The 233,046-nt window shown below is 69.7% G+C and overlaps 11 protein-coding genes and 1 long non-coding RNA gene across 33 annotated transcripts; 8 read left to right on the top strand and 4 right to left on the bottom strand.

The window, feature by feature from the left end:
- The first annotated feature begins 3,757 nt into the window (after window positions 1-3,757).
- Window positions 3,758-10,515, top strand: LOC114506954 (protein-tyrosine kinase 6-like). The gene is made up of 8 exons (XM_028524907.2): window positions 3,758-4,081; window positions 5,611-5,732; window positions 6,071-6,231; window positions 6,719-6,872; window positions 7,465-7,626; window positions 8,370-8,551; window positions 8,956-9,109; window positions 9,257-10,515. Exons 1-8 carry the CDS (start codon window positions 3,852-3,854, stop codon window positions 9,442-9,444), a joined length of 1,353 nt encoding a protein of 450 aa, XP_028380708.1. The 5' UTR covers window positions 3,758-3,851; the 3' UTR covers window positions 9,445-10,515.
- Window positions 10,381-11,927, bottom strand: PPDPF (pancreatic progenitor cell differentiation and proliferation factor). 2 transcript variants are annotated; one of them, XM_028524662.2, is made up of 5 exons: window positions 11,796-11,927; window positions 11,256-11,336; window positions 11,047-11,124; window positions 10,855-10,951; window positions 10,381-10,748 (listed from the first exon to the last, which is right to left on the bottom strand). In XM_028524662.2, the coding sequence occupies exons 2-5, from the start codon at window positions 11,308-11,310 to the stop codon at window positions 10,640-10,642; spliced, it is 339 nt and encodes a 112-aa protein (XP_028380463.1). In that variant the 5' UTR covers window positions 11,311-11,336; window positions 11,796-11,927; the 3' UTR covers window positions 10,381-10,639. The 2 variants fall into 2 exon arrangements, with proteins under 2 accessions (XP_028380463.1, XP_035865922.1); XM_036010029.1 differs by having other exon boundaries at window positions 10,496-10,751.
- A 6,901-nt stretch (window positions 11,928-18,828) lies between these two features.
- Window positions 18,829-26,669, top strand: EEF1A2 (eukaryotic translation elongation factor 1 alpha 2). Its single transcript, XM_028524993.2, is given in 9 exon segments — window positions 18,829-18,984; window positions 20,235-20,454; window positions 22,140-22,319; window positions 22,737-23,033; window positions 24,130-24,280; window positions 24,776-24,999; window positions 25,001-25,033; window positions 25,730-25,964; window positions 26,407-26,669. Coding segments are annotated over 8 exon segments (1,392 nt in total). The 5' UTR covers window positions 18,829-18,984; window positions 20,235-20,310; the 3' UTR covers window positions 26,535-26,669.
- Window positions 26,670-36,596: 9,927 nt separating this feature from the next.
- KCNQ2 (potassium voltage-gated channel subfamily Q member 2) lies at window positions 36,597-74,410 on the top strand. Of its 8 annotated transcripts, none has more exons than XM_036010027.1 (17): window positions 36,597-37,035; window positions 49,930-50,020; window positions 50,442-50,568; window positions 50,813-50,988; window positions 51,696-51,821; window positions 52,730-52,840; window positions 53,507-53,602; window positions 56,164-56,258; window positions 57,296-57,325; window positions 59,341-59,409; window positions 60,656-60,685; window positions 67,155-67,378; window positions 67,768-67,876; window positions 68,260-68,391; window positions 70,317-70,424; window positions 72,956-73,079; window positions 73,619-74,410. In XM_036010027.1, exons 1-17 carry the CDS (start codon window positions 36,740-36,742, stop codon window positions 74,348-74,350), a joined length of 2,676 nt encoding a protein of 891 aa, XP_035865920.1. In that variant the 5' UTR covers window positions 36,597-36,739; the 3' UTR covers window positions 74,351-74,410. The 8 variants fall into 8 exon arrangements, with proteins under 8 accessions (XP_035865920.1, XP_035865917.1, XP_028379883.1 ...); XM_036010024.1 differs by lacking the exon at window positions 70,317-70,424 and adding an exon at window positions 64,143-64,196 and having other exon boundaries at window positions 67,771-67,876; XM_028524082.2 differs by lacking the exon at window positions 70,317-70,424 and adding an exon at window positions 64,143-64,196.
- Window positions 74,411-89,614: 15,204 nt separating this feature from the next.
- Window positions 89,615-97,248, top strand: CHRNA4 (cholinergic receptor nicotinic alpha 4 subunit). 2 transcript variants are annotated; one of them, XM_028524620.2, is made up of 6 exons: window positions 89,615-90,165; window positions 91,469-91,620; window positions 92,305-92,349; window positions 92,460-92,569; window positions 94,418-95,810; window positions 97,051-97,248. In XM_028524620.2, the coding sequence occupies exons 1-6, from the start codon at window positions 90,084-90,086 to the stop codon at window positions 97,174-97,176; spliced, it is 1,908 nt and encodes a 635-aa protein (XP_028380421.1). In that variant the 5' UTR covers window positions 89,615-90,083; the 3' UTR covers window positions 97,177-97,248. The 2 variants fall into 2 exon arrangements, with proteins under 2 accessions (XP_028380421.1, XP_035865916.1); XM_036010023.1 differs by lacking the exons at window positions 89,615-90,165; window positions 91,469-91,620; window positions 92,305-92,349 and having other exon boundaries at window positions 92,466-92,569; window positions 94,554-95,810.
- Window positions 97,249-98,879: 1,631 nt separating this feature from the next.
- COL20A1 (collagen type XX alpha 1 chain) lies at window positions 98,880-120,295 on the bottom strand. The gene is made up of 38 exons (XM_036009470.1): window positions 120,271-120,295; window positions 119,587-119,874; window positions 117,831-117,941; window positions 117,187-117,330; window positions 116,760-116,924; window positions 116,430-116,437; window positions 115,593-115,848; window positions 115,213-115,332; window positions 114,509-114,673; window positions 113,912-114,076; window positions 113,485-113,645; window positions 113,061-113,190; window positions 112,344-112,489; window positions 112,137-112,260; window positions 111,909-112,048; window positions 111,461-111,590; window positions 110,891-111,033; window positions 110,592-110,728; window positions 110,115-110,271; window positions 109,858-109,987; window positions 109,495-109,533; window positions 108,588-108,726; window positions 108,191-108,333; window positions 107,935-108,044; window positions 107,551-107,709; window positions 107,375-107,452; window positions 106,858-106,944; window positions 106,244-106,297; window positions 106,064-106,159; window positions 105,929-105,982; window positions 105,790-105,843; window positions 105,571-105,624; window positions 104,945-105,016; window positions 104,355-104,390; window positions 104,181-104,247; window positions 103,852-103,998; window positions 103,124-103,201; window positions 98,880-99,214 (listed from the first exon to the last, which is right to left on the bottom strand). The coding sequence occupies exons 1-38, from the start codon at window positions 120,293-120,295 to the stop codon at window positions 98,880-98,882; spliced, it is 4,647 nt and encodes a 1,548-aa protein (XP_035865363.1).
- A 2,426-nt stretch (window positions 120,296-122,721) lies between these two features.
- Window positions 122,722-132,639, bottom strand: ARFGAP1 (ADP ribosylation factor GTPase activating protein 1). Of its 7 annotated transcripts, XM_036010020.1 has the most exons (15): window positions 132,502-132,638; window positions 129,969-130,032; window positions 129,640-129,749; window positions 129,332-129,503; window positions 129,004-129,104; window positions 128,440-128,526; window positions 128,219-128,315; window positions 126,926-126,982; window positions 126,465-126,497; window positions 125,646-125,675; window positions 124,948-125,004; window positions 124,644-124,703; window positions 124,071-124,147; window positions 122,968-123,275; window positions 122,886-122,936 (listed from the first exon to the last, which is right to left on the bottom strand). In XM_036010020.1, the coding sequence occupies exons 2-14, from the start codon at window positions 130,026-130,028 to the stop codon at window positions 122,978-122,980; spliced, it is 1,239 nt and encodes a 412-aa protein (XP_035865913.1). In that variant the 5' UTR covers window positions 130,029-130,032; window positions 132,502-132,638; the 3' UTR covers window positions 122,886-122,936; window positions 122,968-122,977. The 7 variants fall into 7 exon arrangements, with proteins under 7 accessions (XP_028380043.1, XP_028380044.1, XP_035865913.1 ...); XM_036010021.1 differs by having other exon boundaries at window positions 122,891-123,275; window positions 124,071-124,141; window positions 132,502-132,639; XM_028524240.2 differs by having other exon boundaries at window positions 122,891-123,275.
- Window positions 132,640-132,694: 55 nt separating this feature from the next.
- LOC118496864 lies at window positions 132,695-134,187 on the top strand. The gene is made up of 2 exons (XR_004899422.1): window positions 132,695-133,361; window positions 133,956-134,187. It is a non-coding gene; the product is annotated as an uncharacterized LOC118496864 (long non-coding RNA).
- A 2,565-nt stretch (window positions 134,188-136,752) lies between these two features.
- NKAIN4 (sodium/potassium transporting ATPase interacting 4) lies at window positions 136,753-144,466 on the top strand. Its single transcript, XM_028523650.2, is given in 5 exon segments — window positions 136,753-136,847; window positions 137,864-138,020; window positions 142,438-142,575; window positions 143,401-143,490; window positions 144,221-144,466. Coding segments are annotated over 5 exon segments (696 nt in total). The 3' UTR covers window positions 144,437-144,466.
- Window positions 144,467-145,318: 852 nt separating this feature from the next.
- Window positions 145,319-152,793, bottom strand: BIRC7 (baculoviral IAP repeat containing 7). 7 transcript variants are annotated; one of them, XM_036010016.1, is made up of 7 exons: window positions 152,143-152,784; window positions 151,414-151,513; window positions 151,087-151,168; window positions 150,927-150,969; window positions 149,733-149,789; window positions 149,273-149,471; window positions 145,319-145,332 (listed from the first exon to the last, which is right to left on the bottom strand). In XM_036010016.1, the coding sequence occupies exons 1-6, from the start codon at window positions 152,498-152,500 to the stop codon at window positions 149,278-149,280; spliced, it is 834 nt and encodes a 277-aa protein (XP_035865909.1). In that variant the 5' UTR covers window positions 152,501-152,784; the 3' UTR covers window positions 145,319-145,332; window positions 149,273-149,277. The 7 variants fall into 7 exon arrangements, with proteins under 7 accessions (XP_035865909.1, XP_035865906.1, XP_035865907.1 ...); XM_036010013.1 differs by lacking the exon at window positions 145,319-145,332 and adding an exon at window positions 148,503-148,709 and having other exon boundaries at window positions 149,273-149,478; window positions 152,143-152,793; XM_036010014.1 differs by lacking the exon at window positions 145,319-145,332 and adding an exon at window positions 148,503-148,709 and having other exon boundaries at window positions 149,273-149,463; window positions 152,143-152,793.
- Window positions 152,794-156,586: 3,793 nt separating this feature from the next.
- Window positions 156,587-164,563, top strand: YTHDF1 (YTH N6-methyladenosine RNA binding protein 1). The gene is made up of 5 exons (XM_028524078.2): window positions 156,587-156,835; window positions 157,052-157,076; window positions 158,024-158,103; window positions 160,495-162,015; window positions 164,326-164,563. Exons 1-5 carry the CDS (start codon window positions 156,809-156,811, stop codon window positions 164,350-164,352), a joined length of 1,680 nt encoding a protein of 559 aa, XP_028379879.1. The 5' UTR covers window positions 156,587-156,808; the 3' UTR covers window positions 164,353-164,563.
- A 48,148-nt stretch (window positions 164,564-212,711) lies between these two features.
- BHLHE23 (basic helix-loop-helix family member e23) lies at window positions 212,712-214,400 on the top strand. The gene has a single exon (XM_028523648.2). The coding sequence runs from the start codon at window positions 212,925-212,927 to the stop codon at window positions 213,549-213,551; it is 627 nt and encodes a 208-aa protein (XP_028379449.1). The 5' UTR covers window positions 212,712-212,924; the 3' UTR covers window positions 213,552-214,400.
- The last annotated feature ends 18,646 nt before the right edge of the window (window positions 214,401-233,046 follow it).

The raw sequence follows: 233,046 nt of genomic DNA, 5'->3' as shown, positions 1-233,046 counted from the left end.
CTGCTCCCCAGGGGTGTGATGGGCCCCGAAGGTGCAGCACGGAGAAGAGAGCCTGCCGCCTCTCTGGGGCCCGTGGGGGGCAGGCTCACGCCTGCACGTGGGGCCTGCTCAGCACAGGACGCGAACATCGGGGTGTCGACTGGGTTCCGGGCAGAAGGAAGGAGCGATTTGGCCTCAGTAACGACCCCGGGTGCCCAAGCGGCTGGGCTGGGGCAGAAAGAGCAGGCCACCTGCCTGCCTAGAGCCTCACCGCCCACAGACCCCGCCCCAGGGCCCCCTCCTGGGGCCTGGCTGCCTGGGGTGTGCCCCCGCGCCCCGCCCAGAAGCACAGGGAGGCCTGGGCAGGCGGCAGTTTGCTTCGGGGCGTGGAGGGTCTAGCCTTCACCGGGCCCACCGCCCAGCCCTTCCATGCCGCCGGCCCTGGGTTCATACTCCGGGCTGGGCAGCAATGCTTCTCCCACCTGGACCTGGGGGAGGGGGGCCCCCCGCCAGGCCCTGAGGCCCCGCTCCTAGGCTGGCTCTGGGAGCCACCGCCCCGGCCCGAGCCCCAGGTGGCCGGTGCACTGAGGACCAAGTCCTTCCTGCCCACAGACGCCCCAGAGGCCGAGGCGGCGAGTGGCCGTCCATCGTGTGTCCCGAGGGCTAGAGGGCCACCCTGCCCCCGAGCCCGGTCTGAACAGCAGCCCACAGCCAGGCGGGGGCCTGTGCGGCGAGCGACCTGCCGGGACCCTCCGGGCGAGGCTCCCCCGCTGGCTGTCCACCAGCCCTTCCAGCTTCTCCCTCCCCTGCAGGGCCCTGGGCCACGTGGGCCCCCCGGAGTGCGGAACCCTTTCTCGGGAGGCAGCTGGCCTTCCTGAGCTGCTTGTGGGACCACATCTGGCCGGCGGGGGGCCGGCACCCGGGACCACACACTGCCCCTGCTTCCGGGACCCTGAGCCCTATGCTGAACTGAGCTGGAGCCCCCTCCCCCCCGCCACACCGAGCCCCCCCCCCCCCCGCCCCCGGCACCAGGCCCGCTGTTCTGGGTGCTGTGCAACCTCACGGCTAGGTGTGCCGACGAGCTGAGTGTCAGCCCCCGGGACGGGCTCTGCGCCCTCGAGGAAGAGGGCTCTCCGGCCAGCCCAGTGAGGGGCTTGTGCCCCTCGCCTACGTGGCCAGGGCCCCCCCCCCGAGACCAACTGTGAGTATTGCCTGCTCTGGGGGTCAGGGATAAGCGGACCGAAACCCAGGATCCCTGTGCGTCCAGCTCGTTCTTGCCCTCCGTGGCCGGGCTGCCGCCGTGGAGCTGGGGGCCCGCAGCCCGGAGCCCGGGCGGGCTCGGCGGAGGGTCAGTTGGCTGGTGTGGCGCCTGCCCCTGGCAGGTCCCGCCGGGACTCTGTCCGGCTCTGTGGAACATTCCAGGGGGCGCTCGTTGCACAGCTGGCTGAGCGGTCACCACGTGGAGGGCAGGGGGCGAGGGCCTGGGCTGTGGTTCGAGGGAGAGGGACAGAGCCCCGGTTCTGCTGGAGCTCCTGGCAGGCACCCTGAGATGTCCCCTGGGCTGTGAGAGGGGCGGCGGGGAGGGGCGGGGGGGGGCGCGTGAGAGGCCCCCCCACTAGCTGGTTTATCACGGCTCCAGCCCCCCCCAGGGCGTCTTGGTGCCCAGAACAGGGGACCCAGAGGCAGAGAACCGCCCCCCCCCCAGGGAGCTGCGTGCACGGCCCTGGGCTGAGGTGGAAGGGGGAGCTGGGTCCGACCACGGGAGGGTCAGGCGGGGGCTGGGGGCCCGTTGGGGGCGAGTGGCTCTAGTGGTCGGGGAGTCCGCGGCAGCTGCGCGTCGGTGGTCCAGGGCCTGGGTGCCGGCCTGGCTGTGCAGTCAGGCTGGGTGGCGGCCGGGTGGTGTGGGGGGCGGGCCCCTGGGTGACAAGCTCTCTGGGGAGACAGAAGCACCGTGTCCCGAGTGTGTGCGCCCGGAGCGTCGATTTCAAGCCCCAGTGGGCGTCGCCGAGTGAGGAGGTGGGCGCTGGGCCCCGTGGGGTCACCACAGATGAACAGTGGAGGCACAGGGGGACCGGGTGGCTGGGGTCTGACTCCTGGGCCCCGACCCCCACCCTCCTGGGAGCCACGCTGGCAGCTGCGGCCCAGAGGCTTGTGGAGTCAGAAGGGACAGAGGCAGGCAAGGCCGCCTCTGGTGCACCACTGGTCACAGGGCCTTCGAGGGCCGATGAGTGACCGCTCCTGCAGAGGCTGCTCGGGGTGGCGTGGGGCGGGCAGGACAGCCGGCAGGGTCGAGGTAGGAAGGTCTGGCTGAGGGAGGGCAGGGGCCTCGGGCAGCCCCAGCCTGGGTAGAGGCTGGGGGCAGGGAGGTGTGGTCTGAGTTTCTCGGGGCCCCAGGCTGCAGCTGCTGGCCCCTCCACGCTGCACTGGGCCCAGGGGCTGGCTGGGGCATGCAGGCCCCACACGGTGAGGGCTGGAGCTGAGCTCCTCCGCTCTGGGGGGCTGTGGGGCCCCTCTGGGCAGGGGCTCCGGCCGCCGGGAGCAGCTCGGCCTCCTCCCTTGGAGCGGCTGTGAACGTGGGTGGGCCAGGCAGCAGCCTCAGAGGGAAGGCCTGTGCCGGGCGTGGCGGCCGCCCGAGAGGCAGGTGTGCGTGGGGGTCCTTTCGGGCGTCTCACCAGCCACACGCTGGACAGGTTTGTGCTCCGGAGCCTCTGGGCGGAGCCGGGACACGCAGCCCGAAACCCCTGCTTCCTGGAGTGACTCAGGAGGAATCCTGGCACATCTGGGCCCGGTGCCTCTCGGGCCCTGGGTGTGGGCGCCCGGCCGGGCCCAGGGCTGAGGGGACGGCGTGGAGTCAGTGGGCAGATAGAGGGCGGGGGCCGGGGCCAGCAGACACTGGGCAGCCCAGCAGCCCCGCCCCCTTGGAGCCCTGGCCCCCCACAGACCCTGCTGCCCCCTCCCCCCGTGGCTGGGTCAGGCCTGAGTGGGCCCCCCCGCCGGCACAGCGGCACGTCTGGGACCTTGTCAAAGAGCACACGCCCGGGGCGGGGGGCGGAGGGCGGGGAGGTGAGTGGGGCCGTCACTGTCTTCCCGACCGACGCTTCCCTCAGGGAGGGTCCCAGTCCTCCGTCCTTGCTGCCCCGCTGCCCGGCACGGGGTCTCTGGCTGCCCCTCTGACGGGACGCAGCTCAGGCCGGGCCCGCAGGCTGACCCCACACCCATGGCCCCGCCCGGGCTCTGTCCCGGGCTGCCCACCGCGGCCACTGCGGCTCTGGCCACGGTCAGGGAGTGTGCGGCTCGGGTGCCGTGGCGTGGAGGTGGCGTGAGGCTGCAGGAGGCGCTTTGGGGGCGGGGGAGGCGGCTCCAGCAGCCACCTGCTCCGGGCCCGCCGTCCATCTGCCCCGAGTGGTCCAGGGGCCCTGGAGGAGTGGGCAGGGGGCGGCTTGTCCTTGACTCCGCCTAACAATCCAGGGGTCACCCCTGAGGTTCCTGTCCCGCCACAGCAGACCCCAGCAGGGCACCCCCTCCCCGGCCCTGGTCCATCCCTCAGGGCTCAGGCCACACCCCGGGGTCGCTTGCCGGGCACAGCTTCCACAGCGGGTGGGCGAGAGAGAGCAGCGCCCAGACTGACCGGCCCAGGGAGGGGGTGGGTGGAGCAGGTGAGAGCTGGGGCTGACTGCCCACGGTGCTCGGAGAGCCGCCTGTCACCCTGTCACGCCCGTCCCGGGAAGTCACTGGATGCGGGCGGGGTGGGGGGAGGGGAGGATGACCTGTCGGAGTCGGCCCCGCCCACCCACCACTCCCAGCCCCGGTGTTTGTGGCAGCCCAGTGACAGGCAGGAGGCCAGGGCGCCCAGTCCTGCCGCTTCAGCGGCCATGGTGTCCAGGGACCAGGCTCCCCGGGGCCCCAGGTACGTGGGCCTCTGGGACTTTGAGGCCCGGACAGATGAGGAGCTAAGCTTCCGGGCAGGGGACCTGTTCCAGGTGGCCAGGAAGGAGGAGGAGTGGTGGTGGGCCACCCGGCTGGACGCGGAGGGCGGGGCCCTGGCCGAAGGCTATGTGCCCTACAACTACCTGGCCGAGGAGGAGACGGTGGAGTCAGAGCCGTGAGTGTCTGTGGGCCACCAAGGTGCCCCCTGCCCTGGCCCTGCAGCCCTCCCCCCAACCCCTGCCCCCGAGAGCTAAGGGCAGGCGGTTGTGGGAAGGCGCTCCACAGCCCGTGGCTGGGCTCAGGGGTGGGGCAGGGTGTGGAGCTGGGCTCAAGGAGGGTGGGGGCTCGGAGCTGGACCCCGCCGTCTTGGTCCCAGGAGTGTGACTGTGCTTTTGCCGGGTGACTTCTGGGGGTGGGGGCGGCAGAGGCGTGCAGCCCCTCCCCCGGGGCCCCCCACGGGCACCTCGTGGAGCCAGGACCCAGGGAGGACGGAAGAGGCTGAAGTGGGTGCGGGTGGCCGGCCGGCGGCGACAGGGTGGGCGCGGGACCCAGGGCAGGGCCGGGGCTTTCAGGACCTGCCTTCAAACAGCTGGAACCAGACGTGCGACCTAGTTGGGGAGGGAGGAAGGTCGTTGCGACACGCCCTCCTCGGGCGTGGGCTGCGGGCATCTGCTCCCCGGCCTCCCCGCCGCCCTGCACCTGGCTGTGGGGCTTCGGGAGGCAGTGGCCGCCCGGGATACGGGGCCCCCGGAGCAGCCTGGGGAGGGTGAATCGTGACCTTGAGCACGTTCCTGGGAGGGTGCTCAGCAGGAGGAGCCCCGAGGCCTGTCTGTGCTCCCTGGTCCCAGGTTCCCTCGCCATCGGCCCGCCTTGCCCGAGCTCACGCTGCGTGCTGGGCAGCGCTGTGGGCAGGGGGGGACGCAGGGTGGGCCCAGCTGGAGGAGACCCTCGGGCCCTGAGGGCAGCAGTGCGGAGGGAGGCAGCCTGGGCGGAGGGTGAGCAGGGAGCCCTCTGAGTGTGCAGGACGGGCCGCACTTCTGTGCTGGGCCCACCGAGTTCCCACAGCGCGGGGAGGGAGGGCTGGGGTGCAAAGGGCAGGGCCACGGGCAGCAGGGGTCACCCGGGGAATTGTGGGTCCCACCCTGCCACCCGGAGTCCAGGCTCGCCCATTGCTGGCCGCTGGTGTGCTGGGATGGGCGAGTGTGTGCGTGCATGCGGATGCGTGTGAATGCATGTGTGTGCAGACGTGTATGGGGATCGTGTGCACGTGTTTGCATGCGTGTGCACAAGTGCATGTGTGGGCGTGAGCATGTGAACGCTGTCACGGGCGCACAGCTGCTGCTCAGGCCCCTGGTGCGAGGGCACGTCTGTGGCCTGGGCCGCACAGGTGGTTCCAGCGTCCCAGATCAGCGTGGGCCTGTGGGCGGGCGGCATGGTCCCTGGGACAGGGGCTCTGACTGCAGACGGGGCCGCCCCACCGGGCGGGGTGGTGGGAGGTGCCTGCTCCCCTCTCTCCGGGGCACCCCTGGGGCCTTTCCTGCCATCCAGGGCCAGCCCCTTGGGCCATCTGGGGTCTGTGATGGGCAAAGGAGGCGCCTGAGGCCCAGGAGCAGCTGGGGCTCAGGCGGGCAGGGCAGGGTCCGAGTGGAGTCCGTGTGGGCTCAGGACCTCCTCTGCCCCCCCTGAACCCCCCCGGCCCTGCAGGTGGTTCTTCGGCCGCATCTCCCGCTCCGAGGCCCTGCACCGGCTGCAGGCCGAGGGCAACGAGCTGGGGGCCTTCCTGGTCCGGGTCAGCGAGAAGCCGGGTGCCGACTACGTCCTCTCGGGTACGGCAGCCCGTCCTGGCACCGCGGGGCCTCCGGGCTTGGCGTCCTTCCGCCCCTGGACCTCTCCCTGGGGCTGCGGAGGGCCGGCTCCTCCGGCCCGGCCCCCGCGTCCGGCAGTGGTGCTGTCCGGGACACCGCAGCCCTTCTATGGGGGTCTCAGAGACCCCGTGGTGGGCGGCTGTCCGCGTGGTTCTCCCCTGTCACTGCTGGGAGGCCCACCAGGCGGGACACGGGCACCCCCTGGGCCTGAGCGCTGCCCTCGGAGACCGGGTGGGGCGGTGCCGGGGTCACGTGTGCCCGCCTGCCCACTCACACGCCCCCCCCCGCCCGCGCCGCAGTGCGGGACCGGGAGACGGTGCGGCACTACAAGGTGTGGAGGCGCGCCGGCCGGCTGCACCTCAACGAGGCCGTGTCCTTCCCCAGCCTGGCGGAGCTCGTGCACCACCACCGGGCGCACAGCCTGTCGCACGGCCTGCGGCTGGCCCTGCCCTGCTGGAAGGTAGGCCTCCCCACCCCCCTCCCTCCTGTGCCCAGACCCGCAGGGTCACGCAGGGCCACGCAAGTTCACGCAGGGTGGGAGTGGGACTCGGGGGCCCCGGCTGCCTGGAGGCTGAGGCCCTGCAGACCTGGGAGTGGCGGGTCAGGCAGAGGGGGTCCGCCCTTGGCTGGTCACCCTCACTTGGGGCCAGCAAGCGGCCACGGCGCCCCTGCTGCGCCCACTGCGGCTCTCTCGCACGACGGCCGTGCGCCCCCGCCAGCAGCCGGACGGCAGCAGTTTGTCCGGGCGGCAGCTGGGCCCGTGTCCCGGGCCCAGAGCGGGCAGTGAGGGCGGTGTGTTCGCAGACACGGCAGGGGCGGCCCCTGGGACCCCCCAAGCTGGTGGAGGTCCTGCCTTGGAGGACTGGCTACGGGCTCCCCCTGCTGGGCTCCGCGGGAACCCCCCAAGGACGGGCTGGGCCACGGGCTGTCCCTGCCTGTCCCCCCAGCACGAGCCCGAGCCCCTGCCCCACTGTGCGGACTGGGAGCGGCCCCGGGAGGAGTTCACGCTCTGCAGGAAGCTGGGGTCCGGCTACTTCGGGGAGGTGTTTGAAGGGCTCTGGAAGGACCAGGTCCGAGTGGCCATTAAGGTGATAGCCCGAGGTGAGTGGCCCCAGGCCCAGCCACCACCCCCCCTTGGCAGGGACCCCCGACCTCGCTCACGTCGGTGGGGGGGGGGGGGGCATGGGCTGCATGTGGCTCCCGAGCAGTGCAGTACAGGGGTGACGTTCTCCTGTCAGCTGAACACTTGTTTGTAAAAAAGTTTTTATTGTTAGAGAGGGGAAAGGGAGAAAGGGAGAGAAACATCAGTGTATGGTTGCCTCTCATGCGCCCCCTACTGGGGACCTGGCCTGCAACCTAGGCATGTGCCCTGACTGGGGATTGAACCTGTGACGGAGAGCCGTCAAGATCACTGGCCTGAGGGAAACAGAGGCTCACCTGCAGCCTCCTTGGGAGGCACCAGGGTTGGGGTCCCCCATTCGGGCAGGAGGCAGGGGGGCACACCTGGCTTAGGTGGGCGTCGGCCCGGTGTGGCGTGGTCAGGGCTCTCGGAGTCACGGGGCGGGGGGGGGAGTTGTGGAGGTGCTGGGGCACGGAGGGACCGGGCTGGGCTGGCTTCGGCAGCGGCCAGTCCCGGGAGGGTGGGTGGGCCGGACGGCACCCGCTGAGGCCGCCCCCGCCCCCGCCCCCGCAGACGACCTGCTGCACCAGCATGCGTTCCAGTCGGAGGTCCAGGCCATGAAGAAGCTGCGGCACAAGCACATCCTGGCGCTGTACGCCGTGGCGTCTGTGGGCGACCCCGTGTACATCATCACGGAGCTCATGGCCAAGGGCAGCCTGCTGGAGCTCCTGCGGGGTGAGCAGGCGGCGGCGGGAAGGTTGCTGGGAGGGCGGGAAAAGCCCACCCCCTGCACAGGACGGCCAGGGACCCCTCCAGGGACCCCTCCACACCTTGGTCAGGCTCGTGTGGCGGGGAATGTGGCGGCGTGCCGGTCGTGGGAACCTGGGAAAGTGCAGACCAGGACACACGGAGGGGACAAACCCCCCCCGACCCCCATCCCCCAGGCCCCCCGAACCCTCTTGTCCCCGTAAGGAGCCCCGCCGTCTCCCTGACTGCCCGGCAGACAGGGCTGCCGACGGGCTGAGGGGCCCAGGGGCCCGCATGGCCCCGTGTCCGGGACGCTCTGACGGCCGAGGTGGGCTTCGTTGGACGAGCACCCTCTGGCCTGCACTGCTGTCCCCAGGGGTCGACTCGGACCCACCCACCTTTGGGCGACGCTAAAGCAGCCCGGCTCTCGGAGGCAGGGTGGCCACAGGCAGTGACCCCGGTCATTGACCGTCCTTCAGACACGGGGCCTGTGGCGGTGGGCACACCCCGTGCTGCAGAGCTGGTGGCCCGGTGGACGTGAGGCTCGTGTCGTCACTGTGACGGGCGTCTCTGCACCCGTACCCAGTGTCCCGTCCCCTTCCTGCAGGGTCCCCGACGGGGACGTGTGCAGACCCATATGTACAGCCACGCGTGCGCGGGCTGACCCGGAACCGCCCCCCGGCCGAGCCGGGCGCCCCGACGGCCCGCTGACCCGCCCCGTTGCCCCGCAGAGTCCGACGAGGCGGAGCTGCCCGTGCTGGAGCTGCTGGACATCGCGGAGCAGGTGGCCCAGGGCATGTGCTACCTGGAGTCGCAGAACTTCATCCACCGGGACCTGGCCGCCAGGAACATCCTGGTGGGGGAGAACAACGTGTGCAAAGTGGGCGACTTCGGGCTGGCCAGGCTCGTCAAGGTGGGGCCCCGGGGGTCCCAGGGGGAGCATGGGAGGCAGGGAAGCCACATGGCCTGGCGGTGGGCAGGCCGGGCTGACCGTGGCTCTGCCCACTGCCCCCTGCCCTGAGCTCGTCTGACAGACAGTGGCCCCTTGGCTGCTGTTGGGGCGTCTGTGAACTCGTGTGTGTGTGTCTGCAGGCCACCGTCGCACTGGGGCTCCCTCTGGGAGGAGCCGTGCTCTTCCTGACCCCCAGTTCCCAGTGCCACCGGCTGCCTGTCCTCCTGCCCACCCCCACCCCCAGCCTGTGTCCCTCATGTCCTGACTGGCCGTGCTCCGTGCTGGGCCTGCCCACCACGCAGACCTGCCTGTGCTGTCTGTGCCGTGGACCAGGCGTGCCCCCCGCAGCATGTGTCTCGTTGCAGGAGGACATCTACCTTTCACGTGACCGCAACGTCCCCTACAAGTGGACAGCCCCTGAGGCACTCTCCCAGGGCCTCTACTCTGTCAAGTCTGACATCTGGTCCTTCGGGGTGCTCCTCCACGAGATTTTCAGCAGGGGGCAGGTGCCCTACCCAGGTACCAGGACCCCCAACCAGGCAGGGTAGGAGGGGGTGTCACCTGGGCACTGCCCAGAGGGAGGGCCTGAGGTGTGAGCGAGCGTGGGGGGTGCAGAGGACCAACATGCCCCCCCCCCCCCCAGCGCCCACATCCCTCTCCCCACAGGCATGTCCAACCACGAGGCCTTCCTGAGGGTGGATGCGGGCTACCGCATGCCCTGCCCCCCGGAGTGCCCCCCCACCACGTACAAGCTGATGCTCTCCTGCTGGCACAGGGACCCTGGGCAGAGGCCCTGCTTCAGAGCCCTGCAGGAGAAGCTCTCCAGCTTCACCAGGTACGAGAACCCCGTCTGAGGGACTGCCCTGCCCCGCACAGAAGACCCCCTCAAGGTCTGGAGCCTAGGCCGCCCCTTCTGAGACCCCAGGACCAGGAGTGTGCTGGGGCCCCGATTGACTGGGAGTCTGGTGCAGGCCAACCTCTCCCCAACGGCAGTGGAACTGTTCCCAGCTGCAACCCTCAGCCCCCTGCTCCACCAGGACCAGGGCTGGGCCCTCTGGGATAGTCCGTGGTGCAGACCGGGACCCAGTCTCCCCAGCACCTAGCAGACAGGGCAGCCTGGACACACGCGGGGTAGGCAGAATCGCTGCTACTCGATGAACACACAGGGTCTGCAGCACAGAGTGGGGGCAGGAGCTCCTTCGGGGGCCCACTGAGCTGCCCTCCCCTGGCCACTGGAGGCCCCAAGGCAGGCAGACAGCCGCACCGCCCTTCTCAGCTCCCCAAGTTGGACTGTGCCCAATGCCAAGCTGCCCATGAGGGGAAGGCCCCCTCTGAAGCACCCCTTCCCCTACCCTCTCTCTGCCTTGGCTCTGGGTGCCTGGGGCCCCCACAAGGGGCTGTGAGTGACACCTGTGAGTAAGACTGCCCAGGACTTGCCCCACACAGGCTGGGGCAGCCTTTGTGCTCCCCACCCTTCATGGTGCTGAGGGACCTCATCAAGGTCCTTGAAGGGGCGCAGCTCTCAAGCCCACAGCCAGAGGTCCAGCCTGCCTCCCAGAGACCAAGGGGCCGGAGGCTGTGTCCTACAAACAGGACCTCCAGGGGCAGCTCTCGGACCGCCGGCTCCCAGGCACCCCACCCCCTTCACCAGAACTGCTCCCCAGGGTAGAGAACCTGGCCAGCCTCAGAGCAGACCCCCAGCAAGGCCCAGGGCAAGGGGCCAGTCCCACCCCCGGCCGGATGACGTCTCCCACAGCCTGGGACACACAAGTCGGGGTGCCACCGGGCGTGCTGCCTGCTCATTGTTTATTTCCCACTTGGTGCAAGGCATGTGGTTACGGGGCGGTGGTGAGGCTCGCGTGTGGCTTGGGTAGTAAAGAGGACGACTCTCTCAACTTCCGTTTTGTGTTTTGCTGTTTTGATCTGAAAGAACCCAGCTGGGACTGCTGCTGCCTGCCACAGCCTGCCTGGTGTTCCGGTGGGGTGAGGGAGGGGAGGGGCTCCAAAGAGCCCAGCGCCTCTGGAAGCCTGGTGGCTGCTGGTGGCCTTTCAGGATGGAGGCCCGATGTTGACTTGGCCGGGCTGGCCACCAGCTGGCTTCCTCGTGGCTTCCAGGTCACAGGTGATCACGCTGCTGGAGACCTGGGGAGATTTCGAGCTGAGGGGGTGGCGTGGGGGAAGAGAAGAGCATGGTCAGAGGTGGCTCCCTAGGGGGCCCGGCCTCCCACGCAGCCCCCCCCCCCCCCCCAGGAAGGGGGACTCACTGCTCGGGGGATTCCAACACGGTGGCCATGAATGGGAGAGTGGACTTCCCGAAGAAGAAGCTTGCCCACCAGTGACCCGGGTCAGCCTTGGGGAGACCTGGGAGAAACACAGCGGGGTCACCCGCGGCTGCCCACTCCTGGGGACCCCCCCGGATGGCCGCGGGGGCCGGAGAAAAGCGGACCCGCACTCACCAGGGTGGTGGGGGATGGCTTCCGCAGCGCACTCGGCACTTCCGCAGGAGCTGTTACTGGAAGTGGAGCCCAGGCGGCCTGCAGGGAAGAGGCGGTCAGCTCCAGCCAGCGGCCCGCTCCCCGCGCAGCCGGGGTTTCTAGAACCGGGGCTGGGGCTGGCAGGGCCCGAGGCGGCTCTGCGGGGGCACGGCCTAGAGGGGCTTACTCACGCCGGTAGTAGTCGTGGGTAGCCACGAGCGAGCCGCTGGAGGGGATGGCCGCCATGCTGCTGGTTGCGGGCTGGTGGAAACCTGCGCACAGGGGGCCGGGGGCCCACTCAGTAACCGATCGCCCCTCGGAAGGGTGCTCCGCACCCGGGCTCCTGGTCTGCCCCCTGAGACCCTCCGAGGGGCGGTGGCACGGGGTTTGTTTGCCCAGCCCCGCCGACCGCCTACGACTAGCAGGGCGGCTCCAACCAGCGCAAACTGGCTGTGCGAGTGGAACAATGGCGCTTTGTGTGCCAGGCCGCCGTCCGGAGCTCCGGGAATCGGCCAGGCTCCGGGGGGGGGGACACGGAGCCCACACCGCGTCCCCGGCCGCGGGACCCGTCCCGCACCGCACCGCAGCCCTCTCCCCGCCCTTCGCGCTTTCCCTCCCGCGCCCGCCGCGCCGCCCCGCCCGACTTGGAGTCAATGGGTCCGCCCGGGGTCGGTCTGCCAAGCGTTGTGCACCGGCCGCCTCTGCCGCTCACGGCCGTCCGGGGCCCTCACCTCGGCGGCGACCCCTCGCGGACCTCGGCGCGCGATCACGAGTGGCGGGAAGCGGGGCGCTAGGCCACGGAGCCCATTTGCAAAGGAGAGCGCAGTAGCCGGACCTCCGAGTGAACCGGACAGGGGTGCGCAGGCGCGACCCTGCCCGCTTTTATCCCCGCGCTGCGCTCGCATCACGGGGGGCGGGGCGCTCAGGCCACGCCCCCTGGCCGGGCCGGCCCTCGACCGCGGCGGAAGTTCAGCCCCGGAGCATCCACCGACCTGGGGCGGCCGGGGCAGCGCGGCCGGCCTGCCCTGGAGCTGCGGCCGTTACGTGGCCCTCCGCCCCGCCCCAGAGCAGGGCCTGTCCCCTCTTCCCCGGCCCGGCCGTCCTCTCGGAGCCCCGCTGGTCCCGCCTGTGTCCGCCTGCGTGCCCCGTGGATGCGGCGGGGCGCTGGACAGTGGCCCCTGCACTTCCGGTCCGGTCCGGTCGCGGCCCACAGCCCTGGGCCGAGCCCCGCAGCGCAGCCTCCGCCCGGCTCCCGTCCTCGGCCTCGACTCGCACTCTCGCCCCGCCCGGACGGGGCTTCTGCTCGTCTGCCCGCCCTCGCACCAGCCGTGGGCGCTGGCTGCTACCCAGGGGCTGCTCTGCGCCCCGAGCGCCCCAGCGGGGGGCCCGCTCTTCCCGGCCCTTCAAAGACCTGACGGCCGGTGAAGCCCACCGCGGCCCCTTCACGTCTCCGGTGGCTCTGGACGCCACATCCCCGTCCGTCAGCTGCAGCCTGCCTCCAGCGGCTTGCAAGGCCAGGGTGGGGCGTGGAGGGCAGGGCACAGGCAGAGGGGTTTCCTTGACCGGGAGTGTGGCGAGTTGCTGTTTGGGGGTTTCTCCAGTAGCTGGACACAGAGGCCCCCTGTTGGGGGCGACCCTAGAATACTTCCCCTTGGTGCCAGGGGCCCTGACACACCCTGGCATGTCAATCAGGAGATGGACTTCCTTTCGGGGGTGGAGACCAGCCCCTCCACCCCCAGCCTCTTCACGGGGCAGAAGCCCCAACTTCCCCTGCAGGGCGGGAGAGTCAGCAGCTCTGGCAGCTCTGGAGGTTCCGCTCTTGGCTCGCAGGCCCCTGGCTGGCTGGGCAGGTGTCTTCCCCCGAGGTTGGGAGGGTCTCAGGAGGCCTGCGGGGACTTCGGGGTGGGGGGATGCTGCCAGAAGGCTCCACCCCCCCACCCCCCCTTGCCCCGGGGCTCTCCACATCTCCAACACCCCCAGGAAGCCTTCCCGAGTTCCCGGGCCTCTGTCCATGTTCTCACGGGTCAAGCACAGCTCTGAGCGGGGGCTGTGGCACCTTCCCGAGGGGGCTTCTGGGGGGGCCAGAGGGGACAGGGGCGTGGCTGGCACCCGGGCCGGAGGCGCTCAGGGCGGCTCGCACCTGGGAGCTGGAGCTGTTGTGGTTCCCCGCACCGTTAGCTACCTGTGTGGTTGCTCCGGCCACCGGTACCTGGCCCCCAGGGCCCCTTGACCTGCTCCCCGAGAAGGGAGAGCGGGGTCAGGAGCGCAGCCGCCTCACCCGGTACCGTCACTGTCGGAAGACCCCGTCCCCGGGGGCAGCCACCGCCGGCTCTCCAGCACAGGCTGGAGCCGCTGTAGGTAGTGTCACCATCTGCAGAAGAAAACGCCTCCCCTGGGTCATAGCTAACAAGTGCCTACTATGTGAGAGGCGCTTTGTGTGGCCACATGGGATGTCCTGGGGGAGCAGCAGCCGCAGCTGCTCTGTGAGGTGGGGCTGCAGTGCTTAGACTAGTACCCAGCACGCAGTAGGTGCACAGTGAGAGTGAGGTACAGTGGTTGTTTACGGCACTCCGCACTACTGGAAACGATGCCGTCTGTTCACTCGTTGGCGACGCAGCACCTCCAGGAGCAGGGCTGGTGTCTGCTCCGACCTCCGGGCTGAGGCAGAGCTGGCCACGCCGCGGGCACCGCGTGGCTGTGTGTGGTGAGGGGCGAATTATGTAATGAAAGGCAGTGCCAGCTTTCAGCACGCAGGGCCGAGGAGGCTGGCAAAATCTCTCCCCAGACGCAAGAGCTGGCCCTGGAAAACCGTCTGAAGCAACCACTGGCACTCTGGCATTTGGCCCCAGGCACGCAACGAAGCGAAAAGTGTTTGTTGATCGAAAATACGCGACTTCAGGGTAAAGTGCAACATTCCTCGGCATGAGACAGCAGGCACCTCTCAGCCAGCAGGGGAATGCACTCCCTGACACCAGCGTGGAGGTGACTCGGTACGGGGGCACTCCCAGGGGGCTGGGGAGCTGCGCGGCAGGAACCCCCAGTGAGCAGCAGCGAGGGATGGCGAAAGCTGTGACCGGCCTCAGCCAAGGAGGGAGTGGAAGGAGCTCTCCGGCCTGCTGGAGGGCACTGGGGAGCACCTCGAGCAGGTGTGGCCAGCCCCGCTGGGACGGAGAAGGCCGAGTCCTGTCCCAGGACCAGGCCAGGCGAGGCTGCCCTGGTCACAGGCTGCATGGCGGTCTGTTGTCTCGGAACCCACAGAACCGCTAACTGAAGAATGACAGCAAGATGCGAGGTCAGCACACAGGAGCCAGTCAGGTTTCTGCAGACTCGCAACCTACATGGAGAGGCAGACGTTTTTAGAAGCACCACTTGTGACAGCTACTCTCTGCCCACAAAACACTTAAAACACTTAGGTGTACAGCCAGGCGAGCGTGTACGGAGCTCATGTGCCAGAAAAGGAGAAGCTAGTGAAAGAAATCAAAGACCTTTGCAAAGGGAGACCCAGGGCAGAAAGGACGCCCATTCCGTCCAAACGGATGCCCGGCTTTGATGCAATTCCAGTAAACACGCCAGCGAACGTTGTGAAGATGCAGACAAGCAGATGCTGAGATTAACGTGTGGAAGGAAGCACACATGAACCATACTAAGTAGCGCTTTTCTGAAATATAAGAATGCACTTGGTTAAAAAACACACACCAACCAAATGTTGCTATTCAGAGACTGAGGACAAGGCTCCCCCCAGCAAGGTCCAGCCTCCTGGGTCTTGTGGCTCCCTGCGTCTGCTCTTGTCCCCGATGCTGGCCGCTGGCCGGGGTGAGGCAGGAGGCTCCCATCGGCCCTGCTGTGCTGGGAGGGGAGGACGTGGCTCTCAGTTGCTGAAGAGCTTCTGGTTCCCAGGGCAATTCTGCCCAGAGATGCCCCCTGGAACTTGAGGTCGGGGAGTCTGGCTGAGCACAGTTGCCTCCCCTGTCAGCCTCTCAGGGCAGGGGCTCAGGGGGGCCGCTCTGCTTTTGGTCAGCCCCCCAGGGGACCTGGATCCCTCGGGCGGGGGGGCGGGGGTGTGGAGCAGCCTGGCGGATGCTGCTGCTTCCAGCTGCCTCTCTGACTCGGAGCCCGCCTCCCAGCCCGCAGTGGGCAGAACGGTGTGCCCCCTCCCCCGGAGGCAGGTGGGCGCTGGGCCTGTACAGGGCAGAGGCCAAGCTCCAGTGTGGGTGCCCGCTGCACGCAGGTTGCCACCCCGGCTCCTGGGAAGTGAGGACCTGGGGGGTGGAGCCTGCAGAGAAGCCTGTGCCTTCACCATGGCAACGGCTCCCTCCTGCCGCCTCCCTCCCGCCTGCGGCAGGTATCAGGGGGCCCCAGACAGCTCCAGTGGCCAAGCGCCCCAGGGAGGGGGGGTAGCGCTGGCAGGCTGCCCTCCCCCACACTGAGCGGCTGCGTCTCCCTCTCTGGGCTTCCCTGGCAGACTCCAGGGGGCCTCGTGCCCTCCTAGACACAGGGTTTGGTGGGGTGGCGTGCTGGGGGCCCTGGACCGGTCTGTGAGTCACGCCGACTCCCCTTCACTTGGCCGGCTGGTGGGCCCTGGGAGTCTAGCCTGTCCCCCTACCCTCACCCCTGCCCCCCACATCTTGCCTCTCTCTGATTTAGGGGTCATGACCTTGCTTTTCTGGGGGAAGCTCTGTGGCCAAGAGTCCCTGTGCACCCAGGAGACCACTTAATTTGCACCTTGTGGGTGCTGGGCCCAGAGAGCTGGGGGGGGTGCTTGTCTCCAAAGGTCCTGCCGCCCAAGTGGACCGGGAGACAGACTGACTCTGCAGGCGCGGGACAGTGCGCACCGGTGCCCTGGGGTCAGAGGGCGGCCCGTGGCCCAAGGCCCAAGGCCAGGGCTCGGGGTCCATCTGAGACAACCTGAGGCCGCAGGCCGGTTGAGCCAAGCCCCGGCCCCGCCCAGTCTCCTCCCCCGTGGCCGTCGTCCGGGTGGCCAGCGCCCCCTGCCGGCCTGGCCCCCGCAGGACGGCGCAGGCACAGGTGGTTTTTTATGCCGCCGCAGGTTATTCTTAACCAGCAGTGACGTCACCGGCAGCCAATGGGAGGCGGCTTTATTTCCAGGGCCGACAGCTTGAGAGCCGTTCCTTTTAGCAGGATCTTCTTCCCCAGGCTCCGGCCCCAGCCACCCAGGAGGGGGCCGCCTGTGTCTCCCCAAGCTGTTCACTGGCTGGGCCTGGGGCCCAAGAAAGGGGGCGGGGCCTGTACCCCTTCCTCCTGCCCCCCTGAAAGCCTTGGCGTGAGGCAGCACCAGCTAAAGCCCCCGCCCTCAGCTGCTGTGGGGCCCACCGCGACCAGGGTCTCAGACGTGGGAGGAGGGACACATGGGGGCGGGGCAGCTCCGGGGGGACATGGCCGGGCTTCCGGCTCGGGCCTCCCAAGCCGGCTGCACACTCTGCCCTCCCGGCTCTGTGACCTTGGGCGCTGCCTGTGCCCAGCCGGCCCTCGGTCTGGGGGTCCCGGGCAGCCCCGCCCGGCACCCGGTGCACTGGCGAGGCTCGGTGACTGGCCGATTAGCAGGTCATGGAGTGTGCAGTGTCGCCGAGTATTCCGCGCTACCCAGGAGTGAGCGGTCAGTTAGCACGGTTCACCCGGTCGTCCTCTGGGGCTGGGTGGCCGCGGCCGCGGTCACTGAGCACCGCTCGAAGGCTCGCAGCTGTGCGGCACTGTCGCCGCGTTAGCACCGAGCCCCCAGCCACTGACGTCACAGTCCTCGTGGCCCGAGTATCTCGGGGCGGGACGGCCGAGTCGCCTGGGCTCCCGGGCCCCGCAGGGCCACCCGCCGGTGGGTGGAGGGTGGGAGTCCAGGCCCTCTGAAGAAGCCACCTGGCACACCTCCCCGGGGTCGGCACAGGCCAGTGCTCTAGGCAGCGTGGCCGAGAGCACGGGCCAGCCCCAGCACGGGCGCCCCGGGGCCATTTGGCTCCCACCCGCTGACAGCTGTGGGGGAGCCCGGGCAGGAGTGCGTCAGGAGGGTGGGGCCCAGCCCGTTGTGCCAGGGTGCCTGGAAAATGCCCTCCGAGGCTGCAGGCAGCACGGGTCCTGGATGCTGGGGGGTCTCTCAGGGGAAGCTGGGGTGGCTGTCCCAGGGACCCTGGCCACCTGCCCTCTTTCTGGCCCGTCCCACCTTTGGCCCACCCCAGCGTCCCCCAAATCCCGAGTAACCTTCAGGCGGGAGGGGGACACATTAAATATAGCGACCAGCTGGGCGGGGCGGGGCGGGTCTCACTTTCTCGCCAGGCGTTTATTTTTACTCCCTGGCTCCGGCTCCAGGGTATCAGCAGCTCCCGGTTGGGCGACTTACACTGGGAAGCGGGGGGTCATCTGCCCGGCCCGTGGGTCTGAGGGCGGGGCGGACCCTGGGGCAGCCTGCGCCTGGGCCCCACCTTCCCTGAGAGACCTTCCCACAGGTCTGGGAGACCCACTCGGCCCCCTTCACTTCCTGGCCTGCTGGGGGCTCCCCACGGCTCCCCCACCCGCGGAGGGGGCCTCTGCCCTTGCCCGCTCCACACACGTTTCTGGAAACCCTGCCCCACCTTCTCCCGGACCCTGCATCACAAAGACGAGAATGACGTGAATGGCGTGTGACGGCGGGTCTCTCCCCCTGGCCCAGAGGGGTGGGGGCCGGCCTCGGGGTCACGGGGTGACGTGGAGCTGGCCTGACGGGACGCAGGTCCCAGGAGGCCCCGGGGCTCCACACAGCACGGGGCTGCCCCGCTCCCCTCTTTGAAACCTGTTCTGGTCGTCACCCTGGTCTGCCCAGTACCCTGGGGGACCCCCCACATCCCTCAGAAGGGGGCCGCCTGGGGCTTGGCACTCGGACCCCCTGGATGAGGGAGGTCAAGGGCCACAGCCCAGGACTCCAGGCGCTGACCGCTGTGTGGGCAGACTCCACATCCTCGGTGAGCCCCGTCCGAGTGCAAACAGCGGGGTGGCCCTGTCAGATGCTGGGGGTCAGCGTTCTGGGCACATGCTTCAGCACCCCTGCACTGAGGGGGCCCGGAGTGGAGAATGCCTCTCTCTAGGTGTCCTGGGGGGGGGGGGTCGAGCGGGTCTGCTGGTGGAGCCTCGGCCCACCTGGCTGAGCTGAGGGACCCTGGAGGCCACGGTTCCGGGGCCACACCTCGGGGCCTGCTGGGCTGAACCCGTGTGGCAGGCCGGTGGGTCGGGGGGCCTGCCAACAGGAACCCCACCAGGAGGGCCAGCGCCCCTGGGCACGCCCTGGAGGTGCCTCAAAACGGACCAGACACGCAGGCCTAGGCCTGACCCCAGGAGGCGCGGGCCTGGCCAGCAGCCTGACTGCCCCTCTCAGGCTGTCGCCCCAGACAGGGATGGGGGGGGGCTGACCTGCTCCTCCACCCAGCATCCCTGCCCCCGTCCCTGCGGGCTGCATCCCTGGGAACCTCCTTTTACACTCGAGTGTCTTTCTGCCTCGTCCTCTCTCCACCTCTCCCTCTGGGTGTGCTCGAACCTGGGGTCTTTATGTGTCCCCGGTCTCCAGCTGCGGGTCTCTCCCCGCGCCTGTCTCCCCTCGGCCCCGCCCGTGCTCCCTCTCCCTGCCCCCAGCTATGCACCCTCCGCCGCCTCCGCCTGTTTTCCCCTGCGCTCCCCACGGGTGCGTCTCGTCCCTGCGCCTTTGTAGCCCGCTCCCTCTCCGCATCCCGCTCCCGCGTCCCCGCCGCACCCGCGCGCGCCCGCGGTCCCCGTCCCTCTGCGTCCCTCTCCTCCCCGCCTCCGGCCCCGCCCGCCGGTACCGCATTGCCGTACTGCAGGGGCGCAGCGCACTGCGCCCGCTCCGTCAATAGGTGGACCCCTCCTGCAGAGATAAAACCGTCGCGCCGGCGCCGCCAGCCCCTCTGGCTGAGACCTCGGCTCCGGGTAAGGACGCTCGGTCCCGAGTGCCCGCCCCCGCCCCCAGCGTTCCGCAGAGGGTCCCTCGCCCGGGTATCGGTCCTGGGGGCGGAGAGGCGCTGGGCCCCGCGCCTGGGGAAGAAGCTGCGCTGCTCGCTGCGGGGACCGGCCTCGCACCCCACGCGCCTGGCCCCGACACCGCGGCTCGGTCCCCACGGGCGGCCGGGGGTGGGGTGGGGGCTCCTCGGCGGCGCTTGTTTTCGCAGCGGCGGCAGCCGGGCTCCTGGGCGGCGGCGATCATCGCCCCGCTACCGTGACCTTGGGGGGCCCGCGGGTTTGGGGCAGGGTCGTCGGCCAGTGCTGTGGGCTCGTGGGGGTCGGCCTCTGGGGCAGGATGGGGGAGGGGGACGCGGGGAGACCTGGGGGCCCCGGTGAGCAGCGCCCCCTCGCCCCCGCGGAGTCCACCTGGCGTCCACATCCCAGCGTTCCGTGGTGCCGCTTTCCCTCCCCCAGACGCCTGCCCCCTCCGGCTGCCTAGGATTCTCTGCTGACCTCCAGGATGGGGCTGGGGCTGACTCTGGGCCCTCACCAGAGGGGAAGGGGAGGGGGCGCTCCCCGCCCTGCCAGGCTGAGGGCAGCTCCGTGGGCAGCTGCCTGGGGCCGTGTTCTCCCTCAGGTGGGCAGAGCGGGGACCCCCACTCCCCCGCCCCAGATTGGGGGAGGGGGGCAGGCTATTCCGGGCCCCTGATCTGGGCACCGCGGCGTCCTGCCGGAGCTCTGGGCCAGCCCGTGTCCCCTGGCGCCTGCCAGGCAGGGAGGAGAGGAAGATGGCGCCGTCCCTGCGTGAGGAGGGGCGTGGGGCGCTCTGGCCATCCTCCCCGGGCAGCTCTGCGCTGGGGGTGGACGGGGCGGGGGGCAGCAGGCGGCCCAGGGCTCCAGGTGAGGGAGCGGCCTTGGGAACAGGGCGCCGGGGAGCTGGGCAGGGTGACTCATCACCAGGCTCCTGACGGGTCACGGGGCTCGCCCGGTCTGTGTCGCTCCGTGTCCCCACATGGGGGTTAAACTCTCCCATGGAGGAGGGGCCCTGTGGACCCAGATGTCAGGCACAGATGGGGCTGCTCGGGTCCGCCGGGCCAGGCACAGGCTGGGGGGCTCCTCCCTGCCCACCCAACGGGGGCGCTCGGCTCGGCCCTGGGGGCTCGGGCTGCGTCTTGGCTGGGCTCCCCCACCCCGAGGGGGCTCTCTGTCACCTGTCCCCCCACACCGTGACCCCACAGACTCACCGCTCAGCCTCCCCCACCCCGAGCCAGAGCACCCCAGGCCGTGCGGCCCCCTCGCCACAGCCCGGGCACCATGGGCAAGGAGAAGACCCACATCAACATCGTGGTCATCGGCCACGTGGACTCGGGCAAGTCCACCACGACGGGCCACCTCATCTACAAGTGCGGGGGCATCGACAAGAGGACCATCGAGAAGTTCGAGAAGGAGGCTGCCGAGGTGAGCCCAGGGTGGGGGCCAGGGGCTCTGCCGCTCCCCTGTGGGGGGGGGGGTTCGAGGATGGACGTGAGGACAGGCTCCCACTCGGGCTGGGCTTGCCTCCCCGGCCGGCCCCGGGTGGCTTGCTTGGCTTATCTCCTCCAGGGCCCTCGGGGCCCGAGCCCTGGGGGACCCCGTGTGGGAGTGGCGTGGGGGCAGCAGGGGCGGCCGCTCCCTGAGGATGTGTTTCAGGGGGAGGTGGACAGCCTGTGGATTCAGCCCAGAGTGAGGGGCAGCGTGTCCACCGGCCCACCGAGCTCTGGGTCCTTTTGCCACCCTGGACACAGGAGCCCAGGGTCTGTCTTTCCTGCCCCCCCCCCCCCCGGGGCTGGGCTCCCGTGTGCCCGGCGCTGAGGTCCGGGGCCGGAGGTGGCACTGCCCTCCCTTGTTCCAGGGCTGGGCCAGGGCTCGGGTGGCTATTAATAGCTGATTGACGGGCATGCAGCCCATCAGCTCCATTTCCCGGGCCGAGTCGGGCCGGGTAGAGAGAGCTGCTTCCCCAGAGTGGCCCCCTTTGGCGGGGGGAGGGGGGGGCCTTGGTTGCTGGTAATGAGAGGGACCCTGTGGGATGACTTCCTGCCTCTCGCAGCTGCTCTTTGGCCCCTGTGGGTGGGCAGTGGCCATGCAGTGGGGGTCTGTTCTCTGCACCCCTTACCCCCACCCTGAGCTCTGTGAGAAGTCCCCCGTGTGCCTGGGTGACGGGGTGCCTGGGGCCGGGGCCAGGGCCTGGGAGGAGGGGACAGTGTCTGGCCTCGGGGTGGGGTGGGGGTGCTCTGAGCTGTGCCACTCCTCCCTGGGGGTCTGGAGCGGGAGGCAGGGTGCTGAGGTGCGTCCGGGGCTTTGGGTCGGGTCTCCTGGGCCCCGCTGGGTGGCCCCCGCTGGCTGTGCAGCCTCCAGGGCGGGCAGAGCCCCGTGCCCGCTCGGCCCTGGCAGGGAGCCGTGTCCAGCCGGGCGGGGACGGGTGCTGCTGTCCTAACCGCAGCCTGGCCCCGGCGTGCGGTCTCGCTGGGCGCCGGGCACAGGTGTTTGCAGAGAGCCTCCGCCCACTCCCCCCGCTCAGGTGGGGCCGGGGAGGGAGGAGGGGCTCCGAGCCTGGCTGGCGGCGGAAAGAGCTGGAAAGCCAGGCCTTTCCTCACAACCTCATCTGATTTCTTTCTTTTTTTCCCCTTAAAAAGGAATCACAGACGGGTTTTTGGTTTGACAGCCTGAAACCCGGGGTTGTTGTCGGCCTCTGGCTGAGGCAGGGATCTGGGGAGGGGGGGGCCCTGCTTTAGATAAAGGGGAGCCCCCAGCCCGGGGAGGGGTTTGGCAGCTGCTTCTCTCCGGGAGCCGGTCCCAGGCCCTTGCGCCACCTACTGGTGGATTCCTGCGTTGCACCCATTGAGGCGCTGGGAGAGAGGTGCATTGGCCAGTGCATTGAGGTGTATTGGCCAGGGCAGCTGGGACGGCCTGGCTGGGCAGGGCAGGGTGGAGGGTTCCCCGGTTCCAGAGCTGGGTCCAGAGTCCCAGGGTCCCAGAGGGGAGGGCGGGGGCTGGGGCCCGCTCCCTGTGTCTCGGCTGTGACACGCTGCCCCACGGCCTGGGGGACCTGTTGGCCAGGCTGGCCATCCTGGTCCCGTCCTGAGTCCCGCCCCCCCCTCCCCAAGATGGGCAAGGGCTCCTTCAAGTACGCCTGGGTGCTGGACAAGCTGAAGGCCGAGCGGGAGCGCGGCATCACCATCGACATCTCCCTCTGGAAGTTCGAGACCACCAAGTACTACATCACCATCATCGACGCCCCCGGCCACCGCGACTTCATCAAGAACATGATCACCGGCACGTCCCAGGTGGGCGGGCCCCGGGGCCCTGGGGGCCGGGGAGGCGGGGCTCCTGGAGGCATCAGGGGGCGCGGTCGGGTCTCCCCGGCTTCCTCGTCGGGGCACGAGACCCTCGCCTCTGCCGCCCCACGCCCCGCCGGGTGCAGCACTGCCCAAAGAGTCACCGGTAACATGTCCCAGCACCTCAGCCAGGAGAGGGTGTGGGGAAGGCCAGCCAGCCACTGTCGGGGCCACCCTTGCAGTCAGACAGGTCAGGAGCCCGGATGAGGGCAGACAGACTGAGGGACACAGTGGAGGAGCCCCCGCCGCCGCCCCTGAGGTCGGGATTCCTGGGCCCCAGCCCCCGGTGGCCGCCGGGCCCCCATCTGCAGCTGGGAGGCCGGGGCCCCGGGCGGGTTGGGGCTCACCGCGTGGGGCCTGTGGCAGGCGGACTGCGCCGTGCTGATCGTGGCGGCGGGCGTGGGCGAGTTCGAGGCGGGCATCTCCAAGAACGGGCAGACACGGGAGCACGCGCTGCTGGCCTACACGCTGGGCGTGAAGCAGCTCATCGTGGGCGTGAACAAGATGGACTCCACGGAGCCCGCCTACAGTGAGAAGCGCTACGACGAGATCGTCAAGGAGGTCAGCGCCTACATCAAGAAGATCGGCTACAACCCGGCCACCGTGCCCTTCGTGCCCATCTCGGGCTGGCACGGCGACAACATGCTGGAGCCCTCGCCCAACGTGAGTGCCTGCCTGCCTGCCGGGGGGGGCGGGGGGCGGGGCTGTGCAGGCGGGCGGGCCCTCCCTGGGGCCCGGGGCGCCCATCTCAGGCCAGGCCAGGTCAGGGTGGGGCTCGGGTCCCAGGGCCTGTGCCCAGGCTCCCCTCAGCCCTGCTGGTCTCCCTTAACCTGTGCTGGCACGGGAGCCAGCCCCCGGGGGTGTCCTTGGGGTCCACACGGGGCTGGCAGAGGCTTCTGGGGCCCCTTGCCTGGCCAGCAGCACCCCCAGGTCAACGCAGCAGCGACAGCAGCCACCGGGCCCTGTGCTGCACCGTGGCAGGGTCAGCCTTCGTGTCCTGCAGGCGCCTCTGGGGGCCTGGAGCCGGCCGGGCTCTGGGAGGGCCAAGGGCTGGCTCTCCACTGGTCACTGGGGCAGCTTGGGCCCAGGCAGCCCGTGTCTGGGAACTCAGACTCGGCAGGAGGTGACAGGCGGGCCCTGGTTGTCTTGAGTTTACAGAACCCAAGACTTAGTGCCTACACCTTGTCAGGCCAGAGCGGGCCCAGGCCCAGAGGGGTGGTCACTCACTCTGGCCAGCGCTGCAGCTGCCCCCGCTGCGGGCAGCGGGCACAGAGGGGCTCTCGGGAGAGCCCTGTGGCCGGGCTGCCGCGGGAGGCCGCCCCACCTGGCTGGGCTCGCTGCGGGCTGCTCGTTTCCTCGCAGGGTCTCACGTGGTGCTGGGGGGCTGACTGCAGCCCCCGCCCTCCTGGGGGGGCTGTCAGGAGAGGCCCTGGGTGGGGGAGGGGTGCTGGCGTACCTGGGGACAGCGGGCACAGCGGTCTCTGGGGAGGAGGCCAGACCCCGTGCCCCTGTCCTGGCCAGGTCAGCCTTTGTTCAGTCTGGGCTGAGGTGGTGGCCTTGTGACCTTGTCTCCCTGCCCAGAGTCTCTGCGATGTTGGGGTTTGAGCTGGGAGGGGGCCGGCTGTTTAGGGCCTCAGCGGGCCTTCAGGCAGGGGGACCCCTCAGGTCCGGCGCCCGCACCGGGATCCCCGGATGGGGCTGTGGGGTGAGGGGCCGGGGCCGGCTGTTCCTCTACGGGCACCTGCTTCCTCCTGCCCAGATGCCGTGGTTCAAGGGCTGGAAGGTGGAGCGTAAGGAAGGGAACGCCAGCGGCGTGTCCCTGCTGGAGGCCCTGGACACCATCCTGCCCCCCACGCGCCCCACGGACAAGCCCCTGCGCCTGCCCCTGCAGGACGTGTACAAGATCGGCGGTAAGCGGGGGCCCCGAGCCCGCCTCGGCCAGCTCTGTGCCTCAGATCCCCCCCCCCGAGGCCCTGCTGTGGGGGAGGCCCGACCCCCACCCCCCCGGGGCAGCCACGCAGTGTGAGCGGACCCCTGAGAAGTGTGGTGGCACCCACGTCCCTTTGGAGGTGGCCCAAGGGGCCAGCAGCATCAGGCAATCCCAGTGGGAAATCCCAAGAGGGGCCTTCCAGAGGGAGGGGCCCACAGCGCCTCCTCTGGCGACAGCTGCCACCGGCAGGCAGGCCAGGGCTCCCCGGTCAGGTTGGCCCCCTTCTTGCCCCTGCCCCTGCTCCCCGAGAGGTTCTGGGAACTTTCTTGTGAAGTCTCCTCCTTTCGTGGGGGGGTTGGGGAGGCCCCACCTCTGTGTCCACCTGTCATGTATCTGCCTGGCCTGGGGTTTCCCCACCCCCCCGCCCCCCCACTCAGCCCTGCCCCGCCCCTCACCGCCCCTCCCTCTGGGCCAGGCATCGGCACTGTGCCCGTGGGCCGCGTGGAGACGGGCATCCTGCGGCCCGGCATGGTGGTGACCTTCGCGCCGGTGAACATCACCACGGAGGTGAAGTCGGTGGAGATGCACCACGAGGCGCTGAGCGAGGCCCTGCCCGGCGACAACGTCGGCTTCAACGTGAAGAATGTGTCGGTCAAGGACATCCGCCGCGGCAACGTGTGCGGGGACAGCAAGTCCGACCCCCCCCCAGGAGGCCGCCCAGTTCACCTCCCAGGTGGGTGGGTGGGTGGCCGTGTGCTGGCCGCCAGGGCCCGCTCCCCGAGGGGTGGTGGCCGGCTGCCTGGAGCCAGCCGAGTGCCAGACACCCCGTGGCCTGGCGCCGTGGGGAACTCAGACCCTCAGGTGTGCAGGCGGCCTGGGGGCCAGGGGAGGGGCACTCGGGGCGGAGCGCCCCCAGGAAGGTGGATGTGGGGTGGCCCCGGGCCTTCTGCTCCGTGTCCCACCGAGTCCCACCTGGGTCCTGGAAATGCGTTTACCAGTTTATTGCTGGAGACGTGGCTGTAACTCCTCCATTCGCTACATTGTCTCCGCACCCTCTTTGACCCCCTCTTCCCACGGGGACGGCTTTAGAAGCTGGCTTTGTAGGGAGGCAACTGAAATACAAAAGTCCAAGTCCAACTGTGTCACCTGCCCGCCTTGGTCCTGGCCAGGGCTGACGGTGCCCGTGGCCCACGGGCCCTCCCACACCGTGCACCTGTCCGTTCGTCGTCTCTTGTGGTTTGTTTGCTGCCGTTTGTTTCAAATGCTTAGGGAGGCCCCCGGGGTCCAGTCTGGGGGGAGAGTGTCTCGGAGCCGGACCTGCCCCCGTGGTGAGCACGCTGGGCCCCAGGGACCTGGCAGGCGGCTCTCGCCCTCCCCGCCTCGGGGCCCGCCCGCCACTGACGGCCTCCTGTCCTCACGCCGCCCGCAGGTCATCATCCTGAACCACCCCGGGCAGATCAGCGCCGGCTACTCGCCCGTCATCGACTGCCACACGGCCCACATCGCCTGCAAGTTCGCGGAGCTGAAGGAGAAGATAGACCGGCGCTCCGGCAAGAAGCTGGAGGACAACCCCAAGGCCCTGAAGTCGGGCGACGCGGCCATCGTGGAGATGGTCCCGGGGAAGCCCATGTGCGTGGAGAGCTTCTCCCAGTACCCGCCTCTCGGTGAGTGGGGCGAGAGAGGCCCAGCCCGCAGGCAGCTGATCCGGGCGGAGGGCGCCACCGTGTGTGTGTGGGGGGCGCCTTTGGCTTTCCGCTTGCTTAGCACTTAGCCGGAGACCCACGGCCTCGTCTCGGGTGGCCCCACCAGGCAGGCCTGGGACAGGGTCCCCCTCGGCAGATGGAGGTCCTTAGGTGGCTCACGCAAGGCCCACAGCTACTCCAGTGGCGGAAATCGGACTGACTGCCTGCCTCCAGTGGGCCGCCCCACGGATACCACAGGATAACCCAATGACTTAGGGGAGCTGAACGCCCAGCACGAGGTTCCTCCGCCCACAGGCCCTAGGAGCAGGGAGGATGCTGCAAGCGCGAGTGCGCACGCGCGCTGCATCCCGGCAGGCGGGGCGGGGCCTGAGAGCTCCGCCCACCCTCACGCCCCTCCCCGCAGGCCGCTTCGCAGTGCGGGACATGCGGCAGACGGTGGCCGTGGGTGTCATCAAGAACGTGGAGAAGAAGAGCGGCGGCGCGGGCAAAGTCACCAAGTCGGCGCAGAAGGCGCAGAAGGCGGGCAAGTGAAGCTCGGGCGCCCGCGGCGCGACCCTCCCCGTTGGCGCCGCGCCCCGCCCCCCGCCCCGGCCCTGGCCCCGCCCCTGCCCCGGCGCCCAGCTCCCCCGCCCGGCGCATGTCTGCACCTCCGCTTGTCAGAGGCTCTCCGTCAGCGACTGGATGCTCGCCATCAAGGTCCAGTGGAAGTTCTTCAAAAGGAAAAGCGCCCCCGCCGCCCCGGCTTCCGCCTCCAGCCTCCGCCACGCTCAGTGCCCGTTTTACCAATAAACTGAGCGACCCCAGAGCGTGTGCGCCTGCTGCTGCCTTGGGTGGGGACCCTGCGCCTGACCTGAGGGCCCCTGCGCCCTCCCGAAGCCCCTTCCCTACCGGTGCCCTTCCGCGCCTGTCACCCCCGCTGGTGACCTGCCCACATGTCCTCCTGCGCTTCCCACAGTGCGCGGTGGGGCCCGGCTGCAGCCAGTGTCCCAGCCCAGGAGGCCGGATCCCGAGTCCAGCCCATCGGGCTTACCATGGGGGCGGGGCATCCAGAGCAGAGACTGGGTCCCTTGAGATCTGCAGGCAGTGGGTGGTGGTGGGGGGGGGGTGTTTGGGGGCCTCTGAGAGCTGGATGAGCGCTGCGGGCCCTCCCTCATGAGTGATTCTCTCTCTTCCCACACGCACGTGTCTGCACCCAGCTTCCGGGCTCCCCTCCCCAGCCAGTCACCTGTGGCAGCACACCTTCTGCGCTGCTCCTCACCCACCCTCGGCAGGCACACCCAGAGAGCCCGAGTCCGGGCTTGACCTCGGTCAGCAAGGCCCAGGGTGGCAGGGTCGTCCCTGCTCAGCCAGTGCTGCTGCAGGAAGCAGCCCCCCGCTGTGGCTACACTAGGAGCCGAGGGTGAGGGTGAGCAGACCCCCGACCCGACCGCGCCCAGGGTGCAGACCCCGGCCCAGTGGAGGCCCCACAGTTTGTAGACAACCTGGGCTGGACATGCAGGAAGGACACCCCACAGCCCGGACTCAGAGTCCCTGGGGCCGGGTCACGGCACGGGCAGGGCTGCACACCCTTGGGGGCTTGAGGGCAGGGTCGTTGCCTCTGGCCCCTTGGCTGTGGCTGTGCCACCAGTCTCTGCCACTGTGGCCATGTGGTCTCCTCTGTGTCCACTCGGGTGACCCAGGATGACCTCCTCCCGAGGTCCCTCTTTTAGTCATTTCTGTGAGACCCTTTCTGGCTGCAGAGGTCCCCCGGGTGGGGCCTGGAATCTGGGGGCATACCCCACCCACAGATGTGGGAGGGGTGGGCACACGGGGTTCAGAGGTGCCTGCAGAGGGGCTGCTCTCGTCTCCTTGAAGCTGCGTGGGCCCCTGGAGCAGCACGGAGGGGAGCAGGGCAGGGGCCAGACCCGAGCAGCCGGAGTGTGGTTGGGGACCCACGTCCGGGGCTGCTGGGGGCCGCCGACCCGAGGGGAAGACTCTGAGCTGACCCACAGGGGCCTCCGGGGAGGCCGGCCTGAGTCGGCAAAGACAGACTCAAGCCACGCGGGCACATCGGGGTTCCAGAGAAACGGGACGGTTGTTAACACCAACCTGTCCCTGACAACAGTTACGCTGACTGAGCGCTTGCTGTTTATCCGACATTCCAACTGCTCTGTGTGTTGGGTGTGGCACCCCTGCCCAAGGGACCTGGGTGCTTCCTGCGACTGCACCCAGCCCCTGGCCCACCCTGGGCCCCACCTGGCCACCGTCACGGGTGGGGGGGACCTGATCTTGTCCTTCCACACTTGGCCCAGTTAGAACTGGGGTCAAGTTGAAGAAACTTGCCAGCCTGAGACAGGGTTAGAGTGAGCCCCAGCCCTGCCGCAGCGTGGGATGAAGCCCCCCTGCATGGTCCCTGAGGACCCCCTCCCCTCCCATCCCGGGCACTGACGCCCCCTGGAGACCCTGGCCACCCAGACGCCAGGGTGAGGCAGTGTCTGCCCATCCACACACCCGAGGCCTCGGCTGGGAGCTGCCCTGTCCGCCCGCCAGGTGGGTGCGTTCGGGACGGGAGCCAGGCTCTTCCGGGCTCGTGGGCTCCCAGGGGCGTGGGAGGACAGAGGTGGGAGCATGTCCCCATTCCCGTGGGAGTCCCAGTGGCGGAGCTGGGCCTTGGGGGGAGGGTCTCTGCCCTGTTGGGGTCACGTGACACAGGCAGGACTGGGAAGGTCCAAGCCCACAAGCCTGAAGCCTGGCAGGGCTCTGGGCCGCGCTGCACCCTTGGTGCCTGGCTCAGGGTGGGGGGCCCCCCCGCGGTGGGGACAGAGAGGGACAGTGACGAGAGGAGGCTGAAGAATGGGCCTGGAGCCTGGTGGCACAGGCAGCAGTAACTCCCGGTGTCCACGAGGGGGCAGCTCACACTGGCGCCTCCCCCAGGACTTTACGCCGCACCTGGGGTGGTGGGTCCCCTGCCTCCGGCACCCTACAAGTTGGGGGGTGGGCGGGGGGTCGCGGCTCCGGATGTTCCTGCGCAGCACACTCAGGGGGAGGATGTCCCCTGGGACAGCTCCCCCCGGCTTCTGGGGACCGGGGGTCTCGGCTGCAGCTGGGGCCTGGGACACAAAGCCGGGGTGAGACATGCCTGCCTGCCAGGAGGGGGCGCTGTGAGGTGCGGGCGGAGCACCCCGGGGCACACCGTGGGCGGTGGATGTCCGGCCCTCGCGAGGCTGCAGGCGCGGACACATGGGAACGGAGATGTTTGAAACGAGAGTGCACAGCACGCACCACCAGGCCCCCGCCCGCGGTGGGGAGACCCTGCCGCGCAGGACGGCACAGGAGGGGAGGTGCAGCTCCTGGCGTCAGCGCAAGACCAGTTCTGACCTCCGGAGCTTTCTGGAAGGTTCTGGGGCCCACGCCGAGGATGGGGTGGACGGTACCTGGTAGGCTGGGGGGAGGGTGGGTGACCGCTGAGGTCAGGTGCTCCTGGGTGCGGGGCCTCTGGGAGTGGCCGCTGGAGTCACGGCCGAGGCCGCCGGGCAGTGGTGGGACGCAGGCGCAAAGGAGGGTGTGGGGGGAGCGGGGGGCCCTTTCCCCCACAGGCGGGGGCGGGGAGAACGGGGTAGGTAGGGGCGGCCTCAGCTTGGGGTGCCCAGTGGACAGTTGGACGGGCCGTGGGCTGGGAACGGCGTGCCCTCAGGGTGGGGGCCGGTGTTGGGGGCGTGGGCTGGGTGCACACCGCTGGGACACCTGGGCCGCTGAGGAGGAGGCGGGGGCCCACAGGGGTGCCAGCAGGGCAGGTGCCCCCGCCCTCTAATCCCCCGGGAAGAACAGAGTGGGAACCGCCAGGACCCCTCCGGCAGCTTCGGTCTGCACTCCGGGCGCCTCCGAAAGGCCCCTGAGCTGTGCAGGCCGCGGGTCCTGCCAAGCCCACCGAGCCCACCCTGTCTCCTGCCCGTGTCTCCCAGGGGCTCCCGACGCCCTCCCTCTGGGCAGGAAGCCCCTCCCTGCCCTCCCCCGGGCGGCAGGGTGGCCCTGGCGGTGACCGTCCAGTGTCCCAACAGTGGTCTCAGACCTCGGAGGTCGGGTCCCCGGTCAGGTCCTCGGGCAGCGACTGCCCCTGGCGTGTCCCTTGCTGGGCGCCCTAGCGTGTCTCTGACGGGGGCCGTGGGTGCCGGCTGGCGTGTGTCTGGCGTGTGTCTGGCGTGTGTCTGGCGTGTGAGCCCAGCGTAGGGGGTCAGTGTTCCTGGGTCAGTGTGGCCGGGGCCTGGGGTGTGGGGCGGAGTGTGCAGAGCCCTCGGGAGCTGGGGCGGCAAGCGTGTGCACGTGTCTGTTCAGGGTGTGCACGCGTGTGCACCTGTGTTTGGATTCCCGTGTGCGTACGTTAGAGAGCACGCACGCATGCATGCGTGTGGGTGTGAGCGCCTGTTCTGACTCTACCTGCGCGGGAACCGCCGGCCGAGGTCGAGGCCAGCGTGGGGTCCGACCAGCTCAGCGCTGAGGGTCTGGGCCCGGACTGGGCGCTGGGTGGGGGGTGGGGCAGAGGCTGGGTGGGGAGGCCTGAGCCGGGGCGGGCAGAGTGGGCAGGCCTGCGGGGCGGGGGCAGGGCCTGGGTCAGACTTTGGGCGCCGGCCCAGGAAGCTGGCGAGGGGGCCCAGGCCGCTGAAGATGTCTTTCAGGGACGCCGCCGGCTCTGGGTGGGAAGCTGGCTGTGTGCCCGAGGGCCTTCTGGAGGACTCGAGGGGCCGGGGGCTGGGTTTGCACGTCCCCGAGTGCCCGATGGCCCCGCTCCCTGGTGGACCCTGGGGACCAGGACCAACACCAGCCCCACTTTGACGTGGTCTGTGGAGCTGGCTGTGGCTCCTGGGTGCCGGGGCCCAGTGGCCTGGGAAATTGGGGGGCAGGTGGCGACGTAGGACTGAATGGGGGTCGGAGGGCACCCGAGGGAGGGAGGGGCCAGGAGGAAGGGCTGTGCCCAGTCCCGTGTGTGCCGGGGGTGTCGGCCCCACTTGCTCCCCGCAATCGCAGGGTAGAAGAGCTCTTGCCCCAAGAGGGGCCCCCACACCCTGTCAGGCCCCGGCTCCCTGGGAAAGCTGTGGGCCCTCGACCGGGGTGGGGGCTCCCGGGACATCAGGTGCCTCGGGGTCTTGTGTCCCTCATTCTGCCCCCAGACGCCAGGGCCGTCCCCCTATGTGCCGGGGACAGCAGTGCCCTCTGGGCCAGCCCCAAGACCGATTCACTGGTCTTCCCTGCGTGTGACCGTACACAGCGCTTACTCACGCCAGGCCCTTCCTCCTCGCTTCACGCACCTCGCCCCCGCCCCCGTCGCAGTCCCCTCACTGTCCTCGTCCCCATCTAAGGGCCAGGGGTCCCTGCCCAGAGCCTCACACGTGCCAGTGGAGCTGACGACCTGCGATGGCGGGGAAGTGGCACGTTATTGTCAAAGTGGCAAACAGTGTCATGGGGCTGAGCGTGACGTGCTGGGCTCCGATGACAGGCCCACCCTGCGTCCACTGGCAGGTGTGTCCCTCCCACGGGGGCCTGCCGGTGTCCCTGCCTCCCTCTGTCTTCCCGTGAAAATCCTCATCCGGCGGCTCAGCTATTCTCCTGAGCTTTGGGTAGAAAATCCTTTTGCACTATTTCACGCTATGGTGTAAATGGCTGACTTGCCAGAAATAGCTGCATTTGAAGAGAAAACCTCTGTCCTGGCCTCGGCACCGTGAACACACAGGGACAGCAGTCCCCTGGGGGGGCTCTCCTGTCCGCAGAGGGGGCCTCCACCTGCCCCCACCATGACAGCCAAAAATGCCCCCAGACATCGCCTGGTGTCTCCAGGTGAGAGAGATTGGGACACGGGGGGGAGGGTGTGGTCAGCATGTGTGGGGAGGGGAGAAGCGCTTCCCTTTCGGGACAACCTGGGGGAGGGCCTGTAAAAACCGAGGGAGAAGGTGTTTCTAAGCCAGGACCTGGGGTTTCCGGGCCCCTGCCCACCGCTTCCTGGACTCCCCTCCGCTCTGCTCGCTCGTTCCGGCCGCCCTGCAGGGTCCTCTCCGCTCGGCCCCAGGCAGCCCCGTCAGGTGGGAGTTCTCTGTGAGGTTACCTGGGCTGCTCGAGGCCTGGGGGGAGGGGCTCGGAGACCCCACAGGGCGCCCGCGTCCACACCCTGCTGCCCTCCGCGGCCGTGGGTGGGCCCACGTTTGCTGGCCACAGGCTCCGGCTCTGTCCACGGACCGCCCGGGGCCTGGTCTGCCGGCTAGACAGTCCCGCCTTCCTGTCCCCGCCCCTGGCTTTGTGCGGTGACCTTGTCCCGGGAGAGGGGTGGGTGGCAGCGGGGACTCTGAGCGCCCACGGGCCCTGCCCCAGACTGGACAGCTCTGTGCCAAGCCCGCTGGACATCTGGCCGAGCAGGCAAGGCACTCGAGCAAGCCCAGGCGGGTGGGCGGGCAGCCAGGGCCCAGATGCCGGCAGCCTGTGCGCGGGCAGGGCGGCTGGCCGGGCGCTGGCCGAGAGCCCGTCTCTCCGGGGCGGAGCTGCAGCTGCCCGAGTCCTCCCAGAGTCTCCCGGCGCCCGAGCCGCACGGCCCCGGGGCCACCGAGTGCACATTCTGCTCCAGGCAGCGCCGGTCTGGGCATCCAGGAGCAAAGTGACCGCCCACTCATTCACGGAGGGTCAGCGGGCGGGCCGGGGGTATGGGCAGGCTGCGGGGTGGGCGTGGGTGCAGGGCTGGGGGGTCTGCAGGGCCCTCCCCCGCGAGCTCCGGGTCTGGGGCGGAGGGAGGGGAGCAGGCAGCCAGCACACAGATCAGACGGTGCCCAACGGTGTCGAGGACCCCAAGCTGAGGGGAGCAGCAGGGCGGCACCCCAGGGGGGACCCACAAGCAGGGCCTCCCTGGGAAGGAGCTGTTCCCTTCTGGCACCAACGCAGGGAACAGCATCCGGGTGGAGGGAACAGTCTGTCCCCCTTTGCTGGCGTGAGGCTCCGGGAGGCCTTCACGTAGGTGCCGGGTGGGGCTGCGGGGGGCTGGTCTGGGAGCCTCGGGGCGGACCCCACGGAGAGGTCGGCGGGGAGGAAGGCACGTGGGGAGAGAGCGAACCAGTGCCGTGTGAGCGCCGGCGGGCGGGGAGCCTGGGCCGACCTCTGCACCCCGACACCTGGGGGAGCCCTGGGGCCTGTCCGCTCCTCCCGCCGTGTGAGTCTGCCACGGACCGGGCCGTCCTCATGGAGTCCACCTTCACCCCCAGGTGTGGGGGTGGGGAGCGAGGGGCCAGGAGTGACAAGACGCACGGCCTCCCAAACACCGCCCTTGCCCCTTGCCCTCAGAGTGAGGGGCACAGGGCCTCAGGGTGCCCCCCGCACTGGCACCAGGAGGCCAAGAGGCTGCAGAGGGACTCCTGTCCCCCAGTGGGCGGGGCAGGCCTGGCTCTGTCCCCCGCGGCCGTGCACCCCGGAAGGCGGGACCGCTGACACCGGGGGCGCCAGGCTGCCCCAGGCGCCGTCAGCGGGCCTGCCAGGGGCTGGATGCTTGTGCAGAGCTCCGAGCCTTTGGAAAAAGATATAAATTAGATTTTATTGAGTTTGGTGTGAGACGTTTTTGAAAAAAATCAATGCTTTCCCGTGTGAAGTCTCGTCCTCACTTCCTGCCCCCCCCCGGGGGCTGGGTAATGCGGCCCTGGCTCCTCCGGAAGGATGGCAGAAAACCCCTGCGGGGGCCGGGGTGGGGGGCGCTGGGGGCTGGGACCTGCCCGCACGGTCTGCACGGGCACTTCCTGTCGTCCCGGGCGGAGCAGGAGGACAGCAGGGCTCTGGCCCAGGCCGGTGATGGAGAACCTGTCCTTCCTCATTTCCCCAAATGGAGTCAGTTTTCCGGGCTGCCGGCGTGTCCCCGCCAGGCCTCTGCCGGGACCATCTGTTTTCTGCTGTGGCCGTGACGGGGTGGCGAGGGCACGGGGAAGGAGCCCGCTCCCCTTCCCACTGGGCACTCCCGCGTGGGCGGACGCCTGGACAGAGGCACCTCCTATGGGCCTGGGGGGGCAGGGGGGGCCGACCGGGCCCTCCCAAAGGGCCCCGCGCTCACGGCCTCGGAGCCCGTCCGCCTCCACTCCCGCCCGGGGACTGGCCTCACCCCTGGTCGCATGTGGGACTCCCCTCCCCTGCACAGCCCCATGTCAGGGCCCAGAGAGCAGCGTCCGGAGCCCCAGGGCCGGCAGGACGCCAGGAGACACGGGTTTCCAGGGTGGGGGGACCCTGTGTCCTGACCTGAGCTGGCTTGGGAAGGCCGGCCCCCCCTGCAGGTCCCCCCGGGCGGGGGTCTGGCTCCCGCCACCAGCGGCTGTGACACCTGCCGGCCCCCAGCGTGGGCCCGGTGTGTGCGGGGCTCTGCGGACGCGGCGGCGAGAAGACAGGGCACCCACGGGGGCGGGGGCAGGCCGGCGAGGTGAGCCCCCTGCACGCAGGGAGGGGCCGGCTCCTGAGACCCCCGTGCTGGCGCTGGAGGGGACGGCGGCCCCCACCGGCCCCTCAGGTCACCCACCCGTCCCGCTGGCCGCTCGCTGTGGCCGGTGACGTGGGGGACGGAGGGGGAGGCTCCGGGGGCCTGGGGACGGCGTGGGGTGCTGACAGGACAGCGCCCGGCCTGGCGGTGGCCGTGCCAGCCGCCTGAGTGTCCTGTGCGGCTGAATTTTTCCTTCCACTGCCCCGGCTCCTGGCCACCGTCTTGGCGAAGACGGCTCGGGACCGAAAGCTCTTCCGTCTATTTTTAAATGCGCGGCATTCCCGTCGCCGGCGCTGGAGTCACCCCAGGCGAGGGTGCCCGAGACTGGCTTCGCCCGGCGGGGGGTGGGGGCAGGGGGGCGTGTGTGGTGGCTGACGGCAAACCCAGAGCATCAGTGACCGGAGAGCCAGCTCGCCGGAGGGACCTGGTCGCGGAGGGAGTGGACGTCGGAGCCTCTGTCTTCCGGAACCTGCAAAGTGCCTCCGCAGACCAGAGGGCAAAGGGTCCCCGGGTTCCCCGCCAGCCCGGCTGTGGGTGTTCTTGCCCGGGGGGGCCTCCCTCTCCACACCCCCGCCCCTCCCCCAAGCAGGGGCCTCAGGACCTTCCTGGGCCCCTCCCTCTCACGTCAAAGGCCCAGGGAGGTGGGGCGGGTGCTCTCCTGGAAGGGGCCGGGGCTCCTCCGTGACCAAGGGCGGAATGTCCCCTTCTGGGGTCGCTTTGTCCAGTTTTCCTGAGGGCGAGGGTCACCAGAGGCCACCCCTGCGGGTCCAGCCGGGTGGGGGGAGTGCAGGGTGCCCCTTCTCCCCTTCTTCCCCCCAGGCCCCGCGCCTGTCCCTGGTGGGCCCGGCTGGAGCCTCCTTCCTGGGCCTGGGCTCAGCTGGGGAGCCGGCCGGGAGTGCTGACGAGGGGTGGGAGATGGGGGCTGGGCGTGCGGCCCCGGGACGTGCCCATGTGCTCAGGGGCCGGCACGGCACCGGTGCCACGCCGGCCCCGGTGTTCCGGAGGAGTCGCAGGTCGGTGTGGAGCCTGCCTCTGCCGGTCTGTGTCCTGCTGAGTGACAGGGAAGAGTGGTCCACAGGGCTGCTGCTCTCTGTGGAGACCCGTGTGGGGAGCCGAGCGACCCGAAACCGAACGGGCCCTTCCCTGGGTGGACCCCAGGGTGCTGGGCGGGCGTGGGAGGGGTTGTTTGTGGTCAGGGGAGAAACCTCCTTCCCAGGGGGGAGGGGGAGGGGGCTCCGTAGGGGCCTGCCTGGGCACTGCTTGTGTCCATGCTCGGGGGCTGGGGAGTGAGTGAGTGCCCCTGGCCTCCCAGCAGCAGGTTCCGGAGGGACCGGCCAGGACACCCCGAGCCCCTGCTGGGCACGGCCGCCTCTGCCCACTGCCCTGCAGGGACAGCCTGCTGGCCGTGCCTGGAACCTGCCTTCCCTCGTCCTGGCCTGTGGCGCCAGCATCCCCGCCGGCCTCAGGCCCCAGGTCGCACCCTGGGGTGCAGCCTCCATCCCTGGCCCTGGCTGCAGGCCCCCCGGGAGGGCTGCAGACAAAGCGCAGGCTTCCAGGGGTCGGTCTCCCGGGCCCCACCGCTGACCACTGGCCCCCACTGCCTGCAAGCGTGGAGGGGGCTGGGGGCTCTCTCTGCCTGTTCTTCCAGGACCCCTCCTCTGGGCCCAGCTCCGGCCACCTCCTGTGGACCCCTCTCAGGCCCTTCCCTGCACACCCAGGGGGCAGGGTAGGGGTACCACTCGGCCGGGTCCACCTAGAGGCCCCATGAAGAAGATCCGCGTGGGCTGGGCCCTATAAACCAGAGCCTGGCAAGGTCCGTCCCCCTCCCAGCTCAGAGGTGACCAGTCCAGGGCTGCTTGGGCCACTCTGGCCCCTCAGGCGTGCTGGCCTGGTCATGACCACCTTGGAGGTGACCAAGGGGCTGGTCTGCTCCTCAGAGCGCACAGGGCCTGGCAACCGGAAGGGGTCCACCAGTCCAGAGGCAGCGAAGCCTGGCTCCGCCGGTCCCTCCTCCTCTTGCTCCTCGCCCCTCCCTGCTCGTTCGCGGCTGGCGCGGCGTCGCAGGGGTTAACGGGGGGCGGGGCGAGGCGGCGGGCGGGGCGAGGTGGCCGCCGCGTCCCTGCGCGAGACTCGGGACGGCAGGAGCGCGGAGCCGCTGCTGCCGCCTCGGCCATGCGGCTTTCGGGCCGAGGGCCTGGGCTGGGGCCCGCGCCGCCCCCCGCGCGTCGCCCCCGCTGATCCCGCGCCCCCGTCGCCGGGCGCCGCCGGCACCATGGTGCAGAAGTCGCGCAACGGCGGCGTGTACCCCGGCCCGAGCGGGGAGAAGAAGCTCAAGGTGGGCTTCGTGGGGCTGGACCCCGGCGCGCCCGACTCCACCCGGGACGGCGCGCTGCTCATCGCGGGCTCCGAGGCCCCCAAGCGCGGCAGCATCCTTAGCAAGCCGCGCGCGGGCGGCGCGGGCGCCGGGAAGCCCCCGAAGCGCAACGCCTTCTACCGCAAGCTGCAGAATTTCCTCTACAACGTGCTGGAGCGGCCGCGCGGGTGGGCCTTCATCTACCACGCCTACGTGTGAGTGTCCGCGCCTTGCGCCCCGCGCCCCGCACCCGACCCGGCGCGCCGCGGCCAGCGGGGACCGCGTCCCCGGGGCAGAGCGAAGGGCGAAGATTGGAGAGATCAGGCAGGAAGGAGTTCCGGGGTGCGGGCTTCAGGTCGGGCGGGGGCGCCCGTCCCCCGCCCTCTCCCAGGCTCCCCCCCACCCACCGCGGCCTGGCGGGGTTGCATCAGCCCCTCCCCCCCAGGACGGGGTGAGCAGAACCCCGGGCGCCCCTTCTCAGCCCGCGGGGCTCCTCCCCGGGCCACGGCGCCGAACAAAGGGCCAGTGGGGAGGGAGGGCGGCGCTGCCCGTCCCACCTCTGTTTCTGGACTCCTGGGGGTCCCCCTGGGCTGGAATTCCCCACGAAGACGCGAGTGACGGGGGAAGGGCTGGCATCTCCTGCCCAGTCCCCAAAGCCGCTCACTCCGTCTGGGCAGGCTCCTGCCCGCCCGAAATGGGGAGGGGTCCTCCCTCCGAGGCCGAGGCCAGCTGACTCCTGCGCTCTGGTGCCTGCCGGGGGCAGCCGCACCTGCACCCCTGACTCTCCCTCCGCCCCCCACCACGCAGCCCTGGCCCCCCTGCAGCTGCTGGCTGCAGAGCAGGCCGGCACCTGCCGCCCCCTCCTCGCTCGGGCGCCGGACCCTCCTGGGCAGAGTGGACGCCGGCGGGAGGGGCACAGCTGCAGCTGCCTGGGGCCTACCCGCCCGGCTCCACAGGAGGCTGCGAGTCTCCCCAGGCCCCATGTTCCGGGAACCCCTGGCTCCCTGCGCAGGGCCCGGGGCCTCGGCTGGCGTGGTGTGCACCAGGCCTTCCGTGTGCTGTCCGTGCAGGTCTGCGTGTATGGCTGTGGGGTCCGCCCGGCCTCTGAACCGGCAGGCACCCTCTCCCATCCCACTGGACCGGGGCCGGCTCGGCCATTTTGTGTGAAGGCATTTTGGGATGGGAGCGAGGGGGGGATTCTGGGAAACCGCCTCCACCCGACCCCGTGCCCACCCGGGACGGGAGGGGCGTGTCCCTGGGAGTGTGACCCGGGCCGTGTGTTCGACAGACCCTCCGTGGGCCGGGCGCGGCGGCCCTGGGAGGGAAATGCCGGGCTGTGTGGAGAGGGTGTCCTGGGGGGACTGTGTCCCCGGGAGGTGCCCTGCACGCCATCCCCTGGCCCAGCAGGCGGCCGGCCGACCTGGGAGCCCCAGGGGCAGGGGCTCCCCTGGCACAGGGAGCGTTGGGCCCTGTCAGTCCCCGTTGGCCCCCCATGGCAGCTCTGGCTCAGGCGCTCCCAGGCAGGCAGTGCTCAGATGTGCTGCTCCTCCTGGGGGAGCCCTGTGTCCCCCAACCAGTGACCCTCCCACCCCACCTGCCTCCCCACCTGGCTGGGGCTGAGGGGCCTCCCCGTGGGGCCGGCTCTGGTCACACAGGTCCTGCCCTGAGGTGACCTCCGGTACATACCAGCCGGCCCACAGCCCAGCAGCGGGGCATGGATGGCCCCTCTGTGAGGCCCCGGCCCCGGCCCTGAGTGGCCGCTCCCTGCTGGGGCCTGAAGGGCCGGTCCTCGGTGCCAGCTGCCTCCCAGACGCTGCAGCGTTCACACCAGACGCAGGGTGTGTGGGGGTCTTAGGTCTGGCTCTGCGCTCGCCTGGGGGGGGGTCTGTGTCCTATCGTTTCTTTTCCCAGCTACCCTGAGTCAGGACAAGCAGGCCGGCCGTGTGCGGGCAAGGACTTTGGGGGCACTGCCACCCCCGTTCTGAGGCAGCCCTGCCCCGCCGCCAGCTCGGGCCCCTCCTCAACCCCTTTCCCAGGCACCAGCTTCCCGGAACTGCCCTTGCTCCAGCCCACGGGTGGGGGGGCAGGGGCAGACTCAGGGAGGGCAGCCCAGGGGCCGGCATTGCTCCTGGGGAGGGGCTGCCGCCACCGTTGGCCGAGGCGCCGAAGTGCAGGGACAGACCTGCTTCGGGCCTCAGTGTGCCGGTCAGTGAAGTGGGCCCAGCAGGGCCTGGGGAAGAGGCACCCTCGGGGCCGGCTCCGCGTGGGCTCTCCCCACGGGGACACGCCTGTCCCGCCGGGGTTCTCGTGGCCCACCCCTCACCCAGCCCTGGGCAGGGAGCTCCCCACTGTCCCTGTGCCCAGGCTAGCTCCAGAGGCCTCTGCCCCCGGGGTGTGGCCGCCCGGGTGCCCTGCTCCCTCGCCCAGCCCTGGCTGATGGAGCGACTCCTGCTTTGGTTTGTGGATTTGTTAATTAAATGAAGTTCAAGCTCCTCCTTCTGGCCTGGCGCTGCGTGGGGCCTGGGGAAGCCAGGGGCCGGAGGGAGGGACAAGCCACCAGGCCTGGGGTCCGGGGCAGCGCAGAGCCCTCCTGGGCCACCTTTCCTCCGCCCCTTGTCGCCAAAGCCCAGTTTCCGGAAGGCGGGGGGGGGGGGGTCCCAGTGGGCCCCGGGGGCAGCTGCTGTCAGGCGTGGGAGGGAGGCGGCTGCCCTGGGGCCTCCGGGCTGGGCAGGCCTCAGGCCAAGTCCCCCGCCTGCCCTGCGGGCTGCGGAAGGGGTTTTCTCCGCAGCCGAGCACCGGGCAAGGAGCCACGCCCCTCCCTGCCTCCCTCCCTGCCTCCCTCTGCCTGCCCTCGAGCCTTTCCAGCTCCTCTGGAGGCAGCAGCCCTCTGGACTCCCGAGACCCCGAGGTGCGGGCCGGCCCCACAGAAACCGCTGGGACCCCCTCTCCCAGCCCCGAGGCCCCCGGAGGGTCCTTCCCTTGCTCACACTGGGTGGGGAGTGGGCTCTGGGTGCAGCGATGGCCCCCACAGGCCTGGGCACCACCCTCAGTCACGATGGACCCTTCACCTGGTGGGGGGGCGGGCAGGGGGGGATGCGGCCGAACTGGTGGCAGCCCTGTGCCCGCTCCTCGCCAGCCCCCCCCCCCCTGCTGCAGGTCTCGGGGCCTGAGGGTCTGTGCCTGGGGAGGGGGTGTCTCCCTGGACGAGGATTTTCCAGTGCGGGGCCTGGAGTTTGCAGGGATTCCTCAGGGGGAGAAGGAGCCACAGAAAAGGCCCCGGACCACCCTGTGGGGGCTTCAGGGCTGTGTGTCTGCTCAGGAAAGGCCCCGGGGGTCCTTCGAGAGTGCCCCCCCGTCACAGGCGCCTTGGGGGCCAGGTCTCCAGGCTCCGGGAGGCGGGGAGAGGCAGCCATACTTACCGTGGTCCCTGAAACTCCTCACTGGGAGGCCCCACTTCGCTGGTGGGGAGACTGAGGCCAGGAAGGGTTGAGTAAGTTCCAAGTCGCCCCACCCAGGCTGACAGGGCCTCTGTGCCCCAGGGAGGAGCACTCGGGGTGCTGGCTGCCTGACCCCCAACGTCCGGGAGCCGCTGGGAGCAGCTGGGACTCGAGCGTGTGAGGAGGGCCGGCCCGCGGGACTGCCTGTGCCTGCGGCCGGGGGCCTCTCTCTGGCCTGGGCCCCCAGGCCCTCCCCTCGACGGCGGCCAGGGGTGCCTTTGGAAGCCTCTGAGGCCGAGGCTGCTGGGCAGGCGCCCCCCTGCGTCCTGGACCCCCATCCCCTTGTGTGTCCAGCCCAGCCAGGGTGCCTTCCCTTTCGTGGCCTTGGATAACCCAAGTGGGGTCACGTCTTTGCTCCTCCCACTTGTCTGCCCTGGGTGGGCGGGACCGGGCGGGAGGTGGGCCTCCACCCTCAGCCTGGGGCCCCACAGGTTGCTCCCCTGTCCTCGGTCTGGCTGCGTTCAGGGGCCCGTGCGGGCCGGCCGACCTGGGGGAAGGCCACAGGGGCTGTGTTCTCACCCCACTTCTTCTTCTTTGTTTTTTAAAGATTTTATTTATTTATTTCTAGAGAGGGAAGGGAGGGAGAAAGAGAGAGAGAGAGAAACATCAGTGTGCGGTTGCTGGGGGCCGTGGCCTGCAACCCAGGCATGTGCCCTGACTGGGAATCGAACCTGCGACGCTTCGGTTTGCAGCCCGTGCTCCATCCACTGAGCTACGCCAGCCGGGGCTAGAACTGGCTTTTTTTGCATAGAGAAAGAGGCTCTAATTTCGAGGTCACCAGGCCAGGGGACCGGAGGCCGGACTTCGCTTTGTCTTGTGGGTCCGAGGTTCTGGCCGGATCGGAGGGGTTTCAGCACCGGGTCCTCCTGGACAGCGCCCTGCACGTGGGCGAGGAGGGTGTGGCTTCAGGTTGCCGCCCGGCCCTGTGGTTCTGGGGTTCTGGGTGGGGAGGGGCTCGGGGTCCACAGGGCCACTCAGGCGCTTCGGTTCTGGGCCTGGGTCTCGTCAGACGCGGGACAGGACCGCTCTGAGCTGGCTCTGCCGTGTGGCAATGCGTTCGGGGCTGTGGCTTAGGCGTGAGGCCGTCTGCAGGGCTCGCCACCCCGCAAGGCTGAGTCGTGCGCCGACCCGGTCACCACGAGGGTCACCAGGGTCACGAGGGTCTCGAGGCCGAGCCCGCCCTCGGGCGGCACTGCCCAAGCCCGGGAGACGCCCGCCAGGCGGGGCTGCGGCTCAGCTGACTCTCTGACACCCCCCACCGCTGGCGGAGGTGGGGGGCGTCTTCCTGTCTTGGCTGCTGGCGCCCGGCCAGCCCGCCCCATGGAGCGCGAGCCGAGCAGCCGGATCCACGGTAGAAAGGAGGAAGCAGACCCGGGTTGTCCCCAACGGGCGTTGTCCTGCACGGAGGGTGTTGTCCTGCACGCGGTGGCGGCTCCCGACCGGACGACGAGGTTCTGGGCCTGACTGCCGGGCCCTTCGTTTGCTCCTGGGGAGGTGGGGGCGTGCCAGGGAGGGTCGGAGAGGAGAGACGCCTGTCTCTCGAGTCAGTGAAGGGGGCGGTGGCCACAGGCTCAGAGGGGGGGGAGCGGGGGGCCAGGAGCACACGGGCTGGCGTGGGCTGGAGGGGCCGTGGTTCCTGCCGCTGGAGGCTGGGACGGATCGTGCTTCCAACTCTCGTGGAAGGGGACAGGGCTGACGGCCTCGAGGGTCTCAGAGACCCCGCCCTGGGGCCTGTGCTCCGGGGGCCCCGCCGGACCCGAGTGGGCGCTGCGGGGATGACGTTCCGGAAGCTGTAACAGGGGCCTCGGTGGGTTTGTGCGGCTGCCTCTGTGGCCCTTTCAGAGTGGTCCTGCCAGATGCCGGGCTGGTCAGCGCTGGCGCCCGTGGGCCCTGCCACGGAGACTGGGGCGGCGGTGACCCTAAGGGCAGGGACTCGGGCCCCAGTGAGGGGGTCCCGAGACCCCACAGAAGCAGGCCCGGGCTCTGGTTCGGTGCGGCGGTCGGTCCCGAGGGCCCTGGAAGGCGCAGCCCTTGCCCCGAGCGGTTCCGTGGGAACCGTGGAGAAGGGCCCGTTTCTGGACGGTGGGTGTTGGCGTTCAAGGTGCTTTGCACACCTGCTGTCATTTAGCCCCAGACACTGGGTTGCGGGGCTCTGGGTGCAGCAAGGGGACGGCCAGGCGGGGGCGCAGCAGGTGCGGGGCCCTGGCATCCCCCCCCCCACAGGCTCTGGAGTGCAGGAGGGGACTCCTGCTCAGGGTGGGGACCTGCCTCCCTCAGGGAGGCCCTGGCTTCTCCCCAGCCACTGGATGCCGGGAGCACCTGTCCCACTGCCCAGCAGCAGGCGCCGGCCACAGGGAGGGGATGGAGGGGGCGGGCAGGGGCAAGGCCTTGCCTTGTCCGGCAGCTCTGGAGCTGCCCCACTTGGGGGAAATGGGAGGGTGGGTGTGTCCCAGGCCGCCATCCCCAAGTCTGACTTTTGTCTCCAGGACATGTGTGTGCGCACGCTGTTCCTTCTAGATTGTTCCGGCTGTCTGCAGGCCCTGCCTGGTCTGCCCCGTCCCTAGTTGGAGCCTGCTTTCCTGTGCAGGTCTGGAAAGAGTGCTCCGGCATTTGTAGGAGGGAAGGGCCAGTTTTCCCCCGGGCCCCAGGTTTTGGGGGGTGGTGGTGAGACGCTTCCGGAAGCCAGGCCCTCAGAAGAGGGGGTGGTGGCCCGAGGGCCCGGCGGTCACTGTGCAGGCTGGCGTCTGCCCCCTGCGGGCAGGGCGTTCGCCGGGCCCGCGGGGGCCAGGTAGACGCGGGAGCCTGGCTGGGGCCCTGGGAGGTGAGAGGCTGGTTCCCTGGGACAGAAGCTTTGAGGGGGAGGGGAGGGGAAGGGGAGGGGGGAAGGGGAGGAGGAGGAGCAGGAGGAGGAGGAGGGGGAGGGACAGGGTGGCTTCCCCAGACTGCCCTTCCAGCAGGAGGGCGGGGCCTGGCCAGGGGGCGGGGCGGGGGAGCTGGCCGTGGTCCTGAGCCGAGAGTGGGCGAGACCTCCGGCGGGAGGAAGTAGGTGGGGGGCCCAGGCCGCGGCAGACGGTGCTGCGCCACGTGAGTGAGGGGCGCCGCGGCCTCTTAGACCCTGCGTCATGGTTTTCCGCCTCTCCTGGTGACGGGAACGGGGACAGCCACCGCAGGACATCGGGGAGCGGCTGAGAAGCGCCGGGAAGACCCTGGGTCTTGCCTCAGCAGTTCCCAAGGGCCCCGCCGGTCCGAGAGTTTCCGAAAGCACAGACCTCTGACCCTAACGCTCTTCTGGGTAGACTCGACTGTCGGTGGTGACAGAGTCATCACACACTTCCAAAGGGAGGCGCGTCCTGGTGCCCCCCAGGGCAGGTGACAGGGTGGCTCTGTCCCCAGGGTCCCTCAAGCTGGGGAGCAGAGGGCAGTGCTGCCCCTCGGGGACCCCTCCCCACCCCCAATCCCACATGGCGCTCCCATGTGCCAAGGGCGCGGCTGGGGGACCCCCAGGGACAGGAGTCAGTCCAGGGGGCCCTCTGCTCAGGCCAGCTCCTCGGATGGGGCGGGGCTCGTGCAGGACCCCAGAGGGGCCTCGTGGGGGCGGGAGGGGTGTGGCAGGGAAGCTCAGGACAGGCAGGCCCGGACGCAGGCCAGGCCTGGGCCCCCAGAGTGAGCGGGGATGGCTGGGGGGGCCCCCGAGGCTGACAGAGGCAGAGCTCAGTGCCCGAGGGGGAAGGAGACCCTTCTGGGAGGGAGCCCGCCGGTCAGAGCCCCCTCCCCGTGGCCCACACACAGGCTCCCCAGGCTGGCGTCCTCCGCCTGGGGCAGGGGCGGGGCCCTGTGTGGGGGGGTCTGGAGGGAACCCTGTGTCGGGCCTGTGCCGGGGAAACTGAGGCACGGGGGGGAGGGCACTGCCCGGGGCACATCGGGGGTTTCCCCGCCGTCTCAGGCCTGACGGTGCGGCTTCGTCTCCCTGCTTTTCTCTCCCCTTCCCCCCTTTTCTGTGATTGCAGTGAGGGTCACGGAACAGACGGCTGATGGCTTTTCAGTGAATGGTTCAGGGAGGGTTCACCCGTTCTCTGGACTCAAAACGCGCCCGCCGCCCGTGACACCCGAGCCTGTCAGTGCCCCTGTCCCCCCCCCCCCCCCCCCCCCCCCCTGGGGTCGGACCGCTGCCCGGGTGGTGTGTGCAGCTGGAGTCCCACCCGCCCCTGTGTGGTGTGGCTCCCAGATCGAGGACACCCTGCCACACGGGTGGCCTGTCACCTGCCCGTTTCCACCTTTGCTGTGACATCTGTGTCCCAGCGTCCCTGTGGACACTCATCACCGCTTCTCAGGAGTGGGGCCTTTCTAGTGAGAGGTGTTCGCCCCCGTGTGGGCCCCCTGGGCCAGGCAGGGCCCCTCCCAGACCCCACACTCTGCCCTCAGAAGCCCTCTGGTCCCCCGCAGCACCCAGGGTGCCTGCTGGGGCCGCCTGGCGGTGCTTGGAGGCGGTGCACCCTCCGGCCTCTGCTCTCAGGCTGGAGCTGACCTCCAGGGTTTGGCCGCCACGGGGGCCACCCCTGTGGGTAGGTGCCACTTGGGGAGCCCAGTGAGCAGGACGAGCGAGGAGGGCGGGGGGGCCCCAGCAAGCAGGGGTCAGGACTCATCCCCCAGAGAGGACAGGGGAAGGAGTTGGAGGCCGGGCGGCCTCTCAGAGAAGGTGATGATTTGAGGACAGAACCAGGGGGACAGGAGGCTGCGGCCCTGTGATGGCTGCTGGTGCAGAAGGGAATTCCAGGCAGAAGGAGCGGCGTGTCCAAAGTCCCTGGGACAGAGACACTGCCCGGGGAGGCTGAGGGGCAGGCGGGAGGGGCCGCAGGGGCTGCGGTGGGGGTATGGGGGGGCCGGGATGCAGTCAGAGCATCCTGGGTGCAAGAGCTGAGACGCAGTCTTGGGAGGGACAGGGGTGTCCAGGAGGACCCCTGGGTGGGGCCGGTGTCTATGAGAAGGGTGGGGGCCCAGGGTGGGGACGGGGTGGCTGCTGCCTGGTGTGGCGGGGGCTGACACTGGGTGAGCCCTTGTCCAGCCCTGTGGTCCGTGTGTGGACAGGTGGCTGCTGGGGTGCACACCACTCCGTGCACACCTGTGCTCTCTGGGGGCCACCAGGGAGGCACCTGGGAAGCTGCGTGCTGAGGCCGCCGGCCTCCTGCCAGAGCCCCGGCGTGTCCCGGTCCTGGCATTCCCACACAGCCTGCAGGTCCCGGAGCGCCTGGGGCTCCCTGGGGTGCCTGCTCTTTCTGGGGCAACTAGGACCCCGACCTCGACAGCCCCGTGTCCTGTGGCCGAGGCTTGGGAGGGACACTGGCCACCCTGAGGCCGCTGGCCCCTGGGAGCCCCTTGCTGCCCCGGTGTTGGGAAGGGGAGGGCCGGATGGGGGCCCCAGGTGGGCAGTGGAAGGCCTGGAATGCCGAGCCAGGACGGGACCCTGAGGGTCTGACGCCGCCTGAGTTGTGGCCTCTCGGGTCTGAGGCACCTCCCGAGCACTTGTGTGTAGAGGCAGGGTGCCGGTGCTGGCCCGCACCCCTCCCTACACCCTTAGGCCCAGGTGGGAGTGGCCAGAGCCTTCCGTCCTCAGATCAGCAGGCTCAGCTGGGTGCTGGTGGCCTCAGGTGGGCCGGAGGGCTGTGCCTCGGTGAGCCTCAGCCCTGAGATGGGGGTCTGCGTGCGCTGCAACCTCTGGAACTCGGCCTCCGGCCCCCTCCGACCCTGGCGGGCGGGCGGGCGAAGTCATTTTTCACGGCTGGTTGACACCTGGAGCGGCTGTCGGCAGCTGGGCTGCCCGTCACTCCGCCGATCGGAAGTGCCATCGGGACCTGGAGGCAGAGCAGTTCATTAGGGGACGAAATTAGATTCCAGGCGGAGAGCCGCCCGCAGCCCTCGCACTGGCCGGCCGCGGTGGGCGGGGCTCCCCAGGGAGCCCAGCTGCCTCCCACCCGTCTGCCCAGCACCAGGCGTGGCCTCTGTGCCTGGGCCCTGGGAGGGGGCGTGTCAGCGGACCCCTGGGGGAGGGGGCTGCAGGGCCACGGGGCTGCTTCCTAGCCTCTGTTGTTTTCCCTCAGCTGTGGGGGGGCTTGATCGGGACCCCTCCCCAGCCACCTCCCCGGTCTGCCGGAGAGCAGCCCACAGGGGCAGCAGGGGAGGGCCCTATGACAGGACTCCCTGTCTTCCCACCCTGGACTCACTTGTCTCCTGTGCCCTTACGAGGAGATGGACACCCCCTGTCACCCCCCGAGTCAGTCTTCGGTGGGGCAGGGAGTCTGGGCTGGGGGGCCGCGCCGTGGGGGCTGCCCCCGGCCGAGGCACCCGCCCTGTTGCCCCCACCCCTGGGGGAGGGGCCAGGAAGGTGGTGACATGGGGTCTGTCACGTTTTCCCAAAAAGAGGTATTTCCTGCATTCCGGTGGGGGGGTAGGGGGGTGGGGAGACAGAAGTGGGGGTCTCAGCCTGGAGACAGGGCCCCCCCAAGCACACGCACGCACCTGCAGCAGCCGTGCCCCCTGCGACCTGCAGGCGCGGCTGGGGCTGACCACCCCGGGGCTGCCACAAGCTCCCGCCGCCCGGGGCCCCTCCCACACCTGCCGCCCGGCTCCCAGGACCCTGCCCTGAGCCCTCGGCTGTCTACAGAGGGTCCTGCCGCCGCCGCCCTGCACCCAGGAGCCCCGACGCCTGGCTGAGAGGCGTGTCCTGTGTGGTGGGCCCCGTAGTGCGGGGCGGCCTCCCTCCTGGCGGCCAGTGGCTGGGACGGTCAGGCACACAGTGGGCCTGGGTGGGCGTCAGACGCTCCCTTGAGTGGGGGCGGGTGGGGGCCCTTTCCCCGCCGCCCAGGTGAGCACTGGCCGTCCAAGGTGGCTTCCCACGCTGGCTGCCCTTCCCGCTGCCCGTCTTGGCCCCTGGAATGGGGACCAGCTGCTCGAGATGCTGTTTCCTTGGCAACCGCTGCCAGCATCGGCTCTCCACTTTGAATTCATTTTCATAATTAGCCTCAGGCTGTGGGGAACCACCTCCCCATCTCCTCTCCCCTGGCAGCCTGGACGGTTCCTGGCTGGGGGCCGTTGGCGACCCCCGGGCTCCCACCTGCCCATCTCTCTCTCCCTCCCCCTCTCGGAGGAAGGGACCCAGGTCCTCTGGGGCCTCCTCTGTCCTCCGGGGCTTGAGGGGGTCAGCGCTCTGGGCACACAGGGCCGTCTCCGTGGAGCCACCAGGGCAGGGCCGGGACAGGAGCCGGAGCGGGGGAGGGGGTGCCAGCTCCCCACAGGCAGGACGCTCGGGCGGGAAAGCTCTTCGGGAAGATGGGTGGGATCACCTGCCACGGTCCCATCTCGGGGTGTCTGTGGAGGTCTAGATCTGCCCGGGGTGACCCCTTGGTGGATGGCACCCCCATCATCCTGCTGGAGGGTGGGGCCTCGTGTCTGAGATGCGTCCCCCCAGGGCTGGACCTCTGTGAAGTGTCCCCTGTCCCTGAGGGTGCTGTGCCCGGAGACCAGGAGGCCGGAGGCCTCAGTTCCCCCAATTCTACTTCCCCATCGGGGGCCCGAGACACTGCTGTGTGCTGGGCGGGGTGGTGGCTGGTCACCGAGGTGCCGACCGCCGGAAAGGCCTGGAAACCTGTGGCTCTGCTGTGCGGCTGCTTGGAGGAGCGGGGGAGGCCTCCACTCTGGGGGCTCCCGTCCCGAGCTGCCTCTGGGGCCCCATCCTGGGCCAGAGAGTTGGGCCTGTGGGGACCTGCCGTCTCTGCTCTGGAGACGTGACGGGGGACCCGCGCAGGCCCCCCATCTGCCCTCCCCTCCTCCCCCTTGGGTGCAGGCGTTTGGAGCCTCCCTCCTGAGTCGGGGAGACGCCGCCCCCACCGGGCGCCATCTGTGGTGTCTGTTCCGAAACTTGGAAAACAGGCCCGGAGCTGCTGCTGGCACGCACAGGGTGGGCCGCCGGGGCGGGGGCAGGCTCGTCCATCCCCTGGGTCCGGGCCCCTGCCCATGGGGACAGGCTGCACAGCGTGGCTGGGCCAGCCCAGAATGTTCCGGAAGGCCCTCAGGAAGCGGGGCCGAGAGGGTCCGGCCACCTTGGGACTCTGAGCGCCCCGCATGGGCCTCACCGAGTCGGGCAGCCGCTGCCCCGTTCTCCAATCCAGTCGTGTCCTGGGGGTGCCGCCCCCACTCGCTCTCCCCTCGGCCAGGGGCTCCCCGGCCTTCTGCACTCTGGGCCCCAGCAGCTCCACCCTGCCTGCAGGAGCGCCCCCCGTGGACACCTCCTCCAGGAAGCCCTCCAGGGTTCATGTCTCCCCTGGCTCCCCGTTTCCCAGCGCTGAGCTGGGCCAGGCCCCGGTGCCCCTTCTGTGGGGGGTGTTGACTTCCGTGTCCCCCACGCCCCACCTCTGGGTGCCAACCCAGAGTCTCCCACCTTGCGCCCCTGGTGGATCCACTCTGGGCGTGGGCACTCCCTCCCCCACGGCGGGGTCAGGAGACGACACCCCCAGGCAGACAGGCAATTATGAATATAAGGCACACAAGATATTTGGACATTTTTCCAGGGCTCAGTTAATTGAATAAATTGGCTAACGAGCAAAGGAAATTAATTGCGGTTTTGAAACGCGGCTGTCTCTCTGTGGCGCTTCGTCTGTGTCAGCAGGCGCTGCCTGTGCCCGGCCCCTCTGTCGTCGCCTCTGCCGCGTCTAGGGTCCCCTGAGGGCGGTCAGCCCCGCGGCGGGGGAGGGGGAGGGGGAGGCCTGCGTCTCTGGGCACACTCCCCGCGCTGTGCAGGGCAGGAGGCGGGGCCGCCCAAGGCTCATGGGCGCTGAGCGTGCGTGATGCGTGGGCTGGGGCGCAGGCAGGGGGGCCGAGTGGGAGTCGCGGAGGGTCAGGGCGGACCCTGCAGCGTTGGCCCCAAAGGGCCTCGACCCTCCCCCACTAGGGGGCAGAGCTGGAGCTGGGGGAGGGGCGTCACCTGGGAGGGGCGTGGCGTGTGCCCTTGTCCCTCCGCCCCTCATCCTGTGCATTGCACCCCTCGCCCCTCGGGAGCCTGGGACCAGGTCCTCGGGCGTCAGGGGCTCTGCGCCCTGAGACCCCACGCCCCATGTTGGCTCTGGTGGGTGCTTTGCACGGGGCCTCGGCCTCCGCGCTGCCTCCACAGTGGATCCTGGTGCCTGACGGTCAGGGACCCACAGGGCGGCCAGGGACGCAGGTCCGTGGATGGGACGCCCGACCACGGACCCCAGGTCACACGGGACCGAAGCCAGAAACACACGGACCCGGACAAGGGCTCCGGGGCAGCTGCGTGTGAAGGTCAGCGTTAACCGGGAGACAGGCCGTCCCTGCCTCGGAGCCCCGAGAGGGGACGTGGTGCCCGGGGAACGGCGAGCGTGGGGTTTGCGGGCCCCACCTTCGCCGCTGCAGGGCACGTCGGGGTCTTGCCTCCAGCCCAGGAGGCCAGGCCTGTGCCCTTTAACACTGAGTCCGGGTTGTCCCCAGGGCCCGCAGCTGTCAGGGCCGACCGGGACAGATGGGGGGGTGGGCAGAGTGTGGGGTGTCCGCTGTGCCGCCCCACCCCCGCCTCCGCCGCTGACCGCACCTCCCCCGCCCCAGGTTCCTGCTGGTCTTCTCCTGCCTCGTGCTGTCCGTGTTCTCCACCATCAAAGAGTACGAGAAGAGCTCGGAGGGCGCGCTCTACATCCTGGTGAGCCCCGGGGCGGGCGGAGCAGCCTCTGGCCGCGGGCTCCCCGCCCTTCCCCCAACCCCCGGCTGTGCCGCAGCCCGAGCCACACTCGGCCCCTGAGGCCCCGCCTCCTCTGCCCCTCCTCCGGCCCTCCCTGAGCCTCGGGGCCCGAGTGGCCCTCCACCACGGACACGCGGGGTGTCCCCGGGCAGACACGGGTGGGGCGGGGCTTGAGACGCTCACAGCAACCCCCCAGGGGCAGGGGCGGGCGCCATGGTGACCACAGTGTAATCTCTGCGTTGCTGTTGGGGACTGAGGGGCCTCCCGGGTCCAGAAAGCGCGTCTGGGGAGCCCTGGTCCCGGGCTTGGGGGAGGGCCCAGCGGAGCCAGGCCACGCCCCCGCGGCCCTGGCCCGGCGGTGGCTCAGCTGCGCCCCCTGCAGGAGATCGTGACCATCGTGGTGTTCGGAGTGGAGTACTTCGTGCGCATCTGGGCCGCGGGCTGCTGCTGCCGGTACCGCGGCTGGAGGGGGCGTCTCAAGTTCGCCCGAAAGCCGTTCTGTGTGATCGGTGAGCCCGCGTGGGGGAGCAGGGCGGACAGGGGCCCACCGTGGGATGCTCCGCCCACGTGGCCTCCCAGAGGGAGAGGCAGAGGGATGCAGGGCGGCTGTGCCCAGGGCAGGGCTGAGCGGACACCAGCCACCGTCCCCACGCCGGGCACTCTGCCTGTGCCTCCGTCCGTCTGCCCACCCTCCTGGGACCCCGGCGGGGCAGCCCCCCAGCCCGCAGCCTCCTCGAGCTCCCGTCTCCGCAGACATCATGGTGCTCATCGCGTCCATTGCCGTGCTGGCCGCCGGCTCCCAGGGCAACGTCTTCGCCACGTCCGCGCTTCGCAGCCTGCGCTTCCTGCAGATCCTCAGGATGATCCGCATGGACCGGCGCGGCGGCACCTGGAAGCTGCTGGGCTCCGTGGTCTATGCCCACAGCAAGGTGAGCCGGATCCTGCGGAAGGGCCCAGGGGGTCCCTTTGCCCCTCTGTCCCCCGCTGGCTCCGCCGCAGCAGGTGGGCGCGCCCCATTGACGCCCCAGCCACACCCACTTAGGCTGAGGCTGGCGGTGGCCCCTGACAGTGGAACCCGGAAGTGGCTGCAGCCACGCCCCCTCTCTAGCCCCTCCCCACATCTAGGGAGCCACCAGGGGGCCCAGACTCTGCCCCGGCCGGCTGTGCGGCCCTGCTCGTGGGTGGGCCCACACTGCCCTTGCGCACTGTCCGGCCTGTCTGAGCTCTGGGCGGGGCCCCGGTCAGCAGGACCAAGGGTGTTGGCCCCCCAGGGTGCTGAGGTGCTGGACACCCCCCCCCCCCGGGGACAGCAGGCGGTCTGGGGGTCTCCACCAAGCTGGGGGGAGTGGAGGTCGGGTCTCAGGTTCCAACGTTCTCTGGCCTGATGGCCTGTCAGCTCTTTGGGACACTTTCAAACCTGGGTGGACGTTCATGCCGGGCTGTCCTCAGTGGCTGTCCTCTGCGGCTGTCCTCCCAGGAGGGAGGGGCACGGGTGTGGGGACACCCAGGGGAACCAGCCACCCGCCGCCCGCCGAGAGCGTGGGGCCATGTGGCCGGGCAGCCGCCAGCTCTGGAGACACGGAGTCCCCCTGGGGCGGGTGGCCGGCCCGGCGCTCTGACGCGGCCCGCTCCCCAGGAGCTGGTCACCGCCTGGTACATCGGCTTCCTGTGCCTCATCCTGGCGTCGTTCCTGGTGTACTTGGCGGAGAAGGGCGAGAATGACCACTTCGACACCTACGCCGACGCGCTCTGGTGGGGCCTGGTGAGTCCCGGCCGGGCTCGGGGTCCTCGATGCAGACACGATCGCCGGGCGTGTCCTTCCTCGGGGAGCCTCGTCCACACCCCCGTGTGCCCCTGACCCCGGGGGCCTGGACTGGACACGGCTGGGCTCTCTCCGGCCAGGGACTTTTCCCTGGGACCACCTGCTGGCCGCTCGGGGCCACGGTGCCCAGGCCGGCTGGGGGCGGGGGCTTCGGCTGGTGTGTGCGGGTGGGGAGGGGCCCAGCCGGGGGGGGGGGGGCCCCTGCGTGGTCAGTGTCATCGTCTTCCTCCCTCCCCCCTCCCTCCCTCCCTCCCTTGTGGCCCACCTGTGTGCAACCCCCGCTGGAGGGGTGGACAGGCCGTCCTGCCTGTCCCGTTCAGGGACAGAAAAGTTTGTAAAAAGGAAACTCAGCCCTCTGGGCCGCCGGGCCCCTGCTCACGGCCCCTCCGTCTCTCCGGGCCTGAGCTCACAAGTCGCCCCATGCCCCTCCTCCACTTGCTTTTCCTCTCAGCACTGTCCCCTCTCGGGCTCTTCCCGTGCCTCCCGGTCCTGCACCCAGTGGGACAGCTGCCTCTTGGGCTCTCCCGGCTGTGACGCAGGGACAGACCCTTCAGATGCCTCCCCACCCCCAACTTCTGTGTCGGGGAAAGAGGGGAGACCTGGGGAGTTTCGGTGTGTTTGTTGCAGGGCTGAAGGTCGGCTGAGGCTGTCCCTGGCCCCACCGGGGCCCTCGGGGGTGGTGTGGTGTTGGCATCCCTGCCACTGCCCAGGGTCCGGCCTGCCCTGTGGGGGGTGCTGAGCCCTGGCCTTCAGCCCCCTGGGGCTGAGGAGGAGAGTCCGGTGCAGGGCCACCGGCCCCTGTGTGCCCACTGCCCGGCCTGGGTGTGACCACGCTCGCTGTCTTGCAGATCACACTGACAACCATTGGCTACGGCGACAAGTACCCCCAGACCTGGAACGGGCGGCTTCTGGCGGCCACGTTCACCCTCATCGGCGTCTCCTTCTTCGCTCTTCCTGCTGTGAGACCCGCTCCCTTTCTGCCTTGGGTGGGGTGGGGTCTCGGGCTCCCGGGTGACCCCTGGGGCACGTGGGTGCGCAGCCCGCTGGGCGTTGGAGGTGGCAGCCCAGGGGCGAGGGACACCCTTCCTGGGATCCCCGGTGGGGCTGCCCGGGCTGGGAGCTGGTGGCTTCCACACCACACCGTCAGAGGGCTCTGGGAGTCCCCAGGCTGTGGCTTCTGACCCCGAGTGTCTTGGTCAGCATCAGCTCCTCCCAGTTGGGTGTGGCTGGCCAGCAGGGCCCTCGGGCGCGGGGTCAGTGCTGCACGCTGACCCGCCCCCTCCGTCGGGTCTCCAGGGGCCGAGGGCCCGTCTGCTGCAGAGGGACGAGGGCTCCTCCTCTGTCCAGGGCCGGCTGGCCAGCCAGGCCGAGGGAAGCAGGCGAGCGGCAGGCAGCCTCGGGGAGGCCACTATCCTGGGTGGCCCTTGGGCGAGAGCCTGGCCGGTGCTTGCCGCCGAGTGGACAGACCAGGGATGGGACACACTCAGCGTGGGCCCCGCCATGCTCGACACCGGCATGTCCTTTACCCTAAGGCCAGCTGTGTTCCCCTCCCCCAGGCCTGGTGTCCAGGCGACTGGGGCCGAGGAGGCGGGGGCGGGGCGCTGTCTGACCCTGGTGACTTGTAGGGCATTCTGGGGTCGGGCTTCGCCCTGAAAGTCCAGGAGCAGCACCGGCAGAAGCACTTCGAGAAGAGGCGGAACCCGGCCGCGGGCCTGATCCAGGTGAGTGCAGGCAGCCCCCCGTCGGGGCCCTCGGAGCCCCCGGCCCGGCCCTGCGGTGCACAGGGGCGAAGTCCCACCTGTGTGTCTGCTGTCTGTGGGTGGGCCCTGGCCACGCTGCAGGGATGTGTCGGGTGTGGGGAGTCTGGTCCGTGCGCTGAGGACCGGGCGGGCGGCCCGCGGCCGTGCAGCAGCGTGGTGCCGACTGCTGTGCCACGAGGGCCCCAGGCCAGGCCGTCACCGCTGCCACCCGGCCGCCTTTCACGGTGCCCTGGTCAGCAGAGGCGTTCTGCATGGGGGGGTGGGGGCCGAGACCCCCGCTCTGGGGGTCTGGAGGCGCGTGAGCCCTGTCGAGGTTCCCAGGTCACACAGCGGGCCCTGCCGCTGGGATGCGGCAGCCGCTGCGTGTCCTGCATGTCCTGCCTTTGCGCCCCTCAGCTGCACGCTCCCAGGGCTGGGGCAGCCTCCCAGGCGGCGTCTGCCGGACGCACAGGCAGGCGCAGGCGGGCTGGCCGCAGCCTCTAGGGCCACAGACAGCAGTCGGGACCAGCAAGGACAGGCTGAGACACCTGGAAGGAAGGGACAGGTCTGGGAGGGGACACGGGGAAGTCAGGGCTCTGCAAAGACCCCCACACACGGGGGGACCTCGGAGGCCATGGCCGGATGCAGGGTCGGAGGTGACTGGGGAAGACCCCAAGCCTCGGGCTGACCTTCGGGCTTCGTGCGAGCAGGGAGTGCGGGCGTGCACAGGGGTGCACGCGGCCTTGCTCGGCGCTGGCAGTGCCCGCCGCAGGGCCGTGCGGAGACGGCTGAGTCTCTGGTGTCTCGGGTTTGAGGACGCCTGTCGCATCGCCGGCCGAGCTGATGGAGCAGAGGCCCGAGCCACCGCACACGACAAGGAATGCTGCGCGTGCGGGTCGGTTCCGAAGAACCGCCGAACTCACCCCGGGGAGCGGGCAGCGCCTGGCCCCCAGGGACTGCGCGTCACGTCACACCGTCCAAAACATCCAGTTTTCAGCAAAGACTCGAGGCAGGAGGAGGAGGGAGCAGAGCGAGGGGCGCAGAGTATTTGGAGAAATAAGGCTGGACGCTTTCCAAGTTTGGTGAGCGTCACGGATCTCCAAACCCGGGAACGAAGTCCAGGGAACTCCGGGGAGTGGAAACGGACCCGCAGCAGGACACCTGGGGTCAGGCGGCTGGAGCCCGAGGACAGAGAGAGAGAGCCCAGGAGGCCGAGGGACAGGCAACACTTCAGGGACTCGGATCCTCCGTGAGACGATGGACTGGGGGAGCCGAGGGGCCGGAGGTGGGGCAGTGACACATGGGACGTCCTGAGAACTCCCGTGGGAGAAGAATCACCGTTCTGGAGAAACCGCCCTTCGGTGGTGGAGGAGAACTGAGGACGTCCCCACGGGGGAGGCATTTGCAAACCAGGTTCCCGATGAGCGTCTGGGGCTCAGAGTGTCCGGAGGACTCTCACCTGCCACTGGGGAATGGGCACGGGCTCCCACAGACACCGTCTCCCCAGAGGTGTTCGGGGGCCGGCCAGCCGGGGAACGCCTCCGGCACCCGAGGGGGATGCAGACCCGAACCGCAGTGAGCCGCCAGCTCTCCGCCGGGGGAGGGGGTGGGGGCGGGGCCCCACGCACTGCAGGGGGTGGGGGGTCAGGGTGAGAGGGGGTACCGCCCTGGGGGAGTCTGGGGTCCCTGAGAAAACCAACCGTCCTGTGACCCAGCGACCTGCTTGTAAGCGTGCGCCCCAAAGCACTGAGAACAGGCGTCCCCACCGGCGTCTGCAGCAGCCGTGCTCACCACAGCCGGAGGGGGGTTCCCCCGAGTGTCCGTCATTGGAGGGAGGGGGACGGAGTGGTGTTGCCGTCACGGGGAAGAGCGTTCAGCCTCAAACAGAACCGCTGCGTGAACACGCCCCGAGTCCCTCGGAAGGAAACCTGGGGGGGCTGTGCAGACCAGAGGGGGGCGAGGCCTGGGGGGGCCCTGAGGGTGGCTGCTGCTGGGGGTGGGGTGGTTCACGCCCAGGTGACGGGAAGGCGGGGCCGGTCCTGCTGAGAGTCAGGCAGCAGCGGGGAGGTGCCAGCCGTCACTGGGCCGTGTGGGTGCTTCCAGGGGCGAAGGGAACGCTGGCCAGTTCCCCACACGTCCTCCAGAAGCTGGGGGCGGAGGCGCAGGCCAGGTGCAGGGAGGCCTCACCAGCAGTCCCGGACCGCCTGGTGCTGTTTGCCTGCCCCCCCCCCCCCCCCACACTGTGGGCCGCAGCGCCTGGAGGGTGGGGCCTTTGTGCCCGTCCCCCAGCTGCCGGGGCGCTCGGGCAGGCTCATCCCCTCAGGACTGGGGAGGCGGGACGTGAGCGTGGGGCAGGTTGTCGCTGCCCGGTGCCGCAGAAGACCTGCCCCACGGCCAGCCCCCACCGGCCAGGGCGGCGGCTGTGCGGCCCCATCTACAGAGCGCACGCTGGGAGCGTGGGGGCGGGACCCGGCAGGAGGGCCCCGCGGGGTCGCGGTGGCCCCAGCCCCGGCCGGTGGCCGACCGCCGTGTCTCCCCCGCAGTCGGCCTGGAGGTTCTACGCCACCAACCTGTCGCGCACGGACCTGCACTCCACCTGGCAGTACTACGAGCGCACGGTGACCGTGCCCATGTACAGGTACCGCCGCGCCGCACCGCGCCGCCGCGCCCCGCCGCCTCCCGTCTCCACCCGCGCATCCGCCCGGAAACCCCGTTTTTGGTTGTCCATCCTTTTCATCGATTTCTGTTTCTTTAAAGTGTATTTCTTTTCAAAACGGAGTTCTGCGTGTGTTTTATTTCACTGTTGATTTCGCTTCGTCTCATGACCCGCGGCTTTTATTTTCGCCCCTCCCCCTCGCCCCTCCCCCCACCGGAGCTCCTCCTCCTCCTCCTCCTCCTCCGCGGAGCTCCGGGCACCGGGACCGCTGGGGCGGCCGCGCGCTGTAGAGGACCAGGGTCTCCGCGAGGAAAGGGGGTGACCCAGACCGCAGCGGGGCTTTAGGGCCCGGAGGCCCGCATACCTCGGGGTTCCAGGTGGCCTCGGGTGGGCAAGGGGTGGGAGGCCCAGTCTGGGTGTGGTTGGCGGAGGGGCCCCGAGCCGTGAGGCCGAGCGGTCAGCAGGCGGGGTGCTGCCCAGGCAAGCGCAGCTGGCAGCCCCAACGGGAGTGGCCACCCTGGGGTTGTCTGTGCCCAGCCCTGGCTTAGACAGGGGTCTGAGGTGACCGGTCCGGTGGCCACTCGGTGTCCACTTGGGCCTGGTGCCCCAGGCGGGTGGGTGCCGCCCTGCCCTCTGCCCGGGTCTGTCCCAGGCACCTGCACCCTGGGGGCCCTCACCCGAGGAGGGCCCTGAAGTCAGGGCTGGCCTGGCACCCAGAGGCGGCCCCTGCCTGCCATTGGCCTCAGGGGGCGTGTGTCACCTGGGGAGAGGGTGCGGCCCCCACCCACCCACCAGCGTCCGTGTGGGACGCTCTGCCGCCCATGGGACGCCGCGGCCTCGCGCCCCGGGCCCCCCAGCCGAGGCGGGCCCCCCCGCTAACCTTCTCTGTTCTGTTGTTTCCCCCGCTGTCCTCGACCCTTTTTTCGTTTTCTTTTCTTATCCCGGTTTTTTTTTTTTTTTTTTTTTTTTTTTAATTTACGTTCTCTCTCCTTGTGTGTGTGTGTGAAAACTCTTGAAAGCTCGCAAGCTCAGACCTACGGGGCTTCCAGGTAGGATCTGCATGGGACAGGCGTGTGGTGTGGTCTGTGCTCCGTGTGGGCTGTCACGGGGCCGCCCGGCGACCCCCGAACCCTGCCCCAGCCTGTGGCCCCGCCTGGGGTGTGCCTCCCTCCCCCCTGCCACCCTCCCCCCGTCCTCTCCCGACTGTGCCCCGCCTCCCCTCAGCCGCTTTCCTGTGCTGGACCCGTCTGTCCCAGGTCCTCCCCCATCCTTGTCCTGCTCCCGGCCTTGTCTCGGTGGCGGGGGGTCGTGCCAGCGCCTGCCCCCTCGCCCCACAGGCCCCCGTCGCGTGGTGTAGAGGCCATGCAGCTGGGGGTTTCTGCCTCCCCGCCTGGGACACCCCAGCGGCCCCTGCTCCTGGCAGGCAGCCCACCCTGCGCCGGGGTCCTCTGTCCAGGCAGCGGGGCCCTGGGGCTCACTCCAGCGAGCGGGGACACAGGCCCCGGGAGGAGAGGGACCTGACCCCAGGCCTCCACGGAGGAGGTGGTGGTGGGAGGTGGGTCCCCCCACTGCGGACCCAGGACTCCTGGGGGTCCCGGCTGCCAGGCGGCTGGGGAGACCCCGCTCAGGCCCCGACAGGCCCCCCGACCCGGGAGGTTTCCTGGTTCGTCTCTGCAGCCAGTCCGCTTCTCCCGGGGTCCGCAGAGGGGCCCCGCCCCCGGCCCTGGGCCTGGGCGGCTGGAGTCGTCCCCAAGCCAGCTGGTCCCCTGACCAGCTGCTGCTGTGCCCCGGGGGTGCCCCTGACATGCTCCCCACTCCTGTCAGCACACCACACCCTCGCCCTCCCCAACCGAGACCGCCCTCAGATGTGACGTGCTGTGTGTGGTGCGTGGCCCTGCGTGTGGTGCGTGATCCTGCGTGTCCCTGCGTGTGGTGCCTGCTCGCCCCTGCCCCAGCCTGCCCGCCTGTGTCCCGCCCCTGGTCCCGCTGCTGTGTCCAGGGCAGGGCGTCTCATCCACCTGTCTCTCCCTCAGACCTGCCGGGGGGGCCATCCTGTGTCTCTGTGCCAGGCCGGTGGGCGAGAGGAGTGGGGAGGCCCCTGTGCCCCCTGGGTCCAGTCCCGGAGGCTCAGCTGTGCCCACAGCACCAACACTGACCACCCAGCCTCCTGCTCAGTGCTGGCCCGCGCGGACAGCGGGCAGCCCTGGCTGGGGGAGGAGGGTGGGCTCCTGGGACCACCCTTCCCCACGTGTCGGGGCAGCACTGCCTGGCCTGGCCATGCTGGGCCTGCAGAGGGGCCGATGACAGGCCAGGGGAAAGCCAGAGACAGTGGCCAAGGTCAGGGTCACGTGTCCGGCGGAACCGCCGAGTGTTTGAGTGTGGAAATGGCAGGGGCCCGTCCCACGGAGAGGGGCGGGTGTCTGGGGGCCGGCTCCGGCCTGCCCTGGAGGCGGAAGGACGGAGGGACCCAGAGGGCTGAGCCGAGGATTGGGGGTGTGCCCAGGAGCGGACGGGACCGGGGTGGGGCTCCGACACAACCCCCCGGCTGGCCAGGGGGGCCCCCAGAGCCAGGATGCTGGAGGCCGGAGGACTGGGACTCAGCAGGCTGATGGCTGGGTGGGGCGTCGCTGTGGGGGCGGCTGGGTCAGGGGGGAGAGACCAGAAGGTGGGGAGCCTGGGGCCTCCCCAGGAGCCCCCCGGCCTGCGGAACCCCTGCCCTGGTGTGAAGGCCGGGCCTTGGTTCTTCACAGGGTTTCCGTCTGGGCCTGCCTGGTGGCCGGTGGGGGGCGCGGGCTGGGAGAGGGGCGGGCAGGTGTGCGCCCCCTGCCTGGGCGCTGGCACCCCGATCCACAGGGACAGGGGCCGGGGTCCCGGGGACGAGGCCCGGGCTCCGCTCCCACCTCCACTGTGCCAGTGGCCACTGTGCACGCCCAGGGGTGCAGCGAGAGGATGTGGCGGTGCCCTGGGGCCCTAGGGCCCGGGGTCCCCCGCCCCCAATGCCTTCCTGCCGGGCACGGGCCGCACCCCCTGCCCCCGGGAGCTCACCGGCCTCTCCTGCCCGCAGACTCATCCCCCCGCTGAACCAGCTGGAGCTGCTGAGGAACCTCAAGAGCAAGTCCGGGCTCACCTTCAGGTCAGCAGAGGGGCCGGCAGCAGCGTGGCCGGCGGCAGGGGGGCCCGTCCATCCTCCTGGGGGCCCTGCCGCCCACAGGCAGTCAGCACAGGCAGGCCACCCCCGCACGGGGCGGGCACGGGGCCTGGCGGAGCCCGAGTGCTGGGCACGGAGGTGGGGTGGCAGCGCAGAGGAGGGCGGCCCCTGCCGAGAGCCCCGAGCCGGGCACCCTCACTCGAGACAGTGGGGACGGGTGGAAGTGGCCGCCAGCCCGGGGTCGCCCGGGCGCGCCAGGAGCGGAAGGACTGTCCCCTGCAGCCTCGGAGGATGCTCCGGCCCCTGCGTGTGGGCCCCTGGGCTCCGGGACGGGAGAGGGTCCGTTTCTGTGGTTTGAACCCCCGGCCCCGTGGCCTTGGACCGAGGCAGAGACGGGAGCACACAGGGTCCCCGTGTGGAGAGTGGGGTGCTGTGGGGCCAGGGGCCGGGTGACAGGCGGCGGGCAGTTTGGGGGGGCTGTGAAGAGCTCGAGGGAAGAGGCCCGGCCGCGAGGGGGAACAGCCGCTGGGCACAGGGACAGGCGAGGCAGCTTTTCCCAGCGCGAGCTGGGACGGCGGGGGCCTGGAGGGAGCCCCGGGCAGGGTCCCAGCTGGACACGGCCGGTCGTCGGGGGTGAGCCGTGTTGCCGGGCGGGTGCGAAGTGGGTTGGACAAGCCGGGCCGTTCAGCCTGGCCCCCAGCTGGGGGCGGGCGGTGTGGCCGGGTTTCCCCGCCCCCGAGGGAAAGGTGCAGGAGGGAGGGAGGGAGGGGTGAGTCCGAACGGGGTGGGGGGGGGGGTTGGGGAGGGGCTGGCGAGCGAAGAGAAGCCAGCCTGGACGACTCAGGGGACCAGCAGCCCCGACTGGGAAGGGCAGTGCCCTGGGACGCCCACTCCAGGGGGAAGTGCGCTGTGGGGGCCGGGCCAGGTGGGTGCAGGGCGGGCGGGACAACGTCCGAGGGGGAGATTCTCCGCCTGGTGGGCCTGCCGGCCCTGGGGCAGAGGCGGGGAGCGGGGGGGGGGGGCCCGGGAGATAAGCTGGAGTGGCTGGAGATCCCCCTTTTCTCCAGGACCCGCCGCCGCCTCCTGGGGGCCCGGGGGCCCTGGGCTGCGGGTGTGGGCCGGGTGGGGTGGGGCGGGCTGCGCTGGGTGCCGAGGGAAGCCCACCGGACCGGGCTGTGGGGGGGTGTGCAGGCGGGGTCGACCCTGACAGTCTTGTTGCTTCTGTTTCAAGGAAGGAGCCGCAGCCGGAGCCGACCCCCAGGTCAGTGTCCCCGCCCCCCGCATCTGCACGCCTTGCCCCCCCCCCCCCCCCGCACCGGGGACCTCCGTGCGGGGCTGTGCCTGGGCCCAGCTCGGTGGTGAATGCTGGGCGCTGGCGGGGGCCGCTGGGTCCGTGTCCGTGTGTCCGTGTGTCGGGGGGGGCAGGCCCTGGGCCCCTTCAGGGGCTTCTGCGAGGCCCCACCTGGGCCAGCGCCGGGGTCCAGGCCGGCGGTGGAGGAGGGCCGTACTGAGGACGGGCGGAGGGGCAGGTCTTGGTTTGTCGGAGGTTTCTGGGGGGAGTGGGAAGGCTCCTTTTGTAGCCCAGAGTCTCCTGTGTTTTGGGGGGCCCTGCAGGCCCCACCTGTTCTGTTTGCAGCGGGCAGGTGACCCCGAGGGGGGCGCTGTGGGCCGGCCCTGCTGCAGGCAGATGGGGTGGCACCCCCAGTCTTCCTGGGGTCACAGAGAAAGTCCAGGGCACCCCACAACGTCACGGCCGATGAACTCCCCCTGCCCGGCTGGGTGTGCCCTGCTGAGTTCCCTGAGCTCCAGGCTGCCAGCGCCCCAGGAGAGGGGGTTGCGGCCACTGGCCAGAGACTTTGCCCTCCGGCCCCCCTGCCCGGCCCCTTGGTGCCCTGCTGGTCCTCGGGCGGGGAGGCGGAGGTGGGCTGAGCCCACCCACTCCAACAGCCAGGAGGGGGCACACTCCCCGCCAGGCCCCTGAGAAGGGGGGACGGCCGGTGCCCCGGGGGGACGAGTGGGCAGTGCTTCTGCCCAGAAGTGGGCAAGAGACCAGCAGCGACCGGAGCCGGTCTGGCCTGGGGGTGCAGACGGTGGCCTCTGTGCCCTGCCCATCTGTCCATCTGTCCGTCCATCCGTCCGTCCGAGGCCCCGGCGGCCCGAGGTGGCTCCGTGTGCCCCTGGCCTGGCTCCCCTCGCCTCCCGACAACTCTGGTCTCAGCCTCTCTCTCTCTCTCTCTCCTCTCCCACCCTCCCCACCCCCCAATCTGCCCTCTGGCCCCGCCCAAGTGCCTTTAACCATGTCACTGCCCTTCTGGGCCCTTCCCCGTGCGCTCGGTCTTGGGGGACGAGGTGCTGGCCCTGAGAGCAGGACTGCAGGTGAGGACACGCGGGAGTCCCCGGGCTCCGCCCCCGCTTCCTGCTCGCCGATCCTCCGTCTCCCTCCCCCCCCCCCCCACCGTGTGTCCTGTGTCCCCGCCTGCCCGGGACCCCGCGGCCTCCCGGGGCCCACCCGGCCCCGCCTCCTCCCGGGGACCCAGGGCCTGCCCTCCCCCGGGGGACGCACCTGTCAGCCAGGTCACAGCAGGGGCACCGCTGTGCCCTCCACCAGGGGCAGCGCAGCCTCTCTCCTGGGGTGCAGGCGGCCACTCTGCCCCTCGAGCCCGAGAGGGGGTGCGTGTCCCTGGGCGGCCTGGAAGGCGGCCCTACCCCGTGGAGTGCGGGGACGGGGTGGATGCAGGGGACGGTGGCTCTGCTCCTGTGACACTCCCGCCCCTCCAGGGCCTGGCTCTCAGTGGGCACTCAGGGGTCAGAGCAGGGGCCGGGTGGCCAGGGGCCCGGCTGTGCCGCTCCGGGTGTGTCTCTGATCTGCCCTCTGGTCTTCCCGTTTCTGACCGCCACCCCCCTCGCCTGCCCTGGCGGAGACCCCTGCCCCCTGGCCGCTCCGAGCCCTGTCCGTGTGGGTCCCCCTTGTCCCAGGTGTGTCTGTCCAGTCTGGTCTCGGTGAGTGTGTATGCCTTCGGCCTCATGGTCCGGGCTCCCGGGGCTGGATGCCCAGCTCTCAGACCAGTGATGCTCTGACCAGGGAGAGGGAACCCCCCGAGGTGGCCCTGTGCTTCTGGGGGGGTGCCGTCAGGGTCAGGGGCTGTGCCGCCCCATGTAGGAGCCACGGGCCGCGTGTGGCTGTTTAAGTTTTCCTCGAAGTGAACGTGGTGAGTGAGCTGGTCCTGTCTGAAGTGGGAGGGGCCAGGGGCAGGGCGGGCGTGCGCCTGGTCAGACAGCGGTGGGGACGGCCCCCTGCGGGGATGCGGGGACCTGGGGCCAAGGGCCTGGGACGGGTGTGCAGGACGGGCGGCTGAGCGGGGAGGGTTCCGGCGGCCACTCCCGTCCGGGGCTGGTCGCAGCCGGGAGCCTGCCCAGTGGCCGGAGGCAGAGCCGCCGAGCTGTCCTCTTCCCCAGGGGACAGCCTCCCGGGAGGGGCTGGCCGAGGGGCCCCACCTGTCACTGTCTGGCACACTCCGATGAGTCTGTGGCCGGCGTGGGGTGGGGTGCCCTGGGAGGGACCGCTGGCCCCGGATTTGAGGGGCTTCGGCGAGCGGGCAGAGCTGCCAGGTGGGGGTCTGGTCCTGGGGACCCTCCCGCTGGATCCAGCCTCCAGCACGTCCCATCCTTCCTCCAGGTGACCGGGCGGGTCCCGCAGGGTTGGGGGGAGCTCACAGGGCACTCGGGGTCCTCCCCAGACGACCAGCCCGGGAGGGCCAGTAGCGGGCTCCAAGGACCCTGGGCGCGGTGACTGGCCGGACGTGGCTGGGCGTGTCCTTTATGTGAGAGTGGAGAGAGGTGGCTGGACGCTGGCAGGGGCCACCGATGTCTGAGCAAACATGCACACCCCAAGCCCCCCTCCTCCCTGAGCAGGGACCCCTCGGCGTGCCCGGGTTCCTCGGGCGCATGGTTTGAGAACCACTGTCTCGGGGACAGCAGCTTCGGAGGTGGGGGGAGCGGGAGAGGCTGCAGAAGAACGAAGGATTTCTTGGTGCTTTTGTTTTGCTTAAAAAGTGTGCGTGCTCTGGGAAGGAGATGAGCCCCAGGCTGTCGGGAGGCCCTGGGGGGCTGACTGTTGGGGGGTGTTTCCTGCAGAGCCCCCCCCCGACTGAGGGTCCCAAGATGAGCGGACTCTGGCCCCCCTCCCACCGGGGAGAGGCAGCCATGGCCCCGGGTCAGTGGCGCCCACCGCCACGCGGGCAGCCGGCTGGGCCCGGCGAGGCCTCGCCGATGGGTCTGCAGAGCCAGCCTGCACGTTGGCCCCCACAGAACGCGCGCTTTCCGGAACCTGTGAGTCGTCCGGAAAGAACCCTGGGGCACAGTCTCGGCCCGTGTATTATTTTTTCCGTGTGCATGAAAACAACAAAAAATAATACATCTCCTCCCAGACGTGATCCCCAAGCTCTGACTCTGGAAGGAAAAGGTATTTTTGGAGGAAAAAAACGAGAACTTTTTTTTCTCTCCAAAAATAGGGGACAGTTTTCTTTTCCAGGCCGGCAGAAGACCTGACCTGGCTGCGCCTCACGGCCCTTGTTCAGACGCAAGCTCGGTGGCCGGTGGGCCCCGAGCCCAGAGCACCCCCCCCACCCCCGCCCCCCGCCAGGGGGTCCTGGTGCCTCGGCCCGCCTGCCCGGCCCGGCCCCCCGCCCGGGGACTAACTGTGCTCTCCTCGTTTCCAGTAAAGGCGGACCGTGCAGCCAGGGCCTGTGTGGATGCTGCCCGGGACACTCTAGGTACCGCGGACGCGGGGCTCGGACCATGCTGCACGGCTCTTGCGCTCTGGACTCTGCCCACTAGGGGCTCTGGACGCGCCAGGGAGGGGCCGCCCCGGCCCCTGGCCCCCGGCCCCCCAATTCCGATTGGCAGCTTGGCTCGGGGCACTGCAAGGTGCCCCCCCATTCACAGGCTCCTCCTCCCCAAGCAGGAGGGCCCGGCCGGGGGCTCGGAAACCCAGCGGGGACGCCGGTGCCCGGGTCCCCACCGCTCGGGGCGACTCCTTCCTGGCAACTGTCCAGCGCCTCTACTGGGCACCCGAGGGCGGCCCCCCAAACCGCCGCCCCGCTGCCCCGGGGCAGCCCTGTCCTGTGTGTGCCGGCTGCCCCGGCACACCAGACCCACCGGGGAGAAAGGCAGAGTCCGCAGCTCCCCTTCCACACGCAGGCCCGGTTCCGGGCAGACCCTGGGCACCGTGGGTGCCGCTCCTCCCCTCTGTCCTCTGTCCACTGTCGGCTGGCGGGCGTGGAAGTGTCTGTCTCTGCTTGCTCCAGGTGCATCCCCTCCTGCCCGCCTCCCCCTCCCCAGCCGGTGCAGCCCTGCAAGGTGTGGGCGGCCCTCACCTTTGGTCACTTGCATGTGGTCGCTGCTGAGCGGTCAGCTCCCGGAGGGCCACGCAGCAGGACGGGGGCCCCGGCAGCCGCATGCTTGCACCTGTGCATGCTCCGAGTCCTTCTCCGCCCTGCGAGGGGCTCCGGGGGCCGCCCCCCACCTGTCCTTGCTACCTGTGTGTTCACGGATGGACGTAGGCACTCATGGGGAAGGCTCGCAGCCCCAGGGCGGGCGGCCGGACAGGGCGGAGCTCTGCAGCTTGGCCACAGGCTGCTCCCTCCCTCAGTCAGGGGCTGCGGTCGGGGTTCTGGCCGCCTTCAGGGCTGCTGTGCATGGCCTCACAGGGCCACCTCACCCACCCCCACTCCCCTGGGCAGCTGTGGCCAGCCGTGGCCAGCAGGTCCCTGTGGATGCCGGCTCCTGCCCGCCGAGCTGGCCCGTGTGTGGGGCCAGGATGCGTCTGAGCTCAGCCGGGCCTCCCACTTGCCCCCTCCCAGTTCTTGGCCACCCACCCCGTCCTGCATCTAGAATTTCTCCCTGGGTGGGGGCTGGCAGGTGGGGAAGGGAGTGGCCCTCGGCTTTCCCCTCACATCCCAGCCCCACGTCAACGCCGGAGCACCGATGCCTCAAAGCCACCCTGTCCCAGCGAAGGCCCCCTGGCCAGAGCACCCCCCACCCCCCATGCTCTGGCTCCGGCCCTTAACTCGTGAGGTGAGGGAGGGCCCTGCAGGACCCTGGCGTTCGGTGGCTGGGGCTGGGGGGCGAGTGCCTGCAGGTGACGGGGGAGGCCCAGGTGTCCACCCTGCGGCGTCCTCCAGTGGAGAGCCCGGCCTGTCTCAGGCACAGGGTGCGGGTCCCGCCGGGTCCCAGCCCTCCTGGCTGGGCAGGGCCGTCCCTCCTCCTGGCCTCCCCCTGCGCCAGCTGGTGGCCGTTGTCGGGACAGGAACACGGGAGAGGCCACGTGGTCAGAGGCCCCATGACGCCTGGCACTGGGCGTCCCCCGGTCCCCACCTGCCCGGCTGGGCCTGGCCCTGGGTTCAGCGGTTACGAGCTTGGGGCTGCTGTTCTGAGCAAACTGTCGCCTGCCCCCCGTCCTGTGCTCACAGGACCCCGGGAGCGCCACACTTCAGGGCCGCCAGCCCACGGGGCTCTTCTTCCATCCTGCAGGGATCCCCAGACTAGCACAGACAGGATATAGGGCCCGGGGCGGGGAGGGAGCCCACCCAGGGCACAGCGTCCAGGCTGGGTGGGCCTGGGGCCGGCCGCCGCCTCTCCGTGGCCGGTCATCTCTGCGCCACCCGATCACGTGTCTCGGCTGCGGGTGCCCGCTGAGGCCGATGGAGGCCGCTGACCCCGGGCGGCCGAGGTGGGGCTGGCAGTACCTGAGGTGTTCGCTGGCACGGTGGCTGCCCACAGGCCCCACCCCGGGGCAGATCTGTCCCAAGCCCCCAGGGGCAGCAAGAGGCCTGAGTGGGTCCCCAGCTCACAGGGCCTTGTTGTCCTCTCTCGGGGCCTCGGGGGACTGTCCAGCAGGAGGAAGTGAGTGGCCGCCGGCCTGATGCTGCGCCCCGGCCACCCCGTGACTCCTCTGTGTCCTGGTGCTGCCCAGAGGAACCTGTCTCCACGGTGACCGGCTGTGTAGACAGGGAGGCCAAGGAGCCCCCGGGGCTGTGGCTGGCTGCCTGTGGTGCCCCTCCCTGCAGCCTCGGGCCAGGGCTTGGGACAGCAGGCTCATCCACTCCGCCCTGGGGAGCAGGACGGTCCGTTCCCACTGTGTCCAGGGGATGGGGGTGGGTCCCACGCTGTCCCCCAGGGTGGAGGGGAGGACAGACACCACCCACCCTCCACACGCTTCTCCCTGGGGCTGTGGGGGGCCCAGGGGCCGGCTGCAGACCGGACCCCCAGCCCTGGGGCGGTCACCAGGTGTGGAGGGGCAGACAGGGAGCCTGCTGGGTGCCCGGGGAGCAGCAGCTGCCGCCGCTGTCCTGCCGTGGTGTCGCCTGGCAGCGGGAGGCCTGGCTGGATGTGTGGACGGGGCCACACGTGGTTTAAGAGTCCACTGGTCCCTGGGCCACTGAGCGCCGGAGCCAGCCCGGGACCCCCGGGGGGGGCGGACTGCCCCCGGCGTCTCCCTTGGCCTGCGACCTCCCCGCCCCCCGGACTCCGGCCCCCCGGACTCCGGCCCCCTGGCCGCTGCCCGCGGTGGCCCCTTCTCTGGGGCTGGGTCCGCATCGCCCCCCTTCCCGCGGGGACCACGCCTGCTCAGAGCCGGTGGCGGCGGCGGGAGTGAGGGTTCCGCCCCAGTGACTCCTCCTGCTGTCTTTCTGTGTGTGTGTGTGTCCGTCCGTCCGTCCTCCCGGGAGCAGCCAGAAGGTCAGTTTGAAGGACCGTGTCTTCTCCAGCCCCCGCGGCGTGGCCGCCAAGGGGAAGGGGTCCCCGCAGGCCCAGCCGGTCCGGCGCTCGCCCAGCGCCGACCAGAGCCTGGAGGACAGCCCGAGCAAGGTGCCCAAGAGCTGGAGCTTCGGCGACCGCAGCCGCGCGCGGCAGGCCTTCCGGGTCAAGGGCGCCGCGTCGCGGCAGAACTCGGAAGGTGGGTCGGCCCGCCCCCCGCCGCGGTCCCGCCGCTTCCGGGGCCCGCCCCCGGGGGCAGCACCCATGCTGCCCATGTCTTCTCTCACGGTGGGGGAGCGGGATCCCGTCCCCCGGGAGGAGCCGTTTCAAAGGGCACGGTTCGGGGCACTCACCACGCAGCTCCCGGACATTCCGTCCACCCCCGCCCCCCCCAGGTCCAGCCGCCAGCCTCGCGGGCGTGTCCCGGACATGCCACCCGGGGGACGGGCCACGCGGCGTCCCCAGTGCCCGGCTCTGTCCACGAGTGTTCTCGGGGCCCCTCCCTCTTCACGCCCAGCGGCCCTCTGCTGTCGCCGGGTGTGGGCGCGCCCCCTCCGTCCCCTCATGGGCCGTGTCCCTTCCCCCCAGAAGCAAGCCTCCCCGGGGAGGACATCGTGGACGACAACAAGAGCTGCACCTGCGAGTTCGTGACCGAGGACCTGACCCCGGGCCTCAAAGTCAGCATCCGGGCCGTGTGGTGAGTGACCCCACACGTCCCCCCCGCCCCCCACAGAGCCCAGGAAGGGGCGCGGTCACTCTCCCTGGGACCCGGGGGGGACACCTTGTGGCTGACACCCCTCTGGCCCCAGCTCCTTGTGGCTCCCGAGGCGCCCGGTGTCCCTGCCCGTCACCCGGGGCTGTCCGTGGACGGCCAGGTGGGCGAGGGTCTGGCTGTGCGGCTGAGCCTGGGGTGGCGGGTGTGTTTGGTGGGGGGGCGGCCCAGGTGAACGGGACACGTTGTCCAGAGCACGTTCTCGGGGCCCCTGCGAGGGCCGCAGGCAGGTGGGGCCAGCTGGGGGCCCTGCCTGGGGGGGCCCTGTGGCCTCTGCCGGGGACTCACAGCCCCCATCTCCCCCTCAGTGTCATGAGGTTCCTGGTGTCCAAGCGGAAGTTCAAGGAGAGCCTGCGGCCCTACGACGTGATGGACGTGATCGAGCAGTACTCGGCCGGCCACCTGGACATGCTGTCCCGCATCAAAAACCTGCAGTCCAGGCAAGAGCCCCAGGCCCGGGGCCGGAGGCCGGTCCCGCGGGGCCAGCGCCGACGCGCCAGGAGCTGGGGAGACGGGTGCCGGGGGGGGGGGGGGGGTGCACGCTCCCTGCCGGGGGGGGGGGGGGGGGGGGGGGCGGGGCCCTGGGGGCACAGAGGCCAGCCCTGCGGTTTCTGTCGTGTCCGTGTGCCACATCTCCGAGTCTCTCCTCCTGCCCCCTCCCGCCTGCGCTGCGGGGGGTGTGTGCGCACGCGTGTGCCCTGCACGCCTGTGTGGATGCACAAGTGTGAGCGCACTGTGTGGGTCTCTGTGTGCACGTGTAAGTGTGCCTGTGTGTGCAGGGGCATGTGGGCACACGTGGGTGTGTGCACATGTCTCTGGTGTGCCCTGTGTGCCACGTGTCCTGCACACGGGAGTCGGGAGCAGAGGACTCCACTGAGTGGGGGGCTGGGGGGCCTCAGCCATGCATCTCACGCCTCTTCTGCCAGGCCAGGGCTCCCCCTGCCCGGGGCACATCCGAGCCAGGGCTGACCCGGGGCACACGGGTGCCAGGCTGGCATGTGGCATACTCACCCCAGAAGCCCCCTGGATGTGCACGTGTACAGACACAAGCACGGGCCTGGGGCACACACAAGCATACCTGGAAAAGGTGTGTATGTAGTACACACACGGACCCCTGCCCATGCTGGTGCACGTGTGTGCCGGCACACCCGCGTGCACACAAACACGCTCTCAGCCTGGTGACCGCATACATGTGCCCTGTAAGCCCACCCACATGTACACCCGCCAAGTATACATGTGTTCCCAGACACCCACCCTCCGAGTGCACACACAAGCCTCACACACGTGTGTGTGAGCAGGCCACGTGGCAGTCGTGCCCTCCTGAAGTGGGGCACACACTCCTGCCTGTTGGAGCCCCCCCCGACACGGCCCCTCCAACACAGCTGTCCCCGGGGGGCCTAGGCCCTGGCTGTGGGCAGGTCTGTGTGGTCAGGGGACCGTCCTGGGGGGCAACCCTGCTCCCTGTCCCCGGAAGGAGTGAGGTTGGTGTACCCCTTGGTGGGCTGCCCCAGTCCTGCCCCCGGATTTGGGGGAGGGGTCTCTGTGGGCCTTACCCTGCCCGAGGGCGGGGGCGGGAGAGGGACCCCTGCCTGTCCCTGGGCTCAGGGCCCTGAGAGCATCGCCTAGGCCTGTGCTGTGTGTGAACAAGTGTGTGAGCAAGTGTGTGCACCGCTGTGCACAAGGGGGAGACTCGAGAGTGTGGAGAGCAAGTGTGTGAGTGTGTGCAAACATGCAAGGGTGCACGTGAGCAACCTGTGAGCATGCACACAACAGAGTGTGCCCGTGTGAGCGTGCAAGCAAATGTGCACACACGAGTCTGTGTGTGGTGTGTGTGTGGGTGTGCACGTGTGTACAGCAGCAGGCTGCACGTGAGGACGTGTGAGCAGGGGGGTGTGCACACATGTGTGTGTGCAAGAGCAGCTGCCCGCTGGGGCCCCCTCGCAGGGCTCACTGCCGCTGTGGGGCTCGCCAGGCCCCTCGGCCCTGAACGCTCCCGTCCCCTCCTCGCTGTGGGGAGAGCCCAGTGCTCCCTGCACGGCCGGATGTCCGTCAGGGCCACTGTCCCGAGTGCTGTCACCGCCGGCGCCCCAGGCGCTGGGCCTGCTGCCCTCTGCCCCGCGCACCTGCACGCTGGCTGGGCAGGTGGGCAGCGCCTCGGGGCAGCGCCAGGGCCCGGGCTCGCTTGCCCACGGGCAGGCTCCGGCGAGCGTGGCGCCCCCGGCGTGGTCGTGTGGCCGTGGTTGTAAGAAGCGTCCCTCTGTTGCTTCAGGCTGGGCGGCTCCCTCCGGGTCTGCAGCCCCAGCCGCCCGCCGCGGGCCACTTCACGACGCGTTTGCTGGTGTCTCTCTTCTCGTTCACTTGCCAGGATAGACATGATTGTGGGCCCCCCACCCCCTTCAACCCCCCGGCACAAGAAGTACCCCACCAAAGGACCCTCAGCCCCTCCGGGAGAGTCGCCCCAGTACTCGCCTAGGTCAGGATGCCGGCCGCCCCGCCTGTGTCTGTGCGATGGCCAGCCCCCTCCGCTCCAGCCACATGACGGCGGCCCATGGGACGCGTCCCGCCGGGGGTGGGGGGCGTCCTCGGCGGGGCCCGGGCAGCTTCCCAAGGACACCCGGTGTGACGTCCTCCCCGGGGGGCTCCCTGGGCAGAGGCCAAGGCCAGCACCGCAAGCACTGGGGGTGTCCAGGGTGCTGGGAGGGCCTTCAAGGCCCTGGACCGCGGTGCCCTCAGGCCCGACTCAGGCCCCCAGCACCCGCCACCCGCGGGGCCGACGCAGGTCCCGTTGCTTCTGTCGCATTTACCCCCGTGGATACGGGGGGCAGGTGCCCAGTGAGCACAGGGCCCCGGGTCCCGTTCCCAGCCCCTTGGCCCCACGGCCGGTGTGACCGACCGGCAGAGTGCGCGGTGAGGGCACACGTAGGCGGTGAGTCGGCCCAGGCAGCCTCTTCAGTGACAGACAGGTCAGGTCTGGGGTGGGTCTGCCAGCCTGGGGAGGGTGGAGTCCTCGGGGCAGGGGTTGGGTTGGGGACCCAGACGCCCGGCGGTGCAGCAGCTCGGGAGCCGAGGGGCCCCGGGGCGCCCGGAGGCCAAGGGTCAGCACTTCAGGCGTCTCTGCCCGGTGCTCCTGCAGGGCCCCCCCAGACAGTGTTTTCTGGGCGCCACGTCCCCCAGCCCCGAGCCATCCTTCCGGGCCGTGCTGCAGGGCCAGAGTTGGGTGTTCCGGACAGAGAGCCAGGAGATGGGCAGGCCTCCCGGCCGCCTCGGCCCGAGGGCACAGTCTCGCAGAGAAGGGGTCAGAAGGACCATCTTGGCTCGTGGGGGGACGGGGGAGCCGGACTCCTCGGCCCGAAGCCCTGGGGAGGGGTGGCACCGGCTCCTTGGGGAACCCTGTCCACGTGCCCCGGCAGGAGCAGCAGCCGGCTGAGCCCTGGGCCCCGGCTCCCGGAGGGGGGAACTAGCCAGGCGGGCGGCCCGTCATGTGGCAGGGGTGCAGGTGCTGAGCAGGAGTGCCTGGACCGAATGGACGCACGGGAACGGCGAGAGCCCCTCCTCCCTGCCCGCCCCGCACCTGAGCCTGCTTGGAGCCCCAGGCCGCCCCCGCCCCGCCTGGCCCCCCGGTGCATGAGCCCAGCCCCAGCATGGAGCCCGGCGGAGCATGAGGGGGCTGCACCGCGGCTCGCGGCCCGAACCCCTCTTCTGCTTCCTGTGACGGAGAGGAGAGTCGCCCCGAGCCCCACAGAGACGGGCAGGGGGGGCCCTGGGTCAGGAAGGAAGCCCAGACGGGGCCCAGGCCCCTCCCTCGGCCCCCAGAAGCAGGCTCCGTGGCAGGGGGGGCTTCCGGCCACACGTGGGGGGCGTTGCGAGGCCTCGGCCTGGGGTCCTGCCCTGCTTGGCGGCCCCCGGCGGGCTCGCAGGAGCTGACCCCGCAGCTTGCAGACCGCCAGGCCCCTGACCCTGAGGGGCGTCCCCACACTTGGCTCCTGCGGCCTCTTCTGAGCCGTCCTGCTCCGCGTGGGGCCGGGGGACACCCTGCGGGTCACTCGGAAGCCCCTCCCTGGAGGAAGCTTCCTCCTCCCCCTCCTCTCGCTGGCATTCAGGACTTCAGGCCTGGTTCCAGCTCAGCTCAGCTGCGAGCTACACCCCGCACACACGTGCACACACACGCACATCCTGCACACGTGCACACACGTGCACACACGTGCACACACACGCACATCCTGCACACACGTGCACACACGTGCACACACGTGCACACACATGCACATCCTGCACACACGTGCACACACATGCACATCCTGCACACAAGTGCACACACGTGCACACACGTGCACACACGTGCACATCCTGCACACAAGTGCACACACACGCACATGATAGGCAATGAAAACACACACCCCCCCCGCAATGTACACACTGCGAGCACACTGGTGTGTGCATGCGCACACACACAACACGTGCACACACGCAGGGCCCGCTGTGCAGGTAGGCGACCACACGCAGGCACCCTCTGGGCGGCGGTGGCTCTGTCTGTCCCCTGTGGTTGTGCGTGAGCAGTCTCCGTGCCGGTCTGTGTCCCCCGCCCCCGTCCTGGTGCATGGTGCCCGGCTCACCGTCCCCCCCACCCCCACCCCCGCTTCTGTTGTCGCTGCTGCAGACCGACCGCTGGCTCCGTCCCCACCGGGCCGGCCGCGCAGAGGGCTCCGGGCACATGACGGAGGCGGGAGGCTGGGTCGGGGAGGGGCTGGGGGCGCAGAGCCACCGTGTGGGGGGCCCCGACACCTTCATGTGCCTCGGTGCTGATGGCCGCCGCTGGAATGGGGTGGACGGGGGACAGGCCCCGAGGGTCCAGAGCCAGGTGAGAGCAGGTGCCCGGCGTCCACCTGTCCTGGCAGCTGCTGTCCCTGCGTTGGCTCTGGGCACGGCTTGGTGCCTGGACAGCGGGGCGCGGGACACCACGCCCACCCGAACTCATGCTGGGGGGTGGGCCCTTCCCCCCCGCAGAGTGGACCAGATCGTGGGGCGGGGCCCGGCCATGACGGACAAGGACCGCACCAAGGGCCCGGCGGAGGCGGAGCTGCCCGAGGACCCCAGCATGATGGGCCGGCTGGGCAAGGTGGAGAAGCAGGTGGGACAGGCCAGGAGGGCCCCCGCTGCTCGCCCCGGGGGTCTGGGGTGGACGCTGCAGGCGGGGTCCCGGAGCCTCAGGGACGCGGGGCCCCTCGCAGCACAGCTCAGGGTGCTGCGGCTGGACACCTGGCAGCCCCGAGCCCTCCCTGGTCGTGGGCAGGTCTCCTGCCGTGGCCGCAGGCCCTTGGGGTGGGAGCACTGTTCCCCCACCCCTTGCCTCAAGCTATTGAGAGACACGGTGCCTGGGGCCCTGTGGGTGGCCCGTCACACCTGGGACCTCGCCCCACCGCCCCGTCCGGGGGCGGGTCCTCAGCACCCACACGCAAGGCTCCCGCTGGCTCGGCTGCTGGTGCTGAGGAGGGGGGAGGCCGGTGCCGCCCGTCCGTGGCGCTGGCTCCGCAGGGCGGGCTCGCTGATGGGGGGGGTCCCGCACTCAGAGAGGCTGAGGTCTCGTGCGGTGGCAGGGCGGGGGTCGGAGGCTGGGGGTCGGAGGCCGGGGGCTGGGGGCAGCCCGCTCAGCCGCCGCCGCCGCCGCAGGTCCTGTCCATGGAGAAGAAGCTGGACTTCCTGGTCGGCATCTACACGCAGCGCATGGGCATCCTGCCCTCGGAGGCCGAGGCCTACTTCGGCGCCAAGGAGCCGGAGCCGGCGCCGCCCTACCACAGCCCCGAGGACAGCCGGGAGCACGGGGACCGCGGCGGCTGCATCGTCAAGCTCATCCGCTCCACCAGCTCCGTCGGCCACAAGAATTTCTCGGCGCCCCCGGCCGCGCCCCCCGCCCAGTGCCCGCCCTCCACCTCGTGGCAGCAGCAGGGCCACGCCCGCCACGGCCACGGCGCCTCGCCCGTGGGGGACCACGGCGCCCTGGTGCGCATCCCGCCGCCGCCCGCCCACGAGCGCTCACTGTCCGCCTACAGCGGGGGCCACCGGGCCGGCTCGGAGCTCCCGAGGCTCGAGGACGCGCCGGCCGGCCGGCTGCAGGAGGGCGGGCTGCGGGACAGCGACACGTCCATCTCCATCCCGTCCGTGGACCACGAGGAGCTGGAGCGCTCCTTCAGCGGCTTCAGCATCTCCCAGTCCAGGGAGAACCTGGACGCGCTGCAGCCCGGCTGTGCGGTCCTGGCCCCCTGCGCCAAGGTCCGGCCCTACATCGCCGAGGGCGAGTCGGACACGGACTCGGACCTCTGCACGCCCTGCGGGCCGCCGCCGCGCTCGGCCACCGGCGAGGGCCCCTTCGGCGACGTGGGCTGGGCCGCGCCCCGGAAGTGAGGCCCCGGCGGCCTCTTCCCGACTCTCCACCTTGAGGTTTCCGGGAGGGACCCTTGGGGTCCGTTCCGTGGGGTTTGTGGCGGCGCCCGTGCTGGGCTCGGCAGTGCGCACGGGGCTGCTGGTCTCCGTGGTGAAGGCGCACGGGGGGTCCTTTTCCAGCGGGGGCGGCCGGGCAGCTGTGCCCACTCTGCCGGCGGAGGCCAGGTGTGAGCAGGCAGGTGTGAGCGGGCAGGTGTGAGCGGGCAGGGAGATGGCAGAGGCCGGCCCACGGCCGCAGGGTGGAGGCGCCGGGCTGCGGTGCCGGGCGAGGGGCGGGCCTGTCCCCGTGCCCGGCTGGGACGATGTCCCCTGGCCTAGGGGAGCCCATCCAGAGAGCTACCGGTCAGCGTGGTCCTGTCCTCCACCTGCGTCCAGGGCCCCAGCCTGGAGAGGAGGGGCGAGGCCCTGGGACCACAGGGGAGCGTGGCGACCCTCAGACCCCCGGTCTCAGCTCCGTGGGGGAGCCTGCCCCACTGGGCTTCCAGAAGGGGGTCTCCCGGTCACAGGAGATGTCGGGGGTGGGCTCCCCTCGTCCTCTCTGCCCTGCTAGCCCCCAGGCTACGCCAGCACTTCGACAGAGACCCGAGTGTGGGCAAGGGGTCCTAGGCGGAGGGGGGCACCGCCCTGGGCTGGGCTCGAGTCCCAGGGTCCCGAGACCGGGCAGTGTGGTGAGCAGACGCCCCCTCTGTCCTTTGCTGGGGTCCCGCTGCACCTGCCCCCCACGGGGCCCCGACAGGACCAGGTCTGGGTGAGGCCGTGACGACTGGGAAAAGCTGTCACAGCCCCCAGGGGTCCCTGGGTGGAGGCAGCTCTGTTCTCCGGGCCCGCGGCCCCCCAACCTTTTTGGCACCGGGGACGGGTGTCGTGGAAGACGTTTCTCCACGGACCAGGGGCGGGGGCGGGGGCGGGGGACGGAGCTCGGGTGGCAGTTCCATGGAAGCATCACCCCGCCACCGCCCTCCTGCTGTGCGGCCCCTGTCCCGACAGGCCCCGGGCCTGCACCCGTCCATCGCCCGGGGCGTGGGGACCCCTGCTCCGCGTTGCCCCTCCTGCCCCCGCTGCAGCTGACCAACCCCCACCCGCTCTCCACTGACCGGCCCTCAGCTGTGGCCTCGTGGTGTCCTGGGAGCCAGGGACACTGATCCGCAGCCCGGGACCCAGCGAGCAGGCCCCCCCTTCCTGGCCCGAGGACCTCGGAGCTGGGGGCCCAAAGGTGCGTGGCCCCCACAGGCGGTGCGGGCACCTGGCACTGGGGCAGTGGACAGCGAGCCCGGGCCCCACGGGGCCACCGTGGAGCAGCTGCCCTGAGCGCCGGGTCCAGGGAGAGCCTGGGCTGCCTCCTCCCGCCGTCTGTTTGGGCCCGGACTGGCTGGGGCCCGGGTGGTCAGCAGGAGGGGTGGCTGTCTTGCCCTCTGGGAAGGGCTTTCAAACAGCACCTGAGGGTCCTGGGTGCTGGGGTGCTGGTGCCCGGAGGTCTTTGGGGTGGCGTCTGCTGTCCACAGGGGGCCGCTGCATTGCTGCAGCCCCTGCTCCTGCCCCTCATCGTTGCCAGGACACCCCGGGAGGGGGCTCGGGCAGCTGGAGGGCAGAGCCTGGGGCGGGGGGCCCACCGCAGCCTCCTGGAAAGACTCAGGCCCGGAAGCTGCCGCGCAGCCAGGGGACAGATGAGGACCCCTGGCCCCGTGCCCCGCCATGTCTGCTCGTGCACACTCCTCCTCAAGGGCAGCACTCTCCAGCCTCAGGCCCCGCAGTAATGAGGGAGGTCCCTCCAGCGCAGGCGCCCGGCCACCTGGCGGGCAGCAGACCAGTGGCCGCTCCCCTCTCTGCCCGCCTCTGGGGGAGGTGGGCGGGGCCTTGGGGAGGGGGCCCAGCAGGCAGGCCCCCCAGCCAGGCTCGTCTGCGCCCAACCCCAGCCCCGGGAGGGTCACAGTGGGTGGCCAGCAACCGCCCTCTGTCCCCGTCATATCCGGCTGGCATGGGCAGAGGGCCCCTTGTCCCCCAGAGAGGTTCCGTCCCGTCCCCTGTCCTGTGTGTCCCGTCCCCAAGCGGTGCGGCCAGCTGCGGGAGCCGGGCCGGGCGAGCCTCAGCGGTCGCAGCAGACGGGCTGCAGGGTGGTCTGGGGAGGGGTGGGGTCGGGGTCCCTGCTCAGGGGCCCCCAGGCCTGGGTGGTGCACGTCCCCCGGGTGCCCGTCCTGGGTGCGGGGCCCCCACCTCTGGAGGCGTCTGCTGTCTCGGGCACACACATGTGAGCCCAGGCAGCCGGGCGGTGTTCCCAGGGCAGGCGTGTGTGTCGGCCGGAGTGCACACCCCACACCACGCACGCATGCCTGAGCTCACACCTGCACGCCTGCAGCACACACTCCTACACACAGAAAGGAGCACGAGCACGCACCGTGCATGGGCACGCGTGCACACATGCACACCCACGCTCACCCACGTGTGCACATGGCTGCCCTGGGACCTCCCTCCGTGGGCTCTGAGGCTCGAGGAGTCAGGGGCCTCAGGAGGGCGGGGGTCCTGTGAGGGTCCTGGGCGGGGAGGTCTGGCCCCCCGGCTCCAGGGCAGGAGCGGCAGGGGGCCCGGGGCGGCCCCCAGGGTCCCACGCTGTCCCCCTTGGCCGGTCAGCAGCTGTCTGGAGTGGTCGGGTGGCGACGCCCTGGGGCGACCTGCCCTGGCCCCTGTGTGGGGGGGTCCAGATTCGACGCCGGGTGCTGCCCCCGTGGCCGCAGGGCCTGGCCCCGAGTCACCACCAAGGTGGGGCCGCCCCTCCCTGTACTGGCTCAACACCGGCCTCTTCTGTCCACATCGAGTCACGAGCCAAGGCCCCAGACGGGCCACCTGGAGGGGCAGGGGCCAGCCTGGTGGCAGGGGGCTCCCTCTGGCCTGCCTGTCTGGCCCCGCCCCACCGGAGGCCACGGCAGCTCGGCCCCCCTGGCCGCAGGACCCCAGGCTCCGCAGGGGCCACGCGCACCCTGCGGTCCCCACGTCCGAGCCCAGAGCCGTCCCGGCCCTGTGGCCTTCGTGCGTCGTCCGAGTGCCGGCCCAGGGACCTGCCTTCTCCCCCGCCAGGCCGCCCGCCCCACCCCAAGGTCGTAGACTCGAGGTGTTGATGTGGGAGAGAAGGCCCCCCTCTCTGTCACCTCCCCCCACGTTCAGGGGACACCCAGACTTCAGGCTCCCGTCTTTGTGGAAAGGACTCGGCACTGAGGTGTTTCTAGATGCTTCTCAAAGCCGAGGGGGCGGTGGGCACTGGGGGCCTTTGCAGAAAGGTTGGTGTTTGTGTTGATTTTGTATTCGCCCAAGTTGTAAATAGTGTGCAGACCACTCTCAGCCGGACTGCAGGCCGCCTGCCTGCGTGTCCTCACTCTGGGCAGGGGGCAGGATGGGCGGAGGGCCGGCAGGGGTGCGCCACCTGCTTCCTGGGCCCGAGGGGCCTGCTTGGCCATCCCCAGGGCCAGGCTCCCTGTGGGCCCCCCAACCGGGAAGCAGAAACAACCCAGGAAGGCAGCGGTGGGACTGGGGCCATGCCTTTCCTCTCTCCAAGGGACCTGGGGAAGCTGGCGGTCTGGGGCCATGTGACCCCTGGGGCGCACAGGGGTCCTGTGATGGGGGGGCTGGCCCCAGAGGCTGCTCTGCTGGGGGGGGGGGGACGGGGGGCGGCGGGAGGCTCTAGGAAACAGGGTAGAGAGTGGGAAAGTGACGCTCCTTGGCAGGTGGGACCCCTCCTCACGGCCTTTCACGGACATTGGTAGCGTTGGGGGGGCTTGGGTGGTCTCTTGTCTTGGACGCTTGTGAGGGTGACCCCGGCTGATGAGGACATGGGCACAGGAGGGTCCCCCCCGGGGGTGGCCCTGGTCCCGGGCTGGCAGGCAGGTGTGCCCCTGTCACCGTGGGCCACGCCCCGGACTCGGACGGTTTCATAAAGTTGTTGCCTTAATGCACGTCGAGGGGACTGACCGAGGTCGCCTGAGAGCCCTGGGTGACCGCCAGGCACTGCCCTGGACCACCTCCTTCTCCCCCTCCACAGTGGTCTGCAGGGCCTGCCCCCCCGCCCGAGGGCACAGAGCCGGCAGGCCTCTCCTCTCGCACCGACCGGCCGGGGCTCCCCGCACATCCGCCTGGACCCCGCCCCCCGCCCGCCTGCCCACCCGCGGCCTCCCGCTGGCCTGAGGGTGGCCGAAGCCCCCACCCGCGCTGTTGCCTTGGCTGTGTCTGCACTTCTGCTCATGCTCCAAAGAATACCCCCTAATGCCTTGCGTGTGCGCCCTGCGCCCCGGCCCGCGCCCTGCGCTGGAGCGACCCGGCCTCTTCCCCTCGAACGAACGTGCTGCCACCTCACGCCGCGCCTCCGCCGTGTCGCTGGTGTCCAAGGACCGTCGCCCGGGGAGCAGCAGTGCCCAGGACCAGCGGGCAGCCCACGCACTCCACTCCCGGTCGGGCGGACACGCATGTGCGGTGAGAACCAGCCTGGCGCGGTCCTGGGGGACTTGGGCATGGAATCCGGCGGCCGGGACGCTCGTGCAAAGTTCTGGAACATTCTACTGCCACGGGGACCAATGGGTCCAGTGCCCAGGGGCCCTGCGCACTTAGTAAAACACAGTGATTCGACCCGGACTGCGTGTGGCCTGGTTCCTCCCCCACGTCGCCGGCCTCCGGCTTTCTTGCCACGGCCGGGAGCGGCCTCTGGGCCGGAGGACCCGGCGGCCCGGCCCCTGGGTGCAGGCTCCGGGCAAGCGTCCAAGTGGGTGGGGATGGCCCAGGCCCTAGTCCTCCGGGCTGCCCCCCACCTCACCTGCCATTCCACCTCATGGACCCCCCCTGCTCCTGCTGGGGCCCCTGCAGGCGAGGCAAGGCGGGTGGGGGGCCGTAGCCACAACGTCCAGTCTCCCACCCGACCAAGGGTTCCCGGCGAGGGCCCGGCGGGCGGCTGCACTGGGTCCGTGGAGAGCAGCTGTCCTGCCCGCTCTCTGGAGTGTCCCTCCTCCCGGAGCCCCCTGGCCTTCAGCAGTGGACTGAGCAGGACCAGCAGCTCAGCGGGTCTCCCGCCCAGACACCCGGCCCTGCTCCGGGGTGTGGCGCAGGCCCCAGCGGGCGCGCGGCCACGAGGCCGGGCACAGAGAGGCAGGGGAAGGTCTGGCCGAGCTGGGGACGCCCCGAAGAGGGATGGATGCCGGCCTGTCTTCGCCTCCCAGCCGAGTGCCGCTGTGCCCGGGACGCCACTAGGGGGCGGTGCTCACCCAGAAGAGCGCCGCCCGCGGTGGGAGCCCTTTCATTCAGGGAACCCACCTTGGAGAGGCCGCCCAGAGCGGGACCACCGTCCCCGTGGCCGAGGTCCTCAGTCCTGGCTCCCGACCCCGAGCTGGGAGAGGGCCGTGGGGCCAGAGGAGGGCTCCTGTCCTGACGGAGGGGGCTCTGGCTGTGGGCAAGGGGCTGGAGGGGGAGGACTTGGGGCCCCCGTGGGGACCTCAGGGCAGCGGGAGGCACTAGGCACTGCTTCCGGTCCACACGCCCCTGGCCGGGCTCCCGGCACCACAGACTCACCCAGCGCCTGCCGTGCGGCCCCTCTCCCTGCCCCGAGCCCCGGCCCACCCGGCCCCTCCCCACCTGGACTCTCAGGCCGCCCCCCACCACGTGAAGTGACACCTTCGGAAAACTGCTGTGAGCCCCCCCACGTGGACGTCCCGTGTGCACGCGTGTGTGTGGTGCATGTGACCAGCGTGCCTGCGTGGGTGGGCCCTGGAGCCAGCAGCCCAGGCCTCGGGACAGGCCTCGAACCCGGACCCTGCAGGGTCCGGGGTGGGCTCAGGCCAACGAGACCCCTGTCGGGACCCCGGAAGGAGTCGAACCCGGGGGGGGGTCCCCAGCAGGAGGCCGGCCGGTGCCAGGGTGGAGTTGGCCTCCTGTTTCCGGGCCCCAGCCCGCCCCCTGCCTGCAAGGCCGCAGCTGCCCCGGGCAATGCCTCTGTTGCTACAGTCTCACTTTCCGGAAGCCTGAAGCGCGTGGCCAGGTCTCCCCAGGGCTCGGCCACAGCTCAGCGTGTCCTGAGCCGCCGGTGAAGGGCAGAGAGGACACGGCAGCACAGGTCTGTCCGCAAACCCTCGCTCCGCCTGCCGCCAGGCGGCCGCCCTCCAGCAGGCCCTTCTCCGACTCTCTCCAGCCAGGGCCCCGTCCCTGAGCCCCAGGCCTGTCCCTCAGCCCCAGTCACAGTCCTTGGGGACTCGCTGGGGGTGGACGCCAGCACGGCCCCAGGATCCGGGCCCCACTGGGTCCCCCGGAGTTCCTACGTGGCTGCAAGGGTGACCTTGAGCCATGGTGACCAGCAGGGGGAGCCGGTGGGCAGCTCGGAGCCGGGGGTCGTCCCAGCTGGCCCTCCTGCCGGCAGGGACCCCAGCGAGACCTGTCCAGGCCTGCAGTAGGCCAGTGGACAGAGAGGGACCTGGAGCCAGGGACCACGTGGCCACGTGCAGCTGTGAGCGCCTGCTGTATGCACACTCTGTTCTCCTCACTGCAGGAGGCCGGCAGGAGGCAGGGCCATGCCCTTGAACCCCTCAGGACCTGCTGGACAGGGGACAGAGGGGGCTGTGGGGCCAGCTCTGGGCTGCCTTGGCCGCAGTCTGTCACCTCTCCCTCAGAGGCCACCTCACTCCAGTCTGACTCTGCACACGGTTGGTCCTGATCCCCATGACAGGTGGCCACTCAGCTTGGTTGGCGCTGGCCTGCCCACCTGCCCATAGGTGACCCAGGCCACACCTTCCCTGGCTGCATGTTGGCGGCCCAGTCCTGCTGACCCCTCTGCGTGGAGCCCACAGCCAGGCCCAGGACCCCAGCCCACCGGCCCGGCCCTGTGGCCCCATCCCCTCCCACCTTCCAAATAAGAGATCTCTTGTAATACGGCCGAACCATGTCCTGGGCAGCTTGCGGTCCACTGATGCCTTTGGTCCTTTGCTCGTGACCGGATTTCAGCCGAGGACAGCGACTCAGGTCTCTGGGTCTGGACGGGGCTCGGGCCTCCCCCTCCCCGGGAGCCTCCCACCCAGACCAGAGCCCTGGAACGGCCTCCCCGTGTGCATCGGCTTCCGGGCAGTCAGGGGCCCCTCTCCAGCTGCCTCCTCCTCCCGCAGCCTCGGCCCAGGAGCCGGAGACTCGGCTCAGCTGCATCCTCCGCCAGCCGGGCTAGAGCAGCAGCCGGCTCCAGCCCTGACCTTCAGAGCCGCCGGGTTTGCGTCCCGGGGGGCAGGGGTTTGGCATTTGCACAGAATCAGCCTCTGTTGACTTCCTTGCTCTGCCAGTGTGGGCGCCAGGTTCTCCCGAGGCCTGGCCAGCCTGGGCGGGGGTGGGGGCGCTGGGGCCCTTCACCTCAGGACATGATGGCCCAGCCGGCCCAGGGCCTCCCCCTGACCGGCTTCCTCCAAGTACGACGTTCCCCCCCCCCCCCGGGGCCCTCGTCCTGGGCTCGAGGTCCCTGGAGAGCCCTGACCCCAGTGCCCTGTGTCCCGTCACTCCCAGGGGTCAGGGGCTGGGTCCCCTTCCCTGCCCACCCCAGCGCGGACACGGGGCGTGCCTGCGAGCGCCGCCCTGGGGGTTGGCGGCTCACCAGCTACCACTAGCACAGACGGGCGCCCGCCGGCCCGTGTGTAGACAGATGCAGCCTGAAGTGGGAGGCAGGGCCCCGGGCAGACTTGCTGGGGGGAGACCCGTCCTGGGGGGTGGCCCCTCCCCGGCTCGTGGTGGGTGGGGACCGAGGGTGCTGGCCTGGTGGCAAGTGGATGACAAACCCCGGGCAGAGTGTCACCCTGGGCGGGGAGGGAGGCTGGGCCTGGCTCCCCAGCCAGTGAGTGGCCTGGAGACAGCCCCGCTGCCCCAGAGCCTCCTGGGGTGCGGCACCTGTGTGTTCTGGGGTGCGCTTGGTCTTCCCGGGGGGGGGCTCCCACACGGGGCAGCCATAAGAGAGGTGGAGGTGGGCGTGGCGAGGGGGAGGGGGGGCCCCAGACTCGACCTCCCGGCCCCTAAGTCGGAGAATATGCCAGTGGGAGCTCAGTCCGTGAAGGTGCTCAGAGCCACACGGGGGTGGGGGGGGTTCAGTGTGCTCACACCTGAGTCGCCCCTTCCCTGCCCCTGAAGTCGGGGGTGACCTCACCCTGAGGTCACTTGCCGGGAGCCTCAGTCCCTGCACGTCCCGGCAGACGGAGGGACAGGAGGGGACAGGGCGGGGGGACAGTGAGAGGGGCTCTCCAATTCCAGCTGTCCGCCTACGACTACAGAAACGGTCATGGCCATGGTGCATTCGCTTTGTGCTTTAGAACACTGAGCGAATCTCTGATCACTTCCCCGCGCAGGAAGTGGGGCAACGAAAGACCCGGCAGCCCGGCCGCCTGCTCCCGAGGCCCAGTCCCCGGGGCCTGTGGCGCGGCCTCCCGGGCTGAGGGCTGCGGCTGCGCGGGCCACCAGGGCGAGCCCCGTTCTCCGGGGGCTAGGAGTGACCGCGTGAGTGTCTTACGAGCCCAGCAGAAAGGCTGGGCCCACGGGGGCCCCTGCTTGCCCAAGCCCGGCCGGCGGTGACGACCTGACCGTGAGGAACCCGCAGGCGTGTCGGCGGGCGGGCGGACGCCAACCGCAGCCGGAGGTCCTGCCCGTCACCCGCCGCCGGGGTGGCTGTGGGGGAGGGCGCCGGCTGTACCTGGGCAGCCGTGGCCGGGGACGGGGGCTGCCTCTGACCGCAGGTCTCTGGCTTGAAAGGGCCCAGGCAGGTGGACTGGCTCGGACGGGGCAGCAGGAGGGCAGGCCCGGGGCCGCCTGCCCGGGGCCTGGCGGACGCAGGGGCTCCGGGGGGAGGGCCTCGGCCACACTCTCCCCCCCTCTTGGCGGGCCCCGTGTTCCGTGCCAAGGGAAGGTTCTCTCCGGGCCTCAGTTCCCCGTCCCCGAGATGGGCTCCGGGGGGGATGAGGCCGGGGACGCAGGGCCCGGCTCGCCCACTGGCCCCCAGGTGCTGGGCCAGCGTCGTGCCCCCTTCGCGTCAGCCATCCAGGTCACCGCCGAGCCTTCAAAGCCCGAGGTCCGAGGAGAGGGGACGGGGGAGGCGCAGGCCGGTTGCTATGGAAACGCGCGCGGGCTGCGGGCTGGGGGATGGGTCCCGGAGGGTCTCAGGCGAGGAGGCGTTGCGAGATGAATGCGGGTCTGAGTGGAGCGGCTGGCGGGGTGGGGGCGCGGGTGGGGGCGGGGCACGGGTCCCCCTGGGCGGCTGCAGCGGGGCCGGGCAGGTCCACTCGGGCCGAACCAGCCCAGGACTCAGCACGTCCGTCCCTCCGACTGTCCATCCCTCTGTCCGCTCCCTGGCGCAGGCGTGCACAGAGCCTGGTGCTCCAGCCGGTAACCCCCTTCCTCCCCTCCCCCTCCCCACTCGCCCACGTGCGGCTCCCGGCAGCCGCCGGCGTGGTGCCAGAGTGGGTGCCCCAGGCTGCCAGCTGGGCCCAGTGCCGTCCCAGTGCCCCAGGGTCACACCTCCGCCTCCGCTCAGAGCCGCTGGCCGTGTGGGCCTGGCTTGTCCCCACACCCGGGAGTGCTTCTGTGGCAAAACGGCCAGGCACCTCCGGGTGGCCACGGGGCCGGGCTGCCCAGCCCCCGCCCTCCTGTGTGTGTGTCCCGGGCCCCAACCCCAGGGACAGCCAGACCCCAGGCCCCGTGGGGTGGGGGGGTGCAGGGACAGCCCCATATGCGGGCCAGCGGCACCGGTGCGGTCAGGAGACCCCCAGCGGTGTCCACTCTGAGCTCGGGGCCGGCCCCCACCCGACGAGCTGCAGCCCATCCCGGCCCTCCCTGCTGGCAGCGCTGTCCCTGGCGGCGCTGAGCCAGAGGAGGGACACGTGCCACAGCCCTGGCTGCGGTTCCAGTGCCGAGAGAGCGTGTTCGAGCCCCGCCAGCGACGTCACAGCGATCGTCTTTGAGCAGCAGGGGGGACCGGGGCCCGGGCCCCCCCCCACCCCCCGCCGAAAACAGGGGCCAGGGGCTCATGAGAAGGCAGCGCACCCGGCGGGCCCCCGGCACCCAGACCGCCAGGCGGGTGCTGACCGCCTGGGACAGAGGGGGACGTTCAGGCCCACCTGCCCTGTCGCTGGGGGGAAAGGGCAGGAGAGGAGGACAGGGGAGGGGGGCTGAGAGGCCGGGGACCGGAGCCTGCTGCGGGAAGCGGGAAGTGGCAGCGGAAGTGTAGTGGCTTTTAATCGGCAACAATCAGGAAGACGCCTGAATATGCATGAGCCGCCGCTGGCTGCCCCGGCGCTGGGCACGCTGGCTGGCGCGGGCGGCGCTGGCTCGGGAGCCGGAGGAGCCGCTCACAGACGTGCCTTTGCCGACAGGCGGCCGGGCTGGAAGGGGGGGTGAGCGGGGTGGGGGGGGGCGACAGGGGGCCGGGCATCCGAGGGGCAGGGACCATGGGGCCTCCAGAGCGGCCGAGCGGGGGTGGACGCCTGCCCCGTCCTTGCCGGACGACCTCAGCGTTGTCCTCGGGGGTGGGACAGAAAGGTCACACTGGCCCATCTGCCGTGGCGAGCGCTAGGACCCTCTGGGCGGCGGAGAGGGCGGCCGAGCCGCCCCTCCCCCACGGTGGGGGCGGCCGGGGAAGCCTGAGAGCAGGGGGCGTCACCGCGCTGGCGACGGGCTGGGTCCCAGGGACGAGGCCAGCGGGGCCCCAAGCAATGAGCTCCTCAGTACGGACCTCCTCGCCCCGTCCCGGCCCCCCCACCCCGCTCCCTGTCCCTTGAGGCCGAATGTCCAGCGCCCCCTCCCAGGAAGGGACGGAGGCTGAGAGCCGGAGGGCCCGGCTGGACGTCACTGTGCCCGTGAACCGGGGACAGAAGGCGCAGCGGCAGGAGGAGAGCAGATGGCCTCCTCTCCACCTGGTGGCAGGTGTGGGGGCCGAGACAGGGCGGGGGGGCCGGAGGCGAAGGAGAGGGACAAGGCCTTGCTAGAGGCTCTGGTGTCGCTGGGGGTCACGCAGGCGCCCTGCCCCCCCAGGCCTGCCCCCCCAGGCCTGCCCCCGGCTGCTGAGCCTCTTCCTCCCTGGCAGTGACTCAGCCCCTCCTGCCCGCCCCCTCCCAGCCCCTCTCCCAAGGGGCCCTCCAGGGCGTCTGCGGGGCTCCGGCTGGGGGTCACCAGCTGGTGGCCATGGGGGACACCAGCTGGCGGGGACAAAGGGCTCTTTGTGCCGGGGCCGGCCCTGGGGACGTCACTGTTCACGAGGAGGGGGCCCTCCCCCTCCCCCTCCCCCGACGCCTCGCTGGCTGCTGGCTCCAGAGGCAGGCGGGCGTGTTTGGGTCCTGGGCCAGGCTGCCCAGGACGGAGCCCGGCGTGGGGGTCCTGGGCTGCAGACCTGGGCCTACACCCCCGGGACCCTCCGCTGCAGCCCCTGGGGCCAGTGGCAGGGCCCACCACCCTGGCCTGGCCTGCGAGCCTGGACACACCTGAGCGGTGGGCCTGCCCCAGGCCCCCCAACAGCGGGCCCCAGGACCTGCCCTGGAGAGAGCAGAGGGCTGGCCGCCAGGTGACCCCTGGGCAACCCGTGGGGACTTCAGTGGCAACGGTGACTTAGCAGCTGCCACTGGGGGGAGGGGGAGGGGCAGGGACGTGCAGAGCCCCGAGTCGGAGCCTGGCCAACGGTGGGCCGACACCCCGCCACCGAGACCCTGCGGGGCGTGGACGACAAGGTGCCGCTCACAGGACACCGGCCGTGCTCTCCAAGGTCAGGGGCGGGGACCTGCGTCCACCCTCCAGCGGTAGGCCAGGGTCCTGGGAGCCAGGGAGGCGGGGCCGGGAGGAAGTCTGCCCAGCGGGGGCCCTGGCCCGGCCCCTCCAGGCTGTTTCACGGCTCAAACTCGGGTCGTGGGGTGGGGGCCCCCTTTGGGCGCTGGGCACATCTCCCCTTCGGGGACGCAGCCGCCATCTCCCCTCCCCCACCTCACAGTGGCACCTGTGTGACCCCAGGTGACGCGTCTGCCGGCCGGAGGAGGAGGGCGCCGCCCCCTTGGAGACTTTGGCCCAATGGCTACATTTCGGCCGCACCCCGTGGTTTACCCTGTGGTTTCAGAGCCCGAACTGCAGCAGACTCGGCCACCACGGGCTCAGGGCTGACCCTCGTCCCTGCAGCCGTCCCTGCAGCGGCCGGAGAGGCTGAGCTGGGGCAGAGCTGTCCGTGGTGCTGAGAGCAGCCCTGTCCCTGGAGGCCTCGCCGGCTGCGTGTGCGTGTGCTGGACGAGGGGTCCCGCTGTGGGGTGGGGTCCCGCTAGGAGCTCCAATCTTTGCTCTCACCTTGAACTGGTTACCATGGCGATGTCCTTGGGGCAGGGCGAGGGCTGGGAGGGCGGCTGCAGGGAGGGGGCACCTCCTTCCACCTCAGTCCTGGAGCGGGCAAGGCCCCAGCTGGGGGTGCGTGTGTGAGGGGTCCCCGGGGGGCCGCCCTCCCCTCAGCCCCTGCCCACCATCACCCTCAGGGGACACGTCCTGCCTCGAAGGCCCAATGCTCCAGAGCGGGCCTCGTTCTTTGTGAACCGGGTTCCCCTTCCTGGGAAACAGTGCCAGCAGCCGCCGGCGGGGGGTGGAGCCTGGGGCCTGGAGTAAGAGTCGGATGCGGAGGCTGCCGTGGTCACCAGCTGCCTGCGACCAGCGATGTCCAGCGGGCCCAGGTGGGGAGGGCCGGCCGTGCAAACTGATGAGTTGGGCCCGACTCGACTGGCTGCATCAGCAAACCCGCAGGGAGAGCCAAACGGGGTTGGACAGATGTGTGTGAGCATGCACGCTGGCCACCCTGTGTGCCCGCCGGGCGCGCTGGCTGAGCTCACCTGTGGGGTGGCCCGAGAGCCACCTCTCGGCAGCTTGAGCCCCAGTGGACAGAGCCGGTACCCCAAGAGCTGCCTCGGGTTCCTCCCTGGAGACCCGGGCCCCAGGGGCCATTCCAGCCCCGCCCAGGCCGGGGGCAGGGGCCCAGCCTGACCTCTGCATGAGTCCTCTGGCCAGGTCAGCTCTGCGTCCGAGGCCCCCTGCGTCAGACGGCCTGGAGGTGGCTGTCAGAAGGAGCGGGTCTGGGGGCTGCAGCCCGGGATGAGTGGTCTCAGGGTCCCGGAGGGGGAGCAGCCAGAGCCCGGAACTGAAGCGAACTGCCCAGGAGCATGTCTGCGTGGAAGTCCGTGCTCCCCCGGGCACCGTCCCTGTGTGCCCCTTCCTCCAGGAAGCCTTCACGGACTGGCCCAGCTCACCCTGCGCCCCTCTCTCCCCTGACTCCAGCCTGACAGGCACAGGAACCCCCAACTCTAACAGGCCCCAGGGGGACGAGCCTAAACGCAAAGGCACGAGGAGGCGTCCTCACCCCGAAAGGCGTGTGTTTGACCGGATGACGGGTCAGGGCAAGCGTCACTTTATCGGCCGGAGAGAAACCCCGTCTGTGACCCGCCGTCCCGGGTTGCGGACCAAGTGCAGGACGAGCTCTGTGCCCCGGGCATCCTGACCCCGTCGGGAGACAGCCCGCCGGCCGGCAGCGTACTGGCCTCGCCCCCTGACCAGAGCACCGAGCTGGGCACTGCACACGGCCACACGGGGCACCAGGCCTTTGGGGCAGTGTGGGGCCGGGGGCTCTCGTCAGGGCTGCACGGGCAGACTCCGGGCCGCCCGCCCCTCCGCTCACGCAGGAGCCTTCAGCCACCGTCATCGTCACCCCTCTGCCCCGGGTGGGTGCAGTGGGGGGCTTCAGCTCGGTCTAGCCGTGGGTGGCCCTGTCCTGGGGAGCAGGTGGCCTTTGCCTGCCAAGGGGACGGTGCTCCGGGACCCTCCCCTCTGCCCCCGACACCCAGTCAGAGCCCGTTCGCCAGCCCCTGCTTCAGTCCAGCTCTCAGCCTGCTCGGAGAGCATTCTGGTGCGTAGCTCAGAGCTGGCTCGTGAGGGGGGGGGGGTGAAAATGCCCAAAGAATCCAGGGTCTGGCCCTGCTGGGGGGCTTGGGTGGGCGAGGACAAGGGGGTGAGGGGGTCCTGTTTGGAGGGACACCGGCCTGCCGAAATGGGACAGAAACTAGGCCAGGCTCCAGGGCTGTGGGGTGGTCCATGGGCAGCGATCTGTCGGGCCCGGGAGGCCCAGGCGGTCTCCCCGAGGGCAGACAGTGGGGTGCCTCCAGGACACGGTCCCATGAGGGGACAGGCCAGACCTGGGACAGGCTAGCCCGAGGCTGGGAGGGAGCCAGGGTGCAGGCCTGCGGGCAGGAGGCCTGGGTTGGAATCCTACTGCCGGCTGTGTGACCTTGGGCAGGTGACTTAACCTGTCTGTGTATCCAGCTCGTTTGAAGACAGGCAGAGCAAAGAGCCCACCTCCTAGGGGCGTGTGGGGGCCCAGTGAGTTCGAGGGTCTCAGAGGCCTCGGGCGGCCTCAGGGCTGAGCCGGCACTCTCGGGGTCCCACCCTGGAGACCTCTGTCTGCACCTCCCTGGGCTCCCGTGAGCCAGCAGGGAGGTGGGAAGGTGGGGAGGGCCCTGTCACCCACCAGGGCACCTGGTCTGGGCGGGGAGACGGGGAAGGAGCCCGGACAGACGCTCTGCCCCACTAGGGGCGGAGGCCCCCGTGGGAGGAGCACAGAGGCATCGCTAGCCCCTCCTTCCCTGCCTGGGCCCGGACCCCAAGCCTCTGCTTGGGGCTCAGTCCCCGCAGAGCCGCAGGGGCAGGGCTGGGGAGGTGGTTGGGGGGGAACGTGGGGTGCACGGATGGCTGTGGGTCCCCAGTTTCTGCGGAGCACACCTCTCCTCGACGCAGACGGGGTTCCACCGGGCAAAGCAGCCCCTCTGCCCCTCCCCCAAGCTCCTGCGCCTCCCCAGTGGCCGCCTTGACCTGCCTGAGGGCACAGCCCCTGCCCAGGCTCCCAGAGCAGCGGCCACACGGCCTCTGGATTCTGGCCGGTGCGGCCCCTGGTGTTGAAGACCAGCTGCGGGCATGCGCGTCTGTTCCCCTGCAGCTGGGCCGGACCCTCCTCCACCGCCCAGGGCAGCGGCCCACGGTGTGCGGTGGGGCTGCCCTCGCATCCCACAGCCCAGGGGCTCTCCGGCTGCGCGTATGTGGGGCCTGGAGGCTGCAAGACCCGGCCTGGCAGGGGCAGGGGCGTGAGGCTCCTTCCCCCTCCCCAGAAAGGCGGGCCGCGAGCCACACTCCCCACAGGACGCTCCGTCCGCCAGGGACAGGCGGATGGGGTTGGAAGCCTCGCTGGGCACATGAGGAGCGACCTGTGGTTTCCAAACGGCAAAGCGGCCCGGAGGCGATGGAGTTAACCAGACCCGTGCAGGGCGCCCCTTCTGGCGCCGGGAGCCCCGGGTCCCACGCAGGGACTGCCGCCCCCGCCCACAGCTCCGACACGCCCCCAGTCCCGGGAGGACACGGGAAACTTTACCCCCGCGGGCCGGGCGCAGCCTCCACCCCTCCCGTCCTCCCCTCCCTCCGGGTCCCTCCCTCTCGCCCTCCTCCCCTCCGGCTGGAGGCGGGCAGGTCCGGGCGGGGCCGCGCCGCGGAACCCACAGCCCGGCTCCCGGCCGCGCGGGAGGAGCAGCCGAGCCAGGGCGGGTGGACGGAGCGGCCGGCGCGGCACTGAGGGCATGAAGTTGGGCGCACGAGGGCCGCGGGGCAGGGGCGCGGCGGAGCCAGGACCCGCCGGCGTCTAGAGCCCGCTCGGTGCGCCATGGAGCTGGGGGGGCCGGGGTCTCCGCCGCCGCCGCCGCTGCTGCCACTGCTGCTGCTTCTGGGGGGCGGCTTCCTGCCCGGTAAGTTTCGGGGAGCTGCACGGGCCCCTTTCGCCCCTTTCAGGGCGGCCCAGGACCGCCGGAGCCGGAGGAGGGGAGGCTCCTGGCTGCAGTCCCCGCCGCGGGTGCGCGCATCGGGGCGGCCGCGGGGGCTCCCCACCCCCAGACGCAAGGGCTGTCCTTCGGCCTCCGGCCGAGCGGGGCAAGGACGGAGTTAATCCGCCGGAAAGCGGGGAGAGGGGTTCGCGTGGCGTTGTGCGGGGGGCTGCGGTTTCGGCAGCGGACCCAGAAGCCCCACCTGGGATGGGGACAAGCGCCCGTTTCAGTCACCCCCGTCCCGCTCCGGCCAAATCCGCCCGCAGACCCCGCCCCCGCGCCGGCCCCTGGTTTTCTGGGATCCGCGCAGCGTCCCTCTGTCGGCAGCCCCCGCCTCCCGCCGGCAGACCTCTGCCCGTCGCCCCTTCCGGGGCCCCAGCCCACAGGGGTGGGGAGTCCCTGCCCCTCCAGCTCCCTGCCCCCTGGACAGCCCCCCGGCTCTTCAGGGGCCGTGGGAGGGGGACAGAGCCCCAGACCGTGCACCTTCCTGGTCAAAGGGACCCGGGGACAGGGGCTGGGCTGTGGGCTGGGCATGCAGGGTCTGGGTGCAGGGCCCACCCCAGGGGCGCCTGGACAGGGGGGGTCTCCCCTCCCCCTCCCCCCAACTCCTCGTGATGCAGGTGTGGGGCCCACACACTGGCCGTGGGGCTGGGCCCGATGAGAGGGGTCCCTCGCAGGCCCCCCCCGTAGGGGGGGGGGCTCTCCCCAGCCTTCCTGGAGGGCAGCCCCCAGTCTACCCAGGAGCTGGGGTGCCAGCTCAGTGTTCGAAATGCCCCTCAGGCGTCTGGGCCAGACTCGGGGTGTGGCCGCCGCTGAAGCTGGGCCCTCGTGCCCCTTTTGTCTCCTGCCCGGGCTTGCCTCCCACCCCATCCTGCAGGCACCCCCACCTTGTCCTCAGGACTGTGCTGGTGGCTGGAGGTGCAGCCTTTGTGGGGGACTCTTCCGGATCAGTGCTTGTGGGAGCTGTCCCCTCTGTGTCCCCTCTGTGGAGGGGGCCTGTGTGCAGAGGGGGGGGCTGGGAGGGCTCCCCTGAGGGCGTGGCGGTCACACGGGGGTGGAACCCAAAGCCGGGACTGGGCGGTGTGGGCAAAGGCCTTGAGGCGAGGGAAGGGAGGGAAGCAGGCAGCTGAGCAGGGCCTGGCGTGGGGCTGGGGGATGGGGGGCAGCCTGGGGGGGGCCCTGAACCCTGTGGCCAAGCCACCCACCTGCCCGCCCCGCCCGCCCCCAGCGAGCGGCCACGTGGAGACCCGGGTCCACGCGGAGGAGCGGCTGCTGAAGAAGCTCTTCTCTGGCTACAACAAGTGGTCTCGGCCCGTGGCCAACACCTCGGACGTGGTGCTCGTCTACTTCGGCCTGTCCATCGCGCAGCTCATCGACGTGGTAGGTGCCGGGGCGGGGGCGGGGACCCGGGGCCCAGCCCGTCGCAGGGTCCTGCTGATGGCCCCGGGCTCGGGAGGCCGCCCTGCCCCACAGGACCCGGCTCCTCCGTCGTGGGGTCCAGAGGAGGGGCCGCAGGACCAAGGGTGCCGCCGCTGGAGGGTCAGGGATGTGGTCTCTTCGCCCCAAACTGGCTGCGAGGGGGCTGGTCCCCTGGGGGAGCGCCCAGGCCTGCGCCTTTGGGGACACGAGGCCCCACCCTGTCCAGAGCCTGCGTAGCAAGTGGGGCCCCGTGCACCCCAGGTGGATTTGGTGGCAGTGTGAGGGGGCAGGGGCCTGCTCGCCTGGGGCCCGCGTGCAGAGAGGCTGCCTGTTCCTGCCTCCTCCGCTGGGCGCCCTGGGCGCTCCCTGTTCCCTCACACCACCCTCGGGGGAGGGCGGGGCCCCAGCCGCCTCTGCAGCTGGCCAGGCCTTGTCCTCATTTTCATTCCGGGAAGGTTCAGGGCGGCCTTGAACCCACAGCTCTTAGGTCCAGTCCTGGGCTTGGTTACCCCCAGAAACGAGGTGCTCATTCCCCCCATCGCAGCCCGGGCCTGTCCTAGTGGGTGAGGACATGCAGGGCGGAGGGAAGCGGGCCGAGTCGGGGCGGGGCGGGGGCCGCCACTGCCTTACGTGTCTGGGTCCTAGGATGAGAAGAACCAGATGATGACCACGAACGTGTGGGTGAAGCAGGTGAGTGGAGGCCCCGCCCCCGCCCCCGCCCCGCGCCCCCCCTCACCCCCACCCCCGGCCTCTCAGCCGCGGCTCTCTGCGCCCGCCCCGCCCCGCCCCGCCCCGCCCAGGAGTGGACCGACTACAAGCTGCGCTGGGACCCCAGCGACTACGAGAACGTGACCTCCATCCGCATCCCCTCGGAGCTCATCTGGCGGCCGGACATCGTCCTCTACAACAAGTGAGCCTGCAGGGCTTGGGGGCGGGGCTTTAGCCGGCGGGGGCGGGGCGTAGCCGGCGGCGGGGCGGGGCCTGCGTCGTCAGCACAGCCGAGTCCCAGCAGGGCAGGAAGGGGGGCTGGAGCCCCTCCCCCAGAGCTGCTCCCCTTCAGCCTGGAGTCACTTTTAGCGTCTGTTCCCCCCCACACACACACACGCGGAAGCCCTGGGCGGCCTGTCACGTTCCAGCTCTCACCCCGCTCCCCCAGCCACACTTCCATCTGGGCTCTGGGGCCCCCTGGGACCCTCGAGGTGGAAGGGGGGTTCCCTGGTGCCCTTGTCCCTGCTGAGCCGTCGCTGAATCCCCGCCCGTGACCCCCATCTCAGGCTGGGCCGCGGGGCTCGCGGGGACCAGCCCTCAGCTCCCTGTACCCCGCCACGGGCATGCTGGACCTGCCTCCCAGCCGGCCGCCCGCCCGCCACGCACAGCCCCTGCCAGGGCCCCAGGCTCTGGGCCTGACCCACTAAACGCTGCTATTGGAGTAGGAACGGCCCGGCTCCTCTTCCAGCTCAGCTGACCCCAGTCACGGCCCCGGGGAAGCCGCCGCACGGGAGGCAGCTGGGAGAGGCTTGCGGGGGGGCATTAAGCGAGGGGGGCTCGGGGGGGTGCGGGGGGGCGGGGCGGGCTTGCTGTCTGCAAGCCACGCCCCCCAGGCGCTGAGTCTCCAGCCGCCCCGCCTCCCTGGGGTCCACGCTCAGCTCCCCGAGGCCCGCCCGGGACCTTGGGTCCTGAGAACACACAGCAGTGTCAGCTCTGGGACCCGGGGAGCCTCAGGGTCCCCAGAGAAATTCCCTGGGGTGACCGCCCCTCCCTGAGCTCTGGGACCTGTGCAGCCTGTAGCCCTGGAAAGTGGGGGCGCCCCCCCAATCCTCCACCCTGTCCTCCCTGCCAGGACCCGTGGGAGGTAGCGGGGTGGACGCCAGCCCTTCTCTGTGGCTGTGGTTGACTCCGAGGCCCTGTCTGGACAGGGCCCGGGGGTGAGGGTGGGGGCAAGGAGCTGAACTGGTGGCTGATGGTGGCTTCAGCCACGAGGGGGGCCCGTTTCCGGTGGCCGGGGTTGCTGCTGGCCAGGGGTGTGCACGTGACCATGGCCGAGTGGCCAGCCCGCACCGCTGGGTGAGGGGAAGGGCAGGGGGCAGGGCCCAGCTTTTCCGGCGGCTTTGGGACGCCCGGTTTGCAGGGCGTGCACGTGGGGGCGTGCCGCCTGCTTGAGGCTTTTCCACGTCGTCCCTTCGGGGCAGAGGGTGTCCCTCGACCCCTCGTGGGGCCTCTCAGGGCCCAGAGCAGGAACTTGGATGAGCCAGAGGGGCTTCTCTGCTCGGCCCTCCCTGTGCCCCACAGCCGCAGCCCCACGCAGAAGGGGCTCAGGGCTGGACAGCTCCACCCCGGGCCTGCTGGGGGCAGGACGTGGGCCCAGGGGCTTTGTCTGCCTGGCACGGAGGAGCCAGCTCTGGGAGGGGGCCCAGGCCTTCCCGCGGGGGCCACAGCCTTGCTCCAGGAGGCTGCCCCGCCAGGTGGCTGGTCCCCCCTGCAGAGCGTAGGGCCGCCCCTCGGCCCTTCTGGGGACCCTGCTAGGGCTGGACCCGCCCCCTGTGGTGCTGAGACCGAAGTCTCAGGGCTGCCCCAGGGGCTTGTGGGAGAGCTGCCGTGTGGGGAAACTGAGGCTGAGAGCAGGCTACGCCTGCCTGGGGCCGGGACTGGGGGCCCCGTGCTCCCGGCCGCGGCGGTGGCAGGACGGGGGCGTGTGAGTGGCAGGTGCCCCGGGGGGGGGGCTCCCTCTCCTCGAGGCTCACCCCTCTCTCCCCGCCAGTGCGGACGGGGACTTCGCCATCACGCACCTGACCAAGGCGCACCTGTTCCACGACGGGCGGGTGCGGTGGACGCCGCCGGCCATCTACAAGAGCTCCTGCAGCATCGACGTGACCTTCTTCCCCTTCGACCAGCAGAACTGCACCATGAAGTTCGGCTCCTGGACCTACGACAAGGCCAAGATCGACCTGGTGAGCCTGCACAGCCACGTGGACCAGCGGGACCTGTGGGAGAGCGGCGAGTGGGTCATCGTGGATGCGGCGGGCACCTACAACACGCGGAAGTACGAGTGCTGCGCCGAGGTGTACCCCGACATCACCTACGCCTTCGTCATCCGGCGCCTGCCGCTCTTCTACACGGTGAACCTCATCCTGCCCTGCCTGCTCATCTCCTGCCTGGCCGTGCTGGTCTTCTACCTGCCCTCCGAGTGCGGCGAGAAGGTCACGCTGTGCATCTCCGTGCTGCTCTCGCTCACCGTCTTCCTGCTGCTCATCACCGAGATCATCCCGTCCACCTCGCTGGTCGTGCCGCTCATCGGCGAGTACCTGCTCTTCACCATGGTCTTCGTCACCCTGTCCATCGTCATCACCGTCTTCGTGCTCAACCTGCACCACCGCTCCCCGCGCACCCACACCATGCCCGCCTGGGTGCGCCGCGTCTTCCTGGACGCCGTGCCGCGGCTGCTGCTCATGCGGCGGCCGGCCGTGGTCAAGGACAGCTGCCGGCGGCTCATCCAGTCCATGCACAAGGCGGCCGGCGCCCCCCCCTTCTGGCCCGAGCCCGAGGGGGCGCCCGACTTTGTCAGCCGAGTCCCCAGCCGGGGCCCCTCGCCCACCTCGTCCTCCTGCGGCCCCCTGGATGAGCCGGGCCAGCCCCAGCCCGCCTGTGCCTCGCCCTCCGGCCAGGCGCCTGCTCCACAGCCGGCAGAGGCCGGGAAAGCCAGCCCCTGCCCCTCCCCTGGGCCCTGCCCCTCCCCCGGGCCCTGCCGCCCACCCACCAGCCCTCAGGCCCTGGGGCTGGCCACAGCCCGGTCCCTGAGCGTCCAGCACATGTCCAGCCCCAGCCGAGCCGCGGAGGGCGGCGTCCGGTGCCGGTCTCGGAGCGTCCAGTACTGCGCTCCCCAGGACCAGGCCGCGGCCCAGGCGGACGGCCCCCCGGCCAGGTCTCCCAGCTCCCTGAAGCCCCCCGGGGCCGGGCTCCCACCCCCGGCCCAGGCCTCTTCCTGCACCTGCCGGTGCAAGGAGCCGCCCGTGGGGTCCCCAAAGGCCGCGTTCAAAGCCCGGGGCTCCAAGGCTCCGCCCCGGCCCCCGGCCCTGTCGCCCGCCCTGACGCGGGCCGTGGAGGGCGTCCGCTACATCGCGGACCACCTGAAGGCGGAAGACACGGACTTCTCGGTGAGTCCCCGCCCTGGCCGCCCCTGAGGTGCCCAGGCCCACGTGGGGCCCTCTGAAGGAGGGAGTGGCCGGTGGAAAAAGGCAGGAACTGGGCCCAGACTGGGGACACCCCCTCAGGCCTCGAGAGCCCGAGGGCGGCAGGGCAGGGCCCCAGCCCCAGTCTGTGCCTGGTCAGCTCCGGCCGCAGGCCCGCCCCTCCTCGGCCGCGCGCTCGGCCTGGTTCTGGTTCTGGTCCTTGAGCGTGGCCTGCTCCAGCGAACCAGCTGACTTCACAAAGGGCCCAGGCGACTGGTGGCTTTGTCCGTGCTGGCGTTTCATCCTCGGGGGAGGGGGGGCCGGCCATGCCCTCGGTGGTGGCGGGGCGGGGGATGAGAGGCGGGGGAGGGAACAGCCAGGCCTCCGGCCCCAGCGGGGCGTGGGCGCATGTTTTATTTTTAAGTGCCCTGCCTGCCCCCGGCTCCCTGTGACTGCGCGGCGGCCGCCCGGGCCCCCTTTGAAGCCCGCAGGACACTGGCCACTGAAAACAGCCGAGCGAAAATGGTGGCGGAGACCCCGCTTCCCCTCGCTCTCGCTCCCACGAGGGGACCGCCTCCTCCCCACTACAACACCCGGGGCTGCGCCCGCCTCTCGCGTGGGCCCCGCACCCTCCAGGGGCTCCAGGACAGGGCTGGGAGACCCCGCTGACCCCCCGGGGGCCTTGGGACACCCGGGCAGCTGGCCCCCCGAGCACCCGGGTGGGGAGGGCCACTGGGCCTCGGCTGCCCCTCTCGGACATCCCTCTTGGACACCGTCCCCCTGGGGCCCCCGGGGGCCCACGTTAGCGGTCAAGCCTGTTGCCCAGGGAGCTCCTGGCCCTTGTCCTGCCTGGCCGGGCGGTGGGGGCGGCCGCTGTCCGGGCTCACTTGCTCCATCTGGAAAACAGGGGCACTCGATGGTGCCCAGGGTGCCTCCAAGCCGGGAGCAAATGCCACCTCGGAGCGGCCTGGACACTGGCCGGGTCCTGGTGCGCGCCCGAAGACCCCCGGGGCTCAGGCGAAGGTGGGGGCACAGCGCTGAGCCCCCGTCTCCTGTGGTGGCTGTGGGGTCGCCCCTTGGAGGGCGCTGCCCCCCGACCACCATCAGCGGGAGGGTGGCGTCCCTGCGCCCCGCCCCGCGTGCCGCCCCAGCGCAGGGCGCCGGGCTGCGGGCCTGGTGGGGGGGGCACGGGCGGCGGCGGGGGTGACGCGGGCCTGTGTTGCAGGTGAAGGAGGACTGGAAGTACGTGGCCATGGTCATCGACCGCATCTTCCTCTGGGTGTTCGTGCTCGTCTGCCTGCTGGGCACCGCGGGGCTCTTCCTGCCGCCCTGGCTGGCCGGCATGATCTAGGGGACCCCCCCACGGGGGGCCTGTGCCCACCTCCCGAGGGGCTCTGCGCGGGGCGGGGCCTCGCCGTCGGCCAGATCGCCCCCCCCGCCCCGTCTTCTGTCTGCTGCCCCCCCCGCCCCCCCGGGGACGCCCTGTGCTCCGGCAGCTGGGACCCGGGAGGTCGTATTAAAGTTCACCCAGAGGTCAGCCATGTCGGGCTCCTGCACGCGTGTCCACCCTGTCTCTCTCTGCGAAGGTCCCCGAGGTCCCGGGGCCCTGGCGCCATGCCTGTGGCCCTCCCAGCCCCAAGCGCCCCCCTGCCCCGTGGGACCCCACACGTGGGGCCCCGCCCCCTCTGTCTGTGCCCCACGCACTGGGCTGGGCTCTCGTGTGCCGGGGCAGGCCGACTAGCGGAAACCCAGGTTTTGTGCTCCAGGGGCCTTGGGGAGTGGGGCCGTCAGACCTGGTCCTGCTTGGAGGAGGTGGGTGACCGGTGCCCCGTGGGGGAGGGACCCGTGGGCTCCCAGAGTCTAGGTGTTTGCTTTTCAGGGGCCCTGGGGGGTCTTGGGCAAGCACTTCGCTGGGCCCACAGGTCCCCGTGGGCCCCAGGAGTGTGTGAGGGGCCCAGAGTAGGTCCAGCTCCAGGTCCCCATCCAGGCTTCCTGCCCTGACACCTCCCTGTGGGCTCCCCCTCTGTGCACAGCCCCCACCAGGGCCCCCCGCGGCCCACCCATGAGCAGGGACTTCCCTGATGAGTCGACAGTCATGGTGAGGGTGGGGGACCCTGAGGACAGCCCCCCAGGGCCGACTGGGACCCTCATGTGTGGTACTGGGGGTGGGGCCCCTGAGGGGGTGGCAGGGACCCCCCACAGGCCTCCTTCCCTCCGACCCACCCACTGGGGCCAGCTCAGCCAAAGGACCACAGTCACCCCACAGTGCAGGGGCCGTCGGCCCAGGGGTGGTGGGGGACCCTGAGAGCTGGGACGGTCCTGGGGGCCTAGTGTCGTCCCCCCCACCGAGGCTGAGTGCTGGTGGCACCAACAGTGTGCCCTGTAACCCTGGAAAACATTGCCCAGGGGCGGCGTGGGAGATGGGCAGGGGCTGCCCCCCTTCCTGATTCTTTGGGATCCTCAGTCAAGGACAGCATGTCACACACCGCCCCCCGGGGGTGACACTAGGTGGAGGGAAGAGGTGGGGGAAGAGGGAGGGACCTGTTCCCACCGTGCATGGCCAGGGCCCCCTCTGCGGACCCCACGCATCAAGGCAGCCGCGGGCAGGTGCCTGGCCATGTGCGCGGCCTGGGTCCCGAGGCCCTTGGGGGAATCCAGAAGCTCGGAGATGAGCACACCAAGCACCCAGAGACCCTGCAACTGCGGGGGGTCAGGCTGGTGGGTCTCTGGAGGGTGCCATGACCATGCAGGAGATGGGGGCTACACCCCTCGCCCACGTACTGTGACTCGAGGGCCCTGACTCGGGCCCAGGGAGCCTCCTGCTCGGGAGGGGGAGGCAGAGACCCTGGGTCTAAGTCTGGGGCGTCCTCCCCAGACCCCGGCCACGTGGGACCCGGTCTGCCCCTCTGCTCTGCCCCCCGGGGGCCTCGGGGCCTCACCCCGGGACCCTGCGGCCTTCCACCCCCGCCGGACAAGCAAGGCCGAGGGGCGGGGACGGCGGCCCCGTGGGGGGCACAGGGATGCGGCTCCCAGGTGGGAGGCCCTCAATCCTCCTTACGTAAGTGGATGCTGCCGCCAGATGCGCCGGCATCTGCCAGCAGCGGCCTGGCGCCGGGCCCGGCCACAGACGTGCTTCTCCAGGCCGGGAGGGGGGCCGGGCACCAGCTGCGGGGACGGGGAGGACGCGCCGGGGAAGGAGTCCACGGAGACAGACGGCGTGAGCACCCTGTTCCCCCGCAGCGGGCGGCCCCGGCGCTGCTCGCCTCCGGGGAGGGGGGAGCGGGGGGGGCGGGGGCCCTTGGGTGTAAACTCCCGGACCACAGAGCCCAGGTCCGCAGCCCGCAGGTGAGTGAGGTCACTGATGTCATCCACTCCGAGGACCCAGGAGCCTACTCCCAGGCAGGGCCCCCTGCGCCCTCATGTCCTCATTTCTGGGTGTTACCCGGGGAGACTCCACCACGGCCCCCCCGGCGGTGGGGGGGGGGGCAGACGGCGGCCCGTGCAGGGCGCCCCCCCCACCTCTCGCTCGCTCCCACTCCAGGCCCGTGTTTCCCGTCCTCAGCCGCCCAGGGCCAGGCGGGGAGGGCCGGGCCGGCGCCCCGGGGCCTGCTGGGATTGCCCTGACTCCTCACCCCGGGCGCCCTGGCCCAGCCCCCCCACGGTGGGCTGACTTCTCTCAGCAAATCAGGGAACAGATTCTCCCCTCGAAGGTGCCAGCTGCCTTGTGGCGAGCCCTGGGGCACAGAGCGCTCCAGGTGCGTGCACACCTGTGCAGGGTCACGAGGTCACGGGCCCGGGAGTCTTCCTCGCCCACTGCCCTGAGGCCGGTGCTGGCGGTGTGGGCTGGAACGGTTCTCCCCTCATCTCCTTGTGGGGTCCTTGAGGGAGCTCCCCGTGGGTCCCGGTCCCAGGCCTCCGGCTGCCCCCTTGACCGAGGGGGTCGGGGGGGGGCGGTTCCCTGCCGCCGTGCACGGCCACACTTCTCGTTTCCAGCCACGGCTTTCGAGGAAACGCCTGGGCTCTGACGAGGGGCGACACCCTTGTGCTTTCTGTGGTCGTCGCCTAATGGACCCCCGAGTGAGAGCCCCCGGCCCGTGCCCGGCTTGCCAGTACCCCCCCCCCCACACACACACTTCCTTCTGGAACGTTCACAGTGCTCGCGGGCCTCCAGGTTCCCCAGGTTTCGGGGATTAAGTTCAGTGTCTGGTGCAGGTGGGGGCGGAGCGTCCAGGGTTCTGATTCGAGCCTGCAGCCGTCCCCGCATTTGTCGAAAGCACCGCCCCCCCCCCGCCCCCGGGAAAATGCCTGAAAACCAGGAGCCCCTGCCTCTCCCCGGGCTCCCCCCATTGTGGGTCAGCCTCTCCGCCCGGCCGGAGCAGGAAGCCTGTGTGTGTCCTGTCCCATGCGGTGGCAGAGGCCCCCTCCTGGGTGTGAAGACAGCCCCCCCCCCCCCGCCTCCCACCCCTCACGGAAGCAGCCCCTGCTGCTGGGGGTTCTGCCTGCCCGCGCCACCCCGGCGGAACCATCTGGAGCGTTCAGTTGCTGCAGGCGGGACTGTCCAGAGAGCCCTTGGCTGTGCAGCCGACAGCCGCCCGCACCGGGGTCACTCCCGAGCGTGGGTCTGGCCCCCCCGACCCGGTCCTTTCTGTGGTCACCCCTCGGTCCCCCGGGGGGCCGTCTGGTGCCTGCTCGTCCCCTCGGGGGTTTTGGGGATGTGACGCCTGGGGACTTTTCCTTCCCCACACGGAGGTCTCCGCCCCCCAGCGGCCCTCATCCCGGGGGGCTAAAGAACGTCCCCTTCCCCTTCCTCACACTCCCTGGGGACGAATCTCAGTTAAAACATCAACCCCGTTTGACGCGCTGAGCCTTCCAGTCTGAGGTCATAAACTTGGTTCGAGTTCTCAGACCCCGAAAGCCCACTTCTTGCAACACTCCCACCGCGTCCACCCACAGCCCTGCCCCCGGGGGGAGCCGGCGCCCAAAGGTGGAGCCCACAGGTGCGGCCCCCACTTCACCCTCGGCCGGGGGCCAGCCCTGCCCGCCCCCTGGGTTTCCAGAGGCGTCTGGGGCTGCTCAGCCCACCCCGTGGATTCACTCCTCCTGGTGCGTTTTTTTTAAAGACTGTATTTATTTTATGGAGACGAGAAAGAGAAAGAGAGGGAGAGAAACATCAGTGTGTGGTTGCCTCTCACTCGCCCCCTACTGGGGGCCTGGCCCGCAACCCAGGCGTGTGCCCTGCCTGGGAACGGAACCGGCGACCCTCTGGTTCCCAGGCCCATGCTCAGTCCGCTGAGGCGCACCAGCCGGCTCTCCGGACGCGTTTTCTGTGCCGAGTTCCCAATCGGCTTCTCCCTGTGCCCAGGCCACCAGTCCCGCCCCCCCCTCCTGGGAGACGCCGTGGTTTTCAGTTCACGGGCCACGGGGCACCGCCTTCTCTGGCGGTTGTCCTGCGTGGCTTTGCTGTCAGGTGCCCCGTTTCCCGGTGAATTCATCTCCCAGACCTGAGGCCAGTGCCGTGCGTGTGGTAGCGTGTGACTGCGTGTGCTCACGTGTGCACACTAGCAGTGCGCGGGTGGGTGTGTGCCTGGACGTGTGTGGCCCGCTGGTCAAGGTCAAGGGCTGCAGCAGTGTGTGTCCTCAGCCCAGGCCCCAGGCGGGGACCCTGCAGCTCGGGGTGGGTGGCCGAGGCCAGGGGCCCCTCCCGCCTCATCCCCGCGAGGAACAGGACACGGGAGCGTCCCCACTTGCCGGCCTCCGTGGCCGCACGTCCCGGGGGCTCCAAGGGCTCCCCACCGCGCTCTCCCCAGCAGCGTCCTGACGCACAGCCTCCTCCCCGCACCCTCGGCCTCGCCCCCGGCTCTCTCCCTCCCGCCCCCTCAAGGAGCCTGGCACTCCGTCCTGGGACCAGTCTGGCCGCCTTGGCCCCAGGGAGGGCCGTCCGCCTGAGGCTTCCACGCGCCTCTGGGCCGGCGCTGCCCACACTTCTGCCTGGGGAACCCCAGACACCCCAACAACCCACCTGCCGCTCCCCTTCTCCCACGGGCCACTGCCAGCATTGGGAACCTGATCTCCAGCCCGGGGCCTGCCCCCGGGGCCCCCGCCACCCCATGCAGGGGCTCAGCCGCCTCCACCCAGGAGGACAGTGGGTGAGGGCCCGCCCTGCCTGGCTCCCCAGGGCCTCATCCTCAGGGGGTCCCAGCCCCGGGGGCTTCTGGCAGCTCTCAGGACGGACCCAGACAAACCCTCCTGAGGGCTGTCCGAGGCCCAGCGCTGACCCCTCTCCCTTCTGGTGCCCGGGGTTCTGCATCCTGCCTGCTGCGTCCAGCCTCGGGCCTCTCGGGGCTCTGCCCCTGCGGAGCCTCCTCCCGCCTTCCCTCCCTCCCGCCCTCATCCCGCCTCTGCTTCCCAGGGCCCCACGGAGCCCCCTGTTGGCTGCCCACCCTGCTCCCCCCAGTTCGTCCTGGTGTTAGGAATACTGCTCTGCCTTGAGTCGGTGAACCAGCTGGAGGGGCCCACAGCGGGTGAGGTTTCCAGGGTGGCCAGGGTCAGGCTGCTGGGGGTGCCGAGACCACCCAGACCAGCCTCGGAGGGCAGGCTGGGCACCATCCTCAAAGCCCACCCACTCAGGTGACTCAGCGTGTGGCTCAGGCTGAGGAGCCCTGGCCTGCGGGGGGCTGGGCCCCGGAGGCTGGAGCTGGGGCTTCCGTGGCCTTGAGGGAAGGGGCGAGCCCCGCGGCAGGGGCCAGACTGTGGGGCCAGGGTCCCTTGGGCGGCTCCTCTCTGAGACGGGGTGGGGGGAGCTGCACGCCTGGACAGGGACGCCCTCACCCCTCCCGTAATGAGCAGCCGCCGCCCTTGCTGAGCTCCGGTTTATGTGACCATGTGACCGTGGGGACAGTCCTTGGGGGGTCCCGGCCCACCCTCTCTGCCCGGCCCCGCCGCTGCAGCTCCCCAGACTCTCCGGGATCCTCCTGCAGCGACTGGCCGACGGGGTGTCTGGCACTCCGGGGGCGGGGGCGCTGCTCACTCGAGGCAGCAGGGGGACTGTCCTGGCCAGAGAGAAGATGGGCGGGTCCGGGGACGTGGTGGACAGTTGACGCCCGGCCCGTCCGCCCAGCCCCCACTACCCGGCGCGGCCAGCCGGGCACCAGCAGAGCCGGGAGGCCGAGAGCGCCCCCTGGTGTCCCCGTCCACGTCTGCCCAGCCCAGGGTCCTCCCGGGGCTCCTGCTGGGCAGGCTCCCCGCACCCTCGGCTCCCCTGGGACCCCCGCAACCTGCTGCCCCCAGGCCGGGCTCACCTGCTCCTCCTGGGGGCCCCGGGACCCCACTGCCCCGTGGCTGGAGGCTGCCCGTCCGAGCGAGGGCTCCAGGCTTCCCTGGAGGAAGGGCTGTGCTGGGACCCAGGGAAGGTGGGGGGGGGGACCCGGGAAGGGGGGGACCAGGGAAGAAGCCTCTGCCCCTCGGGCCGAGGCCGAGAGCTCAGGAGGGGCTCCCTGAGCAGGGGGTGCCCCAACAGGCACTGACTGGGGGCTCTGTGGCTGAGGGTCAGGGTGAGGCAGGCTGGGTGGGGGCGGCGCAGGGTGGGGTCCCCATGACGGTGCCTGCACCTCAGCTGATCCCAGGTGCTGCACCTGGGCTCCAAGCTGGGGGTTCCTGCAGGTGGGGCCCCTCCCTGCCCTGCCCTCCCCTCCCCCGCCCACAGTGCACAGTGCAGTCCCTCCCCCCTCCCCCTGCCCCCTCCCCCCAGGCTCCTTGCTCCTCTCCCTCCTTGGCCTCCCCACCCGTCTGCGCCCCAGTCAGAGGGACGGACACAGCACAAGGTCCTTGGGCCGGGTTTCCCGTGCATCCGAGGCCAGGAGGAGGGAGGGGGGGTGGAGACACAGGACGGGGGACAGACGGCCAGCGGGAGCCCAGGGGGCTGGGCCGCCTCTGAGGGGTCCAGTCTCCCCGCCGGGCCACACAGAGACCAGCCCCCCAATGGTGTGGAGGCGCCGTCCCCCCGGACCCCTCTCCAAGGGGCCAGTACCTCTGTCTTCAGGGAGGGGACCGGCACGTCCCCCTCCCCCAGGGAGGTGGGCCGCAGAGCGTGCGATCGGGGGCCCCGAGGCCTCCGAGACGGGCAGGGGGGGCCGGCCGCTCTCGTGGGGGAAGGAGTCGAACTTCAGCACGTGCGCTGGGGGAGGGGGCGGGGCGTGAGTCAGCGGGGGCGGAGCCCTCGCCTCCCAGGCTCCCTGGGGCTCGGTGAGGAGGAGGGCCAGGCGAGGCCAGGTCTGCTGGGCCTGGGCGCGGGGAACGCGTGCCTGCCCGGCCCTGTGGGGGCAGGGGCGGCGGCGGGGAGAAGGCCGGGCCACTCACTCTGGATGGCGGCCTCGCAGGCCTGGCTCACGAGCTGGTAGATGGCGGCCAAGGACTGGGGCTCCCCCTGCAGGGGAGACGGGGCGGAGCCGGGGGCCAGGCCGACCGTGGGGTGGGGCCGGCGCTGTCCCCCGCCCCCGGGAAGTGCCAGGCCCCCTCCCCACACACACTCACCTTCTCTCCTCGCTCGCCCTTGGGCCCCGGCAGCCCCTGGGCCGCAGGAAGAGGAGAGAGGGGTGAGCCCATGTCAGGGGCTCCGACTGGCTGCTCCCCTCCCCCCCACCCCGACTCCGGCAGCCCTGACTGCGTGCAGCCTGCTGTCTGTCCACCCGTCCACCTGTCCATCTGGAGAGAGGCCAGGCCCACGGGTGGCCACCGTCTCTGGTCCTTGGAGGGCCACAGGGCCCCTGCGACCTGCACCTCAGACGGGGGCGGTCCCTGCCGCTGGAGCACCCCAAGGAGGACAGACCCTCCGCTGGCCTGAGCCAGCCGGGCCTGGACACCCCCGTCCCGGCCTCACCCCCCATCACCCGCCTGGCTCCCAGGACCCCGCTGCAGCCCGGTCCTGCCCCAAGCCCCCTGCAGCCCCCAGCCCCCCCATCTGCCCCCAGCCAGGCAGGGGCAGCCCCACCCCCGCCTGCACAGGCCTCGCGGCAAGTGTGCCAACCGCCAGCCCCTCTGGGCACCGACAGCGTTGAGCGAGCACCCGTGTGTCTCTCCCCCGCCCGCCGGCTGTAGGGCTGTCAGGTGGGGAGAGGACTCACCGTGGGCCCCACGGCCCCTGGGGGTCCTCGCTCCCCGCCGGCCCCCCGGGTCCCCGCCACACCCTGGAACCCCTGGGGAGACACACAGGCCGGGTCGGCTGGACTGCAGCCCCTGGCAGGTCCGGCCCCCACCCCCGGCCCTGCCTGGTCCTTCGGGCCCCCACTGCCCCAGGCCCAAGCCAGGCCCCCTGGTCCCTGGTCTGTCCTTCCTTGGCCTCCCAGCCCCCCCGGCACCCCGCTCAGGCACTGAGCTCGGCACAGACCCCCCGGGGGGGGCCGGGCTGGGAAGGAAGCTGCTTCTCAGGGACGGAGGCGCCCCCCTGCCTGCCTGGCAGCAGGCAGAGAGCCCCAGCGCCTCGCTGCCATGTGCGGTTGGGGCGCAGGTGTGACTGGGGCTCCACGTGGGGCTGCCCAGGGGCAGGGGATACAGCCCCCCCCACAGGCAGCCGCTGCAGGGGCCGGGGGCCCAGAACACCCTCCTGCCTGGCGGGACCCAGGAGGGTGCCCACCCAGGGGAGCGGGGCCTCCCAGGCCACCTCCTGGGCAACCCGGCTCAGCTCAGCCCCAAGGAGCCTTGGAGAGTGGGGGTGGGCAGGGTTGGGGGCTCCCGGGGAGGCGGTGCCTACCCTGGGTCCGGGGGGTCCGGGCAGACCGGCAGTGCCCTCCAGGCCTCTCATCCCCTGAGGGCAAAGGCGGGGGGGGGGGGCTCAGACCCTGCGCACCGCTCCCACTGCGGCCCACAGGGGGCACGCACCGGAGCCCCACGCAGAGAGCCGCGGAGCCTGCCCACGCTCAGGGTCTGCCCCCCGCCACCCCCAGACCCTGCCTGCTGGCTCCTCGCCCACCTTTGGACCCTGGAGGCCAGCCTTCCCGGGGGCGCCCTGGTGGCCGGGGTGGCCCTGGAAGAGAACAGAGGCGCTGGCCGGGCTGGGGCCACGTCTGGCCCGGGGAGGAGGCACGGGCCCCGAGCCCTCCCACCGCTACCTGCAGGCCCGGGGGTCCGTGGTCCCCCTTCTCTCCTTTGACTCCCGGCGGACCCTGCAGGGGACACAGACTGAGACTGAGCGGCAGTGGGGGGTGGAGGGGCGGCGGGGAGGAGGGGAGGGAAGCAGCACCTACCACGGGTCCCTGGACAGTGCGGCCCTGGGTCCCTGGTGACCCCTGCTGACCTCCAGGACCCTCGGGCCCCGTCTGTCCGGGTGGCCCGGGCTCTCCCTGCAGACACAGGCAGGGGAGGGGCTGAGTAGGCCCAGGGCCGCTTCGGCAGCCCCCCCCCCCGGCAGCCCCCCCCCGACTCACCCTGGGCCCCGGGACGCCCTGCTGTCCTTGGGCTCCGTCCCTGCCGGGGCGGCCCTGCGGGGACACGGCAGGCCTGAGCCCGGTGCGGCCCATTGGGGGGCAAGGCCCGGGCTCCAGTCCCTGCCGCCGCCGTGGGGTGGAGAAGACCAGGGTGCCCCGTGCCCTCCCTCCTCCATGGCCGCTGGCTGCCCTGCAGACTCGGGAGCGGGCGGCCCCGCGCTGGGGAGCTCTGCATGCCAGCCAGCCCAGGGCCAGGCTCACGGGCCCCCAATCCCCCTGCCGTCGGCCCTGGGGCCTCCCTGGGGGGTGGCAGAGGGGCTGGGCCTGCCCTGCGGTGGGGGGCACGGCCAAGCTGCAGGCAGGGTGGCCCTGGGCCCCCTCCTCAGCCAGGAGAGGTGGGATGTGCGGGGTCCCTCACCAGAGGAGGGGGCTCGGCTCAGGAGAAGGGGCCGGGGTGGACTACACAGCAAGGGGACACAGGCCATGCACCCCACATGGGCAGCAGGCTGGGGAGGGCTGCCGGAGCCAGACCCCCACCTCGGGGCAGGGGAAGGGGCCTCCCTCCTCCGCCCATCGCCAGGGAGACATCATCAGGGAGGGGCCCCTGGGCTCACCGGAGGCCCCTGGGGTCCCGGGGGCCCAGAGGTCTCTGAGGAGCAGGTGCAGGCAGGAGGGGAGGCAGGGCAGGCCGCTCCGTCCTTCTGGGAGAAAGGAGGCCCGTCGGTGGAGGGACCCTCCCTGGGCTCCGGTCTGACCCTGGGCAGCCCCTCGGGGAAGCTTCACACCCGTGCCTGGGAGGGGCAGGGGCCGGCTCCTGGGGCCGGGCCCAGCACGAGCCCTGGGGCAGGACCCCCTCTCTCCCTTCCGATGGGCCCCAGCCTGGCCAAGCTCAGTGTGGGTGCAGGAGGGAGTCCCAGGAACAGGTCGTGGCCCCGTAGGCTCGGCTGTGAGCACCTTGTGGCTGGGTGCTTCCCATCACCTCCAGCCACCTGTGTCCCCAGGACCTCCAAGATGCTCCCCAGAGGCCACCTCCTCCAGGAAGCCCACCAGAGTGCCCCCTAGCACCGTGATGACCAGGATGGCCTGTCAGCCCGCCGACTCTTGGCCCATGGAGGGCACGTGCCCACCTACCGACGCCGGGAGCTCGCAGCACCTGTCCGCCTCTGCCCAGGTGTCACTGCACACGAGCCACAGCGTCTGGAGCTGGAGCTGCAAACCAGGGCAGCGGGCGGTCGGCGGCTGTGGCTCCGCTGGGCGGTCCGCCGGCCCAGACCCCGGCTGGCCGGGCAAGGCAAAGCCCAGCTCACCGTGGCCGAGCCGCCTCGAGGGCCCCGGGCCTTGGCCAGCCTCCCCAGCGTGACGAAGCCGGAGGCGGGGGAGCTGCCCGCCGCCCCGATGGGCCTCTCGGCCACCTTCCTGCAGTCCACGTAGAGCCGCACCCTGGAGCGGCCCACGGCCACGTGCACCTGCAGGCGGGACAGGGGTTCCCACAGCCGCGGCCAGGCTGCGGGACAAGGCTCCGGGCCCTCACCCCCTCGCCGGGGCCAGTCTCCCCGGTGAAATGGACCAGACGCGCCCACGCGGGCCCCTCCCGCCACCTGCCGGGGCAGTTCTGTTCCAGAACTTGGGGGCGGCCGAGCCCCTTAGGCAGGAGCACTGCAGGCTCCGGTCCTTCCAGAACCTCCCAGGACCTTGTGGAAGCTCCCAAAGAAGATCCTCTTCACTTCGGGCAGGTCAAAGGTCACCTCCTGCAAGGCTCCCCTGGGGTCGTGGCTGAAGTAGGTCAGGGACTTCCTGCCGGCTGCGGGGGCAGAGCGGGAGGCGCGCTAGACCTCCGCCTGTCCAGGGTGGGAGGGGGTGGCCCTCGGCCGGCCTGGGGGTGGCTCAGGACCCGCAGCCGCTGAGGTTCGAGAGCCCCGGGCCCGCCCCACGCCCACCCCGACTGACCGTCCAGCAGGACCCCCAGGACGGGCTGGAAGTCCCCGGCCGTCATCTGCCAGAGCGCGAAGGCCTCCCTCGGCGTCTCGGGGAGCAGGCGCAGCAGGAAGACGACCGTGTGCTCCGCGGGGAGGGCGGCCGGGTGGATGTCGCTATGGGGGCACGAGGGGCGGGGCCTGGAGGGGGCCCGGCCGCTCCTCAGGGCCCAGGCCCCCGGGGCGGCGGAGTGAGGTCCACGGGACCACGCGCTCTCCTGCCTCGGTTTCCCCACGTGTAACGCGGCGTCTGGGGAGTGAGCTCCCTCCCGGGCTGCTGTGGAATCACCAGAAACGCCCCAGGGGCCGGGAGGCCACGCCCCCACAGCCGGTGTGCCCCCCCCCACACACACCGGGCCACAGCCCCTCACCTGGCCCGGCGGGTCAGCTGGGCGTCCCGGAGCAGCGTGAAGGTCCGGGCGGCGCCCAGCGCCGAGGGCTCCATGGCGACCCCGCGGAGGGAGGCGTACCCCTCCGCCACCAGCCCGAAGGCCGCCATCAGGTCAAAGCCTGGGGCCCGGGGGGGGGGGGGGGGGGGCCGGAGACAGTAGGGATGGCGTGAGGGTGGGACGGGCAGGAGGCGGAGGGAGAGGGGGGGGCGGAGTCGTGCGGGGTGGGGCGGGGCCGGGGAGACGCCGCAGAGAGGACGCCGAGGCCGGGCGCTCAGGGCGGAGACTGGACACAGAGACAGCGACAGGGCGGAGACGAAGAGGCACCGAGGGGAAACCTGGGACCCCGGGGCGGTGGGGTCTGGGAGCTCGGGGCCTGTCCAGGTGGCCACACCCTGACCCCAAGAGGACGCTTCCCCTCCGCTCTGACCCGGTCCCACTGCGTCTGGTCTCAGCAGCCTCGTCACTTGCTCTTGGGACACCGCAGAGAGACTTGGCCGGCAGGACAGGACGGGTGGCCCCCCGACACCCGGCAGACACCCCCTCCCCCCGTCAGCCCTGTGTGGGGAGGGTCTCAGGCTCTCCCAGTGGCCCCAGGGGCCCCTCTGCCCACCTGGGGCTTTGTCAGCCAGGCCCATGGGGGCTGGGCAGGGCCCCAGGCCCCAGCGTTGCCACCGCTCTGCCCATCACGGACTCGACCTTGGACGAGCCTCAGTGACGGGGGCTGTGAGTGGGGGATATGGGCGCCGGCCACCCTGGAGGAACCCTCCTGTGAAGGGGGAGCCCACCTGGCCCCCCTCCAGCAGCCCGGCCCTGTTCCCCAGAGGCCCCGGGAGCAGCAGAAGTGGGTGGGGCAGGGGAGGGAGGGTGCGTCACCGAGAGGACCCACCTGCCAGGGAGCCGTTCGGGTGGAGGGCCGGGCAGGCCGCTGAGGGGCGACAGGGGGTCTGGGTCAGTGGGGAGGGGCCCTGCCTGCGGCCCGGAGATGGTTGCTTCCCGCGGCCCTGCCCTCCCCAGGGCCCTCAGGCCTGCAGTCCCCATGACTCAGGGATGGGGAGGGACAGAAACCAGGGCCCGTCGTCTCGGGGGCTGAACTTCGGCCCCTGGACACCCACAGAAAGGGCAGCAGCCGCCCAGAGGTGCCCCGAATGGCTGGGCCAGGGAGGTGCCTGGGTGTGTGGGGCAGGGTGTGGGAGGGGGGGTGCGGTGGGGGGGGAGGACCGCCAGGGTCCAGGTCCCCGTGCCCACTCACCCGTCCAGCCTGTGGTGGCCACGGCCGCACTCTCCCCCGCCCCGTACACTGCGGAGACCAGGACTCTGTACTTGGTGGCTGCCAGCAGGTCCGGGAGCGTCGTGTGGCTCCTGGATCCCGGAACGGAGACCTGGGGGCCGGGACACCTGGGCTCATCCTGCCTCTTGGCACTTTTCTGGCCGTGTCCCCCCCAGCAGACAGGCAGGGCACGTCTCCCCCAGCCCTGCCACCAGGCCCCAGGGTCCGCCCAGACCCACCGATTTCTCGGCCCCGGAGCCCGAGGCCAGTGCGTAGGTGAGCCGGTAGTGCAGCACGTGGCCGGCAGGGGGCGTCCAGCCCACCCGAAGGCTGTTCGGGGACTCGGAAACCAGGGCCAGGTTGGAGGGCGGGCTCCGGCTGACTGAAGGGGCGGGGCTCAGCAGGGACGGCTGGAAGCCGGCGCCACGCCCCACCCCCATTCTCAACGCACCGCTCCCCTCTGCCGCCCCACAGCGCCCCCCACCCCCCGCTGCCCTGTGGCCTCGGGACCCGGTGAGCGTGCGTCGTGCCAGATGACTCGGGCCCCTGGCTGCCCCAGGAACACCTGCCCCGACAGCCCAGGGAGGCCCCGGGACCCCGGCAACCCGGCCGGAGGGGCAGGAACCTGGGGAACTGCCAGTCGGCGGTCCGGGCTCGTGGGGTGGGGGTGTCTGGGGTTCCCCGGGCTGTCACTGCCCCACGAAGCCAAGGGCCACCTACGGGGGGCGTAGCGCAGGGACACGGGGTCGCTGCGGGCCCCGTCCCGGTAGTAGGCCAGGACGGTGATGTCGTGCTCCGAGCGCCTCCCCAGGCCGGGCAGGACGGCCTCGACCAGGTTCCCTGGGACGGAGATCTGTGGGGAAGAGGGACCGAGTCCGCCCTGCGGGTGGTGGCCTCACCCAGGGGCCCGACTCGCAGGCCAAGGCCCCAGCAGGCAGGTCCCTGAGGTGCTGCGCTGTGGTGTGAGCCCCCTGGGCGGGAGCTGGGTGTGGGGAGGAGCTCCGCTCCCCCACACCTCGTGGGCCTTCCCGTCTCCCAGCGGCGTCCACTTGATCTGGTAGACAAGCACGCCGGACGTGGCCGCCGCCGCCCATGTCAGCCGGACCTGGTCCCCAGGCAGCTCGGTCACCGACAGCCGGCTGGGGCTGGGGACTTTCCCTGGGACACGAGAGAGAGAGAGAGAGAGACCGAGGCTGGGCGGCAGGTGGGGTGACCCCCTGGTGACTCATCCGAAGGGGGGCTCTTGGGTGCCCGTAAGGAGGTTTCGGAGACGTGGCTCACCCTGGGGGGCAGAGGGGACCCCAGTCTCCAGGTGGTGGCTGTCCCCACACCCCCCTCTTCCCTGGACTGGGCTGCAGACGGAGACTGGGCCTGCTTCTGGAGACGGCCCAGCCCCAACTCTGCTCCACCCCCAGGGCGCCCCCGCCTCACCCTGCACCCCGGGGTCCGCCAGCCCCGTGCAGGGGCCCAGCCCAGCTGGCCCAGCGCCACACAGAAGACGCTGCAGCGTGTGTGCTGGTCTGAAGCACCCGTGGGTGGAGGGCCGCAGCCCGGCTGGGATGCCCCCCCACCGCAGCCCACTCACGTGTGGTCAGGCGTCCAGTCATGGTGGAGGAGCTGCCCCCGGGGAAGAGGCAGGTGACGCGGACGGTGTAGGTGGTGGAGGAGGAGAGGGGCCCCAGGGAGACTGAGGTGGCGTTCCCAGGGGCCTCCGTCTGCAGGGCGGGTGGGGATGTGGGCCGGGCCTGAGCTGCTGCCCAGAGTGGGGCCCTGCCCATCCCCCAGACAGACAGCAGCTGCATTTTCACCCCCACAGCAGCCACCTCGCCAGCCTCATCAGGGCTGCTGTTCACGGCCATGCTAGGATTCTTCCCTTCACACATGTCCCCCACCCCCCAGGCCAGCCAGACTGGGGACCTGGGGGGGGGGGCAGCTCTGTGCGCCCCCTGCACCAAGCTGTGAATGCGGGGTGGGGCAGGGCAGCTGGGCGTGCCAGACCCCTGGGACCCCACAGGACAGCAGCCTGCTCTCACCTGCCCCGAGTGGCTGCCCTCGGTGGACTCGAAGCTGACCCTGAACAGGCGCACAGGCCTCGGGGGGCCCTCCCAGGACACACGGGCTGAGTCGTGCGTCACGTCCGAGAAGCTCAGGTGTCTGGGGGCGGCCAGGGGTGCTGTGGACACAGCAAGGCCTCAGGGACCTGCCACCACCCCCAGGTGTGTGGGGAGGAGCGGGCGACAGCCGGGACAGCAGGCACTCACGGGTCCTGATGTGGATGCCCCGGGCCTCACTGGCCTGCGCCCCCTGCAGGCTGAGCACCTGGACGTCGTAGTCCCTGCCAGGCTCCAGGCCTCCCAGCAGCACCTGCGGCTGCTCCACCTGCACCTGTGTGGGCGGTGCTCACATGGCCCCTGCCCGCCTGGCTCCACCCCTCACCCCAGCTGCCTCCGCCGTCCTCCACCGCCCACCTCTCTGGCCTCCTCCTCGCCCTTGGGGGTGGCCGACGCACATCGCACCAGGTATCGGGTGGCCCCGGCCGAGGGCTGCCAGGTGAGGCGGATGGTCCTGGGTGTCACTGCGGCCAGGGCGAGCGCCTGGGGTGGAGGCAGAGGCGCTGGAAGAGGGGACACCACAGGCAGAGGTCACGCCAGAGGCCCAGGGACACAGGGCCCCGCAGCCCACTCTGAGTGTCCCCACACTTCACCCTGGGCCACGCCTCCAGCCCACGGTTCTGAGGACACACGGCCACCTCGCGGGCTTCTGCTTAGGGTGGGCGGGCCATGGTCGTCGGGGGGCTGCCGTGGGCTTGGGGTCCAGGGAGAGCTGAGGGGCTCTGTGCTGACCGTGACCGCGGCGGCAGGTGCACACCTCTGCAAGCGCGCCCAGAGCCAGTGGCCCGTGCGCCGCACACGCTCAGTCGTAGGCGGTGTTTCACCGCCGTGTGATGGGGCCCGGGGCCGCCCGGGGCTGCGGCCCAGTGGCCGCGGGGGTCCCAGAAACCCGGAAGAAGTAACAGCAACGAGTCCCGGGCCAGGTGGGCGGGGCCGCGCATGACGTCACTGGTATCCGGAGGAGGACGCCGAGGGTCAGAGCGAGCGGTTCAGTGACTCGCCCTGGTCACACAGCACGTGGGGGCCGTGCCCCCGCCCGGGTGAAGACTGAACCTGTGACTGCCGACCCCCCACCTGTGGTCACCAGGCCCCGCAGGCCCTCGCCGACCCCCGCCTCGGAGACGGCGTGCACGGACAGCAGGTACTCCGTGCCGGCGGTCAGGTTGTGCAGCTCCGCGGACGAGCTGGGCCCCGCCACCACCACCTGGAACAGAGCCCGGATGGGGCGGGCAGCGTGCGGCCCGGGGCGGCGGGCACTGTGGACTCAGGAGGGCTGGGGTCGGCCTGGCTCCCTAAGCGCACCCCCCCCCCCCGCCCCGCACCCTGCTCCCGGGGAACGGAGCCGTCGTGGGTGGCGTGGGTGCCCAGGCCAGCTGCACCCTGCCACGGGCTCGAGTGCGCCCTGAGGACTCGGGCCTGGTCGGGTCACACCCCGTGCGCCTCCCCCACGGTGACTTCTCCTGCGGGACTTCGCCCGGGGCAGCAGGGGGCCGCTCACCTCCCGGGGGGCGCCGCCCCTGGAAGGCCGCCACACCACCAGGTACTTGAGTGGCGGCTGTGGGGCTGGAGTCCAGGACAGGTGGACGCTGGAGGAGGTCACCTGGGTCAGGACCAGGCTGGTGGGAGTGGCGAGGGGGTCCCCGGCTGCAGCCGTCTTGGCTGAGGGAGGAACGGCCCAGGGTCAAGGCCAACCCGACCCCGCAACCCCGCGGCCAGTGGGCGTAAGGGGCTCTTCTGCTCCCCCTGGCGGCCACTTGAGGTAGCACAGGTGGGGGCTGCAGACGCCCGAGGAGCCTCGGAAACGCGGCGGCGGCGGTTTCAGGAGGCCCCGGCAGAGGCCCCGAGCCCGCCCTTCTGCCCAGAGCGACCGGGCAGCGAGCGCGGACGGCGACGGCCCCGCCCTCGACCCCCGCCCGCCTGCGCACCTGGGCCCCTGCGCAGACTCCTGCCCTGGACCTTCTGGCAGATGAGGCGGCTGAGCAGGCCGGCCAGCGTGCGGAGCTGGGGGAAGTCCTGCACGTTGTGGACGGTGACGTCCAGCGGCTGGGAGGCCAGCAGCCTCAGCTCCGCCTCGTCGGCGTTCTTCACGCCTGCCCGCGGGGCGCGCAGGGTGAGGTAGGGCCCGGGAGCTGCCGCCACTTCTCACAGCTGGAGCCCCGGGCCATGCCCCGATCACCCAGTGGGCGGGGGCCGTCCCAGCCGTGTGCCCCTGGGGCGTGCAGGGTGAGGCAGGGACCAGCGGGGAGGGGCCGGTGCAGAGGCGAGGCGAGGCGGGGAGGCGTTTACAGAGGGTGCGGCTCACGGCCCGCCCCCCGTCGCCTGTGCGGGCTCTGCGGCCGCCCTCCCAGTGCCCTCGGGGCCCACGTCCTGGCTGGGGCACCACCAGCTCCAGGAGCAGGGCTGGGCCTTCCCTCACCGCAGACTCGGGGCTGAAGCTCAGAGGGGCCGCCGGAGCCCAGCCCAGGAGCGGGCCGGCGTGGCGGGAGCCCACGCGGGGAGGCCGGGAGGCCCAGGCTGCTCACCCACAGCAAAGACGTCCACGTCCCGGCCCTTGAGGACGTGGCCAGCCTCGCGGGCATCGTCCTGGGACTTGCCGTCTGTCACTAGGACCACCACCGTGGCCGCCCCCGGCCGGGGCCCCGCTCCTGGCCGCAGGTTCTGCTCCAGCACGTGGGTCAGGGCCAGGCCTTGGGAGCAGTGGGGACACAGTGCAGGGCCTCACCGAGACCCGGAGCCCTCCCTGTGGGGTTGCTCCTCCAGCCTCCGGCCCGGCGCTCTGCCCACCACGGCCAGCCATCCTGGGCCCTCCAGGCCGGGTGTCCACAGGGCAGTGACGCCACCTCCTCCCTGCCCACAGAGGCCCCCCACAACCTGCCGTGGAGCGGCCAGGGCAGGGGGGCCGGTGTGGGGGTGTGGGGAACCAGGAGCAGACTGTGCCATGGAGACACCCCTGGGGGCGGGGCCTGCTCCCAGCAAGGCCACGCCCACGCCCACGGGCAGCCCCTGCGGAGCTTCTGTCCCTGGGAGGGACTGCTCACTGGCTGCGGGGCAGAACCCGCATTGTCGCCAAAGCGAAATCGCGTGATTCGCCGTTCACAAGGGTGGGCGTGGGGTGGGCTGCCCCCAGGCCTGGGCCTGGTTCACGTACAAGATCGCACGTCCAGGAAGAGCCTGTGAAGGGCGGCTGACTCCCGGGCAGCGAGAGGGGAGGGGTTTGGGGGCAGACCTGTGAACGTGTTTCCGCCTTTGTAGCGCAGGCTGCGGACCGCCGCCAGCACCTCCTCCTTGGTGCCGAAGGCGTTCAGGTCCCACTCGGTCTGGGGGTCGCCACTGTACTGGGTCAGGCCTGGAAAGGAGGTGCCAGGCACGGGGTCACCGAGGAGAGAGCCCATGCTCGCAAGGCCCCCCGCTCTCCACAGAGGTCCCGCTGGCACGTCCTCCCAGGAGCTGGCAGCCCCATCGGTCCCCCGGGGGTCCCACGGGGGCCCAGCCTGGCAGCTGCAGGCCACGCCGGTCAGCAGAAAGCTCTGCCCCGGCCCCTGGGGGCTGGGACAGGACCGTGAGGGCCACGGTGGAGGGGCCACAAGGCAGAGGGCTGGGACCCACCAACTTGGACTTTATCCGGCCCGATCTCAAAGGGCTCGATGACGCTTGCCAGGAAGTCTTTGACCTGCTGGAAGTGGCTGTGGCCGATGCTCCAGGACCCGTCCACCAGGAAGACCATGTCCGCGGGGGTGGGGGGTGTGCAGCGGAACTGGGGGCCGGCTGGGCAGGCAGGGAGGGGGCTGCGTTGAGGGCAAGGCCGCTGAAGGGTCCTGAGCCGCTCCTGCCCTGTCCCCGTCCCCGAGCGGGATCTCCTTCCCTGGGGAGGGCGTGGGGCGAGGGGCCGCAGCACCTGGCCTCCAGGTGAGGCAAGGGCTGAATCCCGGAGGACACGGGCCTCAGAGGTGCTCGGGGCTCACCAGACTCAGAAAACCCCACGTGCACCCTGGTCCGCAGGGTCCGCCCCTGGAGCCCTCCGGGGGCGGGTGCAGCCCCCGGTGCTCTGCCCCTCCGCCCTCAGGGGCATGGCCAGCAGGCCACCGCGCGGGATCGCCTAGTGAGGGCTGCTGTGTGAGGCCTTCCCCCCGCCCCCGCCCGCAGCCAACTGACACCCAGGCCCAGGGGCAGAGGCTGCCCAGCGGTGAGGACTGCGGTGGCGGGTCAGCACCGTGGACAGCTCCGCTCCGCTGCTGAGGCCTCCCCGTGGTGGTGTGGGCTCACCTGAGCATCCAGGGGCTCTTTGGAGACAAAGCCTTGCACCCCCGCCCCCCCCCAGGGCCGGGCTCCCTGAGTTTCACCCAGGGTCAGGGCCAGACTGGAGGCTCCTGAGAAGGTGGGTGCCCTGGGACCCCACCTGAAGAGGGAGGCATGGCCCTGCCTGCCAGGCAGAGAGCAGCACACGGGCTGCCCTGCCCTGCAAGACCTCACAGCCAGCCCCCCGGACGCGCTCCTGGGCTGCTCTCTCCCCTGCAGATGCCCCGGCGTGACTCCGCCTCTCTAGACTGGGCCCGGCAGGGGCCTTCCCCTCAACCAGGGCCCCCCTCGGGGAGGCCACAGCTGTGTTGCCTTCCACCAGCACACCCTGTGGGTCTGAGTGGGCCCCGCAGAGTGGCCACAAGCTCCCGATAAAGCTACAGTGGAAGCTACCGGCCGGGCAGGAAGGAAATGGCCACACACAGAGGGGACACGCGGGAAGCTCGATTACCACGCCCTCCCACCCCCGCCACTTACCCCCGCCCCCGGTGGACCCAGCAGGAGTGGGCGGGCCTTGGCTTGGAGCTGAGCTGACATGGGGCTCGGGGTCCGGGCTCCCCACGAGGGGGGACGAGGGCTCCACAGCTGCCCCCAGGGGCTGCCGGCTGCTCCCGACCACCGGGTGACTTTTCAAGTCCTTGACTGCAGACAAGTGCAAGGGACTGTCAGGACCCCACCGGGGCAGGGGTGGGAGCAGAGCCTCCTGGGGCCCCTAGGAAATGGGCGGGGGCGTCAGGGGTGATAAGCGAGGCTCCTGGGTGGCTACTCGGGGGCAGAACGCAAACCCAGGCCCAGGGGCCCCGCCCGGAGGGGCTGCCAGGCTCAGCTCCAGCCACCCCGCAGCACAGGCCCCCCAGTCCCACCCACCCAGAGGCTGGGAGCCGGCGGAGGGCGGCGGACTTACTCACAAACTCCCTCCGAGCCAGCAGGGCACGCCTGGAGCCCGTGAGCTCGAAGATCTGCAGGGTGTACCCCTTGGAGGGGCTCAGGCCCCCCACCGTGGCCTTGGGGGTCTTGGTGGTCAGCATCACCTCCTGCTCGGAGTCCCCTGGAGCGGGGGCGGGGAGAGCTGTGGAGGCTACGGGGGCGGGTGTGCGTGCACGTGCGCGCGCGCGCCAGGTGGTGACGTCCTCCAGACCCCGCGCCACTCTCTGCCCTTCCTGCGACTGCACGCTCGTGTCTGGGGGCTCTCCTTAGGGTTTTTACAACTCGCGCCCTGGTCACGGCTGCGGAGCTCGGCGGCCAGCCTGCACGGGCGGGGCCTGGCAGGACCCCCGGGCCTCCCTCCGTCCCGGATGTCCCTCTGCGCGCGCCGCCGGCACGCAGAACCCACAGGGGCTCTGCGCGGGAGCAGAGAGCCGCGGATTCTGCCAGAGCCAGAGACAGGCGCCTTCCGCGTTGCTGGGCACCGGCCCGTGTGGGACACGCGTGGTTCCCCGGCTCCGTGCTCCACCCCGCGGACGTGTGGATGCCGAGAGGCAGAACGGGGCGCAGTGAGGGCCGCGCGTGCTGCCACCCTCACAGCGACGGGGAGGCGCAGGCCCGTACCTGCCATGGGCTTCACCTGCACCAGGTAGCCGAGGCCCGGCCTCTCCGACTCCGCCCACTTCATCTGCAGCCGGTCTTCGGGCAGCACCGCCAGCCACAGGCGGCCGCTTGCTGAGGGGGTGGGACCGGGTGGTCCGGACTCACCGCCAGTGACCGTGCCAGCAGCTGTGGGGACGGGCCAGGGTGCCTGCTGTGAGCGATGTGAGGAGGCCTTGGCCCCACTGGGGGGTTGGACCGGGCCCTGGCGCGACAGGCAGGCACCTTGAGAAGATGAGGCCCCACCCAGGGCTGGAGGGAGACCTGGCTGTCCTAGGGGTCCCAGGGCTGCCCCCGCTGGCTCTCTGAGGGGTGTCCCCGGCCCCGGCCAGCTTCCTGGAGGTATGGCGACCACCCTGCCAGCAGCCGCAGGTGCTGCCCCAGCAGCTGGAGCCTCCGGCTTCAGGGCCCCAGTCGGAAGGGGGGGGTGTGGGCAGAGCAGCTGTGCGGCTGTGGCTGACCCCCAGCTGCCAAGGTCACAGCAGGCAGCCCCATGGGGGTGGGGCGCCCAGGGATGTGAGGGCGCCGTGGGGAGTGGGGGTGCTCCATAGGAGTAGGGGTCCCCGGGGGTGGCCATCCTGGAGGATGGGGACAGCAGTGGCCTGAGCCCCAGCGCAGGGCCTGACCTCCCAGGGAGGCTTCCGGGAGCCCCATGGTGGGGGCGGCTATTTTTGGAAAATGGAGACAGAGATGGGCTTCTTCTGGCTGCCCCACGGCCGGCTGGGGTGCCCGGGGAGGGGCGGGGGCTGGGGGCACCCAGGCAGACACAAAGCTGGCCTCAGAGCCACGCACAGGAGCCCGGCCCCAGGCAGCCGGCGGCTCCCGGGGAGCGAGGGGCGGATGGACAGGAATGTCTGGCCTGCGGTGGGGGCCTTGAAAAGCCACTTGTGCGCAGGGGGCCCGGCTGCGGCTCATGAAGGGCCCTCTGTGTGTCGCCGTGCCCCTGGGGACCCCACGCTGCCTTCCGGGGCCTGCACACTGGGGGTGCAGACCGCTGGGGCACCCTGTCCACAGGCCTCCTCGGGGTGGGGCCGCCCAGCGGGTCAGTCCTGAGTGCACCTTGTCTTCGGTCACTGGGCTGCACCCCAGGGACCCGAGGTGTGTCCTGTCAGAACCACGGGGACCGGAGGACCCCCCCGGCGGCCGTCACCGCCTGGCACTCAAGCAGGCAGAGTGCGACGTGCCACAAACACCCGAGAGCAGGCGGATCCCGCCGGCCCGGCCGTGGCGCACCCAGCGCACGCTGCGTCTGACCTCGTGGGGGCTGGGGGCGAGGCTGGGGAGCACGCGACCCCCCGCCGCGTGTGCCTCGAAGGGGCTGGGAAGGTGCTAGAAGCCGAGAGCCAGCACCCCGAGGTTGGGGTGGGTGGGGTCACCTTTACTGTAGGCTCACGGTGTCTGAAAGTTTGACACAGAAAAGCGTCCGAGGCAGAATTGAAAATGAAATGTTAACATGACAGAGTGAAGAGGGGTGGGCTAATAGCTGCTTTTTAAAGAAGAACCAGAAAACAGAAGCATCCCCAAGGCAAGGTGAAAGGTTGCGAGGCCGAAGGTCAAGCAGCCAGCTGGGGCCCAGGCGTTGGCAGAGGGGCCCACCCCAGCCCTCGGGATGTCCCACCCTGCGCACCGACTGGGCACAAATTCCACTGGGGACAGCGACAGTGGGGGTCGGGGGCAGGCGAGGGCTCCGTCCCCGGCAAGTCCCCGCCCGTGTCCTTACCTTGTGCCCGGCTGAGGCCCAGGGCGGCGCCCAGCCACAGCCAGACCCCCAGGTGGGGGCGCACCTGGATGCCCATGGTGCTCGGCCTGCAGGAGGAGAGGCCGCTCAGCCTTCTGCCGTCCGTCTGTCCCCTCCTGGCCGCCACGCCGGAGCCCCACCACCCACGCCCCGTGGACTGGGGCCTGAGCCCACTCTGGACGCCCACAGACAGGTGTGAAGACCCCGAGTGCTCACTCACAGCCGCTCGCTGCTGTGCGCCCAGCTGCGTCCGCAGGGCCCGGCAGGGGCCTCCCAAAGCAGAGGCCAGCTGCCCCCCTGCCGGCCACCCCCCGAGATGCTGGCTCAGTCCCCACCTGGCCGCATCCCGCCCTAAGACCCCGTCCACCGGCCGGCGTGCATCCTGACTGAGGCTGCGGCTCCTCACTGGTCAGGAGACCAGACCAGGACGGCCGCCGTCAGGGCCACGTGGCCTGGGGAGGAAACTGAGGCAGGGCAGGGGTAGGACCCCAGCTGGAGCAGGAGCAGCGCTCTGGGCCGGGGCAGCGCACCAGCCTCCGGGTAGCTTGGGGTCCTCGGGGGCCCTCTGGGGGTGCCCCCACGGGCTACCTCCGGGCCTCTGCTGGTGGTACAGAGGGACACCCAGCGTAGGGTCTCAGGCCCTGGCCATGCACAGCCCAGCCTCACCCAGGGGGGCGGCCAGGACAGGCATGCCGCCCCTCTGCCCAGCCCGGGGCTCCTCAGGTGGGGAAGGGGCCCCTCCTGACCCCCACCCTGGAGCTGGACCTTGCCTTCCCCTGAGTCAGCGGGACCTTCTCTGGGGGCCCAGAGCCCTCAGCACCGCCCCAGCCTTTCTGAACGGTCAAGGCTGCAGCCCTGGGTGGACTCCCGGGGCCTCCGCACCCACCCAGCCCCCGGGACCGCCGGCCACTCACCAGCCCGCTCACACCCACCGGGGTCCAGCCTGCCTCAGCCACTGGGAGGCCGGGCTTATGAAGGCCCCTTCCCGCAGCGTCACTGCCCAGCCCGCCCCTCGGCCTCCTCCCTGCCCCTGCTCTCCACCCTTCCTGACAGCTGCCCGGGCGGTCCCTCTAAGAGCGAGCGGGGAGCACAGCTGTCCATGTGTGAAGGACCCCATGTCACGGTGGGGCGGGGACCCCTCTCAGGTGGGGGTACAGCCCTGACCAGCACCTCTGCCCCTCACTCCACAGGGCTGGCCGGGGAACCAAGGCCACCGTAGGTGACAGGCTCTGGGGTTCTCTGGCAGCCTGGGGGGCGGGGCAGCACCTGGAGCCCAGGGCCTGCACCCCGGCCCAAGTGGGCCCCCGATCTCCATGGAGCCCCTCGGTCTGCACGTCAGGGAGCTTGGCCCCTCCACCCGCCCAGCCTGCCTGGACGGCCCCGAGGCCCAGCCCCAGGACCTGGCACCTGGACGGGGCGCCCTGCCCAGGGAGTTGAGGGGTGGGAGCCTGCCCACTGGGTGCTCTCAGGGGCCGCTCTGGCCCTGCCTCTACAGACGGAGGGGCTTCGGGAGGCGGGCACAGATGGCGCAGGCCCCTGCTGCAGGCTGCTGGCCGAGGGAGATTCGCTGGAGGCTGGACAGGTGGGGCGGGCGGGCGGGCGGGCGGGCCAGCCCTCCCCCACCCTCCCCCATTTCCTATGAAGGCTCCCCACTCTCTGCACCCTCCCCTCCCCCACCCTCCCCCATTTCCTGTGCAGGCTACCTGCCCCCCCCCCCTCTGCCCACACACGGGAAGCCTGGGTGAAGACACTGAGCCCTTTGCCCCAGCCACCCCCCCCCAGGCCCCTGCTGAGCCCCACTTCTCCCCAGCCATTACCGTTCCTGCCGCCAGGAGCCACCCCCCTGGGAACTGGGGTGTCCAGCTGGGCCCTGCAGGCTCTGGGGGAGTCCCGGGACCCATGGGGGCCATCCGAGGGCCCTGCAGCCCTGGGACACGTGGGCACGCTCACTCGCAGCCCACTGTGTCGCTCCCTCCACGCACGTGAGGCTGTGGGCTTGGGCCTCGGGGCCGGACTGGCCTGCCTGTGCACCTGCACCCGCCCGAGTCCCTGCGCCCAGCAGGCTGAGGCCTGAGACTCCTGCCAGGGGCGCAGCTGGGAGGGCAGGGCAGCCTGTGTCCTGGTGGTCCCCCCACCCCAACCTGTCACGTGAGGGCCCAGAGCCCACCACAGCCCCCTGCAGTGGGAGGTGGCCCCAGGGCTGACACTGACCTGAGGAGCAGAATTCCCCTGCTCCCCTGGCTTGGGTGTGGGGTCCAGGGAGTGTCCCAGGGCCCCCCGGGCAGGGCTGCCTGGCTGAGCAGGGAGGTGGCCCCGCGTGAGCAAAGGGGGTGGGCACCAAGGGCCATAGAGGGTCCCAGGAGGGGAAGTTAAGAGGCAGGCCTTGGCCTCAGTCTGCTGGCCAGCCCCGTGCCTTGGGCAGGGCTCTGGGCAGACGGGGCAGGGGCCGGCCCCCACTGGCCTGCATCCTGCCTGCACCCCCAGGGCCCCGCGGCACACTGGGAGCGGCCCTTTCAGGGCTCACCCCTTTCAGGGCTCACCCCGACCAGTCCGCCCGCTGCAGGCTCTGAAGCGCCACCAGCGCCCCGTGCGGGAGGGGGGAGGGGCAGACCCCAGGCCCCGCCCCGCTCAGCCCTGCACAGCCGCAAGGACGTCAGTGCCGTGCCCGAGAAGGGTCCTAGACCCCTGCACCCCAGTGCTCCGGAGAGCAGGCCCGGTCCAGGGCTCGGTCTGGGGTCTCTCATTCAGCTTCCGTCCGCTCACCCCCAAGGGGCCCCGGGCAGCCCAGCCGCCCCATCCCCCCGGCAGACAAAGGCCTCGTGGTGGCCGGCCTGGTGCGGGAGGGACTCACCTCCCTGCCCAAGCCCCGCTGGAGGCCCCGTCCTGAGCTGTGCAGGGCACCCTGGGGCCACCGTAGGCTCAGCGGGCTGACCCAGCTGGGGAGGGGGTGGGGGTGGGGGATGAGGTGGAGCCCCCCAGGAGGGCACGGCAGACACAACGGGGCTCTGGTGCTGCCCTTGGGACCTGTCTCCTAAGACGGGCGGCGTCTTCACAGAGAGAGAGGACACCAGAAGGCGGGGAGCGCGAGGGCGGCAGGCACGGCAGAGACACGGGCTGCCGTGCAGCCGGGGCGTGTTTATTGGAGCGTGGGTGGCGCCTCCCGCAGCTGCGGCGCAGAGAATGCAGGAGAGTGGACACGCTGGGTGGGACAGCAGCCCCGCCCCCACCCCCTGCGGCCACTGGGCCTGCAGGGCAAGCCCCCAGCCCCGAGTCCCTTGTGTGGGCGGCCCGCCCGGCGCTGTCTTCACGTCACGGCAGGCGTCCCGCAGGCCGCGGGGAAGGAGGCGGAGGAGAGTGACGCGCACACGTGCGGCTACCAGTCCTGGTTGTCCCAGCCCTCGTCCACCGGCGCGGCCCTCGGTGCAGCCCTCCCGCTGGGCTTGGCCGGGCCCTCCGCGCTGTCGCTGTTGTCGCTGCCCCTGTGGTTGGACGCGGAGCCCGCGCCCCACACGTCCCAGCTGTCCGAGCTCCGCTTCTCGGCAGAGGCGTCCGCGCATGTCCAGCTGTCGCTGCTCGGGGACCTGTGGGCCTTGGCCGGGTCGGCGTTCCCGAAGGTCTCCCAGAAGCTCCGGTCCACGGCGCTGTTCTGGTAGCTCTGGCCCTCCAAGGGCCTTGGGAAGAGGGCGGCTCTGAGCAGCCATTCCCCGAGCCCCTCCCCTCCGCACCGCCCCTGAACACAGTCCCCCCACCCCACCCCCCGCCGAGCCCCACTGGGCCCCTCCTCCTCCCGCCAGAGCGGAGGCAGGCAGAGCGGAGTCAGGCAGAGCGGAGGCAGGCAGAGCGGAGGCAGGCAGAGCGGAGGCAGGCCGGCGCAGGCAGCTCCAGCGCGGCCAGCGACCAGCGGGAGGGACTCAGACGGCCTCCGTGCCGCAGCCCCGGCTCCCGCACCCACCCCAGCACCCCCAGCAGAGAGACGTCTCCAGAGAGACGTCGCCAGAGAAAGCCCAGGGCCTGCAGCCAGCACAGCAGGAAGAAAGGGGTGGCCTTCGGTCCACAGCCCAGGGGAACACATCCCATCCCAGAATGGACTGACACTGCCCCCAGGGCTGGCCAGGAGTGCCTGCCCCATCAGACCCTCAGCACCCCTGTGGGTCAGAGGACAAGGACAACAGACTGGGCTCCAGCAGGAAGGGCCCCGCTCGCTGGAGCAGAGCACCACACAGAGGGTGAGCTCGGGGACAGGGGACGGGGCCACCCAGCGCCCGGCCTGCCCTTGGGTGGAATGAGAGGCCCCCAGCCCAGGGCAGCAGCACCCCGCTGGGTCAAGGGGAGGGCGCTGAGCGAAGGGCGCCTCTGGGGGCTCCTGCCCTGGGACCCCCCCCCCAGGGCCCCAGCACAACTGCCTCCGGAGGCCCCGTGGGAAAAGTGCAGGGAAAATGGCACGTCAGGACGGGGACACGGCCCACCTGTCCGGGGGGTCCTCCTCTCTCCCAGAGAAGAAGGTGGTGACGTCTCGCCATCCCTTGCTGCCGACTCCCTGAACCTGGAAGGGGGTGGGGGTGTGGCTCAGCGGGGCCGGGGCCCGGAGCACGCCCACAGCCTCCGCGCAAGGACCCCGCAGAGCTCGAGACGCAGCGACAGCCCTCCCCCCGTTCACCCAGCCGGGGTCTGCAGGCGGGCGGGTGCCGGGCCAGCAAGGGCAGCTGGCCGGCCGGTGCAGGAAGCAGGGCCACAGGCGTGCACACACACCCACCCAGCAGGGAGGCGGACACAGGCGTCCCCGCAGGCCGGAGGGCCGGCACTCACCGGGGCCGGTCAGCGGCAGCAAGAAGAGGACAGAAGAAAAGCGACAGGTTAGAGGCCGTGCCACCCCGCTGAGCGCTGCCACATTCCTGCAGCCGGCAGGGCGCCGAGGGGCCGCCTGCCCTCCTTTCGCCTCCCAGCGCCGCAGCGCCTGGGCCCAGTGCGCGCGGCCCTCGGCTCCCGGCGCCAGAATGCGGAGACGCTCAGCGGTGCCTGCACGTCGGCGGGCACCCTACCTTGGACGCCAACTGAGAGACCCCAGTGGACACATCATCAAAGATCTTTCCCTCCTTCACCTGCGTGGGTCAGACAGCCTAGTTAAAGAGGGCGGGAGCACCACGCCCACTGGCCGGGAGCCACGCCCACCGTGGCGCCGCGGCAGCCTGCTGCCCGGCCGTGACCCCGCCCCCACAAGGGGCGGGGCCGACAACGTGGCCCGGGCTGGGCACACCGCGCGCCCTCCCCTGGTCTCGACACCCTCCCGAGGACGAGGACGAGGACGGGCTGCAGGGTGCCCGGCGTTGGGAGGCGGCGTGTTACCTTCTCCTGGGCAGGTTTGAGGACGTTCTCGTTCAAGCTGTGGCCCAGTTCTGACGCCTGCGTGAAGGACAGGCGCCATGAGAGGGACGTCGCGGGGCTCCCGGCGCCACACGCACCCCAGGATGAGGGTCAGCACAGCTGTGCGGGCAGTGGCGGCGGGCAGCCGCCCGGCACCCAGGACACCCCGTCTCACAGCAGCCGTGCAGCCGTCCCCGCGCACCGTGGCCGCGCGAGGCCCGGCCCGCTGCCCTGGCTCTGCAGCTGTGCGGAGGGTCTCCCTCAGAGCCCTGGGGGCCCCGCCCAGTGGGAGCAGCCGTGTACTGACAGCCGGTCACGTGCTCCCCAGAGGTGCTGGGGTGCGTCCGCAGCAGCGCGGAGTGGCCCCACCAGCCCCGCAGCAGGCACGCGGGAGCTGGCTGCGGAGAAAGGGACAGAACCGGCCGACCCGAGGCCCGCTCGGGCGGGGGCGGGGCGGGAGTCAGGACCTCACTCCCCTAGCGAGATGCCTCCCAGGCCATCACCCCTCTGCGTGAGGGTCCCCGAGCAGCGAGCACGGGCCAGACCGGAGCCCATCGTCCGCGAGAGGCTCTGAGCGTGCGCACAAAGAAGCACAGACAGGAGACAGCGCGGGGCACGCGGTCGGCTCGGAGCCCCGCACAGAGACCAGGCGGCATGCGGGGGCAGACGCGGGGCCTTACCGGCTCTGGCTGCTGCTTGGAACCCCAGAACTTTGCCCGGCAGCACAGGGGTGGGGCAAGAAGAGAGAGAGAGCAAGGCGGTAGCGCAGCGCAGGCGCCCCCGGGGGGCACCTCGAGAGGCGTCACCAGCACCCACCCGAAGGGGCTGCAGAGTGACCTCAAAGCAGCCTCTCCCGCCGTGGAAGGTGACCGCGCTCCGCTCCCACCGGCCACGCCCAGACCCACAGGAGCCCCAGCGGGCAGGGGAGACCGTCCCTCCCCCCCTCCCTTGGGCAGGGACAGCCCTGTGCCGCCTGCTCCCGAGTCCTGACCTCCAACCCTGGGGGACCAGCCAGCCCAGGGCCTGTACCACATGGGCCGCAGCACCGCAACTGGGGTTTGAAGAAGAAAGGCTGGAGGCCAGAGACCCCGCCCCCAGAAAAAGAAGGCACTGACCAGGCAAAAGGCCACCCCCCCCCCAGGGGCCCCCAAGCCTCCGCTGCCCATGGGTGGGTGCCTGCTCCTTCCTGACCAGGAGGCTCTGCAGTAGCCCCTTGGCCACCCAGCACCTGCACTGTGACAGGTGGGGTGACGGCTTCAGCCCCACAGGCCCTAATTAGGCGGGTGCAGCCTCTCACCCCACATGCCCACCCCGCCGGCACCTGGCGTGCCGTGCACTGGCGTGAGCCTGGGACACTGGTCCCCAGGTGGGCCTGTGAGTGCCCAGCGCACACGGCACTGCCCCTTCCGGAGCCCAGGGCCGGGGAAGGGCCACCAGGGCACCTGACCCCGAAGGGACAGGCGCTTCACAGAGCACAGGGCTCGGGAGGCTCCCGTTACCTTCTGACTCGCCTGGGACCCCAGCTTCGTAGCCTGGAAGGAAAAAGGACAGACGCTGTCCCGGGCCCACCAGCCAACGCCATGGAGGCCCCGAGCTCGCCCCGTGGTGGCCCTCAGGGCCCGACAGCTGGCCCCCACCAGGGGGAGGCTGGGGGTCACCTGGGCAGGCCCTGGGGCCCACTGTCCTATTCGCTCTCTGGGCCCAGGGCCCCATGGAGCAGGGTGCACCCCCCAGTCCCGCCTGCAGCAGGCTCTCCCACGCCACCATCCCCTGGTGGTCGGCGGGGCCCGCACCCCGGGCAGCACCGAGGCGACGAGGGAGAAAGAGAAGGCCGGCCACACGTGTTTCTGCCGGGAGGTGCTCAGACCCCGGCCGCAGCCCACCCACGATGACCCTCCCTCCAGGCCAGCCAAGCTGTCTGGCCCCGCGGGGCCCGGTTGGGGGGGGCGGGGCTACTCACGCCCTCCTTGGCAGCCGAGGCGAACCTGCTTGCTCCGGTGGCGAAGCTGCTCCAGCCCTGGAGGGACGCAGCACCCGCGTCAGACTGCAGGCCCGGGAGGCCGCTGCCGGGCCTGCCGCACGTCCCCTCCCTCCAGGGGCCCAGGCATCGCCAGTCCCGGACCCCAGGGGGCCACCACCGGCCCACCTGAGCCCCTGCCTGCCAGGAGGGGCAGGAGTCCTGTACCCACTCTGCACAGACTCCGGGCAGGTGGGCCACGGCGGCCCGCCCTCTCCCGTCTGAGCCCAGGCTCCTCCTGAGCCTCCAGGACGCACGGAACCATCTGGGGACACGGAACCATCCGGGGACCTGACATCCCCTTCACATGTACTGGTGCCTCCCGCGGACACGCAGAGGCCTGTGCAGGCGGGGACGCTCGTCCACCCGGACGGCCACGAGCACTGAGGTCTGCAGACACGGGCCCCGCGCCCCGGGGCGGGCGCCTCGGTCCAGAGCCGCTCCGCACAGCAGGCTCCGAGACAAGCCTGCCTCCCAGGCCCCGGAGACCCCGCGGCCGCCTGGCAGGGGTGGTCCTGAGTGGCCCTTGCTGAGCAGTCCGCTCGCCTCTGGAGCTGCTGGGCCCGGCGTGAGAGGGCGGGCAGAGCCGTGGGTGAACCACCCGCCTCACTCAGACACCCGCGTCCCCGCCGGCTCCCTTCACGCAGCCCCTCGAAGACCCCGCCCCCCCCTCAGGAGGAGCCTCCCCCTCACCCTGTCAGGCCCTCAGAGGTCTGCCAGGGCCCCCATCCCAGCGCAGCTTCCAGGAAGCACTGCCACTCGTTTTTTTTTGTTTGTTTCAGAGGAAGAGAAATGTCGACCACCTGCTTCTCGTGCACCCACAGCCCACAGCCCAGCCATGTGCCCCGACCTGGAACCGAACCAGTGACCCTTTGGTTCGCAGGCTGGCGCTCAGTGCCCCGAGCCCACCAGCCAGGGCGGCATCGCCGTGTTCCACACCAGTGAGTTTCCCCGGAGCACCACGGTCTGGCCGTGTGGGGCTGGGGGTGCCGTCCCTTCTGCTGCCCGACCTCGTGGTCTCCCTGTGGCAGCGTGGGCCCCGGCGGGGCTGGGCCGGGCCAGGCAACCCGCGCCGCCCGAGGAGAGGCGGCCACGCCAGGCCCCACCCCACAGGACGCTTGTTCTTCGTTGGACACGCGTCCCATTGACCGGAAGTGCTCCTGCTGCCGAGGCAGGCCGCTCTGTGGGACCTACTGGGGCCTGAGGGACCCCCGGAGCCCGAGAAGGGGGGCTCACCGAGCACAGGGACGACATGGCGCTGCTCAGGAGGTCCTCGTCCTTCTTCGGGGGTGGCGCTGTGTTCCCGAACCCCACGTAGCGGCTCTCCGGGGCCCTGGAGGGGACACGCAGCAGCCCCCGAGCAGGTCACGGAGGCCCCCTCGCTGCCCCAGCCAGGGGGCCCCCACGGCCGGGCCTCGACCCGAACGTGTCCGAGGGTCAGGCCCCCCCGCCCTCACCCCTGGTAGGAGCCGAGGTCCTCGTCCAGCCAGTCCTCGAAGGCCTTGTCGGCGGAGGCGGTGCCGGTCTGCGGCTGGCCCGAGGCCCTGAAACGGAGCCCTGCGTCAGTCCAGCCACCAGGGGGCAGCAGACGCCCGCCCGAGGAACTGCAGGACCACCTGGGCCCACCTGGACCTAACACGAGGGGCAGCAGGTGGGGAGACCTGGGCACCCCAGGGTTGGGGGGCCTCCCAAGACCGGCCACCCAAACACCAGCCTCCGCTGTGGGAGACGCAGCGACAGTGGGGGTCAGCTCCCCGCCAGCGGCCTGCGCCCGGGGACAGGACGGGCGGCCCTGGGACAGGACTCGTGCGGCACATGCCCGCCTGGCAGGGCCTGCCCCGCGCTGGCGCCCAGGCAGCGGGCGGGTGCAGGTCCTCCTCCAGGCCTGCCCTCGCTGGCTGGCAGCTGAAGCCGTGGTGTCCTGGCGACCCCGGAGAGCCACCCCTCCCACTGCTCTCGGGACGCGCCGGGCCACCGCTTGGGTCAGGGCCAGCCAGGAACAGCGGCCAGAGGGGCGCTACCGGTGGGCGGCGGAGGGCAGCATCCTGGACTGCGGCGGGGTCCAGTCCCGCGCAGGCGACGCCTCCAAGGACCATTCTCTCCCTTCGGCCAGCGTGGCCACCTGCCGAGGGGACACACACCTGTCGGAGCGGCTGGTTTGGCTCCAGGGAACTTGCGGGCAGAGTGGCTTCTCGGGCAGGTGTGGGGGGCCCACCTCGGTGCCCTGGTGGGCACCGCTGTCCTCAGGAGTATTTTGGCCAAGGTGGCCGGGGGTGGGGGGGAGGCCCAGCCCCCACCCCTGCTAACGACGGGCCTCCTGCTTCCCCGGTGGGGCCGGACGGGGCTCACCTTGTCCCGGAAGAGGGCGGCCGCTCTGCTGTTGTACTTGTCCTGCAGGGACCAGCAGGGGTCGTAGTCCTCTTGCGACTCCAGGAACTGCCTGAACTTGGCGTTGCCGCCAGCTCGCATCTTCTCCAGCTCCGCGTCCTTCCACTTGTCCATGGTGACGGAGCGCACAAAGCTGAGGGCAGAGGGCGGCCGCGTCCTTGGGTGCCGGGGCCCCACCCAAGAGCCCCCCTGGGCCGGAGAGGGCCTCACCGGCGCCTGCTCCGACGGCAGGCCCTGGACTGGGCCTCGGCGGGAGGGGCGGCACTGACCTGAGGTGCACGCCGAGCCCGCGGTGCTTGCCCGAGCACTCCAGGCAGATCCAGATGCCGTAGGTCACGCTCGCCCACTGCGGGTTGAAGGCGCCACACTCAAAGCACACCTGCGGAGACCGCCACGTGCAACTTACCCAGGCGGCTGCGGGCAGGGCCCGGGGACCCCAAACCCCGGGTGGGCGGCCCAAGACGGAGTGGAGGGGAAGTGGGGTGGGAGGCCAATGGTGACGGGGGGGGGGGGGGGGCGGGGGGCGGGCTCGGGGCCGCCAGCCGCTTCCCGCAGGTTTGAGAGCCCAGCCCAGGCATTAGAGCAAGGCAAGCCTCACATTGTTCTCGTCCTGCACCCTGACTTCCTTGAGAACTTTCCGGGTCCTTGGGCTCGCCATGGTGCTGCAAAGGAGAGAAACAAACTTTTAAAACTCACACATAGGTTACCTGATGGAAAACTCCACGGTTGGCCCACAAACACCACAGACCCCAGCTTCAGAGCATTTCCACGGCGACGCTCAGCAGCAGCAGGGCGCCCCCTCACCCCTGAGGGTGTGGGGCACCTCTCCCCAGGGAAACCTGCCGCCCCTCCGGAGCACCCAGAGCAGCCTGGGCGCCCGACCAGGGCAGTGCAGCCGATCATGGCCTTTCCTGCGAGGCACACAGGCTGCCACTGAAGAGGGACACCCTAGAGATGGTGTCCTCTCCCCACCTGCCCCGGGCGGCACTGGGAGGCTCCTGGCCTGGGGCTGGGGCGGGGGGGGCGGCACGGTGGTGGCCTCAACTGATATGTGCCATCGTGAGACACAGGTGACACAGCACAGCCACAGGAGGGCTGGTCAAGGACACTGCTGGGGAACAGTGGGCACACAGCTCAGCTGAAACGCCCTTTATCTCTTTATAGAGCTCCTGGCTTTGGCCAAGTTCAGCTTCCTCGGGCGGCCCGCTGACTCCGTGACCACAAGAGTCAAAACCACAGGACCCAGGCCGGAGGCAGGAGTGGGTGCCAAGCACAGCGTTTGCCGTGAGTCTTCCCCAGGGCTCCTGGGTCTGCACCCAGGAGTCAGGCCCAGGCCCCCACCTGGCCTGCAGCCTCTGCAGACGGCCCCTCTCGGCTGTGAGCGGATCTGGGAGGTGCCCCTCTGACTCACATGGCCACACACGCCCTGTGGACGGTACTCGAGGACCGTCAGTGTGACGCTACGGGCCCAGGGGGCTGCGGGTGCCCCACGCCTCCACCAGGTCGCTGCTCAGACCCGCGCTCCTGCTCACCGTGGCGCTGCGGCTGCACACTGCACGCCGAGATGCAGGTGAGCACGAGGCCAGAAGGCTCTCTACCCAACTCTGACTTTCAACGTAAGTCCCTCCCTAAGGGGAGCCCTGACCCTCACACACCAGCCCTCCTAGGCCTGGGCGGCCCTGATGCTGATGGTCCCTGGCGCCCACTTCTGAGTCAGATGCAGCAGGATGAAAGCAGTTCCCTGCAACTGAGGGAGACACACCAGAGTCCGCCTGCGGCCCTCCCTGCCCTGGACTGGACTTGTCTGCGCTGCGTGGGGCAGTCCCCGGAGACAGCCGCTCTCGCTCTCGAGGGCAGGCACGCGGGTGCGCAGTCCCGCCCAGGCCCGGCCCCTGTGGGTGGCTGCCTCACCGCAGTGTGGACGGCAGACGCCGGCAAACACACAGGAGAGATGCTCTGCTCTGGTGGGTGTAGATTCACAAAGCCCTTTGCAGACCCTGGCCTCACGGAGGCCACGGGAGAGCCCACGTGGGCTGCCACGCAGGTTCCCACACAGCTGTGCCCGGCCCCCCGTTCTGGCCGACAGGATGGTGGGCAACAGGGGTCAGAGCCGCGGGGAGCCTGCTCTGGGCCCTCCCTGCGTCGAGCAGCGTGGAAGCAGCATTTGCACGGCCACCGCAGGGGGAGGACCAGAAGGGTGAGCGCCTCGGAGGCAGGAGGAACCCCCTCTGAGACGCAACGGGCTCTGGCTGTGAGTCCCCTGAGATGCTGTTTTGTACAGATGCCTCCGCCTTTCACACCTCGACTACGATTCATCCCGAGAGACATCCCAGGACTCCTGTTCTAACGCTGGAATCCGAGACGGTCCCACCGAGGGGCTCTTGCTGCAACCGGGCGTCACCTGGGGGCCCAGGGAGGACGCGGTCTTCACGCAGCCACCTGCCGGGCTGCAGCCCGTGGGGGCCCCGCCTGGTCCTCGAGGCTGTGACACAGGGGACCAGCAGAAGGCACCAGCCATGGCTCCGTCCAAGAACAGCGCTCGGTGCTCTCACAGGTTATTTCTGAGCTGGGGAGGGTCCGTGGGGACGCCAACACCAGCCGGGGGCACCGCCGCAAACGAACAGCGCGGCAGGACCATCGGGCCTGCGCGACCCGGCACAGGCGCTTCTCCCCATCGGAGGTCTGCAAGGAGGCTGGCTAACCAGCCAGGCGGGGAGCACCGTTCTTCCACGTCTCCCACGTCAGTCCACGTAAACGGGGCAGAAAACGGAAGGTCCTCTCCGTGCTCCCCTCCCGCCCCCGGGCGATCATCCACCGCTAAAGGCAGGACACCGGCCGAGGCTGCCCTTTCAGACCAGCCTGGCCCCGACCCCCCGCGGGGGAGGGGGGGGCTGGAAGCCGCTTCAGGCTCCGCCGGCCCGGACGCCGTGTGCAGGCCAGACCCTGGGTCCGAGGGGGGCAGGGGCCGGGCCGACGGGGCGCAGAGCGGGGGCGACCGTAGCGGCGGCGACCGCGGAGGCGCGGGCGTGGGGGCAGCTTCAGAGGCAAGGGTGGGGGTCCGGGGTCCCGGCGAGGGCGTCCGCCGAGCCGGGCCCCGTGGGCAGGCGCCGGGGCTCGGGCCGCGCGCTTACCGGGCGGGCTCGATCCTTGGCACCGGGATCGGGCGGTGTCCGCGGGGTCCGGGCCCGGGTCCGGCCGCGTAGCGAGCTGCACCGAGGGCTCTCGCCGGCCGCCTACCCCGCCGCCACCAGCTTCCGGCAACGTTGCGTCTCGCAAGGCATCACGGGAAGCCGGGAGCTGCTGGCAGGGGCGGGGCTTCTGCCTCTGCCCTGCGGACCGGAAGCGCCTCCCCGCCACAGTCGCCATGGGGACGCGTCCCGGGCGCGGCGGCGGCGGCGCCGAGGCCCGCGGGGGAGCGCACGGGAACAGGGGGCCCGCGCCGACGGCCCCCGGGCCGGACTCCCGGTCCTCGTCGCGCCGCTCCGCCGCGTCCCGGTCGGCCCTGCGGACCCCAGCGGTCCCGCCACGGCTCGCGGACCGCCCGCCGTCCCTAACCGGACACGGATTTGAACGAGAAACTGACGGCCTGCTCGAACGATAGTGATTCGAGGGCCGCCTGTTTCCAGGGGGGCTAACCAGGAAGGTGTGGCGGGTTTGGGGAAACCGCCGTAACACCGAGGAGGCTGCAAGGAAAGGAGCGGCGGGGAGGTTCCCGCGCCCTGGAAGGGGAGTCGTTAGGGCCGCGGTCACCTGGGGTTGGGGGCATCGCCAGCCCGAGGGGAGGAGCAGGAGAAGCTCCCAGCATACACACCCGGCCTGTCTGGCCTCTCGCCCTGTGGCCTGATTTTGCCTCCCGTCGGCCGAGCCCATTGCTGCAGCTGGAGAGAGGGAGGGCTGGAGGGACAGACTTGCAGCCCGGGGTGGTTCCGGATGGCTGCAAAGCCGTGTGCATAGTGGGAGCCCAAGCGTGTGACCCTGTGACCGTGGAAAGGTAACTGTTCACAGTGACGACCTCTGGGGGGCGCAGCTGCAAGGGACACTTGGTACCGTTTTTATGTTGTGCTTTTCTGTGCGCTCCGCGTGCTTTCACCGATATTTGCATCTCTTGGGAGGAGCACGTGTGGACGTCCCCCTGAGGTCTGACTTGTGCTCAGTGAGATGTGCAGCTCAGCGCGTTTTGACGAGGGCGCGCCCCATGGCACTCTCCACCAGAGGCAGCGCTGTGCTCCCTTCTGTCCTCGGGCCTTAGTTGTGTCTGGTCCGGAACGTCACAGAGATAGAATCATGCAGCCGGTACTTTTAAAAAAAAAGTTTTAAAGATTTTATTTATTTATTTTTAGAGGGGAGGAGGGAGGGAGAAAGAGAGGAAGAGAAACATCAATGTGTGGTTGCCTCTCATGTGGCCCCCACTGGAAACCTGGCCTGCAACCCAGGCATGTGCCCTGGCCAGGAATCGAACTGGTGACCCTTTGGTTCTCTGTCCGCACTCAATTGAGCCACACCAGCCAGGGCTCATGCAGCAGGGACTTAAAACCATGTAATGTGTTTCACGATCTGTCCACGTGGTCGTGTGTATCTCTTCTAGGTGTTGCCTATAAGTGGAATCGTGTAAGATGTGACCTTTGGGGGTGGGCGACTTCTGCTGAGCATTGTGTTTCTGAGGCTCCTCTGTGTTGTCCCGTGAATCAGGACCCCCCACTCCTTTCTGTGCTGAATAGTGTTCCCTTCGATGGATATGCCGCACTGTCCATTCACATGTGGGCGCTGGAATCACTCTAAGCTGTAACAATGCCAAATAAAGCTGCGAGTCACGCACAGGTCTCTCTGTGGGCACAGGTTTTATTTCTCTTGCCGGATGACTTAGGAGTAAAGTCCCTGGGTGCTGGGGTTGGTGTAAGTTGAACTTTATAAGAAGGGGACAGTCTTCCAATGTGGTCGTACCGTGTATACTTCCCCCGGCGGTCTGGGAGTTCCAGTTGCTCCACAGCTTTGTCGACACTTGGTGTTGTCGGTCTGTTCATTGCAGCCCTTCTGGTGGGTACAAAGTGGTATCTCATTGCAGTTTAATTTGCCTTTCCCTGCATCGCTGGTCGAGCAGAGCTGGGTGCTTGTCTTAACTGGCATTTCCAGGCTGTGCTGTGCCCAGCTGGGCATAAGCACCTCCCCCCCACCAAGCAGGACTGCCCATAGGAGGAGTCACCAGCTCCTCTGATAAGAAGCTGGTGGCGTTAAAAGAACTGGGGAGGGCTGCAGCGATGTGGACGAGACACCGGTGGGGTCTACACCGGCGGTAGCGTGAGGCTGTAGATTTCAGATCCTGTGGTTGGGCCTGTGTGGGCTCCACAGGTTCAGAGAGTGACAGGCAGGTGCTGGATCAGTCACTGTGGGCTTCCTGGAGGAGGTGGGCCAGGAGGGGTGAGCCACTGAAGAGAAAGGGAGGCAAAGGGAAGGTATCCCTGGAGAGAGGTTTGAGGCCACGTGCACCCCAGAGCCAGGCTCAAGTCCCCATGGCCGGAGGGGTGGCCCTGCCCAGGATGGGCCAAGCCTGTCGCTTCACAACCTCTGCCTCTCCCTGCAATCCCAGGGCCGGGACGGTCACGGTGACGAGGACAGTGTCCTGGAGAAGGGGAGACGCTCGCCGACGAGGGCACTGTGGGTGACGGAGCGCAGAGTGGGGCAGGGCGCCGGGCGGCAGCAGCGGCCCGCACACCTTTCTTCCTCTGCCCGAAATGTGCAGGTGGTTCGTGTGCCCCTCGGACACCAGCCCCCGCCGGTTTTCAGTCACAGCCCCGTGACGGTAGCTGCGGCCCCTCCCCGGGGCTCTCAGGGTCCTCCACGTGGGTCCAGCCGAAGGGAGTGCAAGGGCGGCGACACCAACACCTCAGAATCAATGGCTGCGCAGAGCTGGGGCCTCAGGCACGGGGCGGGGGGGAGCACAGAAGGCGGGGAGCAGGAGGGGAGCCCCCACATGCCAGGCAGCAGCTCAGGTCTGTGGAGTCGCTGTGGGGCCTGGGGATAATCTCTGTTTCGTCCTGGACTCAGTTTCCCCATCCGGGAAAGGAGGTCTCCGATCCCCCTTCCCGGCCAGGGGCCCACACTCCGAGCACCTGCCGGCAGCCAGGCTCCAGGCCTGATTAAAGACGCAGCGTTTCAACTGAGCAGCAGCCTGTGTGCTGAGATGAACCCCTGTCCAGCTGAGACACTGAGGCCACAGCCGTCCCTGGAGCGAGAGGACGGCGTGTGGAGCGGGGCCTCTGATTAGGACGCCCAGGGCCGGGCTCAGGGCAGGACCGCAGCGGTTTCGTCCCAAACACACCCAGGTCACGGAGAGCCTGGCCACGGGGCTGCGAGCACTGGCTGTCAGCGGGCCCCCAGCCTGGTCAGCGAGGTGGCGGGGTCAGCTGGCTCTGGCAGGGGTGGCAGAGCCCAAGGAAACAGCTGGGGCCACACAGGTCCGGACCTGCCCAGACCGGTTTTCCCAAAGGTGTCACGCTCCCCCCACGCCCATTGCCTTGCTCCGCGGGCACGTTTCCTGCCAGTCTTTGCAGCAAAACCTCCCTCTCCGGGGTGCACGTGCGGACCCCAGTGTCTGTGACCGGCCCCCGCTGCAGCCTGGGGTTCCGTGGTCCGCACTGCCATCTCGCCTCCCCGGGGCTGTGCTGGGCTGTGTGTGCAATGGCTCCCGCACCCACGTGTGTCCTGGCGTAGAGCTCTGGAAACGGGCGTCCTGGGTCATTTCGGACCGATGCGGTCAAACGGCCCCCCAACCTCGGTACTGAGTGTCCTCACTCGCAGAACTGTGCCTGCGGCCTCTTGCTGGCCAGGCATCACCCAGCCGGACGTCTTGCCAGAAGCCCACGTGTCGTCCTCGCTGGCCTCGTTTTCATTTCCTTGGGTGGGGGGGGGATGGGGGGGGCAAGCACACGTGCCGTGTGCAGGACGGCCTGCACCGCTCCTGAGACCAGCTTCTGCTGACCGCCTTCCAGCCCAGGCCCTCCTGGAAACAGCCGTCTCCTCACCTGGGGAGAGAAGCCTGGGGCTGGTTCAAGTCTGCCTGGCCGGGCGCCCGCTTCTGGCCTCGGGCTGCTGGCGGCTGGGCCTCGGCCCCACTTGACCCCCAGCCACTACCTCTGCCTGGTGCTCGGGAAGAGCTGGGGCCAGGGCGGAAGGCAACAGAAGGAATGTCAGGGCACGTGGCCTTGCTACTCCCAGCGGCTGCATGTCCCACAGAAATGCGACTGTCCCCGAAACTCTCCGCTGTCATCTGCCCCTGACACAGCCGGGACACACCCAGGACGGGCAGCTGTGCTGGACGGCACTTGTCCCACCGGCTGAGGAGTCAGGACTAAGAACTGTTGAGACTGGGCTGGCGTCTCAGATTGATGGCTCCGATCCTGGGGCTGTGGCCAGAAGGACCCACGGCCCTGGACCACCAGAGCCAAGAGCAACAGCCCACGGCTGACGGCAAGCACCACCTGTGTCCCTCCCCTGGTGCCGACCTTCCCGCCCCCCAGCCAGGTGTCCCTCCGGAGGTTCAGGTCCCCCTCCCCTCTGGGGCCTGACCAGGACCATCTCCTGCCTCCCAGCACGAGGTTCCCACACCCCCTTGAGGACGGGTGTGACCACGGCTCACCCCCCCCCCCCTGGGGGTTCTGCTAACCCAGCCTCCCAGCAAAGCTTCCTCGCCCAACCCAGCCTGCCTCCCTTGGCCATCTGCCCCACAGAGCTTGGACCCCCTCCACCCCTTGGTCCCACTGAGTGGGCCCCCCACACCTGGCCCCAGCCCCCAGGCTGCCTGCAAACCCAGTTCCCCCACCGCCCAGCCAAACTCGGAGCAGAGCTGGAAGGCAGATCCCCTGCAACCCCTGGGCCCCTGGGGCGTCCCCTCCCACTCCTGAGCCCTCACCCCCAGGAGCGGGACCTCTGAGCCCTTGGCTCAGGTCCAGGGCACGGTGGGGTCGGGAAGCCTGGGGCCCCCGCTAGGACGGAGGGTGATTGGGAGGACGGGGCACACCGAGACTGGGGAGGTGCCCACAGGAGGGTTCCTGGCGGAGGGGTGTCTCTGGTTATCCTGGGGGACGGGCTCGAAGCAGCCTCGCGTCTGCCGTGGGGCCACTGCGCAGCCCCTCTGCGCTCCAGCCGCCAGAGAAGCCTCGCCATCGCCCCTTTAAGAAGGGGTCCCGGGCCCCCTCCCCAGCTAGCGCCAAGTCCCCGAAGGTTACAAGTTGGGGGCGGAGAGAGAGACGAGGCGCAGCTGTTACTCGAGGGGGCGGAGCTGGGCCGAGACTAGGGCTGCAGGAAGGGGCTGGGCCGGGGACAGGCCAGCGGCGGGGAGGGGGTCCCCGGGAACCGCCACGGGTGGCGGGGGGACCCCGCCGCCGGCGGCGGTGGCGAGTCTGAATCGGGGTCGGGGGTCGCCCCGGGCTGCGGCCAAAGATTGCGGGAGGCCTGGGATAGCGGGCCCGGGAGGGGCCCGGGACTTTGGGGACTCAGGCGGGGGCGGGGGCGGGGGCGGGGCTCGGAGAGCCGCCGGCCGAGGCGTCGGGCTTCCATCGCTCCGGCTCGGAGTCCGGACGGTGGAGACGGCGCCCGCACCACGGGCTGTTGTTCCGGCCGCCGCACGCTCATCTTCCTCTGCACTTTCCAGCTGGTGAGTGGCGACCGCTCCTCGGGCCCCGCAGCCCCTGCGCACCGGGGGACACGGGCGCGGTCACCGCCCCCAGCCCCGCCGCAGCGTCCGCCGGCCTGTGGGGCTCCGCGTTAGCGACCGCTTGGACCCGCGGGCTTCTGCGGCCCAAGTTCTCTGCTGCTCCGGGGCGCGGCGGGGGCTTGGGAAGCCAGCGCCCTGTGAGCGACCCCTCCGGCCCCTTCTTCCCACCCGGTGCGCCCCGCTGTGTGTGCGCGCGGGGTGGGGGAAGGCCGCGGGATCCCGGCGCGGACAGGTGCGGGGGTGCAAGACAAAAGCCTTGGGGCGGGGTGCCTGGACCCCGCTCTCGCCAGAGCCCCGGGCTGGGGACTCAACGCGTCCGGAGCGCGTGGTACGCTCATGGTGGGCGGCGGGAGGGAGCGCCGCTGTGCGCGCGGTCCCAAGGCGTGTGTGGCTCCGAGGAGGTGCCCAGGTGAGCAAGTGTTCCCTTCCGGAAGCCAGTGCGGGGCCCCAGTGAGGCGCCGAGTTCCGTTCCCGAGGCCTGGCAGCCCGTTGGGTGGGGGGCGCTTGTGAGTTTGGGAGTGCGAGCGGATCCGGGCTCAACCCGGGCGCTTCCCAGGGTGGAGGCGGCGGCCCCTTGCTGCTCCGGGAGGGGAGCCGGGCTGACGCAGAGTGGACAGGGCATTGGAGCCGGTGCCCGGGGTTGCACTTGGATGTCGTTTGTGTCCGAGATTAGCTGGGCCCCCTGGATGCAGCTTTGTGGAGAACTTGACCCTGGGTCAGCCAGGTTTCCAGTCTGCCCTTACGGATCCGGGTGCCGGGGCGGGCCTCTCCCAGAGCTGGGAGTCTCTGAGGCCGCACTGGGCATGCTCTCGCTAGGGTGGGTGCAGCCCGGAGGTTTCGGGGGACTAGACGGTCCCCTGCACCCAGCGCTGTGCAAGGCTGGTGTCCTGTCCTTGGCCTGGGGCAGGGCGTGCTGGCCCAGCCGGCGCAGAGCTGAGAGGCACAGTCCAGCCCGCGTGTCCCGCCTGGAGGAGGCTGCCTGCCTGTGGGGCGCTCGGAGCTGCGGGACCCTGAAGGAGCAGAGGGGACCATGGGGGCGGGGGGCCGCCCGGAGGGCTGGAGCTCATGAGGCCGGGAAAGAGCCCGGCCCTGCAGAAGGCTTTGAAGCCCAGGACAGTCCTGCGGGCAGTGGGGCCCTTGCCAGCCCCGGGGACAGGATTGGTGCCCCTCTGCCTTTCCACGGGAAGCTCTGTGGGGGGGGGGGGGCAGGAACCCCTCCAGAGGGCCCCAGGGTGGGGTCAGGAAGCTGGGATGGGGAAGGGAGAACGGGGTGGCGGGGGAAGGGCAGCCCGGAGCCCGGCCACAGACCAGACGGCAGGAAGCAGCGGGGGTTTGGGCAGCTGTGACTTGATTGCCTGCAGGGGTGGAGTGTGGCGTGCAGGGGGGCCATGCTCGGCCGCTGCCGAGCTGACGGGGCAGGAGCAACAGGCACTGAGGGGGCGGGTGTGACCTCGGGCTGGGAGGGGTCGGGACGGGCCATGCTGCCTGTTTAACTCCTGCAGTGGACAGTGGACAGTGGGCAGAGGGGCATCCCTGCAGGCCCTTGAAAACTCGGGTGCAGCTTAGGAGGAGGGAAGTATCTTGGTGTGAGGGCGGCAGGGTCTCCCTGGACTGGGGGGCCTGGGCAGACTCCTAGTCTCAGCCAGGGGGGCCCACGGGCCCAGCGCTGGGTGCCCATGAGGCCAGCTGGAATGCAGCTCGGGCCTGTGAGGAGCCTTTTGTCCCCGGCCGGGGGAGGGGTGGCCGGGGAGGAGCCCGAGGCCTGACATCTCCAGCCCGCCCACCGCTCTGGTCTCTGGCCGCTGTGTGTGGTGCGGGGGGTCAGCGGGGGAGGCCAAGGGGGCGGTCCGTGGCTTTTCTCCCCTCCCTCGTCTGACAAGCGTGAGAGTGTCCTGGGTGCCCGGCAGCGGGACAAAGGCCGGGGAGAGCGCACCTCCCCAGAGCCTCCTCCCAGAAGAATGCCGTGAACCCCGCTGCTCGGAGCTGGCGAGCGGTGGGGCGGTGGGGCGGTGGGGCTGCTTCCCAGGCTGGGGCCCACTGCGGTGACGAGAGGGCGGCGAGGCCCAGCAAGGGGCTGGGCAGCGGGCAGTTCTCATCCCCCCGCCCCCTCCGCTCACATGTGGCCTTCTGCCGTCTGGGCTTAGAAATGAAAAGACAAAAAAGACTTCTGTCCCTGCCCCCCGGCCTCTGCCGTGCTGGCCACCCTGCCCGGCTGCGGGGTCCCTTCTGGGAGAGGCCCTGGGCTGCCCCCCAGACCCGGAGCACCATCAGCAGGACACGCACGACTCCCGTCCAGTCCAGGCCACGGGTCCGCTGTGTGCCGCGCACTGGGCACGAGGGGCGAAGGTCGAGCAGAGCTCAGACAGCCGGGAGTGACCTTGGCCCATCCCCCGCCCCGGCAATCCTCCGAGCTTGTGGCCTTCACTCTGGCCTCTCAGGAGGAGACCAGCCAGCACCTCCCGGCCTCTGTCACCCATACTCGGGGGCCCTCGTCCAGGGTGCCTTGGCAGGCTTGGGGTGGGGCAGGCTGCAGCCTGAGGGAACAGGGCTCGGAGCAGAGGGGCGTGTGTGCCTGGGGGGCACGTCCCCTGGGAGTTTTCTCAGGTTCTGCATGTGGTCCTGCTCTGGCTCCCCACCCCCAGCTGGCTCCTAGGGCCACCCCCGGCCCCCACAAAGGACATGCTTGGAATGTCCCCCTGGAAATAGCCACCACCCCCGCCTCGGGGCCATCCAGAGGGACTGGACTGTGCTAGGGCATACCCTCAGTGGCCATTTCTGGGGCTGGTCAGGGTCCCCTGGGGGCTCCAGGACACAGGCCAGAGCAGTGGGTCACAGCTGGGATGGAGAGGGGCCAAGTGCTTGGGCCGGGGTCGGGCGTCTTTGGCCCTGTGACACCCGGGAGACCCATGAAGGCTCACCCTGCTGGCTCTGTCCCCAGTCACGGTGCTGCTTGCAGAGCCTCCCCTCCCCTCCCCCACCCCCCACCCCCCAGCCACGCCCACGGCCCACTCGGCCAAAGGCCCCTCAGAGTCAGGGACAGGCCTCTGCTGCCCCCCTGGGGCGGAGGGCAGCCAGGGCGCACAGGGGCTGAAGCAGAATCCTGATGTGCAGCGGTGGGCCCTGCTGGGGCGCCATCCCTTCTCGGTTGCCGTCCTCCCAGGATCCGGCCCGTCCCCCCCCCCACCCCACTGGATGCGGAGGGTTCGGCCGCCCGTCCTCCCAGTGTCTCCTCAACACCAGCACACGTGTCGGCCTGGCTGGCAGGCATGATGAGTGAACGAGCGAACGAACGAATGAATGAGAAGGAATGAACGAATGAATGAGAAGGAATGAACGAATGGGCGAATGAATGAATGAGTGGATGGATGAATGAGCGAGTGAATGAATGAACAAATGAGCAAATGAATGAACGAACCAGTGAGTGAATGAACGAACCAGTGAGTGAATGAACGAACCAGTGAGTGAATGAAAAAATGAATGCGAATGAATGAGTGAACAAATGAATGAGTCAATGAATGGACGAATGAGTGAATGGACGGACAAGTGAATGAACGAGTGAATGAATGAATGAGTGGGTGAATGAGTGGGTGAATGAATGAACAAACGAATGAATAAATGAACGAATGAATGAGGGACTAAACCAATGAATGAACGGACGCGTGAATGAATGAATGAACGTATGAATGAATGAGTGACTAAACGAATGAATGAACGAACGAGTGAATGAATGAACGAACGCGTGAATGAATGAACGAACGTATGAATGAATGAGTGAGTGAACGAATGAACGAACGAACGAGTGAATGAATGAGTGAGTGAGTGAATGAATCAATGAATGAATGAGTGCTCTGTGGGGTCCTGACCCAGCCCCCAGCCTGTCGGTTTCCCTGCCTGTATGACACGACCCGGTCGGCCGTGCCTGCGGGGCTGCTGGCTGTGGAGCTGGAGGGGCCGGAAGGCCTTCGAGTGCAGAAGCAGCCTAACCCAACCCCCACTCCCCCGCCCCACTCACTGACCCCAAAGCACGAGAGCCCAGGAACTGTGGAGCGGCTGCGGAGACCCCAGCTCTCAGCCCCCAGGTCCCGTCCCCCCAACCCCGAGAGTCAGGGCAGCCCTGGGTGTAGCTCCCATCCCCCAGATGCAGAAACTAAGGGTGGGGTGGGGCGGCTTTCCAGAGAGAAGGGTCACCTTGGGGAGCGTTTTCGAGCTAAGCTGGGGGCTCACGGAGGGGGCTCTGTTGGGAGAGCTGGGCCCACCGCCCGAGCTGGAGCAGGGTGATTCAGCAGGGGTGGGGGGTGGAGGGGCAGACGGGGCCTCCCTGGCGTCCGAGGCCCCTCACGCGGCCGCCCTGCCTCAGGTCACTGCCCTGGAGCGGCAGGTGTTCGACCTCCTGGGCCACCAGTGGGCGCCCGTCCTGGCCACCTCCGTCCACGTCGTCGTGGTCCTCCTGGGGCTCTCGGGCGCCGTCCAGTATCGGCCGCGCTGCATCGTGGTGGCGAGTCCACCCTGCTCCGGTCCCCCTGCCCAGGGGCTTGGCCGGACGACCCCCACGGGGGCTGTCCAGTGGCCTACTGCCCGGGAAGCCAGCAGGACACCCGGAAAGGCCAGGGCTTGAGCCGCGCAGTTTCTTCCCAGGCCTCCCCCCCAGCTCACACCTTCCCATGGGCTGCCGTTCTGACCCAGCCACCGAGGCCCGGAGTGGGGTGGGGGGACCGCACCCCGAGTGCCCCAGCCCAGGCCCCTGCACCCGCCCTCCTGCCCCAAACCAGCTCCGCCCTGGTCAGTGCAGCCGCCCCAAGCGCAGGTGGAGACCACGGGTCTGCAGGCCCGGGCGTGCGGCAGGCCCTCCCTGAGCACGGTGGATGGGGCGGCGTGGATGAGCCCCAGGGTCAGACTGTACGGCCACTGTGGGTGCCGGCCCGGCCTCACCCATGCAGGCAGCTGCCCATAGCATGCTTTGGGGGGGGGGGGCTTGGGGTGCTTTGCAGTTCAGGCCACTCAGGCCCTTGGCTGTCACAGTCCACCTCGAGGGGCCACGGGCATTTCTGGGCCAGGACACAGGGCGAGGGAGGGGTCCGGCACAGCTGGCTCTTCCCAGTGGTGCCCCTCCCCCCGGGGGAGCAGGCACCCTGTCGCCACAGGAAGGCTCTGTGGCAGGGGCCCGGGAGCAGAGTCCCTGCCCCCTAAGAAGCTTCAAGACTCTCCTCCAAAGGCAAGAACATGGTGGGCCCCTCCCCTTGAAGAGCTAGGCTCCCCCCAGCCCTCCCTCCGAGTCCAAGTCCAAGTTCATTCATCGATCCCCCCTCCCCATCCTCCCCAGTATGCTGTGTGGGCGGCCGTCTGGGTCACCTGGAATGTTGTCATTGCCTGTTTCTACCTGGAGGTGGGGGGCCTGTCCAAGGGGAGTCAAGCCAGAGACGTGTGCAAACGGAGAGGGCACTGCGGGAGTTAGTCGTCTGTCCCCCGACACACAGAGGGGGTGGGGGCTGCTCAGGGCCCTGCCCCGGCCCCTGGGACAGGCCTGGCCCCCGGCAGTGACTCGGGGGAGGTCTGAGGGGAGACAAGTGGTCCTATGGGTGGGGGAGGGGCTGTGGGCATCGGTGGACTGGTGACCTCCAGCTGGGGAAAGATGCACCAGGGAAGGCTTCCCGGAGGAGGGGGCCTCAGGACCGGGGCAGCTCCCGAAAGGGGCGCCAGGGCTGGGGGCGGGGAGTGCGGAGACTAGCCCTGGCAGAGGCGTGCGGGTCGGAGCACCACCTCAGGTGGGCCGGCCTGGGCCGGATGGAGCTCCGTCTGCCCTCCTGTGCCCTCCGGGCTGCTCCGCCCCCTCGAACCCTGAGGAAGCCCATGGGCCCCTCCCTTGGGGTGGGGTGGGGCCCCAAGGAGCACCCTTGGCGTACAGACCCCGTCTGGGCAGCCGCTTCGGGCACTGGGCACTCAGTGCTCGCTTGCATCCTCGCAGGAAGCCCAGAGAGAGGCCGTGAGAGCCCGGAGGGGGCGGGGTTCCAGTCCAGGTGCCTGGCGGGGAGTGGCTGGGACGGCTTCTGTGCCCGTGTGCCCCGCGGCTGGAGCCCAGGGTGGAGGCTGCTGGTGTGGCTGGCACCAACCTGGCCCCACCCCCTCGCCCCCAGGACAGTGAGCTCCTGACCTTCAACCTCTCCAGGCACCGCTCCTAGTGGCGGGAGCACGGCCCTGGCTGTCAGCAGGAGGGGCCGATGGCAGGCTTGGGGCCCCCCGGCGGCCAGACCCTGGGGCCGGGCGTCGGCTGCGCCCTGGAGCACGGCTACGTGGAGGCTCTGCACAGTGCCCTGCAGATGCTGGTGGCGGTGAGTGTGGGGTGGGGACTCGTCAGCTGAGGGCACACCGGGGACGGCACCCCAGGCCTCCCCTGCCAGGGCAGGAAGCCCTTCCTTGCCCCCACCCCTGCCTGAGGGGTCAAGGACTTGCCCTGTCCTCACCTGTGGGGCCTGAGCCACGGGATCCTGAGCATCCAGTGCTGAAAAAGGGGCTCAGGACCAGCTGTGCCCCCAGGGGCAGTATGAGGAGGGAACCAGGAAGGAACTGTGGGGCTGGGCACGTGGGGCCTCCTGCTGGCTGTCCCCTCCCAGCCCTGGGGGCAGTGTGGGCGGGGGAGGAACCCCGAGAGCTCCACCCTGGCCAGCCAAGGGTCCCGCTTCCTGGCCACTCGGCCCTGGGGCCTGGAGGGGGAGGGAGAGACCCAGCCTAGCCCACCCCTGGCGGCTGCTTTCCGCTCCTGCTGAGCTGCTGAGCTGCTGAGGGAAGGACTGCAGGCCGTGAGTAAGGAGAAGAACGCAGGCACCGAGCAGCGTGAGTTCAGTGGGGGGATTGTCACCCCGCAACGCGGAAGGTCACTGGTTCCCCGGCGGGGCGTGTACAAGAGGCAACCGATGGCCGTTTCTCTCTCTCCCTCCCTCCCCTCTCTCTAAACATAATGAATAACACCTTTCCAAAACTGCAGGCCTTCCTGTTAAATGTGAGTTTCAGAGGAACGTCAGGCACGTCTGCGTGTGAGTGTGCTCCAGTCCGTGTGCGGGACACGCTCTCTCTCTGAGAACCAAAAGCAGACACACCAGAAACCCCTGTTCCGTCCGCATCTGCCGTCAGACCTGATGGGGTGCTCTGCTCCTTTCCTGCAGCCCCAGGAGGGAAGTGCCGTCCCATGGGGGACAGGGGCAGCCGGGGGCCTGCGGAGCTCAGGGGTGCATCCCTGGCCTCGCCCACACGGCCCGCCCTTGCTGTTTGCTTTGGGGGCCCAGGAGAAGCGGGCCCCTGGCTGGCCCCTGCCGTCCTGCCAGGAAGGAACTCGAACCAGCCAGAGGGGCCAGGGCACTGCTGCTGCTGTGGGGTCCGGGGCTGCAGGTCCTGCGGGCCGCCTCGAGACAGCTTTGGGGGGAGGGGCTGGGGCGGAGCCCGGAGATTGGACCCGCAGGGGCTGGGGTGGGTGGGGCGCCCTCCCCAGGACCTGAGCCGAAGAAAGAAGAGCATGCGTTTTCAGCACCACGGCCAGCTGCCGGCCGGGCTCCTTCCCATGCGGGAGGCACCCCCGCCCCCGGCCGGCCCCCCGCAGTCTGTCCCTCCGCCGCTAGCAGGCAGGCCCCTGGCCAGAGGTGAGGCTCCCGCGTCTTGCCCGCACCCTTACACCAGCCCCTCTCTCTCTCCACGTCTCCCAGCTGGTGGTCTCCGCCGACGCCTGCTAGTGGTCAGCGTTCTCACCCAGGAGGACGACAGCTGTGAGCGTGCGGCCGGCGGGCTCTGGCTGCTGTGTGTGGGGGGGAGGACCACAGAGGGCTGGCCGCAGGGGTGGTGTCTGGGAGTTCTCCTGCCCTGCTCTCCCGCGTGGGCCCCATGCCCAGTGGGGGGGGTCCCTGCCTGAGCGAGGAGGGGGGTCATCCAGCCACCTGAGAGGAGGTGAGGGGAAGTCCCAAGTTGTGGGCACCAGGGTCAGCTCACCCCGTCACCCCGAGACCTGCAGGTGCAGGGGCTCCTGTGCCCCACACGACCCCACTGCTACTGCAGGTGGGGCTGAGCCCTCAGACCCGGGGCGTGGGGGGTGGGGGGACGGGCCACTCTACCTGCTGGCAGCTGAGAACAGGGTCCTGCTGGCCGGGCGTCTCCCAGGCCCTGGACCCCCTGGGCAGCATTTCCCCTGTGCCCCCAGAGGGGCCCCCTTCCGCTCTCCTCTGATTCACAGCATCAACACTCAGCCCCTCGCAGCCCCCAACCGCCCTGGCTCTGACGGGCTCTCATGGGAGAGCCCTGCAGAGAAGGGCAAAGCCGGGGTGGGTGGCGGAGGCCGGGCACCCCAGGGGGCCCTGCCTCCGTGGGCAGGCCCTTTCCTGGGGTCGGGGTCGGAACTCAGAGCCTCTGTCCCCGGAGTCAGGGGGCCGTGGGGTGGGCGGCCCACCCGTCCACCCGACCAGCTCCCAACAGCTCTCCGCATGAGCACCCAGCCAGGCCCAGGCTGCCGCCGGCAGGGGGTAAAAGGCTTTCCTGCAGGTCACCTTTGGACGCACTGGGACGGGAGCCAGCCCCGTGGCTCGGAACTGGGGTGGTTTTGCCCAGAAAGCCCCTGCCCCTGCCTCCCGCTCGATGGCACGGTGGCAGGTCCCCGACCCCCGGAGTCCAAGGCCCCAGGGCCCCCCAGGCCGCGTTCCAGGCTGGCTGGCGGGTGCCCAGGGAGACGTTTCCCCCCCCCCCGAGTCCCTCGCTCCGCCTCCGGGTGGGCGGCCCTTCCCAGGGCCCCGCCCACCACCTCCCGCACTGCTGTCCCTGCGCTGGGCCCGTCCCGCGTCCCGCCCTCCTCTTCGTTGTCCGGGTTTCGCTGCATTTGGGTCTCGATTTCTTTCAGTTGACTTCATTGGTGGCCTCGACCCGTTTCCTCTCCGCCCTGCCGCTGGAAAGCCCCCCGGCCTCTCGTTCAAGCAGGCACACCTGTAAGTGGGGCCAGCGCAGCCCGCCCCTGCCGGGTCTGGACCTTGGGGCCAGCGCAGCCGGCACCCACCTGCCTGCCTGTCCGTCCGTCCTCCACCCGACCCCCACTGTTCTGAGGTCGGCTGTGTGTGTCTCCAGGCCAGGGGTGCGGAGGGTCGGGGCTTGGTCCCCCACCCCCTTGGTCCACACCCCTCGGAGTCTGTGGGCGTTTGGGGCTCGGCTGGCTCTGTGTTGGGGGCCAGGGCGCTGAGAGGCCCCCAGCAGGTGGGCAGTGTGTCAGCTCGGCAGAAGTCTGGGTGTTGGTTTTCTGCTTTTGGAGGAACAGGCCTCTTCCCTGGTGAAGGGCAGGGTTTCTGCCACCCCCTCTCTGAAGCAGCCTTTGCCACCGGGCCTGCCCCATGGGTCATCCTGAAATCGGGGGTCAGACTTGGTGGCTGGTGGTCCCGTGCTCGGGCAAGCCGCCCTTTCTCTGTTCCACCCATGCCCTCAGAGACAAACCTGCCCTTCAGGGCCACACCTGTGGCCATGCCCTGGGGACCCTCCTGGCAGACCCCCATACTCTCTGCCCTGTGAGGGAGAGGCCGGCCCCGGCCAGAAGTCCCTCCTCAGGGGTCCTTGCCCTCACAGGCCTGCGTAAGTGACGGAGGGCCCACCCCGGCTCCCGCCTCCAGCCCCTGAGCTGCGGCAGATGGAGAGGGGCTGCCCAGCCGTGGGACGCACAGGGCTCCTTGCCCCGCGGGCCCTGCCGGTGGCCCGGCCACCTGCCCCAGGCCAAGCAGTGGGACACCAGCAGGAGCAGCAAGCCAGCGCCAGGCCAGGATGGCCACAACGCCAAAGGAGTTTGTAACTTCCTTTTTCTAAAGGAAAAAAAAAAAGCACGTCCTCCGTCCACACCAGGCCTGGGACTGTGGTCGAGGGGCCCTGCCCTCGGTGCCCTGCAGGCCGCACAGCTGGACGGGGCAAGGGGCCGGCCTCAGGGACTTCCCGGAGAAAAGCGTGGCCCCGCCTGGACGGTGAGCAGGAGCCCGTGCACTCCCACAGGCAGGTTCCTGAGGACACGGTGCACACCTGGCCGGGGCTCCCCCGGGTGGGGGGCCCTCCGCCTCCAGGGCCAGGAGGCGTCTGGACCTGTGGTGGCTCCACAGCGCCCCCAAGGCCCCGAGGAACTAATAAACCTCGTTCCCTGAGAGGTGGGCGTCAGGTGGATGATTGCAAGTTCGGGCTCAGCGGTGGCCTTGGGCTGGCCTCGCGGCTTCCAGGGGCCCTTAAAAACGCTGGAAAAGTCAGAGCAGGGGGCGGGGGGCTGTGCCGGGAAAGGGGTCCCCCCTCCACCATGAGGAGACGTCTGTGATGGGCAATGGCCAGGAGAGGGCCGAGGTGTGGGTGCAGCCCTGCTGGAGAGCAGAGGCGGGGGGAGGGGCTGGGGGGGGGGCAGGCCCATGGGTTCAGGGACACAGGCCACTGGGCAGCGCCAGGGAACACCTATCGCTTTATTGTGACTCTTTCGAAGCGTCCAGACTCGGGTGAAACCAGCCCCACGCACACCAAGCCCCTCCCACCCTGGGCTGTTGGGCAGGATCCGGGTGGGCGGTGCGGGACACCAGCTCGGGTCCTCGGCGGGCCCACTGCAGCAGGGTCCGTGGGACTGGCCGAGCACGTGGCAGCCGCCCGGGGCCCCTGTGGGAGAAGAGGGGTGAGTCTGCAGCATCCCCCGGGTCGGCTTGCCCCGCCCCTGCCCTGGGCGTTCTCTCCCTTCTGCCCCTGGAAGGTTCCTGGGGGCATCTTGGGGCTCACTGACCTTGGAGAGCCCTGGGCGGGCCAGGCTCCTGCCCTCCGCCAGCCTGACCATCAAAGGTGGGCACCCCCCCCCCCGCCCCCACCTCTTCTCTCCAGCCTGGAGGGCAGGGAGCACCGCCCACAAGCCTCCTCCCCGGGCTGGCCACAGCCCTGTTTGCCCAGCGGGACAGGCGGCAGTGTGTGTGCGAGACCACAGGGTCGGGAAGGGTTCGGAGCCAGAACCTGAGCTGTCAGCTCTGTTGGGGCACCTGCCAGGGCCGCCTCTTGCTGTCCCTGCCACGCCTGCTGGCCCTGGTCAGGGCGGCAGGGTGTGCGGCCAGAGCACCCTTGGGATCCCTTCCCGGGCCCCTCGGCCGTCTCCCAGGCAGGAACTGGAGCCGCCCACGTCAGGCCAGGCTGCGGCTGCGGCTGCCGGTGGGCCCGCTGCGAGGCCAGCCACTCACCCGGCCTAGGGCAGGAAGGTGCGCACGCAGCTGTGGACGGGGGCCCTGCAGAGGGGGCAGAGCCGCAGGCTGGGTGCGCAGGCGGTGCAGACCAGGTGGCCGCAGGGCACGAAGACGGTGCTCACGGCTTGGTCCAGGCACACCTTGCAGGTCCGCTCCTCCTGCAGCCGCCGCAGCTGCTCCTCCGCGTCCTGGGCTCCTGGGGGCTCCAGAGCCCACTGGCTGAGTCTGTCGTGGGGGGGGGGCCTAGGCTCCCCCTGGTTCCCCCAGGAGGCTGGGCCTGTGACACCTCCCCCACCCCCACTCCCTCCCTAACAGGCTGATGGGGCGGGGGGGTGGGGGCCAGACCAGGAGTGTCTGGCATCAACCGGCCCCAGGAGCGCCCGCCCCTCCCACCCCAGGAGGCAGCAGAGCCGTCCCTGCCCCCTGACTCGCCCCGCCCCACGGATCCTGCCCTCACCTGACTCCCTGGCATCTGCCAAGCAGGTGTCTCCTCTGGGCGTGGGGTGGGCAGGAGCTGAGGGCAGTTAGGGATGGACCTCAGCTGAGGCTCCCCCCCCCCCCCCCCCGCCCCGGGGAAAGCAGTGCCCGGCCCGGAGACGGGACAGGAGTGGTGGCAGGACCAGCCCAGGCTCCCCGAAACCGCTCCTCCCAGAGCAGAGTCCCCCGAGCCCACCCCGTCACAGGGCACCGTGCCCATCCAGCCCTCGTGCAGGGGCCCCAGGGGCTGAGCAGGCAGGAACCGCGGGGAAGGCCAGCAGTGTCCACAGAACAGAGGTAGCTCCGCCCCCCACCCCGGCCCCGCCTCCTCCTGCAGCAGGTCCACCACCAGCTCTGACTCGGACACAACGGTTGGTGCCTCCGTCGCACCTGCCTCCGCCCGACGCCCCCTTGGAGTTCGGCAGGCCCTGCCGGGCGCCCGCTCCACCCAGAGCACGCCTGGCCGCCCCTGGCGTGTGCGAGGCAGGGTGAGGGGCGCTGCACAGAGGGCGGGGCGGCTGGGGCCTGGGGCCAGAGGAGAGAGGCAGGCAGCCTGTCTGCCACGGCGGCCAGTCGCCAGGGCCACCTCAGCGCAGGGGGCTCCGGGCCTCACGGCCTCCCGTCAAGGTCCAGGTGGCTCAGCCAAGCCTCAGCCCCCTGGGCAGAGGGGCTGTGCCTCCCCGCCCCGGGGGGGAGCCAGGGACCGGATCTGCAAAGCCTCGGGTGCCAGGCACCGCGCCCAGAGGGTCACGTGGGACCCGCTTAATCCCAGAGGGACTGGCACTGTCCCCACTTGCTGGCTCAGGGCAGGAAGCTCAGGGAGCGAAGGAGCAAGAGCTTCCCACTCTAGGAGCAGAGGAGCTGGGGTCTGAGCCCTGGGGCCCCGGGACCCCTGGCTCCCCACCCCGTCAGGCCCGGGCACAGGCGTGGAGGGCGGAGCACAGAGCAGCCAGCTCTTCCAGTGGAGCAGAGCACCTCCCCCCTCCACACCCACCGCCTGTCCTGGGCCTGGCCTCGCCCGGGGCCCTGGACACACACAGTGCCAGCCCAGCCCCCTCACACCCGGCCGGGCAGCCCGCACCCTCCCTGCTGTGGACACCCAGTGGCCAGGGCCACAGGGCAGCCCGCAGGTGCCCACCCCGAGGGGCGGGCGCGGCCCCGTGCTGCGGCTCACCTGAGGCGGCAGGGGCTGCGTCCGCAGGTTCCTCCCATGGGTCCTGAAAGGAACCAGCGAGCACCTGGGCCCTGAGCACTCGGAGGAGCAAGTGGTGGTGGGGGGCACCCCTCCCGGCCCACCCGCACCGCCCAGCCCGAGGAGGAGAGGCAGGGCTCACCCAGGAGCCCGGCGGGGGGCGGAGGGACGCCTGGACACTACTGACGAAGTCCCTTCCTTTGGCCCGGAGCAGGAATCCACACCTGGGGAAAGGGAGCTCAGCAGCCCCGGGGGCAGGGGCGGTCCCGGCTGGCGGAGAGCCCCCTCAGGTCGGGTTCCAGTGAGAAAGTCCCTGGGGTGGGCCCTCCCCTCTGCTCCCCGCCCTCCCCCACCTCTGTGGAGGGTCAAGGAACAACCAGCCAAAGCACCACCCCCAGAGGGGGGCCCCATCCCTCAGACTCGACACCCCCAGGATGCTGAGCCCCAGAGCTGCCCGCAGGGCCCTCACCTGGGGAACCACTTGGCATGCTCAGTCCAGGGGTCGTCCCCCCGCTCCCAGGTCTGCAGACCCCCGGAGCAGAAGAAGCACCTCACCTTATCCTGTCGGCCTGGGCGGGGGGTCGGGGGGACAGAGATGATTCTGGCCTCCCCCCCACCCCGTGCAGCCGTGTTCCCCTGGGCCGGGCACGTCCCCCAGGCCGGGGTCAGGGGCTCCCAGGGTTCTTCCCTGATGGGGCGGGGGCTCGAAGAGGTCCCCCCCCCACCCCCACATTCTCCACGACTTCACAGGCGCCCTGGTTTCTCGGAGGTGAAACGGTGTAATGGCACCAGGCCCCCACCAGCATCGGGAGAACACTCGTGGGTGGGAGGGAGCACGCTGTTCCCAGGGGGCGTGTGAGGGGCGCCTCCACCCGGGTGCCATGTCCTGCTGGTGGGGGCGGCTGGCATGTGTCCCACTGGCAGATCCCTCGGGCGTCTGTCCCTGGGCTCCCAGGGGCCTCCCAGGCGTCCGTCTCCAGGCTCCAGCTGTCCCACTGCTGGCCAACCCCACCAGGGTCCAGCTATCCTGTGTTGCTCTGCCCCCCCGCAGCTGCACTTGTCCCCCCAGTCTAAAGCCCCCGCCCTGGGGAGACTCCAGGCTGGGGACAGGTGTGAAGGGCAGCGGGCCCCTGCCCCATCGTCTTCAGGCCTGGGCCCCCCCTGCTGGGCCCCAGGGCACCAGCATCCCAGGACTCACCCGTGTGGAAGAAGCCGGCGGCAGCCAGCAGCTCAGGCCGCACGGTGGCAGTCAGCGGCCAGTCACAGAAGGAGGCCAGCCGCAGCTCCTCGGAGCCCATCTCGGGGAAGGCAGGCCTGGAGGGCGGGGCAGCCCAGGCCCCCTCCTCCTCCTCCTCCATCAGGGCACGCAGCTGGCCCAGGATCTGCCCGTCCGTGTGGTCCTGGCCTGCCCACAGGGTGCCGCCGGGGTCCTGGCCCTGGGCGTGGCCACACTGGGAGCAGGGTCCACAGTGTCCCCCGGTGGGGCTGCCTCCAGCTGCCCAGCAGCTCCGCTCAGGGCCACAGCACCAGCACTGGGCCCTGCCCTCGGGCCCCATGGAGGACACACCAGCCCCAAGCAGTTCTGCTGCGGTGACAGGGACCCCGGGCAGCCAGTCCTGGAGTGTGCCCAGCCAGCCGGCCTCTGGACTGCTGAGCGCCTGGCCCTGCCTGGGGGCAGGGGTGGCCTTTGTCTGAAGCAGCCGGGAGATGAGGGCGGACCCTATCCAGGCCCCAAGATGGCCCAGGTTGGGGACGGGCCAGGGGCCCCTGGGGCCGCTGGGGCCCGCTGCCTTCTGGAAGGGGCCAGCGTGGCAGCCAGCATCATGTGCTTGCTGTGCCAGGGTGTGTCATGGGGCCCGGGTGGTGGGGGCCGCTGTGGGGGTGGCCGGCCCCCTCCACTCCACGGGGAAGGTGGTGTCTGCAGGACTGGGCGGGGCACAGAGCAGGAGACCCCCTCAAGGCGGTGGAGGGCTGGCACTGGCTCCAGGACCAGTGCGGTGAGTGGGGAGGGGGAGGGTCAGCAATGAGTTTGTGAGTTTGGAATTCCGGGCCTGGCGCCAGAGGCAGTTTCTGGAGGGAGAAGGTTCCAGAAGATCTGAGCTCTGCTGCCCTGGAGGGAGGGTGCCACCCTGTCCCAGGGCAGCCCTGGACGCAGGGGTGTCTAGGGGAGGGGAGGCCTGGAGCCGTGACCCCTGACGCCTCCTGCTCTGAACCTGGGGCCAGGGGGCACAGGGGGCCTCTGGAGGGAAGGGCGAAAGGAGGGAGTGGTGGGAGTCCCCCCCCCCCCCCGCCTTCCCGAGGGTCTCAGCTCTGGGAGGGGGCTGGGCCTGTGCTGGCGGCTCCCTCCTTCACCTCCCCAGGCCTCAGGGAGGATCTTCGGGGCTGGGTCCATTTCAAGGTTGCAGCCCTAGCTCCTGGCCCGGGGGCCTGTGCTTGCTCCAGGCGCAGGTCAGAGCTGCTGGCCACGTGGGGTGCTCCCTTGCCCGGAGTGGCTTCCCTCAAACCTGGCCATGGCCCCTCGGGCTCCATCAACCAGCCCAAGATCAGGGACCCCGGTGTCCCCCATGGTCCCAACAGGTGGGGACCACGGGATGGAACTTGAGGGAAGCCAGGGCTCCTGGGAGGGGAGGGCAGGGCCCCAGGGTCAAGGCTCTGGGTGGAAGGAGTGGAGGAAGCCTGGATGGTGTGGGCAGGTCCCGTAGCCACTCCAGGGGATGAACCTCCTCCCTAGGCTCATTGGCCTTTTTTTCCTCACGGTCCCCGCCCGAGCCCAGTGCCTCAGCCTTTCAAAGACAAGTTCATGAAGAATAAAAGAGGAACCAGGGTAAGGGGGGACAGGGTTCCCAGGACCTGGCAGGCAGGGTGGAGCTGGAGGAGGGGGCTGCTCACCGGGACTGGAGCCCCCCCTTGCCCCACGGGCTCCATGGGCCTGCCCCCGGAGGCCCTCACTCACCTCCCGCCTGCCCAGACCAAAGGCTGGGCCCGCCCTCCTGTACACCAGCCCACAGCAGCGGCTGAGGCGACCCCTCACTCCCACGGGTAAGGAGGTGGGGTGGGGGCTGCCACCTCACCCTGCTCAAGACCCCATTGCTGTCCCCCTCTCGGCTGCACCACCCGCTCTGCCCCGATGTTGCCAGAGTTCCAGTGAGTCCCCAGAGCACTCTCCTATCTGGGGCCCAAAGCCGCCAGGTTTCCGGCAGGAAGTCCTGGCAAAGGGTGGGACCCAGGAGCATGCCTGCCCGTGGAGCAGGGCAAGGACCGCAGGGTACCAAGGGCACCAGGGAGCCCGACAGGGGCCCAGGAGGCTGCTTCGGGCTTGGGCTTCCGGAGCAGCAGGACCAGGTGGCACCAGCTGAAGGGGGTGGGGACAGCGGGCGAAGCACCCGGCCCCGCCCCTTGTGTGTGCCTCGGGGCGTTGCAGCTCCCGGCCTGGCTGCTGAAGGCTTGGGGCCTGGCACTCTGCTGTCCCCATCTTGCCTCCTTGACACTCTTGCCTTCCCTCTTGTGTTTTGTACAGTGGCTTCCAGTGGAGCAATGTGGCATGGTTTGGGCATGTGGGGCCCCTCTGTACCGAGGAACTATTCTTAGTGCCCCCCACCCGTGACTGTTGCCACCCCTCACCCCAGCGGGGCCCTGGGTGTGAGCACAAGGGGTGCCGCTGCATCCCGGGGGTGGGCCTGGGAGTGTCCGTGAGGGTCTGTGCCTCCCTTTCAGCACAGCTGCTTGGGGACTGTGATGTCAAGTAGGAAATGGTAGATTCCAAAACAGGGCTGGAGAGGGAGCGCAGAGAGGGAACGAGGCCCCCGGACCAGGCCATGGTGGCCGTCCCGCTGGGGCTCCCTCCTGGCTGCCAGGGGAGGCACCTCTGCTCCCGGAGCAGCCGCAGGCAGTTTTGCAGCAGGTGCCAAGGCCCCTCTCATTGCCAAGGTTGGCACCACCTGAGCAGGGAGGGGCTGCCAAGCAATCCTATTCCGGCTGCTGCGTGGGCCACGGGCAGGCGTGTCCACGTCCTGCTCCCACACCCTGGAGACTTCCGGGCCCCAGACTGTCTTTGGGCACAGAGGACAGTTTGTGCTGAGGCAGAAGGTGTCCTTGGCAGAGCGGAGTTAGGGCATGCAGTGAGGGTGCATCTGCCGGGCCATGGGCCAGCACTGGCAGCAGCGGGCCCTGGGGGGAGCCCCAAAGAAGGGGTACAGCCCTGGGAAGGCCGGCCACCTGGGCACCAGGAGCTGGTTGAAGTCCTCCAGCCTCCAATTAGCTTTGACTTGTGGGGGACCCCCTGTGCTACGTGCCTACGTGTACTCAGCACGTCCAGGAGGGGAGAGAATGAGCAGGCATGAGGGTGGAGAGGGCAGGAGCAGGGTGTCCCGGGCAGAGCTGAGAGCCTGCTGGCCCTGGCATGAACCCGGAGCCAGGCCACCCCGCCCCAGAGGTTCCTGTGGTCTTCTGGAGCCTGCGGCCTCCACACCCCTCCCTGAGCCAGGAGCTGCTGTGCTCCCAGCCTGCAGGGCCAGACCTCCTGGCCCCAGCTGGGCTGGGAGGGTGAGGGTGGAGCAGCTTCTCCCACCCCTTCACGGGACCCATGCACAGTCCCTGCACTAAGCTGCTTTGGGGCCCACACATTCCCTGCTGGCTGGGACCCACACGGCCCTCTGCTCTGGCGGGCCTGGGGTGGCTCTCAGATCCTGCCTGCCCTTCCCTAGCCAGCAGCTTTCGGGAGTGCACCTCGGTCCCCTTGTTTTGGGGGACCTCTCCTTCCCCATTGTGGGTGGAACCCAAAATGCTCTCCAAAGTTTCCGTCTGACATCATCTCTGGTCCTTGTACTTGGCTGGTGTCCCTCAAGTTCATGCGCCTGTGAATGGGCCCTTATGTAGAAACAGGATCTTTGCAGATAGAATGAAGTTATTAAAGTGAGATCATACAGAACCAGGGCAGGCCCTACATGCAGTGAAGTGAAAAGACCACGTGACAACGGAGGCACAGTGCCAAGGAACACGAAGGACGCCCGGGGCCACCAGAAGCTGGAAGAGGCCGGAAGGACCCTCCCCTGGAGGGAAATCCCCGCGCAAGAACTTTACGAGCAAACTGGATATAAACTGCGGAGCCCCTTGGAGACCCAAGAGAGGGCTGGGAAAGCAGCACCCTCGGGAACACCGGAGCCCCGGGCTTCCGGGGCGCAGCTGCCCCGGGAGACTGGGCCACAAGCCAGCCTCAGGCAGCCCTGGACTACGGCGCGAGCACCCGGAGCTCACACTCTCGGCGCCCCGACGAGGGATGTTGGGGCGTTTGGGGCGAGCTGCAGGGCAGACTGGGCTCCGGCTTGTGCAAGGGCGTTAAGTAGCGAGCCGCACTCGCCCGCTCTGCCGCTTCTCAACTCGGGAATAAGCCTGGCAGTGCCGTCGGGGAGCCTCCCGGGAACGGCAGCGCTCCGCCGCCGCCCATGTGACTTCCTGGGCTCGCCCCGCCCCCGGCCCCGCCCACACCGCGCCAGTCTGAGACCCCGGCGCAATATTCGTCCCGCCGGGCTGCAGGGCGCAGGCGCGGTGCGTGGCGGCTCACCGCCGCTCCCGGCCTGCCCCGCGCGCGCTGACGTCGCGCAACTCGTCTCCGCCGCCGCCGCCGCCGCCGCCGCCGCCGCCGCCATTGGAGTCGGCCCATCGTCCGTGTGTGCGGCTCCTGTTCACAGCGCAGCGTCGCGCCTCGCGAGCGGCCCGCGCGCCCACCAGCCGCCGCCGCCCGGCCGGCGCCCGGGGAGGGGGCGGCGGGCCCGGGGCCGCGAGAGCCCGGGTGACAGGCCCGGCCTCGCGGGAGGCCCGAGCCGGCAGGCGTCCCGGCCCCGCGCCGCGCCGGCTGTTCATGAAGCATGTCGGCGACCAGCGTGGACCCCCAGGTAGCAGGCCGGCCCGGGGGCGCGGAGCTGGGGTCCGGGGGCGCGAGGTCGGGGGCTGGCGTCGCGGGATCGCAGCCTGGGGCGGAGTCGCGTGGGGCCGCGGGGCCCGTTCGCCCTGGAGCGCGCCGCCGCCCGGGAGGCGTGCTGGCCGGTAACTTCGCGTTTCCCCTTCCTCCGGGTGTGTCCGCTCGCTCGTCCGTGCCCGCGGCGGTGCAGAGAAGCAAAGGACAGGACAATAAAGGTAAGCGGCCTCGGGCGGCCTGCGCAGGCCTGGGGCGCGGCGGGGAGCGGGAGGTGGCGGCGGGGGCACCCTGGCGGGGGGCGGGGAGAGGGAGGGTCTGGGAAGCAGCGTGGAGGAGCGACAACTTCCTCCTCGGCTTCGGGGGAGACAGAACTTTGGGGAGGTCCGACAGGTGGGAAGCAGGGGCTCTTCGGGGGTGGGGGCGAACCGCCAGGGGGTCGTTTGGCCGGGCAGGGAGGGAGCCAAGGGGCCCAGGCGCGAGTCCGGGGCGGCACTGGGTGGAGGACGCTGGCGCTCAGAGCCTGTGTCCTGGAAGCCTCTGGTCCCCTGGCGGCATTCTGGCCTGGAGTGAACCCCCAGAACTCGCTTTGTGAGAACCTGTACGGGACCCTCGGTGTGGACTCGCGAGGCTGTTTTCACGCAGTGCGTGTGTGCTGGGTGTAACCAAATATGGTTCATCGAGTTGTCGGTTGGACAAGGCCCAGCGCTGTGTTTACCTTTCCTCCCTGTCCTGGCCGAGCCTGTGACTGTGGAAAGTGCACCCACAGCCAGGCCAGAGCGAGCAGGCGTGCGTGGGGCCTTGGCCGGTCACTTCCCGGCTGCGCTGGTGCTGGCCCAACCTGGTGCTGGCCCCCCTGCGCCCCCGGCTTCCCCGGCGGCCTTCTCAGAGCCCCTCCCGTCCCCGGACCTGGGTGCAGGCCCTGCGGTGTTGCAACCGCCTCTGTGTCGTCCTCGCCTGCCCACGCTGGCGGGACCCTTCCTGGACACAGAGCCTCGGTCCCGGAAGTTCTGGTCAGATGTGCGCAGGGCAGTCCTGTGCTGCTCACGTCCATTTGTACACAGAAGCACTTTTTACCAGAATTAACGGGTGTAGGTTTTACTGCTATTAATTCCCACGCTTAAAAAATATTTAAAAAATTCAACCATAATTGTACTGTTTATTCTAGTGCAAAATGGTTCTTTGCATCAGAAGGACACGGTTCACGACAATGACTTCGAACCCTACCTGTCTGGACAGTCCAATCAGGTGAGTTCACCCGCGGCATTTGCTTCTGCCTGTGTTTCCACCGGGTTTGTCACCTGCCCTTACCGCCGGGTGCTGACTTTGCTGTGCGGCACAACGAAGCAGCTGGCCGTGGAGTACGGAGACAGGAGACAGGTTGGAGACAGGAGACAGGTTGCCGAGCTGGCAGTGGGCGTGGCTGCGGCGAAGCTGGGCTCCTGCGGGGGGAGCGCCGCCCGGGCTGGCATCGGCGGGCAGCTCAGCGCCTGGCTCTGGGGCCCAGCCCCTGCCCCGGGGCCGACTCTCGCCCCTGCTGTGGACAGCCGCTTCCTCGGACGGCGGGCCTGCTGCTCCCGTCCCCTCTTCCGTGAGGCGGACAGTGTGGGGGGCTCTCAGGCGTGGCAGGGAGGGCTCGAGGTGCCTGGGGAGCGTGGAGACCCTGCCGGGGGCAGGGCCCCGTGAGCCACGGCTGCCTGGCTTTCGTGGGGGTTCCTGGCAGCACTTCTCATTGGGTGACGTGGCAAGTTCAGCAGCCCCCTGGAACTCTTCCACCAGATGCCACGAGCGACTGTCCCCCCGACGGGGTGGCAGCCAGAAGTGTGTCCTGGGGGGTGAGTTGCCTAGGGTAAACTCATTTGGGGTAGTTGGAGTGTAGGCCTAATGTCTAAATGTTTATACTGTGGGCCACTTTTGATTTTTTAAGATTTAGTCTAGTTATTTCTAGTGTAAAGGGAAGGGAGGGAGAAAAAGAGAAATATTGATTGGTTGTCTCTGGATCGCCCCAGCTGGGGACCTGGCCCCGCAATGTGGGTGTGCGCCCTGACTGGGAAGCGAACCGGTGACCCTTGGGTTTGCAGTCTGGCGCTCCATCCACTGAGCCCCACCAGCCAGGGCTGTGCTACTTTTAAAATGCACCGGGCTCGTGGGCTTTGGAGTAGAGGCCGGCTCTGCCTCCCCCGGTGGTGGAATGTGGCCAGTCTGCCCTCTGCCAGGCGGCACTGCGGGGCGGCGGGACCCCCCCACTGGAGGACCAGGTGCTGCGGAGCGGGGCTGGCCTGGCTTCGGGCTCCCCGACAGGTGGTGGCAGGAAGGGAAGGGGCTTGTTTTTGACCAACTTGCTATTTCTTGGATGACGATGACGCAAGTGCTGTGGCAGTGTTTCGTGTGTCAACCTTACGGAGAGGAGGGGACCTTGCTACACCTGGGAGGTGTTTCCAGGAGGTGGAGCTTTCGTGGTCCTCGGGGCTTCGTTTCTAGACCGACAGGTAGCCACTGGGGTCAGTGGCGTGGTCACAGACAGCTGGGTCGCCCGGGGGGGGGGGGCGGGGGAAGGCCCTTGCCCCGGGGGCTCCTTGTGAACAGCCCCGGACTCGTCCTTTTTGCGTAATTTTTCCAAGGTTGTTTTTGCTGTCTGTTTAAGTAAGCACCTCCCAGCCCAGTCCAGACACGTCCTGCCCCTGGGCTCTGAGGGCCCCTGTGTCCCCGTGGTCCCTGCTCCTGGTCGCTGGCGGCTGAGTCAGTGTCTGTCTGTGACGTCGCAGCCCTGGCTGATTGCGGAATTCCTTCCTTCTCGGAAGAGCGGATGTAGGAAGCAGAGGTTTCAACCTTAACTAAACGGTTCTGGTCATTCAGAAGGAGAGTTTTTTTGCTTTTTGTGCTGTGGTTAGACTTCGGTGAGTATGAAAAACTCCAGTCTACGATGGATGTGTAGTTCTACCGCGTCTGACCGGCTGTCTTTCCGAAGAAGGTGGTCTGTGGTGACCGTCACTGGTGGCGTGAGATTCGTTTGGTTTGCAGTTGACCGAGTCGCAGGGCGGCCGGCAGAGCCCAGCGTGCGGGGCGGCGTCCCTGGGCCAGGAGGCTGGCTGTGCCGTGAGCACCGTCCCCGGTGTGAGCTGACCGGCCCGGAGGCTGCAGCAGCAGCAGCACCACCCTAGGACACAGGCGTCCCGGCACTGAGAGTGGGGTCGGGGCGGGTGTCCTCACCGGCACCGTCCCACCGTCTCCTGGTGAACGGACCCCACGGGCACCACGCGGGGAGGGCGCGTGGGTGGTCACAGGGGCCCTGCCCAGGTGCGTCTGGGTGGAGCCACCTGGCCAGGTGCTGTCTGGGGAGCTGCTGCTGGCTGAGCCGGGGCGCTCCGTGTCTGCACGTGGCGTCGGTGGGCTGCGGCCCACCTCGCGCCGAGGGTGGGGGGCGCCTCGGGGTGGCTCGGAGGCGGGGCGGGAGGCTGTGCAGTGGCCGGCAGCCCCGCATGCACCACGTGGGGTCGCCTCTGCGGCTCCTTCCTGCTCAGGGCGGCGCGTTCCAGGGAGCGAGTCGGTGCCCGCGGGCGGTGCTGCTGGCGGTGGGGGCTGGACGGCGGGGTCTCCCGGGCCGGAAGAGCAGCCTGACGCGTCCCTCTCATCCCGCAGAGCAACAGCTATCCCTCCATGGCCGACCCCTACCTGCCCAGCTACTACCCGCCGTCCATCGGGTTCCCGTACTCCCTCAACGAGGCGCCGTGGTCGACCGGAGGGGACCCTCCCATCCCGTACCTCACCACCTACGGACAGCTCAGCAACGGCGACCATCACTTCATGCACGACGCCGTGTTCGGGCAGCCCGGGGGCCTGGGCAGCAGCATCTACCCGCACCGGTTTAATTTCTTCCCCGAGAACCCCGCCTTCTCGGCCTGGGGTGCCAGCGGGTCTCAGGGGCAGCAGGCCCAGAGCCCCGCCTACGGGGGCAGCTACCCCTACCCGCCGAGCTCCCTGGGCGGCACGCTGGTGGACGGGCAGGCGGGCTTCCACGGCGACACCCTCAGCAAGGCCCCCAGGATGAATAGCCTGGAGCAGGGCATGGTGGGCCTGAAGATCGGCGACGTCACCTCCTCCGCGGTCAAGACGGTGGGCTCGGTCGTCAGCAGCGTGGCGATGACCGGGGTGCTGTCCGGCGGCGGCGGGACGACCGTGAACGTGCCGGTCTCGAAGCCGACCTCCTGGGCCGCCATCGCCAGCAAGCCTGCGAAGCCACAGCCCAAAGCGAGAGCCAAGGGCGGCCCCGTCCTGGGGGCCGCGCTGCCCCCGCCGCCCATAAAGCATAACATGGACATCGGCACCTGGGACAGCAAGGGGCCCGCGCCCAAGGCCCCGGCGCCCCCGCCGGCCCCGGCCCCCCCGCCCGTCCTCCCGCCCCCACCGGTCGTGCCGCCTCTGCCCGCCCCGCCGCCCCCCCTGGCGCCGCCGCAGTACCAGAGCCCGCAGCCGCTGCCCCAGCCCCGCTGGGTGGCCCCGCGCAACCGGGGCGCCGTGTTTGGGCAGAGCCTGGGGACCGGGGGCGAGGGGCACGGCCCGGGGGGCGCCCCGCCCGGCCCGGCCCCGAGCGCGGAGCCGCACCCGGTGCTGGAGAAGCTGAAGGCAGCGCACAGCTACAACCCCCGGGAGTTCGACTGGAACCTGCGCGGCGGGCGCGTGTTCATCATCAAGAGCTACTCGGAGGACGACGTGCACCGCTCCATCAAGTACTCCGTGTGGTGCAGCACCGAGCACGGCAACAGGCGGCTGGACGGCGCCTTCCGCTCCGTGGGCAGCAAGGGGCCCGTCTACCTGCTCTTCAGCGTCAACGGCAGCGGCCACTTCTGCGGCGTGGCCGAGATGAAGTCGCCCGTGGACTACGGCACCAGCGCCGGGGTCTGGTCGCAGGACAAGTGGAAGGGCAAGTTCGACGTGCAGTGGATTTTCGTCAAGGACGTGCCCAACAACCAGCTGCGGCACATCCGGCTGGAGAACAACGACAACAAGCCGGTGACCAACTCCCGCGACACGCAGGAGGTGCCCCTGGAGAAGGCGAAGCAGGTGCTGCGGATCATCGCCTCCTACAAGCACACCACCTCCATCTTCGACGACTTCTCGCACTACGAGAAGCGCCAGGAGGAGGAGGAGGTGGTGCGCAAGGTGAGCCGGAGGGGGGGGGACCCGGGGGGGGGGGGCGCCGCTCGGACCCTCCCTCGGCTTCTGAGGTGGGGGGGCCACGGGGCGCAGCCTGCTGCCGCCGGGGGCTCGGGGGCGACGCGCTCTCCCTCTCCTTGGCCGAGCTGCGGGCCATCGAGGGCCGCGCCTCCTGGTCTCTGTCCCGTGTGGCTGCTGGGCCTGCGGCCACCGAGGAGGGCGGGCGGTGCTGGTCCGTGGGTGGCTGGTGACCGGCTCTCGGAGACTGGGGTCCTGCAGGGTTGGGAGGCCGGCCTGGCTCCCGCGGGCGGTGAGGGCGGGCAGGGCAGACAGGTCCACACAGCCCGTCGAGCGGTCGGGCCTCTGGGAGTCCGGCGCCCTGGGACGCAGAGACGCCCGGAGCCCGGGGAGGCCGCTGGGCACGGGGGGGGGGGGGGTGGCGGAGGACTCACCCTGAGGTTTCCTCCTGTGTCTGTGTCTCCGCTTAGTTTTTCCTCCCCGGCTCTGGGGCGGCGGGAAACAGCGGTGTCAGAGAGAGGCCGGTGGGCTGCCTCCGCATGCACCCCCCGCCACGGGGATCGCACCTGCAGCCCAGGCCTCCGCCGACCTGGCCGGGACTTGCACGGGTGACTTCTCGGTGTCAGGACGCCGTGCAGCTCCCTGGGCCACACCAGCCAGGGCTTGCGCCTTTGTTTTGTTTTCTTTCTAATTACTGTTAGTTTTTTGAGGTTTTTATCTTCTTTGTTTTTAAAGATTTTATTTATTTCTAGAGAGGGGGGAAGGGAAGGAGAAAGAGAGCGAGAGAAATATCCACACGTGGTTGCTTGTTGCGCAACCCAGACCTGTGCCCTGACTGGGAATCGAACCCGAGACCCTGTGGCTTGCAGGTTGGCGCTCAGTCCTCGGAGCCCCGCCAGCCGGGGCTGGGTCTTTGTTCGTAAAGTGCCCTTTCTCTCACGAAGCGCGAGGTGACCGTGGGTGGGCTCCCGTGTTTCCCGTGTTTGATGAAGAACCCCGAGCGTCTGAGCGTCCGCGTGTCTCAGCTGACGGCCAGGGGGCCTGCGGCCGCAGTGTGGAGGGCGCCCGCCTGCAGGGACGACTGGGAGCTGCGAGGGCAGGGTGGTCCCGCTCCCTCTGCCGGGGGAGGGGAGGGGCTGTCGTCTGTCTCCAGTCACTGAGGTTCTGCGCCCCCCCCCCGCCCCCCTTCTGGGCGTGGTGCGAGGTGCCTGTAGTAAACAGAGTGCGCAGGGCAGGGCAGGGCCGGGGTCCGCAGCACCCCCCACGGCCTGTGCGGCTGGACCTGCAGACCCACATGCTGTCCCTGCAGCTGGGCCCCCCCCCCTTCTGCCCCCACTGCCTTGGCTCCGTGCTTGGAAGGGTCTCAGGCAGCACGAGACCCCTGGCCGCAGTTGGCCCCAGGCGTGCGGCCGGGAGCCGCCCCGCCAGCCCAGCGGGCCTTTGAGGTTCCTCCGGAAGGCAAGCCGCACCCTGCACAGGCGCCCTGGGTGCTGGGGTGCTGGCAGAGGGGCTGGCCTGGTGCTTGCTGGGCTCCCCGGAGTCACCTTCGCTCGCATGATGGCAGGGCAGGCGGGTCAGACCGGCTGACCTGGGCTCCGGGAGCCGTGGTGGGCGGCTCTCGGCATGCTCCCCGGCGCCTCCCCCCAGGGCCCCCTGGGCCCCCTGGGCCCTGGAGTCGGGCGGCGGGCAGACAGAGAAGAGGCGGCTCTTCGGACGCCGGCTTGTGCCGTGGCCCCCGGCACTCGGGACGCCTCGGAGCAGAGCCGCCCTCTGTCGGTGAGACGCAGGGGGCGTGCGGCAGGATGGCTGTGCCCTGTGGACGTGGGGGGGTGTGCCGGTCCCCAGAGGGCACCCGCTCTCTAGGAGCCGGGGGAGGCCCGTCCTGTGGGCGGGGGCCACCTCCATCACAGAATTCTGCCCGGGAGTCCTCCACGAGAGGCGGGCAGGGCTTGTTGTGACGGGGCTCTCTCCGGGCGCAGGGCCGAGAGCCGTTTGGGTCAGAGGTCGGCAGGGAGGGGGTGCCCATGCTCAGGGCGGTGCCACCATGGGTGACGAGGTGGGCGTGGGCAGAGGGAGGGGCACGGTGCTGCCCCGGGGACATGCCGTGTCCCGTTATCAGAAGCGGGCTGTGCTGGCTGCTCCCCGTGTCCAGGAGCTGTGGGCAGCCTCGCCACCTGCCCCCGACCCCACACACCTCCCCAAGGAGCCGCGCATGGGTGGGGGCTGCGCAGAGGTCAGCGGGGCGTCTGCGGGCTCGTCTACCCTCCGCCTGACCCTAGTCTCTCTCCCCCCCCACAGGAGCGGCAGAGCCGGAGCAAACAGTGAGGGCGGCGGGCCAGCCTCTCGTGCGATCGACCGGACATTCCCGAACACGGGCCTGGTGCTGCGTCCCGGCGGTGCCCGCGTCTTCCTGCCGGGAGCCCCGCGCAGATGGCGCGGCCTGCGTGCCGCGTCCGATAGCCTTGTAGACCGCACCAATAAAGAGCGCGCCGGCCCGCCAGTCAGACCCGCCTCCCGCGGACCGCGGGCCCCCTGCGCCCAGAGAGCTGTGCTGGCAGAAACCGCGGCCTCGCTCCGTTCTGTTCTCCTGGGCCCCATCTCCGCGCCGTTCTTGGGGACGTCCCCCGCCCCCCCCTCACCCACCAGGGTTGCCCCGCAGTGGGTGTGACAGGTCACGGGGGTCCTGCCCCTCGGCGTGTGTTTCAGATGCCACCCTCCCAGGGGCCGAGTCCCACCAGTCGCCTGCCCCGGGCCCCACCGCCCACATGGTCACGTTCCCAGACAGCAGAGGCCGGGCACCCACTGCGGGTGGCAGCGCCCTGTCCCCAGCGCCCGTGGCTGCACGCCTCGTCTTAACCCCTGCCTGTCCCGTGCGCACCCCCACACCATTTAAGTTCCGTGCCCGGGACGCTGAGCTTCCGTGTCGCCCCTGACGCGGCGTTGTCTGCCCGTTGCAAACCGCACCGTGCGTCCCGGCCCCTGCTCCCGTCGGTGGTGGGAGAGGCCAGTGAACGGACCCCCCGGGAACTGGCCAGGCCGTCATGTCCTGTGGACTGAGGGCCCAGTGGCCACGCCGCCCGCTCTAGGCCGGGCACCTCGTGGACATGGTGCTCCCCTGGCCGCACCAGCACCCGTGTCTGCCCCTCGAGGCCCCGGGGTGGGGCAGGGCAGACTCCCCCAAACACACGCGTCCCTGCAGGAGCCCCTCCGGCTGAAGCTGGGCTGTGCCGTGGACACTTGTGTTCGGAGCACGTCCTGCTCTGAGCTGCCACGGCCCGGGCAGAGTCGGGGGCGGCCCGCCCTGGGACAGCACAAGCCTTAATAAACGACCCCGTCTGGCAGGTCCGCGGTCCTCGCGTCCTTCCCCACGGTGGGGGTCCTGTCCTGAAGCCCGGCCGAGGGGCACCACCCCAAAGCCCCGTGTCCCCGCTGGGGCCCCGACGACCCCAAGGACAAAGCCGTCCCCTCCCTCGCCCTCGTGGCTCTGCTGGTGGGGGGACTGGAGGGACCTGGGTGTGACTCCGGGCTGGCAGGCTCCCACGTCCTCCCGTGAGCCGCGGGGGCGGCGGCGCTGTGCCGTGAGCGGCCGGTGCCCGCCGCCCAGCTGCTGGCCGCAGGCTCCCAAGCCCCAGCCCAGTCCCTCCTGTCCCCCCCGCAGCCGGCCTGCCCCTCCAGAGAGGAGCCTGCCAGGTCTCCCTTGGGGGGTACATCTCCGAGGTGTCAGCGTCACCCCCGCCCTCACACGGGGCACTTGGTGGTGGGTGGGGCTGGCCCGGCCCGTGGGCTAGTCTGCCGGGAGGCCGGCAGCTTTGCCTGGGCTCAACACTACACCTGTGGCCTCACCTTGGGCAGCGTGGGAGGCCAGGAGGGTCACCCTCTCAAGTCTGCCTGCCGTGTTCGTTGTGTTCAGTCACTGGGCTCCCCTGAACATGGGGTGGCCCCCGCTCGCAAAACAAGGGGCGTGCATGACGCGCTGGGGGTGCCACCATTATCGTGGGGCCCCCCTTGGAGTGTCGGGGCGTCTGCAGGTGGGTGAGTGGGGCTGTGGCTGGTTAACGGGGGGTTGGGCCCTGGGTGGGTGTCAGGTCCTTGCGTGTCACCTGCCCTGAAGCTCCCTGCACCCTGGGGACCGCGGCTGGCTGCCTCGCCGCAGTTGCCGGCGCTCCTGGGCGCCTGGCTGCAGGGACTCGGTGCCCCCAGGAGGGAAGACGGGAGTGGGCCGTGGTGTGGGTGCACTGGGGGCGTCGGGACGTCAGGGGAACAAGCTGTGGCCAGGCGTGTCTCTTCCCCACGGAGCCCCCGGGCCAGCCTTCTCCCGTGGCCCACCCCAAAGCCCGCCCCGCGAGGATTCCCAGCTTCCATGGCGGGCACCGCTACCCGCTGACCTCTCTGAGGTCCCTCTGGTGCCAGGAGTGCCCTGCAGGCCCTGGTAGTCGGTGGGTGGCGGGCAGCGTCCTCCTGGTGGGCTGCCTGCCGCGGCCCCTGCAGTCTCCCCAACCCTGCCGGGACTGGGGCGGCCTCGGGGGGGGGGGGGGCCGAGCAGGCCGCTCGCCTGCTGCGTCCTGGCTGCGTCCGGGCCTCCCTGGGCCTGCGTCGGGGCCGGCGGCCGGCAGCGGTTTGCTCTGAGGGCAGCTGGCGCAGTGACGTGCCCTTCCCGGCCCCCCCCCCCCCCCCCCCCCCGAGCCCCACGGCCTCTTCTGCAGCTGCAGCTGCTTTTGACGGTGGTGGTGGGTGGTTTTCTGCACAGCAGCTGGTCAGAAAAACCATTTGGCCCCGGCTGGTGTGGCTCAGCGGACTGAGTCACAGCGCCAGCCTGTGAACCAAAGGGTCACCGGTTCAGTTCCCAGTCGGGGCACAGCCTGGGTTGTGGGCCAGGTGCCCAGCAGGGGGCGCACGAGAGACAACCACACGTTTGTGTTTCTCTCCCTCTCTTCCCCTCTCCCCTTCTCTCTGAAAATAAGTAAAGTCTTAAAAAAAAAGTTTAAAAAGGAAAGCCATTCAAACAGCTGTGCTGCACGGGCGTGCTGCTGCAAGTGTTCTTTCTGCGGAGCAGAGGCGCGTGGTGACGGTTCTGAGCGGAAAGAACACGCCGTAGACAGTTTCTTCCCAGAGCCCGTCTTTATTTCCCGGAAAGGACCCCGAGAGGAAGGCCCGGCTGCCTTCGCGCAGGAAGGGGGACGACCTGCCCCCGGTCGGGGGGGGGGGGGCGGGTTGCAGGGCTCTGGCGGGAGGGGCTGGGGAGGCGTGGCCAGGGTGTCTGGGCGGGAGCCTCCCACAACCCACTCAGCTCTCAGCCCGCCTCTCCTGTCTCCTCAGGGAGTGGTCGCCCCCTCCCCCCTAGGGCCACGTGTCTCGTTTGAAAGACCACTGGGTGGCCACTGTGCCGGGGGTCTCCCTCCTCTTCATTCTGCTCACCCACCCCTGCTCTGGCACCCACCTGAAAATAGGACCCCTAACCTGCGAGAGAGGTGATGAAGGTGGTGGTGAAGGTGGTGGTGATGGTGAACGTGATGATGGTGATGGCGAGGATGGAGAAGGTGGTGATGGTGACGAAGGTGGTGATGGTGAAGGTGGTGGTGAAGGTGGTGGTGAAGGTGAAGGTGGTGATGGCGAGGATGGAGAAGGTGGTGATGGTGACGAAGGTGGTGATGGTGACGAAGGTGGTGAAGGTGGTGGTGAAGGTGAAGGTGGTGGTGAAGGTGAAGGTGACGATGGTGACAGTGGTGAGAGCTGCTCGCCGTTGCCGAGTGAACACGCCCGAGCTCACTGTCCAGCGTGGACGAAGAAGTCAAGACCCAGAGACGCGAGGCCCCGGATGGCCGGTGCCTGACGGCTGGGGCGGCCCCTCCTGCCCGGCATCGGCAAGGGGCACGTGCTCTGTCCCAGACCCGGCTCCCCCTGGGCTCCTGGGCAGAGAGGATGAAGAGCCCTCAGCAGCTCGGGGCCTGTCCCCGGTCACCGCCACGAGGTGGCCCCTGGGCCCCCCGCTGTCCACGCAGCGCTCACGCACCCCAGCCTGGCCACTGGTCTTCCGTTCCTGCGGACTCCGCTCACGGGCCAGCTTCCGGGCTCATCCCAGGTCTCGGTCCCAGCCTGGGGCCCTTGGGAGGGTCTGTCCGGGTGGTCACATGCCCGGGCAGCCCTGGCGCCCCACCCAGGGGTCTGGAGCCCTGGGCGTGGGCGCGTGTGGAGGGGCAGCCCTGGTGCCAGGCGGGGGCGTCAGGTGGCTGGACTCGGTCCAGAGTGCTGCCCTCCTCCAGGTGGTGATCCAGGTGGTGACCCTGGGGTCAGCCGTGCCAGGGGGCCAGGTGGTCCCTGGGGAAGGAGGTGGGGAGGGAGGCACGGCCGGGGTCCCACAGGCATCGTAGGGCAGCCGGCACCTGTGAACAGACGGAGCCTCGCTCTCCATCAGGGGGGCCAGGACTTGACCAGCTCCCCGCTCTAGGCCCTGCGGAGGGGCTCCTCGAGGGCCCCCCCTCTCCCTTTCTGGCGCCCGGTCCCCAGCCCAGGCCCAACGCCCGCTCCTGCCCTCCTGCTGTGAGCTCCCTGGGGTGGGGGCTTGGGGCTGAGCCGGGCCCGCTGGGGTGGGGGCAGACCGGGGACGCGCAGGTGGGTGCCCATCGCTGTGGCCATGCTCTCCTTGGCTGCCACCGCCAGGTGCGGGGCCGGGAGGGCTGGAGGACATCCGTGAGGTGCAGGTTTCTGGCCCTGCAAACGCAACTTTCCCAGGCTCCCCCCGAAACACGCCCCGCTCCGGGCTGGTGGCCGCCTGGGCAGCCTCTCCTGGGCCCCTGGGTGCCACGCAGGCCTGCCTTTGTCCTTCGTGCAGAGAGAATAAGCAGGGTGCTGGGAGGGGAGGGGGGCCAGCGTGCGGGGGTGGGGAGGGTGCAGGCGTGCAGTGCCTCGGCCTGGGGGGGCGGGGGGCGGCTCCTGCTTCCCAGGGTCCACGGGGGTCCTTTGCATCCCACCAGGGGTGAGGGGTGCATCCCCTCTGGGCAGGGTCCCCAGCCTGAGGCAGACCCTCCCCTCCCCCATCACCTCCGGGGGCAGCCCCGCCATCGCTTACCGGTGTCACTTCTGCAGTCCCCCGTCAGCTGCTGGGAGCCCGGGGGTGGAGTCCAGGCTGCTGCCCTCAGGGTCCCAGCTGCCCCACCCTACCCCGACCCCCACCCACCCCTGGTGTCCAGGCTCCAGCTCGGGCAGTGGGTAGCTGGGCAGACAGCCCGAGAGCCTGGCTCCCAGCCTGGGGCTGCACTTGAGGGGCCCTGCCTCGGGGGTGGGGGCAGTGGCCGGCCCAACCAGGGCTGACCCCCGCCTGGCCCTCCTGCTGCTGGTGCGGCAGGCCCCCCTGGAGCAGGCCCCCCTGGAGGAGCTTGGGAGGGGCCGTGGGCTGCAGGCACCGGCCTCAGCTGTTCGTGGGGTTGTACTCAGAGCAGCAAGGTCCTCCCTGCAGGGCTGGGTCCTGGGTGGGCCAAGGTGGGGGTCCCTGGCTGTCTGCTTGTGTCTCCCCCTCTGGCCCCACACTGGGGGGTGGCCCCCGCTGGAGAGCCCTGGGCTGAACCCCAGGCCAGTGCCCACCCAAGCTCGCTGCCCCTCAGAGGGACCCCCCAGCACCTCTGCAGAGCACGTCTGGTGGGGCCAGGAGCTCGGGGGCAGTGGGCACGGGCGGGCCCAGCCACCCTCTGCAGTGGGCACAGGGTGTGGGTGCGTGTGTGGAGCACGTGGCCGGGGGAGGGAGGGAGGGAGGCTGAGCGCGGACACGCAGGGCCGTGCTGGGCACCGGGCGCAGGTCCTGGGCGGGTGGGCCAGCCCGCACTGCGGCAGCGGTCGGGCCAGGTCTGCCCGGGCGAGGCCGGGACGCCGCGGAACCTCGGACCCGCCCGGAGGGCTGGGGTGCAGCGCGGTGCCTTCAGGCTGTCTTTGGGGGAGGGTCAGGGGAGGAAGCTCCCGGACTTGTTCTGGGGGACCCTCCCCAGAGCCCGACCAGCCCAGGACAGTGCCAGGGGCCGGGCCTCCTCCCTGCCTGGAGTCTGCTCGGAAGGCCACTCTGGTCGGGAGCCCTGCTCCCAGGAAGGGAGGGGAGTGAGCGAGGAGCCCTGGGGGGGGGGGGCAGGGGGACAGGGGCCCCTTTCCCTCAGAGGGACCTTCTGAGCAGCCCCCGGGGCGGGGGGTGCCTCAGCCCGCACAAGGGCCACACTCCTTCCACACCTGGCAGGGACAGCAAGCCCAGGCTGCCCCAGCCCCCTCCGCCCACCCAGACCAGAGGAGCCCCTGGGGTGCCGTCCACCCCCCTCGCAGGGGAGAGGCAAGGAGGGGCCGCCATGGCCGGGGCACTCCATGCCACGGGCAGCCGGCTCACGGGGGTGGGAGACAGAGGGACCCCGGCCGTGGGTTCGTGGTGGGTGCTGCCCGTGGAGGCCTCTGGCTCCTGTGGGTGCCGGAGGGGCATCCTGGGGGGGGGGGTGTGTGCAGGTCTGAGCTGAGAGGGGAGGGCGAGGGGCCGCTCTTCTGTGCCCTGCCTGGGGCCCTGGAGCTGGGGGCCCTCGGGGAACCAAGGCCCTGCTGCTCAGGCTCGCAGCCCGGCCAGAGGGGCCCATCCCAGCGCCATGCGGAGGAAAAACCGCGCTGCTGCAACGCGGGCTGCGGACTTGCTGGGGGAGGGGGGTCAGGTGGACGCGCTCCTGCGATCCGCGAAGAGTGCCCTGACTTCCCGAGGCGGCCCGTGACCCAAGGGGCAGCGGGGGATGGGGACGCAGGTGGGTGCAGGGAGGCAGGAGGGGCCCCAGACCAGACCGAGCGCCGGCCAGGTGGCCTGCAGGTGGCGCCGGCTCCCGAGGACGGAAAAAACCGCCTGCGGCACAGCCGAGTGGGCGTCACTGCGGCTGCGGAGGGCGGGGGAGGGGTTCCACCTTCCCCGCGCTGCGCTGCTGCGGAACCTCACGTGCCCGCGTCCCGCAGGCTCCGGGCCGAGTCAAGGCGCGCGGTGGCCGGGTGCACCCACCTGCCCTTGTTTGGACCCCGGACGCAGGTGCCGTCCCCTCCCCCTTCCCCATTTTGAGCCTCGCGCTGGAGGCTGGGGCAGCAGCGGCAGCTGAGTGAGGTCCACCCCCACACCCCGCGGCCCAGCGGAGACTAAAGGAGGACAGACTTTGCAGTGACCTCAGACCCTGCACCACCCCGTCGTTGCCATGGCAACTGCCCAAGGGGCCCAGGTTTGGGGCAAGTGAACCTCCGGGCACCACTAGCCCCAAGCCCGTGGCGCTCCTGTCCCGCGGGGCCTCCCCACCGCCAGCACCGCGGACAGCTCCCCGACCCGCCCGCGAGGTGGCCGGACCTCCCCAGACCCCGGCGGACGGCATCCCCCGCCCCCGCGGCTCCCACCGCCCCCTCCGCCCGCCCCGTGGACCCTGCCTTTGTCTCCCGGCCCCCGCACTTCCTTGGACGCCCGCCCGGTCCCCGGTGCCCGCTGCAGGCTCTTGGGCGCTCCGCGCTGCGGACGCACGTGGCCGGGGGCCGAGGCCGGGTGGCCACAGGCTTCCCCCTCGGCCGCCCCCACCCGCCTGCGACGCCTTTGTGTCCCGCGGCCAGGTCCCCGGCCCGGCAGCTGGGCCGCCCTCTGGGCGGGCTCATTGTTCGCCGGATTTGTCCGCGGCGCGAGGGGCCGCCGGGGGCCGGGCTCGCCTTCCTCCCGCGGGAGGGGCGCCGCGCTGGCCGGGCTCACGGGCCATTTCCATGAGAAAGAAGCGGTGGAGGCGCCGCTCTTGGCATTCACCGCGTGCCTTAATTGTATGGACATTAAATCAAGGTCCGCTGTGAACACGCAGAGGGGCCCTCGGGGCTGCGGCGGGCGCCCGGGGCGGCCGGGGTCGAGGCCGCGGCTCCGACTCGCGTGGGGTCCGCGCGCAAAGGGCGCGAACGCTCCGGCGTCTTCGCCACGGGGCGGGCGGGGCGGGGGCGCTGCGCCACGCCGACGGTGCTTCTCGGACTCCGGCCCGGATCCGCCCCCAACTCGGAGGAGCCCACTCTCCTCTCCCTTCCGCATCGGGGAGGGGCGCCCCGGCCAGCCCTCGCCGCGTCCTGGGAGCCTGGCGCCCTGCGAAGCGCGGCGCGGAGGCGCCGGGGCCGGGGGTGAGCGAGCGTGTGCGCGCCCGGCCGCCTCCCGTGGGCCGCCGAGAGGCGCAGACCCCGCTCCGACAGCGCAGCGCGGGCGTCCCTCCCCGCGCCGCCGCCGCTCCGACCCGACCCGCGAGCGCGCCACCGATGCGGCGCGAGAAGGAATTTCGGTGCTCGGAGATGGAAACCGGCCTTTTTACAGCCCGGCAGCTCGCCCTCCGCGTGCGCCGGGGCCCGGCGGGAAGGCTCTCGAGCTGTTGGCGAAGGGAAATACGGGGAGACCCGGAGAAACCGCCTGCAGGGCTCCCCCGGCCCGGCCCGGCCCGGCCCGAGCGCAGTTACCCGTCACGGGCGGGAGCTGCTGCCGCCGCCCGCCTGCCGTTCCTCGGCCGCCGCCGCCTCTGCTCCCAGCGCCGCCCGTTCCCGCCTCCTACTCGGTGCCCGTGGACCCCGCACGCCGCTGCCCCGAGTGGCGGAGGGCTCGAGGACGCCTCAGAAGGAGCCGGGCTAGTCTCCGAGCGCCACCAGCCCGCTGGGAGCCGAGCGTCCGCGGAGTCAGCGCTGCGGGCGCCCAGTCCCTGCTCGCCCGCCGGGCCAGGCACCGCTGTCCCCGCGCCCGCCGCCGCTGCAGCTGCCTCCGCGCGTATCCGCGCTAAGCTCGGGCACCGGGCGATTATCACTGGGGCGCGCGGTGACGTCACCCGAACACCGGCTCCGCCGCCGCCGCCGCCGCCTCCCCGAGGTGTCCTTGAGAACTGCGGGGCACGCGCGCCGCGCACACGCGCACACACGCGCGGCTCGCCCCGTGCCTCCCGCGCACCCTCGCCTCATCCCGCCCCTCGCGCTCCTCCACTCCCACAGACACCGCCTTGGAGTGCCCTCGACCGTCCCGGCGCCCTGCGGCCACTCGCGGAGGCCGCGGAAACGCCTCTCTCACGCACAACCTCGGACCCCTGCGGAGTCCCACCCAAACCCACACGAATGCTGCTCCCGCAGCCCAACAGCTGCAGCCCCTCTGGGAGCCCAATGACACGCAGCGGCCTCGCCTGGCCCGCACCTGGCCTCGCCGGCCCCACCAGGAACGCACCTCCCCACTGAGGCCTGCACAGCAGGTTCCGCCACCGGCGTCGGGTACTCGGCCCCTCAAACCCCCGAGGGCCGAGCTCCACACCATCACTACCCAGGGCATCCCCAGCCTGGGAGGACGGGCCCTGCGGAGAACGCTCGGCTGCTCTGGCCTCGGCCCTCGACACCGTGGGCCCTGCCCGGGGTTCCAGCCAGGAGGGAGGCTGCACCCCGGCCTCTGTGTGCTGACTGGGCTGGACAGCTCTGGCCCCCGGGCACGTCAGGAGCACACAGCCTGATGGCCCAGCCAGCATGTCGGGGCCCGGACCCACCCCTCTAGGGCCAGGGGCCGGGGGCTTCCCGAGGCCACCCAGCTCCTGCACCCCCGTGGGCCTTTGTTCCGGGGCACAGAGAGGGAGCTGCAGGCCCAGGCCGGGCCAGCAGGCCTCTGCCCCCCTCCTCCCTCCGGGCCACCGGCCCGGCACCATCTGCCCTACGAGCGAGCGGAGCCGCTGACCCTCCCTCCTCCGGCCGGCCCACCGGCCTGCTCCCTTCCTCTCCGCTCGCCGGCCTCGTGGGTCCCTGGAGACACCCGCAAGAAGGAGGCCGGGACTGTGCCCCCCAAACCCCATGGCCTTCACTCGACCAGGACACCTCTCGCCCTGGCGCTTGGCCTCAGTCTGACCCTAGCCTGCCCCAGTTTCTTTGCAGGTGTCAGGCCCGGCCCTCCTCTCTGGCATGTGGATTGCAAGCCCTCCCCCACTCCCCCACCCCCATGCGGAAGTGACACCTTCGCCCACCCCCAGCCCAGTGCCCCAGAAGCAGCCCCAAGCCCTCGGGCTGGCAGCACGGCCTCCAGCTGGCCGGACGCAGGCCCGGGTGGGGGTGGCGGGCAGGGGACCCTGGGCAGCCCCGCTCTGGCGTGGGCAGGCAGCCTGCGTGGGGTGGGCCTGGCGCCTGGCCCAGGGCTGCGGGGCAGGCCCCACGCAGCAGGGCTCGCTGTCCATGGTGTTGAAGCGCATCCTGGACCCCGGCCGCACCATCTCCCGCCTCCCGCTGGACTTCCTGCCCAGTGCTCTCCCACGAAGGCCGGGGCCCAGGGGAGCTGAGCGCACCTCACAGCCCGCCCCCTCCTGGGTGGACTCCAGCCCGGTCCGCTCTGGCTTCCGGATCCCTGGGGGTTGTTTGCATGTAAGGGGAGGGCTCCTTGGGTTTACAGACCCCAAATCCTTCCTTAGATGCCATTTCCTACAGGCCTCACCTGAGGCCGGGGGGTCTTCACAGACCTGCCCCTGCCCCTGCCCCAGTCGAGCACCTCCACCCTGCCCCCCCCACTGCCAGCAGACCCCTCCCCAGGCCTGGCAGGTGGGGGCACGCCCACCCTGGGGTCACGCCGGCCCTCTGCGCACCCCAGCACAGCCCGAGGCACCACCTTGCGCCACTTTTACCTCGCAGGCTCCTGGCACCGACAGGGTCAGAGGCTCACCCCTTCCACTCTCAGCCACCTGCAGCCCCGACGCTGGCCCCCTGGGCCTGGGCGGGGAGCTGACCGGTGGGTGCCGTGTGGGGAAGGGGGCCGCTGCCAGCCTCTGCCCGGTGCGCCAGCTCCCCCCACCCCGCCCTGTGCCAGCCCTCTGGGGCCAGGCCTGGCAGCCTTGGCGGCTCCACGGGTGCCACAAGTCAACTTACCGCTGCAGGCCCCAGCGCACGGCTGCTCCGCACAGCCCCTCGGGGCGCCCAGCCTCGCAGCACAGCCTCCTGCTCTCTGCCGGTGCCCGGGCCGCGGCTTCTCCCCAGCACGCCGAGACACGTGTCTGTGGGTGCAGTGAGCCGCCCCCCCCAGGATGGGCATGAGGCCCGCAGGAGCGGGCGGCTCAGGGCTCACGGTACCGGGCGGCCGCCGCCGTGCGCACAAAGGCCCGGCGCGCGCAGGCCAGCAACTTGGATACGGGTCAGGTGGCTCCTCGGGGCGGGGGCGCGAGGAGGAAGGGAGGGATGGTGCGCCCGGACCCTGTCCCCTCCCCTCCCTCCCTCCTCCCCTCCCTCCCCTCTGCCGCCAGGAAAGCCCGAAAATAGCGTGAGATCAAACAAATCCCCAGAAACCGGCCGCGAGCCCCTCCCTCTCTGCTCCCGCTGCTGCCTCGGCACACCGCCGCCCCTCCTGGTGCCGGGCCTGTCATTCCTCCAGAAAGGGGCGGGGCTGCGGCCACATCTGGGAACAGCTGGCTCTTGGCCTGTGACCCTGCCCTCCTTCCAAGGCAGGGGAGGAATGGGACGGGTCTTGCTGGAGGCCAGTGGCAGGGGCCTTCGGTGCAGATGTGCGTGGGGGGAGGTGCGGGCTCCGGGAGGAGGGGACAGTGCTGGCCGGGCACAGGACTCCAGGCCCAGCCCCTGCTCCGGGTCCCTGCAGCCTCCAAGTGGTCCTCGGCTTCCTAGCCCCAGCTTGGGTGGTCCGGGCAGCTCAGAGGCCCCCCGTCCCTCCCACCCGCGACTCCAACCCTTTTCCCGAGGGAAGCACCCCCAGGTGGCGGGACCTCTCCCACGGCGGGACCACGGCACCCAGAGATGGAGCAGGTGGGAGACGTTGTGGCGTGGCCCCACGGGACCCCGCTGGGGCCCTGTGCTCCCCCACCTCCCTGCCCCGGGGACACCCAGCCTGGTACATCACCCTGTGCGGCTGTGGGGGCTGGGCGCACCTACACCACACGACCCGCTCCAGGCGCGGGGACCAGGTCTCTGCAGGACCTGCCCTTCTGGCCGGCCCATCTCCCCAGGGCCTGATGGGGACGGGGAGCTCCTCCCTCCCCTGTGAAGCAGGTGGGGGGCCAGGACCCCCGCCGCCCTGAGGGCCGAGGGCGGAGCGGCCACCACAAAGGCGGCGATTGTGAGCAGGGCCAGACTCACGAGGGGGCGGGGGCTCCGGGGCCGGGGCTCTCGGGGAAAGGAGGCCTCGGCCTCTCCCGCCGCCCCGCCCCCTCGCTCCCTCCTCCCCGACCCCACAAGGAGGGACTGACCGACAACCCAGAGCCCTACAGCTCCGCCGGTTCAGCTGCCTCCACTCCCGTCCGGAGACGTGGGCCACTGGGCCGGGGACCGGGGACCGGGGGCCTGCTGGGCCGTCACCGCGTGGAGGAGGCCAGGTGAGCAGTGCACGTGCGCCAGGCTGGACACCCGGCTGGTGTTGGCCTTTATGTCCCGGGCGCCCCTGCCCGGGCAGAACCGGGGCCAGTCCTCCCCATGGGCTCCCCGCCCCACCCCCGGCAAGACTGCCCCCAGGGCTGGGCCCCGGTTTTAGAGCAGCCCCCATGGCCTCCAGGTGCAGCCTGGGTCCCCAGGTTGTGCATGGCAGAGGGACCCAGGCTGGGCCCCACAGGCCACACCGAGGGGTCCTGGTGTCAACCAGCCACCTCTGGGAGGCGGGTTACAGAGGCCCAGGGTGGCAGCCCCCCAGGATCACAGGACCCTGGGGTGGTGGACACCCGTTTAGAGACACTTTCCTTCCGGAACCTGTCCCCACATTGTCCCCACGTCCTCAGCTCACAGCCAAGGGGACGAGAGCCTGTGGCCAACCCCTCCATGCTGGCAGCCCCCCCAGACCATCTGACAGCGCCCCCAGGGAGGCCTGCCCAGTCCCACCGGCAGGATGTGCCCTGCTCCCCGGTCCTCAGGGGCCCCCGTACGCGGGACCTGATGCAGGGAGAGGTGGCATGGCACTGCGGGGCCTGGGGCGGGCCCCTGCGCCTCTGGCCTCCAGGCGGCCTTGGGCCCGGGAGGCACTGGCGAGCCTGAGGGAGGAGGGCAGAGTGAGCCGTCCACCACACGCCCTCCTTGCGGGACTCCCCATCCTGGACGGACACCGCAGCCTAGACCCCGCTCGTCTGGGGCTGCCGCTGGCGTCGCCAGGAGGCACCAGGGGATCGGCAGGCTTTCCCACCCCCACCCCCAGACCAGCATGAGAGACCCTGGGGTGCAAGAGGCCTCCCAGGCTCCCCTCCAAGGTCCAGGAGGGGAGACCAGCCTGCTGCTGAGGGGGTGGGAGGACAGGGGGCGCATGGGGCAGGCTGCAGGGGCTCTGGCGGGGAGTGGGCTGGGGCTGGGTGGGGAGGAGCCCCTGACGGCACCCCCGGTCCTCCCTGAGCCCCACCGGACAGGGTGGCTGGGCCTCTGGAACCGGGAGACTGGGCACCCACCCAGGGGTTGTCCTGCAGGGGGCGGGGAGGGGGCTGAGCGTCCCATCCGACACCCCGGGATTCTGAGGGTGACTCTGGGGATGCTTGGGGCTGACCCAGATGCTCAGAGGGCGGCGAACGCCCGCCACTGCGGGCTCCCCTTCCCGTCGTGCCCACCCCGGGGGCGTGTGGCAGCCACGACAGCCAAGTCGTTCCCAGGTGTCCCGAGAGCCAGGCCCGCAGCCCAATCCCACCTCTGAGGTGGGGCACAGCGGAGAAGTCGGGGGCGCCCTGGGCTGAGGGATGGGGTCCCAGCTGCAGGGCCCGGCTGTGCCAGGACAGGACCCAGGCCGCCACCCGTTCCGGGTCTGGAATCAGCTGGGAGAGAGTGGGGGGCGCAGGGTGTGGCCAGCCAGCCCCCCGGGCCAGCCCTCCCAGCGACTCAGCCACCTGGCTTTGCCTGGAGAAGGGTGGGGACGCCGGCCCACGGCCTGTCCCCTCAGGGGCCGAGCCGGGGGGACCGTTTCCTCTCCTTTCGAAGGTGATAGACGCACTGGACAGTCAACCTGCCTGTCCCTGCTGACCCTCCCCAGGCCAGGCCCCGGCAGCACCCAGGGCACCGCACAGCCTCTGCTGGTTACAGGAGGGCAGGGACCCTTCTCCCTGGGAAACAGGTGGGAGACGGAGGGAGGGACGAGCCAGGTGCGGGGGGCCATGCCCTCCACCGGGCGGCCATTTTCCCGGGGTCCCTTGGCTGCCCCATGTGGACGAGATCCTCAGGGACCCACTGACCCTCAACCACAGCCCCTCTGTGCTCCCCTGAGAGGTGCCCCCGGCAACTGCTGGCCACCTCAGGCCGGCCCCCGGCCCCGGGCCGCTGACCGGGGGAGGCTGATATTAGTAACACTGATGAACACAGTGGGTTCCGATGGCGTGAGTGACGCCCTCACGCTCCCTCGTGCTGCAGACAGATTTTCTTGTAAACCATCTCGGAAGTGGACGGCTCCCGGGGGAAAGATGCCGTTGCGTGAGGCTCCCGCCGGCTCTCTCCTCGCCCTCTGCCCTCTGCCCTCCACCTTCCGGGTACCTGTGGCTCCCAGGGTCCTTCCTGCAGGAGCCTGGCCCTGTTCCCCGCCCCCTCCCCAAATCTGGCCAACTCAGAGGGGCGTGCTGTCTGTGAGGGGTCGGGACAGGGCCTCCCCCTGGGGTCAGCCTCAGCCGTCTCCGCAGGGCCTGGTCTCTCGGCCCGAGAGCCGGTTCTGGGACTCAGGTGGGCACGCCTCCTCCCGAGCCCCCTGGGTCCTGGGCTGAGAAGTGGGGACAGAAATGGCCCCTAAATGGGGGGGATGAGGATGAGCAGCTGTTTCATTGGCACAAGTAATGTTTTCATGAAAATGCTCGCGTCTGAAGGACAGGCAGTCCCGGGAGGGTTTATTTGTTCACCCCACTTTCTCCCGTTCTGAGGGGCCCCACCTCGGGTGAGAGTCCAGCTTCCCACTGGATGGGGGGAGGGGCAAGGGCAGTGGAGGCGGCTCTGGTGGGCCCGCGGGTGGTGCTGGAGCGTGGGCCACCAGAGGCCTGGCAGTCTCAGGGCAGGAAGACAGGGTTGGGGGGGGGGGGGGGGGGGGGCTGCTTTCTCCCCTCCCCAGCCCCGTCAGGCCACCCTGGGGACCCCAGGTGAGCCGAGATGCTGATGGGCCCTCAGCCACAGGGCGGGGAGGGAGGACCCCCAGGAGGTGCACCCAGGACCTCTGCCCTGCTGGGGGGGGGGGGGGCCTGTCTGCTGGGAACTGTCCGAGGTGCTGCCCAGGTGACAGGGCTCCAGGAAAAAGCGCCCTTGGAGCACCCCTGGGCCCCGGGCCCCGGCAGTGTGGTGACAGAGCTGTGAGGACCGCCCCCTGGAGGTCAGAGCGGGGGTGGGGGTGGGGGCCAGGCCCGCAGCAGCCGACCACACAGACGCACCTGGTCGCAGGCCCAGGCCTCCGCCCAGGTCTCGGGCCAGCAGCTCACCTGGCCACCCCCAGACCTGCACGAGACGCCACCACCCAGGGAGGGGCCTGCCTCCCTGAGTGCCCCCCCCCCCGCGTGCACAAAGGAAGGGGTACGAGTCAGCCCCCGAGGGCTGAGCCTGGGCCAGAGGGACGAGGACACGGGGGCCCAGGCAGGGGAGCCAGCCCATGGTGCCCGGGGGGGGGGGGGCACTCTGAGGGGCAGACCCTCTCCCCAAACCTGAGGGCAGAGCCCCACCCTCGGTGGCGTCTCTGCCACGGGCTCCTCAGTGGGCTCTGGGGCCTGCACTCCTCAGCTCGGGCCCTGCGTTCTGGGCACCTGGGCCTGACAGGCTGGGGCCCGGGGGTGACGGGGTGTCGCTGGAGAGGCTGGCGAAGACCTTGGCCACCGCTGTCACTCCCCCCTGGGCACAGAGGAGAGAGGGCGGGTGGGCGTGAATGGTTGCAGGCTGTGATGGGACCCCCGCTGCGGGGGCTCGGCTCCTCGTCGGGAATTTCAGCCCTGTGGGGGGGGGCGGGGCGCCGGGGGCCCAACTGCAGGGTGGTGGGGACACCCCGGGTCGGGCGGGGACTGGCAGGGGCGAGGGGTCTAACCGAGCAGAGAGGTCCCAGGGCCGCCCGAGTCCGCGTGCCTGCCCCTGAGCCCGCAGTTAACAAACGGTGAGTGGTTCGGGAGAAATCGAGGCTCCAAGTGGTTAACTGGCTTTGCCTCAATCAGCGCAATGAATATTCATAAGATGCGCGGCCCTCGTCAGCCTGAGTCTGCACCCGCCGCGCCGGCGGAGCAGGAGCGCGCAGCCGCCTCACTCCCCTCCTCCTGCGATGACTGACAGCAGCCTGCGCTCCGCGCCGATTGGCCCAGAGGCTCTCGGAAATGCCATAGCAACCCCTGGCCGGTTGCCTAGCAATTCTTCCCTTTCTTCCTTTTTTTCCCCCCAAAGCCCGAGCCAGTAATCCATAGGCTAGGGCTGGAGATGCCTTTGTGCCGCGGTGCGCGCATGCGCACACGTGTCCACACACAGGTGTGCTGCTACCTGCGGGTGGGCGTGCGAGGAGGGAGCGGGCAGGGGGCGTCCCCTCCCCCAGCACATCCAGGGCCTGGGGGATGAGCTGTGCCCCCGAACTGCCTGGCTTGCCCGCCCAGACTCAGTCTGGGCGCACCCCGTGCTTGAGAGGAGGCAGGCGGGATGGGGCGGCTCAGCCCCGCGGCTCCCCGCTGGCGTCCACTGCCTCGGTGGCCTCAGAAGTGCCCACTTGGCTTGGCCGGCCCCATCCGTAGAGGAGGCGGGACCCTGCTGTGTCCTGGGCCGTCCCCTCGGGGGGTTTCCAGGGGGCGGCGAGGAGCCAGCCCCTTGGGAAGACAGCGGTGGGCGTGGCGTCGGCCCTCCCTCCTTGCTCCGCGCAGACCGAAGCGGGTTTCCCACCAGGGAGGCCGGCGACGCCACCTGGATGTGTCTGGGAGCCCAGACCTGGGGCGGCTGGGGGTTGAGCCTGGGCCTGCGCCTCGGTCCCCACAGCTGGCCCGCCAACGAGTCCTGGGCCACCACCTCAGGTCGCTGGGACTGGGGTGCCCGTCCCCTACCCCCCGCCGTCTCAGGCGTCCGGCCGTGCCTGTCTGGGGGAGGACCACCGCCGGCGGCAGGCAGGGGTCACCGGGGACATGGGGTCCCGTCGTCTTGCCCAGGACAAGCCAGGCAGAGCGGGTGGCCCCAGGAACTCCAGGGCCTCGCTGGAAGATGCCGGGTGGGCGGCCAGTTCTCGAGTCCAAACGCGTGGGGGGGAGGGTGTCTGTTTTCCTCCTGGAGGTGGGGGTGGTGGGTAGGAACTGCAGAAAGCTCCCTGGAGGCCTGCTGCGCCTCCTGTGTTTCGGGAGGTCCGAGGGCGGGGAGGTCAGCGGCAGACGCGCCAGGACCAGGACACCGGGGGCACTGTGCCCAGAGTCGACCACTGACAGTCAACCGCAGTGTCACGCGGTGAGAGGCACCTGCGTGCAGAGGCAGGCGCTCCTGCCTGACCCGGGGGCGGTGTCTCACCGCTGAGGCCCCCAGGACTCTGTGTGGGTGTGGGGGCCGGGCCGCTGGAGAGCCCCAGGGCGGCTGGTTGGACGCCCCTGATGACCAGGGGAGCAAAAGGATTTGCCCCCCCGTGCTGAGCCCCCGCCGGCCGCCCTGCTCCACAGGCGAGCTCTCCGATGGAGAGCCGGCCACGCGGCTGCCAGCGACGGCGAGGGCAGCAAGTCGGCCGCTGCCCCGGGTCCCTGGAGCCTGGGGGCAGGTGTTCTGGGCACGAGGTCGGCTCATGGTGACGGATTAACATGGGGTCCTCCTGGGGCAGGAGGGAGCCCCTGGCCCGTCACTGCTGGGCGCCCCACCGGTGTCTCCCAGACCCACGCCCGGGGCTCGGGGCAGGTGGAGGCAGCCAGCTCAGTGCCAGCCCAGGCCCCAGCTCCAGATGCCGAGGAAGCCTGCCTGACAGAAGGGAGGGTGGGCTCCGTGGAGGTGCTCCGGGTGGGGAGCCTGGGGTGGCGGCCTCCCAAGAGGGTCTGGCCACCCTGCCCCTCCTCCTGAGGCATGGGGCTCCCCTCAGGAGCAAGGAACAGGGGGACAGACAGGCTGCACAGGCCAGCTGGTCCCCTGGCCTGCCTGGTTCCCCGAGACCCCCTGGGAGGGACGGGCCCCCCTGGGCCAGGGTGGGAGTTGCGATGCCTGGGAGGGACCCCTGCCCGGGGCTCAGGCCACCCACATGGCCAGTGATCTGGGGTGGCCACTCCTCCAGGAGGAGGGGCCCAGCTGGCGGTCCCCTCACCCCGCCCTGTGCACTGGGCTCTCTGCTGCGGTGTGGAAACTGAGGGACAGAGGCCGCCACGATGGCAACGAGGTGAGTTTGGAGGCGAGGCCTCCTGGGTGTCCTCCGCTCTCTCCACGGCGTCCTCACGCGTCGGCTCGGGAGCGGGGCGTCCCTTCCCCAGCCAGACAGGCCTTGTGGAAGCCAGAAGCCTCGGCCTCACTGCCGAGGGCTCCCGGTCCCAATGTCCTCTGCTCCACCACAGGGGGCCACCGCTGACAGGTCTGGGGGCTGTGGAGGGGCCCTGGGCCACCGCCAGCATGGAGTCAGTCACCCGTGGTCCTGCAAGCCGCCCAGGCCCGAAGCTCGGGTCCCCAGAGGGGACCGCGGAGGGAGCCACAGCCGCCACCCACGGGCCTTTCCTGCCGGAAGGGTGGCTCCCGAAGGCCTGTGCCCCGGTGGGCAGTGGGCCAGCCTGCTGGGCGACGCTCCCGCCAGCTGCCAGGCAGCGGGGGGCGGGGGGTGGGGGGTGGGTGAGTCCGCAGTCCCCGTGCTCCTCACTTAATCCCTCCGCTCCCCTGGGCCGAGGGCACCACAAGTAGCACCACACGCCGCTCGGCGGGCTTTGTCCTTGGAAACTAGTCCAGCTCCGAGCGGGGCTAGCCAGGGCGTGCCTTCCCAGAGTGGCGCCCAAGGTCAGGGGACCCCGGGGCTCCCCACGGCCGGCTGGGAGGCCAGGGCCCTGGTTTTCTGGGGGAAAACAAAAGGGGGCCCCAAGAGCTGCCGCCACCGTGGGGCAGGGGACTGGGTGTGGGTGGGGGAGGTGGACAGTGGGGCAGAGCGTGGGTTTGGGGGCAGAACAGAGGTGAGGTCAGGCTGTGGGTCAGGGTGGGGGTCACAGGCCTCCTCGCCCGAAGCCACTGGGACCCGAGATGTCTCCGAGCCCCCACTGCTCCCTGTGCAGCCGGGGCGGTGGAGGTGCTGCAGCCACAGGCGAGGGGCTGCAGGCGAGAGGGGCTGGAGGCGGGAGGTCGGCAGGGGCCCCGACCCCCGATGCCAGAGGCCCCCCCGACGCCAGAGGCCCCCCGAGGCAGAGCTCCTCCCTGCCCGAGTGCACAGCGGTTCACGGCCCAGGCTTCTGCGGCCGCCCTGCTGCTGACCAGAGCGCCTCGGGGTGGACCCTTTTCTCCCGCCCTGGGCAGAGTGCACGGGGGTGTGGCCAGTGGTGAGATGGACGCCAGTGCCCCCGACTGGCCAGGCGGAGCTGCCCCTCAGGAGCTCCAGACACCCCCCCCCCACCAGGGGCACATGCACCCAGGACTGTGGGAGACCACACCTGGGAAGGGGCCGCCCACCGCAGCCCCTGCCCCATCCCCCTCTCCTGTGTCCCCCCAGCCAGCCCAGCTGGCCTCTGCCGGGGGATTCGGGGTGGGGGGGCATGTCTGCAGAGCCTTTGTGGGGGGAGGGGGATCCCCATTTCTGAGAAGACGGGGTTGTAGGCTTCAGTCTCTCCTTGAACTCAGGGTGAGCGGAGGTTGGCCCCCCGCCCCCGCCCCCGCCGTTTTCAAGTGGCTCCCTCTGTGTGGGCTTGGAAAGAGCCCTGCGCTGCTCCGCTGAAACCCGGAGGGCGGCAGCCGCGTGGTCCTGGCTGGGCGGCCCCCCACCCGACACCCGCAAACAGCGGCAGAGAGAAGGGGGAGGAGGCGGGGAGGGCGCAGGAGGGGCACCTGGAGGTGGCAGGCCTGGGGGCTGTGGACCAGCCCCACGCTGGACTCTGGACGGATGTGTGTGGGGGGAGGGTCCCCAAAACCGCTGCTTCCCTGAACCCTCCCAGCAGCCCCCAGGCAGTGCCCCGCTCACTACAGATGGGGAAGCTGGGGCCCCCACTCCCACCCCCAGCCCCGCATCCTCCAGGCCCCCAGGAGCCACGGCCCCAGCAGCCGGCTCTTCCTCACGGCTGCCCCCCCCAGACTGGTGCAGGCTGACCTGCAGCTGCCCACGCTCCTCCCTCCTTCCTCCCCGCCCCCCCTTCCCTCTGACTCTCCTCCCCTCCCCACCCGCCTCCCCGTCCCTGTGGTGCAGCCGCTGGAGAGGACGGCCCAGGGCAGGTGGGTCCCTGGTTGTGGCTGCGAACAGCCGCCCACTGCGCGGGTCTGTGTCCCCGGGCACCAGAGGGGCCTGTGACCACAGCTGCTGCGAGCGGGCGATCCGTTTGCCCGCCGCCCCGGAGGGCCGGGCACGGCCAAAATGAGAGGGTTCCGCGCGGAGCCGTGCAGGGCTGTGGCTGTCGTAGGGAGGTGACAGATCTTCACCGCGTCCTTGTCCGTTTTCTTAGACTGACAGACAACCCGGGCTCATCAGCCGCCGCGGAAGCCTGTGGGTCCCCGGGCAGCTCCGCGCACGGACGCCAGGGGCGCGCCCCGGACGCAGGCTGTGGGGGTCCCCGCCCCTGTGGGGGTGCGCCCCGCCCCCGCGGCCTCCATTACCTTGTCAACTCGGAAACCAGGTCATGGGGAATTAAATTGCTTAAAATAGGTCACCAATTATAACTCCGCATTCTATTAAAGGAGCGCATCTCTGAAATCTCGATTCGCTTACGGTCGTGAAAGGCCGGCTACTTGGAGGCGGAGCACCGCGCGCAGAGGCACCGTGGCCACGCCCCCTGCTGGGCGGGGCAGACCCGCGGCCCCCGCGGCCCCCGCGGCCCCGCCCGGGTCCAGGAAAACCCGGGTGGGACCCAGGTCCCAGCAGGGCAGAGGACGAAGCAGCGATAAACGCATTCGCACCGCTGTGGGCAAACACGAGACCAGGTTTCACCCCTCCGCGAGACGGGCTCACGGTCCTGAGAACACCGCCCCTGCGCGGCCCCGCCACCCGGCCGGCTCTCGGGTCCTCCAGCCCGCAGGGGGCGGCCGCGGGGGCGTCTCGGCCTCTGTGACTGCGGGAGGCAGCCCGGGTGTGGATCACTTACTTATCCACCGGTCCTCTGTCTGTCTCTCATCTGTCTGTCCGTCCGTCCCGTTCCAGCTGATCTCTGGGCAGAGCCGGCCTGACCGGGCACAGACCCCTCCCAGGGGTCGGCATCCCCAAGTGCAGTCCTGGCCACCCCCCTTGGTCCCCCGTTTGCCGTGCGGCTCACTGAAGCGCGTGCCCCGTGCCTCATCCGAGACACGGGAGAGTGGGCCCAGACCCCCTCTAGGGCTCGCGCCCACGAGCGAGTTTCCATGCAACGCTCCTGCGCTGACCGGGGTGGCCGCTCTCTGGCCATCTAACCTCGAGAGGAGGGGTGGTGGTGGCCGTGAACTTGGCGGGGCGTGAAGCCGCTGCCCCTTCTTCTCCCAGAAGACACCCACCGCGGGCCTCCGTGGCGGGCGGGCACCTGCCCCCACTCTGAGCGCCCCCAGCAGACGGAGGTCCCCTTTCACGATGCCCTTGACGGAAGCCACTCCCGGGTTTCAGCGGGTCTGGGTGCCCAGAGGCGGTGACCCAGAACCGCCCTTTCTGAGAGAGCCTGCTGCGAGTGCAAGCCCCCACCACCCCGGCCGGCCGCAGGTGCGTCCGGGGGAGCCCCGAGCGCTGCCGTGTGGGGCCTCGCTGGCGCGGGGCTGGGGGCCGGAGGGCTGGGTGGGGGCCTGGCCTCGGTGGGTGCTCAGAAACATCGGCCTGAGTGTGGGGGCAAGGATGGAGCTGCGGGGGGGTGGGGAGCGGGGGGGACCGGTGACGGGGCCAGGTGGGCGTCTGGGGGGTTTCGCCAGAGGGGGCAAAGACAGCTGGGCCCCTAGGCCCTGCAGCCCCCACCCTGCTCTCCAGCGCTGCCATTTTGTCGTGTTGAGAGTGTAGCATGAACGGAAGCAGGCGTGTGTGCATGCACTCTCCGTGTGTGTGCGTGGACGTGTGTGTGCACAAGCGTGTGTGTCCCTTCACGGGCCCGCCCGTGGGCGCCAACTCCGGCTCCGGCCTCCCCAGGACAGACGAGCCCCTCCGGGAGTGGGGGGAGCCCTTCGTGCACAGTGCGGGGGCGGGGGGCCCTGGGCCGGGGGGGGGGGTGAATCCCCCGAAACACGGCACAGGGAGGCACAGTCCCCCTTCCCCGAAGGGAAGAAGGAAGCGACAATGTCTGAGACCGTGTCTGAGGAAGAGAATCCGCCAGGCTGAACCGCCCGGTGCATCTTCCCACACTGGTTGCCGCTCCCGCTCGGCGGGGGCTCGCCGGTGAAGGCCAGCGGGGGTCCGGGCCGTGCGCGCCCGTGGTGCTCCCCGCCCCCACCCCCCGACGACTTCATCTGGGGGTGCAAACAGAGGCTCGGGGGAGGTCGCCGCGCCTGTGTGGGGTGGCAGGAGTCCAGGGCGAGCACCGGCGCCCGCCCAGGCCGGCTTTGCCTTCTGCTGCCGGGTCGCCAGGCCTCCTCAGGGAAGCCCGTCCCGCCACGCCAGGCTCACACCGTGGCTGACGAGAGACCGGCCGGCGATGCCCCACCCTTGGCCAGGCAGCAGCTACGGGAACACCCCCCTCTGCCCGGCGCGGCGCCCCTTGCAGGGCCAGGACGAGGCCCATGGGGGAAAGAGCCCACGTAGGGCCCCAGCTGCTGTGGCTCAGTGGGCTGAGTGGTGTCCTGCAAAGAAAAAGTCGTGAGTTCGATTCCCCGTGAGGGCACCCGCCTGGGGTGCAGGCCAGGTCCCCAGCAGGGGGCGCACGAGGGGCAACTGATAGATGTTTCTCTCCCTCTCTTTCTCCCTCTGTTCCCCTCTCTCTAGAAAAAAAAGAAGGAACGCATGTAAGGAAACACATGTAAGGACATGACTCCCACCTGAACACGGGTGGCCCAGGCCCCCGCAGGCCACCCTGTGCCTGTGCCTGTCCCAGGCATCACCCTCAGCCCCATGAAGAGGGAAAGCCGGTCCTGGATGCGGGTGCCACACTCAGCTGAGGCATGAGTTTTGCAGGTAATGAAACAGCCCTTGGGTTTACTTCCTCCAAAACAGGGGTGCTCACGGTCAGGGTGTCGAGAGGCCCTGGGGCTCTGTCCCATCGGGGTTGGTGTGACCTTCGGTGGCCCCTCTTTTGGTCTCTGAGGCAGGGCTGTCCTGGGCGCTGGTCCCGGACCAGGACCTGCAAGTGCCTGAGAGGGAGGAGGGGAGCATCATCCAGGGCGGTGGGGGCCGGCTCCTTCCCTGGGGGGGGGGCGTTTTGCATTTCAATGGGTTTTATTAACCCACCTGCCTGCACACACAAATCCCTTTGAGCTGCAAGGGACTCATTTAAGCCGCTCGGAAATAAAGGGGAACGTGTTATTGTTACTCTCAGTGTACAGATGTTCGCCCCCCCCCCCCACTGCTGTCTAGTCGGTGACGACGTAAATAGGACGTGTCTCCCGGGCCTTTGTCTGCGGGGACAGCAGCCTATTATGATGTCACGCGGTGGGACAGTAATCACCCCCACCCCACCCGAGAGAGAGCCGTAACTCGGGGAGAGAAGCGTGGGTGGGGGTGGGGGAGGGGAAGCGGGTCCCCGAGGGGGAGCCCTGTGGGCGAGGGGCCTGCTGACCGGGGCAGGTCCCTGGGGCCGGGGCGGGGGTGGGAGGACCTGGATGGGCTGAGCCCTCAGGGCAGGCCAGGGGGGCTCAGCCTCCCCATGCGGAGGCTCATCCAGCTCCCACTCAGCACCCCCCCTCACACGTTTAACTAAACTGCTCCCATCAGCAGCTGCCCCCATGCCGCCCCCACCCCACCCCCAGCCCCCAGGCAGGAATGCGTCTGGCCGGGGGTCCTGTCCCCTGAAGCTCGGCTTCCAGCCCACCGGCAGGGGCACCGCGCCCGCGCCCGGCAGAGACGCCCTGGCTGGTGGGTGGCCGAGAGCTCCTGCCTCCTCCGCCTGCACAGGCCCTGCTCTCCCCCCCGCCCCTCACCCAGGGCCAGTCTCCTCTGCTGAGTGCCCACACGGAGGCGTCGATGCCTCACCCCGGGGTCCACTTGGCTCGGGCCCTTGCCTGTGGGTGGAAGGAGGGGAGGTGGACGCCAGGGTCATGGGGAGGCAGGTGTGTGCCCCGAGGACTCCAGGTGCCCCTGGGCCCGCTGGCCCAGCTGCCGATCCTGCTGGTGGTTCTCACCGGGGGGCGCGAGGGACATCTACTGCCCCCCACCCCAGCCAGAGACAGTCCCCCCCAAGGGTGCCTCTCCCAGCCCCCACCCCGCCCTCCGGGCAGGCATCAGGGCTATTAGGAGTTCCCAGTGAGCAAGGAAGCGCTGAGGGACGGATGCTGGTGTCTGGGGGAGGGGGCAGAGGGAGACAGCACCTCCCCTGCCCTTCCCAGGACGCCTCCCCCACCCAGAGGCTGGACTCTGCCCCCACCCAGGTGGGGGGAGGGGGAGGGTAGCAGGAAACACCAGCGGCAGATTCCGGTTCCTTCCGTTCTCCTTGTTCCGAGCAGCGACGGGGACCCCCGTGGAACTCGGAGTGTGGGCCGAGTCGCCCACGGGCCCGGTCTGGGGCCTCTCTGGGCCAAGGGGACAGGCACCATGGGGCTGGGGGGCAGGTGGGGGAGCCGGGGCGCAGGCCTGGGCCTGAGAGGAACAGGGGGGTAAAGAGATAGAAGGGGAGACAGGGATGGGGGCGGGTGGAGGCTGAGAGTCTGTCCCACCCCCTCCTCGCCCCTGAGGGGCGGCAGCCCCCGGCCCGGCACCCCAGCCCCACGATGACTGGGCAGGGTCCTGGAGCAGGGGGCTGGCTCTGCGGACCCCCGTTAACTGGCAGCTCCCAAGCCCTGGGGTCCGGAGCTCAGAGCCTCCACCCCAACCCCAGGCCCCGTTCTCCAAGGGACTCTCCCCCCATCTGTCCCCCTCCCGGGCCCCCACACCCGAGCACTGCCTCCCGCACCACCTGCCCCCCGGCCGCCGTCCCCCTGGGCGGGTCTGCAGGCTGGGCCCAGCTGGGTGCCCGGCGCACGGCAGCTCCCCACTGCTGCTTGGGGCCGGCGGGCACGTCGCTGTGGCCGTCTGCCTTGTCCAGGGAGACGCCCCAGACGCAGGGGTGGGCGAGGACCCCCCTGTCGGGCGGGGGGGGCAGCGGTCTGAACGGTGGCTCCCAAAAGCTTTGTCCACAGCCCGCCCCCCCCCCGAACCTGTGAACCGGACCTTATCTGGAAAAGGGTCGTTCCGGATGGGGTCGCCCCGGGGCCGGGTGGCCCCAAACCCAGTGACAGCGCCCTTCTGAGAGGATGGCAGGGAGGTGGAGAGACACAGACGCAGACAGGCGGCCGCGCAAGGACAGGTGCGGAGACGGGGGACCGTGTCAGCAAGCCCAGGGCAGCCCCCCCAGCATCAGGAGAGGGCGGGGGCTTGGAGCCGATTTTCGGAAGGGACCAAGGCCACCCACATGCTGACCTTGAACTTCTGGCCTCCAGAACTCAGAGATTCGGCTTCTGTTTGTGGCCACCCCAGAAACTTAAGCCCAGTGCCCGGTGCACAGGGGTGTGGACCCCATTTACTGCCCTCTCCCCGGCCTGACCCCCAGGCGGGGAGGTGGGGGCTGGGGACCGTCACCCTGAGAACACGGTGGCCCTTGGGCGGGACACCCCATCTCTGCCTCGAGGCCACCTCACTTCGAGAATCCCCAGGCACCCTGGGCACACCCTAGAATGTTCCGAGTGCCGTCTGCCGTCCCCATTCAAACGCACCCCCAGTCGGCGGCCACAGGCCAGCCTGCTCCCGGGGGCTCGCTCCGGCCGGTGGGAAGGGGCAGGAACCTAGGCCCACCTGTGCTCGGCCAGGTGCCGGACTCCGCCGGAGAGCCAGGCAGTTCGCAGGTGCGCTTACTTTTCTCGTTTCGCCTTTACACAGGACTCCGCCGGCGGCCACACAAGCCGGGTCACAGGAAGGAGGGTCACATTCTTTTTACCCGACCGACAGTTGTTTTTAAAAATATTTATTGATTTATTTTTAGAGAGGGAAGGGAGGGAGAGAGAGAGAGAGAGAAACATCAATGTGCGGTTGCTGGGGGCCGTGGCCTGCAACCCAGGCATGTGCCCTGACTGGGAATCGAACCTGCGACACTTTGGTTCCCAGCCTGCGCTCAATCCACTGAGCTACACCAGCCAGGGCGACTGACAGTTGTTCATTAGCTCCCGCTGCGCCCCGGCTCGGAGATGCAGGGGTGCACGGGCCGGCTGTAGGCAGAGGCGCACGCACGGGTTTCTGAGCAGGGAGGCGGAGAAGATGCCGGAAGGGGAACCGGTGACTCACAGTGCGTCACAGCCGAGGGCCCAGGGAAGCTTGTCCCCGGTGCGCAGCCGAGGGGCCGGCCGGAGCCTGCTCAGACGTGGGCGTCCTGAGGCAGACACGCGAGGCCCAGAAACCCTGCACCCACGGGGGCTCTGGGCAGCCCCGGCTCTAATCCGGGGACCCGGGGAATCAGGAACCGCGGGAGCCGCGGCGGGCGCTGTCCGGGGTGCTGAACTCTGCCTCCCGGAATCCCGCCCTCGGCGGGCCAGACCCTGGCGCTCCCTCCCGGACCTGGGCTCCCGGGGACCGGGCCCCGCCCTACCGTACCTGCGCGGCCTCCTGCTCCTCACAGGTGTGCCCACGAGGGCGGCGGGTTCCGCTGCAGCGAACTCCCAGGAACTCAGCAGGTTATCCTCCCCCGCTGGAGTGTGTGTGCCGGCGATTCACCTCGCAGGAGGAAACGAGAGGGGCATGGCCAAGGGCTGGAAGCTGGGGTGCTGTCCTAGTCTGCCTGGCTCTGGGCTGCGTGGGGGTTCTGGTGGGAAAACCCCCGGGTTGGCCCCCGCCCTTCTGGGGCTCACGGCCTCCAGGGCCAGGCAGGCCTGTGGTCACACCGACGGACGCGGTCACACCCACAGGCCGGGGCACAGACAGGGGCGCCCGGCCTGGCCCGAGTGTGGGGCCTCCTCCCGCACCTCCATGACGCCCTGGGGGGCACCCGGGGCCCTGCCTCGTGCGCGGGTGCTCCCACGCAGGGGCCACCTCACTCCTGCCTGCCCCTCGGGCCCCTGCCCGGAGCACACCCGGGTCGGCCCCACCCTCGCTGTCCTAGCTCACGGGTCGGGGGACAACACTCGGAAACAATGTTTGTGGCGTTTTCTGGGGCGCGAACCCTCAAGCTGCCGTTCCCCTCTGCCCCCTTTGATTGGCCATGATCTCCCCGAGAGGCAGGCTGGCCGAGAGCCGGCACCCCCACATCGCAGGTGAGGGGCCGAGTCTGGGGGGTCCCCTCGCCCGGGAGCAGCGCTGAAGCCGCATCGGTCCCCCACCCCCACACCATCGATGTGGCCAGACCGCCGCCTCCTCTGGGTGCCTGCGTGTGCACATGTGTGCAACATGTGTGCCTGTGTGTGCAGGGGGGCGGGGATCGGTCCGTCCGGCACTGCCGGGAAGCTGAGCGAGACGCCGGCACCCGGCTACCACAGGGGCCCTCGCCCCCGCCCTCAGACCCCCGCCTGGGAGCCCTGCTCAGAGACGCTGGGGTTGTGTGCAGAACCTGCTGGGGCCACCGGCTTCTCGCCCGGGCTCTGCCGGCGCACTGGCCACGGCCAGGCCCAGGGCACGTCAGAGCCGCGCTGCGTGCCCCAGGGGGGTATCCCGACGCCCGTGGGAGAGGCCGGAGTCCCCACAGGGGGCGGTGGACGAGAAACCGGCCTGCAGACAGGGGGAGGCTGGCGGCCGGCTGGAGCGGCCGTGCAGCGAGCGGTCCTGGAGGTGGGCCTGGCGCCTCGTCTCGCCTGCGGAGGAGGAGGAGGAGGAGGAGGAGGAAGGGAGGCAGGAAAAAGTCCTCCAGGAAGAGGTGCTTGCGGAACTCCGCTGTGAAATCGCCGGCGCGTGAACGACATTAAAACGCCCAGATCTGCTTCTCCTGCGGTGGTCTTTGAAAAGGTTTTTTTGGAGCCGTTTTGGGTCCCCAGGTAATTACTTCTCTGAGTAGCTTGGAGGGGGGAGGGGGGCAGGAGTCGGAGTCAGACCAGACAAAGAGAGCGTTTCGGGGGAGGGGCGCCGGGCCCAGCTCTCGGACTCAAGAAGGGAGGTGGAGGGAGGGGGTGACCATTCCAGGCGTTTGCGGGACCCCCACAAATTCCCCCAGTCTGGTGGGAACTCCGGGGCCGTCCTGGCCATCTGGGGCCCAGCAGCTGCAGAGACACCCCGCCCCCGCTGCTCTGTGCGGGAGGGGAGGTTCCACCAGGGCCGGCAAGCTCTGCCCCCAGGGGCCGCTGGTCATGCTGGGAGTCTGGGGGTCTGTTGAGTCTGCAGCAGCGTCCAGGCCACTCCAGCTGGACACCTGTCACCTCCATGGCTCCTGGAGGACCTCTGCCCACTTGGGGTGATGGCCAGGCTGCGTTCCGCACAAAAATGTCACCGCCTGCCCCCCGGTCTGCGGTGTGCGCCCAGCTCCCCAGACGGCAGCTTCACCGACATCCTATCCACAAGGCATCGGGGGCCCGGGGACCCACCGAGAGCCCCCGGAAGCCCCGCTCCCTGGCAGCCAAGGGCGCACAGGGTCGGAGAGTGACAGGCGTCGTCTGGAAACACAAACACAGTGTTGGCTGTTCGCTCGGCGCTGGGCAGGGGCACCCGCAGACCGACCGACCGACCGAGAGACGCTCAGCCTCTGACCTTGTGAGCCCTGGGGTGCCGTAGCACCCGACCCGGGTGCCAGGGGACCTGGTGGACACCCTGTTCTTCAAAACCGCTCCGTGTGGGGGGTCAAACCCTGTCGCTAAGTCAGGAACCAGCGGGGACGATGGTCTGAGACATAGTCCCGCGCTCCTCGGCCACACGTGTCCGGGAGGAGGTGTCGCCGCAGACCATCGCCGTACGCAGGGCTTCCCACGACAGTGCTCCCGAGGCTCTGGGGTGTGGGGGCAGCCAGGCGGGCCCTCGGGGGCTTCCGAGCCTCAGGTGAGCTCACTCGAAGACACGGAGGAGCCCTGGCGGGTGGCTCTGCAGGTCGGGGCACCCTTCTGCACACGGAGGGGTCGTGGGTGCGGTCTCCGCCCCGGCGTGCTCAGGGGGGTGGTGGGTCGCCGTGTCTGCCTCATGGTGACGTTTCTCTCCCCCCCTCCCTCCTTCCCACTCTCTCCAACATCAGTGAACATGTCCTTGGGCCAGGATCTCAAAAATAAACACACAGAAATACAGACTCGATGGACCGAGAACAAATAAACAGAGTGTTGACTCCCGGACCCCGATGGAAATGTGAAGGGAGAAGGTAAACCAAGAATTAACTGAGCAGGCCCTGGCTGGCGTAGCTCAGTGGATTGAGCGCGGGCTGGGAACCAAAGTGTCGCAGGTTCCATTCCCAGTCAGGGCACATGCCTGGGTTGCAGGCCATGGCCCCCAGCAACCGCACATTGATGTTTCTCTCTCTCTCTCTCTTTCTCCCTCCCTTCCCTCTCTAAAAATAAATTTTAAAAAGATTTTTAAAAGATTATTATGTTTTCATTTCTCTTAAAAAAAAAGAATTAATTGAGCAGAAAGCAAAGCGACAACAGAGAGGCCAGTAAAACCGATCGTGGGTGGGGGGTGGAAATAACAGGGGACGAGGGGGTTTCGAAAACGGGGCACGAAGGTCGTGAGGGCGTCTGCCGGCGGGCGCAGTCAAGGGTTTGAAAACGGCGCATCCTGCGAGCACCTGAGCGTCAGTCGAGGGGAAGATGCTGATGAAACGGTTTCACAGGGAGACGGCGGCAAAGCCGACTTGAAAACACAGGAGACGTGAACAAGCCGACTCCCGTGAAACGAGCCGCACCCGTGACGGAGCCCCTCCCGCCCACCCCGCACGACCCACATTCCCCCAGAGGTTCCAGGAGCAGGAAACAGCCACCCATAGGAGCAATTCGGAAAAACCACGGCCAGAAAACCACCCGTAGGGCTTTCTTCTGAGGCCGGACGGTCTTGACCCCGGAACAGGGCAGGGACCGGAGGCAGGGCTAGCAGAGTGGAGGCCCCGCCGAGAAACAGCCGTTGCTCCCCGGAGGGCAGAGCCGGCTGGGTCGGCGGAAGCCCTCGGTGGCACCAGGCTCGTCAGCACCGGAACGGAGAACCCCGTGCCCCCGTGTCCCCACACAGCCCACCGACCCGGCCTCCACGTCCCGCGCGGCCAGCCCGGGAGACAGCAAGGACACACGCGGCACCAGCCATGAGTTGCAGAAGGGCCCCCGGCACGGCCTCCCCACGCTGCAAAGCGCCCGGCACCACTCCCGCGGGGTTTGGGGTGGGGGCTGGACGGAGCCGGCGCCAGGTGCCGGAGCCAGAGACGCCGAGCCAGAGACCAACGGCTCTGATCCGCACGAAGCAGAATGTGCGGAGGCTCCGGAAACTGGGTGCAGCAGCCGGGCGCCCCTGGGCGGGCCTCCCGGTCCCCAGGCCCGCTGGCGGCGGCGGCACGGGGCAGCCGAGGGGCAGCAGGAGGAGAGGGCCCAGGTCCCAGCTGCACCCTGAGGTGCCTCTGGGGGATCCTGCCCTCACAGCCGGCCGCCGCCGCCGCGCGAGAAGGGGATTTGCATAATTTAAAATGGAAGGAAATCTCTAAATGCTTTAATTTTGATGGAACCCGTTTCCACGGCTGACATGTGTCTACACCTACAATTTCAGCTGATAAATTGCCGTAATCTCTCCTCCGTCCGCATTCTTCTGAACGTAGCTTGTCAGCCGCGGAGTCAGACGCTGTCGCCGAGACCGGGAGGGGATGGGGCCGTGCCGGGCGCACGGCTCCAGGGTGAGGCGGCGTGCACAGAGCGTGTGGGGTGCCCGGCACGCACCAACACGCGTGGTCGGGCCTGGACCGAGACGCACGCCGGGCGCTGCTGGCTGGGCCCCGAGCCACGGTGGCTGCCGCCCTCACCGGGGGTGGGGACTCTTGCACGCACACTCACACGAGTGGACTCACACTCGTGCACACTGGGTGTGCGTGTGTGTGCAGGGGACACCGCCCACTATCCAGCTGCAGGTGCCCCTGCTGGCCCGTCTGGGGGCCAAGGGGACAGGACACAGTGGACAGTGGGCGCCTCCCACCCACTCTCCGTGGGAGCTGTACCCGCGGGCTGCCTCTGTGCCCAGGGCGGGGCCCTGGTCTCCTGGCCGTCTGCCCGCCCACTGAGGCCGCGCCGCCCACACTGCAGGCCCGGGGCCGTCCCTACACGTCTCCCAGGGGCCCGTGCAAGCCCAGTGCTCAGGGCCCAGCGCCCGTCCTCCGGCCAGCCCCCATGGCCAGCCCCACTGCGGCAGCCGGGGTCTGCCAGCCCCAGTCACGCCTGAGCATCCGCTGAGGCTGCCCCAGAGTCAGTGTGCACGCCCCACGTGCAGGGGGTGCTCTGCCTTCGAGGTCAGCCTCGCGTCCCACGTCTGTCTTCAAGGTCAGCCCACATCGCACCCCTGCCTGCCGGGGTGGCACCCGCCCGACCCCAGTCGCCCGGCCCCTGAGGGACCCCGGCCCAGGCTGCACCAAGCGGGCTCGCTGCCCTGGGGCGAGGGCTCAGCAGGACCACTCCGGGCGCGTCCCGGTGACCCGCCTCCGGGCCCCACCGCAGGCAGGGAGAGCCGGTGTCTGGGGCAGCAGAGGGCCGTCCCCCGGCCCAGAGATGTCCCCTTGCTCCTTCACTGGCTCCTGCCCTCAGCCAGGTAGTGTGTCTGTCTTTGGTGACGGGAAAGTGCCCCGGTTTCTGCCAGGGAGAGGAGGGCATCGGGGAACTTTGGAAATCAGGAAGATGGATGACAGGTCCCTCCACAGGGTGGTGGGGGCTCGGGTGGGGGCTGTGAGCTCGGGCCACCCCCCCCCGCCCCATGCCTGTGGGACAAAGGGCGGGGCCAGGCTGCCGTCCAGGCCCCGCCTGCAGCTCCCAGTCTCCTCAGGATTCGGTCCCAGCCCCGTCCTCCACCCACAATGGGTCTGGGAGCCCCTGGTCCCCCAGGCAGCTGGCCCCTGAATGCCTGTCCCGCTGGCTACCCTCCGCCCCCGCCCTCCGTCCCCTGCCCCACGCTGCAACAACAAAGCCCACTCCCACCCTCCCTGCCACACGGCACCACCGAGTTATGCTGTTAATTTATTATTCATGATGAAAAATTATTCTAATAACACTTTCCACGCTGTTACTGTTCCAGAGGCAAGCTGTCCGCTGCCCCTTCCCGAGGCCTGTTCCTGGTGAGAGCCGCCCCCGGTTCTGACCAGTGGATCCAAAATGCAGCCTGGCCGGGGCCCCGGGCTGAGTCTCCAGGTGGGTTCCGGAGGGGGCAGGCTGGGCCGGGCCGGGCCGGGCCAGGGGGCAGGTGGGTGCAGGCTCTCAGGTCGGAGGACCCTCTCCTCACTGGGGGCTCAACCCCTGTGGCTTCGTGTCTGGTGGCCGGGTTCGGGGCGGAGAAGCGCAGGTCGCCAGTCTGTCCAGCTGGGGCTTCAGAGAAGCGGAAAAGCGTGTTCCGGGGAGGTCCCTGTAGCAGAACCCGCCCTGCAGTTCGGGGCTCCCTCAGCACCCCACCCGCTCCACTGCGGCGGGGCAAGGATGGGCTTCCTGTCGGAGGAGGGAGGAGGGGGGGGACGCAAAGTCACCCCGCGGCCTCGAGGGGAGCGGGGCACCGAGTGGACCATCCCTGCGGGGCCTGAGGAGGGAACGGGCCCACAAGGCAGGTGCAGCAGGTCCCGCCCCCGACGGCTCAGGTGCAAGCGTGCGTCCCCGACCCCAGGTCCCTGGGTCCAGCCTGCCCTGCGCCGCTGACCCGAGACAGAACAGGAGGCCGGGGAGGATCCTGACCAGAAACTGCTTCTCTGCCACGGGTCCCGGCTCCCGGCGTCTGCGTGGACCTGACGCTGCGTGGCTGGGCTGGGCTGGGCAGCGCCCCCATCCCAGGAGCGGTTTCTGGTCCCACTGAGACAGCCCTCGGCCCCCGGGACCCCACAGCCCGCCCGAACCCCGAGTCTGACTTGCCGCGTCTCCTGATGTGCATGCACCACGCCCCCACCGGCCCCCTCCCCGGGGAGGGGCTCAGGGCCGGTGCCTGGGGCTGGTCCGTCTTCTCTGAGTGAAGCAGGAAAGTGGGGGAAGGCGGGGGCCGTCTGGGCTCTGAGCCGGATGAACCCGGAGGGCGACAGCAATGGGGCAGTGCGGCCGCCGGACCCACGGCCCCCTTCCCGCCACCTGCAGCTGGTCCGTGTCACCCGATCGCCCAGAGGGGATGGGGGAGCGGGAGGCGGCCACCCAGCCCCCGGGCACGGCTCACCCGACACGGAGCATTCCGGACGGAACATTCCAGCAGAGCTCCTGCGTGTCCCCTGCAGGGGCAGGCGGCCCAGTGACCTCGCCGGGGCACAGCGGGGTCTTCTCCCGCCGACCCTCGGGTCTTTCCGGGGCAGCGCCTACAGATTCCGGGTCCCCAGAGGAGGAGCGCCTGCCCCCTCTGTCCCCCGTCCCCTGGGACCCGTGGGGCCACGCAGCTCAGAGCGCGGCCTGTGAGCAGCCTTGCGGGGAGACCCGCGCCCCCCAAACTCTCCCCTCCTGCCAGGCCCAGTAAGAAGTTAGAATTAATCTCTTCAGCGAGGAAGCGGAGCTATTTTTAAATTCCACGCCTGATGAATTAACGAACGGTTAGACAATTAGCAGGCCGCTTTCTACTTTTCTCGCGTCCTTTGAAGTGCAGAGCAAACCTCCTTATCCCCCCCCCCCCCAGTGTCCTCGGCGTCAGGGGAAGGGCGGAGGTGGGGGTCGGCGGGGGACGGCCTGGGACAGGAGGTGCCGCCCCGAAGCGTCAGCGTGCGGCTCAGGGAGGGTCCCGAGGTCCCGCCTGTGTCTCTGCTCCGCATCCCGCCCCAGTGTCCGGCGTGGCTCCCGGCTGAGCCTCCACCCGCCTGCCCTGTGGAACACCGTCCGCTCCTCTGGGGCTGGGGACGGGGGACAAGGGGCCTCGGGCCTGGTTCTGTTGGCGGGCGGGACAGGTTGGAGCCGGGGAGCCAGGCCGGCCTCCGCCGTGAACTCCGCCCACCTCCCTCCCGTCGGGGTGCTTGTCTGTGGGTGCAGGGACACCCCCCTGTCCAGGGCTCAGAGCCTTGATGGTGCCTGCAAAGACCTTTTCCCAGACAGAGTCCCACTCCTGGGTTCCAGGTGTGGCAGGTCCAGAGCCTCCCTGGGGGCCCCCGTGCTCCCGGGAGCCAAAACCGCCCCCTCACAGTGGCTGCCTGAACCCCGCCTGTTTGACTGCCCCTCCCCCACCCTCACCCCCCCACCCCCGCCCAGGAGCCCACCTTTGCCCTTTTCTCCGGCTGCTAAAGGGAGCCTCTCCGGTGCGTCCCTGACAGAAAGGAGGTGGTCAGTCTAATTTAGGACAGTACTGGCCTTTTCTTCTCCCCCTCTTCTTCGTGACCACATGGCAAGGTGTGGTGGCCAGATGTGCCTCTCACGGCTCAGCACCCCACGACCCTGCGTCGGTGCTCCCCACTTCCGCCCCCAGTTTAATTAGGGGGCAGCTCACTGCTCGGGCTCGGGGCGGGGGGGGTGTGGGGACGCTGTGCTCAGGTCTGTCATGGGGGCGAGGGGCACAGGGACTGGGGCTGCCCGGGGGCCCGCGTGCACGCTGCTCCCCGGAGGACGGGGGGCTGCGGGAGGTGGCATGGCTGTCGGGGGGGGGGGGCCCACAGGGCAGAGTGCGACATCTGGTTCCGGTGCGAGGAGGCGGCAGGAGCGGCTCCCCAGGTGACGAGGGCCCCCCTGCCGGTGGGCGGGGTGCGGTGGGCGTGCCGGGAAGGACTCCAGAAGCCCCGGGGGAGAGGTGCTGTGTCCCCCCAGAGGGGGCACAGGAAGCAGGTCCTTCCAGTCCGTGACCTCGGAGGAGTCCTGAAACGGGCGGGGGAGGGAAGGGGCGGGGCCTGCCTCGGACAGGCCCCGGTCTGGGCGGGGCATCACGGGCTGACCCAGCCCCTGGGACCCCCAGCTCCTCGCCCAGTGCCCACAGGGAGGGCCTGTCGAGCTGCACGGGTGCGGGCATCCCCGGGGGCACCGAGCTCCAGACGGAGGGGCTGGAGGCCACGGGGATGTGCAGCCAGGGGCCGGGCTGGCACCCTGGCCCTCAGTGGGTGCCAGTGGCTGTGTGTTCTTGGCCTGGCTGCACCGTCACCAACTGCCACCCTGACGGAGGGGACTGAGCAGAAGGACCGACCCCCTGGATCCAAGGGCCCGGGGCCTGCGCCGGCCCCTGGGCTCGGACGATGGCCGATGGACCGTGGCCTTCGGCGTCAGGGACGCGTGTGCTGTGGCCTTGAGCGTCCCAAGACCTTGAACATGACGGGGCACACGTGTGAGTTTGGGGGAGCGCGGGGTGCAGGCCGTCACTCCTCCTCCTCGCCTGTGACCCCTTCGGCTAACGTGGGGAGAAGAGGAAACCGAGAAACTGCCAGGGGCTCCACCTGGCCTTTGCGCTCCTCCGGCCGGGAACTGCCCCCTGACTTCAGTGGGGGAGGGGCGGTGAGCCCTGGACCAGTCAGTGAACCCCAGTCCCAGCCGGGCGCCCCTGAATGCCAGCCGCCCCGGATGTGGCCGCCGCATCCTGCCGGGATTCCCGTGCTGGGTCCCGGCCGCCCCTGCAGGAAGCTGGGGGTCCGAGCCTTCCCTCCAGATGTTAAACTCGCCTCAGGACACGCCCCCCCCACCCCAGCTCAGGTGGGGCCTGCAGACCACAGAGCACCGCCTGGGGGGGGCCGGAGCTGTGGGGCCTCTCCCCTGGGAGAGCCGGGCTCCCCTGCCCCAGCCCAGCGGCGGTGGCCCTGACCCTCAGCCCTCCGCCCCCCCCCGCCCCGGCAGGGCCCCCTAGATCCCGTGGGCCTGTCCAGGGGAGCCTGGACATCGCAGCCCCTCCTCCTGGCTCCTGGGGCCCCAGGGGCCACGGGGGTGTCCCTGCCCAGAGCCTCCTGCTGAGGAAAGGTGGCCGAGGGCCGGGGGCCCCCCCGTGACCGGGAGAGCGAGTGGCCTCAGGTGGTCAGCGGCGACACTGCCATCACTCCACCGCTAATTAACTCCCGGCCTCATCGCGGTCCCCGCGGCTCCTCTGGGCTCCGCCGGTCTGATTAGGCCCGTCTCTCCGCTAATAAACGTGCCTCCGTCCGTCTCCGCGGCTGAAGGGGAAGGGCCCCCTCTCCCCACGTTTTGACGTTTGCCGGAGAAGCCAGAGCTACTTCCTCTCCGGTTCGAAGGTCACGGGAAGGGTGGGGGGCCAGGCACTTCCTGCCGGGAGGTCTTCCCGGGGTGGCCGGGGCCTGTGCCCAGTGTGGGGTCTCTCCCTCCCCCGCCACCTGCCACCCTCGGTGGGGGGTCTCGGGGCCCCTCAGACCAGCCTCATCGTCTTCACTCCCGCCCCATCGCCCCCAGCTCCCTCCGGCCTCTGTGTGACGCCCCACGGGCCCCGAGAGTGCCCTCACGTCACAGCCCCTCCCGGTGCTGCCCCACGCCGAGGGGTCCTGGGCCCTGGCGACACTTCTGACCGGGCTGATGCGGCCCAGAACCAAGCTGGCACTGGCAGACGGACTTGCTGCTCATCTCGTGTTTCCTTCCGGAAGTTTCCATGCAGGAGCCCGGCCCGGGGCGGGGCTCAGCGGCCGCATTCTGGCCAAGGGACAAGCCTCGGGCGGCGGACATTGTCCCCAGCCCACCCCGTCCTCAGGACCTGCCAGCAGGGCCCCTGCACACCATCCCTCCCCCTCCCCCACTAGCAAGTGTCCTCTCCTGCCTCTGAGAAGGACACAGAGGTCACTCCGCTTTCCTGACGGATGGCTGACCCCCAAGGGCCCGGGGGCCCCACCCCGCTCTGCACGAGAGTTCGGCGAGGGCTGCAGGGGGAGCTCGGGGTCCCCCGTCGCTGCCCCCTTGCTGGGCCCTGTTGGGTGCCCCTCACGGGAGCTGGCCAGGAGCCCCGGCCCCGGGGCCAGGGCTGAGGGCAGCGGGTCCCCAGCCGAGAAGCCGCTGTACGACAGGGGCACCGAGGAGCCACCGGCGTCCTCGCCCTCCAAGGTCGTGTCCTCAGCGGCAGGGGCTGTGCAGCCCTCACCCCCTCGGCCCCCCCGGCCCCCCCCAGCCACGCCCGACTGTGGGTTGCCTCCAGGCCAGCCCACCCAGGCCCAGGCAGCCCGCCCCCAGCTCCCTGCACTGGGTGGGCCCTGCTCCGTGACGAGGACGGGGGGGGCGGGGAACGGCGTGGTGCCCCCCCCCCACGCCCAGCGGCCCGGCCCGGCCTCTCTGCTCCCTGGCCGCCCGCGGGACGAGGGCCAGGTCCACGCAGGGGCCTTGTGTCGGTTCCCACAGTTGTGCCAGTGGCCACTCGGCCAAATCCTCTGCCTCGTCACCACGAGTGGGACAGGGACTGAGGGGGCCGGTCTGTCCCCCACTGAGAGGCCGCAGAACTCAGGGTGCCTCCGAGCGTCTGCACTTCGGGGTTACGGGGGGCCTGGGGCATCTGTTCTGCCCACCTGCCTGAACCCCAACTCTCAGGACTAAGAGGAGCTAGAAATTTCCAAGTCACTCTCTCCAGGGACCGAGCAGGGGAAGGGTGTCCTTCCCTGTCCCCATGGTCGCCGCTGTCCCCGTGAGGAGGGAGAGCAGAGAGGGGGCGGCGGGGAAGGGGGCAGGGGGGAGGGGGGCAGGGCCAGACCGGGGATGAGGTGAGAAGGCCCGGGTCTGAGTGGGGACAGTGCGCAGGGCTGGGTCCCCAGAGCCGCGCAGGCAGGGCGGTCGCTCGGAGCCTCCGGTGTCTTCAGCACCGTGGAGAGCGCCCGGGCCCTGCGAGAGCGTGGCTGGTCCGCCCCGTGGGCAGTGGGCCCACCCTCTCCAGGCTCCAAGCGGTGGTGGTGCGGCAGGGGTGGTGGGAGGCCGTGCCAGCGGCCAGGGGAGGGCGGGCCTGCGGCTCCTCCGAGCTGGCTGTCTTCCATGGGGCTCCTGGCACGCGCCCCCGCTGAGCCGGGGCGGCTCGGGTCCCCTGGGGTCAGCAGGAGTCCCCCGGGGCCGGGCGTTTTCATTGGCCTCTAACCAGGGGCTGTCCTGGTGCCAACGCCTGGCAGCGGGCAGGGGAGGGAGCGGGGGAGGGAGCGGGGGCGGGGAGGGACGGCTCTGTGCACGCGGCTGTCCTCGCTGAGCCCCCCGCCCTCCCTCCTGGCGCTCCGCTGTCCCCAGCCCCGGACGAGGCCGGTGGGAACACAGCTGCTGCAGCTCGTGGGCGGCGAGTCCCCAGAATACATGCTCGGGGGGGGGAAGGGGAGCGAGGGGCACCCGAGGGAAAGCACCCGTCTCGGGGACAAGCAGCATGCACCCAGCAGGCGCCCCCCCCCCCCCCCGGGAGGAATGGGGGAGCTGGGAGGCAAAGCTGGCCGGCCACGGCCGAGACGGAGTCTGAGGTCAGGGGGCCCCGAGAGCTGCAGCGGGCAGGAGCGCCCCCAGACAAGGCCCAGCTGGAAAGAGAACCCTGGAGGCGGGGGACCGGGCGCAGGGACACAGCTGGGCACCGGGCCCTCAGAGGAGCGAACAGGACAGAATGGGCCGGTCGTGTGCCGCGTGCCAAAGCAAGGAGGGCACTCGGTGTGCACTGTGTGTAGTCCAGACCACGGCCGCTCGCCCGCCCCCCAGGGGGTCTTGCTCCTCCTGGGGCCCCCAGGGAGCTCCAAGCCCCACAAGGGCACGCCGGCGAGGCCGGGTGGGGGGGGCCGCCACAGGAGCGTGGGAGCCGCCATGGAGCTGGCACCTCTGGGTCCAGCCCCTGGTCTATTTCCGTCCGTCCCCGCTGCCCGCTGGCGCAGCTATTTCAGCGTCTCTGACGACGGTCCAGGACTGGTTTCTGACCGTGAAAAGCAGAGCTAGCGATGAACAATAGCTTCTAAAATTATTTCCGTTCCGACAGCCGGGGAGGAGCTGGCTCCCTGGCGGAAGACACAAAGGCACAAAGACACGCGTCTCTCATCTTCGCTTCGAGATCGCCCCCGGAGACGGAGACGGGGACGGAGACGGGGCCCTCGGCGGCTGCAGCGCGGCCGGGCGGGGCCCTGCCCCCCTGCCCCTCGGCCATGTGCGCGCCGGGCGGGAGGCTCCGCAGCAGGACCGAGGCCACTCCCGCGGGGCGGCGTGCGCCTTCACGTGGCTGCAGGACGCGGGTGCTCATGCCCAGGCGGCGGGATGCGCCTCGTCCACTCGGACCGAGGCCCGGGTCAGGCTCCCCAGCTGCCCGGCTGCCTCCGCCGGCCGCTCGGGTCCTGCCGAGCCGGGGGCCAGGGAGGGGACCCGCCCGCCCTGTAGCCCCACGTCTGGGGGCTGATGCCCTGGGTTGTCCTGCTGGTGGGTCACGCCCCCCCATGCAGCTGCATCCGATGTCCTTTCTGAGGGGCTGTTTGAACTCCCACATGCGGCTTCGCCCAACCCCCACCCTGTGGCCGCGGCCCTGCCTCCCGGGGTGGACGCCCGGACTGGGGGCTCTGACAGAAGGCCAAGGGCCGGTGTCTAAACCACGTCTGACCTGGAAACGGCTTCTGGACAGGAGCCGGCGTGGAGACGCCCCGGGGCCCACGTTTGGGGAAGCAGGTGTGAGTGTGTGAACCCTCCTCTCCCCAGCTGGGTCTGGGGGCCGGGGCCGGAGCTGAGGGCGCGTTTGGAGGAGATGGACAGCGCGTGGGCGGGGCCGGCCTCTCGGCCGAGATCCCGGGAACGTGCACACGTCTCCTCACAGGGCGTGGGGCCTACGTCCGTCTGTCCGTCTGTCCGTCTGTCCTCGCAGGGAGACTCGGGCGAGAACGCACCTCCCTGAGGGGGACCCGTCTCCTGGGCTGGGCTGGGGTGGGCCCCCAAACCAGCCCCGCCTGTGCTAGCCTCCAGAAGCTTCCTGCCCAGGCCCCGCCCCCAGCGCCAGGCTGCGATGACCTCCAGCCCTGGGTTCGGGGCCCCGCCGTGCACTCTGACCCGTCTGTTCTGCCCCAGGCCCCAGGTCCTGCACAGGAGGGCGAGCCCCGCGGGAGGGGAGGGCAGGTGGGAACCCGGCCTCACACACCTCCATCTCCACGCCCCCCTGCGCCCCCCAGACCCAGGGCCGGATCTGGGGAGTCTGGACCACAGCTGCTGGGGCGTGGGGGGGCGTGGTGAGCCCTCCGACCCCCCCACCCGCCCTCGGTGGCTCCACTGGGGCTGTGGGAACTTCCTCTGGGGGCACCGGCCCCGGGGGGGAGGGTCCGCCCGTCTGCACCTTTGGGTGCGTCCCTGCCAGCAGTTCGGACGGACGGCTTCCTCCTTCCTCCTTCTCCCTTCCTCCTGGCATCTTCCCTTCTCCCTTCCCGGATGAGCTCCCGGAGCTGGAGAGAGGGTCCCAGGGTTTCGTCTCCTTTGTGGCCAAGGTGTCGCCGCCGGGGAGGGTCCCGGCTCAGACGGAAGGGCAGCGTGCTGGCCGGGGGCCAGAGGGGAAGGAAGGGCCCGGCGTGTGAGCGAGGACGGGGTGAGCGCAGGGGCGGGTGAGCCCCGGGGGGTGCGGACCAGCACCCGGCCGTGGGGGCTGCCGGCCCTCAGCGGGCCCCTCAGTGGCCCCCCGGCCTGCGGTCATCCCCAGACCGTCACTAAGCTGAGCTGGGGGCCACGCGGGTCGGGTGGTAAAGCTGTACCTGCCCCGTGGATGCGCCAGCTAAGGGCTGTCCCCTGCCTGCTGGCCTCCTGCCTTTTGGGGGGACACGGAGACCCCAAAATGCAGGGCCCACGTCCAACAAGGCCCACCTTCCCCACCTGGCTGAGCACTGACCCGCCACCGCCCTCTGCTGGCCACACTGCTCACCGCACCCGCAGGCAGCAGTGGGTGTCAGCTCCGTCAGCGGCACCACCGAGCGGGTTGCCATGGCGATGGGAGGGTGGGGGAGGGGCTGCGAGAGCGTCTGGAGAGCAGGGGATGTGCCATCCCCACTCAGCTGGAGCCGAATTCCTCACGCTCTGCCTCCCCGGTGCAGCCCATGTGGCCACCCAGGCTGGGCTCCCGGGCAGGGCGGCCCCCACCCCAGGGGCAGCACCCCCTGGGCACCAGCAGCTGGGCCCGGCTTGGGAGGGGGTCCCCAGCACACTCCTCCCTCCTCACTGGGCTGGCGGCGGGGGGATGTCCCTGGAACCCTCCCGAAGGCCACTCCCTCTCCCACGGACCTGGGGGACGCTGAGGCCGTCACCTGTGGCGGTCACTCGGGGCACCCCCACCCCACCCTGTCACAGGGAGGGTCGGGGCCTCGGCCAAAAGCAGAAGCCGGGGAGGCTGCCCCTGAGGGGGCCCCTGGGTCCCGAGCCGGGTGGGGGGCCCCTTCCTGAGGCTGCTGCGGGGTCCTGGGGAGGGTGCCCTCCACACGCCCCCACACGCCCTGTGGACACTCCACAGGGGGGTCCAGGCCACAGCCTTCGGGCGTCACGGGCACCGAACCCCCAGGTCTGATGCAGGGGCCAGGCCCCCGAGCTTGGGGCCGGTGTCCGGGTGGCCCCCGTACAACGGCCGCAGGAGACGGTGCCCGACTGGAGCCTCAGGTCAGCTGGTGTCCTGGGGGCCCTGGCTGTGATCCCTGAGCTCTCCCTGGACTTGGGGACGGTCCCTCTCCTGCGGCCAACAGCGCGGGCAGGGCCTGGCCAGCCATCCAGTTCGGGGTCAGCAACAGGACCCGCCGGCCCCAGTGCAGGTGTGTGTGTGAACCTCCACGCCACGCTCCCTCCTGCTGCAGCGCGCTCCGTCTGTGGAGGGGCCGCGGCGGACACGTGCAGTGGGGGGGGGGGAGGCGGTGGCTGTGTCGTTTGCACATGCAGATGTGTCTAATTACTGACCCACAACTAAAGGCCCGTGTGTCAGCAGATGAGACTCATGGGAGGCGTTCACCTACGAGAATCAGCCTGTTACAAACAAAACAGATGCCCTTCACTCCCTTCTCAGGGGGAAGGTGCGGGGTCCGCCGGCCAGAGGCCGGAGGGAGGTCACAGGGAGGGGCCTGCAGCCCCTCTGCCCCCGCTGGCCTGGTGCACAGGCCCGCCGGCCACCGGGCCCTGGCCACAGAGGGCGTCTGGGACGCAGGGCGAATGGAGGTGGAGAGTGGGAAGTCCTGGTCTTGCGAAGTTGAGGGTGTGGAGAGGACCGCCCCTGGGCCAGAGAAGGTCAGGGGGAGCCCAGGGAGATGCAGAGCCCGGGGCGGGGGCTTCTGTCCCCTGGAAGGAAAGGCAGGTGCGTCCCCACGGCGGGCGGGGTGGGGTGGGGGGCTGTCAGAGCAGCACCCACGGCATCCGTACAGGGCAGGCCGCAGCTGCCCCCCGAGACACAGTCACAGCACAGCTCCGCCCACCCCCCCTGCCTCCCAGCCGCCTGCCTCTGTTCCTACTGTACGCCAGGCCCCATCTGGGGACCGGACACCTCCAGACACAGTGCGTGGACAGAACAGAACAGGGCACGGGCCAGGGCTCAGGGTGAAGGCGGCCGGCACAGGCGAGGCCCTGCCAGGCTGCATCCAGGGTCAGGTGGGGCGCCCAGGCCCGGAGTGGGGTCGGAGCCGTGCACACTGACACACACGGAAGAGCTCCACTTGCTCCCCTCCCTCCCCCTCCCCGCTGCCTCTGCACAGCCGTCCGTTAGGAGCTGGGGACCCTTTATTCGGAAAGGACACGACACCCAGTCTCCGAGGCGGAGCAGCTTTTTAGGCAGCAAACGATCGGGGGGGTCATGAGAGCCAGTGGCCGGGGTGGCCCCCGTGAGGACAAAGGAGAGTTCACCCGAGTCGTCCCGCCCGAGCCCCAAGGGTCGAGGGTCGGTCTCTTTTCTGTCTCGTCCCCAGGCGAGCCGGGGGCCGGGGGCGGAGGGAGCCGCAGGCCTGCACCCCCACAGCCGGTCCCCAGGGCGCCAGGCGTCCCGCCTCTTGGCAAACCGCCGGGCTCCCGCCCCGATGCCGCCACGCGGCTGCAGCCTGCATGCTGCCGCAGCAGCCCCCTGGGGCTGACGGAAATCTAATTAGGCGGCGGCAGGCACGGAATGTCCTGATTTCCCCAGTGCCCAGGGACGCGAGGGTCTTTCTCTGCCGGGCTCCCTGGGGTCCCCCGGCCTCGAGGCCTTGTTTTCCAAGCCGATCCGTGGGCATGTCCAAGAGGACGCCCACAGGAGCCCCTGACCGGTTCAGAACCGGTTCAGAACCCCTCGTGAGCCAGGCACCGAGAAGGGCGCTCGCAGCAGAGCCCGGTGTGAGGAGCCCAGGGCGGGAGGCCCCGCTCCCCAGGAGAGCAAGTCCCATCGCATGCTCCAGGGTGCCCAGCAGCGCTCGGGCGCGTGGCTGCCGAGGGGACCGGGCCGAGCGCCCACGGCCCCAGCTGGGCAGGAGCACGGCCTCCAGGGGCTCCGTCGGCCGGGCTGTACGGGGAAGTGGCCAACCCATCGCGGGCAAACCCTCGTGCAGTGTGGCCTCCCGTGCCGGCACGGGCCCATGCGTGTGCACACATGTGCACGCACACCGCTGTCCACCCACGGGTCAGGGGCCCTCCCGGGGTCGTCCTGACTGGCACGAGCGTCTCCGGCCCGGATGCCTGCACACAGGCCCCGTGGCCCTGCCATTCCTCAGGGGCTTCCCTGCGGCTCCCTCTCCCAGGGACCCTCGCGCCAGCCGGTCCCGCCGGCAGGGGCCCCCAGCGGAGTCCCCAGGTCCGTGCCCCCCACCTCCCGGCTCCGCTCACGCCACTCCGCCCACCTGTGCCCCCGCTGCGGCCTCCCAGGGGCTCTAGCTGAGCTGTGGGGATGATAGTGATGGTGAGGATGGGCAAGCCTGCCTGCCCTCCCCTGCACCAACCACCCACAGAGATGGGGGTGGGGGTGAGGCATCGATTCTGCCTGTCCCCTGCCAGGGATGGCGTCCACCTGAGGTTTACAGACACACTCGCACGCCCCTCCCGCTGCCCACAGCGGCCGTGCTGGGATGGGCAAACCCTTCATGAGAACGACGTGACCCTCCGCCCTGGGGCGTCTGCTTGGCCGGCCGGTCTCAGCAGCCTGAGTCTGCGGGCAGCAGAGGTGGCTGCACACAGGACCGCTCCATGGGGTCCTCAGGGACCGGGCGTCGGGGCCGTGCGGCCACACTTGGGCCCACCTGCTAGGGGGACGGGACCGAGCGGCAGGGCCAGGGCTCAGCTCCTGGCACTGGGGCAGGGAACCGCCCCGCCCCGCATGCCACCCAGATGTCCAGCCCCTGTGGAGTCATCCCAGGCCCTTCCCTCCAGTTCCAGTTCCAGGTGGGAACCAACCAGCACCCCACCCCTGGCTCAGGGGTCACCTCCGGTAGGGGCCCCTCAGCCGCCCTGACCTGTCAGGCCCCACGTGCCGGTGCCCAGCTCCCTCCCAGCACTGGCCACATTGCCAGTGCGCCTCCGGCCCCGGGGGGACTCTTGCTGACCTCAGGGCCCATGGCCCTGAAGACGGAGTGCCCGGAGCAGCTGACGCTGGGGCTCGGCCCTGATGAGGATGCGGCTTCCGTGACGAGACAAGGAGAGCGGCCGAGCCTGGGCCAGCTGGAAGGACTCGGACAGGGTCCTGCGGCTGCGTCAGGTGGGAGGCCAGCAGGTGGTCACTGGGGGCCCTGCCTGGGTGGCCCAGGGAGCCCTTCAGGGGGCCAAGACCCCGGACCTGAGGAGTCAGCATTCGCTGGTGTCTGTCGCACAGCTTTGGGGGCCAGAACCCCTGGTGAACGCAGCGCCCGCATCTCCCTGGGCTTGCCCGGGCCACTGGGCTGGACAGCAGATCGGGGACCACAGCCCAGATCCCCGTCCAGCGCTCCCCCCACTCGCCAGGCAGCCCCAACCCCCTCCTCCGTCCCAGGCCAGACAGCTGCCTGCACCTGTGCTCTGCCCTCCAGCACGGCCGCCACCCAGGCTGCTCCCCACACAGCCTCCCTCTGCGCAGTCAGAGGCTCCCCCCAAGAGGGTGAGGGGGGAGATGCCGCAGGCGGGGGCCCCTGCCCCTCGGTGGAAGCCTGCCCTCATGGGGGGTGGAGCTCACAGGAGGTGGAGCTATGTCATGTCCCCCCTCCCTGGCCCAGGCCGGGAAGCGTTTCTTGTTCCTCGTCGGCCTCGGTGCAGAAGCCGCCGCAGACCAGCTCCCACGGGACCACAGAGGAAATGGCTCCTGCACAGCCTCGAACCCAAGACCAGGGAGGAGGCTGCGGCAGGTGCGTGCGTCCGGAGAGCCCCACCCACAGAGCCCAGGACGCTGCCCCGGGCGCCCTGTCCAGTGGACGTGTGGGGGACGGAACTGGAATGTACCCCGGGACCCTAGGACGCCAGGGTCCAGCCCGGGCCGAGAGGTCCACGTGTGGGGGTGGGGGTGCGGGTGCGGGCCTCGGGCTGAGACCCGAAAGGCTTGGGGGGAGGGTCGGAAGCCTTCGTTCAGAGCCCCCATCAGAGATGGTGGAAGTTGTCGCCAGCAGAGAGGTGGCGGGGTCTCCGTGGGCTCCTGCCCAGAGCACAGCGGGGACGGCCGCTCGTGTCCAACAAGGTCCCCTCCGTTCTGAGACCCAGCTCCTCAAAAACTGAGAGGCCGTTGTTAGAAGGAGGGCCTCCCTGGCCCCCCCACCCCCCGTGAACTACACAGAGAGGGGGTTGGGGAGCAGGGCGTGTTCTGGATGCGCAGGGGGTGACCCTCGGGCTCGGGGACAAGCCACGCCCCCACCCCACCCCCACCCGGACAGGCTGGGAGGAGCCACCGGCTCAGGCCTGGCCCTGCGTCCCCGCCCTGCAGCTGGCAGGTGTGCGAGGCCCTTGGAAAGGGGCGCCCAGAGCACTTCCTTTTGAAGCCACCCCTTCCACGGCAAACGTGGAATAATCCTGCCATCCCCCCAGTTTCTGAGCCCTCACGTTTGCCCAGTTTGGAAACCGGGGGTGGAGTCCACTTGCAACCGTCTTGCATGCCCTCCGGGTGGCGCCAGCATGGGGCGCTGCCCTGGCTCCTCGGGGCCTGTGGGCCCCTGGGACCCCGCTGGTGCAGGGCCGCCCCGCCGGCTGCACCTCCTCCTGGCGGCCCTGCTGGCTCTGGGTTGGAAGGTTTCTGTCGTCTCGGGCACGCACGCCTGTACAGCCCTCATTTTCTCCATCTCGGCCGGTCTTTGCCTCCTCCCTGGGCAGAGCTCGGGTTGGCAGTAAGAGTGTCTGGCTGCTTGGCACGTCCCACCCACGGGGCCGGACCAGGGGAAGGTCCCTGGGGCCAGCTGGACGGGGGCTAAAGACAGTGGCCTTGAGCCCAGACACAGAGTGGGCCTCAGCCCAGCCCAGCCCACCCCCCAGGAGGCACGGAGGGGGGTTGTGCTGCGGGGGCGGGGGGCATGCTGCCTCAGGGACAGGAAGTCAGAGGCATGGTGGGACCCACGCAAAGCAAAACCAGGTGAACAGCACCTCCAGCCCCAGCCAGGTCCCACCCAGAGGTGGGAGCACACCTGTGCTGCTCTGGGCCCCAGGAAGTGGGAGGGATGGCGGCAAGATGGCAGCCATCTGCCCAGACAGGATGCCCCCCAGTGCCACCTCCCCTGGGGAGCCTTCCAGAAGCCAGCCCAGGTGAGCACCCTTCCACCCTCTCACTGCCCTTCCTGGCGGGCCCAAGGGCCTGCAGGAGAGAGGGGGACCCACAGGGATATTGGGGCAACTCCCTGGAGGAGCAGCCTCTTGTGGGAGGCAGGGGAGGTTCTGATATCAGGGTGCCTATCCGTGGTGTGGGAGGGCAGTCACCCAACCACAAGGGTCAAGCATGTGACTCAGGATGGAAATTTCCAGGCCAAGGGAGCGCAGATGCTGGGAGGGCAATGAGGTGCCTGCTTCCTTGTGGTGGGCTGGCCTGGTAAGACATTGACCTGCCTTGCGCTGGGGGTGGGGGGAGAGCAAGTCCTCACACCACTGCCGGGCGCCCAGATCCAGCTGTGCCTGAAGCCGTCCCTGGTTCAAATCGCCAAAAACTCTAGGGGGCACCTTTTCTTCTAGACCCGTTCGACTTAGTCAGGATTCCTTCCAGCAGGTGGTGCTCAACGGGAAGCCAGACAGGCGTGTGGTCAGCACTGGGAAGCGGGGTCACCACTGAGTCACTGCCCTGAACCCGGATCTCTGGGCCCTGGAGCCCCCACCCTGCTCAGGGGCACGGAAGCGGAGGAGGGGCGGTGGGTGCTGCCAGAGGCCCATCCTCGATCACATCGGTGGGTGGGCCTGGCAGGAGCAGGAGGCCCCTTTTGTCTGCCCGACCTTGGTAAACGGGAAGCGCCCACTTAGGGAACCAGGGGGCCGTCAGTCCCCCTGCCCCGCGCAGGGGCGTCCCTGCCCCCCACCCCCAGACTCCAGCCCACACACCGGCTCCTAACTGACATCACCCACGTCTTTGAGCAGCGCCACACCCCTGGAATGCCTCCTTTTTACTTTTATACACGCTCACCTTTCACCGCAGCCACGCACGGGGTCGTTCGTGCGAGGGCGCCAGCCCAGGGGAGCAGGACCGGCGACCGGTCCCACCGCTCTCCGCGCGTCTCCGGGGCGCCCGCGGGCCCCAGGCGCTCGCGGCCGCCGCAGTCCCCCAGGCGGCCAGCAGGTGGCGGCATCTGACCAAAAACCGCGCTTTCGGGCTCGGGTTGGCGGCCCTCCCCAACGCCGGCCCCACACCCACCCGCCTCCAGCACTCCTCGGGGACCTTGAGGGTGCTCCGTCCTGACACTGGCCCAGAGCCTGCGCTCCCTGGCCCCGAGTCTGCACGTCCCCACGGCCGGGCCGGCTGCGCACGGACCGTCCCTGGCCTGAGAGCCACGCGCTGGGTTAATTTAATCTCCCTGGAGAGACGCCCCGGCTGGCACCCACAGCCAGTCTCCCGGTGCCTGTGACCCCGCCCGACATTTCCACGCCCCCACAAACGGCGCGACACCGCCCTTCCCGGGGTTCAAATGCCGCCCCCTCAATGTGTGCACAGCGTGCCCGGGCCTCAGCCCTCGGCCCCGAGGTGGTGGCCCCCAGGCCCCCAGCAGCCCCCACTGCCCTCGCCATCCACGGCACCTGCGGAGCTGGCCCACCTGTCTCCGCGTCCCCCTTCACCCCCACGACTCTGCCAGGCCGGCAGGTGCGCCCCGGAGGGAGCGCCCCAAGGCCTGACCACAGCACATCTCCAGGGATGGAGCGCTGGGGGAGGGGGCGGCGCAGAGTCAGGGGCGCGCGTTCGCCTCTCGGGTTGTGCGAACCCCGGGCTGTGCAGCCGCCGGGCGCCCCGCACAGGCTCGGGCCCGGTGGTCAGGACGTCCTCGGTGCGCCGCGCGGTGCCAGAGGCGGCTCCTGCTGGAGGGACCAGGGCCGAGGACCCGACAGACTGAAGCGGGTGTCCACGGGAGACGACGAGGTTGCCTTGTGGTGGCAACCTCAGGGGTGGCAGGACGCGGCAACGCGGGGGGGCGCCGTCTAGAAGCCGGGAACACGCTCGTGGGTCCGCCGCCCCCAACCCAGCTCCCTCCAGACCCCCAGCTCCCTCCGCCCCTGCGCTGCCCCCACCCCGCCCGTTGGTCTGCGGCGCGGGTGGGGCCGGGCTTGGGAAGAAGAGGTCCCCACGTCCTCTCTGATTGGATGGCGCGAGGTCCCACCGCGGCGCCGCTCACCTTAAAGCGAGAGTGAGGCGCCAGGGCGCGGGAGCCCGCCTCCGGGCCGCAGCGCGGAGCGGGGGGCGGGGCAGGGGCGGGCCGGAGCGGCCCGGCGCGCGGAGGCTCGGGGACCCACAGACAGCCGGACGGGCGCGTGCGGCCGGGAGCAGCGAAGCCGCAGCGGCCATGGCCGAGCTCCGGTCGCTGTCGGGGGACGCGTACCTGGCGCTGAGCCAAGGCTACGCGGCTGCAGCGGCAGGCCTGGCCCTCGGGGCGGCCCGGGGGCCGGAGGCGGCGCGCGGCTACGGCGCGCCAGACCTGGAGGGCGACCTCCCCGCGGCGCCCCGCACCGCGGCCGCTGCTGCCGAGAGCAGCGGCGAGCAGAGCGGCGACGAGGATGACGCCTTCGAGCAGCGGCGGCGGCGGCGGCCCGGGCCGGGGGGCGCGGCGGACGCGCGGCGGCGGCCCCGGGAGCAGCGCTCGCTGCGGCTCAGCATCAACGCGCGCGAGCGGCGGCGCATGCACGACCTGAACGACGCGCTGGACGGGCTGCGCGCCGTCATCCCCTACGCGCACAGCCCGTCGGTGCGCAAGCTCTCCAAGATCGCCACGCTGCTACTGGCCAAGAACTACATCCTCATGCAGGCGCAGGCCCTGGACGAGATGCGGCGCCTCCTGGCCTACCTCAACCCGGGCCAGGGCCTGGCCGCGCCCGTGGCCGCCGCGCCGCTCACGCCCTTCGGCCAGGCCGCCGTGTGCCCCTTCTCCGGGGCGCCCTCGGCGCTGTGCGAACGCTGTGACAAGAAGCCCTAGGATCCCCGCGCCGCCCCCTCCTTCGGCGCGCGTCCTGGATTGCACGTCGCCCGCGATGACTGTGTCGCCCGGACCTCGCTCCCAGCCCGTGCGCGCTGAACGACTTGGGGCCGCGGGAGACGCGCCGCACGTCCGGACCCAGGACCGAGCTCCCAGTGCGGCGCTGGGAGCCTCGCCCGCGAGTCGGAAGCGTCCGCTCGGCACCTTCCCAACGCCCCCAGCCATGGAGTGGGGGGACGGGTAGTGATGACCAACAGAGCTTTCGGGGTGGTGCTGCAAAAGGAGAACGGGGTTCCAGCGGGAGGGGGGACTGCCGGGACGCGCGGCGGATGGTCCCGCGGCAACAGCCGGAGCTCCGCCCCCGGCTCGCGGAGCGCAGACACAGATCGTAGCCTGCTTAGCGGGTCCTGGCCCTCGCGTGGGGGCCGTCCTCGTCTCCGTCTGCCGCCCTTACCAAGCTGTGGGGCTGCGCTCTGGCTGGGCGGGATCCCGAAGACGCGCAGCGCCGGGCACCGCCAGCGTCTGCCGGCACCTCGGCCCTGCGCCGCCTGAACCGACGCGCCCTCAGCGGCCGCCGTCTGCCAGGGAGCCAAGGAGAGGCGGGTGCTGGCTTTTCGGCTCTCCCGAGTCCAAGTGCGTTTCTTGTCTTGCCTAACCAACCTCTAGAGGGGAGTGGACGCCAACGCCCGCTGCCCCCAAACCTGGGGATTTGTGCGCCGAACGGCCCGTGGACTCCCCAGGGGAGGCCCCGGGGGAGTTAAACGGCGACCGCCAAGCGCCCTCTGCTTCAAGGCGGCTGCATGGAGCAGGAGTCCGCCCCTCCTGCGCCCACACTTGGCCGTGGGGCGTCAAAGGAGGGCCCGGTGTAGTCCCGGCGACCCAGCAGAGCCCCCTCCCCACCAGCGCCCCAGGCTTTGGGGGGAAGAGGCGGGGCCCGGGGTGAGTACCCGAGGGGCCCGCGCCCCGCCCAGGGCCCAGGGCGAACGCTGGAGGAGGGATCTGTCTCTTTGATGTCCGTGGGCAGCTCCGAATTCTGCCGCGGTCGGGGGCCCAGCCCCACACACCGCGCGGGCGCCCAGGGGACGAGCTGCCCCTCCTGTGGGTGCCGAGGCGGCTCCGCCTCAGCCTTCGGCTTTATGAGCCCCCGTTTTCTCGGTTGTCTGCCGTTAATGCGCTGCCACCCCGAGGGGACCGCCGCCCTTTTACAGCGCGCCCTGTCTGCAGCATTTAGCTTTAATTAGTGCATCCCGGAGGCCCTTTTTCGTTTGCGAAGTGAGGCGTGTTGTTCGGTCTCATCCACCAAGACGGGCGCGTAACACCGGCGTCTGCCCCTTCCCGGTTGCATTTTTCCACGGTCTTTTCCCTCCGACAGATGCGGCTCCGGGTTTGGCGGGGTCGTGGGACTGAGTGTTGGAAACTCTGTTTCAAACCCCCTCTGGAGAGAGGCACGCCCCAGGCCCTTCCGTGGGGGATGGGGCAGGGGGGGCAGGGGTCACACCGCAGCGACCCTGCTCGCCCTCCCAGCTCGCTCACAGTCTGACCCCCGGCTGCCGCGTCTCCTGGTGAAGACCACCCGCGTTTACCGCCCTGTTCGTCCTCAGAATAAAGTATCTGACGTCAGCTGATTCGTCCATAAGCATGACTCCGTTTTAACACCAAACTGGTGCGCGTCCGCGAGGCTCCGGGTTTCGGTTTTCGGATTCTCCGGGGCTGCGCCGGCGGCGGGCGCCGGGGCCAGAGTCTCGGGCGTCTCTGAGGGGTGGACGCCGACGGGTAAGCAGCAAACACGTGAAATACTCAGGCAAAGTGAAGGGGAAAAATCTGTTGGGTGGAAAATAACAGATTTTAAGAGAACCATTTAACTGATCAGATGCCCTTCGGATAACTCCATTTAAGTAACAGTTAAATGGAATGAAAACTTTTTTTTTTTAATTGCAAAGCTGTTTCTGTCCTCTCCCCCCAAAGCCAGCCCACCTGCCCCCGGATTCAGCTGACCGCCCCTCCGAGTGGAACCGAGGCCGGCAGCTCCCGGCAGAGCCGCTGACCAGCAGGCCCTGACCGCGAGAGCGCCTGCCCGCGTGGGGCTTTACACCGGCCAGGGGGGGGGGGGGCAGGCAGAACGGATTCAGAGCCGCGAAAAATGAGTCGGACCCGTCTGTGTTAACTGTAACTTTATTTACCAGGACACGAGACGCAGAATGTTCTCAACACGGCATCAGGGCTTCTCAATGATCAGGGGCACCGTTCGTGCTGTCTTCATCCGAGGGCTGCACGATCTGGTGGGTGTTCCCGTCAGGACCAGCCGCCCCCCCCGCGCCCCCCGCAGCTGGCGACTGTGGGAAGGGCCCGTGTTTCTGTTTCCTGTGCTGGGACCACACGTAACTGACACAGGGAGGCGGTTCCAGACCCAGAGGGGCCTGTGCTTGTCCCCCTTCCTCCTGGCCCTCGAGTCTCCTGCCCGGGCCAGGGTGGCGAGAGCAGCCTCGGCCGTTTCCTGCCTGCACTGGTGGCCGTACGTCCGCCCGGTCGCTGGCTCCAGGTGCCACCCAGCATCACGCTGGCCGGGCCTCACCCAGGCCCGGGTCAGGAGCCCGGGAAGCTGGGTCCCTGGGTGCTTGGCTCTGCAGGGGCCCCTTCCCAGGTCCGGAGAGGCCCTGCACCCCAACTCCATTCACTGACGGGTGTGCCTGCCGGCCCCCCGCTCGCCGGTGGGAGGGGAGGACGCACGGGTTACTGAACAAGCTGGTCGAGCTGAACCTGGCCCGGGACAGGCACGGCTGCCCCCTTAAACGGCCCCCTTAAACGGCCCCCTGCACACGGGCTTCTCCTGCAGCCCCGGGGGCTTGCTGCCCTGTGGTCAGGACCAAACCAAACTGCTGGCTGAGGGTGTTCCCACCTTCCCCGGGGGGGCCCCAGGACATTTGGGCCCTGGACCATCAACGCCCAGAGGTCCCTGTTTCCCCAGGTAGGACACTTGGACCCTTAAAACCGCATCCCTGGTTTTCTGTAATCGGGTTTGGCAAACCCGCACTTGACCCAAACCTGCTCTGCCCCCGGGGGCACCCCTCGCCTCCCCTGGGGCAGCCGGCCAGACAGACTCCCAGCTGTCAGCCCCTGTCAACGCCACCCCTGCCCCCGCCCCCACCCCCGGGCCAGACTTTCTCTGCACCTCCCCAGATGCGGCTGCACCTCGGGGAGCCTCGTCCTGCCTCACGAGCAGCACCCCAGGCCCGAAGCCCTTGCAGGCGGGGACAGTCAAGGAGGGACAACGACCCTGTTTTCCTGAAAGGACAGGTCAGAGGCGCACAACCCGGCCCCGCCCTCGGCCCAGCAGAGGCTCCGAGCCCCGTTAATCCCGCCGCCGGGTGATTACAGCCCTTCCTCACGTTGATTCACTTGCGCCGCTTTTCTAGTCTTTAATCCCTTTTAGCATCCCATCCGAAGGGATAGAAGCAGAGGGATTTACAGTGTATCAAGTTATTTCTGCAACAATTACCTCTGCGGACTCGTAACCCTGGAAGTTATGTTACAATGTCCCAGCGGGAGTCCGGTCCCTAAAATTAGAAAGTTAATGCGCCTTTGCAGACCTGGCAGCCCCCAAGGAGCTAAGCCCGTGTCGCTGCAGACGCAGACAGGCCCAGCTAATTAGCACAGCCACCTTCCACTCCGGAGCCTCGCCTGTTGTAGACAGTGGGCTGGGCGGGCTTGGTCCCCGCCCGGGTGCCGGGGCGTCTGTCCTCGTAAACGCGCAGGCACGCTGCACCTGAGCGCGGCGGCTCTCTCTCCGAGTGGGAGCACAGCCAGAACGGCCCTGCAGGCTCTGAGCAGGGTTGGCCCCGGAAGACGCACGTGCAGCAAGGGGGTCTCCGAGTGAGCCAGGGCTCCTGCTCTTCCGGGGCTGGCACGTGGAGCCGCCCGCCGCTGCCTGGACACGGTGGGGGGGCAGGCTCTGGCGGCCTCTGCCCTGCCCCCGGGGACGCTGCCGGAGGGTCCCACGGAGCAGCGCGCCCACAGGGCCGGAAGGAACGCTCAGGCTTCCCAGCCAGCGAGCCGCGCCTCCAAGCCCCGCATCGTCTGAGGCGACGAGTCTGAAGTCGGCTGCCCTGAGGGGCCCTGAGGAGGTCCGACCGGAGCCCCGGCTTGCCCAGGACACGGGGGCAGCCCTCGCTGCCCGGATGAGGCCGCGGCCGGCCTGGGAGCCTGCCGCAGACCCTGAGACACGAAGGGGCCCGCCACACCCTCGAGGGCCCCAGACGTCTGGCAGGATGCGTGTTGTTGGCAGGGGCTGGCTCTCTGCGCCCGGAGCTGCGTGGCCCCAGCCCTCCCGGCGCTCTGCCCTCCGCTGTTCCGTGACAGACAGCACTGAAGTCACAGGGCCCCTCTCCCGCCCCCGGAAACGAGGGCCTCTGCCCTCCGAGCACGGACAGAGCCTTCCACTGCGGCCCCAGACAGTCCAGTGGCCGTCCCAGCGGGCTTCTGCCCGGGGGCTCCAGCTGGGTCACAGCCGACGCCGGGGGTGCGGGCGGGAGCCAAGCCTCCTCAGCCCGGGTGTCCCCTGCCGTGGGAGGGGGGGAGTTGTGTGGGGCAGACTGCTGAGGGCCTGCTTGGGGGGGAACACCCGAGTTCAGTAATGGGGACCCCCGACCCCAGCATCTGCGAGGCAGCTGGCACCAGGGGCCGGGGGACGAGTGCTGACCAAAGAGACCATCTGGTAAAAGGTGCCCCTGACCAGCCTGCCGGGAGGGCTGGCCACCCCAGGGGCCTCCTGGCCCCCAGCGACCCCTGAGTCCCCAAAGGAGGCGCCTCCATCTCAAACGTCACGGATGAGCTGGGGGGGGTTGTTTCATACCCGGGAACCTGTTTCCGAAGTACACAAAAGCCTGCACAGCCGTCCACCTCCCCCTGCGTCCTCCCAGTGGCCGGGGGTTGGCAGCCGGGGGTCGGCAGCCGCCAGCAGCACAAGCGGCTCCCTCCAGAACTTTCTGTCTGCCCCTCCTGTCTGCCCTGGAGGCTGCAGGGGCCCCGAGAGCCTGCCCCCTGCACCCCACACCCATCCCCGCCCCCCAGCTCCTCCGTCCGTCTGCTCCCCTCTGTCCCTATCCGTCTCAGCCCCCCCTCGGTACCCCCTGCACCTTCTCTTGGGAGGAAGACCAGCTGCAGCCCCCTCCCTGGGTGGCCCTCTTGACCCGATGGTCACCCGGGCTCCCCAGGCGATGGCAGCTCCAGGGGTCTCAAGACCCTGGTGGCTGTCCCCCCGGGTGGTCTGAACCTGGCTCCGGGTGGCCTGGCTGGCTGGCGGAGGAGGAGCGAACCCGGAGAACCGCTGACCGGCGCACTCGGCTGGGCAGGAGCTGGGGGACCCTGGGCCAGGACAGGCCAGGGCCCCTGCACCCCGCCCGAGAGCGTCACCTGAACTCATGCGTGCTCACGTGCTCGTGTGTGTGTATGTGCATGCACCATGTTCATGGGAGTGAGAGCACATGAGTGTGCACACACGGGCACATGTGGGCACGGGTGTGCTGCAAGTGTCCCGTTTGTGAACACACACATGTGATCATGTGAGCATGCATGGGCACACAGGTGTGCGTGTGGTCACGTGTGTGTGGGGTGTGAGGGCTGCAGGGAGCACAGACAGCACATGTGGCCGTTGTCAGGGGTGACTGCGGAGAGGGGACAGGAGGGGGGGACCCTTCTCGGAGCTTCGGTCACTTCCTGGCTCCCAGCTGCTCGCCCCGACATGCCTGCCCAGCCTGGCCAGTGCAGCACGGACCCCTGGAGCCCCTCTGGGTTGTGAGGGGCAGCGGGGAGGCCCTCCCTGCGGGGGTCACGCCTCTGGAAACACAGAGGCCGGCAGGGGTGGGGGCGAGCCCCGGCCCACTCACTGCCCGCGCAGGGACGGGGGTGCGGACAGCGGTGACTTCACTTTAGGTTTCCTGTCTGATGGGACCGGCTGAGGAGTAACTCTGAGGGGACGCGCCCCCCACACCTGTTAGCTGTCCTGCCAGGCCTCCTCCGCCTCGGCAGGGGGCCCGGGGTCGGTTAGTGCCGCACCGGACAGCGGCGGCGCCGGCGGATGTGGGGCCTGGGTGGACCTTCCGGGGCGCTGGCCTCACGGAGCCGCCTCGTGCCAGCCGCACGGCTGCTATGTGGGTTGTTTGAAAGGACCCTCCGCTTCCACCGCTCGCCGCCCTGCACCCGCCACCTGGCGGGTGGAGAGTGTCCCCGAGTAATCGCAGACCAACAGACAAGGTCAGCCAGCAGGTGTGGGCGGCCATGGGGGGCACAGGGGACGCCCAGGCCCTCGGCCCAGGGGACCCTGACGATGAGCCCGGGGCACTGAGCGGACCTCAGGACAAAGTGGGGGTCCCCGGCGCTTCACCCGTGGCAGCTGGTCCCCAGGCCTGACAAGGTCGCGGGCTCCCAGAGGGCGACTGCGCACCGGGCGGGGCTTTGCTGAAGACCAACCCCCCCCCGCCCCCGACCACCCGGAGGGCCTGCCCGTGCGGAGAAGCAGAGGCGGCCTGTTGTGTTTGCACCGTGACTGCTCCCTCTTTGTTTTCACTGTGGTGGAGGCACACTCGCCCGGCTGGTGGGGCTCAGCGGGTTGAGCACCGGCCTGCAAACCAAAGGGTCCTGGGTTCGATTCCCAGTCAGGGCACAGGCCTGGGGTGTGAGAGGCAACCACACACTGATGTTTCTTTCCCTCTTTCTCCCTCCCTCCCCCGCTCTCTAAAAACAAATAAATAAAATCTTTTTTTAAAGAAGCCCATATTCTTAAAGAAAATACTTAACATAAAACCTACCATTTTGACCATTTAAAATTTTTTTCCTTTGGCTTCTACATTTTCCATAGTATTCTTGCCCTCCCCCTATCTATTTTCTACCTCCACTGTCTATGCTACTTATTCTCTGCACCTTTTCCCCCTCTCTCCTCCTCCCAATCCCCTGTTGCTAACCCTCTGTGTGACCTCCATTTCTGTGGTTCTGTTCCTGTTCTAGTTGTTTGCTTAGTTTGTTTTCACTTTTGTTTTAAGTGTGGTTGATAATAACTGAGTTTGCTGTCATTTTACTATTCATAGTTTTTTTTAAATATTTTATTTATTTATTTTTAGAGAGGGGAATGGAGGGAGATAGAGAGGGAGAGAAACATCAATGTGTGGTTGCCTCTGGTGCACCCCCTGCTGGGGACCTAGCCTGTAACTCAGGCATGTGCCCTGACTGGGAATTGAACCAGCGACCCTTTGGTTCTCAGGCCAGCACTCAGTCCACTGAGCCACACCAGTCAGGGCATACTGTTATAGTTTTTAATCTTCGTTCTCTTAGATAAATCCCTTTAACATTTCACATAATAAGGGCTTGGTGATGATGAACTCCTTTAACTTGACCTTATCTGGGAAGTACTTTATCTGCCCTTCCATTCTAAATGATAGCTTTGCTGAATAGGGTCATCTTGGGTGCAGTCCTTGCCTTTCATGACTTGGAATACTTCTGTCCAGCCCCTTCTTGCCTGAAAGGTCTCTTTTGAGAAATCAGCTGACAGTCTGATGGGAACTCCTTTGTAGGTAACTGTCTCCTTTCCTCTTGCTGCCTTTAAGATTCTCTCCTTCATTTTAATCTTGAGTAATGGAATTATGATGTGCCTTGGTGTGTACGTCCTTGGATCCAACTTCTCTGGGACCCTCTGAGCTGCCTGGACTTCCTGGAAGTCTATTTCCTTTGCCAGATTGGGGAAGTTCTCCTTCATGACTTGTTCAAATAACCTTTCCTCTTGTTGCTCTTCCTCTTCTCCTTCTGGCACCCCTAGGATTCAGATGTTGGAACGTTTAAAGTTGTCCTGAAGGTTCCTAAGCCTCTCCTCATATTTTAAAAAATTATTGTTTCTTCATTTTTTTTTTTCTGGTTGAATGTTTCCTTCTTCCTTGTGGTCCACACCGTTGATCTGAGTCCCAGGTTCCTTCCCGTCACTGTTGGTTCCCTGTACCTTTTCCTTTGTTTCACTTGGCGTAGCCTTCATTTTCTCATGTAACGTGAGACCGTATTCAACCAGTTCTGTGAGCATCCTGATCACCAGAGTTTTGAACTGAGAGTCTGATGGTTGGCTGTCTGTCTGTTGCTCAGTTGTATTTTTTCTGGAGCTTCGATCTGGTCTTTCATTTGAGCCATTTTGTTTTGTCTCGGCGCACCTGTTACGTAGTGAGGGGTGGAGCCTCAGGTGTTCACCAGGGAGGGGCCACCCACGTCACTGCGCTGTGCTGCTGTGTGTGGGGGAGGGTCCGAGAGGGAGCAGTGCTGCTTGCTTGGCTCTCTGCTGGTTTCCAGTCCCTTCCCCCACTCCCCACAAGCAAAGTGGGCCCTTCTGGTGCTGGTTCCCGGGTGGGTGGGTGGGTGTACATTGTAGGACCCCGTGGGTCTCTCCCATGAACTCTCCCGTGAGGCTGGGAGCTTCTCCCACTGCCTCTACCCCCACAGGTGTTTTCACTCAGAGGTTTGAGGCTTCGTTTCCTGGTGCTGGAGCCCTGGGTTGTGGGTCCGTCTTGCTCCCCAGTAGTTCCTCCCAGTTCACCTGCATGGGAATGTGGGACCCCACTCAGCCAGCTGCTGCTGCCTCGCAGCAAGCCCTCCCTGCCCACCTGCCGGTCTCGGCCCCTCCCACCGGTCCGGGTGAGTGTTTCTTCTTTAACCCCTTGGTTGTCGGACTCCCATGCGCTTCGACTTCCTGTCCATTCTGGTTGTTTTTTGGTTTTAAATTTGTTGTTGTCCTTGTTTTGGTTGTGCGAGCGGGTGCAGTGTGTCCCCACCGTGGCTGGAAGTCTTTTTCTGACCGTTTTTACGTGTACAGTCTTTAGTTTGTTGCTCTTCCTCTTCTCCTTCTGGTACCCCTATCATTCGGATGTTGGAATGTTTAAAGATGTCCTGGAGGTTCCTAAGCCTCTCCTCATTTTTGTTGTTGTTGTTTGTTTGTTTTCGTTTTTGTTTTTTAATTCTTGTGTCTTCATTCTGTTCTGGTTGAATATTTCTTTCTTCCTTCTGGACCACACCGTTGATTTCATTCCTGCTTTCCTTCCCATCACTCTTTGTTCCCTGTACATTTTCCTTTATTGCACTTAGAATAGTCTTAATTAATTATCTAATCTGCGACCACATTCAACCAATTCTATGAGCATCCTGATTACCAGTGTTTTTAAATTTAATTTTAATCTTTGTTCAAGTACAGTTTTCTCCCATCCCAGCCCACTCCCCCAGCCCTCCCCACCTCCCTCCCATTACCCCCCACCCCTAGTTTTTGTCCATGTGTCCTTTATCCTTGTTCCTGCAAGCCCTTCCCTTTTTCCCTGAAATTCCCTCCCCTCTGGTCACTGTCAGCCTGGCCATCTATTTCAGTGTCGTTGGTTATATTTTGCTTGTTTCTTTGTTTTGTTGTTTAGGTTCCTGTTAAAGGTGAGATCATATGGTACTTGTCTTTCACTGCCTGGCTTGTTTCGCTTAGCATAATGCTTTCCAGTTCCATCACGCTGTTGCAAAGGGTAGGAGCTCCTTCTTGCTCGCTCTCTGCTGCATAGAATTCCATTGTGTGAATGCACCATGGTTTTTTGATCCATTCATTTCCTGATGGGCGTCTTGGTTGCTTCCAGCATCTAGCTATTGTAAATTGTGCTGCTATGAACATTGGGGTGCATAGGTTCTTTTGGATTGGTGTGTTAGTGTTCTTAGGATATAGTCCCAGCAGTGGAATTGCTGGGTCAAAAGGCAGACCCATTGTTAGTTTTCTGAGGAAGTTCCATACTGTTTTCAATAGTGGCTGCCCCAGTCTGCAATCCCACCAACAGTGCCCTAGGGACCCCTTTTCTCCACAACCTCTCCAACCCTTGTTGTTTGTTGCTTTGTTTATGATGGCCATTCTGACTGGTGTGAAGTGGTGTCTCATTGTGGTTTTAATCTGCATCTCTCTGATGGCTGGCGATATTGAGCATCGTTTCATGTGTCTCTGGATCCTCTGTGTGTCCTCCTTGGAGAAGTGTCTGTTCAAGTCCTTTGCCCATTTTTTAATTGGGTTGTTTGTCTTCTTAGATTGCAGTCTTGTAAGTTCTTTATATATTTTGGAGATTAAACCCCTGTCTGAGGTATCATTGGCAAATATGTTTTCCCCTACGATTGGTTCTCTTTTTATTTTAATACTGTTTTCTTTAGCTGTGCAGAAGCTTTTAATTTTAATGAGATCCCATTTGTTTATTTTTTCCTTTATGTCCCTTTTTCTAGGGGACATGTCGGTAAAAATGTTGCTGCTTGAAATATCTGAGATTTTCCTGCCTATGTTCTCCTCTCAGATTTTAATGGTGTCACGGCTTATATTTAAATCTTTTATCCACCTTGAATTTATTTTTGTGTATGGTGTAAGTTGGTGCTCGAGTTTCATTTTTTTTTTTTTTGCACGTGGCTGTCCAGTTCTCCCAACCCCATTTGTTGAAGAAGCTATATTCACTCCATTTTATGTTTCCTTTGTCAAATATTAATTGACCGTAGAGACTTGGGTTTATTTCTGGGCTCTCTGTTCTGTTCCGTTGGTCCATGTGCCTGTTTTTATGCCAGTGCCAGGCTGTTTGGATTACAGTGGCCTTGCCATACAGTTTGGTATCAGTATTGTGATCCCTGCTACTTTGCTCTTCTTTCTGAAAATTGCAGCAGTTATTCAGGGTCGTTTATGGTTCTATACAAATTTCTGAAATGTTTGTTGTATGTCTGTGAAATCGCGCATTGGTACATGAATAGGAATTGCACTGAATCTGTAAATTGCTTTGGGTGGGATGGACATTTTGATGATGTTAATTCTTCCGATCCATGAACACGGTGTATGTTTCCATTTGTTTGTGTCTTCCTTGATTTCTTTCCTCAGTGTTGTGTAGTTTTCTGAGTACAGGTCTTTGACCTCCTTGGTTAGGTTTATTCCTAGGTATTTTATTTTTCTTGTTGCTATAGCAAATGGGTTTTTTTTTCTTGATTTCTACTTCTGCTGTTTCATTGTTGGCGTACAAATATGCCTTCGATCACCAGTGTTTTGAACTGTGCCTCTGACGGTTGGATGTTTGTTGCTCAGTTGTATTTATTCTGGAGCTTTGATCTGTGCTTTTGTTTGGGCCGTTTTGTTTCTTGTCTTGGCATGCCTGTTACGTAGTGAGGGGTGGAGCCTCAGGTGTTCACCAGGGCGGGGCAACCCACGTCAGTGCGTCGTGCTGCTGTGTGTGGGGGAGGGTCCGAGAGGGAGCGAAGCTGCTTGCTCGGCTCTCTGCTGGTTTTCCGTCCCTTCCCCTGCTGCCCACAAGCAAAGTGGGCCCTTCTGGTGCTGGTTCCCGGGTGGGTGGGTGGGTGTACATTGTAGGACCCTGTGGGTCTCTCCCATGAACTCTCCCGTGAGGCTGGGAGCTTCTCCCACTGCCTCTACCCCCACAGGTGTTTCCACTCAGAGGTCTGAGGCTTTGTTTCCGGGTGCTGGAGCCCTGGGTTGTGGGTCCGTCTTGCTCCCCAGTAGTTCCTCCTGGGTTACCTGTATGGGAATGTGGGGCCCCCGCTCAGCCAGCCGCCGCCTTGCGCCCCCCGTCCTCCCATCGCCACCTCGCAACAAGCCCTCCCTGCCCGCCTGCCGGTCTCGGCCCCTCCCGCCGGTCTGGGTGAGTGTTTCTTCTTTAACCCCTTGGTTGTCGGACTCCCATGTGCTTCGACTTTCTGTCCGTTCTGGTTGTTTTTTGTTTTTAAGTTTGTTGTTGTCCTTGTTTTGGTTGTGCGAGCAGGTGCAGTGTGTCTACCTAAACCTTCATCTTGGCCGGAATTCCTGATTTGGTTTTTATTGAAAAAAAAAAAAAAAGTCAGGCACAGACCTGGAGCACCACCCATGGTGCCAAGCACCCTCGGGACGTGTCCAGCCACCTGGTGGGTTTCCTCCGTTCTCGAAACTCCTCCCCCAGGATGAAACACCAGTGCTGGCCTGGCTGTGGGGGTGGCTCCCCTGGCAGGTGAGAGGTGACTCGGGTGGGGCCCCAGTGCATCCTCCCCAGGACAGCCCCGACTGAATGACAATGACAGCCGTGGTCAGTGTGGGGCCCCTGGAGGGGGGGGTGGGCAGGGAGGTGCCCGTGATGCCGCTTTCCCAGAGCTCAGGGCCCCGGGGTGCTGGTGAGCGGCTCGTCAGTAGTGTTGACCTGGGGACACAGCTGGGAATGACGGACGGGGATCCCATCCATCGTGGGAGGGCCCTGGGCGACCACGCAGGTCACAGCCCCTGAAGCCAGGGAGGAGGGTGGGGCGTAGCCTACACCCCAACCAGGCTGCACACCTCCCCGCCGGGACCGCCGCCCCTCCCCGTCCTCCGTCCCACACGCCCCACCCCGCATCCCAGCACCTCGGCCGCAGACTCCCGGCCTCCTTGACCTGGGAGGCAGTTTGCTGTCTCAGCCCCAGTTGGCGGACACAAAGTATCAGAGTGCAGTGCCTTCCCCGACCGACAGGTTCCACTTCTCCTGAAACTCCCAGACTTGGTGGATACAAAGTATCAAGCGCCCCGCCCTTCTTCCTGTGGCAGGTTCTTTTCCCCCTTGGGGCTGGTCCAGTCTGTCCTGGAGCGGATTTTTCGGGGGGAAACCGTCCCCTCCCAGGGACCAGCACAGGCTCAGACCCACGCGGGGTCCTGGTCCCAGCCCCCTGGCTCTGTCCTCAGGGGCTCCCGTCCCTGTGCCCTCCCCCCGGGGGCTGCAGGGAGCCGAGCGGGGCAGGCAGACCGGGGACTGAGGACCGGAGTCCGGGGGGCACCCCGGGGGGCTGGCGCTCGCGGCAGAGGATGTGTGCCCTGCCCTGCTCTGCAGCGTCATCGCTGGGCATGGACCCTCCACCCACCGTCCAGGGGCCCCACGCCGGGCGTCTGCGGGAGGTGCCGCACTGCCTGGGCGTGTGCTGAGCCCAGGTGTGCGCGTCCCCTGCACGCTGAGAGCGTGGATGCCCGCCCCACGGAGCAGCACGCTGGGGCCCGGGGAGGTCGGGGGCCGGCCCAGGCCTCTGGGCAGCGGGGGCGGGTGGAGACGGGACACCGGGTCTGGGGTCTGAGTGCCCTTCCGGTTCCCGAGCGCGGCCCGAGTGCCAGGCCCCTCAGAATGTTCTGGCACGACCTCAGCTTCCCTTCAGAGTGGCGGACACCCAGCAGAGGAACCACAGAGGGCGGGAACGTCACCGTGGCCGCTTCCCACTCCTGTGACACCGCGTCCTCCCTGCCGCGGCCCCCACGCCGCTCACCAGCACGGGCGTCTGCTGGAGGGGAGGTTGGCAGGTGACTGCGGCCCTCGCGCCCGCGCCTTCCTCTCCCAAGTGCCCAGCAGGGACTCCCGGGGGACCCCGGGGGGACCCGGAGAGATGCCTCGCTGAAACCTGGGGAGGGCAGGCTCCCTCCCTCCCTCACCGAGAGCCGTCCCATCTGGCACGACCCCGGCACTGGAGCTGGGCTGAGGGACAGACCTGGCCCGGAGGACGGAGGTCACCGCCTTCTGACAGATGCTTGTCGGGAGCACCGCCCCCCCCACCAACTCCAGACACAGGGGCTCGACACCTCGCTCCCAGAAAGGAACATCGGAGGGGGAAGGCAGCCCCGGGACCCCATCATTGTTTGGGGGGACACTCTTATAAGTGGAGGGGCGTTTTGCAGGGACCCTCTTTTAGTCCCTCGGAGCAAACCACCCTGGTGTGGTTGCTGCAGACATGCCTGAGGTTGGGCGTTCTGCGGATTCCGACAGGGGTCCTGCCGGCCTGTCCTCCGCTCGGCCCCCCCTCGCCCCCCACATGCCCCCACATGGGGCCTCCTCTTCCCGTCGGTCTGGAGAGCAGCCTGCCTTCCCGAAGGCCTGGGCCATCCCGGCCATCTGCCCAGGTGAGGCAACGGCCTCTGGGGTCCCCTCTGGCTTTCAGATGCAGCCACGGCCCCGGGAGGCCGAGTTTGCCAGGAAACGGAGAGACCACGGCCACCAAAGCCGAGAACTGAGGCTGCCGCCACCGCCCGCCTGCCGTGGACACCGGTGGCACCCCCTCCTCCGGGACAGGACGGCCCCTCCTCTGTGACGGCCCTGCTGCAGAGCGGCGCTGCTGCTCGGAGACCCACCAGTCCCGCCGCAGCAGATGGACGCCCGCCTCCCCACCCCCGCCCGCCCGCGGCCCACACGGCACAGACCCGGGAGCGAGGCTCTTCCTGCCACAGTCGCCTCGGGGCTGCCTCCGGCCCCACTCTCCGGCTTTCATCAGCCAGGCGCCTGAAGCGCTTCGTCAGCTTGGACATCTGGCCGCTCGTTTCAAATATTTTTGTTTGCTAAAATGTATTGCGTGGTACGGCGGGGGTTTGCGGGAGAGCCGGGTACCCACTGCAGCACCCACAGTGCCCGGGCACCCACACCAGCCGCTCCATGAGCTCACCTGCGGCCCCGCACACCCAGGCCTCCGCACGCAAGGCTGGTCCCGGAGCCCCGAGCGCCCATCCCCCGCTTCCCCGGTCTCACCCCCCCCCCATCTCAGTCAGGTGCCACCTCCTCCAGGAAGCCGCCCTGACCTCCCCGGCCCCCGCCGGCCCCATCTCTCAGTCCCACCAGCCATCCCGGCCTGCTTCCCCAGCTGGGCAGGACCAGGTCAGGGGACACCACAGGTCAGCACCTCGGACGCAGCCCAAGAGCCCTGCAAGGACCCTGGGGCATGGGGTGGGGGCGATCGAGCAGTCAGCACCCCGACTGCCAGTGCAGTGGGGGGAGCAACACCAGACGTGACTCACCCGCCCACGGAGGGGTGGCCCCACGTGGCTGGGCCCGAGGGAGAGGCAGGGAGGCCCGGGGACACGGGCGCCGCACCCAGGAAGTCCACGGTGCCCAGCGAGATGCCGCGGCCTCGTCACCGGCTCTTCGAGAAGGGGGTGTGTTCCCTCCGGAGGGGGCGGGCCCCCCTTCCCCACCCTCAGCAGGAGCCTCCGTGTCCCCGCAGAGGGGCCAAGTTGACGGGAAACGTGCCGCCTGGCACCCCCTTCCCACTCTCCTGTGGCCATGTCCAGACCACCCCCCATCACCTGCGCCCCCCCACCTGTCCTCCGGTCTCACGCCGGTGCCCCCCCCAGGGGGGGCCGGCCCCCCAGCCGGCAGCCCGGGTCCTGCTGCCTCCCTCACCTCCACGTGCTCAGCGGCACGAATGCGCTTATTTTTTATTCAAAACTAATGCGGAGCGCTCGTCCTCCGAGGGGCTCCCATCACCAGAAAGCACCTGCGGCGAGAGCCGGCTGACAGCCGGACGCGGCCGCTTCTGAAGCGCAGCCGGCCGCCGCGGGGCCGCAGACAAAGGGGGCGCCGCGGGCCGGTTATTTATGAGCGATTAGGGGCGGGCTGTTGGCGCCCGCTCCCCACACGCACACACACCTGTCAGACGGGGCGGGGGGAGGGGGCGGCCAGCCTCGCGCGTCTGAAAGGCACTTGGTCTTGAACGTCGTTAGAACCGAGTGTCAGCTGAAACTTAGAGAGACATCCATCGCCTCTTCAGACGCCTCTGAGTCCCGCTGGTGAGCAGGAGGCGCGGCCGCTCTGCCCCAGACGGGGACGGGAGCTTGCAAACAGGGCGCTGACGCCGCCCCAGACAGGGCGAGGGGACCAGAGCTGGGTGCTGATTAGGGAGCCGGAGCAGGGCCAGGCCCCCCCCCCCCCGCCTCTGAGGGGCCACCTGCTCCCCGAGCCCCGCCGCTCCCAGACAACGGAGGGTCGCAGGGACAGAAACTGGCCCCGTGCCTCGCGCCGCCCAACACCCCGGCACCATGCGGACAGAATGCGGAAGACCAGGAGGTCTGAGTGGGGGTGGGTGGGTGGTGGACGCCCGCCCTGGGCACAGGCACCCCTCCCCCAGCCCCACAGGGTGGAGGCGAGCGCTGGGCTGGCCAGAGGCTCAGCCCTGACAGCCCCTGGATGGGGGGAGGGACAGGGTCCCATGCGGGTGGCAGCGGGGAGCCGCACTGCTGTGGTCGAGCTGCGTCTCCCCACCCCTGTGTGCGGAGGTGCCCAGGGCCCCAGGGTGCGCCTGTGCTCGGAGGTGCACCTCGCAGAGGTGATGAGGGTGACCCAGTGCGACCGTGTCCTCGTCAGAAGAGGAGACGAGGTCCCAGATGCACACACACGGGGACGACACGCTGGCGTCCCCGACCCTGGGCCCTTCCAGACCACCGCCCCTGCCACCGAGGGGGCTCCCTTGGGGCTGTTCTCCCACCGGCCTGTCCTGGACCCGCCCACACACTGGCTCCAGAGCCCCCACCCCCCCGGGGCAGGGAGCCTGCTCATCAGCCCCGTCGGTCCTACTCTTCCCTGTCCGAGTCCCCTCTGCCACCCTCCGTGGGGTCCGAGCACCGGGCTGCCCCCTTCTCTGGCAGGAAGGGGGCTGTGACACGGAGGGGACCCCCAGGTCTCCACAGGCGTTGGCACAGCTGCCTGTGGGGCAGGGCCTGCCTGCTGCACTTCGGCCGATTTCAAGGGTCCCCGAGCCCCCCCCCCCAGGACTGTGAGGCAAGGGGACCCACTGGCAGGCAGCGTCCTGGGTGGGGTTCTTGTCAAGCAGCTGCCAGCTCAGGGCACAGCCCAGTGGGGGTGGAGGGCTCAGGGACAGCACCTCCGGCGGGGGGGACTTCCGTCCTGCCTCCGGCCTTGGGGCCCCTCCTGGTGGGACACTGAAGGGCCTGGTTCCTGGGACGGCACCGGCACCTGGGGCGGTGACCCCACACGACTGCAGCACGGCCTGGGCCCAGCGCGGCTGCCAGCTGGACTCCGGGAGGGACCTCCGGGGACCTCGGCTCCTGGAAGGCCGGGGGCCCCACAGCGGAGGACACAGAAGCCCCACCCGCCTGCCTGCACCCCTGCCCCCCGCTAGCTGCTTTGAAAGCTGGGGGTGTCTTTTGAATTCCAAAGGCCGAAGGGCCGAGCCTGCCTCAAATGGAAACTCGCGTCCTTTAATTAAAGGCGCCGTGACACATGGAGGACGTTCCCTGAAATACGACGCGTGACATGCTCATTTCCCCGCTGCTAATTACTAATTAATGAACCCATTTCAATTAATAGCTTCCCCTCCCCCCGAGACAGCCCGGTGCCGGGCGAGTGGATTCCGCCCCCCCAGCCTGCGGCCACCGTGCTGAATATTCATGCCAGCGGCTGCCACGCTTCTCGATTAGACGTGAAACGGTGAATCCCGGTGGGGTCAGCCGCAAGTGTCCCCCAAGCACAGCCCCGGCCCCGGCCCCCCTCACAGCAGCCAGCTGGGGCGGACGGGGCTCTGCCGCAGACAGTGGGGACGGGGAGGTGGCCTCGGTCCCCGGAGGTGCCCCAACCCAGGGTGTCGGCACCCCCAGGGCCCCCCCCACCCCGTGCGTCCCACCAGCCCTGAGGGACAGCTGCCCAAGGGACAGATAACTGGGAGCCCCCAGGGGGCGGGGGGGCCCAGGGCTCTGTGGTCCCACTGAAGGACGATGCTGGAAATGGGGGACAGGGAAGGCAGCCAGCGGGGGGGGGGGGTGGGGGTGGCCATTACCGTGCTAATTACGAGTAACGAGTGGTCATTAAAGATCCTGCCCTAAGGTAAGGACAGAAACGTGTCCCTGTGGTGACAGGGAGGGGACAATGCGGCCTGGGAGCGGGGGCCTGGGGGAGGGCACCCAGGGAGGCCCCCATGGATGGGGGGAGCCAGGACGGGGCCCAGCGCTGGAGTCGGCAGGGTGTCGGCCAGGACCCACCCTGTACCCGGCCACCCCTTTCTGGCGCCCCCTGCCCAGGTGAGGGGCAGCCCCGCCCCTCGGACCCCTCTCCCTGGGGAGGCGATGGAGGGGAGCACCCCAGGCCTGGCCCTCCCCGCGTCCTTCCCCTCACGGCGGGTGTCCAGCCTCCCGCCTGCCCTCCCCCCGCACGGTGCCCTGAGCCTGGCACACCTCCCACCGTCCCTGCCCCCCGCGGGGCTGGGGGCACCAGCCCCCACTGGCAGGGGCAGCTCCAGGGGTCCTGGAAGAGCTGCGGGCCGGGGAGGGGGGGGGGGCGTGCTGGGGCGGGAGCAGACACAGCCCTGCCGTGGCGCCCTCTGCTGGCCAGCCGCGGGACGACAGCCGCTTTGCCCTCCTGAGGGGCCTCCTGGCTGTGGGCTTGCGGGTGGCGGAGCCCCTCCCCCGGTGGGGGGGGAGGGACAGGCACGGCTGGGTTTGCCGCCGGGGCCTGCTGCTCCACCTGCCGTCACCGCCGGCACTCAGGGTCCCCGCTGGCCTCTGGGGTCCCGCCAGGGCGGCCGGGAGAGGGTGTGTCAGAGCCTGACGGGGCTGATAACGCCGGGCCGGCCCCCCCACACCTGTGGGAACGCCCCAGACCCGGAACCAGCAGCCAGCGCCCTCCCTGCCGGCACACCCTCCTCCAGACACCCGCCTGGGGCTCACCATGGGCCCGGGAAGGGCCAGGGAGGCTGCCCCCCATCCAGGACGACGTCCTGGACCTGTCTCCTGCCCCGGGCCCCGCCCCCCCGCCCCCCACGGACACGGAGGCCAGGCCCCCAGTGTCCCCACGCGTGTCTTTGGTACCACCTCTGCACGGAGCCCACGGTCACCTCCAGGGCCCTGGGATTCCACGGGGGGGAGGGGCGCCTCGCTCGAAGAGTTTACAGTCTGTGGTGGGGGGGCAACAGGGGGGCCCCGAGCACCCCCAGGTCACGGCTGCCTCGTCCACGGCAGCCGGGCGGGGCGGCCCCCGTGCCCACAGGCGAGTGGAGGAGCCCAGCGCGGCCCCCCGACGGCAGGCTGTGTCCACCCTTCGGAGGGAAGGAAGTCCCAACCCCGGCCGCAGCATGGACGGACATCGAGGGTGTCATGCTCAGTGACCGGTCACTAAAGGACGCGTTCCTTGTGACCCCCCTGAAGTGAGGTGCTGAGAGCCACCGGAGTCAGAGGGCAGAGGGCGGGGGTGCCCGGGTCCAGCAGGGGCTCAGTGTTGACTGGGGACAGGGTGTCCGCTGGGACGGTGGAAGGCTGTAGAGACGGGCGGGGTGGGGGTGGCGGCACCCGTGCCGCTGAGCTGCCCGCTCCTACGTGGTCACGGGGGCGGTCCGCTGTCCCGCGTCCCGGGCAGTGTCAAGGGCTGGGCTCCCAGCGCGGGCAGCGGTCCCGGAAGCCGCCCCCTGAGGCCGCTCACGCTGCCCCGGGCCGGGCAAACAGAAGGCCTCTCACGGGACGCACGGCCCCTGCACCTCCACACACAGGCCGGGCTCCGGAGGCCGGAGCCCACTGGGGCACGGAGCTCACTGGGCAGCCCGGAATCTTCCTTCCCGGGCCTTTCTCATCCAAGTGGGGGCACCGCAGGGGGAGACTGTGCTTCACTGGAGACGAGGGGCTGCCCCCCTCTGGGTTGTGTCACCGGCGGGCGGGACTCGGGGGACTGCAGGGGGCTGATAGCAGGGTCCCCGCCCCGCCCCCGCCCCACCCTCTGCTGCC

The sequence above is a fragment of the Phyllostomus discolor genome, chromosome 9, assembly GCF_004126475.2.
Source record: "Phyllostomus discolor isolate MPI-MPIP mPhyDis1 chromosome 9, mPhyDis1.pri.v3, whole genome shotgun sequence".
In the NCBI taxonomy this organism is placed as follows: domain Eukaryota; kingdom Metazoa; phylum Chordata; class Mammalia; order Chiroptera; family Phyllostomidae; genus Phyllostomus; species Phyllostomus discolor.
The sequence above is the reverse complement of the archived record's forward strand: the minus strand, read 5'-3'. Positions and strand labels throughout refer to the sequence as shown.

Coding starts and splice junctions, on each gene's coding strand:
- LOC114506954 (XM_028524907.2), top strand. CDS start 3,852: ATGGTGTCCAGGGACCAGGCTCCCCGGGGCCCCAGGTACGTGGGCCTC. Junction 6,232..6,718: donor TGGCCCTGCCCTGCTGGAAG/GTAGGCCTCCCC, acceptor CTGTCCCCCCAG/CACGAGCCCGAGCCCCTGCC. Junction 8,552..8,955: donor GGCTGGCCAGGCTCGTCAAG/GTGGGGCCCCGG, acceptor GTCTCGTTGCAG/GAGGACATCTACCTTTCACG.
- PPDPF (XM_036010029.1), bottom strand. CDS start 11,310: ATGGCGGCCATCCCCTCCAGCGGCTCGCTCGTGGCTACCCACGACTAC. Junction 11,125..11,255: donor TACCCACGACTACTACCGGC/GTGAGTAAGCCC, acceptor TCTTCCCTGCAG/GCCGCCTGGGCTCCACTTCC. Junction 10,752..10,854: donor GTGTTGGAATCCCCCGAGCA/GTGAGTCCCCCT, acceptor ACGCCACCCCCT/CAGCTCGAAATCTCCCCAGG.
- KCNQ2 (XM_036010027.1), top strand. CDS start 36,740: ATGGTGCAGAAGTCGCGCAACGGCGGCGTGTACCCCGGCCCGAGCGGG. Junction 67,877..68,259: donor GTCAGCATCCGGGCCGTGTG/GTGAGTGACCCC, acceptor TCTCCCCCTCAG/TGTCATGAGGTTCCTGGTGT. Junction 70,425..72,955: donor TCGCCCCAGTACTCGCCTAG/GTCAGGATGCCG, acceptor TCCCCCCCGCAG/AGTGGACCAGATCGTGGGGC.
- CHRNA4 (XM_028524620.2), top strand. CDS start 90,084: ATGGAGCTGGGGGGGCCGGGGTCTCCGCCGCCGCCGCCGCTGCTGCCA. Junction 91,621..92,304: donor TCGCGCAGCTCATCGACGTG/GTAGGTGCCGGG, acceptor TCTGGGTCCTAG/GATGAGAAGAACCAGATGAT. Junction 92,570..94,417: donor GACATCGTCCTCTACAACAA/GTGAGCCTGCAG, acceptor TCTCCCCGCCAG/TGCGGACGGGGACTTCGCCA.
- COL20A1 (XM_036009470.1), bottom strand. CDS start 120,295: ATGCCTGTCCTGGCCGCCCCCCTGG. Junction 112,490..113,060: donor GCGGGGCCTGGTGACCACAG/GTGGGGGGTCGG, acceptor CCCCTCTTCCAG/CGCCTCTGCCTCCACCCCAG. Junction 106,298..106,857: donor CGGGACCCCAGGGGCCTCCG/GTGAGCCCAGGG, acceptor GTGTCCCCGCAG/GGCCGCCCCGGCAGGGACGG.
- ARFGAP1 (XM_036010020.1), bottom strand. CDS start 130,028: ATGGCGAGCCCAAGGACCCGGAAAGTTCTCAAGGAAGTCAGGGTGCAG. Junction 125,005..125,645: donor CCAAGCAGCAGCCAGAGCCG/GTAAGGCCCCGC, acceptor TCCTTCACGCAG/GCGTCAGAACTGGGCCACAG. Junction 124,148..124,643: donor TCTCTCAGTTGGCGTCCAAG/GTAGGGTGCCCG, acceptor ACCCCCTTCCAG/GTTCAGGGAGTCGGCAGCAA.
- BIRC7 (XM_036010013.1), bottom strand. CDS start 152,500: ATGGGGCCCGAGGGCAGGGCCCAGTGCTGGTGCTGTGGCCCTGAGCGG. Junction 150,970..151,086: donor GCCCCCCGCCGGGCTCCTGG/GTGAGCCCTGCC, acceptor GGTTCCTTTCAG/GACCCATGGGAGGAACCTGC. Junction 148,710..149,272: donor ACCTTCCTGCCCTAGGCCGG/GTGAGTGGCTGG, acceptor CTTCTCCCACAG/GGGCCCCGGGCGGCTGCCAC.
- YTHDF1 (XM_028524078.2), top strand. CDS start 156,809: ATGTCGGCGACCAGCGTGGACCCCCAG. Junction 157,077..158,023: donor CAAAGGACAGGACAATAAAG/GTAAGCGGCCTC, acceptor TGTTTATTCTAG/TGCAAAATGGTTCTTTGCAT. Junction 162,016..164,325: donor AGGAGGAGGTGGTGCGCAAG/GTGAGCCGGAGG, acceptor CCCCCCCCACAG/GAGCGGCAGAGCCGGAGCAA.
- BHLHE23 (XM_028523648.2), top strand. CDS start 212,925: ATGGCCGAGCTCCGGTCGCTGTCGGGGGACGCGTACCTGGCGCTGAGC.